At 40.4% G+C, this 288,358-nt stretch overlaps 1 protein-coding gene across 4 annotated transcripts; it reads left to right on the forward strand.

Annotated features, from left to right (window-relative positions):
• The first annotated feature begins 17,784 nt into the window (after positions 1-17,784).
• On the forward strand, positions 17,785-237,374 carry LOC149316967 (cadherin-20). 4 transcript variants are annotated; one of them, XR_016280553.1, is made up of 14 exons: positions 17,785-18,331; positions 125,667-125,820; positions 165,660-166,034; positions 186,967-187,261; positions 190,216-190,335; positions 195,407-195,574; positions 197,981-198,168; positions 203,262-203,515; positions 211,471-211,607; positions 215,732-215,853; positions 217,096-217,213; positions 229,283-229,534; positions 233,501-234,712; positions 237,306-237,374. XR_016280553.1 is itself a non-coding variant. In XM_089516594.1 (13 exons), exons 3-13 carry the CDS (start codon positions 165,780-165,782, stop codon positions 233,998-234,000), a joined length of 2,409 nt encoding a protein of 802 aa, XP_089372720.1. In that variant the 5' UTR covers positions 17,785-18,331; positions 125,667-125,820; positions 165,660-165,779; the 3' UTR covers positions 234,001-235,091. The 4 variants fall into 4 exon arrangements, 3 of the variants coding, with proteins under 3 accessions (XP_089372720.1, XP_089372722.1, XP_089372721.1); XM_089516594.1 differs by lacking the exon at positions 237,306-237,374 and having other exon boundaries at positions 233,501-235,091; XM_089516595.1 differs by lacking the exons at positions 17,785-18,331; positions 237,306-237,374 and adding an exon at positions 123,552-123,637 and having other exon boundaries at positions 233,501-235,091.
• The last annotated feature ends 50,984 nt before the right edge of the window (positions 237,375-288,358 follow it).

The following is a 288,358-nucleotide window of genomic DNA, read 5'->3' on the forward strand; positions in this document are numbered from 1 at the left end:
ACACTGTCCCCAGCTTCATTTGAGTAACAGGGGGTTTACCATTGGCTTTCTCTGAGGCTGAGAGAATATGACTTGCTCAAGATCACCCAATGGATTTTCACGGCTAGACCAGGATTCAAGCCCTGGCCTCCAAAGTCATAGGCCAATGCTCAAACGATCACACCACTCTGGCTACTTTTGCTCTGGATTATTCCTCAGAAATCTAATGATTGAGCTCTTCAATACAACCTAAGACACTTATGGCAATGCTGGGGCAATGCTTAGGGCAAAGTTCTTCAGCTACTGATCTATAATCCCCACGAGCTCTAGCCGGGGCTCCAGGCTGGCCACTGGTGAGGGATGGTGGGAGTGGCAGTTGGTCAACATCTAAAAGGCCACATTTTCTGCAATGCATCTTAAGATAAAGACAGGCTGATAAAACCTGAGTAGTGAACCTGGTGTTTATCCTTGCTCAGCTTTTTGGGTACAGACATTAACTGTCAGACTGAATCAACATCTGCTCCAGAAGGGCCTGCATATTTCGAGGAGAATCTAGGTGTGCAGAGTGATTGTTTTGTCCCTGCGACAATACCACAAGAGAAACAAAAGATACGTCTCAAGATTCATCTCTCCAAAGAAGTTTTGTTCATGAGCCAAAAACATGATGCACTTTGATCTATTCATGCTGATAAGGCCTTCATCAGGGAGCTATATAATATCATAAACAGACAGCACATAAATACCTAACATCAAATCACATAAAATAATCATTGTATTGTGCATTTCCCAAGGTACATACCCATTTAGAATCGAAACACCCATTTAGAATTGATGTACTAAATAGTACATACTCATTTAGAACTGAAGCTACAGAAACACCCAAGCTAGAAACTCCCAAACAATTTACTGAGAGAATGAAAACATGTAAGCAAAGGTGAAAGGGTTTTTAAAAAATATCTTGTGAGGAGATGATTTAAAAAAAAAAGATGCCAATAATGCTGCATCTGGGCTAAAGGGAAAAGAAAGGGGTGAGAGGAGGTCAACTTCCTTTTTTAGGCCTCTAAGGACCAAAGACTTTGATTTTAAAATTGATTCCATGTCCTTTTTCATCAGAACTTCTCACCAGTATTTCATCTTCTCTGCTGTCCAAAACCTAAAAACATTTGTGGAATTATGTTGTTATAAGTGGCTCATCAAGACAGTACCTGTTTTGTTGTTCATTACAGAGATATTCCCCATGAATTTATTAAGAGGTCTCATTTTTCCCCTCACATAAACTTTTTCACATTTACCCTCTATGTTATAAATAGAAAAACCAGAGTTGCAAGTAGTCAAGTTGTACAGAATATGTCTTTATGGTTCATGTGCTTTGTGAATTCAATCATATTGGAACCAGATTGATGGTAACCAGATTAATGGTAACCAGATTGATGGCATCCTGTCAATCTGGTTACATCCATCAGAATATTTTGTGTTTGTCCCCCCCCCCCCCCCCCTTTAATGTGATCCTCACCAGAAAGTCCCTAAAGTTGTTGGTTCCTTTGATGGATTTGCTTCTTAAAAAAAATCTCTCCTGGCCATTTGCTGCAATTCAGAGCCTTTCCCTTGTGGCATTATTTTAACACTTGTAATAATGACATATGGCTACCTATCTCCCACCTTAGTTGTGCAGGCTTCTGGGTGGTTTATCCATGTGACAGACAGAAAGCTGCACTAAGGTGGTAATGTGTTCAATTTTAGTTGTCAGAGTCCTCTGTTAGAAAGGCTGCCCCATCTAAGGAGCTTATCACTCAGCATTTTGAACCGGCTCCATTCTCCTGGGCTGTGAGATGGAGGTGGGGATTATCACACACTAAATCACTGCCAAATCTCCAACCACCATCAGCCCAGCTCCCATCCGCGTTCCACCAGCACTTTTTAGATTTTCGACTTCTAAAAAGTGCTGTCGGAATGCGGCTGGGGCCCAGCTAGGACCTGAGCTAATGGTGGCTGGCAGTTCAGTGGTGATTTAGTGTGTGATAATCCCTGCCTCCATCCTGCTTCCCAGCTACAAGACCAAGAGGCTGGAGCCAGTTTAAAATGCTGAGCAATAAGCTCCTAAATTTAAAGATTAAAAAGTAAGAAGGAAAAGTGGGGACTATGAATTGGCCCCTGAACAACTGGATAGCAGACAAAAAAGGTACAGAAAGTCACAGACCTCTCCCACTAGAATGAGAGATATTGTATTGATATTTAAATTACAGAAATTATTCCTGAAATTGCATCTGTGCATATAAATTAATATATGTAAATTGTATGCAAATCTCTGTCCTCTCTTTATGGTGATTAATTTCCTCTTTATTCATGAGTGGCCACCCTAAGTCACTCCCTCCCCATCCCTGTTCAGTGCAATGTTTTAAAGTGATTTTATAAAAAAAATAGGTTATCTTTTAAAAGACTGAAGAAGCAATGTTTGTTGAACTGGGTTGACTGAATCCCAACAACTAAGTGAATTGCATTTATTTCTCCTATTTATACCAGCTCCAGATTGTACTAGATTAGCCCAGTTCCATTCCAGTGCAGAACAGCACAGTCTGAACCACTTTGGACCAATAGAGAGGCTACAGCAAGATAGGGATCCTCCAACACTACCTTGGGAGAGGGAGGGCAGTTGTGCTGTGCTTACTGACAAATCTCATGTGCAGTTTGGAGCATGACTCTCACCAGCACTCTCCAATATATGGAGAAGAATGGTGTGAGGTCACTGAAATTATGTAGTCAATCTCTTCTAATATTTCTTCATTTTGTGTTAGTAGCAGATCATGAAAGAAGCGGTGAAAGACAGATAATTGTTGGTCTCACTGAGACTTTCTTTAATTCTCTTTTGTCTAGTTGAATACTCTAGCTTAGCAATAGCAATAGCAAGTACATTTCTATACTGCTTATCAGTGAAGTAGCACTCGCTAAGCAGTTTACAATGTATAAGCCAATTGCTCCCAACAACCTGGGTACTCATTTTACTGACCTATGAAAGGATGGAAGGCTGAGTCAACCTTGGAGCCCTCCTCTAGGATCGAATTTAAAACATCACGGCTGCAGTACCAGCATTTAACCACTGCACCACCAGGGCTCCTTGTAGCTTAGTCTTCTATTAGTCCTCTCCTAGCTTAGTCTTCTCTTCTTGGTAATATGTCCATTCAATGGTTTGCGAGACTTTTAGGAACTAAAACATTTTCTTTTCTCGCTGCCCCTGTTGTTCCTGCTTGTCCTTCCTTAAGTGGTAAGTGAAAGCCAGGAAATCTGAATCCAAAGAAAAACATTTTTAGGTAAGATAGGATCCCAAGATAGCTCTCTACCTTCCTTTAAGCAGCAAATGAACAAGGGTAAACAATGTTGTTTATTTATTTATGGTTTTATAGTGTTTTATTACAACTGTGAGTGTATGTGTTTTCTAAAAACCAGAGAATCCAGATGCCAAAATCTTGATTTGGGGCTAGTGTCTGCATGAGAATGAGTTTGACCAATTTTAATCTGGTCCAACTCAGATCCAGATCCAAATAGTTAAATCTCTCTCCAAACTGGACCATGGACCTTCTGCACAGCTTTATTAGGCATGTCTTCCAAGTGAAGAAACAGTGTTTAAAAGCTACATGCATCCATACACCTTACCTGAAGAATGGGGAAGGATGTAAATACATGCCCTGGAATAACAACCAGGTACTTTTTTTCAACAGAGGCCAGACAAGCTGAAGCAGAGTTTTCTTCTGCACCTTGAAAAAGCTATACCTGCTTCAGGAGAGGGGTATGCAGGAGTGGCTCTTGGGTCCATCAGGTAGCATCTGCCCTCAACCATTTTGAGATAAAGTCTCTCAGGATGAGAACAAATGATGTGTCCCTTCCCACAACACAAGGTGGATGTACCACTGTTTGGTGAAGTAATGTTGATAAATGAAGCAGCAAATTCCACAAGCATCTCTTCCCTTCTTTGGGCAAATGCAACAATAACGAATTTGAATTACTAATGCTTTGCAGTCCTTTCAGGACAACCCGAAGGTGGCTTGAGATAGCCGCCATCCTTCTTAGCCTATCTCTCCTCTTTTGAAATAAGAAGAACTTTGCTGCTTAGGTAACTGAACAGATGTAGGCTTCAATATATCTAGGTTTATCCATGCATGAAGCAAAACACAGTTCTTTTTTCTCCCAGACTGCCCTCTGTCCTCCCAGTCTAGTATATTTCCTGGATGCAGTCTCTTGGAATTTAACTCAGGGTATTCTGTAATATTGGCTGGAATCACGAAATGGATCAAGCACAAGCACTACAATTTCTGGTTAGACAGATGGCAACATGCATGATCCTTTCAGATTCTGAATAATTTAGCTTGATCCAGTGAAGGATTTTAAAGGCATCCTTGAAAAACACAGTGTAAGCTGAGCTGGTTTAACAGCATGCTTTTTCTGGTTTCCCTTTTTAAACCTAAATGCTTTGCCAGAACTCAAAAGCTCTCTTTTCTGTTGACAACATCAAACTGGTCTAATAAACTGTATCATCCCAATTTACTTTGTAATTGTAGGATCAATATAGGTGTAAACATGGCAGTCCGAAAGCAGGATGAGATCACTGGAATGAATCACACTTTCTCTCTCAAAGCACCTTTTAAAGCATTCTTTTGGATCTGGGTTGAAGCACTCCTGAGTACTATGCCCATTTCTTCACAAAACATGCTGAGTGGTGTCACAATGAATGCCAGTACAGGGGGGAGGAAGGAATATTTAGCACTTTTAACTAAACCCTTCTTTCTAAATTATTATTATTATTATTATTATTATTATTATTATTATGGCTTTCTTTTTCTTCTTTTGCATTTTCTAAACATTTCTTAAGAAAGGCATTCAGAAACACATTACTCACCCACGACTATCACTAGACAAAAAGGAACTCAAGTCTAAATTGCTGCGTGCCAGTGGCATTTTAAAAAGTCTAACGACAACCCCATATACAATCACATCAGTGTTGTATATACAAAATATATGCTAGTATAGAAGTTAGGAACTAGCATTTTAAAAAAAACAACCTCATGTTATATATTATAGAACCCTCTAGGGTGTTCTGTGTTGTAGATATAAGCATAGCTTTACGTACTGTAGATTATCCTAAATTATAACCCACAGCACTAGACAGTATCTGCATTTTATTTTCATGGTGCTGTGGCATAGAGAATAATCAACGTATATTCAAGGCAGCCTCGACTCTATTAAAGCTGTCATATATATTTTATTCTGGCTCACTACTCCCACCCTTCCTACATTGTAACTTATTTAAAAATTGAAATTCAGAGATTTGACAGTAATGTAGCTTTTATTAATTTGCTAGTGAAATACTTGTCATTATAATAGGTGGTGGGTGGGCAGAAGAGAGCCTGAATATTGCAAAAGCCTGGTGTGTGTGTGTGCGTGTGTGTGTGTGTGTGTGTGTGTGTGTGTGAGAGAGAGAGAGAGAGAGAGAGAGAGAGAGAGAGAGAGAGAGAAAGTTTGTGTGCATACAAGTGTGTCCATCTGTCAGGGTACACATACATGGAGTACATCTCTGGACATGATACTTTTAAAAACATATTGTATCTCCTGTCCTTTACCTGCACAGCAATGCCCAGAATTTTTTTTAGTGACTATTCTTTTGAACACACTTACATTTTTTATTAGATTTTTGAAATATGATTACCAAAAAAATCCCCCAGAAAAAAGTAAAGAGAACAATATGGGGGGAAAGAGGGGAAGTACATAGGATATGAACAGGAGGATCATACATAAATGCAAAGAAAAAGAGAAAGCCTGAAGATGGTTGAGTATATGTGTAATGATGACCTCAGTGACTGTTACTTTGATGGGTGGGATGTGGACATAAACAAGGGTCCTTTATACTTCCAAAGAGCAGCCTTGCAGAGGGGAAATGGCCTGTGACTGAGGGCAGGTGCTTTACTTCAAGCTAGACCCTGTCGCCAACTAAAACATCTCAGTAAAATAGAAAAAAGGAGGGGAGGAGAAAGAACCATTATTGCTGCCCAGAGGTTACCCAGTGACATATTAAGGGGGAAAAAAGAGATATTCATAACTAAAAAGTAAAAAAAAGTAAATGTGTATTTGAATAAAATGTGCATGTGCAATGTTATACAAGTAGAGCAGTCACTCTAAAAGAATTATGTTTTAAATAGAAATGCAATGTACTGTGTCCCATCCTCATAGGGTAACTATGGGGCAGTACAGATGGACTGCTCTGTGCCGTCTGTTTATATCCTGTGTCTGTGCTGCAGCATCCCCATGCTGCAGCACAGACACGCCGCAAAAAAGGAGCCGCCTAGAGTAGCTTCTTTTTTGCAATGCCGGAAGCAGGAAGCGGTGCTGCCATTATGCTGCTTCCTGCCAGCAATGTCTCGTCGCTATACGGCAGTGGTGGCATCATGGCGGCCCCCCTACGTATTAGAGTTCAGGAGTGTGCAGTTGCTGTGCGCTCCCGAACCCTAATACCGCTGCCACCATGCTACAAAGGGCCCGTGTGTATCGGGCCTATGAGCAGATGACCTGTGGGTCAGCTCAGTGTGTTGCTGTCCAAGTGTTGATGGTCAGCATCCAGCCTCTACTGCCTCTTCCTTGACCTAGACAGCTTTTCAAAGAAAATATACATTCAAAAATAGGGCTATTCTCTGACAGCCTTTCAAACAGAGGCCAGTCCTGTGTAAAGCAAAACACATGGACATCCTAGATTCTTAGCTGCCTACCTAGAAAACTTTGAGGAAGGGTTGCCAAGACAAGGTTGCTTCTTCTGGCACAGCTTTCAGCGTATGCTTAAAGCCACGTATATTGTGCCTGTGTATGACGCGGGCACACTGTACATTTAGACTGTGTATATGATACTGTAATTTTAAGTATAATTTTAATTGTGCCAGTTGTTTATGTCAGGACTATTGTCATTACATTCAGTGAAAAATGGGAATTACGAATTTCTGAGTAACATTAGTACAAAAAAAAATAACTAAGGATTCTGTATGATGTGGTATAGTCGGAGTTACTGAACTGGGTGGTGAAGGGGAGAGGAGAGGAGAAGGAAACCAAGATGATTTAAAGGCAGCTGAAAAATGGGACATGACTAAGCATTCTGTCCCTTCCAAATCTGATCAGTTGGAGGATACATTAAGCATCCACAGTTACTCACAGCATGTAATTTATATAATAAACACTACATCAAACAAAAGATAAAATTAATGTTTAAGCTCTTTATTGAACAAGGGAGGAAAAATATAATTCCCAGATGTTTTAAAAAAAACTTTCGCAAGCATTGCTTTTAAGAACACACTGGAATTTTAATCCAGTCAAAGATAGTTTGGCAAGTTCTGCTTTGAACAGACAATACTAGCCATTCCAAAGCAGCCTGTGGCAGTGGAAGCCCAGAGACAGGTAGTTATATGCATAATTTTCAAAGCAATGCTCTCATCCTGTGATTCCTCCCATTTGCCAGTGGACCTAGAGATCCTATGAAAAGATCAGTTTTTAAAAAATGTAAAATCTAAAAATGAAGCAAGGGAAGAGACAGTGGAAATTTACTGTGCCACTGCAAAAAATGCAGGAAGTCCTTCCTCACCTTTTCAGCCTGAGAATGTGAATGCAAAAGTCAGAAGGTCCACCAAGCCTCTGACCTAATTATTTAAATATAGCAAGCTTTAAGTTAAAAAGCGCTTGAAAACATTTTTTGCAAGAAACAAATGGCCTCATGTTGGGGGAGGGGTAGTGTATTATTATTATTTTATTTAGGTAGAAAATTATAACCTGCTTTTACCATTCAAAATGAAGGCACTCAAAGTGGCTAGCGAAATGTAACCACAAGTGTAACAATAAAAATAATACCTCATTAAACTAATATTTAATAATAATAATAATAATAATAATAATAAAATTTAGTTATAACCCACCTCTAATATTACTAGGTGTATGTGCACATAAAATCTACTAACTGTTACCTGCTATAAATATTTATACCGATTTAATAATGAAACACTTTGCACAATATTATATAGAATATATGTAGAAACTCTATCTTGTATAGAATCTTTATATGCTTTAGCAATTAGAAATATCCTTATTTCATTACTGTAATGGTTTGGATTTTATCTTGTGTTCTCCTAAAGTTACAAAGAAATATTTTAGAAACCAAATCAAATCTGACTATTCAATAAACTGCTCCCCAACAGAGCAATCTTATACATACAGTGTCTATTCCAATTGGTTGGGAAATTGTTCTTCCATTCCATCTCTATGATACAGAGGGTTAAGATAATGATGTGCAAAGATCTTGTTGCTGAATTTGGTCCACAAATAGTATGAGAAGGAAATAGAATTTTTTCACATAAAAATAAAAACAGTTTTTCTTGACAGAAGATCAAACAATTCTTGATCAATCTATCAATAGTCTCTTTAAAACTCCAGTTTGGTTCCATTTCAGAACCAAATAGCTAACTAGTAGTGCCACTATTTAGATTCACATAGATTATTTCAGGACTGCACGTCTTGCAATTTGTCAAGGTGAAGGTAGGCCAACCATCACTCTGTTGTAGTCTGCAAGGTATTTGAAACATCTTCTTTTTGCAATCCCAAGCAAGCAGTATAAAGAGGAGGATTTCAGACTAACTGGCTGGGTGCACACATGGTTTGGCAGGTCATAAATTGTGTAGGCTTGCATTGACACCACACACTCTTAGAACTGCAACATCACTCTAATTAATAACATTACAGTATTTGCATGTAATTTGAGGAAATGTTCCTGGGCTGGATGTACAATTAGCCTTGCTTCGAGCAGACCACATAAAATCCTAAAATCAATGGAATTTCAATGTGTTTACTCTAAATTGGGATCCAGCTCAATCTTGCTATTATTATTAGCATTAGTGATTCTAACATGCTTCAATACACTACAACCACTTCTTCCAAAATTAATTTGCCTTCTGGACATACAGAATTAATTTCTTTCTGCACCAACCTGCAGAGAACATAGAAAACACAGGTTTATTCTTCCCCACACTTTTTTTTAAATAACTTGTCCCAGCAACAAAGAAGAACAAGTATGATATTATGTAATTCTGTCATCTTTTCTGATAAAGACAGCAAACCAAAAGAAAAAAGCAACTGTTATCTCAAGCCTATGCGATTTTACTGAGGGCTGAGTGGAGTTTACTTCCACTTAAAAAGTCTAAGGCTTTTTTTAGTTTAGAAAAAAAACCATTAAGTTGCGGCATGATAGAACTTTAAATTTATAACGTTGCCAGTCCAAAACTGACATAAGAAATTTTAACAGAAAGAAAACTAAGTTACTACACTAAGGAGGGGGGGAAATGAAATGCACAGACATAGAATGGGTGGCACCTGGCTTGACAACAGTGCATGTGAAAGGGATCCAAGAGTCTAAGACCACAAGCTGAACATGATTCAACAGTCTAATGCAGCAGCTTAAAAAGCCAATGCAATTCTAGCCTGCATGAATAGGATTATAGTGTCTAGATCGAGGAAAGTAATAGTAATACTCTGTTCTGTTCAGGTGAGATATCACCTGGAAAGCTGTGTCCAGTTCTGGGCACCACAATTCAAGAATTATATTGACAAGCTGGAATATGTCCAGAGGAGGATGACCAAAATGGCGAAAGGTCTGGAAGCCATGTCCTATAAGGAGTGCCTTAGGGAGCCAGGTATGTTTAGCCTGGAGAAGAGAAGGTTAAGAGGTGAAATGACAGCTGTCTTTAAATATCTGAAAGGGTGTCATATTGAAGAAAGAACAAGCTGGTTTTATGCTCCTTCAGAGACTAGGAAGTGGAACAGTGGATTCAAATTACAGGAAAGAGATTGTGTCTAAACATTCAAAAGAACTTCCTGGTGGCAAGAGTTGCTTGACAGTGGAACATGCTGCCACAGAGTGGTGGAGATTTTTGAACAGAGGCTGGATAGCCATCTATCAGGAGCATTTTGTGTGTTTCTGCGAGGCAGGGAGTTGGACTGAATAGTCCTTATGGTCTCTTCTAACTCTATGATTCTATTATTTCTTCCATCAGTGACAAAACCCAGAAGCGTGGGCCCACAAATATGTCAGCTGGTCCATTTGAAGCCTGCAGGGATAGTGCGGCAAACATTTTTTTTCCTGAAGTCTATTTGCCATCCCTAGGACCCATGTCCTTATTTTCCCAGTTTGGGAGATCAGCCAACTGCTAAGTGAATTAGTTGGTAGGGTAACAGACTTTCCACAAGTAGATGTAGGTTTCAGTCGGGTTGACTTGAGGAGTACTTAGACAGCTCCCTGATGATCCTCCAGCAAGTGGCTGAAGTTTACCTTCCAACACTCCTGTCCCATTAAAGTGGATGCTCCAGGGGTTGTCATTTGTGTTGCTTGTTTGTAAATGATCTTTGTTCATTTATTTGGTGGTTTCTGCTTACTTCATCACAACTTTGGTAGTGTGGCCTGAATCAAGATACATTTAGGGCCAAATAGTCCCTTTATATCTGACATTCTCCCCATTTGGAGAATGTCCTTAAATGACATTGATGTGTAAGCGAATAGTCAGGCCCAGCTCAGGGGCCACTTATCTATCTCAAAGTGGAAGTCACATATTTACCTATGTCCACATGAATCCCATGGTTGCCACTCCAAAATTCTCCCTCAACAGGGGGCTGCCCATTGGACACCAGGTGGGCTTTGATGCCTGAATCCCTGCTCTATGCTGGGTTATGCCTTATACACTTCCAAACAATAAAATTGTGCCCCTTTTGTTTTCCAGCCATTTTGTTTTTGTTGCTGTGTTTCCACCTGACCCATCATCATGAGGCCTAAAAACAACCAAGGAATTTAAGGAGAATCAGGACTGGTCAAAGGAAATAACTTTTCATTCAAAACTAGTTATGGAACAAAATATTAAGCCTTTTAGGGACCTGCGCTCCATGAACTTTTGCCCATAACATTCAAATGAAAATTCTGTGTCCAGCAACAGAATACTTTTGTTTCCATTTATCAGTCAATCGTGACTAATTTTCTGTACCTCCATGAATAAATTCTCTCCTTTTTTAAACTGGGAGAAGACAACAGGGATCCCATCAGATCAAGCCTGCCTTGTGGTGAAGAGAGACAGCTGGCTGGTTGAAGCAGAATGCTAGACTTGACAGAGGATAGTCTGATTCAGGCCCCATTCCCACTCACCTATTTGCCCTGGATGGAACTGGGCAGATTCGGATCCCCCCTCCCAAATCCCTCCGGAAGCAAGTGCCCACTATCATTTGCCTTAATTGGGGTTATTTACCCCTGAATGCCATTGTAGCTATTTGCGGAGAGTTCACATTTGCGCTACCAGTTTAAAATGAAGGCTCCTTTGCTGTCAATCAAATTCACTTCCGCTTTCGTCAAAGGTGATGTTTCCTACAGCAATTAGCCAACGGAATGGGTGCTTTCCCCCCTCCTTTTTTAAAAAAAACTGGCAGCAGAGTGCACATATTCTGTCAAATTTAAAAACCTCCAGGTGTGTTGTGTGTAGCAAAAACATTCACTCTTGTATCAATTTGCCAAATTGAAAGGGAAACATTTGTAACATTTGCATTGTAGCATTCACATTTTAAACAAATAATAATAATAATAATAATAATAATAGCCTCTTGCAAAGTGAGGCTGCCGTTTCAGGAGCAAGCAAATGAAAGGGAAAATGTAGCACAAGCACACACACATTCTATCTATATGTATCACTCAAAAATCATTCGCATGGTCTGTCAAAAATAAAAAATAAAAAGAGAGAGAGAAAGCAGCCTGGTGTGAGAGGGAGGCTTGTTCTGTTCTCTGCTCTCCCTCTGACCATGCCTCTCCTGAACTTGACCCTTCCTCCAGCTCCTTCCTCCTCCTGCTCTGTCACCCTGATTGCCCTTGGCATCCTTCCTCCGGCTCCATCTTTTTTCTCCTCCATCACCTCGATTCTCTTGGCACCCTTTCTCAAGGCTCCTTCTTTTTCCTCCTCCTCCTCCGTCACCCTGATGAAGGGGAGGCATGTTCCGTCTTCTGCCCTCCCTCTGACCTAAATCCTTCCCCTGAACTTGACCCAATCATGATCGGGGACAAGTTCATATTGACGGAACCCTTTTTTCCCCAAAAGATACAGCTTTTCCTCCACTTTCAAAAGACCCACACCAAGGAGCATTTGCCCCTGAACGGGTCTGAAAGCCTCGTTTTCTCTTGTGAAAAGATCGGGGCCAATATGATCTTCCCATGGTTAATCCAGGTTCTGATCTGGGGTAAAAGGTAGTCTGAATGCCCCCCCCCCCCCCCGAGTAGGGCAATTCTTATAAGACTGCTTCCCTAGATCAGGAACAAGAAAATATGTTAGAATCATAGAATCATAGATATTGATGTCCTCCAGAACCTAGCCAGCCTTGGCCAATGATGAGTAGTTAATAAGCATCTGGAGGGCTGAGTATTCTCCATCCTGATCTAGATGAAGTACATTGATAAAATATCCAGGCAGGAATCAATATGTCTATAACTACTCCCATGATCACATTATGGAACTTGCACATTACATGGTCATGGCTGATCAGACTTTCATGCATGCTCCAAGACTTTAATGCATACTCCAAGACTGAATCCTGATACCACCAGCTCTCCTATACACCCACTTGGGGGTCCCATATGAGAAGAGTGGGGTATTAATCAATCAGTTAAATGCATCATCATCATAATACACATGCACATCAAAATCAGTCAACGTGGTGCAGTAGTTTGTGCACTGGACTGTGAGTCTGGAGACCAGGGTTCTAATCCCTGTTTGGCCATGTAAACTCACTGGGTGACCTTGAGCAAGTCACACTCTCTCAGCTTCACAGGATGGCAATGGCATACCCACTCTGAAGAAACTTGCCAAGAAAACTTTAGGGTCAATATAAGTCAGAAACAACTTGAAAGCATGCAGCAACAAACATCAAAATCAGAATGGAAAGTGAAGGCTCCCTTTCTAGTTCTATTTAGAGAATACATTCAATACTGTAAATTTTGTAGATTTGTTTAAAGTCTTTTTCTTGCAAAGCAATTCATATGATTTAAAGGATAATACATTCAAGGTGAAAGAATTCCTATATTTCAATACTGATAAGAATGCTGAAATAGTACAAAGTCTGAAATTTACACAGTGCCAGTAGCAGCAAAATAACCATTAACTTTTAACTTCAACAACTGATCTTCCACAAGAAATAATAAATTTTCAGTATTGTACGTGGTATAAAATATATGTGATATTCCAAAGGATGCATTTGACACAACTGTAAATCATTTCTGATGAAAGAAAATCAATTGGTTTGAATAGCATTCCTGATTCCATTTCAGAATCATTTCATTTTGTGTTGAAGCAACAACTTTACAATTGATATTAGATATTATTTTAAAACTGGGAGGACACCATTCTTTTGTATCTGAAGAGAAACAGTAAAGTTTTGAGATAAATGTTTAATAGCTTTAGGAGTATTAAGTTTAAACTGAGACTAGAGTATGAAGGAGTTAACTGCAAAAAGAAAACATGTATTTACTCTGAGCCTGAGCTAGAGCACTGGTAAATATTTATCTTTATGTTGTGCATTATTTGACAGTTAACAACTGTTCCTCGCTGAGGGTTAAACTACAAACTACTGTAAATATGCCAATAAAGCTTTCTTTGAAAAAAATAAAACAAAAACATGTTTGAGGAAAGAGTTAACTCTCCTCCCACCTGCACACTGTGGACCCAATCCAGTTGAAGGTTGTGTTATCCTAGAATAAAAAAGAGAAAGAGAGTTATATTAGGCTGTGTGATATGCGTTTGCCATACTGAGTGACTTGGCTCTGAGAATGTATAACAATTAGTTTTAAGGCTTATGTATAAGGAGAAGAAATCCAGAAATTAAATATGATTGGTGGAGTATGAAACATACCGAAGAAGCTATTGGTATTGAATTTAAAAACTGATGTTGTTGTGATGGAATGTTGGCCACCAAGAAGCTGATTCTCTGCTGAGTCCTGCAAATATGAACAATTGTCCTGATCGACTGAGTTCAGTTGCAGTCACAGTTGAAGACCTGTGACAAAGCAAAAAGACAAAAGGGGAGCTAAGGAGCTCCAATCATCCTGGAGGAAAACCAAAATTATCCTTATAATCATTTTCTTCCCGACCAAGGATATCTGTGACACAGATATCTGAACCCACAGTAGTGTTATTCAGGTTGAGGTGAGGCAATTCATGCTACATTGGTTTTGTAGTCCTGGCCCACATCTCCTTGTAATTGACCCATTTTGCCTGAACACTTCTTAAAGAAGAAAATAAAAGATAAAACACAAGAAAGAAAAGTATGTCTGAGCCTATACAGAGCTCCAATGTCTCATCACTTAACTACAGCAGCCCACTCCTTTTCATTTTGAATTTAAAAAATTGAACTTCCTTCCACAGGAGCTGGTGGCACTCTAACATCTGTTCAAGAATTAAGAATTACTTCCACTTCACCTGAAAGCATGCTGAGAAGACAGCCCTGTTTTTGAAACTGGTAAAAGTATGGAAATGGATCAAACATTGGTTTTATTGAAGGTAGTAACAAAAAAAGAGAGCCAGCATGGCGTAGTGGTTTGAGTATTGGACTAAGACTCAGGAGGCCAGGGTTTGATTCCCAGCTCAGTCATGGAAACCTAATGGTGACCTTGGTCGGGCCATATGAACTCCATGAGAGAGGATCACCTTAAGGTGACCATAAATAAAAAATGACACGAAGGCATACAACAACAAAGTGACAAAATATGGCCACATCCAGAACCCACTGCAGTGTTGCAGAAGAATATAGAGAGCATTTTGTCCAGCAATTTGGCAATGCTGAAACCCAGTCTTCCTCATCTTCACTTGCCATGATGCTCGCCATACTGAAGAGGCTTCTGCCACCTTTCAGTGAGTGTGGAGATGCCCAGTCTATGAACCCTGAAGTTTTAGAGACGAGTGGGAATTCTCTTCTCTCCTTCCCTGTTGGGAAGAAGGCTGAGAGACCTTTGGCCATGCAGTGGCCAAATTGGCAGGCTCCATCCAGCCTTTCCAGTTCTCTAACCATTCAGATTAGCCATCACTTTCTTGGCTACTGCAGTGCTAGCAGGTCCATTGGGTAGAGTGAGGCAGCAGATGCCTTGGGCAGCAATTTTTTTTTGGGGGGAAGCAAAATGGTACATACATACATGGAGAATTTATTATTAATTAATATTTTTTTTAAATGCCAGGGAGGGGCACAGATGTTTGTGGCATTTTCTGCCTCATATCTCAAAATAATTTGACTGGTATTGCACCCTAACTTGTGTGCCATTTTAATTTTGATTCTCCAGCTTTAGGAGCAAGATGGCTTTGGCTGCTCCTGATCATCAAGGTGCCTGTAGTCAAATCAATGAGACTCTGGTACCTTTTCTAACTACAGAACCAGGCAGGATTATAGCAGCTGCTGCATTATCAACCAATGCACTCACCACTCAGCATCCAAAGTGGCAAATTCCCACCACCCTTGCCAGCTTTAAACGTGAAGTAGCAGACTGACCCCGTCCTCTTATCATAAGCAAAGTTAGAAAAGCAGAGGGGTGACACACACACAGCTTGCATCCTTGGCCTTTGGCTTGTTTGATGAAGACAGCAAGATGTTGAGAAGCCCTTTGTAGAGCACTGTGGCAACCTGGGCCTTCATAGGTAAGCTTGAAAAAGAGTCCATCTCAATTTACACTGCCCTAAGCACCAAGACAATGAGGTATAACAGTTTGAATGCTGGACTAGAATTCCAGGAGACCAGGGCTGCATCTACATTGTAGAAATAATGCAGTTTGACATCACTTTCCATGGCTCTGTCCTACGGAATCTGGGGATCTGTAATTTTGTGAGGCACTCTTTGGCAGAGAAGGTTAAAAACCTTGTAAAACTACAAATCCCTTGATTCCATAGCATGGAGCTACAGCACCTTAAAGTGGTGTCAGGCTACATTATTTTTTAGTGTAGATGCACCCCATGTTTCTACTCTGCAGCCATCCATGGAAACCTCTTAGTTGACCTTGGTCAAGCCACACAGTCTTTGAGCCTTAGAAGAAGGCAAGGGTAAACCCTCTCTGAATAAATCTTTGCCAACAAACCCCTATCATAGTGTTGCCATAAGTCAGGGACTACTGGCAAAGCCAACTATCTATTTTGCCTTTAGGGCTGCACTTCTGCCAGTTCAATAAGAGTACTGCTGTACCACTGCTGCTCAATGAGATGGCAGTTGTTAGTGTTGTGTGTCGTCAAGTCCTTTCCGACTTATGGTGCCCCTAAGGTGCCCCATCATGGGGTTTTCTTGGCAAATTCCTTCAGAGAGGTTTGCCCATACCAACCTCTGAGGCTGAGAGAGTGTGTCTAGCCTCAGGTCACTCACTGGGTTTCCAAGGCTGAATCCTGGTCTGCAGAGTCATTGTCCAGTGGTCAAATCACTACACCACATTGGCTCTCAGAGATGGCAGTAGTCTAGACAAAGTTCATTTCCCCCCTAGAGTTCACATGTTTTTCCCATGTGCCTGGAGAGCCCTGGTGGCGCAATGGTTAAATGCCTGTAGTGCAGCCACTCACTCACAAACCACAAGGTTATGAGTTTGATACCAGCCAAGGGCTCAGGGTCAACTCAGCCTGGCATCCTTCTGAGGTTGCTAAAATGGGGGCAACTAGCTTACACTTTGTAAACCGCTTAGAGCAGTGGTTCTCAACCTGTGGTAAAGACCAATTTGGGGGTCAAATGACCCTTTCACAGGAGTTGCCTAAGACCATCGGAAAACACATATTTCCAATTGTCTTAGGAACCGAGGGGTCACTACAACATGAGGAACTGTATTAAAGGGTTGCAGCATTAAGAGAACCACTGGCTTAGAGACTGCTTAGGCAGTATATAAATGAAGCTGCTATTGCTATTGGAGATTTTGCTGTTGTTGCGTGCCTGAAAGTTGTTTCCAACTTAGGGAGACCCTAAGGTGGCCCTATCCTGGGGTTCTATTGGCAAGGCGTTTTGCCATGAGTTTCCCTTGAGGCTGAGAGAGTGCGACTTGACCAATGGGTTTCATGGCTGAGCTGAGAATCAACCCCTCATAGGATGTTATCAGACAAGGGAAATTGGAAGTATAATCCAATGGCAATCTGAATGCAATCATGGGGTTTAACCTTATTACGTGATAAACTACCACACGCAATTTGGGGCAATGGGGAGTCAGTCTGAATGCAATCATGAGGTTTCACATTATTGCGTGAGAGGTGATCACATGCAAAATGGCAAGCTATTTTTGGGCAATGGGAAGTCAGTTTGAACGCAATTCGAATTCAGGTAAATTTGCTGAAGTAGTGAATTCATGTGAATGTGTTCTGGCCCCACTTTCTTTTCATTTGAAATGAAGAGACATTCCTCCTGTGTGATAAACTCCATAGTAGTCCATTGCTCAAACCACCAGAGAAGGAGGTTTTTACAGAGGGGAAATGGAGGGAGAAAGAAGAGGGGGTCCTCCCTGCTTCTTCTGCCTGCTCCTCAAGGGGCCACTCCATAAGGAAGAAGGCACCAAGGGCTCCATTCAGTGTACTCTTGTCAGGCTCTTCGTGCGAAAGGAGGAGGAGGAGGACCAGCAGGAAGGGGGCTGCGGGAGGGAGGGAAAGGGGAGCCCGAAATAGGACAAGCCAGGGCATATTTTCCCGCCAACAGCAACCCCGAGGCTTTTCCCCTCCTTCCTCCTCCTCCTCCTCCTCTTCTTCCCAAATAGCTGCCAACTGAGGAGGAGGAGGAGGGCACCTCCTCCTCTTCCTCTTCCTCTTCCTCCTGCGCCTACCTGAGGAAGAGAGCGGTGGTTTCTGTGGGGCTTGATCAGAAAGCCAGGGGAGCCGAGGGCGGAAAGGGAAAAAGGAAGAGGGACTCCTGTTCCCTTCCCCTCAGTTGAAGCAGAAGCAGAGGAAGCGGACTGAGAAGGAAAGGACAGAGCGAGTGATCCCGGGCGACTTTTGGCTTTCCTTTTGCATTTTCTGGAGAGAAAGTCTTCTGGGGCTTCGACTGGGCTTGAGACAAATTCTGAAAGGAGGAAACATCTATATAGAGATAGAAAGAGAGAGAAGGGAGTGGGGAGAGGCTTCTCAAGGGTCCTGAAAAGAGGAAGGGAAAAGAAGAAGAAGAAGAAGAAGAAGGAAAACTCCTGCGAAGCCAAGCGGGGAAAGGGAGGGCAGCCGGAGAGGAAGCCCTGCCTGCCTTTGGGCATCTCTTCGGGGAGTTTTCCCCCGGACCTGGCCAAGAGAGGAGGGGAGACCGAGGGAGAGCCAGCAACTTCGCCGGGACCAGGGTAAGGGATGCGCCTTCTTCCCTTGGAGCGGCGCAGGCAGGCAGCCTGGCCGGACACGTCCTCCTTTTCCCGGACAGGCCGCCTCCCTCTGGGGGCCTTCTGCTGCTTGGGAGGCATCCCCTAAAACGTCCTCCGCTGGGCCCAGGAAGCGCGAAGGACGGCAGAGTCGACCCGTGCCTGTCCGGGAAAAGGAGGACGGGTCTGTTGGCCGTTTTGGGATGTCCTCCATTTTGGCTGGGGCTGGAGGGGGCTGAGGCCATCTGGGAGGGGGAGGGGGAGGGAGCCTGAAGAGTCCTCTTCCTTGGAAGTCAGGGAGGGGAAGGGGAAGGGGAAGGGGAGAGCGGTGGGGTCTCCTCTTTGGAGGAGGCTGGGTGGCCCTCAGTCAGAGGGGGCTTTGGTTGTGAGTTCCTGCATAGCAGAATGGGGGTTGGACTGGATGGCCCTTGGGGGTCTCTCTCTTCCAGCTCCTATGATTCCCCCAGGCGACCTCCCTGGGCTTCCCTGGATGCAGCATCTGCCCCTTTGCCTGGCTGCTGTGCGGGTGAGTCTCTCCCCCTCAGCCGCTCCTTCAGAAGGAGGGATGGAGATGCTGTGGATAGACCCAGGAAGAGAGAAGCAAGCAACAAAAAAGGGCTGCTTTCTCTTATGAGAGAGTTTCTTCCTCCTCCTCCTCCTCCTCCCTTCCTCTGGCTGGCCTCTCTAAACCCACTTTCCTTCCCCTCTCCAGCACAACAGGCAGCTTCCCAGAAGGAACGGGGGCAGGGGAGGGGTTCAGAAATGGCAGCAGCCTCGCTTGCCCCCTCCTTGGCAAAGGTAGAGGGTCAAAAACAGCATCCTTTGGGTCGGTCTCTTCTGCTGGCTCAGAGCCTTCCAGGTGGATTGCCCCAACGAGGGAGAGCATAGGAATAGGCAGAGCATTGCAAAGGGAGGAGGTTAAGTCAGCAATCAGAAATAGCTGCATTCATCACTTGTCAGAGAGAGAGATCCCACTAAATAAGTGTCAAGTGGCAGCAGTTTCCACTCTCTCTTCTCAGAATTCCTACTCTTGTGCCGCTGCCCAAAGGGAGAACGCAGGTGAGGAAGTGAGCCATGGATGGCCTGGCTGGTCCTTCTTCCCTGACCAGTTGGGTAGACTACACCACCCAGAGGAAGGAGGAGTGTTTGTTCTCCTCTCCAAAGATGCCAGCCACAGATGCTGGTGAAATGTCAGGAATAAACTCTTCCAGAACATGGCCACATAGCCCCAAAGCCCACAATGTTTGTTCTCTCTTTCTTTCCATTGGCAACACTGCCGGCCCATTTCTCTTACTATATGGAGTTTATCACACGGGACGGGAGGCTCTCAATTTCGACAGAGAAGATAGTGAGGTCAATTCAAACATTCACACAATTACATGATTACTTATCACGCCTTAAATTAGCTGTAATGGCCTCCCCGAATGCAACCCATATTCTGTGCCAAGTAAGTCATCACATCGGTGGGTTCTTAATTGCAAATTGGCCTCCTTGCGCATGCTCAGTGAGACTCCAGATGACTGGAGCATAGCATATTTAGGCAAGTGAGAGAGAGGAACCAAGGAACCCCACAATTTGCAAAAGAGGTTGGAGGAGGGGCAGGAAGAATGGTTGAAAGAACATGGGCTATTCACGTTAAAATGAGCATATATTCACTCTTGTCACATTAAAAGGTGAATATAATGGTTATCCAATAGCTCCTGGTCCATGCCTCTTAATTAGCAGGCAGCAGCCCCCCCTCAGCAATGCTGAAGGACAAGCGGAAGCAAAATTGAAGTGAAATTGCAGCGTGGCTTCATGGGAACACCCCCCCCCCCCAGATTGGAGGGGAAGCCAGGACCAAAGGAGACATGCACATCACACCAAACAACAGTGCACTGAGTGTGAAGTTGCCTAGGAACAGGGTTTGTGACTTCGCTAGTTCACCAAATTTACTTAACTGTGGATTGACGCGTGATTGTGTTCGGAGTGCGTTTGGACTGCCAGCGATTGCATGTGGTAACCTTTCGTGCAATAACGTGAATATGCATGATTCCGATTGTACTTCCAATTTCAGTCGTGTGATATCATCCAATGTTGTCCTGAGAGGAATCAGACAGGCTGGCATGACAGAATTCCTCAACAACATTACTTTCTATTGGGCAGGAAAAACTGGGCAAATGATTCCTCCCTTGCCCTCTCCCCTTAGAAAGCAGGACCTGGTTGCACATGGCAATGAAATTGGGTGGAGCAGGGCCATCCAGACACGGGGGGGGGGGGGGGGGGCAAAATCCTTTGAGGAGCAACTAGAAATTTTGTTTGCTTATTTTGTTTGCTAGGGTTGGCTAGTTAAAGTCCCATCTCTGCCAAGATATCATTCAATGCAGAGAAGTGAGAGTTTGAGGTAGCTGTTCCTTCAGTAGTGCTGCTGTTGTTGTATTTTCAGGTCATTTCTGATGAGGGTTTTTGTTGTTGTTGTTGTTGTTTTGGCAAGAGTTGTTGAGAGGAGTTTTGCCACTGCCTTACTCTGAGGCTTAAGAAAGGGTGACTTGTCCAAGGTCACCCAGTGGGTTTCCATGGCTGAGCAAGGATTTGGACCCTGGTTTCTTTGGAGTCCCAGTCTGACTCTCAGACCACTTACAGCCGTCTCGCTTCTTCAGACCTTCTGTGCCTCCCTGCCCACAAAGTGAGAGGTGAGTAGTTGGCAGAGGGAGGTCAAGAGAGAAGAAGGGGAGGTGTCCACTGCTTTGCCTGCTAGCAAGGTGTCAAGGAGGGAAGGGAGAGTTGGTGGGGTTGCCTAATAGGGTTCCCCCCCTTTGTTCAAGTCTCAAGACAAAGGAGGAGAGATTGCTATTTAGTTACTTTTTACTGTTTGATTGTCTCTCCCAAATGGACCATGCCCTTTTTTCTTCACAATAAAACTTAGGCCCTCGCATGCATTCATATAGAACTGTAGTATTTGGTGCTGCTTAATGTACCCTTGGCATGCTTTAATTGTCATGCTTCCCAATCAGAGTTTAAAACAGCATAAAGATGCCCTCCCCCCTTTCAAGTCATACCATGTTTATGGGGACAATAATCTGCATTAACAACTGCTCTAGGAACTAAAGGAATTGAGCATGCTAATTTATTAATCAGCATGAGGTGCCATAAACTTGTATGTGGCTTGTTATTTTTAATATCAGTTTCTATGTTGATTTATTTAGCAAATGTATATCCCACCTTTCTTCCAAAAATAGCTTTTAAGTTAGCTAACAACTGTAACAGTCAAATAAAAACATAAAAATAGATTTTAAAACACACTGGAAAACAACAAGCAACAGCTTTAACTGTAGTCCGGTTTACGTGCTTTTATGGTTATGTTTTATGAAATGTCACTTGGTAATGTTTATATTATGAAGCTATGTTTTGTCAGTCACCTTGAACTACCTTGGTTGAAAAAAGGATAGTGCATAATTTAAAAAAAATAAAACTATCAACATCACATAGAAGATATACTGGACATACATATGTGCTAATGCTGAACATACACATGTGCTGATACTGGGATATGGGCAGGTTTGCCTTCAAGGAGATATAGTTGAAAAGGTCTGGCCAGTTTGAGGAAGAAGGTATATAGACTTCAACATATGATGGGGCCCTATAGGATAGTATATGTCAGAACCAAGTTAAATACTAGACAAAGTCAATTAAACAGAGGCTTAAGTGTGCAGGATCCCTTAGTTTGACTACAGAGGAATGGCTATTGGAGTAATTAAGATCAAGATTTTGGCTTTTATCATTAAACCTTAAATGCCTTGGAACCTAAACAACCTGAAGAGCCATCTCTTCTCACTATACCTGACTACATCTGTAGATCTTCTCTAGAGGACTTGCTGGACCTGCCTTCCACCTCAGAAGTGTGCTTTCCAATTGCAAAGGAGGAAAAATATATGAATAGTGGCACCCAAGCTTTGGAATATCATGCCTGACACCTATATAATAAGCTTTTAGGTCCTGAGAGAAGACATTGGCTTAGATTTAGCATGATGCTAGCAAAGTGAAAAAAATCTAGTGTGGTTGTGTTGGATTTCTTTGTTGGGCAAGCAGTGCCATGAGAGTCAGCATATGCATGAGATCTCTTGTGCAACAAGAGATACAACAGAAAATGACTGGATCTAAGTATAGCAGCTAGCAGAACAGACCTTGGACTAGCTAAACGATACAGATGGATGTCACGTTTATTTACCCATGCATTTTAAAATGTATGTAATGCCCCTTTCAGGTTATTCAATTTCTTGTTTTATTGAACTAGAGTTTTTATATGTTGTGTAACATCATGAAATTTTAACGTGTGGGATGCTTTAAATAAATAACTTTGGCATTCAGTGATGAAGACATGAAAAGTCTGAGCAGCTTAGTGGAGTAATTGCTCTGAAAAACTGGGATTTGAGTGTGTGGATGTGTGAAATGTGAATGTGCAGGGAAGAGTTAATGGGAAGAGTAATACCTACAAATAGTGTGAGAGGCCTACAGAAGAAGATACATACCTCCAGAACAGTGTTGGGTGATGTCTGTCCATCCTGATGTTGCTAGACAGCAAGTCCCATCATCCTTCACTACCATCCTCTGTGGAGGTGTTGAGAGTTGCAGTCCAGCAACACGAAGATAGACACACAGTTCCTGGCCCTGAAGGTGGAAAGTCTTCTATACTTCATAGGGCAGTAATTCTACTGAGATTAATATACTACCTTGGCTTGTGATAACACCTTCACATCTGATGCCATCACAATCACAACTCATAGGTGAAGTATTATACAGCTCTTTTTACAGACAGCTTATTGTGCAAGTTGCATACTGAAGACCTTATCACACCTTAGTGCTATGGCAACATAGTGGTGCAGCAACACTGCCAGAAATCAGTGACATTGTTGGTGTCCTACTGTTAATCTGACTAGCACTGTCGCAAATGTGAATTTTTGTACTATTAATGACCACCTTTTGTGCCACCAACAAGTACCTTTTTTGCTGTGGAACTCTGATTCTGCTTCCTTCCATGAGAACTTCATTACTGAGTGGGATATGGGTGGGTTGTGGATGTGACCAGCTAGTTCCTCTCTTGGAATTCCCCAGGAGATTTGCACAGGAAATCTGCAGACAACTACCAGTGCTTGTTCTAAGAAGATAACACTCAACTGCAGCACCCTGTCAGGTTGGCATCACAACGCAAAGAGACACAATGACACTTAAATGTCAAGGGAATGATTAAATGCCAAAATATACTGCACTACATAAGTTCAAATCAAAAGCTCAAAAGTAGGCAGATTCATCTACACAAGATGGGAAAAAATGGAGGGGGCAGCATCGCCACCTTCTTTATCTGTTTAACCTCTCACGAGAAAAGATCTTGCCTAGTGCTAGACATTAGCATGATATCTACCATATTAGCATAACATCTACATGACATTTATCATGCCACTGAAGCAGCAAAATAAATAAACAAACCAATAAGGACCAGTTGTGAAGCTGGGGCCAGAATAGGGTAGGAGGGTATGAAGCAGGTGGATACATCAGAAGAGAAATCTCTGTGTGGAGCATGGTCATGGTGAGATTACTGCAGAAAATGTGCACGATGCAGTACAGTTCAGTATTTCTACCGTGAATGGTTGGAGTGAATTAATATGGTGTAAAGGAGAAATTCAGTAAGACGTCCAGGTCATCTTAAAAAGTATGATGGTGATAGGGCCATAAATTTGGAAGAGCACTATGCAGGGCAGAATAAGGGGATCTGTGTACAACAGGCCTATGGTCCTTTATTAGGAGTTGGGCAAATGCCACACACCCATGGAGCATGGCTGAAGAGGTAGTGCTTGGTGGACTTTTTAACTGAAAAAAAAAGTTCATAAAATAGACTTGTTTACATTTTATTTTATATATTTAAAATAGATTGTTAGCAAATGGGATCCCTTCCACCTCATACTTGATTAATTAGTATTTGGAAATAACAATTTCAGTATCAACAATGGAAATTCCTCTTGGTTATTATTAACATATATCCCACAATCATACCAGATAAGCTATTTCACATTTTACTTATATAAATAAACCTTGCTGTTGTTGTTGTGTGCCTTGAAGTCATTTCCAACTTACAGCGGCCCTAAAGGAAAGCTATCACAGGGTTTTCTGGGCAAAATGTTTTTCAAAGGAGGGTTGCCATTGCTTTCCTCTGAAGCTGGGAGAGTTTACCTTGGCAAGAGTCACACAGTGGATTTCCATGACCAAGTGAGACTTCCAAGTCTAGCACTCCAACTACTATATCATGGTGGCTTCTAAATACCTCTAGTTAAATATACCTTAATTAATATGATATTGACCATTGAATATGATATTGAACATGATACTATCAAAGAAGAAAGCCGCTAAAATTATTCATTGCTCCCTTCATTGCAAGACTCACCCATTCTCTTTTTGAATATACACAAATGAAATATGGGGAAAGGTATGTAGTAATCTCAAGTACAACATCCTTTTTAAAAGAACAGAGACAGAGTATGTAACATGAAAGACTGCAAAAGTGTTGAAAAGTGAGTAAATATTCGGGAAGGAATAATCATTTGCATGATAAAGGTACATATCACCTTGCAATCCCTGAAGTTTAATTTTGATGTAAGTACGAGAATAAGTTTTTTATTAATTTAAGCAAAGTGAAGGAACATGGTTTTTCTCCCTGTTTTCTTTCTTCTTTTCAGAATCATTTCCCCTTTCTTTTTTTTACCAGTCTGTTGGATGAGATTTGGCTGATCATGGGCAGCCATTTCAAATAGTACTTTGGATACAAGAATTTGCCTTTTTTGTTTCCATATACAGAGCAGAGAGGCAGGAGAGGTGCAGAGGAAAGGTTGAGGTAGAAGAAAATAAATGTTAAAAAGATACGGAAGGAAGAGACTGAGTGGCTGGGACATAAATCAGGCAGAATATATGGGGCATTGATGAGAATAGTTCTTTTCACCCCCCCCCCTTTTTTTGCACAAAAAAAAGAGAGTACCCACTTTAGAAGAAAGAAAAAGAAGACTGATTATTGGCATCCAACCCTGAAACCAAGGCAGCTGATGCTGAGAAGAGCCAAAGGGAGCAATTCTTCTTAGTTTAAAAACAGCAAGGCATTCTTTGCCAAAGATTGCAGTAAACACTGAATAAAGATTTCATTGTAGGTTGGTGTGACTAGAATAATTAGTCAGTTAATTGTTCATTCTGATTCAGAGGTGCAGTAATCAGTAAGGCATGGGTTTGTTTATTTTAAAAAAAAACACAGCAACAAGTGAAATAGTCAATAACCTGTACTATTAGTCACCTAATATTTATTATCTCTTTAATATTCAAACACTTGGGAAACTGAACCTGGTGATTTTTTTTCCTTGCAAAGGCAAACCTTAGTGTTTAGTGAATTTTTAAAAAATATTTTGTAACTCTTTCAGTTTCATGTGACACTTATTTATCTGTCTCTCTTTAATAGAGAAATAAAGTAAGAATGTCTACAGAATGAGCATCTTAAATAGATTGACTAATACCAATTAATATATTCTTCTTCTGTGCTCACTTTATTGCCAACTCAGCATGGATGAAAGCTAATGGTGCCAGCTTTTGTGCTGGTCTGACACTCTTCAAGCAGGCTTGCAAGATTCAAACAGTAAACTGTTGGGAGCTTCTTTTTTCAACACTGTAATTATTGCATCTGAAGCAAGTTACTTTACAGAAAGATTATTCTATCAACGCCTATTTGGCATTATAAAAAGTTTTTACTTCATTAGCTATGCTACATGACTTTAGAGGAACGTGACATGTTTCCAAGTGCCTTTAAATCATAGAAATGTGTGTCATTGGGTGTATCCACACTGCAGAATTAAAGCAGTTTGGTACCACTTTTACTGCCATGACTCTGTCCTACATAATCCTTGGATTTGTAGTTTGATGAGACATCAGAGTGCTCTGAATGACCAAGTTGAATGCCTCACTAAACTACAGACCACAGGATTCCACAGGATGGACCCATGGCAATTAAAGTGGTGTCAAACTACTTTATATCTAGCAATATGAATGTACCCATTGTTTTCATAACACTTTCCTTGTTCTAAGCTTAGTAGTAGTGGTGGTGGTGGTGGTAGTAGTAGTGGTGGTAGTAGTATGCTTAGATAGAAAGAATTGTATTACTTAAAATCAGACAGTGGGAGAGCAGATAAGCAGCAAAAGGTTATGAAAACTGGGCATCAGGGAATATTTTTGTATATACATGCAGAACGATGTATATGTTTGATACTATGGTACTGTTAGTAAGAATATTTAGAATATCAGCCCAAAACATGTCTGGGGATGAAGATTTCTTCCAGTGGTGGTAGTGGTCGACAAGGGCTTTGTGTTAAAGGCGAGTGTTAAGAAATGAATGGAAAGAAGAGAGTGTGCTGTGACTTCCTGACATTTACTGGTGAAAATGGGGGAGAGGGGGAACAGGAATAAGAGAAATGTGGTTGTAACCTCACATACCTTATAAGCAACAACTGTCACCTGTAGACCTCAACAGAGGTATAAAGTTCTGGAACAGAAACACTAAACCAATTTACAGGAAGAAGTGTCATTCAAAAAGTCCATGGCTTGTTGGCAAGCCTATCATACACAAATGTAGTACTCTAGTCTTTTAAATATAAAACTAAAGATACTTTCAGAAAGGATATTTTAGGAAGAATACAACACAATGCAAACATAAAATTAAAACATTACAATTTAAACCAACACATCAACATTCATTGCTCAAAGTTTGATGGATTTTTTTTAAAGGAATACAATAATGTAACACAATCCATTCATGTGATGGAGCCATGGCAGAAATGGCCCTGCTTTATGTGTGGTAACATTACATAACAGTGATGGTAAGACCATTATTTGACCATATATCTTCAAAATGGAGTTGAAAACCATCCTGTTCAGAGAAGCCTTCCCAGGCATTGCATAATTGTCGCTTACTATTTGATGTTCTTTTGGTGCCTGTTTATCAAACCATTTCCTGTATTGCTATGTATTGTATATGTATTATCCTACTTGAGAGTATGTATTTTCCCTGGATGAAGATTAACCTTCCATTTTGAAGCCAAGCCCTCCCTCCAGTCCATCTGCCTTGGTCCAGGCCTCGGAGGTAGAGAGGAACTGCTGGACCTCTTACCCTTTCCTGCCACCACTCCCTTCTCCTTCTGTGTCATGTCTTTTTAGATTGTAAGCCCAAGGGCAGGGAACCGTCTAACTAAAAAGATTGCATGTACAGCGCTGTGTAAATTTACAGCGCTTCATAAATAAAGGTTAATAATAATAATAATGATTAATAATAATAATAATATCTCACCCTGTCCAAAAGCTTCAGGATTATTTTATATATGTTAATTATTCTCTCTTGCTTTTCCCTGACCAACAAAATTCACTTTAAATAAAGATGTTTCATTACATTACTGAAAGTCATATAGGCTTGATCTTGGTAGGTCTTCAGGGAAAAGTCATACAGACTTGGCCTTTGGTAGTCTTCAGACTTGAAAGCTGATAGACCAGCCCCCAAAACATTTCTATATGTATGTATACAGTCTAGATTTTGTGTGTATTTGATGATATTCAAGGGGCATGCTCCTGGTCAATTTTAAAGTTTGTTAATGGAACTCTAATAGGTATTCTGGTCTCAATCCTGTTTAGGAATGTATGAGTCAATTCTTTGAACTGAACCAGGAAGTGCAGATGCTGGAGAACTTGTGTAATATCTTTCTTGTGATCCATCCTCAGCAGAAGCTGGGCCAAAGCATTCTGTACTACAGGTCAAGTCACCCGTATCAGAAATGCTTGGGACCAGAGGTGTTTTGAGTTTTGGATTTGGGGGGATTTTGGAATACTTACATTTGCATATATTAAATAATTAGATATCAGGGAGATGGGACCCAAGTCTAAATACAAAATTCATTTATGTTTCATAAACAGTACCTTATACACATAGCCTGAAGGTAATTTTTATACAATATTTTAAATAATTTTGTGCATGAAACAAAGTTTGTGTAGACAGAAAACAATTAAAACTTACAATTCAAAAATTCCAAAACCCCAACCCTCCCCCCAGTGATTAAAAACGGTAATCAAGCTGTAAAAATATTAAACATCAAAAAATTTAAAACTATCTAATAGGAATACATTAAAAATTTCTGGCAGATTAGCGTAAGAAATTAATCTTCCTCTGGAAGAGGGGGGGACAGGAGTGATGGTATAAATCAATTTTGATGTCAGTATCAATAGAGTGGGGAGCCAAGTCTAATGGATCTAACCTAGTCTGGGAAGGTCTGCTGGAAGAGATCTGTCTTAATAGCCTTTTTAAAGGCTTCCAAGGTGGTAATATGGAAGATCCTGTCCGGCAGGTTCTTCCAGAGCCTGGGAGCGGCTGATGAGAAGGTCCTCTGGGTCACCGCTAAAAGTCTAGTCTTCTTAGATTGTAGCAGATTCTTCCCAGAGGACTGAAGTGTGCGGGGAGGATTATATGGAAGTAGGCGCTCCCACAAGTAGTCAGGACCCACGCCATGTAGGGCTTTAAAGGTTAGAACCAACATCTTGTACTGTACCTTGCCCTGAATCTGATTGGTAGTCAGTGGAGAGATTTTAGAACCGGTGTAATATGGGCAGTTCTAGATGTGCCTGTGACCAGACTGGCTGCCATGTTTTGTATCAGTTGAAGTTTCCGAACTTGGCACAAGGGTAACCCCGTGTAGAGTGCGTAGCAGAAGTCGAGTCAAGAGGTTACCAGTCTGTTCAGAAAGCTTCTTCATGTTCCATTTCAAGGTCTCTTGGCTCCAGGAAGGGGCACAGCTGGCATATCAGCCAGACGTGTCACTCCGTGTTTTAACTCATGATGTCACTCCTCCTCCCATTGACCTCCTGGCAGACCACACCAGACAGAATGCTTAATAATATTTTTTGTACTAATGTTACCCACAAATTGTAATTCCCATATGTCACTGAATGTAACTGTAATAGTCATGACATAAACAATGAGAAAAACTAAAACAATAATTTAAATTACAATATCATATGCACACAATAAGTGTATTTACATATACTTAGGCGGGATACAAACGGGCAGGGGAAGACGTCTTGGAGGTGTATTCTGCTGAATACGGAGCCTCCAGACCGCCCGCCCCGGGGGCGTGGCTCAGGAGATGGGGCTTCCACATGGGGGGCAGTGAAGACGCCTCACCTGGGGCCGTTTCTGACCCGCAGTTTCCAAACCGCCGCCTCGGAGGACGCTGCAAAGAGAGAGGCAGCTTCCTCACGGGCAGCCAAAAACGGGGCTTTTTTTTTCCTTTGCCGGCTGGCGGATGCGCAGCGGCAGCAGAAAGCCTATGTGCACATTTAAAGTGCCCAAGCCCCTTTAAAACTTTTTCCCCCGCTCTGCCCAAGAACAAAGGTGGTCTCCTGCCAGCTGGTGATCAGCTGGTGTTGGCATCCTTGTCCTCTTGCACTTTGCCAGTGTCACCAGCATCATGGATGCCTCCTCTCCTTTGGTCCCTGCGCTCTTGCTGAATCTGCAATGCACAGCCACAGCTGTCGCCGCTGCCACCGCTGTCCCCCTGCCATCCCCCATCACCTCCCTTGTACATATGTAAATATTTAAAGTTTTAGGGGGGTTTTATTGTTAGGTGAAAATGGCACAGGAATGTGTGTAGGGGCTCACTTTAAAGTCCAAACTTTCCAAGCAGCGCATGCGTACATGTTGCTCTAGGGTTAGGGTTAGGGTTAGGGTTACGAGTCTTAAAATGCGCTGCAGCTGTGCTGCAGCTTCCACACCTGCATGGCAGCTGACACTGCAATTAAAGGCTGACTGCAAACTGCGCATGTTCCAGGACCCCGACTCATTATGCGACGCAGCAGACACAGAGCTTTTAAATGGGCAACTTAAATTAGCAGCGTAACAATTCTGGCATACCGATGCAGCAGCTTACAGATGGAGCTGCGCAGCTGCGCATCAAACGGAAAAGAAGCGGAGAAAAGCAGCACCTTTTTAATGCCGCCTCTTCCTGCTTGGGGCGTGCGGGGGGCGTGTTCATGGCGGCATTCAGGTAAGGCCCGTCTGAAGGCTCTACCTTCATGACGTCATGAATACACCCCTTTTTGCCCGTCTGTATCCCGCCATAGTTTTAGATAGTTAATGTGAAAATTTGATAAAATGTAATATTTAAAGAATTTTTTAAAAAAATAATAAATATTTTTTAAAAAAATTAGGAGTGTTGAAATTTGAAATTTTAATTTTTTTCAAAAAAAACCAACAACCTCCCACTGACCTTCAGCCCACTCATACTATCTTTTAAGCACTTTTAAAGAGACACAGGCGATTGCCACAGCCAGTGTCTGTCAAAAGGCCGATGTTTAGGGTGTAGTGACACCACCCCCTCTTAGGCTGTCAGCTGGTGGTAGAGGGGTTAAATGCCATTCCTGCAGCCAAAACATTCAGTCCTGTAGGGCTCCAGGTTGACTCAGCCTTCCATCCTTTCATAGGTCAGTAAAATGAGAAGCCAGCTTGTTGGGGGCAATTAACCTACACATTGTAAACCGCTTAGAGACTACGTAGTTCACTATGAAGTGGTATAGAAATATAAATGCTATTACTATCGCTGTTTTATCAATGGTAGGCCTAGGTATCTCTCTGGGTTGTTGATATTTAAGTTTTGTTTGCTTTGGTACATGATTTTTCCCTTTTTGTATTAATTGCATTTCTTAACCTGTAACTTTAATAAAACTCAATAAATGAAGTGTTTTAAAAGAAAGAAGGAAGACCAGAGAGAGAGAGAGAGATGAGAAACTGAAGAGAAGTCACTCTGATAATTTGATAGAAGCAATAAAAATCTTAATAATTTAGTTACTGAAATAACTAATTTGGGAATGTGAAAATAAAATTATTGTTGCACTAATATGATATTTCATATTTTCTTACTAGCATTAACAAATTAAAATATCTGCAGGTAGAACTAAATGCATCTTATCCCAGCAATGAGGTTTTAAAAGATTAAATCAGATTATTTCAGGTCTGACATAATAGAATTGTGTTGTCAATTAATCTTTGGCATGATTGAAGTGACAAGTAAGATTTTCTGCTTGAGATTAATTTGGCTTTCAGTACAGGTCCAGAGAGCTCATCCATATTGTTATGTCATTTTTAATGGTTTGGTAGTTCACAACTTTTTAAGCAGAGCCATAGTTGTCATACCTGTCACTGCCATGTTTTAGAAAACAAGAAGCTTACTAGTAAGGCAGCAGAAGCATAAGGGTAGCAGGCAGGCATCCGTCTTGAAGCCTGAAAGTAAGTTGTGGTATTATTTCTAAGCGTAGCCGAATTTTGTCGCTATTGAGCAAGAGAAAGTCACAGATTGTCTCAGGAATAATTTGCTTGTTTACTTCAGGCTTTTGGCCTGAAGCAACAAAAGCAACAATACACATGACCTGTATTTTCCAAATGCTGCAAGGCATATAGAGTTTTCACAAAACAAAAGGCTGCCTGATTATGAAAAGTTTATGAAGTGCGTATAGAGAAGATACACTCCACAGCCTTTCCCCAGAACTTTTATGTTCAAATTGTAAGACAGCTGGTATTGTGATATGGCACAAAAATAAAATGTTACTGTAACACAGCTTGAGAAAATTACTTTTTGAACTGCATCTCCCTTGTGCTGTATTGGGAGATTCTGACACTTGTAAAAAATAAACTTTTCAAGGTATGTTGTACAGGAAAGACCATATTTGTACAGAGAAAAATACTTTGATTTTCATATTTTTGTTTATTTTCTTAGTACATTAATTTAAGAGTAGTGTTCAGACTCTTTGCAAAAATGAGCAGAATTCATTGATTAAATCAATCAAATTTGGAGGGGGAAGCAGACAGAACAGAGAATGCTGTTGGTGCTTTTAACCTTCTAAACCTTGATATGTTTTGTGCTGTGCATGTCTATCAGATGTAGAAATATATTTCCAACAGCTCACCCTATTATCTCTTTTTAATCTGACAGATAATGAATTGCCAAATACTGTATAGGGTTCTCCAAAACAGTAGATGCATCACCCAAAAGAAAAAGGACAATAGAGAGCAAAGGTTTATGTAAAACGTGGATATGCAATTTGATAGGCATGGGTGAAAATTTAGTGTTAATTATTACAACTTAAATATTTCACCACCATCTTGAGAGAAGCTATGACCATATTGTCTGTGCACTTGCTCAATCCGCTGTGCAGGATCTAAGCACTAATGAACATCTTAAAAGCCTTGCTCTCTCATCCTATTGTTCATAAAGTTGTTTAAATCTAACAATAAATATTTAGTCTTATCTGGTAATATTTACATCATATTCTGTAGCATTTCATATCAGCTAAGGAGAAAAGCAGTTTTTCAACTTATTTTCTGCTGCCTGAGGGAACAGAAAAGATTGCATTCCAGAAGCTGATTGGGTTCACAATGCAATCTAATTTCAACATTGGTAAATGAATAGCATTCTTCTAAGCATGGCAAAACATGGTAAAACAGCTTGGGAAAACAGATCAGGTATCTGTAGTACCATTCCTACCATTAACCAGAGTGAATTGGATGCCTCAAGTAAAAATGCTGGATGGAAGATTAAATGTAGTACCACGGATGCTATGTTGTTGCTGTTGGAATCTTATATTCAGAACTTGGAACATGTATAAACTGTTCACTTCTGTACCCAATCACATGGCAGTGCCACTGATTTTGACAGAACAGACTATCTGCTGGAACATGTTTAGCCTTGATTCTCTCCCATCATCACTCCCATGTATAATCAAGTTTTGTTGCTGCAGTGTTTTCACTACATATTACTCTCCTTAAATACATATTTTTAGTTTTGGTATTATATTTGAAAGCTCTCTAAGCATCCTTTTAATAGAAGAGTCTCTTCAGGTGTAGATACTTTATTGGTCCAAACAAGGCTCTGAATTGAGGCCAAAGAGTTTCTCTTGTATCATCAAATGCATACAATGAAAACAACATTGAGGTTCTTGATTCTGGACTGAGTACAAAATCCCATATTTGTATGGGTGTTATACACATACATTCCTATGTAAACTGAGGGTCCTGCCAGTTGAGGGAGCCAGCCAAGGATTGAGGGAAAGAAGAAGAATATCAGAAAGAAACCCAGAAGTGTCAGGAGTGCAGTGAATTCACTTTGGGTTTTATTCAAGACTTTAAAGGATCTAAGGCAGTAAACTGATCCTAAAAATAGGTTGAGTGCCTTGAGTAACTCCTTTAAAATCTAGCATAAAACCCAGACCACCAACATTGATGTAGAAGCCTCCAGCCAACAGTGGACTGAAGGAATCGGCAGTGAATCTCTCTGTGAGATTGAATGTTAAGGCTCTTGAGAACTATTTGAGCTGGGCTCAGCTGCACATTATACTGACAATTCAAACAGGTGACTCCATCCTCACATCTGTGGAAATAACAAGGGTAGGATGGCAGTAACTGTAGATATTTGATGGATAGAAAGGGTGATGCATAATTCCTCCAATGTGCATCAATTGTCCCCTGCAAATGGTTCCTGTGTTTGCTTTCTTTCAGCTGCATTCAGTTCTGGTTTTAGACCCAGGGTGGTAATAGGTCTTTAAAAACTGCAAAAAAAGAACTGGTCTTTTTATAAAACACAAACACCTCCTAACTACATTAGATTTGTAAGGGAAACAGAATCCTTTATCTCCCTTGTTAACATCAGTTTCGGCCCTGGCAATATGTTCTAGCTCTTTCTGCAATATTTCCTTACATACTGATGTCCATTGGACTTCTTTAGTATGAGGATGGGGGAACAAACCTTAGACTTCTGATTAAATATAAAACAATTCAGCATGAAACAGTCTGCTACAAATGCAAAGTGCACACTGTTATTTATTTTTTATTAAATCCATCCTCTCTTAGCAGATCTCAAGCAATAAAATCAATAAAATACACTCAATGCACTTTATGTACCAATTCAACATAAAGTGATAGATCAAAACCCAAGCTATTATCATACTAGAAACCAAGTACTCAGGTGAGCTATAAAGTTTTAAACTTTGTACCAATAGAAGCACAGTATCAGAACTGCTCAGGCCTCCAAAGGTAGGGCATTGACCAATAAGAGCCAAGAAAGGCCTCTTTCACATCTGTAAATGTTATGGTACTCTCACTTGTGAGACACAGAGAAGGTCCCTGCCCAGTAGATTGGGGTGTCCCATCTTTTAATGGCTGAGTATGTGTATATTGGGGAGGCTCCAATCATTTTAGGTCTTTTAAAGCCATCACCAGCATCTTGAATTCAGGCAAGAATGTTATTGGCAACTAGCGAAGTTCCTTTAAATCTGATATCATCTGATTCCTAATTGATGTTCTTGCAGATTATTTAATTATTGCTTCTGTGTCATTTTTAGGGGGAGCCTCATGTACAGTTTATTGCAGTAACCAAAACAGAAAGTTTCAATAATGAAATACTGTGGTTGTATTTGGTGGACTAGCCAAATCTTAAGCAACAAATACCATATTTTCCAATAGCTCAAGCTTGAACCCTAAAGGTTGAATAAAGAGGAAACTTTCCCATATTGATCATAGCTTTTAGCTATGTTTCCTGGGGAATTTTGCATGTTGTAGCCCAAAAAAGTATATTTTTCAACTTCTCCATATGTATGGGGCTGTTACAAGTAATGACTTCTTTGTGATGTGTCATGAGGAAGAAAGTGGTTCTTTAAATTAGTTATTTTGATAATCTTCAGTTAAATTTATATTGTGTCTTTCTCTTGTAACCCAATGAAAAATGAATACTCAAGAAAACCAATTATTTTAATAGAATGTGGTTTGGGGAAAATGTGAATGCATTTTTCTTAAATTGTTATGTAAATAGTAACAGATGTAAGTGACATGGTTAAAAACTAATGATAATCTTGGCAAAATCTCATCCCATCATAAATTATCTACATGTTGAACACATGGGAGGTGTATCTGCATTTATGCATACCAGAACATTCCAGTATTTAGCTCAACATTATCTTGTGCAAAAGAGGGGTTTGAACTGTTCAGTACATCTTCATAATGAGATTGCTTTGTCAAAGGCATAATTGTTATTCATGACAAGCAGGCTTACAATCACACTCCATCCCTGTAAGTATTGCGTCTCAGGCCAATTATGGCTAAAATACAGCATGTGTCAACTAATTAAAGGGTAATTAATAAAATGATAATTTCATTCCATGGCAATGTCTACATCTGATTGTCATAGCAGAACGCTCTGGACAGATGGCTGAATGGTCAAACACAGCAAATTATGATTGCAGCAGTTGTGCAAAACATCTGGGAACAGCATTGGCCATTAACCCACAAAATTTTGAGGGCTCATTCACAATTTACTCTTTGTACTTGGATGTCAGTAACTGAATACGAAATACATTCACATTGTGTCAGTTGTAAATTGTCACTTTTCTTAACAATGTACGCAGAAATAGGGGCACTAAAACTTTGTTTAATCAAAAATTCCATTTGCATCACTGGGAAAATTACCATTTACAGATGGACTTATCATTCAGGGTGCATACACTGTTCATGTACTGCATATTCTGAACCTAAAGATGGAATCAGATACATAGGTGGCCATACTGGTATTTCTACTGTAAATTATTTATTTTCAATTTTTTTTTTTTGCTAAGCAAGCTTCTCCAAGGGTTTTTCAAATTCACTTAAAACAAATGAACATGGGTAACCCAAGCAAATGGATAAGAATATAATTCTGTTTTATGTAAATTGCAGGAACTGGGACAAAATCAAAACCAGGAGCACATAGTAGTACTAGAGGACGTTGATAGGCTTTACCAAAAATAATAGCTGGCAACAACACAATATCAGTCAGGAAAAATTAACATGCCCCTGATGGAGTATGACAGCTCCACTGAAACTCAGTTCAGAGTAACCTCATGCAAGTGGTAAAATTAAGAACCAGAGATGAGCACAGTATTCCTATTGGTGCCTCTGCTTGCATTAAAAAGTTAAAGTAGATCATTTACTCACCATCCCTACTCTTCTACTGATAGTGCACTCAGAGTGACTTCTTCATAGCATAAGAAAGTATACAAAAAGCAAAGAAATAAAATCCACATGCAAAAAATAACTACTGTACCAGAAATAGACCCCCAGAACAGGTTGTTGTAACCATTTTCTGTTAAAGGTCTATTATATTGTCTCTCAGGCTGCATATCCACTGCAGAATTAATGCAGTTTGATGCTGCTTAACTACCATAGCACAATGCTATGGAATTCGGAGATTTGTAGTTTTGTAATATATTTAGCTTTCTCTGTCCAGGGACGTAGCCAAGGGGGGGGGGGCTTCTTGGGGTCTGGACCCCCCCCCCCTTCCATTAGAAAAATGAATGGTGTGTGCTGCTGCACCGCCGCACTCAAGCCCCATTATAATGGTGGCACTTAGTCTGGACCCCCCCCCCCTTCCTAAAATCCTAGCTATGTCCTTCTCTGTCAGAGAGCTCTGGTGCCACAACAAACTACAAATCTCAAGATTTTGAAGCATGGAGCCATGACAGTTAAAGTAGTATCAAACTGCATTAATTGTACAATGTATATGTAGCCTAACTCTATTAAATAAGGTTATTGCTTACTCTAAACCAGTGGTTCTCAACCTGTGGTTTGGGACCCCATTGGGGGTCAAACAACCCTTTCACAGGGGTCACCTAATACCACTGGAAAACACATATTTGCATGTAGCAATGAAAATAATTTTATGGTTGGGGGGTCACTACAACATGAGGAACTGTATTAAAGGGTCACAGTATTAGGAAGTTTGAGTACCACTGCTCTAAACTGACAGATTTTATTTCAGTTGGCAAGTTGGACATTGTTATCCTGTGGTGGAAACTATAGCTGTAGTAGGGATAGTATACAGAGATATTGTGAGGCATTATTTTTTTCTAAGTGTAGTTTTAAATCATTTTAATATTGTCAATAGTTCAATCCCATTTTTAATGTTTGTTTTGTGTATGTTTTTAGCTGTATTGTTTTTTAAAATTGTAAGTTGCCCTGAGACTCAATTTTGAGAGAAAGGTAGGAATAACAACTACAACAATAGATAAAGCCCTACATCAATGTTATGAAAGGTGCGGTACAGACCGCCCCTTTGGGGCGGCCTGCACCCGCCCCTTTCCCTGGAGGACTAGGGCCAGGGCAGCCATACTGGCAGCCTAGAGGCCCTACTCCTGTGCTTCTCCAGACCACAGAGAAGCAAAATGCCGCATCCCCGTGACCTCGAAAAGGGGTGTCCTTGGGGCTTGGTGGCTGTGGGAACAAGGCGCACCCACAGAAGGAGCTCCGTTTCAGAGCTCCTTCATGTGCCATGCCCAGGCTGCCCTAAGCGGCCTGAGGCGGCGCAAAGATGTCACACCCGCACCGTGCCATTTGGACGCGGCTTGGCCCTGACATCATAATGGTGGTGCCCGTGTGCACACAGTGCTGCCATTATCATGCCACCATTATGTGCTAGGGTTAGAGACCAAGCAGTTGCTGCGCGGTCCTGTAATCCTGGTATGGTGCAAGCACAGTGTTCTATCGCCGTGTGTACTGCGCCAAAGTCATGTTTTTTGTTAACCATTTCAATGGAACTGAATCCAGGTGTTAAACAGTGCTTTATTTCTATTTACCAAGAAATGGAATTTACAGTGGAGCCTTGATATACGCTGGGGTTTGGTTCCAAGATCCCCCGTGTATAACAAAATCGGTGGATGCTCAAGTCCCATTAAATATAATGACATAGCAAAATGGTGTCCCTTATAAAAATGGAAAATCAATGTTTGATATTTGAAATTTATACTTTTTTAACAGTTTCAAACTGTGTATGCTTGAATCCATGTATAAAAAAATCTGTGTATAAGAAAGGCTGACTGTATATAACTATCAGTTTAGCTCATTCACCAATGGATTTAGTGGATCATCTCAACCAGCAGCTAGCAATTGGAGTTAAGACAGTGTAGTAACCATGTAGTCCTCTGGATGTTGTTGGACTACAACTCCTAATATTCTTCCCTTTTGGCTATATTGCCTAAGGCTGTTGGGACTTGCAGTCCAATGATATCTAGAGAGGAAGAATTATTGATTCCCAGCAATAGACCAAACACTAAAAATAAAAATGCAAAGGGTCATATGCTAGAAAAGTTATCTATGAAAAAAAATCACATATAGAAAATGAAAAGTCCCCTTATTATTACATTTGAAGCTACAGGTATTGAAAAGAGTCATAAAGTGGCAACATCCTGTTCTTGAAGGTGATCACATGTGATGGAAGCATAAATTGGCATCTCATATGTTAGAATGCTATTTTTTAAAAGAAATGTCTTAGGCATTGAACATTACTTAAATAAGAGGGATATAATTTTTCACTAAGGGGTGGCAACTGCACACTGTGGCCCCGATCCGGCCTTTCCAGGGTGCGATAGCCCCAGCACTGCAGCTTGAAGGCACTACTTTGGCTCAGCATTGTGTGGACACAGCACCAGAGGAGCACCATGACGCTGCGTGCCGTGACAGGTGGCACGTGGTGTCATGGTGCCCTGCGGGCAGAGTCAAGGCATCATGTAGACACCACATCCTGACTCCGCCCCCAGGCCGGCCTTAATGGCCAGTCTGCACAGGACCTATGTTTCATCTCAAGGGTAGCAACTAGTCATTTCAGCTGTTTTCCGTGTGAATTTTCCACAAAATAAATATCCAATTATAGCATTTTCTGACTAGAAAACAGCATTTTCTGTGCAGGAATTAATATTTCTGCATTGAAATATTACTTTTTTTAATGCAGAAAATGCTGCTTTCTGCACAAAACAAGTCTTGAATAAGTCATAATCTGTGAAAATTCTCAGCAGTCCAGATCCTTCTTGTCAGGGTTCTTCAACATTCAAAAAATGTTTTCCTACCATTTTCCAAATATTGTTTCCATTCCTATTAATTAGAACAGTGAGACTTCCATATTGGTGGGTGTTTCGTTCCACCACCCCATTCCCACAGATATTAAAAAAATGTGGACAATCACAAACACAAATATTGTTCAATGGCAGCAACATGAACATGCATGTTTCAGCATTTGCACAGTCATGTTGTTGCCATTGAATAGTATGGGACATGGTAATTTGCTGGTGGTCGAATTCATGGATCAGAAGCCATCTGATAAGGAAGGTCCACTGTACATCGATTTTACTCATTGCTTATTATGTAAAGTTGTTGTTGTGTGCCTTCAAGTCTTCTGACTTATGGTAACTGTAGGGTTTTCTTAGCAAAATTTATTCAGAGGAGAGTTTGACAATAATGTAATGCAGTTTTTAAAATATTTTAAGATCTGTTATGCCCTCATTGTAACTCCTCGCCCCTCCTCATAATATATAACACACATTTTTCCTACTTGCTTTTAGCTCAATTATTTGGGGCATGCCCAGTTCTGTGGAGAGCAGTGTTTCACACTTGGGCTGAGCAGTGTTACCATCTGCAAAGGGTAAGTAGCAATGGGGAGGCAGGCAAGCCAAGAAACTAAGGTGGGGAAAGGTGCAGGGGACTGGATAAGTGGATGAGCAAGGCAAAACAGGAGGGAAGGGGTCAGGCAAACAAGATAGGCAGTATGCAAGGCAAAAGGAGAGGAAGAGAGAGACAGCAATAACAACACAGGGCACTACTTCTCCTCCTAGCTCAAGTGGAGGGAATATAACTCCCACCTCAAGCAGTTGAAGGGCTTGGGCACCCATGGAGCATAATAGTAGGCTACATGAATCACTGGGTTTAAATCAGCTTGCTTTGTTGAAAGAACCCACAGTTTATGAGTAGTGTGTATTTTCTCTTGCCCCTCCCCACAGTTGTCTTCCTGCAGTAACAATCTTTAAAAAGGAACTAGTAAAACATTGGTACAGGTCGAGTCTCCCTTATCTGAAATGCTTGGGACTAGAAATGTTTTGAATTTTGGAATTTATTTATTTATTTTGGATTTTGAAAATTTTTCATATACATAATGAACTATCTTAGCAAGGGGGTCAAGGTCTAAACAAGAAATTCATTTATGTGTTGTATACACCTGATACACATAGCTTGAAGGTAATTTTATTGTTGTTGTTAACTGCCCTCAAGCTGGCCCTGACTCATTGTGACCCTGTGGATGAGACATCTCCAAGCCTCCCTATCCTCCACTAGTCTGTTTACTGTATATACTCATGTATAAGTCTAGAAATTTTAGTCAAAAAATTGACCAACAAAACCCCGAGTCAACTTATCCATACATCAGAGTAAGTACTGTACTTTAACTCTTATTTAAAAAGGAACCATTCCCTGGTGAATGACAAGAGTGGAATGAATCTGTCCTGGAAGCACTGACCCTCCTCCATCCAGCCTTTAGTGTGATCAGAAACAGTTATGCCTGCTGGAATTTTGTAAATTCGTTGGCATTGTTTTCTTTGCTTTATTCTTTAGATCCTTTGTTACCTGCAGATACGTTTTCCCCTTGATTTATCTATGGCTCATATCAAAATCCATAATTTTTACCCCAGAACCTACCCTCGATTTATACACAAGGTCAAGTTATAGTCAAGTATATATGGTAGGTCCTGTAAATTCAGACCCATGGCCTCCTTGATTGAGTCCATACATCTGGAATGCAGTCTTCCTCTCTCTATACTGCCTTCTACCTTTCCTAGTATTATTGTTTTTTTAATGAGCCATGCCTTCTCATAATGTGGCCAAAGTATGACAGCCTGAGTTTTGTCTTCTTGTTTCCAGGGAGAGTTCAGGCTTTATCTGTTCTAGCTCCCATTTGTTTGTCTTTTTGGCTGTCCACAATATCCTCAGCACTTCTCTCCAGCACCACATCTCAAAAGAGTTTATTTCCTTTTTGTTGGCTTCGTCACTGACCAGCTCATTAGTACATGGTGATGGGGAATATAATGGCTTGGCCAATTCTAACTTTAGGATCTTTTCTAATTCTTGTCATGGCTGCCCTTACCATTCCTAGCCTTCTTCTTATTTCTTGACTGCAAACTATGTTCTATATAATATTTTAAACAATTCTGTGCATGGAACAAAGTTTGTGCACACTGAACTATCAGAAGGCAAATGTACCACTATCTCAGCCATTCATGTGAACACTTTTGGATTTTGCAGTATTTTGGATTTGGAATTCTGGATGACGGATATTCAACCTGTAGCTGAAGGGGATAAAATAAAACCTTGCATATTTTTAATAATAATTTTAAAGCAAATATCCTGGTTTCTAAGACTTTCTTGGAAGCCTGTAGAAAATACAAACTGTTTGGGTCTGTGAAATACAGTATACTGTTTCTTCACTGAATATTGTTTGATGCTCCCTAACAAAGCTGAAATTACAATTCCAAACGAGTGCTGATCATTCATTTGCTAGTTCATTTTGAACATTTATCCCAAGAAGCTTGTTATTACTGAATCATTGTTGTATTGACATGAGTGCTCATGATCTGTGGAATACTTTGTTATCTCCTAAAGACTTGTGGTATAAGATGCCTATAAAATGCTTCTTGGTGGCTTGGCAGTTGATGATCTGAGACTGAAACTAATTAAACCCCACACAATTCTGCCTTTTCTTCTTTTTGAGGCAATACTTAGATACTTTTAATAAGTATTCTTAAATCTTGTTGTGCAATAGAACCTGATCCATAACAAGCACAAATTAATGAAATAAAATTACTAAGCGGTAGGAAAAATTATTTAAGCTTGTGACCTTTGAATATGCATTGATGTATTCCTTTCTTTCCTGTGAATATTACATTTAATAGAAGCTTCAGTCACTAAATTGAAGCAAAGGGATTTTTCTTCTTCTTCTTTTGTACTGATATAATGATATACTGGGAAATATTAAAAAGGCTTTGGTGAGCATATGACATCCCCCCCCCCCATTTGTTTATAGAACTGGACAATAGAAGAATGGTATCACTTCAAACAACTGCAAAGTACTTTGAACTGGTTTGTGTTCACTGTGCCCATTTTTAATACACACACACACACACACACTGGAGTAGTGAACTAATGGGTATATGGAGACTTAGTGGTTAAGACACCAATTCAGATTATTGCAAGGTTGGAAGGCTGGCAGTCAAGGCCTGAATGCCGCATGATGGGGTGAGCTCCTGTCACTAGTCCTACCTCTATCAACTTAGCAGTTCAAAAGCATGCAAATGCAAGTACATAAATAGGAACCACTCTGGTGAGAAGGTAACAGCGTTTGGTACAGTCATGCTGGCCACATTACCACCAGAGTAGTCCTCAGACAATGCTGGCTGTTTGGCTTGGTAATGGAGATGAGCACTGCCCCCTACAGTTGGTTACAAGAAGACATTCATGTTAAGGGACTACATTTACCTTTACCTTGAGTGAACTAAACTTAAAATCATATTTTAATTTCAGAAGTTGTTGTTGTTGTTGTTGTTGTTGTTACTACTGTGAAAGGTGAGTGTCTGTGATTGTCCTCTCAACCCACCATTCAGTGAGATAGAACAAGCTCTTTAGAGGATAACTGTTAATGGCAACTGTAATGAAAAATTCATAGTTGTCAATCCAGTAAACCAAGCAGGCTACTAAGAGAGCAAAGTAGTCTTGTCTTAGTGTGATAAAAACTCCATTATATCTTTAAAAATAGAAATGGAGTTGACCTTATTTACGTAATATGTTATTATTGCTGTGTGCCTTCAAGTCATTTTCTGACTTATAGTGATTCTAATGTGACCCCATCACAGGGTTTTCTTGGCAAGAATTGTTCAGAGGAGAGTTTGACATTGCCTCTGGAGCTGTGCACCCGAGAACCTGGTTGGCACTCCCTACCTGCAGATACAGTGGAGGATAGTGCCCCACATCGGTGCTGAAGCAGATTTAATCATGCATTCCTCCATAAGAGGGGTTTGGACTTGATGGCCCTTGAAGTCTGTTCCAACTCTATGATTCTATTATTCTCAGATTCTTTTGACAATCTGTCTTATGTACAAGGAATGGGAGAGGGCATCGTGCAGGGAATGCATAACATTGTATACTCAGGGATAGTTTGGTTGTCTTATCATTTTGCCAAGTGGTAATGAGTTTGCAAAATCTGATTCAGGTATGTGATCTCTTGGTATAGTCCCTTAGTATCTTGCAAAATTACCAGAATATTCTCACCACACTATTGTACCTAGACAGAGATCTGGGGATGCAAGGGACTGGTGAAATATTCCTTGGCAGCAGACTAGGGAGAGAAATTTACCTAAAGATTACCCAAGAAAAAGGGTAGCCTCTGTCTGTCTGTGTGCCTCTCTCTCTCTCTCTCTCTCTCTCTCTCACACACACACACACACACACCTACCTTCTCTCTCTCTCTCTCTCTCTCTCTCTCTCTCTCTCTCTCTCTCTCTCTTTCTCTCTCTCTCATTGGCCTGAAACAGACAGGCCAAAAAGTTCAGCTTTCAGCTCCTTGGGGGGCAGGGGTGTGCACAGACATTGTGGAAGGTCACTGCTATAGAAAGGAAATGGTCACCTATCTGTACATTCAGGGATGAAAAGAATGAGAACTAACAAGATTTAATAGCTGCACATATTTCAGGAGCTCATAAAGAAGACTTTTGGGAGAAAAATGCCAACCATCAAAGCAAGTATAACAAGTGAACCTTTGCAGACTATTTTATAAACATCTGTAAATTGAGTCCTTGCTAATTACCAAACTTCTGAGTAGGTAACATTTGAAAACCTGAGAAAAGATTTACACTACAACATGATGTTTTGGTAGTACTGATGTTTATTTCATTTCTTGTTTCCAGTATTAAATGTGCCTTGTTTCAATAAGACTTGCATTAAAAGCTTTGAAATGACAAAAGGTGTTGTGATCTCTTCACTTGATAAAAAACTTTATTTGATACAGATTAGCTTCTCATATCACTGTTCAGACAACAGAGCTTATCACATGGGGCTTTTAAAATGGGACCAGAGTGGAATCAAAAGAGGTGGGAAGGGCACAGAATGGGGAAAGTATGCATATTTCCGCACAGGAGAATGCCGCCAATGCCGATGGAAGTCCCCAATCCATTCCCCATCCATCCCACAGCAGCCGATTTTCAAGAACTTTTCAGAATCGTGTGGTAATATGCGTACTTTCCCTTTCCGTTCCCTTCCTGCCCCCTTTTGTTCCACTCCCGTCCCGTTCTAAAAGCCCTGTGCAATAAACTTATGTATCTGAAAAAAACATTTTACAAAGCAAAAGGATCCTAGTTCATGATAAAGTGTTGCAAAACTGTCTAGAAGTTGGGACCTATTCTGGCGGCAAACAGATATACAGTGGGCCCTTGGTATCCACTGGAGTTTGGTTCTAGGACCTCCCATGGATAACAAAATCCATGGATGTCCACGTGCCATTGAATACAATGGGATAGCAAAATGGTGCCCCTTATATAAAATAGAAAAATAAAGGTTTGCTTTTTTGAATTTATAATTTTTCATAATATTTTCCAGCCATGCATGCTTGAATCTATGGATAAAGAATATGTGAATACAGAGAGCTGACTGTATGCCTACAACCTCTTACATGCGGAATGTTTTCAAGATGTGTTGTTGTTATGTGCCTTCAAGTCATTTTCAGTTTACAGCAGCTATAAGGCAGACCTATCATGGGGGTTTCTTTGTTCAGAGGGGATTGCCCTTCCCTGGGCTGAAAGTGTGTGACTTGCTGAAGGTCACCATGGTCAAGTGCAGATTCAGACCCTGATATCCAGAGTCATAGTCCAACACATAAACTACTAGACCATGCTGGTTTTCCAAGGGACATTACTATAGCCATATGGTCAGATCCTGAGGTAAACTGTTGAGTGGAGTTTTTCCACTAGTTATTTAACCTGGGAATATGGATTCACTCCTCTCCCACAATTTTCCTTGATGGAATAGCGAGTGAGAGTGGCACACTCTGGATCTGCAGTAGGATTTCTCTCTCCCAGCTCAACCCCTCCATCCTTCTAGCCTTCAGGAGTTTAAGGAAAGAATGACTTGGGATCCCATATTGGCCAAAATAGGCACATAGGCCAGAGTTTTCCTGATCTCTGTTATAAACAAAGTCAGTTGTATTACAAAATTGTGTGTGTGTGTATGTGTGTGTGTGTGTATTGTAAAATATTGTTTGTTTTCAACAGGAAATATAATGCAGACAAGCCTAGCACAGAGCAGAAATGTTCTGGTAAAACTCTGCAAGCTAAAGACTGATGCAACAAATTATGCATGCTGTGTGCCTTCAAGTGGTTTCCAACTTGTGACCCTAAGGCAAACCTATTATGGGATTTTCTTGGCAACTAATTATATAACCATACAAATTACAGGGGCTACAGAAATATTGTATGTCCCTGCTACAAAAACCTATTAAAAAGACAAAAGATTTTATCAGTGTGTAGCAATCTCTTGGATAAGACTGCGAACTGTACAAACTGTCTTTCTGAGTCCTTTCTCAGTCACACTTCTGAAATGTTAAATCATTTTTGATGTAGAGTTTCCATGGTTGGAAAAGCATGGAACTAGCTCACTTTCTACTGAGCCAATTCACCTGAACATCTATTAACCCATTATATGATTAGATATATGAAATGTATAGTAACAGGACTGTATTTTTTATTTCTTACACAGCTGATTATGTTCAGAATACTAGCCGAAATTTGTGTGAAGAATGTTCTCATTTATTCACAGGTTGTGACATCTTGAAATCACATCTAGTGTCTTTCTGATTACCTAAAATCTACCCGTTTAAACTAGGAAAACTGTGCAGATACACTATTTTAACCAAGAGGTATGCTGTAACAAGATGACAAAGACTCACAAATTTAAAAAAAAACAACAACTTGATTCTTTAGGTATTTATTCTATACATTTATGCTCCACCTCACCTTTAATGAGCTCAAGCTGACATGCATTATTCTCCTTCCACCCATTTTGTCTTCACTGCAATCCTGTGAAATAAGTGACACTAAGAAATAATGAATGGGACAATGAACTTAATGGCTGTGTGGAGACTTGAACCAGGATCTCCCAAGTCCCAGTCCAATACTCTAACGTGTAATTTACACAAACACATATAAAAATCAAATTGTTTTTGGTGGGTTTTTTGGGCTATATGGCCATGTTCTAGAAGAGTTTCTTCCTGATGTTTCACCAGCATCTGTGGCTGGCATCAAATTCATAACCATCAGTTTTATTATTTAATAAATCAAGTTTGTGGTAGGTCTCCCTTTTTAATTGAAATTCCACAGGGTAGCTAAAGTGAAGCAATAAACCGCTATGATCTATTTAGGAATAGCGGTATATAAATAAAGTTTCATTCATTTTCATTCATTCAACTGATATGTTCATACAAACCTATCTCAATACATATTTACTTCATCACTGAGAAAACCTTGGACATGCTTGCATTTGTGGAACTGAATTTAGTGAGAGAGCCAGGTGGGGAATGAAAATTATGTTGGCGCTTTAAATACCCTCTAGCATTTCTTGGATGAAAACCAAGATACATGTGGCTAAGCAATATTGGAGTGGTTAAGACAGCAGAAGTTATTAATGAGGAAGAACTCACAAACTAGGAGAGCTATGGCCCTTTGCTTTTGCTTGAGTCTGTGGACTTTACCGCATGGCCCCCTGAGATGTGATGGGGGCGTGATGAAAGGAAGTGTGATGAGAACAGAATGAGTGCTATCACCCGTTCTACTGCACACCAGAACGCTGCCGCCGCCACCGCCAAATTTCCCATTGCGTTCCTGATCCATCCCACAGGAGGTGATTTTTCAGGAACGCTTCTAAACAGTTCCTGAAAATTGCCTCCTGTGGGACGGATCAGGAACACAATGGCAACTTCCTGCAGCGGCATTCCGACATGCAGTAGAATGGGTGCTGGCACCCATTCTGTTCTCATCCCCCCACCTTTCATCACACCCCCATCACGTCCCAGGAGGCAATGCAGTAAGATCCTATATTTGTCCTTTGAACTCAGTTTGCAGCAACTGAGGTAAGCTGAGGACAAAGGGGAAAGCAGAAGGCACAGAGAGAACCTGGGACATTTTAAAGCAGCTGAAAAGGAAGGCAACAGAAAACTAATCAGGACTGAACTAGCCCTACAGTTGCAGTGTAGGCATTTAGCTCTCTCTCTCTCTCTCTCTCTCTCTCTCACACACACACACACACACACACAATTAATGAATTCCGGAACTGTTAATGCTGAAATTCCAATTTAAATCAATCACTTTAGTTTTAAAAAATAATTTTGAGTTGCCCATTTTCCTTAGAAACTATCCAACTTGATCAGAACCTTTAGCTGATTTTAACTTGTTAGTTCCAGTCTCTTCAAAATGCAGGCATTGTCCCATGTGGAATCATAGGATATATACATATATTGTGACAGATGGGCATGCAAGCATACTAACTATATAAAGAGTGGGGGAGGCAGGTTTCCTGGCGTCGCATTATGCTAATTGCCCAAGTGAGCAAAATTCTGGCTTGCATTGTCGAATTGTGGACATTGCTAAACCTGCAGCAAAATGACTAACAACTAATTTGGAGCAAGAATGTAGGCAAGCAAGACCCTACAAAGTGTGCCAAACATCTTTAATCCTCCAGCATTTTGTTCTTTTTCTTTTGGAACTTGACCTATTGGAATTAAATGTAGTATTAATGAATATGGAGTATGAATGATGAAATACAAAGTATTAGAGCTGTGTGCAACAGACTAGGTTGTGTTTTCCTTACCATAGTATGCTAAGCCTCACCTTTATTTTATGTATTGAGCCAGCTGATTACTTTTATGTATTGTATTTATATAATCTATATATTTTTCAAGTCCATGGGAAACACTGACACTTTTTATTTTCCAAGATTTTGTTGAAATATGAAACCTTAATTCCTGACTCCTTCATTATCAATCAAAGGAAACGGTGTGCCCCCCTTTCTTTCTTTGTTTTGATGTGGAGTGAAGAAGCCCTCTTTCTTCACCATCTAGCAGTCCACCATCTGTTTCATTATTCTTGACCAAAATAGTTAGAAGCAATGGCTACATTTATGACATGTGACAGAGGGTGAGTATGACATCTAATTCCCGGCATGTGCTCAGGTCATTCAGCCATGCAAACATTCTTGCCTAGTTCCAGATCATCTATAGTTAGATTAAGGGAAAACATCCCCCTGCTATTTGAGAACAAAAAGGCACTTTGCATAATTTCTCATTGGCCACTATATTTTGACTTCCTATAGGTTTCTCACTACCTCACTATGTCAGGCCTCAGCAGGCACCAGATGGTATTTTCTCTGCAGCCTGGCTTGCCGAAGGTCACCATGGTGTGTTTTGTTCTTTCGAATCAAACCAGATACTTATACTGTGGTTGCAACCCAGTTACCAGCTTTCTTATTTTTCTTAGATTGAAACCAAATGGTTTCCTGACCTGGATACGATCCCAGGTCTCCAACAGTCTGACCTTACTTTGTCTTTTCTGATTTCACCTGGTGTTTGCTGGGTCCATAATGTGTTTTGTAGTGTGTCACACAGTGACTCAAGCTGTTACAGCACATGTTGGACAGCATGGTTGAAAAACAACATTGCCAGTGCAGCTTTGTGCACACAATGAGGCTGGAGAAGTGCAAACCTGGACTCTCTCAAATAATCATATTCTCTGCTGATTTGGCCATTAACAATTTGCTGTAGAAGCATTTTTTGAAGAAGAAAAAACTTCAAAAATAAGAACATAATCAAAGTGAAATATAGAGCACCAAATGGGTGAAAACTTAAGACACTAAAATTCTCATTCTTTTAGATACTATTTAGTAAATGTAGGAGGAGGGCTTCTCTGCCAACACATACAGGAGAGACAACAAAACAATGTGAAATCAGTGGGCTATGGTGGCCAGCTTGTCCATCAAAGAGGGCTACTGTAAAGAAAACTGTGATGAGCATGTGTAAATAGCAGGGTGTTCAGTTACCTTTGGAGAGCAAATGTTGTTAACAGATTAGCACTGGCACTCTGCATCCTGGCTTATTTTTTATTATTATTATTTGCTATATGTAAGTAATTATTTCTAATGGCCCATACAGGATGAGCTTGCCCATGGTTTGGACCATAATCCACTGGTGGTTTATTACAAAGGATGCTGCCCTGGAACTAAAGATGTAATTCTTCACTGGTTTTCTTCTAAGGAATCAATTATTAATTTTAGCACTATTCTTCCTACTCCATGAAAGTGTTAAAAAACATGCAGTTTCTGAAATCTATTCACAATTTAGGACATATCTGTGTAAAATTCAGACATTGTTGTTTAGTGAAATAGGCAGTATTTTCTGCACAGGAAAAAGCATTTTCTCTTTTCTGTACAAATGGGGGGCGGGGGGCTGTACAGAAAATGCTGTTTTCTGTACAAAACAACCTTATCTGAATTTTGCACAGATTAAGCCTAGAACTCAGAAGATTCTTGCCAATCCAGGATAGTTCTAGTTAAGGTTTCTTGACCATTTTTAAAATATTATTTTAAAAATATTATTTATGTTCCTAGCTGAAATGTCCTACTGTACAAGAAAATGGAAATACTTTCCAATGCCTCTTCCTTGTTTGAAACAGCCCTTTATTTAAACACTAGCCTAGTCAACAGAAATAACAAGAAAATAAATGCATTTGAGCGCCTGTCTCCATAAAGGACAGCAAGCTGACTTTCAGAGGTCAAAGAGAAGATGAGGCACTGTGCCACCTTTCCTCTTTGCCCAGCATAGCAACTATATCCATTGCCAGAAGAAGAAAGCTGCCACTGTTGCATCCAGTATAGAAGTGTAAGAGGCTGCTTCTGGAGGATACAAATGTTGTTGTCTCTCTGCCTCCTCTACCAGTTACCAGTGAGCCAATTTGGAGAAAAGACCTACTGGCTAGTAACTTGGTTGATTTATTTACAAGGCTGGTTTAGAACCTGGTGTTGATTTAAAACTCTTTCTATAAACTGGCATTACTTTTATATTCTGAATTTCTGGAAATGACAGTGGATAAGTGTGTGTGTGTGTGTGCACATACATGTGGTGTGAGTGTATATCAGCTTTGAAAAGTTACTTGATTGGACTACAATTCCCACAATCCTCTAGCATCCATGTGTGTACCCTTTAGATTCTTCCTGCACATTCAGTGGCAACCAGTCCCAGTGCTTTTATTTAGCAGAGCACACATCTTCATAAGCCATAAAAGGAGTTTGAGTTGAAGGGAAAATAACTGGATGAACTCTGCAGCTGTCGTTTCTGGTTGTGGCAGCAAATTGGTGTTTCATTGTAAGAAGATGTTAATTTCAATCGTAGCTGTGCCTGTGTTGAGAGGAGCATGAAAGGAATTCTTCATTATCTTTATCAGTACTGCTGTCCCCAGGGACAAGCCTGGAATCTTCAGATCACATATGGCAAGAGTGCTGTGATAAAATATGCATCAATAAAAAAGTTTGTGGTTTACAATAAAAAAGAGGATAAAGTTTTTGGAGCCTGCAGTAATTATCTCAGACTTAGCAGGGCTTCTCCTCCCCACCAACCCCTCACCCTGCTTCCGATTTCTTTTACTGTTCTGTAATTTGTTAGTTTTATGCTTTTCCATTTACTGTATTTTTTTACTGCTAAGTATAACTGTTATTCATGGGTTTGGAATGGCACTTCCATGTTTGACCCCTAAAACCCAAAGGAAGTTTCAACACCCTCAATCCCATACGTGTTTAGTGTGGCATAAATATACACTACCACACTGTCTCTCATGGTTGTGGAACTGATTGTGTAATGCTTGTCAAGGCCTTGAATTCATCTGTAGTGACACCTAGCACACCAAAAGTGAGAGAAATATTGTGTATGCACTTTGGAGGATAATAACCTGTACTAGGGATCAACACAATCTCTGAGAAAGCACAATGACTTGTACAACTAATTTTATACTAGCATAATGCATTAACAGGATTCTGTGCATGGTCTTTTATCTGCCTTGATTCTGCAAGGAAAAGGCAGAATATAAATAAATCGTATTATTATTATTATTATTATTATTATTATTATTATCTGTCACTTCACACACAGCCCAAGTCACATACTCTATAAGTATGTACAGTAAAAGATGCTCTGAGCCAATCAGTCCAATAGGGCCAAGCTATCATGAATCTTGGGTACCATGACTCTTGATAATGGAAATACCAATGCTATGTATGCATTGCCTCCCTCCTAGCTGAGGAGTTGCCCAGTAGGTGGAGACAAAGAAGAGCACTGACAGAAGCCTACAACAAATGTTGGATGGTCTGATGATGGACTGGAATTATCCTGCCTACACCAGCATTAGTATTAACCATTTCATCAGGAAGAGTACTTGTGAGACTTTAACTTTCCCAGTACATTTATTCACATGAATGAAATGTAAAACACTGGAAATTATAGCACACAGCTTTTAAACTGCTATTAGACCTGGAAAAATGTGCCTTTGGTGATACTTACTGCATGATGTCACCTCTAACCCATAGCTGCTACACCCCCCAAATGTGGTTAATGCTTTCCTTTTCTTTGATAGAGGAATCTTTCAAGTGTGCTAGTCCCCAGATTTGAACGTCGCTGTCAGGGCAGTTGCAATATTGACAATCATCTGGTGTCAATTCCTCTTTCTCTCTCTCTTTTCCCTCTCCCTCACTATTTCCAAGCTGCCTGGTTATCTTTATTATTTTTTTCTATTTCTTTTCTTTAGGGAAAAAAACATAAATCACAGTAGCAGAGCTCTAGAACTGCATGAAAAAGTGAAAATAAATAAATAAAAAATTGAAAAACCAGAGGACATGCTGGGGAGAACATAAGGCAAGGAGCTGAGGCCAAGGGGCCATCAGGAGAGGAGCACAATGGCAGCAGTTGCATGATTGTGAAGATAGCTATAATACAGGGGTTTGCTATTGTTGCTGCTGATGCTGTGTGCCTTTAAATTGTCCTGAATTAGGGTGACCCTAAGGTGAACCTATCATGGAGTTTTTGTCATTGCCTTCCCCTGAGGTTGAGACCATGTGACTGGCCAAAGGTCACCCTGTGGGTTTCACATCCAAGCAAGGAATTGAACCCTGGTCACCAGAGTTGTAAACCAACTCTCAAACCACTACACCATGCTGGCTCTCTAGGGGTTTAGTTAGTGAAAAAATGGATGAAGAAACTAACCAGTAACATTGATTTGTGTAATAATCTAATGCATGTGTACGCACACTTCTTTAACACTCCCAATCCCATATGCATGCATGCATACATCCATATACACAATCATCCAACTTTTGCTAAAAAGTATGTACCATAAGCTATATGGTAGTTATATAGTTTCTCTTGCAAATCCATGTCACAGATTATATTTAATTCAGCATCATAATATTTATTTTCCAGATGTGGAAAGAAGCCAAAATGACTTTAGTATATTGAACGATTTTCAGCAATAGAGTGCATGACTTGCACTCCAGTAGCAAATTAATACTAATTTACCTTTATGATGACCCTGCCAAATAACTGTAAATAATAAGGCTGCTTCTGCCCTTCATTCTTTACAGCAATCTACAAATATTGTTTGGTTCTCTTTAGAGTCCCATCTCCATGATTTACTGTGCCTGTTAGAATGTCCCTGTGTTTGGGTGGCTTGTAAAACAAGCATTGTTTGGCCTTGTATTCCTTAGGGAGAGGCTCAAGCCAAAATATGCATATGGTCTTCAAAATCCATGTCAGATGGGGATCTGCATCTCTGCCTCTAACCAACTGGAAGGCTTTGTTTTCTGACACAAAAAGCCAAAATCTGTCCTTAATTCTGTCAGTAAAATCCAGTTGATGGCTGCACAGAATACCTTTTGGTTATGTGTAATTTCATCTAGTTTCTTATTCATTTCATATTTTTTTTAGCTCACCAAGGAAATACTATTTTATATTGTTCAGATCGCGTTCAAACAATGCACACTTCTTACCTCCCCACCTCAAATCCTGGCAATAGCATCACATAAAAATAAAATTGCAGCACTAACAATTTATGTTGTCAGATATGATATGCAGAAGTGTGAGCAAATCTTTTAAAACCCAGCTACAGACACTGACCTTAGTTTGTCTTTCCTTGTTTCATCTATTCCTTGCATTCAAAGTAATATATTTTGTAACATGTCACAGAGACTCAAGTTCCCTTTGCTGTGGAGAACAAAATGGATTATACCTGAATTATGTAATGGCTCGGAGGCTTTGTGGATGTAATACAGCAATGTGGAAATAAAGAAGGCTATGCAAAGGATACCAGTGCCTAATCTTTGGATCCTTATCTTGGATAACTTTTGCTCCAAAATGATCCCAGTCTCAAAATGGCATAGGGTTTTTCAGCAATATTTTTAATAAGGAGATTAGATTGTTTTGTTCAAGGCTGCAAAACTTGAGCATCTTAAGAAGAAACTATATCTTACCAGAGATATGTCCTTAGAAGAAAGCCTTCTTAGATATCTTAGAAAAATACCTAAACTACTGCTGAAATGCTGTCTGCATGTCAAATTTATCTTATCTTCATTCAGAACATGGCGGTACAATGTATCCTATGTATTCTGTATCCATAGATCCTTAAAAATTAAAATTAAAAATAAAAATAAATTTAGTGACAGAACAGATTTCTCAGTGGTAGTTACTGGCTTTCATATTAATAGAATAGTTAGTCTTTTTTGGATTTTTATCCCAAAATTTAAAAATGCACCCAAGTGGCTGAAGCACCTTGGAAAATTCCTTTAAAAATCAGATTAAATCCTGGAATGGATTGATTGCCTAACTGAATTGGAAGCCACCAGCTGTTACTGCAAGACCTGGCTGTACCAGAAGAAACAGTGGGCAGACACTATGTGAAATTAATAACTTTCTGGGCTTGCAGTGAATTCAGTGAAAAAGAAGCATAAAAAGAATGCTTCAACAAGTGCAGATTTGGAAAATGTACCGAAAACATTTTATATTTCTAAAATGTGTACAAATATGTTTTAATAGACGTGGTTATACGTCCCTTAATACATCCATTATAATGCAGCAGAAAATGCATACATGTTTTCCCATTAAACACTCACATACAGTTTGCGTGGCACCTTTCTGCATTGACTTAAAGGTAAGAAAAGGAGGAAGTCTGAGAAACATACTTACCAGATAGACCCATCCCTACATCTGACATGGGCAGAGAAATGCTTAGCTTAACAGCTTCAGGACACAGCATAAATGTACAGTGGAGAGGGGGGTGACTATTCTATGTAAAGCTGTTGTTTTTGGTGGCAGTATTATATTACTTTCATGTGGCAAGTTCTACTTTTAAACAGTTCCATTAAAATATATGGGGTTATATTTTAAGTCTTAGCTGTACAGCCCAACTCACAATGCAGCTTATTTTGTGGAATGCATTTTCTGTTTATTTTAAAACACGTCTTACTTCTGCATAACACACAGTTATGGAATGATGCTTGTTTCATTGCTTCAATTTACAGAACAGTTAAATGATGTGTGGAGAGAAATCCAAAGTTGCTAATAGGCATAGGACCTATTCCCTTGCAAGGTAGTGGTGCTTACTAAATTTTAATGCTGGCAGTGGAAAATAAGCTATCTCCTTGTTCCATACTGGGTACTACTGTTCATTTATTATTATTCAGAAATTCTAGACTGCTGAACTTGAACATAAATATTTATTTAAATGTATAAAGCACTGACAAGTAAATAAGTAAGAAGCTTACATCACAGATATAAAAATCCATTTCAGTAATTCAGGGAAGAGTACCTTATCTGTTTATTAATTTAAACAGTTTTCTTCTTTGGAATTCAGGGCAGCATAAATGGGGTTCCTGGGCTGTTTTCCTCAAAGCACTGGCCAAACTCAGACAGCTTCAGCAAGACTGATAACCCATGCCCTTTTAGGTCATATTCAGGGAGTGAGACCTAGCAGGATTACCACCTAGACCCCAGAAGGTACAATTTTCCATCACTAGTGTTAGCGCCTAGAATAGGAGTCGGCAACTGCCTGCTATCTAAACAAAGTTTTCTGTAGGATGGTTAGTGTTGTTGTCATCATTATAATATTTATTTCCTGCCTTTCCCCCATTTGCAGATTCAAAGTGGTTTACAACATTAAAAACAAACATAGGTTCATATATAATAGGGAAGGAATGTATTAATAATACATAATCAATTTAAAAATCCATATGAAAAACAAATCAATTGTAACTAACTCCTGAATCTAAATGCCTGGGTGGAGTCTCCATTCATCTCCCTCACTTATTTCTTGCATACAGCAAGTTGCACAGATGCCAGCCCCAGGACCCCATATGGCCTTCAGCTTGTCCCAGAGCAGCTGTCCAGCTGATTAACTGAGCAGCTGGGGAAAACACTATTTTGGCATGGCTGTTAGAAGGGCTGGGCCATCAATTTTAGAACTGCTGAGGACGGGAAAAGTGAAAGGCTTCCAAGATCACTGTTTCTCTGCTTGTAGCAATTTCAACAGATTTCAGTGATGGACAGAGAAGGTGTAAGCCTCTCCCTACCTGCAGCACTTCCAACATTGATTTTCCTGCCACTAATAGTGCATTTGTGTGCTCAGCTCCCCCCAGGCAACACCAGATGTGGTTCTCAAGGCTGAAAAAATGTACATAAACTGGGAAGATGTGGAAAGATTCCAATGGTAGCTCTGGTTTTATTTACATATTTACAAGATCACTGACAGACAAGTTCAGTAATGGAAATTACTTCCAGTGGCTCTCAAAAATGGTAGCATATTTGTTTTGTTTTTTGTTTTTTTATTTATATACCACTATTCCAAAGATCATAGCAGTGAACAGCAAGTAAGCTAATTAGCAAGTAAGCTATATACAATAATACGGTATTAAAAAACTAGTTGGCAATTTCCCTGGTACAAAAGGACTATCACGCTGAAGCTTCAAAGTTGTTGCTTCAGCAGTGATTCAGCACAGTATGAGAGGTCATGCAGCAACTGATGACAGCACCTCTTCCTCATCCAGACATTGATCCAAACATGTACATAGACAAGCCCTCCATCTTCTCCCAGTCACACGAAGACCACTTTGCTGAACAGGTTGGCCTAGGATGCCATATCCTCTGATTGAATGGCCATGGGAACAGGAGGATGCAGGTCTGAAACCTGGCCAGGAATGCTGAAGCCTTTTGACCCTAAATTCAGACTGTTGAGATCCAAAGGTTCCCCAAGGCTACTGGTGATGTGAGGTTTAGCTTGGGGATTCAGGCCCTCTTGCTTTTCTAATCTTGCAACTAGAAAAAAGAATATCCAATGGTTAAATGGTAAAGCACAAGACAAAATAAGTTAGCAAGAGAGAAGAAATGATGGTGGTTCTGATGTGAAACTTTAACTTTACTTAGTGCTGTGGTTTTTTTTAAAAAAAGAAATAACCATAATATGCTTCCAACTCTGATCTGCTTACAAGAAATATACCTTTTCTTTCCAAGATCAATACAGAGTCTTAAGGTGAGAGTGATGGCTCAGTGAAGATTGTTGATTTCATTTATAAGAAAGTCCATAAAAATTTATTCAACCTTTCTTGAAGCATGCTGGGAGTATTTTTTTTATCTCAGCCACAGAGAACATCCAGGTGGAAGCTAATAAAGATATTTTATTGAGTAAAAAGAAGTATGTAGTTTACACAGTTAAAAAGTCTGCCTTTCTACCATGTCATGTCCTATATAAAAATGGTATCTTATGGATATTTCATCTGGTTTATAAACTGTAATAGATTAGGTGGATTGCTCTATTTTTATAACACTTGACAATATTAGTAGAAGACAGATTGAACTCTTTTTCCTGAAATGGGGTAAGTGCAAAAGGGTTGGATTATTTTATGGGGAAAATAGAGAAGTTGTGAAATTCTATCAGGTGTTTGGTTTTGCTAGCCAGCAACATGTGCCTTTAAATTTTATACATGAACATTTTACGAAGAGTTTCAAGAGGGTCTTAACACAACATTCATAACACTATTACATGGTGTTGGTGTTTTTTTGTTTTTTATTTAAGCCATTGAAGAACATATTATTGTTATTTGGTGTGATGTTACCTCAAATGTTTCTGTGTTATATATGCCTTCATGTCTTAGGGTCTTCTTGGCAAGACTTATTCAAATAAGGTTTGTTATTGCCATCCTCTAGGGCTGAGAATGTGATTTGCCCAGGATTCGAACACTGGCTTCCTACAATTCTAATCCACCATTCAAACTACTACACCATGTTGGCTCTCAAAAAACTGCCACTTTTGTATTACTACCATGAGAATCCATTGGCCAGAAACCTGTTGAGACTTCTGATTTATGTACCCAACTAGTTACAGCAACCAATTAGTTATAGGAGCAGTTGAACTTTTCATTTTCTTATCTAAGGTCTCTAAGACCTGCTTTTGTAAGTGTTCCATTGGGTTGCACAGTATTCCTTGAATAATGTGTGCTCTGCCCTCTCCACAACAGTCTGAATGCCTTACAATCCTGAAATGTTGCACTATTCAGGAGAAAAAGAGGATATAAATCAAAGAAAGAAAGAATGTAAGAAAGGGAGTGCAACTGCAACCTTCACATATAGATGTCATAAGCAGTGTGTTCTGCTCCCTCCCTAGCATCACCAGAGTAGGGCTTGCCTCTGGATGTTATTGCTGTAGTTGCTATCTCCTGCCTAGCTGTGCTCTTCAGGAAGATGGACTAGTCTTCTGGCAATTACAGCAAGCTTACTACTACCAATATCATCCTCAGCCTCCTCAATCCCATCAACAGGACCTCCCTCTGGGCCTTACCAGTTCTAACGGATGTGAAGATGGAAAACAAGTAACCTCCCCACCCCAATTGGTGGAACAGTTCATATGTCTCTGCTTCATGATTACTGCATATATTGATGTATAAATCTAGATATGTTTGTCAAAAAATTGATCCAAAAACCTGAATTGACTTATCCACAGGGCAATGTAAGCACCATACTTTAACTCTTATAGGAAAAGGAACCATCCCCTGGTGAAAGGCAAGAGTATAATCTGCCCTGGAAGTACTGACCCCCTTCTACTCTCATCCATCCAGCCTTTATTGTGAGCAGAAAGAGTTATGCATGCTGGATTTTTTTTATTGTTCTTTGGCATCATTTTCCTTTGCTTCATCCTTTAAATCCTAAATTTTATCCATGACCTATCCACAGGTCATATAAAAATCCATAATTTTGCCTCCCAAAGCTGCCCTTGATTTATACATGAGGTCTACTTATAGTCATGTATATACAGTAAGTTAAAGTAAAAGTGAAGGGGGTGGAGAGAGGAAGTTACTGCTAAATGAATTTAACTAATATGTAGATACAAGCAAAATAAATGCAGTGCTTTCTCAACCAAAAATGTGAATCAAGTGGGCATTAAAAGAATAGTGCTTTTGCTTCAGAATAACCATGCAGTAACAACAGCAAGAACAACAATATAAATGTTTACTGGTTTTCTGAAGAGACATATGAATTAGAGTAATTACCTGCTGGCAGACTTAGAGGTACATACAAACACACAGAGAGGGAAACTAAGGCAGAGGAATTCATCTCTTCAGCAGTAGGCAACTCAGTTTACAAAACTAATGTGCACACACATGGCGACCCATGAATATACAGCTTACTGATGGTGAGTATATGTGATCGCAATTGCTGTTACTATACACACAAAGAATCACACAGTAATGTGAAAAAAGAGGGAGAGAGTGAGGGGGAAATAGTGAGGGGAGAAAAGGGGAGTGCACATACACACTTCTTTTTAAAGCAACAGTTAGACACCTAATCATCAAGGAATAATGGGAGGTGTAGAGGATTTAAATGTGAAACTTTAAAATTAAATGAACACACAGCACAGCAGATAAGAATTCATTTTTAAAAAAATTAACCTAAAAAAGCTAGGGCTGGGCCAATAGGGAGGGCAGATTAGGGATGAACTAAACAGTCAAGTCAACAAATGGATGTGAGTACATAAACCAAAAGGCTGTTAACAAAACAAAGGCTAGAATTAAGAAGCAGAGAAGAATTAAAATAAACTAAGTCTCAAGCTCCAAGTCTGAGAGAGACAGAAATCAAATAAACTCCAGTCACACTTCACAAATGCACAGTTTTAAGAGTTTCAGCTACCAGTGCCTAGCTACTGCCAATACAGCTCATCTTCCCCAAAGAAGAAAGAAAGACAGAATAAAATGGAATATATATAAATGAATGAATGAAATTTTATTTCTAGACCGCTATTCCTTGCAGATCACAGCGGTTTACAAAAACACCATCAAAACCAATACAAAGTGACGACCCATAGCCCAACAATACAAAAACCCACCCATACCATTTAAAAACAATACAAAAATTCTAAAAACAATCCATACAATCATTCAATCTAAAACCAGTTAAAAACCTATATAACAAATTAGCTGGATTGAACAAAATGCACAGGAGAGAGAGAGAATAACATCAAGGCACATGGGGGAAGGCTTGACGGAAAAGAAAAGTCTTCAGATTCTTCCTAAAAAGATCTAGAGAGTTTGCTGAGCAGAGCTCATCAGGCAAAGAGTTCCAGGTCTGAGGGGCCACGATGGAAAATGCCCTTTGTGAAGAAGACACAAACCTTGCCTTGGGAACTCTTAATAGACATTTTCCGCCCGATCTGAGAGTGTGGGGCGGACTGTATGGGGAGAGGCGGTTTTCCAAGTACCCTGGGCCCAAGCCATATAGGGCTTTATAGGTCATTACCAACACCTTGTATTGCGCCCAGAAGCGAATAGGTAGCCAATGTAGATCTTTCAATATAGGTGTTATATGGCTGGTCCTGGAACAGCCAGTGACCAGCCTCGTTGCCATATTCTGAACCAACTGTAGCTTCCGAGTTTGGTACAAGGGTTGGCCCATGTAGAGCGCATTACAGAAATCCAACCGAGAGGTTACCAGAGCATGTACCACCGTTTCAAGGTCCCCCCAGCCCAGGTAGGGTCGCAGCTGGCGTATCAGCTGAAGCTGATAACAGGTGCTCCTGACCGTCGCATCCACCTGAGATGTAAGGTGGAGCGACGAGTCCAGAAGCACCCCCAAACTGCGAACTGAGTCCTTCAAGGGGAGCGTGACCCCGTTCAGGACAGGTGGACAAATATCCTTCCCCGGGCCCGGGGAACCTATCACGAGTACTTCTGTTTTCTCTGGATTCAAGCTGAGTCTGTTTTCCCTCATCCAGCCCATTACCGACTCCAGACAGGCGTTTAGAGGAGAGATGCCATCCCTGGTCACTGCATCAGTCGGAGGCACAGAGAGCATATTTGGGTGTCATCAGCGTACTGATAACACAGCACCCCGTGTCTCCGGATGATCTCTCCCAGCAGTTTCATGTAAATGTTAAATAGCATGGGGGACAGAATGGCTCCTTGAGGGACACCAGATGTAAGGGCCCTCTTATTGGAGCGACAGTCCCCCAGCTGCACCATCTGGAATCTACCCGAGAGGTAGGAATGGAACCACTGGAGCGCAGTGCCCCCAATACCCAACTCTCTCAGGCGTTCCAGAAGGATACCATGGTCAATGGTATCGAAGGCTGCCGAGATGTCCAAAAGCACTAACGGACACGCTACCCCTGTCCATGCCCAGACGGAGATCATCGACCAGGGCGACCATGGCAGTCTTAACTCCATAGCCCACCCGGAAACCGGTTTGAAATGGGTCCAGAAAATCCGTCTCCTCCAAGATCCCTTGAAGCTGGAAGGCAACCGCCCTCTCGATCACCTGCCCTAAAAACGGCAGCAGTGAGACAGGCCGATAATTATTCCGAATTAGGGGGTCTAGGGAGGGCTTTTTTAGTAAAGGTTTTACAACAACCACTTTCAAACTCGATGGAAACTGCCCTTTCCTGAAAGATGAATTAATAATCCGGCATAACATCTCTGTCACCGCCGTTCTCCCCTGAGCTGCCAGCCATGAAGGGCAAGGATCGAGAGAGCACATCGTCTTCCTAATGCTACAAAGAAACTTCAGGGACTTCATATAGTTTCTCCATATAAGCACTATGTGTTGAAATTACTGGCAAGACTCTTGCTGTCAAAGTACAGACCCTCCTGATTGCACCTTCTTGCCATTTTCTGTATATGATCATGTTGGAGATACACTTCCAAGTTTTTCCATGGTTATTTTTGATATCTGATGCCCAGAACTGGACACGGTATGCCAGGTCAGGTCTGACTAAAGCAGAATAGAGTGGTATTGTTACTTCCCTTGATATTGACACTATACTCCTGTTGATGCAGCCTAGAATCATATTGGCTTTTTAAGCTGCTACATCAGGCTGCTGACTCATGTTCAGCTTGTGGTCTGCTAAGACTTCAGTATCCCTTCCACATGTGCTATTGTCAAGCCAGATGATTGTACAGCCTTAGCTAACAACAAACTTTATTCTCTGCTGATTGTATCTAACAGTAACACAGTAATGTGTGTATGTGTTGAATGTTGAACTATGCAAAAGCATATAGCAAAAATAACTACTGGTACTACTACTGTACTTCAAGAATATCAGCTGAATTTTTTATGGTACATGGGAAAATTAAATTGTGCATTTTATTTTGTTTAATAATGAAAGAAATGGCAAAACCTACATCTTCCTATGGGGCCTAAACACTCTAAAGGCACCAGATGCTGTCTGATCTTGGAAGCTAAGTAGAGTCAGACATGGGTACATGGATGGGAGACTGCTAGAGAATACCAGGTGCTTATGGCTATATTTCAGAGGAAGGAATAGGCAGAGCTACCTCTGAGTATCCCTTGCCTTAGAAAACCCTATGAAATTCATGGGGTCATCATAAATCGACAGGAGACTTGAAGGCACATACATATACATGCTTATCTAGATGCTGAAAGAGTTCTTATAAATAAAAAAGTACATTTTTAATGTACCTATATGCAGTAGCGTCACTATGGGGGTACAGACCATGCCAGGTGAACACCCCAGAGGTTAGTATCACTCGGTGTGGTTGTACCTCTGTGGAGGGAACTGCCTTTCAAGTCTGGTGGGAATCTGAAGCACAGGGGTGGTCTGGCCAGGCAGGGGGGACAAGGCAGTTGGTTGTCATCCTCAAACAGGATGACACCAACCCTAGTGATGCCACTGCCTATATGGATGCTAGAGAGTAAAATCTCCTTTTCCTCCATAAAAGATTGACTGAGGCAATCCTTGTAATGGACATACACCAATTTAAGAACCTCATTCCATGATTTTATTTTGGATTCTGTAGGTTTATGGTGACAAATTTAGTGGGTTAAGCAACTCTGGAAACTTGATTTATGTTATTCTTGTCAAACATATACAGTGGACCCCTGTTATACACTGGAGTTTGGTTCCAAGATCCCCTGTGGATAACAAAATCCATGGATGCTCAAGTCCCATTAAATATAATGACATAACAAAATGGTGTTCCTTATAAAAATGGAAAATCAAGGTTTGATATTTGAAATTTATACTTTTTTTGAACATTTTCAAACCGTGGATGCTTGAACCCACGTATAAAAAATCCATATATAAAAAGGGCCAACTGTATGGAGACCATGCTGTGATTATATCATAACACATGATGAAATCTGTTGAATCAATTAAGGTCTCCAGACCTGTGGCAGTACTGGCCTGGCCTTATCGTTATTGCTATGAGCCCAACAGAAGTTCACCACTAAACTTCTGCCTTGTTTCTGTGTTCTCTTGGAGTAACCATTACATTTCAGTTTGGTTCCCCATGTTCTCTTAGAATCAATTACTGCTTGACACAAAGCAAGGGCAGCATTTGGATAGAGGTTTGCTAGGCAAGTGGTAAAAAATTGTTAATCATTTTGACTTCCTCAAAACTAGCCTCAAAATTACTGCAAGGATTCTCCTTGTATCATACTGCTGGGAGATTAGTTTCTGTAATTCAAACTGCCAATTTGATTCCAAACATTAATATATTTTTTAAAAAGATACCAGAAAATTTTACCTGCTTGATGTAACTGTTTCCCCTGAACTTTATATTGCCCACAAGGTTTGCTTAAAGTGAAATTTAGGCATGCTCATTTTAAATATCCTAGGGATTCTAAGAAAAGAAGAAAAGAGTTGTAATGATGTTACAAAAATAGCTAAGGGGAAGAAAAGGCTTCATACATTTCTGCCTAGCGAATGTATTTTAATCATATAATGCTGAATCACAACAGAATGCAGGTGGGTTTATACATCAGATTGATAAAAATGCTGAAACAAAATTATCAGGTTCACATGGAAGCAGAATTAATTCCTAATGGTGGAATTTTATTTTGCTGTGACATTAGACATTCATTTGGGGATTTATGTCAAATAATTTTGATGTGAGGGGGAAAAATAAGAAACCTTCTTGCTGTTTAATTTGAACAGAGAGGTGGCTGTCTGCTAATTCTAAACAGTATTGTGTACCCTGGAGAATTCTCCTGTTATATTTGGTTGGGAATAGTCACCTCAGAAATAAGAAATGCTTGACATAAATTAGTTCAGGTATAGAAAAACACTGCCTAAAGTGCAGCTGAACTTTCTGCATGAATTCTCTTTCAAAAAGTGAGCAAATTCAGCATAGTTGAGTTAAAATTGACCCAAGGCATCTCTTAATATATGCAGAAACACTTCTGAGACAAACTTCAGGAACAAATCTACCCCTCCAGGATCACTTGTGCCAAAGCATTGCTACATATTTTAAGTTTGTTCACTACAGACAACTTGTCACTTTTTTGAAATCCTTTTTCCTCAGCTGTGGAAATTCCCAGGTCATTTCTCCTAAAAAGAAAACAAAAACTCTTCAAAGAAAATTTTGCATAGGAAGACTAAGGGTGCGCATCCACAATGCATGGTTTCCATGATAAAGACATAGACTTTACTATGAATACCTGTATATTTAAACATAATATTTCTGAAAAAAATACTTCTACACCTCTGTAGGACAAGCCCAAAATATTTTGCTGCCAATCGCAAAAAACCAAGGTTGTGCACCTTCCATTTCATATACAGTTCCAAGACCGATAGTTGAATCATTGGCAAGTAGGCAACATCCTCCACTACACCTAAAGTAACAGGCAAGGTTGAGATGGTTCAAAGCAGGTTGTATGGCACATGACTGTCTCCTCCAATACTTTGCTTCAACTCCTCAAACTTTGCCATCTGAGCTGTCAAAGACACTCTGCCTTAGTGTAGGACAGCTGTGCTTAAGCAGCACTCAGACATAGAGGATCTAGTTCCCAGGTCCTTCCCAGTGGCTGTTCCCAGTCCATGGAACTCCTTTCCAAAATAGGCTAAGTCCTCACTGTTTCCCTTCCTCTGGCAGGTGGAGACCTTTTTAGTCAGGCAGCATTTGACAACAGTCTAGGTGCTCGGAAAGATGCTTTTCATGGGTTGATTATGTACTTTTTAAAAAACTGAACTGCTGTTAAATTGTTAACATAATAGTATTTTAACATAATTTGTTTAATAATTTCAATCTGGTTTCAGGACTGGATATGGAACAGAGACAGCCCTGGTCTCCTTGGTGGATGACCTACGCTGGGGGACTTCTCAGTGGCTTTCAATACCATCAACCATGGTATCCTTTTGGGCTGCTTCTCTGAGATAGGGCTTGGAGGCACTGTTTTACATTCTTTCCTGGAGGGTGTTGGGGGAACCCCGCTCTACCTTCTGGCCATTGGCCTATGGGGTCCCTCATGGTTCTGTTTAGTCCCCTATGCCGTTCAACATATATGTGAAACCGTTGGGAGAGGGTGTCTGGAGTTCTGGGGTATGGTGCCAACAATATGCAGATGACACCCAATCCTCCTTTCCACCTCAATCCAAGGAGGCTATCCTGGTCCTAAACCATTGTCTGTCATTCATACAGTCAGCCCTTGGTATCTGTGGGGGATCCATTCCAGACCCACCCACCCCACAGATACCAAACTCCGCAGATACTTGAGTTCCATTGTCCCCAACGGCAATCCATGTACATGGCCATGCTGCCATTAGGGACAGCCCCCACTATCCCCAGTGGCGGCACATGCACACAGCTGTGCCACCATTAGGGACAACAGGGGCTGTCTCTAATGGCGGTGCAGCCACGTGCATACACCATCATTGGGGACAGCATAGCCTTGCCATCCACAGATGCTTGAATCCATGGGTGGCAAGTCCATAGATATCGAAGGCTGACTGTAATGGACTGGACAAGAGCAAAGAAAATGATATTAATCCAGGCAAGACATCAATGCTCCTTGATCAGTAAAAAGACAGATCAGGGAATAGGGATTCAGCCTATGTTAGATGGGGTTACACTCCCCTGAAGAGGCAGGTCCTCAGTTTGGGTGTTCTCCTGGGCTCATCTTTGACTCTGGATGCCGAGGTTTCTGCAGTGGCCAGGAGTGCTTTTGCACATCTAAAACTTTTGCACCAACTGTGTCCATTCCTTAAGACACCCAATCTGGCCATGGTGGTACATGCCTTGGTTACATCCCATTTGGACCACAGTAACATGTTCTATTTGTTGCTGCCTTTGAAGAAACTGCAGTTGCTCCAAAGAGCTATAGCTGGTCTGTTAACTGGGGCAGTTAACAGAGCCCACACAATTCAAAGTCCTAGGGGCAGTACAGACCGCCCCAAAGGGATGGCCTGCAGCCACTTCTTTTTGCACTGGATTGGGGCCAGGGCAGCCTCCCCAGAAGCCCTGTGGCCCCAATCCGACATTTTTCTGGCTCACAGAGAAGCGCCAAAATGCCGCTTTTCCATGCCCTGGAAAAGGGGTGTCCTTGGGGCTTCATGCCCCTGGATACCCCGGCGCTAAAGAGGAGAAAGGGGAGGTCCCTTTCTCCTCAGGTTTGTTCCCCCGCCCATGTGGTTGCCATGGAAACAATTCGCTCCCCAAAAGGAGCTCCGTTTCGGAGCTCTTTGTGGCGATGCCACCAAGCCGCCGTAAGCTGCCTGGGGCGTCACAGACACGTCAGGCATGCACCACGCTGTTTAGACACGGTGCGCGTGTGACATCAACGAGTACCATATGGACAACACCAGGTAAAGATGGCGTGCATCCACAATGCATGGTTTCCATGATAGACATAGACTTTACTATGAATACCTGTTGCCGCACGCTCTGCAACCCTAATTTTGGCACCAACACGGTGCTTTCAGCCTGTGTGTACTGGGCCCTAGTTATGACCTATAAAGCCCTATATTACTCAGGTCCAGACTACTTGGCAGACCGTATCTCCCTGTATGAGCCAGATCAGGTTCTGAGATCATCAAGAGAAGCCCTTTTCTCAGTGCTATCACATTTATTTATTTATTAAAGAAATGGGGACTTGTGGGGCTTTGAGGGATTTGGGTATGGTTCACGGATTGCAGATATGCATGTCGAGCACTACATGTATCTTGTGGGCCACATGTTGCCCAGCCCTGCATTGGAGGTAAGGCACAATCCTAGGAAAAACATAGTTTATAAATAAAATAAAGTAAATATGATGGGAGAGATGGCATCACAATTGTACAAGCAATTTTCCAAGCCACTTACCCCATAGTACCTTGGCTCTGAGGACTCTGGAAGCCATACATTGAGGAAAATAATTGTTCAAAATGCTCACAGGGTGCTGGCTTCCATCCTTAATACTGAAGGTGATGCCAGTGTGTGCATGGATATGGAGACAAGGGGTACCAGTACTGCTCTTCTACTTGGTTAAAAAGATTCTGGATATCATTTTGTGTGAATTCCAAAACCAACAGAATCCTAGCCTATGATTTTATTTGCACTTGTAACTCTTCTTTTAAACCACTCTGAGTCCCAGTTTGAGGGAGAAGGTGAGAAATAAATAAATGAAGTAGTAAGGGCTTTATTAATAAATAAATAGTTGGGAAATAAAAAAGTAATAGCCAGCTTGGTTAAAATCCCATTATAGGGGTCGCCTTAGGGGTTCCATATGTCACAAACAACGTGAAGGCACGCAAAAACAGCAACAAAGTAAGGGCTACCCATAAACACAATGAGACCTATAGTTAAATAACAAAGAGACAGAGATCATCAAGCCTGCATAATAGAATATTTACTCATAATATCAAACAGTTTGGAAGTCCCTTAAGTGTACACCAGTTGGCTAATTCTGTCTATGATAGTTTAGGGGTTCAGTCTCACCAGTGCACAGGCAATGCCCAACTCTATCTCTCATTTTCCTCTGTTTCCAAGGAAGCTGGCTCTACTAATCCAGTGTCTGTGGTCAGTAATGGACTGGATGCGAGTGAACAAATTGAAACTTAGTCCAAGGACAGAGGTAATTCTGGGAAGTTGATAGGCAGATCAGACAGTAGAGATTCAACCTGTGCTAGATGAAGTTACACTCCCCCTAAAATATCATGTTCAAAGTTTGGTCATATTCCTCAATTGGGAAATGAGCTTGGATGCCCAGGTGCATTATTTAATTCTTTTTTAACTATTGTAAAATACTGTAAGATTTTAATTTAAACCTTTTTTAAACTTCTGGAAGCTGCCTTGGATCCCATCCCAAAAGAAAAATGGAGCATAAATTCAATCAATCAACAACTGCCACCTGCATAGAGTGTTTTCTGGTAGACATTCTATGCCCAAACTCTAGATAATATCCCTTCCTGTTTAATACATTCAACCAGGATATTGTCATAGTTGGGTCAGTGCTAGATATTTTGGAAAAGAAATCCTGCCCCTGCACCAACATAGAGCTTCCTGCTTCTGTAGGTCTGAGGTAGGAAGGTAAAGAATGATGTTATGACCAGTGCTGAGTCAATTAGAGCAATTTGCTCCTATCTAAGGTACAGTGAGATCATGGAATGCTAGTACATTTAGACATGAACTGGCTGGAGCTACAGCAACAGATTCTTCTGCACCTGAATGTAATGAATGATCAGGCACAATGTGTAAAGTTGGGTCATCTCCTTGTGAAGTCCTGAATGCTGCTTGTGGTACTGAGGGTAAACCTGAGGGCAGATAGGTGAGAAGAGAGGTTAAGTGAATGAAGTTGTCTCTCTTGATGGACCTATTACCCATGTTCCAGCTGAAGTTTCTAAAATGTTTTGGTGCAGAGAAACCTTGAACTGGTACCAGCAACTTTTCATGATTTAGGTCTCCTTTCCAACTGTATTATCAGTCACTAAACTTCCATGAATTCAAGTTGAAGCAAAAACAATATATAGATAAGTGATGTCTTCAGTATACTGGTTGTATGTCAATTAAATACAAGTCCCTGTTGATATACTGATGGTGTTTGTGATGTTCTAGATCATGAACACAAACAGTACACGATTTGAGCTCTATGCTACCAAATATGGGTAAGCATTTCCTGTTTAGTATAGTACTATCTGCATCTGAAAATGTCTGCCTATTGCACTTTTCTCTATTTTCCTCCCAAAGGTGATGGGGGAGAGAGATTAACAATACACTGTATCTGCTTGGTGATTCTCTGCAAGTAGTAAAATTACAGGTTAATAATAAATAAAGGCATACATTTTAAATGTGTGGTGTTTCTTTACTGTTTACTTTCATTTCAAGACACAATTTTAGAAATGCAGATGAAATTCAAGTTTAATGTGATGTCAAAGACTTTCATGGCCAGCATCCATAGATTTTTGTGGGATTTTCAGGCTATGAAACTGTGTTCTAGAAGAGTTTTTTTCCTGATGTCTTGCCAGCAGATGTGGCTGTCATCTTCAGAGAATGCTCACATGGATGAGAGCGGGGTATATATACTGTTGGTAGAGAGGAAGGAAAGGAAAAACTCTTAAAGTAAACAAAATTTGGCTACCGGTCCTGAAAAACACCAAAATCAAGATTCCGTAAATGCAAATGAAAACCACTCAGGGTGAGGGGGGTTCCCAGTAGACTATGGATCATTAACTAATTAGACACTCTGAGGCCTTACCATTCAGCAACAGAACAATACACAGATTAATATGCAAATTGCTTCCTCTCTACCATCAGTATATATACCCGACTCTTGTCCATGCCAGCATTCTCTGAAGATGTCAGCCACAGCTGCTGGCAAAACATCAAGAAAAAACTCTTCTAAAACACAGCTGCATAGCCCAAAAAACCCACAAGAAATTATGAATTCAAGTTTAATTCCAGCTACCCCAATTCACTAAAAATAAAAGCATTTAAAAGGAAATTCAGCAATGCTACACTGTAGTCTGCTTACAAGAACAGAATGGAGAGAAGAGTAGTAGTTCTTTATTTAACCTTCCATTGACAAAAAAAAAAAAAAACTGATTACATCACTCACATTTTAGATCAAATATGCCACAAGAAAGCTATACATACAGAATATTTGGTGGCAGAGTCTTTATTAATACTCTTCCTGTTCCAGGAAAACAGAATAATGGCAAATACATTGCTGTGGTTAACAATACCTCACCATTTATGAAATATTATGGGAGGGTGTTGGTAAACATATTCCACAGATCATGCACAGGGTCAGACTTGTCTCTCACAATGGTAGTTGGATGTAGAAGCCCGCTATCAAAACTCAGAGCATTATTGATTCTTTTTGATGGAGGCCAGTGACATTCTGCTCCTGAAATGTTCAGGGCAATCCTGAACAACACATTTTTCAAAGATTTTTCTCTGAACTTTAATTGAAAGGTCTTTGATAGCTGGATAGTTGCCATTACATTTGGCCACCTGTTGATGTGAGGATGGCAGTTGCTTGCAAACATTTACAGGTGCAGTTGGAGTCAATGTGATGCAAAAACCAATATGCCTGTATAAAATGCAGGTTCTGAGTGTGAAACACATCTATTAAAATTCAGATTTGTTAAGAGAGTTTGTAAATATGTTAAAGTAAGTTCTGTTGGTTGATATGTTAAAGGAAGTATGGCTTCTGTAATAAAGAATTGTGTGCATGTGTGTTTTGAAGTCGCCTATCGACTTATGGTGACTCTATGAATTTCATAGGGTCTTCTTAAGAAGCATTAATTTTCACTAAATTAAGGAAGAGTCTCAAACACAACCTGGCAATTCCCATCTCATCTTGCTTGTGGACTGCCTAGAGTATGATATTGTAGCACACACTTTCTCAATGTGCATTTGAACCCATTGGTAGAGGATTAAAAGTAACTTCCAAGCTAAGAGTGTCTTGCACATAGAATTTTAACACATCAGAGAAAAGTTTTTCTCATCAGAGGTTGTTCTTGATTAGGCTTTCATATGCAGAAAGACTTTTCTGCAATGCTTTCAGGGTACATCCATTTGGTTTTAGCTCCAGGATCCCCCATGGATAACAAAATCCATCAGTGCTCAAGTACCATTAAATACAATGGCACAGTGAAATAGTGTCCTTTATATAAAATGGCAAAAGCAAGTTTTTTTGTCAAGTTTTCAGTCTATGTGGCCACGTTCTGGAAGAGTTTATTCTTGACGTTTCACCAGCATCTGAAGATGCCAGCCACAGATGATGGGGAAACGTGGGGAATAAACTCTTCCACAACACAGCCATGTAGCCCAAAACCCCCACAAACAACTATGGGTTCTGGCCATGAAAGCCTTCGACTTCATATTAGCAAAAGCAAGGTTTGCTTTTTGGAATTCATATTTATTTTAAATATTTTCAAACTATAGATGCTTAAATCTGTGGATTAAAAAACTGTGAATATGGAGGAGCAACTGTAGTCCTGCATATGAATTTCAGAGCATGCCTTGCTTTTGGGAAACATGAGATGGGAGTTTCACAGCTGTGGTGCAAATATTTGAAAATACTGCCGTATTTCAGTGTAAAAATGTTCTGTGCCAAGATGCAACATGCAAAGAGACAATGGCGGGATACAGACCACCATATAGTACGTCTTCTATACGTACTAGGGTTAGGAAGGGGCGGTGCTTCCGCACCCCCCTAACCCTAGTACGTATAGAATACGTACAACATGGCGGCGCCCCTTCCACATGGGGGCCGACATGTTTACGTATCGGACGCTGAGCATCCGTATGTGTCGCGGCGCCTATGACGTCGCGAGTCCGCGCCAGGCGCCTCGCGACGTCATAAAGGCGCCGCAAAAAGAAGCTCCGAGGCGGGATACAGACCGCCGCTTTGCGGTGGTCTCCCGCCGGCGCCATTTGCTCCGCGAGGGAGCCGCAGCAGCCAAACTGCGCGACTCCCGCGCGGAGCAAAAAAGAAGCTCCATTTCGGAGCTTCTTTTTGCAGCGCCTTTATGACGTCGCGAGGCGCCTGGCGCGGACTCGCGACGTCATAGGCGCCGTGACACGTACGGACGCTCAGCGTCCAATACGTAAACATGGCGGCCCCCATGTGGAAGGGGCGCCGCCATGTTGTACGTATTCTATACGTACTAGGGTTAGGGGGGTGCGGAAGCACCGCCCCTTCCTAACCCTAGTACGTATAGAAGACGTACTATATGGCGGTCTGTATCCCGCCCGAAATGGAGCTTCTTTTTTGCTCCGCGCGGGAGGCGCGCGGTTTGGCTGCTGCGGCTCCCTCGCGGAGCAAATGGCGCCGGCGGGAGACCGCCGCAAAGCGGCGGTCTGTATCCCGCCAATGTTCCTTGTTAATTGTGTGGAGATGTCAAAAGAAATGAAGTTAGGTTCATCTTCTACAGTAAGGGTGGGCAGTTTCACATGTTTTTGGGTGCAGCTTCCATAATCCCTCAACAGTGGCTATGCTGCCTATGGAAGTGTAGAGCAAAAAATCTGGAGAGCCACAGTTGTGTGTTCTGCTCCCCAGGAATGGTTTTTGTGCTCAGCAGTTGCATGGGAAGATTGAAGGCTGCAAAGCTTGGTGCTGCAGAGAGGCAAAGAAGTGAGGGAAAGCAAACAAAAATCCTAGAATTAGTAGGCAATAATGAAAAGTATATTAGGCACGCACATTTCATGAACAACATTCTAAATACAGTTTTTATAGCCCATCAAGGACTTGCTAAACCCTGGATTTTGTCCTCTACTTGGTATTGGCATATTTTTGACATAGTGGGTCAAAGGTTTTGAAGGCCTGGACTGCATCCCACTATGGTGGATATACAGTGACCAGTACATAACCAAGAGCATGGGAGTCAAGTTGTGGATCCCAGCAAGATGGCTGGTTGGCATGTCTAGGGGAAAAGGATGGTGTGCAGGTGCTAGGAGATAGCTGTTCATGTTCAACTTTTAAAAATCTTCCATGACTTGTCCGTATCATGTATGCTTTTCCAGCTTTGGTGTAGATTTTTACAGTTTATTTAACATGCAGCACATGATGAATTTGTAAGGGTGAGCATGGACTCTGGTCAAGGTCCTAAAGTCAGACACAAATTAGGCAACATTGGAATGATTTAGGTTTTGACTGGGCTGAAACAAGACCCTTCTCCAAAGTGCTCAAAGGGAACTGAGCTGCTCCTAAAGTTTCAGAATTCACTTTGTGAAAGTGAAGGTTTTGGAAAATGGAAGAGATAGTAGTGCCTTTTACAAAAAGAGAAATTTGTATTTGCAAGCCAAAAGTGAGCAACAACAAGTGCCACACTATTACATCATGCAAACACAGGGTCTGGCAGATTAGAAAGCAGGTTTGGTCTTCTTTATAAAAACATATGAAGTAAGTTTGCTTATGGATACTAAAAATTTCATAGCATTACATGGGGAGCAGCTCTGTAAAATATGTTTTCCAAGCATTGGGAGAGAGGCGAGAGAAACTGTAAATTACAACGTGGAAGATAAACAAATTCAGACTAACTGCAGTCTAAGGAAATTATCGCACATCATTTCTTTCCTGATCTGGGCACAGGCTGGGAACAGGGTGGAACAGGTGTGAACGGGTGTTATTGCACAGGAAAAAGCCAGTGGTGCTGCCGGGAGTCCCAAAGCCATCCCCCAGCTGCACTTTGCCCACTGATTTTGAAGGTTAGAAGCTGTCCTTCAAAATTTGCAGGAAAAGCGTCACTGGGGGATGGCTTGGGGACTCTTGGTGGCATCACTGGCTTTTTCCTGTGCAATAACACCCATTCTCACCCATTCCAGCCTGTTCCCAGCTCGTGCCTGGATCGGGAAAGAAATGGCATGCAATAATCTCCTAACTGATGCAGAAAGAGAGGAAATGACATGGATACGTGTTATGTCTAAACGGTTGGAGAGATATGCACACAAACAGATGCTGAGTATAGACACTCTGAGGTTGCTACCTCTGACATGGTGGATACAGATATTTCAAGCAAGTCAGTTTAAAATTAATGCACTCACCTCCAGCTGTCCAAAAACAGGAGGAGGATGCCAGGGGGGAAAGCAGTGCAGTTTAGTGACTGTCCTGTTTTGCCCTTGGAAGACTAGCCAAACTCTCAGTCCAGAGTTAGCAGAAATTCAAGCACTGATAGAGAGAGAAAGGGATCTTATCTCACCAAGTCATTTGTAGCAAAAACAGTGGTCATTTAATGCAGTCCAGGTTTGTGAGGAGGTAGCAGTGAGTCCAGTACAGCAGATTTAAAGGGAAAATCCAAAAGAGTAGTCTAGGTCCGAGCAGAGTTCCAGGCAATCAGTTAAGGTACAAAGCAACAGCAAGATGTCTCCCAAGAATGATGGATGGTTGTCAACCATAATGGACCGAGGGAGGTGCTGGGATATTTAAAGCCCATCTGGGTCTCATAGGTGCTCCCTATTAGCAACCTGTATCCTATTTATCCACATAGAATGCTGTTGCCTGTCTTTTTCCTGACATCTCTCTGCAAAAGTAGGCAATGGGCTGGTTCATATCGATGGGAAGTGGTGTAGCGGTGGTGATACTAGGGGTCCAGAATGTGCAGCAACCACACGCTCCCAAGCCCTAATTTGTGTGCACGGTGCTATCGTTTATGCAGCACCATCCACACAGCACACATACAGATCACGTCACACGCACGCCGCATCCAAACAGTGCAGTGCGTATATTACATAACCATGATGCCGCAAGGTGGAAATGGCACCTTGGCGGCAGGAAAACTTTTTACACTGGATCATTGCCAGGGCCATGTGGTTGCCATGGCAATGGTCCAGAGAAGAAAGGGATGGCCTCTGGCCATCCCTTTCTTCACATCTGTACTGGGAGTTTAGCTCAGGTGGAAGGAAACTTTGCTCTTGGGAACTTGGTCCCGGTACTGGCTGCAGGCTCACTTCCAGGGGCCACTAGCATAGCTGCTGTCCTGGCATGTGCCCTGGGCTCTCAGCCTTTTCTCAGACTTAGAGGACTTGCCTGCATCCTGTAATCAGGGCATGATACTGAAAACTCTAGCTTCCAATTAGGGATTTTTACCAAATCTCTCTCTCTCTCTCTCTCTCTCTCTCTCTCTCTTAATTTCCAGCTATGGTGCTTTAGAAGGGTTGTACAAGGAGTTTATCAGAAGGTGTCAGCTGCGCAAAAGACAACAAAAAGCCTTTGACCTTTTTTTAAAAAAAATCATAAGTCCCTAATCTCTTCACCTATTAAAAACAACTAATCTTCATTTCATTCCCATGGCAGTCTGAGTGGTAGAAACACACATGAGACTAAATATCAGGATATTCATGATCTAAAGTGAGATTTCAATTGATAGCAATGTAGGCTGTATGAACCTTTGGAGTTTCTGAGAAATCTTTACAATGTCATCTTCAAATAGCTATCTTTGATATGATCTGTTTGTTTCTATATCTTGAGGCCTTCCTTTTATTAGTCATTAGCTTCAGGGTTTGGTTTCTTTCTTATAGCTGAAGGCATAGTGCTATTATTACTTTCCACTGCCAGGCTTGGCCTTCTTTCCAATTGCTGTAGGCTTAGGCATTTCTCCCCCTTCATCTTTTCTAGATTTTAAACTTTGCCACCCCCTTTTCCTTTAGGCACTGATGTATTTTAACATGTAAAGCTTTCATCTGCACGGACTAGCCATATACCACCAAATGGATGTGTCAAAATTCTCCATTAGACACATGATTAGATACCTCACCTCCAATCTTCTGACTTAACCTTTATCAAAACAAACCACTTTTCTTTTGATTTGACCCTTTTGGATGGATTTGGATACTTTTTTTTTCTGCCGAGCTTGGGTACATTCTACATTTGGCAAAGACCCATATCTGAGAAGTCAAATGAATACCAATTCATTTGAACCTAAGAGTTCATTTGTCTAGTTATCCATGGATACCAAATTCAGTTCTGCTATGCGTTCAGTTCTGTGTTCAATTATACTGAAATCTAAACCCTGGTACAGACGAGCAGGAAGGGGCGGCGAGACTCCACTCTTTTCTGCCCCAGATCGTTGCTGTGGCAACCGCATGGGCACAGCAACAATCCACCTCCCCAAAAGAGCTGCGAAATGCAGTTCTTTTGGGTGATGCTGCCAAGGCGCCATTAATGCTCTGCAACATCGCGGTGACATCATTCATGTGCTGCCCCGCTTGGATGCAGTGCAAAAATGACATCATCAATGTGTGTGTTGTGTGGATGGTGCTAAGTAAAGATGGCGCTGCTGTGACATGCTAGGGTTCAGGACCGTGCAGTTGCTGCGCGCTCCTGAACCCTAGAATCGTTGCCAGCATGCCACTTCCTGCCCATGTGTACCAGGACTAAAAATCATATATAAACTTGGTACAGACGGGCAGGAAGGGGTGGTGAGACCCTGCCCTGGATCATTGCTGTGGCAACCGCATGGGCATGGCAACAGTCTGCCCCAAAAAGGAGCTGAGAAATGCAGCTCTTTCCAGCGATGCTGCCAAGGTGCCATTAGCACCCTGGGCATCGCGGTGACATCACACATGCGCCGCGCCGTTTGGGCGAGGTGTGTGTGCAATATCTGTGTGCAACGTGTGGACAGCGGTGCATAAAGATGGCGCCGTTGTTACGTGCTAGAGTTCGGGAGCATGCAGTTGCTGCGCACTCCTAAACCCTAGAATCAGCGCCAGCATGCCACTTCCCGCCTATGTGTACCAGGCCATAGATACTTCTAGAGAAACAGCTCTTAGCTACTATCCAGTCATTGCTCTTCCACTGTTAGCTTCGTGTGGAATTGGTATAGGAGCAATCCATACTATGGGATGTGTAGTTCTTATTCTGTATATACATTTCACTATGTTTCATCACCAAAGTTATTTCTTTTGAAGAAAAATGAATGCAATGGCAGGTTGAAGGTATCTATAATTTACCAATGGTAAAATAATCCTCAGGGGCCCAGTTATGAATGGTTTCAGCATGTCATTATATTCAATCCTAAAACTTTCAGAGCTCAGATATAATGCAGTCATCTAAGTGGAAAAGGAAAAAGTATATTTCCCAACTGTGCATTTATTTGTAATTTTTCCACCTGATAAATCTTTTTAAAAGTTATTTAATTTTTATTATTGTGATTTTTATTTAAGTGTAATAGCCTGATTTAAAATAAAATGTGCACTTAACTGGAAATATTACAAGTGAGGAGTCCATGAAAGTGACTGAACTCAAAGTGCACTATTCTGCTACAGCAATTTGATACCACTAACAGCCATAGTGCCTACCCATGAAATCTGGGTTTTGTAGTTTAGTGAAATACTTCAAACAATTTGTGTTAGTATCCTAACAATAACTAGGGAGTGGACTATTATCTTTAACTATTATGAGTCTATCCTGTGGAATTCTGGGATTTGTAGAGAGATATAGTCCACTTCATAGAACAGTATCAGTACAGCTCTATAGCAATATTAGCGTAGATATCTAGGTAGCATAGATACACTTGAAGCTGACTCTTTCACATATTGCACCATAAACGGCTAGTGTGAATTCACCCACTCAAATGATCCTGTCCTTGATGCCCAAAGCACAGTTTTAATTTCTGTTTTTCTTCCTTGCCACTAAAACCAGGTTCCCTGATTGTACGTCTCCCTTATTGTACACAAAATATGTACTGTAGTCATCATCTTGGGAGTCTTTGCTTTACACATGTGCCTGCCTGCTAAAACAGGAGACAACACAGAAACTTGCTACAAAAGTGCTCCCAATACACACAGAGAGTGTATGCAGATTAAAGACAGGGAGTGGGCCCAGGTGTTGGTCAAAGTGTATATTAGGCCAGACTTTAGAAATCACATGTTACAGCTAATTATACTGATATATTATTTTTGGGAGTTAGGAGGGCATAATAACAACACTTTTGCAAAATAATGTAATGACTGATAACAAACAATGTTTACTCATTACCCTTCTCACGGAGAAGTTGCTTTCGAAGAACATTTTGAGTGCATTATTTGTTCAATTTTTTTACTTTTAAGATGGCTTTTTAGAACAAACAACAATGAGTAACTGTACACATTACTTTTTGTAACATTAATGGTACTTTGGAAGTTCATAACACGCTATTTTTTTTATAAAGTAGTGTTCCAGGCTTTGCTTTAAACAGCATCCTTGTTGCAAAAGGACCATATGCCTCATTCTGGGGCTTGCTGTATGAGCCTCTAAGTGCTTAGCATGGATCACAGCTGTGTCACAAAATGTGCCTTTCTACTATCATAGCAAGGCCATCACCATTATTATTGGAGGCATATGTGCAATTTTGAATGTTTAGATCTTGTATTCCCTTGAGAAAGCCACTAAGTTTTATACCTTTGCATAAAACATTTCTATACTGAAACGCATGTCTAATTTCAGCTTGTTTCCCCCTTCTTTTAATTAGATATGTAATTTAGTATGAAAGACCTTCTTGTATCAACACTACAACTCCTCCTGCAGATGTTCTTTGTTTATTTCAAGGGTCTACTAATGCTGTTAGCTTCTTGTCATGTCAGAATCTGTAATCCAGTTTGCATGCAGTATTAAATTATGGGTGACATGTGGACAGTGAAAAACTAGCTTTTGCAAAATTAATGTGGATTCTTACCAGTTGACAGGTTCTTTTGATACATGTGCCACACTTCTCTCTTGAACATCCTATAGTGTTTAGATGTATCAATTGATGTTATGCAGTAAAAAATTTCTCATTTCCCTCTCTTTCTTCTTCTGTGCGTGTGTGTGTGTGTGTGTGTGTGTGTGTGTGTGTGTAAGTTAAACACACATACACCATTTCTTGCAGGATTGTTATAACTGACATGACCGTGCATGATATTGTCTGAAGTATTCTTTATTCTCCCATTCATTGGCATTATAAAACTTGCGGTCAAATAGTTTGGAGAGGTTCTAAAATTTGTTGAAAGAGAATATTGACAATATCCATAGCACCAAGGAAATTGCATAATCTTGCTTTGGACATATTACATCAGCTCTGGGCCCAAGATAAATCAAGACTGACTGACTGTATAAATATTTATGCCCCACCCTCTAAAGATGTCAAGGCAGTGTGCTATAAAATCAACCTGCCTGATTTAAAACAGTATAAAATAAAAATAAATTTTAAAAGGTAAAAAACATATTCAACAATTTAACAAATATGAGCATTAATTTAAATTTAAGTGTGAGGAAACAAGCGTGAAAAACAGGATGGAATCCTGTGTCACCTCATTGCTTAAGGGCCAATGAAATGGTGGCTTGCCTCTGGGACTGGCCCCACAATAGAAATAGAACCACTTTAACACAGTGCTTCCTATTCCTATCTGGTGGAGCCAATCCAATAATCAGGAGCAATACCACTGAGAGACCCAGGCAATCCCCCTGTCTTTTGCCTGAAAGCAGATTGAAATGGGTCCAAATAATCTGCACCTGGCCGTGCTGCCATTAGGGACAATAGGACTTAAGGTAAGCCCCCATCTTATTGTCCCTAATGACAGCTTGACCATGTGCATGTGCAGCCATTGGGGAGTTGCCTTCAAGTCTTTTCTGACTTGTGGTGACCTTGATGTGAATCTATCATGGTGTTTTCTTGGCAGAATTTGTTCAGAGGGAGTTTGCTTTTCTCTAACAGGGCGTGACTTGCCCAAGGTCAACCAGTGAGTTTCCATCACTGAGTAAGGATTTGAACCCTGGTCTCCCAGTTTCCTAGTCCAACACTCAGACCATTACACCATGCTGACTCACAACATGGCCATGCCATCCTGGAAATTTTGAGAGCTGTAATCTAAAAAGTATTTTCCTCCCAAGTTTTGGCATACTGATGACTGGGGCTAGGAAATGGTGGCTTGCCTCAGTCCACCTAGTAAGATTAAGGGTAGCAGGCTATTTGACATGGAGCCGTCCATGTTCAAGCCCTCAGCTGCTACACTGAAGCAGTTCTTTTCTTTATTTTTTATTTTAAAAAAATCTTCTTGCTGAATTAAACTAAAACTAATTGAACTGACCATGTGGAAAAGGCCTGCAACACTCCCTCTAGTATACTGCTCTTTTTCATAGTTGTTCAGTAGTCCTGATATGACTGCAGGCAATTTGCTGAGAGATCCATCAGCCACTGGAGCTATGTTTGGCTTGGCGCATCAGCAGAGAGGAAGATACCGGAGGCTAAGCTCAGAGCTCTGTGCTAGAGGGAAGCAGCACACATGGGCAAATAGCCTGTCACATATTCAAGGTATTGATAAAGACAAGCAACATTCCTCTAGGACACATTTTGAAAATTCAGAGCTATTTTGGTTTGTGAGGGAGTTACTACTGGCAGGTATTTCCAGCGAGGGAGAAAAATCATCCATTTCTCTTTCATTTAGAAATGAAGCATAAGCATTTAGTTCTATACTAACATCTATTTCCTCTTTTCCAGCTATAATATGTTCTTTCCATCTGCCACAACTCAGTGCTGAGCAGATAGTGCTTTAGACACTTGTAAACAACCCAACTATGGCTCATGTTGAGCATAAGGCTCCATTGTACACAGGGCTGCCAATGGCCATTTCTTGTGTAGGTCCTGCACTGTGGATGGACCTCCCTGCCATCTAACCCCCCCCACCCCCACCCCCACCCTACAGCATACTCACCCATCTGCAGGAAGAATCTACCTCTGCATATGCTTCCCATTTCTGCTAGATTTGTATCTCTTTAGCTGACCTGGCTTGCTCCAGCAGTTGTGAATGGTCATCTGGTGAGAGAGATGAAAGTATTATTACAAATATTTAGCCCATCACACCGAACTGGTATTTCTTTTACTGACTGAATGATTATTAAGCCAGTAACTAGAAGGACGTGCAACTGTTGCAGTGTAGCCTCACATCCTGTAACAGGAGTGTTCCTTTTCTTTGTGCTATCTAGTTAGCTATGGTGGGTTACAGATGAATGAATGAATGAATGAATGAATGAATGAATCTTTATTTGTATACCGCTATTCCCATGATCACAGCGGTTTACAACAGTAATAAAACATACTGAAACTACAAAATCCAATAGAAAGAAATCCCCCCCCACATTAAACAATACAGTACAGCAATAAAAATATCCATCATTCAATCACAGTTAAAAACAGTTAAAAACCAAAGCACCAATTACATCCATTACAATACAGCAACACAAGGGGAGAAGAATGGAATTAAGGAACATGGGGGAAAGCTTGATGAAAGAGGTGAGTCTTTAGATTTTTCCTGAAAGACTCCAGAGAGGGGACTGAGCGGAGCTCGTCAGGCAGAGAGTTCCAGGTCTGCGGGGCCGAAGATGGCCCTCAAGGGGCCGTTTTCCCGTCGCCACCATTCGCTGCAGAGGGAAGCCTCAGTGGCCAGACCGCGAGGCTTCCCCGCGCAGCGAAAAAGGAGCGCCGAAATGGCACTCCTTTTTAAAACGCGGAAGTGGCACTGCGGGGGTGAAGTGCGCCCTCGCGGCATCACTTCCGCCGCGACACATCTGGACGCACAGCATCCAAGATGTCAAAATGGCGGGGCCCATCTGGATGGGCGCCGCCATTTACGCCACACTCCGCGTGTGTTGGGGCCAGGGCGGGTTAGGAAGGGGCGACTCTTCCTAACCCTAGGACGCCCGTTCGTAACTCTAGCACGCATGCAGCGCATCGTTCGTGGTGGTCTGTAACCTGCCTATGTTTTCTTTTTAAGTCAAGGGTGGGCACAGTGAAGCCCCAAGATGTTGTTGAACTGTATTGAAACTTTCTGAAGACATGGGTGTGTTTGTGTGTGTGTGTGTGTGTGTGTGTGTGTTACTATAGAAGAAAGGACTGTGAATTGCTCACCTATAATAGAAATGATAATGAATGATATCAGTACACACCTATGAACCATAAATACAATATAAAAGCTGCATTGTCTACTTTGTCTGTTTTGACAATTTTAAGTTTTAAGAATAGTTCTTTTATTGATAATTAAATTTCAAAAGAACTAATCTGGGATTCATAAAAGTGATAATTTCATATATCTTTCTTTACATTTTAAAACTAACTGATAGAAACATTTGACCAATATATCAATATACAATATTCTTTTTATGTCCTATACAACTGGAGATGAAACTCGGTGTACACGGATGATGGCAATGCCTTTGCAGTGTGGCACCAAAGCAGTCCAGCAGTTAGTTGTTGAGCCAGCATGTATTTATTTTGAATGTAAAAAAGAAGTAAAACATTGTGTTTAAAAGTTAAAATTATGGATGTGCAATCCATATTTTTGGATGATTCATGTTTAATTATGATGAGTTATGTTTTGAGAGAGTTATATGCAAGAAGGTGAAAACTGGTCTTCTGTATAGGTGAGATAACAATCACCAGTGAGAATAAAGCAAACACTGAGAGGAGTGGGGAGGGGGAATAAGCCTTCAGAAAGACTTCAGAAAATTCACTTAAGAGTCTTACGTGTCAGGAACCATTGTGCTTATCATTTGAAATCAGACTCCCCACTTTATCTCTGCTCTCTATCAGCCGTTAGACCTTGGCAATGAGCAAACAGCTTCTGAAGGATTGTCGGTTTGCAGCCAGTGCAGGCAAAGCGTCCCTGTCATGAATGGTAATACATGGAGACAAGCGCACATTAATTTTAGATTATCCCTTCTGACAAGGCTGTTGATTTGGAGGTTTGCTGCAACTGTTGGTTTAGGCAGGCACAGAAGGAGACTAGAGGCATTAACAAAACTGAAAAGGCCTTTTTTCTGTTTTGGTGGGGTGGGGAGAGACATCAATAACCTGATGAAAAGTCTTCCTAAATGTATCTAGAGTTTGGCTTTGTGCTGGGAAAACAAGAGAAACGGGGCTTTGTTTCAAGGTCTGACAACATGAGATATGTAACTCTAGCAATTCAGGCTGTATGAGCAGGAACATCAATATGATGACCCAGCTTTCAACAGAACATACTTTCTTTTAACTAAACTTAACTCATATGTATTACTTTGCATGTGGGCCTTTGACATTTGCCGGGATTTGGTTCCAAGACACACACACACCCATGATTACTAAAATCTGTAGATATTCAAGTCCCATTATATACAATGGCTAGTAAAATGGTGTCCCTTATATAAAATGGCAAAATCAAGGTTTGGTTTTTGGATTTTTTTTGTGAGCAGAATATTTTCAAGCCTTGGATTATGGAGTCCATGGATGCAGAATCATTGGAAATGGAGGACCAATTATTATTAAAGTACTTACTAATTATTTTCTGCCCAATAGGGCCCCCAAAGTGATACATAATACATTTTGTAATTTTTTAAACCTGCTTTAAAACCATAGTGAAACAATACTAAAAGCCAGGTTTAAAAACCAGAGGCCATGGCCAAATGAACTGATGCAGAGTTTACCATTCACTAGATACCTAACAAGAATGAAGCCAGTCCAATTTGCCTTGGGAATGAGTTCTGCAGCTGAGATGCTACTATACAAAAAGCCCTATCATGTGAAATCACCAAACTAGGACATTTTAGTGGTGGAAACACACAACCAACCTTTTGATAAAGATTTCAAATTCTGGCAGGCTCATATTGAAGGAAGCAGTTTTCAGATATCCTGGCATCAAGATATAAATATTAATATAGAAATGTAATGCATTGCAAAATTCATGTACAATGCTGATGAGATGTTTTCAGATTGTAATACCAGTCCACCCACCAGAAAAAGAAATCCATTTTACTCCTTAATGAAATGGAGGGTCCAGTCTCTAAATGGAAGATATGGTGTGAAGAATCATGAAGAGATGCTGCTAACCTTGATCCAGCTGCCAGTGTGTTTTGTTTTATGGGGTGATTGCTACACTTTTGGAAATATACATCATCATCTGCAATAAATAAATAAATAAATAATCCACCAAGTTTACCAAGAGGTGGAAATGATCATAAAGTAGTGTGCATTCACATTGGAAGCACCTGAAAATTCCTTCGTTGCAAAAGAGTGGTTGTCTAATAAGTTTTAAGTAGTTACACTGTACAGTGGAACTAGTATTCATGATCCAGCAAACCACTTCAGGCAAGCCCAAGCCTCTGGGTTGAAGCTCAGATGGATCCTTTACTCTTTCTTTTTCAATAGCAGAATCAAGGCGGTTAATAATCAGTAATAAAAACAACAAGAAAGTTATGACAGCACTAAGGGGAACCTGTTATTGGGTTTTCTTGACAGAATTGTTCAAAGAGGTTTGCCCTTGCCTTCCTCTGGGGCTGAGAGAATGTGATGTGAGCAAGGTCCCTCAGTGAGATTCCATGGCCAAGCAAGGACTTGAACCCTGATCTATCAGTGTCCTAGCCCAACGCTCACATCCAAGCCCCATTTCCTCTAATTAACACATGAAGCTGCTTTACACCAAATCAGGCCACTGGTCCATCCAGGTGACTGCCAGCAGGTCTTGACTGGTTCAAACAAAGGGATTTCATGGCCCTACAAGGAAATGCCACCAATTTAACTGGAGCATTTATCATATATAGAGGTGTTCCTGCAGGTGAGATAGGGCCACTTCCCTAATGTACTTGAAGACTCAGATAGAAAGAGAAGTCCCTTTTCAGAAGACTGGTAGGACAAGTGGGTATTCCTGTCATCTTTCTTATCCTGATATTAAACTAGAAAGCTTTGGATATTGGTGGGAGCTGGGAGTCAGAAGCAATCACCCTGGACGTCCAGATCCCATCACTCTTCAGAGATATTAATCTTTTCAGTTATTCTTATTGCTATTTATTGTCTTAATTTGATTTGATTTGATTCTGCCCTGATATATTTGGATATAGGGCAAGATATAAATATTTCAATAAATGAAAATAAATAGTTTATTTATATCAGACCTCTCTGTCATCTTCCATGCGTATAGTTCCCTCTTCAGCAGGCTTCCTAAGATTAAAGAAACTTTTTGTGGGGGGTTGGCATTTACATATTTTGTCATTTTATTGGCTGTTCATAATCCCCTTTTTTCTCCCCTAGTGCCACTCTTCCTTCATCAGCTCAATATTTGAGCTGGAATTCATTTAAATGCCTTAATATGCAAACACATTAATGACACAATTGACTCAATATTTAAACTCATTCCATTTCAAACACATTTTATGCTTCAGCTGTTTCAACTTGTAGATTATATGAAATGTGAAGATGATGCCAAAATTAAACAGGTTTAAGCGTTTAAGCCAATTTGCTTAGATACTGTGCGGCATTTGTTTTTCCAACATTTACTCAATTTCATTTCTCCTTCCTTATTTCAGTATTACTGTCTTGAACCTCTGGCACCAAATAAACCACAATGTAGCTTCTTGCCCTCTTCTAATCTGAAAAGTCTGCCCCCTATAATGCTATTGCCAGCATCCATGGTAGACTCTTTTCTGGGTTAAGGAGTGTCCTCTACAATTGCAAGGGAAGCTGTCTGTGCTCCAGATCACTGGCCTAACTTGGTTCAGAAACTCCCCACCACCCACCCACACACACACACACACACACACACACACACAAGACCCAGCTCTTGGGTAGGGGAGTAAAGTGAGGGATTTGAGAAATATCGATAGTTAGAAATATTCCTAAATCAGTGGTTGGTTTCATCTGTTTTTCAGCCTCAGTTCTCCATCTGAAAAATGGTGGTGCAGTGATGCCAGAGACAGAGATTCCAGTGGTGGTTAGAGATTGTTTCTTGGTGGAAAAGAAGGTCTCCACTTCAGGCAGTGAGTCTTCTAGATAGCTTTCACTACAAATCTCCATTGGTCTCCCAGAGATCGCAGAAGAAGTGGATGCCATCATGTGTCTGTTTTGACCCTTCCTTCAATTCTGATCTTCTCCATAGATCACATCACTCTTCCTTCTGGAAATATGGGAAATCATTACTGTGCCAAGCAAGCCAGATATGAGTAGAAATGTAAATGGAGGAGTCTATAATAGAAAATCTTTTTATTCTAAAAGCTTTTTATTCTAAGTAAGTTATAGAGCATTTGAAATAAGGATGGGAAAAATATTTGAAATATAATCAAGAAATGTGTTTTTTGTATGTTGAGAAATCCTGACAAGAAGAATATTGAACTGAGGAGAATCTTCATAGTTTGGGACTTATTCTGCACAAAGTTTTTGTACATTGTTGTTTTGTGCAAATAAATAAATAAATTTCTACATATAATTAATTGGGTATTTGTTCTGTAATTGGGAAATTATTCTGTGCAAAATTCACATGTTGTCTATTTGCATTTTCTGCACAGGAAACAGCTTTTTTTGCATAGAAAATACTATCATTTTCGAGGACTGCAAATAGGATTCAAAAATGGCATGGTTTTCTGAGGAGCAGAACAGACAGTCAGGAAAAAGCAGCTCAAACCTGCATTTTCCAGAAGTGGGTTGAAAACCCTGCTTTTGCAATGGCTGCTCCCAAGGCAGCCTGAATGCTCATGGCCCGACTGCACAGCATGGTGTCAAGATGCACCCTGGATTTTTTGTTGTTGTTGCCTCCCCACCATGCATGTCCACCATCACACAAACATTTTATTAAGATGCTTTGTATTACAGTGGGCTCTCTTCTTACGCTGGCATCCATTCCAGATCCCCCCGTGTAAGGGAAAATGCACCTATGCTCAAGCCCCATAGGAAATAATTGTTTCCCTCCCCAAGCGGCTTCCGCGTACACTGGAAGCTGCATAAAATGCATCCACACATGGCCTGGGTGCACTGTATGATACTTTCTCAAACAGAGTTTGCCAGCAAGTGCTGCCTAGATGCCATCCCATTGAATGGCCACAATTTTGATGAGCCACACAGTCACACCTGCAATCCTCATTGGTACAGGGTATCAGGGCATTGGTGTGCCCAATAAAACACTGGCAAAGCACAATCATGGCCCCTCCCTACATGCCTCTTTCACCTGCCTTCATCCCATACCCCCGCTTGGACTGTCAGGTTTGTATATGTTGTACTTATATCCATTGGAGATGTCACACTTTTACTTTTTTGTATTGCTACCCTGACTGCTTGGATACACCATTAAAAGGTTATGTCCTTTTTTTAGTGTGCACCTTCACTGGTATATTTATATGCAGTTTTAGGGTTAGAGTTAGGATGGATCACTCCTTCAGAACCATTCTCATATCAGGGGGCTTATATGCAGCTGCAAAGGTGCAGATTTTCCCAGCAAAGTCAGAATATCTCAACTTCTTTTGCTCTGGTTTTTAGCTTTGGAATGTGGCTTCAGTCCAATATCTGCCTACATCATCTAAACAGCCTGCCTTCAAAGTGGATGGAAACTGCTTTATTTAGCCCATCTGTTCCATCCCAAAGACTTTCTTACGGTTGGAAGAAAATTACTAAAGCTGCTTCTTTTGAAAAGAAAATTAGTGAAAAATTACATCCTACCACAATATTTTTTTCTTTCTTTCTCCATTTATTTTTACCCAACTGTTTTTACTGGTCCAGTTTGATCACTCACACGGTTTTCTGTACATGTGAATTTTCTTTCTTCCTCATCTATTCAGTTTGAACGGCTATCTTTCGATTGTTATGTTCCAATCATCGGAGTCATCCCATCAAGTCTCTGTTAGACGTATAACATCATATTTATCTTCCTGCACTAGGACATCAAGCTCATTTTGTTTGTTTCCCAAACTCTGTTTGGGGAAGTATAATAATACAAAGCATCATAATACAATGCCCTGTGAGGACTACTGTAATGCACTGTACATGGGGCAGCCTTTGGAAACTGTTCAGAAACTTCAACAAGTTCAAAGTGCCTTACCAGGCTGTTGACTGGGGCTGGGTACAGGGATCATGTGACTCCCCTGCTGAAACAGCTGCATTAGCTACCAGTTCTTTTCTGGGCAGAATTAAAAGTGCTTAATAGCTTGGGACCAGACTATACGAAGGACCCTATCTCCCTATACAAGGCAGCCTGAGTGTTAGGATCAGCAGAGGAGGGCTTTGTCTCAGTCCCACCATTTCTCAGGCACAGTTGGTGAGGACTCAGGAAAGAGCTTTTTCTGTTTCTGATCCCAGCCTGCAGAACTCCCTTCCATAGGAGGTCAGGTCAGCCTCTCACTGCTCTCTTTTCACCAGCAGCTGAAGACATTCTTATTTAGGCAGAGTTTTGGTGTGTGGATTTTACTTATATAGTGTATATGTGTAATTGGTGTGCTGTTTTTAATGCTTTTATTTTTTTACTTTAAAAAAAGGATTTAACTCTTTTGTTTTTAACAGTTATGTTTTAATATAAGTATTGTGGAGTCGAAGGCTTTTATGGCCAGCATCCATTTTTTTGTGTGGGTTTTTCAGGCTATGTGGCCATGTTCTAGAAGAGTTTCTTCCTGACATTTCACCAGCGTCTGTGGCTGGCATCTTCTGAAGCCCGAAAACCCCACAAAAAACTAAAAAATATTATTCAATTATTTTAAAAACTTTTCTAATTAATATTTTAGTTGCATACTTTTTAAAATTATTGTAAGCTTCCTTGAATCTCCTTTTGGGAGAAAGTCAGGGTATAAATCCAATAAATAAATAAGCTACTGCATTTTCCCTGCTAGTTTTGGCATCCCCATTAATGTTTTCCAGCATTGATGGGTGTGGGGAAGGTAAGAAACTGAGGTACTAGCAACAGAAGCGCAACAGAATGTATATTTCACAAATGTATATGCGAGGGGTTTTCTGCCTCTTTGTTTATTTATTTATTTAGTTTTATTTCAAAGAAGTATATCCTGCCTTTCTCTCACAGTGGTATTCAAGTTGTTTTTCAAATTGTTTTTTCTTATAGTTTACCTTTGAGGTTTTTTTGTATTTAGACCTGAGTATTTTGGAGGTGAATGTCTATACCATTAAATTTAGTATGGATGGTAATATATATTTCTGTAATTACACACACACACACACAAACACAGAGAGAGAGAGAGAGAGAGAGAGAGGGAGAGAGAGAGAGAGAGAGAGAACATTAATAAGGAAGAACCAAGCAAATATTAATTGGTATAATTGAAATTTGATTCTTGCATGTGATTTATAAAGAAAAGACTTTGAAACAAAGTATCATTTTTATATTTCACAAAGGTTTCTATAAAAGAAGCTGGGCAAAACATGACTTCATGCACATTTATCTGTATTCCTCATTAGGAACATAAGAAAAGTCATGATGGATCAATCCATGTGTCTATTTAGTCCAGCATTCTGTTCTCTTAGTGACCAACCAGTTGCCTATGGGAAACGCAGAAACAGGAGATGAGTACAATAGTCATTCTTCCCACACATTTACTCCTCAGCAACCGATATGCACAGACATACTGCTTTTGGTACTGAAAGGAATATATACAGATATAGATTATATAGACATAGATATGATATAAATGTCATAACCAGCAATAGGAGCTAGTAGCCTCAGATAGCTCCATTCTCCCAGAATTTCAACAATCCCCTTTTGAAACCATCCAGGCTTGCATATCCCACCATTCAACTATGTGCTTTATACAGTCAACCCTTCTTATACACATATTTTTATACACAGATTCAAGCATCCACGGTTTGAAAATGTTCAAAAAAAGTATAAATTTCAAATTTCAAATATGGTTTTCCATGGGACTTGAGCATCTGCAGATTTTGTTATCCACGGGGGATCTTGGAACCAAACCCCAGCATATAACAACGGTCCACTGTATTTACTTTTACCTATCATTAATCTTCCAGTATTCATCTACAGTGGGTGACCCCATGTTCCAGTATCAGAAAAACCAGTATCAGAAAAAATTTCTCACTGCACACATACAGTCAGTTGGGCATATGGGTAGAACACTTTGGAAGGACAGTCTATATCTTTAATTCAAGCTGATCTTTATGACGGTCATGGACCAGCACAAAGTCTATATCTAGTTGTGTCAATGCACTTGACATGGCCAGAGTTAGAGCAATGTGGTTCATAGTACAGCAATAGTAACCCAGCAACCGGTTACCCAGCCTCTTCATGAACTGCTTCTTCAAAGAAGTAGTCCACTTCTGTTGCACTAGTGGGAATTTTCAATCTGGTGGCACAAAATTGGATTTAGACATATATGTCATGCTGCTCCAAAAAGCTAGAATGAAGCACTTTTAATTATTTCATCTATTTCTTAGCTGCCTTTATTGTCTCCCTTTTAAGACCAAATACTTCCCATGGTAGCTTACAATATAAACCTCTGCTGGAAAGAGACCTATGGCCCAAAGGTAGGCTAGCCAACATATATCCATTTTATCCAGAGTAGAGTACACTATCCAGGCAGTCAGAACCCCCCCCCCCCGCAAAAAAAAATAGATATGAAACTATGGTCCTGCTATTTGCTTCCTGTATATAAAAATGCAAACAAATTTCTTGAATTAGCAAGCAAGTTTTTATTCTATAATGCAATGGATCACCTAATGTGGTTCATCTACTTGATAAGTGCTGTGTTGTGTTAAGTACTTACATTAATAATTTACTGCATTGTAAATTACGTGCAATGATAAAGTCTGGCAGGGTATTATTATATTCATATTATGTGATGCACAGCTTTGCATAGCAAACTGAATTAGAAAACTTCTACTTTTAAACCCTTTTTCCCCTCCAAAATAAGCAATGGCCCTCTGGGATCTGCTGTTTGCCTATGTGATCTGACTGATGAGAAGAAAGTTAGAGCTGATGATTATTGCTCTCCAAGGAGGTACAGATATGGAAACACAGTGACTCATTAAGTGCCTGTGTTCATCCAATCATAGGCAGAGCTTTTGACATTAAAGAAACAATAATAATGAAAAGAAACTGCTGGCCCATGAAACAATAAATGAAAAATCTCATTTATATTTCATGGTAGACTGTGATACAGTAGGGTTTCTGCTTTTAAAAAATGTGCCTCAAAATTTAGTAGAACAATTGTTAAGTCTATATATATTCAGTCCCTTTTTAGAGTTGTGGAATTACTCAAACTTTCCTTGTACCTCTGTAATAACTCACACATTTCTAGTTACCCCATAGTAGGGAAAGCATATCCAGAACTTGAAAATAACTATTAACAAAATGAATTATATGCAATTAATACCTTCTTAATAAAGGGATAAACTACATTACATTTTGACCATAACTTATGAAAAATAGTTTCATTCATTCCCAGATTTAACTGTAACTTTTACTTGTATTACTGTGGTGTTTTATGCATCAAAATCAATGGTTTCTGGTATTTTATTGCTTTCAAATGACTAAATGTATCCATTTTAAGTTTTTTCAAGCAGTAGAGAGTAAAGAAGTGGAATTTTTTAAAAAGTAATTGTAATAAAGAATTATCTTTTGAACGTTGGTACTATATTGGTAGCTAAAACTTAGTACTACACACTAAAAGGAGTGGAGAATTCCCTCTTAAAGTTACAATAAACATGTAAAGTAGCCTATTTCAAGCAGGGACTCATGTCACCCTTTAGGTGCTTTTGAACTGCACCTCTCAGCATTACGCACCATTAATTGTGCTGGCCAGGATTGCTGGGAGTTGAAGTCCAACAATATCTGGAGGTCTCATGATTCCCACTCCTGCCCTAGAGCTTAGTCGAAATACTGATAGTAGCTAGTGGAAATAGATTTTTCAAGGAAATAAAATGTTGTGTAACTGTCCCTTTCTCATCCAAAGTATTTGGGAGTGGCTTGTCTTAATCAGGCAATTAAGACTTATCATCTTTTGAAAAGACCTACAAAATAAGAGAAGGAGGGAGAAAGGGATGGAGCAACCCAACTTTCTCCATTTGTGGACTTTCCCTGAGGGTGTGGCTGTGGTGCCACAGTGTCACATTAAGTACCTACTCTTAGAGATTTACCAATATGCCACTGCCTCTCCAATTTCTACCTTTAAAAAAATGTTCCAGTCACCACCATCTCTCTCCCTGGTGTGTTTTTGGGGTCAACCTCCAGCCTGAGCATAGAATTACTCTTGAGTGTTCTCTGGGCATTTCTATGTCCTCCAGTATGATGTTATGCTATACTTTGGCTGTAAGTTGTTCATCTCATTCAAAATAATAGGGTTCCCTATTATTCATGGTTTCAGGTATCCACAGGACGAGGGAAGGGGCAGGAAATTCTTGGAACATGGCATACATGGATATGGGGACCGTACTGTATGGTTAAAGCAACCCATGTAGATAGAGGCAGTTGATGGCATCTATATAGGTGAGATGGTGAATCCATGGAGTCTGCTCCATGGTGCTGAACTCTATTCCCCAAAAGGATTCATTGCCTTGGATAATTTTTTTAAAAGTTCAGATTGAGACCTGGTGCAGATTCATTGCCTCACTGCAATGACAGACACCATCCACTACTGGAGCATAGGATTCATGTATAACGAAAAAGATAATGTGATCATGATTAACCACCAAGTAGAACTATTGACTCCCTGTATTATCCTGGCATAATTACTGGAACTGATTTCCCCCCCTGTTTTCATTTTTAATTAGTGCATGCTGAATCCCTATTTTCATGTAAAAATGTGATAACATTCTATTTTCTTGCCTTTTAGACTCTTAAAACCAAGCCATGTGAGCTAGGGCAAGTCTTTATATGATTCAATTGAATCAGAGCAGAATTCTTGATAAAATTTGGTTTTTAGTATTAATGATACTGTGTAGTGAGAGAACAGACCTGCTTTCTAAAAGAAGTCTCATCTGTGAAGAGGGATTCTTTATCCATCTCTCTCTGAATGGACACAATTTAGAATCCAGTGAGGTAATAAGATAAGGTAATGAGTATCTTACTAAATAGAAGCAGAAAGTAAAACACAGTGAGAAAGTGAGGAGAGAGAAAGAGAGATGAAAAAAGACTTCTGCTTGCAATTTTGATTCACCTAATAAATGAAAGGTGGAAGATGGAAAAGGAAAATTGAAGGGAGATATCCTATCTATAAGTGAGCACTTCCATGAAAAGAAAAATATATGCACACTTTGGAGACCTTCTGTCTTTGTTCATTGTATATGCCCACACAGATTATATATTGCTGTTTTTCCCATTTGTAGATAATTGAAGTAATTGTACCTTATACATTTGATAATATGCTGAAATAGCTGAGTATCCTTTTAAAGACCCATTTAACGACTAGACTGGTACAGGATGGGGGCTAAGAGAAACACATGCATACCAGAAGAAGATTGTTTATTGCTTAGTCCAAAGACCATTGGAAACAAAACATCCAAGCTTTCATACGATTGCAAAATCATAATTAAAATTATCTAAATAAAATACACACTGCTCAAGATAATAATAATAATAATAATAATAATAATAATAGGATTTATTTATATTATAAAACAGATCACATTGCAGTAACAAAGCAAGAGTAGTAATTAACCATTGGGTCATAACAAAAAGCATTTCATTCCCTCATATCCTCAGGTTTCTATGGCTGCATCTGCACTGCAGAAATAATCCAGTTTGACACCACTTTAACTGCTATGGCTCAGTGCTACAAAATTCTGGGATTTGTAGTTTTGTGAGACATTTAGCCTTCTCTGTCAGAGAGTTCTTGTGCCACAACAGACTACAATTCCCAGGATTCTGTAGCATCAAGCCATGGCAGTGGAAGTGGTCTCAAACTGGATTATTTTTGCAGTGTGGATACAGCCTGTGATAGTTATGAAGATCTCCAATAACTTTTCTCTACATCTGGCAGCCGTCACCACAAATGTAGCAACCCTTTGGATTACATATTGATTTGTTGATTGTAACAAGAAATTCAGGCCTGAGACAGACGGGCCAAAAGTGCTGTCTTGCCTCCAAAACTAGAGTTCCGGAGCACGCAGCAACCACACACTCCGGAACCCTAGTACGTGCGGGCAGCAGCCTAATGGCAGTCTCCTGTCCACATGGGGGCTGCCATCTTTATGTGACAAGCAGCATCCACACATCGCTGTGCGTCACTTACGTCACAAGTGCACAAGTGGCGCACTCGCAGTGTAACCTGAGCACCACAAAAAGAACCTGGAAGAACCAGGTTCTTTTTACTCCAGAGGGATGTTGCGCGGTTTGGCGGTATTGCAGCTGCGGCATCACTCCAGAGTTAAAACGGGTGCCTGCAGACCGCCATTTTCGGGTGGTCTGTCTCAGCCCTGAGTTTCTCTTTCACACCCCAGTGTTTCATTTTCTTTAGGAAAGGCTCTAAATAACTTTCTCTAATATCCTTAAATATCTGACACTCAAGTATATAATGAGCCAAATCCTCCAAAGCTGGCTGTCCACAGACACATAGCCTATCTTGTGAGATCCCATAAAATCTTCCCCATTTCATCATCATGTACATTTGTTGAAAATGTAAGCATGTAAGGACTTTGCATGGTTCCATTGGCAGAGATATTGTCAGATTTTTTCACATTTATATTTTCACTGTTTATGTCGTTGTTAGGACAGTTATATCAGTTTGTGATTCCACATCGGACAATCTTTGTTTAAAAATCTTTTTAGTATCACTTGTATTAAACGCTTGAGCAGAGAATCGAAAGTTCAATTGTAAATTTAAAAGTTTCTAATACCAAAAATTTCCTTTGGGGAATGTCCTCTGTTCCTCCAGGTAAATCTTAGTAATATACCAGAAATAACAAGATTTTCTCTGTTGGTTCAGGAAAGACAACCCATTCAATCTCTCTCTCTAATCATTTCCTAAAATTTCATTGTGTTACAATGGCTACTTTAAGGTCAGTGACAGAGTGTTCTAGATAGTTGAATCCCTTCTCCTTCTGCTTTTGCCTATTGCCGATTGCCATTTTTGTTGTCAGATTTGTGTCCATTTATTATTTTGGAAAGAAATTTACTTTTATGAAGAGGGTTATTGCTAACAGCAAAGGATTGAGATCCTGATGATGTAGATGACATTCTTAAATCTTGTATTGCTGTTGTCAAAGTAGATATGAGGATGAAATAAGCATCTAGGTTAATTAAAAAAAAAGTAGTAGTAATGAGAAGTGTTTGTTAATAATTTGTTAGGATCCCCACCACACCATCATGTAAATAACTGATTAAAAATACTAAAGAGCATCAGCCTCAGGACAGAATCATGTAGCACCCCACTTGAGACCTCCTTCCAATCTGAAGCACAGTTTTCCAACTTTCCATGGATCTATCTGATGGTTTTTCCATCGATTCCATATTTTGCTTATCAAATATATGGGGGACCTTTTCAAATGCTTTGCTGAAATCCAGATAAATGACATCCACAGTATTTCCACCATCTACTAAACTTGTGACCTTATTTTTTAAAAAAAGATATAAGGTTAGTTTCATCATACCTTACAAATCTATTCATAAACTGCAGTCCTTTCCCAATCTCTCTTCGGGGCCGTACAGGGCCGGTGTCAGGGTGGAGTGGGGGCATGGCAGCCGCACACTGAATTCCCGACTCCACCCCCAAGCAGCCATCATGCCATCAGCCCAACCAGACAGCGGGCAGCATTGTGGCACTCCAGCAGCACAGCAACTACACACCACATGCCAAAAGGAACGCCGAAAAGTGCGCCATGGAAGCAAGGGTGGCTTTTTTCTGTTTATAAAAGGAGCTGCATTTTGCCGCTTCATTTAGGGGTGGAAAAATGCTGGATCAGGGCCGTGGCAACCAAACGCCAAGGCCCTGATCCAGCGATCAAAGGAGCAGCACAGAGCTGCTTCTTCGATGCAATCTGTTCACCCCTCCATCTGTTTTTCTTCTTTTTTCTCAGGAAACCAAACTCCCTCACAAAATCAAAGACACAGCAGGGTTTGTTGATAAATTTAGTCTCAAAACTTTATAATCCTGCTACATATAAAGCGACAATTTGTAACAGACCATGAGTGAATGAATATACACGATAAAATTTCAGTGCTAACCAGTATATCTAACCCAAAGTGTTATGATTATTCATTCCTTTTTTTTAACTTAAAAAAACTTTGATTGATTCATGCTGTATGAATGCTAAGAGAAGCACAGTCATCCCCCCAAATTCACTGGTTTCCACTTTGTGGATTTGATGATTCATGGATTTAATTAATATGTTCTCTCTTGGAATCTCTGCAAACTCTAGAGCAACGTCTGGCAGACACTGACCATAGGATTGTGCTGGAGAAACTAAAGAGTTCTCTAGGAATTTCTAGGTGTAATTCTATGGTCAGCATCTGGCAGAAGTTGACCACAAAAGGACCTGGAGGACCTAGAGATTCCTAGAGAAGTGTTCTCTCTTTTTAAAAAACATTCAGGATTTTTATTTCTTTTTAGGGTCACTCTCACTACAATTTGCACCAAATCACAGATCGGGGTATATGACCCTCCCACTTGAAATCAATTCTGATCCTTATTCAATCAATTTCTTTGGTGACAAAATGAGGCAAACGCAAAAAAAAAAACCCCAGGTTTTCCAGAGAGTTGTTTCAAAGTGGTTCTTTTCCAAATAATCAATCCTGAAGCGAGTTGCATTAGAGGGAACGACAGATCAGAATTGTTTCTTTCTGAGGGGAGGGACAAAAGACAGGGGGGTGTTTACCATCCATCCCCAGAGATGTCACACACACACAAACACAGTGCTGTCTTTCTATTTTAGGTGGGTTTTTTTAAATAAAGAAAAGTAATAAAAAATCAGTAGATTGGGCAAACAACTACTTACAAAAGCAAGTAGTTGCTAAACCATTCTATCGATTTATCGATTACTTTTATGTAAAAAAAAAATGTGTCCCTCCTCCTCCTCCCAGGCCCCTTCCTTCTTTCCTCCTCTGGATTATTTCTGTAGTGTGGATACGGCCAAAGCCAAGCTCCCATGAGGGTTTAAAAGGGGGAAAGCCACTGCTTCTTGCCCCCAGTGCTTCCTGGCTCAGCATCCTCAGCTGTGGCTGCCTGGTGTTTTGGGGGAGTGTGGAGGGCAGCTTTGAAACTTTCCACCTCTCAACACACTCCCTGCACTTGTGCCACGCCGCTGCTGCTAGCCCTGGTGGTGCAAATGGAGACTATAATTCTGCCACAATAAAGCAATTTCACTGCCAATAATGAAAAAATCTGCTTTATAATGGGAACAGAGGACCATTTGAAATCGATTACCGATGCACAGTGGCACCGAATTGGGAATAGGACTATACTGTAAGTGGGAATGTGCCCTTTACTTACATTCACAGTTCTTCTAACCCTTACCCCAGAAAAGCCCCCAAAACCACCACACCTTACCTAAGACCAGCCTTATTATATTGAAATCTGAGGAAGAAAATCCCAGAAGCACCTCATCTGGGTTGTCAAATTGCAATAATCCTAAATTAATAAAGTAAGGATTTGCTTCTCTTTCATGACACTTCCCTTCATCAGCCTAAGGTTGCTACCCCAGAGCTGGCCCAGTACCCACTGGTGGGCCAGTGTGCAACTTCTCAACTGGCCACATTCAAATCTTCCATTCAATAGCAAGAATTGTATTGCAGCTTTAATTTTCTTGACATTATGGACTAGAGTGCTAATCACTATGAATAAAGGTGTCATAAATTATTTTTAGAAAAATGTATTAACTTGCTAATGCATGGCTTGTTTGAACAATTTTTCCCTAGCAGAGTCTCAGTGGTCTTCAGTAACATTATGAAACAAGTCAGGGAACTCCTGTCATGGGAGGATTTAAGATTTTTTCCCCCTCCACTATTCAAGTATGGGAAATCATAAAACAAGGAGATTAAATAAATCCTTAGGTATAAATTCAGGTAAAGTATACCCGTCAGTGTCTTAATTAAAGAGACTGTGGTGGCTTATGAAGTCTAATCAGTTGAGGAAAAGCATTGACTAGAGGTGAAAGGATCAGATTAGAGGAATGTTCATGTTCCTTAGCGCCATGTGCTTTCTGACACTGGAATGCCTGTGCATCCCTCCTCATTTACTTCATTGAAGAGGTGAAGGGCTTCATAGAGCTGGTATGCTGAATTTAGGTAAAGGCATAGGTTGCTATTGTTGTATAAATGGTACAGTTGGTCTTGAAGCAAGAGAATTCAAGGACTTGATGACAGATTGATGTGTGTATACACATCACTAATCTCTGACCTTATTGAAAAGTGTAATTTAAAAATTTTTAAAGCCCTAAATATATTGGTACCTGGGCACCTGTCAACTGCCCTGTGTCCTGTATTGTTGTTTGAGGCCATGTATTTCTCTAATGAGGTAAAATTCAAAGATATAGCTATATTCATCTGTAGAATCAGTATGTAGAGAGATTCTTTGAGACTAACTGAAATAAAACAGTTGGCGTCATGAGAAGGAAACTGAGCTCTATGAAAGCTCATGCTGCCAACTTCTTTATTTCAGTTGGTCTCAAAGGTGCTACAAGATGTCTAATGATGTATGGTAGACATCCATGAAGAACAGGGTCTAAACGTTCGTGGTGCTGATGGAATGGAATGCTCTTCCTGGTGGGCCCTGCCATGTCCAGATTTTATATAGCTACAAGTGGCAAGCTAAATTCTGGCCTTATCATTAGCCATCTGTGCTGCCTTGATGTCCGTGGTGATAGACTGTAGTATTGTGACTTGGTGCTTTTCTTCTGCTTGTTTTATTCTGCTAATTATTTTGGGATTATCAGTGTATAATTTTTCATTTATTCATCATCATGTTTTATTTTGGGGTCTTTCTGCTGTTTCAGTTGTTTATTTTTAGCCACCTTGGCAAGAATGACAGAATAAAGAAAACAGATATTGGAATTTACAACACATGACTTAGAGCTGAATTTATGAATTCTCTCAGTATATGGAAAAGTATTGTGTCTGAGGTTTATACTTATGTAATTTTTTTCTCTTTTTACGTGCAGTTATGAAATTATATGATAGTCAGCCTGCTCCATGAGCATCCATGCACGGCCCCACCCCATTCACTCCAATGGCAGTGTGTACTTGTGGCCAGACTGCTGCAGCCAAACACATGGCACACTGCCATTAAAACCAAAGGGACATGAGGGTTCACTGGCTTTGGCATCCATGGGGTGTGCAGAATGTAATCCCTATAGATACAAAGGTCTGACTGTAGTATTGTGACTATACTAAAATGTAAACATTGTGCTGCCTTGCACAAAAGTCTTACAGTTTTACATCATGGAAAGAACAAGGTTGGAGGGCCAGGAGGGTTATGTATACCAAGCTATTGAATTCACAGCTGAGATGAAATTAGAAATTTGAACCAAAATGACTGACACTTTGATAATCTTGGTTGCTGCACAGCACTCTGTATGGACGATCTTACACTTTTCAGAGGCTACAGGTGTAGAATGCACCAGCCAGTGAATTGCATATTTCATTTGCTTACATAAGAACAAAGAATTTCAAACGTTTTCCTCCTGATAAGTACAATTACAAGAGGTTTTGCACATTTTCTTTTTCTTTTCTTTTTTCACATTCTGGAATTTATTTATTTTTACAAAAATTTTGTTTCTAATGTTTTGTGAAAAACAAAAATCAGTGAATAGCATCCTGTTGGGAATTTACAACACCATGAATGAATGTTTGTTTCTATAGTTTTTAACTGTGGAGCTACATAATGGTTGCAATCCCAGAAGAAAAGCATTATCCTAGCTGCATGATTGCGAACATTGCACAAGTGAGATGAAGACCATGGTCCTTGCGCAACAGCTGTGATGTGAAATAGTGCAGCACTTTGTGAGACAGGCTCTCATTGTGCTGTGATAGCACAAGGAGAGGGAGGCAATGGCCTCCAACAGCCACAGGCCACTGGTAATCCAGAACAAAAGGCAGTGAAAAGTCTTGCACCTCACCAAAAAGATATCCCCACCTTTTGCAGTGCCCTGTTGTGCAATGAGAGTCACCCCCAAAAAAGAAATTCTTGCAACAGTTCACCATTGAGGGAGGGGGATATGAGTGTGCTTTAAAGCCATTCTGTTAAGTTACATACCAGGCTAGAACCTGTGTCTTCTTTGGTAATCTTCACGAGTTGCCAATTTGCTGCTAGGCTACATTTAAGGTTTAGTGGCCCAGTACAGATGGGCCCTATGTGATGCGCCCATGATGTGCTAGATTGCTCGGGGGCAGGGTGTGCACATGCCCCGCAACCCTAGCACATCATGGGTACGCTGCAGCTGTGCAGCACCATCCAGATGGTGTGTGCTGCGATGATGTGCCAGCAGCGCAGCCTCCAAATGGGGCTGCGCCACTGGCATGTCACCGTACCGTCGCTGGTGCTTTGAGGCGGCAGAAGTGCACAGCAAAAAAGGAGCCACTTCTACATGCTACTTTCTTATTGCGCAGCAGCTCTGCACAATTTGGTTGCTGCTGTGGAGCAAGGAGAGGCGTTGGAGAGGCTCCTCTTTTTGGCTCTCTGTACCATGCCTGTGTTGACTTTAAAGACCTAAACTGCTTGTAGTCACAGTACCAGATAGATATACAGAGTTGCCCAAACGCTGTGGTTTTCTTCCAGGCCTTTTTTCTTATAGATGCCCATTTGCCAATGAGAAGGAGGACAATTTTCTTTGTAGTGGAACTTCTGCTTTGGAATAGCTTTCCCCCCAGATCATAGAATTATAGAATCATAGCATTGGAAGAGACCAGAAGGTCCATCCAGTCCAACCAATGATGGAAGACATGTTATTCCAACTATTAAAATCTTGATCTATAAAACTGAAGACTCTTTCCCTGAGCATTTGGTGTTTTTGTAATACCTGCCAAGAGGTGTAAATCGTCAACTATTTGTCCTCATTTGAAAGGATTAATAATTGTTGTGGTTTATTTTTTTTTCCACCACTAAAAGAGAAAATGGTTATTTCTCTACTGTATTCTCCCTATATTCAAAAACCCCATAGAATCGTGGAGAACAGATGGGCCAAATGAAGACACTTCTGGCTGCTTTGAAGCCATGGCATTCAAACGATGTGCACCTCCAAAGTGGCCAGCAGCTGTGCTCCAGTCTTTAAGACCAGAGCAAAAAGGAGCTAGGAAAACCCAGCTCCTGGAAGCACTGGTCAGCCCCACTGAGCATGGCCTGCTTTCAGATCAGGCCATGTGGTTGGCAGAGTTTGGAACTGCTTCTGGCCACTCTTTCACGTTTATCTGCTCCAGCCCAACATTCACCATCTGGAAATAACAAGCAGCATAAGAATGTGAAAAGAAGACAAGCATAAATAAACTGGTGATTCTTCTGATCCACTAGTTAAAACCATCCTTAGCTATTACAATCTCTTTCTTTTAAATAGGCCTCAAAATTATTGAAGACCTTACTAAAGATTGCCTGGGGTTCAAGTCTACTTCATCTCTCAAAGAATATTATTTCATTTGAATTTCACAAAGTCAATTCTCTAAAGATCCAGAGTAATCTTCCCCTGGAAGTAGGTACAGTTAGCATCATTATACTATAGATTCACCAGAGACTTTGTTAAAAAATGGATATAACCTGCTTCATGCTTTTTTATGTGCCTTTGTCAGAAATGGGTATTACATATAAATTCCTTTTTCTACGTCAAATTCTTTATTCTGTCTATCATGCTGAAAGTGCAGGGAAATGAAGAAGGCATATTGATTTGGGATTTCTCTTGTGGATTAAAAGGGTTTACATCCACCCAGGCTTGACCTTAATCCAGAAAGGCAATAATGCTGGAGAATTCATGAAATGAATTACGAGACATTCACCACTTCGGTGGCTTCTTGCAGAAGCACAAGTAGACATATTTGCTATTCTCATTTGGGGGGGGCATTTTGTTGGGCTTCCCCCCTCATTTTTCAAACAGACAGTAGAAATACATAGTCAGCCTTAACACTCAGGAAACCAAAACAGCACTTCTCCTAAAATATTCTCATATACATTTAAAATACTAAAGATTTCCAGTTCCATCCTAATCTATGCAGAGCAGGTAAGCTTCCGGGTTCCAGGGGCCAACTTTCTACAGTGGGGACCACCATAGGGGACACACACCCACAAACACAATTTTTGACTTCTTAGAATATCTTTTGGGAAGGTTGTCAGCAGTAACATAGCACTGGAGCCACCTGATCCTTGTTATGAAGGAGAATTTCTGCTCAAGGCGAGGGGGGGGGGTGTGAGTTCATGAGATCCTCTTTTTTCAGCTGAATTCCCTTTTTTTCTTGCTGGAGTTGGCTAAAAGGGGCTAAATACCACCAAACTGGGTGGGACATGTGTAGGTTGTGCACTGTCCACCTCTTACTGAGAAGATGCAAGGGGCAAAGTAGGAATAAGACTTAAAGAAATAAGGACAGTTTAGCAACAGCCAAAGGGGACAAATGAAGATTTTTTTTTTCAGTTCCATAGTAAGGCATGGGTAGTCAAGCAGTTTCCAGTCAGAAATGGATGGAACAGAAGGCTTTCCAGGAGGGAATAGGGGGAAAGAGATAAGCCCAAAACTCTGGCTGAGGTGCAGTAGTGCAGCATGAAATATGGAAAGCAGAGGCAGGGATGAAGATTTATATAGTAATATGCTTATTCATTGGTTTTCTTTAAAAATCCAGTGAGATCAACAGTCAACATAAAATCCAAAGCTGTTGTGAATATCTGTACGTTTAAATGTCATCTGGGATAAAATAGTGTAATAAAAATAAAATAACTATATTAAGAAACACATTGTAGGACATGGGGTTAAAACAGCAGCTTACTTTTCTCAAATTCACACAGAAATCATCACTGAATCACTGCCTGGGTCCATCCTGGATGCAGCCCGGGTCATCTAAGCTGCTTTGGTGGCCATTTTTAGAAGTCAGAAGCTTCGGTTTTTGAAAAGGGGCCGCCAAAGTGGCTTACAGGACCTGGGCTGCATTCGGGACAGACCTAGGGGGCAATTCAGCAGTGATTTCTGTATGATAGAACCCGTCTGACTCTTGAATTAGCACTGAATTCAGGAAAGGTAAGCTGCTGTTTTAACCCCATGTGATAGGGTCCGCAGTTCTGTGCACGTTACCACAGCAGTGTGTGTGATACAGTCCTAAACAAATTGGTAAGTGTATTTAGGATGAACAACTAAGAGCACAAATAAAAATATCTTAAAATCTACAGAGAGTGTAATTTAATAATTATTCATCCAGGAACACCAATTGAAATTAAGAATCTTCTTAACATGACACATTTTGCACACACACAAAAAGTGTGAGGTAGAAAGGATCTTTTTGGCTAACTGTTCTTTGAGCTAAACTAATCCCAGCTCTCCATAGAACATGATCACATTTGAGAAAACAGCAAAAGATATCAGACGGATACCTTCATGCATGGCAGTAATCAAACACCCTTATTTTATTATTTCATGCACCTTCAGGAATTCAGGCACTCTACTGGAGCATTGTGTTGTTGTTGTTTTAACAACTGTAAGGATAATAAAAACTAAGTTTCATGGTGACTCAGATCTACATAGGGGGCCATGTACTTAATCTGGAGTAATAAAGAAATTGCAATTTAGCTGAAATCTGAAGTATATGGCAATAACATAGGGCTTGATCAATGTGTACTTACAAAAGCCTTGGAAGGTTCTGCTTCTCCTCTTCCACCTGTAAAGCTGATTGGTGGAAGATTCAAGACAAATAAAGGAAGTACTTCTTCAACCAGCACATGGTTAAACTGTGGAGTTCACTGCCACAAGATGCTGTGATTGCCAACGTTGGTGGTTTTAATGAGACTGGATAAATTAATGGAAGTATCCCTGGGTACTAGAATGGCAATATATACACACAAATGGTATCAGAGACCATTTGTTGTATTGTTTTAAACACTTCTGTCTTTTGGAACAGTGTTTTATTCTAAAACCATTGCCTTGGGACCTGTCTTGGAGAACAGTCCTGGAATCTTAGGGGAATAAGTGTTAGCTCAAATTTTAGGGCTGGGTTACTCAGCTGTGGGATCGATAACCTGTGTATACTGAGATCCGAGGCAAAAGAGAGTCCAGAGACAAATCCTCAATATGATGGGTTTGATTTAAAAGGGGCAAAAGACCAAGGCATTGATGTGCCAAAATGATCCTATACATTTTGATATGTTTCTCTGTACTTTGAAGTCTGATTTTCCAAGAAAAGCCAGGGAAGGTGTGAAATAAGCATGTATCTGAGACAGGATGGCAAGATGAACGGGTTTATTTCTTCCCATGCCAGATGCCACCCTCTTTGTAATATAACTTTTCCATTTAATACCTCTATATGTGTGGTGGCCAAATCCTGGTTGGCGATTCCAGAAATACCAGCCATGTACGTGACTCACCTGCTTCAAGGCTATGGTGGAGGCTTCCACATAGAACGGTCATACAGGGGATGTCACTATCAGTTGATATCAAAAAGGAGGAGTTGATTCAGGCCTGCACAGGGTGTAACAATTCTTTGAATGAGCAGTCTATTTTAATATTGTAATCATGTTGTAATGCCTTTAATTGTACTCTTCTTTTAATATTCTGAGCCACTCTGGTTCCCAGTTTTGGGGAAAGAGTGGGATACAAAATAATATCATTATCAGATACAATACACCCCTGTATATTCATTGCTGGGAACTGATGTCCTGCTGGCAGTCTTCTTCCCATAGGCAACTGTAGTTGTCTATTGTATAAACAGAATGTTCAGCTACAACACAGGATTTAATTCTAAGCCATCATAGTCCTTTTTATATTCCTGCAGTCTTTTCCACTATCCTTTTCCCTCTGAGTGCTATCAGTTTCTCTTTTTCTCACGATCCTTCTTTTTATTACAGTAATCTTTGCCCCAAAATTTCTCTTCCTTGAAAGCAGCAGCTCTTTACTGAGCAGCTGTGCAAAAGGGCTCCCCAAATAAGACACACACCCCCACTGGCATATTCTTTCACGAGACCAATAACCAGAATTGGCTGGGGAGAGACAGAGTTTTCACATAGTATACTATATGAAATATCTCTTGTACAGCCCAGTTTTCCGGCCACATCCAAAACTTCCCCAAAGAAAGTATCTATGGGTGTGCTGATCATTTATTTTGAAGCTCATAGAAACCTACTAACCATGTGGTGTAGTCCCATTACTCTCTGGTATACAATTACAACATGTTTCCAATACCATACATAACATCAGAGATGGGTGGAGTGGCAATCTCCAGGGTCGTTTTTGTGCCCCAGTGCTTCCCAGGGCTCAAAAATTCCCTCTAGGAGCACTTATTCTTTTAGAGTGGGGCACTTTTGCTATGTTTTCAGGGGCTGTGGGCCATTTTATGTCTAGGAAAGTCCTTTTTAAAATGGGAAGTAAGCCAAAAGCGATTTCCCATCACTTCCTGTTTTGAAAATGGCCTCACCTAGGCCTAAAATAGCTCAGGAAGGTCTACAAACATGGTGAACACCCCCTCAAGTCCCTATAGTATATTAGGGAATTTGGGTGCAAAAGAATGGTTTTTTGTTTTTGTTTTGTTTTTTGCGGTGGGTGATGTGGTGGGATGCAGCTCCCCAGGGTCTCCTAGGGCCCAGTATAGCTTCCTAGCCTCCCCCCAGTTGCCCAGCCCTGCATTACATTGAGAGAGTACATTCATTTTCATTCCTTAGGCAATCACAGGATAAAAACTAGAAATTTCTATCACATGTAACCCAATACAAAATTTAATATTCATTTAGTTAACTTATTTGCTGTGAGCTGTGAGCTGCCTTGGGTCCTTTTCTCGGAGAAAGGTGGCACAGAACTGAAATAAATGAATGATAAATAAATAATAGTTCATTGAAGCTCATCTTTCCACCATTTCTGTAAAAGGTGACCTATCACGCTTATTTCCTGCAAGGATTCTCAACAGTCATAATAACTTGGTTGTACAGGAGTCCAGCATCCCTAAGAAGCAGATAGTTTGCAGTGAAAATGGAACAGAATCATTTTTTTTATTTCAGCCCTGAAGAATCTTTTTTATATATATAAAGAAGAAAGAAGATTCTGTGAAAGATCACTTCACTGTAGGATACCTATAAAATTATATAAAAGATGTGTGTTTTTTTCTCATGGGTAATTATTCAAAATGTCTTTTAGGACTGTCACCACTAAAAGGTCATAAGCAGAAACCATACAGGGATAGCTGGCTGGCTGCTGTTATAAATCACATTATATGGGGATATAGCTCATATGACTCTGTATGGAAAATGTTATTTATTATGTATTATTTACATGCATGTATCTGCTCCATAGAGAAGCACCATTCACACTTGAGGAATCTGTGTTTTAGATTACAAATGAGAAGTATGATTGAAGTGAGGGATATAAATGTTGAGCTTTACTAAATAAGACTCAGAAAAAATAAGCTTTTCTCTTTTAGATCAAGCAGGAGTTATGGTGGTCCCAAAATCAATTAGATGGTGTGCACAATAAAATCACAGAAGCATAGAGTTAGAAAAGACCACAAGAACCATCCAGTCCAACCCCTTGCTATGCTAGAATACATATGAATTAATCTTATCCTAGACTACTACCAGTTCAGAGTTCAGCCAAGGGATGTGTCCAGAAGATAACCCAGACTCCTCTTCCAGAGTGAATATCAATTTTTACAGCCAAGGGACAGTGATAATCTGTTGGCGAGGGGAGTGTTGCCGCCAATTTACAGGTTATCTTTTTCAAAAACCTCTCCTCTTCTCAGTAGCATTTATTAGAAAGGGATAGACTATTTGAGTCCAAGAGTTAATAAACACCTCATTGGAATAAGGGACAGCTGTGGTCGGTATAACTGTCCTCTGCAACCATTTATTGAAAAAAAAAGGTACACAAAACATTAGGGGAGGGAAGGAGAATTCTTTACGAGGTTCATTTTTTGTTACATAGTAATTGGATAAATATGGTACATGACTTATTTTAATAATAATAATAATAATAATAATAATAATAATAATATGATTTATTTATATTCCACCTTTTCCTTGCAGAAGCAAGGTGGATTACAAAGCAAAGTGAGCAAAATACAAAGTACATGCCCCCACACACCAATTACATCACAGCAAACATAATACAATAGATTAATTATACAAGAAATCAAAAATACATAGAAAAGTACAAAGTACAAAAAATCCAAAATACATGACATAGCATAATAATCAAGTGTAATAGAGCATAATAATCTAAACAACAATCCCCAGCTCTCCCCTAGCAGCAAAACAACAATCCATTAACAATTACATGTTAAAATAGTTATCCTCTAGGCCGGTGCAGCCAGGTGTTCTGGGGGCATTGGAGCTGGCATAAAATATTCTGCTGCTCTCTTTTGCATCCTTCTCTCAGCCAGTGTGGTCTGGTGAGGGAGCCCAGGAGCCAGCATTTTAAAGGTGCCACTCTCTGAGGGCGTCTCCCAATTAGGTGCCTCAGGTCCACTGGGCTTCAGGTGGTCTTTAAAACTTTTTTTGGTAAACATTTTTGTTGTTTTTGGAAGTCACATTGGGTCCTGCCCTTCACCGTTCTCTCTCTCACACAGCTGGAGCCAAGAGTTCTTTCTGCACTGGGGCTGCCTTGGCATTTTTGTAGTGTATAGACTCTCATTTTAAGGATGTTCTCAGAATTTAAGCAGTTTAATTTTTTTTAAAAACCAAAAAAATATACTAGCCTGACTCTGGTGTAAATTCATTCCCCAGTACAGGTATTATATGTAAAAGAGGAGATAAAAAACTGTTTAATGAGATTGCATATTAGTAAGAGTTGTACTTTCTGAAGAAAGCAACTTCTTGTTGCATACATACTGCTGATTCATGGTAAGTTTTGCATCTCCCAATCATGCACTGCTCCTGCTTCGGAATCCCCAGAGGTTCTGAAAGAGGCTTTTGCTCAATGTTTAAATCCAATCACATTTGAAATAAAAAATATTGCTAATCTCCCCATGGGAACAAACAAGCATAGCCTTCATCAGTAAATATCATTAGTAAAGCATGTGTCATTGAAAAGCTAGTGGGAATTTAGCTGAGCTGCAAATGTACTTAAAAACAATTGTATTGTATTGCAAAATCTGCAAAGCACTGCCCTCCAAAATGATAATGATAACAAGTATACTCTTTGGCAGTGGGATGTAGAGAGAGGAAGAAATGTATGAGAAGCAAATATAGCATACTTGCTTTCATTATCATTTAACCTCTGCCATCATGGACTAAATAAGTAATGGGCAAAATGTGGCACAGGGCCATTTTTGTGGTACTGGGAGTCCCCCAGGGTTTTTTGAAAAAATTAAAATATCCCTCCAAGGTCTCTGGATGGGACAATGACCATGCTTGGAGTAAATGTAACATAAACATAAATGAGTGACAGAAAAAAGTGAAAAGTCACAGAGCCAAACATAAAGTTGGGTTTCAGTAACACTTTATCATTGAGGAAGGGAAAAGCAACAATTCTGTGATGCTTTTTCAAAGCCTTGCATAATCTTAAAACAGTGGAGGGACAGTTCAGGCAGCAAGTGGTGGGGGTCAGCATAACCAACCCATCACCTCTTTTCCCTGAGCTCCTTTGCCATTCTGCTTTGCTGGAATGGCAAGCTTATGCTACTCAGCTTGTACCATTTCCCCCAAATTGTCCTGCTGCCCTCAGATGAGGTGGAAGATTCTGTTCTACTGCCAGGATTCAGTTCATATAAATAGTCCAGACAACATATCTACATTGAATGTTGGGATGGTCTCCATTTTGTCCTTCACTGTGGCCCTGTCTCCCAGGCCAAATAAAATGTCCTCCCCCTCCTGTCCTCTATGCTGGGTAGTCTGAACAATTAGGGTTGCCATTTCCCGGTAACAACCGTGACTGGCACGGTTTCTGAGGGAGTGGCACGGTCACGTCCCGCTTCCCTCTTTCTCCCGGGTGGGCGGGGCTCCAGGCTCCTGAGTTTTGCCTGGCCCTGCCTCACCTCCTTGCTGCCTTGCGTGCCTGGCGCGCTCTCTCTCCAACAATATTCCTTGGAGGAGCAGAGGCTCAAACTCCTCCAATTGGCCAGCCTGAAGAAGAGGAGGAGTTTGAGTCTCTGCTCCTCCAATGAGGTTGGAGCGCGCACAAGGCAGCAAGGAGGTGAGGAAGAGGGGTGGCTGCCTGGTCCCGGGAAAGAGCTCAAGAGGGGAAGGAAGCCTTCCCACGGCGAGGCTCCCCTCCCTTCTTGGGCTCCGAAGGCCGGGCGCCCCCTGGACGGAGCCCAAAAGGGGAAGGAAGACTTCCCACGGCAAGGCTCCCCTCCCTTCTTGGGCTCCGGCTGCTGGAGGGGGGGAGGGTTAGGAAGGATAGAGTGCTGGGGGGGGGGTTGGGGCCTGTTCCTCTCTTCTTCTTCCTCCTCCTCATTTCCTCCTCCTTCCCCTCTTGTCTTCCTGCTCTTCTTTCTCTTCTTCTTCTTCCTCTCTTCCTCCTCCTCTTCTTCCCCTCTTGTCTTCCTGCTCCTTCCTCTCTGCCTCCTCTTCTTCTTTCGCCTCCTCCTTCCCCTCTTCCTCCTCTTCTTCCCCTCTTCCTCCTCTTCTTCTTCCCCTCTTGTCTTCTTCCTCCTGCTTCCCCTCTTCCTCATCTTCTTCCCCTCTTCCTCCTCTTCTTCTTCCTTTCTTCCTCTTCTTCTTCTTCCCCTCTTGTCTTCCTCCTCCTCTTCTCTTCCTCCTCTTCTTTTCCTCTTTCTCTCTTCCTCCTCTTTTTCCCCTTTTTCTCCTCTTCTTTTTCCTCCTCCTCTTCTTCCCCTCTTTCTCCTCCTCCTCCTATTTTATCTTCTTTTTCCTATTTTTCTTCCTTCTCCTCCTTTTCTTTTTTCTCCTTCATTTTTCTTCTTCCCTTCTTCCTCCTCTGTTGTTGTTGTTGTTGTTGTTGTTGTTGTTGTTGTGTGCCTTCAACTCCTTTACAACTTATGGTGACCTTGGCAAGTTTCTTTGAGGGGGGGAGTTGCCTTTAGTTTCCTCAGAGAGGCTAAGAGAGTGTGACTTGCTTTCCAAAGTCACCCGATGAGGTCCCATGGCTGACCTGGGATTTGAACCCTGGTCTCCCATTGTCCTAGGCCACTACACCATGCTGCTGGACTCTCTGCACTTAAAGGTACAGTACTCAGTTGTTATTTATTGTTGTGTACCTTCAAGTTGTTTTCCATCTTATGGATACCTTAAAGCAAACCTATCCTGGGGTTTGCTTGGCAAGGATTGTTCAAAGGAGTTTTGCCATGGCTTTCTGTTGAGGAGGCTGAGAGAGTGTGACTTGCTTGAGCTTGAGGTCACCCAATAGGCAGAGAATCGAACCCTGGTCTCCAGAATCCTAGTCCTCCACACAAAGCTACATCCCAAACTTCTATCCAGGAAGAATGTCAAAATGTCCTCCATTTTGATCATGCCTAAGAAACATGCATTTATATTAACATTTTTTAAAAAACCATCAATTTTTTCGTGTGTCCTCCATTTTCTTAAAAAGTGCCCTACATTTAAAAATGTTGTCCTACATTTGTCCCGGTTTGGAGGTCCTGACTTATGGCAACCCTATGAACAATATACAGCCCAAACCCTGGTTCTGGTGCAAACTGTCCACAAGGCATCAAACCCATTCAATCCGAAACCCATCCTATAACACCCTTAAAAATGTTCTAAAAGTTACCTTTGTCCCAGAGAAATAAAAATAAAATGATGTTTCCCAGAAGATTCAGAGCCCTCCATTGCGATTGTTGTTGTTTACAGCGCATCCCAGTGTGCCGCTCAGCATGGCTGCCACTGATGTGAATCACTTGCTTTGAGGTCAGAATGAGGCTCCCAGCCATGCGATTGATACTGGGCACCTCATTCTGACCTCAAACAAGTGACTCAAATTGGTGGTAGAAAACAAGTGTGAACAGCTGTTGCAACAGGAATGCAAGGTAATGGGGGGACATTGGGGCAGCTCTGGAGCCAGAATACTGCAGGCTGCCCCCCAGAGTATTCTGGCCTGGACAGACACAGCCATAAAAGCAGCAAAACATTTTAGACGACTCTAGCTAGAAGCCGTTTATAGAATGCTTTTCTTTCACCTTAAAATAAAACCTGTTGATTTCAGTCTGGTAGGAAATCCATATAAATAAGGTTTCTTGAAATCATCAGTGTGACCATTAAGAAACATGCCCTCTGTGCTATTTGCAGAGGATGAATCATACCTGACTAAACAGCTAGGAAATGTGTGGCTCTGCTTTTGTTTTGTTTTTTAAAAGATGAATTGTGCTTCTGATACAAAACCATTTTGCCAAGCAAATTTGCCTTTGTTTTTTTTAAACTGCATTTTATGAACAAACTTTACATGCAGCTTTCAAATACTGTATTGAACTATTATTTTATTAGTATTTTCAAAGTTCACCACTCTTTTGCCATGTGATAATCAAAATGATTTTCAGTTTGTATTCCTCTAGAGACATTTCAAAAAATAATCCAAGAGCATATGCCTGATTTGGATAATTAATTTATTTTCAGGCTGCTTAAGAAACACAGTCATTTTCTGGATGTGATTCACTAGTCACAACAGATTTTGCAAGGTCAAAGGGTTTCATTCTAGTGTTGACAAGCTTAAGAAGTGATCACACATTTATTCTTGTTTACAGAGCACTCGCTATATGCTGTATGTGTCTGAAAAAAAGAGAGGATTTCCCCAAAGACAACTTTTTACCCCTCACTCTGCTTCCTCCCTTTTCTATTTTTAACTATTTATTTTATTTTGCTAAATACAAGCTCACTTCTGTATTTGAAATTATTTGACTGCAGTAACTAGACTGGATAGAACACCTGGTTAAAAATAATCAAACATGTAGTAATTCAGAACAGCATCTTCTGAACAGATTAAAGTGGGAACTCATAGCCAGCACCGAGTGGGAGGAGGGCAGTTTAGAAATTCAGTCTTCACCACATGAGTGTCACCAAATCTCTCTTCCCCATGCATAAGTCTCAAATTTATCATTTTGAAGTGTTCTATGTCATGTCCAAACAGATTCAACATGTGCATGTTCTCCCTAGTGCATTCTGGCAGTGAAGAGCTGGTGTGCATAAATTGCATATGATGGCATGGCATATATGATGAGCAACACTTAGACAATTATGCTTTCCCATGGAGAGTGCTGCATCACAAGGCAAAGCTATCTGGTGCAAAATTATTAGGGGAGTAACATCCAAATGAAGCTGCACTTTACAACTTTAGCAAATTTTGTGTGCAGCCCGAGAGATTTTATATTCATCCTTTAAGGCTGAAATTATTCTAATCTATTATTCATTGTTATGAGTTGATCTTTGACCTAAAGCCTGATTGAACAATATCCCTCTCTATTTATGCCATATTATTATGAGCTTACTTTCTTCCCAGTGATAGATCCAGACAGAGTCATAAGGTTCAAATTTAGCCAGTGCACATAGAATTGAATGTGTGTGTGTCCCAACTGAGCAGTTTGGGAGGTCAACTGTGCAAAACTGGCCTATAATCATATTATTTGAAACGTATACTGTAGGTCTGATGTTAACAGCCTTGCATTGATGGTTGGGAGCAGGAAGTGTAGGCTTGCTGAATGGGGTAGTGAAGGGAAGATGCACATGCCTGTGCACTCCTTCATGCAAATAGCCCAGCCAGTGTGATGTAATAGTTTGAACATTGGACTGTGATTGGAGATCAGGGTTCTATTCTCCACTCAACCATAGAAACCCACTGAGTGACCTTGGGTAAGTCACACACTCTCCTAACCCCAGAAAACCCTATGATAGGATGTTAGGGTTGCCATAGGTTAGAAACAACTTGAAGGCACACAACAACAAGAAGGTGTAGTAACATCCAATCTACTGCTTTGATCTTGACAAATGGCTGCTACATGGTGATATTTCACAATACCTCCATTTACCAGAAGAATTCAGTAACACTTTTCTTCCAGGTTCTTCAGGTAAAACAGTGGGTAGTCTCAGTCAACTCACCATCTTATCTTACCCACAGGGTCTTTGGGAGAATAAAATGGAAGGGGGGCTCCTTGGAGGAAAAGGAGGGTATAAATAATAAATCCTTGTGGATATTTTCCAGTACAACATGCCAAAATCATTGCTGGAGAGTCTTTTCCAGGCCGATGTATTCATCAAGTTCATTGTGGACTGTAGAGAATGGCTATGATGTAACCAAGAATGACTATGTGCCCTACTTTGCAGAAGATTGCTTTTTATTTGTCAGAGGATAATTCTCCGTCTGAATGAGGATTTTTCTATTTGAACAAGCCCAAATCCATTTTCAAGATAAAAAATCATTGGGCAAGCAGAGAGGGGTTTGAAGCTTGAAACTGTTTGAATCAACAGTTGGCATGAAGGTAGAATACTGCATGTGCATGCAAACTTGTTTTCCCTCTTTGGGTGGATTTTATACATATTTATATCTCCCTTTGTCCTTTTTCTTTTAAAGTGATGTGTTTTTTCACTTTTGTGAAAATCTGTTACTGACCATCCTAGTTACAGCTAGACTTTAGTTCATGTTGAAGATGATGGCTAAGACTTTGTTACAGAGACACAGAATGGACAAATGAGAAAAACAAAATGCACAGAGTACTGACAATGTTTTATTAGGAAGATGGTTACATTCCTTTTGGGTGTAAAACTTTGGCTTGGAGGCTAGGTTGCCATGGTATTTATTGGATGTATTTTTAAATACCATAAGAGTAGTTAGTCCCAATCATGTGACTCAGTGGAGAACAATTTCTTATGTTCTGATACGTATCTATATGTGTATACTCTATGGTAAGCATAGACAGATTCTGTTTACTTACAAATGCTTATCAGTCAGCAGAAGCCAGGAATATTTCTGGTCGGTCTCTTCTTTCTATTTCCTTGTGGAGTTTTTGTCTTTTTAAAATTGGCCTTCCCATTCACTTTCAAGTTTGACATCTCTGTAGCAAGGGCTGCTCCTTTTCAATATACATGAAAATTGCATTTTCACATCAGATTTGAAAGGTTGTATCAATTGAAAGGCCTATCACTAAGCAACAAGAGGCAATAAACTCAGGTGCCAGATTCTGGGAGACAGTTGCAAGTGTTAGAAACCCCTGACAATCCTGAATTGATGAGAATCTTTGCAGTTCAAGACCTTTTCTGTGGGGAAATGGCACATGGATGTTTTGCACAGGAAAAAGCATTTTCTGCATGGAAAGTAATATTCCCATGCAAAAATATTAATTCCAGAGCAGCAAGTGCTGTAATTAGGGATTAATTCTTTGTAAAATTTGCCCACTGCTGATTTGCATAGAAAACAGCATTTTCTGTGTAGAAAACAGCATTTTCTGTGCAGAAAACAGCATTTTCTGCACAGGAATTAATATTTCTGTGTCGAAGTATTATTTATCATTCAAAAAATACTGTTTTCTGCACAGACAACCATGTGAATGTTTTGTGCAGAATAAATTTTGAATTGAGAATAGTCTTTAAAAATATGTGGTTTCCAAAGGCTTTCTCATAATTGGAATTGCTGAAATTGTACATTGCTGCTTTTGAGAAGAAACTTATGTTGCATCCTCACTGCAGGAATAATCCAATTTGACTGCTATGGCTCAGTCCTATGGGATTCTGGGAACTGTAGTTTTGTGAGTCATCTAGCCTTCTCTGTCACAGAGTTCTGGTGCCACAACAAACTATCATTCCCAGAATTACACAGTATTTAGCCCTGGCAATTAAAGTGGTGTCAAACTGGATTATTCCTACAGTGTACTTGCAACCATAGTGAAGAATTGCATCCCTAGTTGCAAGGTGTTGGAGGAGAGGTCTGTGTACCACATACCTGCCTTTTGTTCCTGATGCTGACATGCTACCTTCAGAATATGGTAGAATATGCCTTTCATCAGTGTTGAAGAAAGAATCAACTGGAAGTCCTTTAAGCTTTTGTATGCGGAAAGTGGCACTTTCTTGTTCTTTGACTCAAGCAGCAAAATGTCTTGGCCTGACCTGATAAATTGGCAGCTTCCCCTTCAAATTCACTCCTTCTATGGGGAGAAGCACATCACAGCCCTTAGGCTTCATCAACAACTAAGGAGATATAACCCAGAACGCCTCTGCACAGAGGCTTATTAGTACCAAAGCTTAAAGGAGAAGTGGGCAAAGTATGGCTTCAGGCTACATGCAGTCCCCAAAGCTGTTTTGTGACCCCCCAGGGGCCACAAAAGTATACCCTATTTCAAAGTATTTTGCTCCAAAATATCCTGAAATAACCTACAGGGAGTGTGAAGGGCATTTTCACCCCATATGCAGGCCCCTAGGCTCCCCAGGAGTAAACAAATCATTTTTGTCAATTTTGTTTTTAAAAATGCCCCCTAGGGGTGTGGGAGACATTTCTACCACATTGGGAAGGGAAGGTCCTGGGCTTAAAATAGCCTAGGAAGCCCCACAAAACATGGTGAAATGCCCCCTATGACCTCTAGGCAATTGGAGGCAAAAAAAAAAAGACCCCACTTTTTGATATTTTTGTGTGTGTCTGTGTAGGTGAGTGCAGTGGGAGTGTTGCAGCCAAAGCTGGGGCACATGTGCTAAGGCTTCTTCATCACCATCTTGTTGGAGGTGTCCTTGTGAGGAGGCCTCTGCTGCTGTAGCAAAATCAGAAGGGAAGCAGCAGGAGGAGAGACTGACCAAGTGTCACCCTTCTTCTGGGGTATCACCCAGTGTGGTCTGCACCCTCTGCAACTCCCTCATGAGACCACTGATCCTGCTGCTGAGGACCATCTTGTTTTCTTTGCCCTTCCCTTGGGCAAGCCTTCAACTCTTTGGAGGCTGCTTAGCAGTTTCTCCCTCTGCCTCTGACTATTTTTGTGGAAGTCTTCCCATTCAAAGAAAAATACAGCATACCTGTTTGGCTACTTGTTCTTCCTCCTACCTTCTCTCCCATGGCTAGAGCACTGGGTTTTGTAGCTGGGCTGCCCATTCCCTGTCTGCTGAGTTTTTAATGTCTGTCTGGTGGTAGGTGATTGATCATCTTCACAGCTCTCTGCCTGCTCCTCATCCCCAGTCTGTGAGAAGCAGCCAAGGTGGAAGGCAGCAGTGTGGCCATTCACACCATGCAAATGCATTCACTGCTCAGTCTGCTAATATATGTTTTAAAGGCTAAGCCAGTGATTTATACATATATAATATTTTCCCTGACATATATCATAAATAAATTTATTTTATAGCTGGGTATCATCAACCAAATACAAAATAGCTCCTAAGAAACAGACTTTCTTTAGAGTGCTCTTAGAATTACTATGACACCGGAAACATCCACCATGAGTCCGGGTTTGTTTTTGTTTTTTACTTGCTTCATTGCACTCAAGCCTTGTTCTCACAAAGAGTGTCTGAAAGGTACTGTTTAAGGATATTATTGTCCGGGTCTATCCTGGCAATGAAGCTAATGAGAGAATCTCCTTAGACAGTCATTGGTGATACATAAAGGAATACAACCTCTTTAAAGAAAAAAATACAGAGTGAGAAGTAGATTCCAGGGGTTAGGATTCTAGCCTTCTTCTATCCTGATATGCTACTTTTTAGCTATAGGAATTAATATTTGTCTCTTTGGGATCATTCTCACTGGCAGAATAACACAGGTTGTGATTTGGCTGCGCTCCATGTCTGTAGCTGATTTCAAAAGATCCCTCATTCTCACTATAAAAGGGGATCTTTTTTTAGGCCAGTTGAAGCGGGGGGGGGGGGGGGTGTTTGTCCCCATTTGTGCTGAAGCCTCCTTGCTGTCCCCGCCGGCCTTGGCTTCCCCCCCCTCGCCAGCCTCCTCGCTGTCTCCGCCACCCTTGGCTCTCTCCCCCCGGCTTGTGCTCCATCACCGACTTCAAGCCAGGAATCAGGGAAGCCAGTGATGGGGCACAAGCCTGGGGGAAAGAGCCAAGGCCGGTGGGGGGGAAACCAAGGCCTGCAGGCATGGGGGGCCCGTGAGAGGGGGACAGGGCCCCCCTTCTTAAAAAAAATAAAACTATTCAAAAAATCAATAGATTGGTCAAGCAATCGATTTTTGATTAGTTTTATTTTTTAAAAAAGCAAAAAAACAAAAAGGCCACATCCCTCTGCCATTTGTACCTCCCAACAGAATGAATCAATTCTGATCTGGTGTTCCCACTTATTGGACACGCGTTAAAATGATTCTTCCAAAAAGATCTGCCAAAAATGTGCTATCAGAACCCCCCCCCCTTTTTTTTTTCTTTTGCCCCGCTTTATCACAACAGAATTTGATTCAATAAGGATCGAAATAGATTCCCAATGGGAATGAAGGTCAGATAACCCAATGTGCGATTTCCTTTAAATTGTAGTGGGAATGACCCCTTTGTTTCACAATGGTGGCACTTCATCATGTTATTCCCCCACAGCATATTGAAGTTGTACACTCCAAAGCAAAGATTTACTTCACAGAGCTAGTTCTTATAATAGCAGCTTTTCCTTATTAGAGAGCTGTGGTCCAACTGTCTGAGTACAGTTAGTTTATTTAACATAAAAAGTGTGTGAAAAATAATTTCTCTATTTAGGAATTTCTGCATGTTTGCTTGCTCAGTGCTTTGCTAAACAAACCATTCAGTCTCCAGAATGTTTACTTTCTGTTTCTTTGAGGTACAGTGCATAGCAGATATAGGAAAATAAATGGAAAAGTGCATCTCTTTTCACATACTCTTCCCCCCCCCTCCGTATTTCCATCTGCATCCTTACAAAACCCACTACTCTGTATCTCAGTGTGCATCTACACTGTAAAAATTATGCAGTTTAAATGCTGTAGCTCCATTCTATGGAAACTTGGGATACATAGTTTTACAAGGTCTTCTCTGCCAAATAGTGCTAGTGTCTCACAAAACTACAAATCCCAAGATTCTAGAGGATGAAGCCATAGCAGTTAAAGTTGTGTCAAACAAAATTATTTCTACAGTTTAGCTGCATCCTCAAGTCCTCACCCTTGTCTTGTCTCTATATTCACTCCCACTCCCACTCTCTGCATAGTGTTCTACAACTCACTTTCCACACACATGCACACTCCATAATGAGGCAATATGCTGTGGACTTCCTCTTTCTGGGCTTCCATTCCTCCTGTTCTTTGCTGCCCAACCTATTGTACTTGCCACCACACAATTCAGTATCAAAGACTCCAACAAGAATGAGGAGGAAGAGGAAGAAAGGGGCACAATGTAGATAACAAAAGTACATTCTAAAATACGTTTCATTTTGTTGAGCAGGGGAGTGCACATTCTAATGTAAGTGACGGGGTTAACATGGCAAACGCAATCGGTGTAATTCATATGAACAGAGAGGTTCCAATCTCTGGTGCTCAGGTTCTGTTACAGTTCTTGGTTTTGTCTATAATTAGCATAAAAATGCACTCTATTGCCATTTTTTCTACAATAGGAAAATCTCATAAAAGCTACTAATTACCAGCATCCGAAGTAAAAATGGTTAGTCCTGGGTAACTAGGCCTAAATCCACTTGTTAGTCTCAGTAAGAGGAGACCCATTAAATCATATGTGTTGACTTAACAAGTTCCTATTGATTGAGTAGACCCACTCTAGTTGGAACTGAGGAGTTTTATCACATGTGGGAAGAAAATGGATATTCAGCCAGCTAGTAGCACCTTTCTATGTACCTTACTGCATGAAGTCGTAGCTCTTTAGTTCTCTTCCTGTAGGAGACAGTTGCAAAAGTAAGTCTTCTTTTTTCTAGGTGGAAAAATCCATTTGACAAAAGTCTTGCTTTTATGACCATCTCCTATGAGAAGAGAGCTGAAGAAGTAAAGTGTCATGTGGTAAGGAACATAGAAAGATGCTACTGTCAGCTCAACCTCCGCATTCTTTCCTGGTGCAATAAGATCCTTACAATCAGATTTAAACCAAAACAGGAGCCATCGGCCATGTCCCTACAATTATTATTAACATTGCATCCCCCCCCCCATTTTATGGATTTAGATTCACCTTTAATATTTGTTAACATTTGATATGAACAGTCATTTTATAACTCTCTTTTTTCAATCAGTGCAAGGAATACAGGTTTTTATCTGTTTGTTTATTACTTTTCTGCTTGAGAAAGGAATTCCTCTGATAAAATATGCATTATACACAATACACGTTTCTGAACTGTAACTTAATGAAATATGTACTTTAAGAAATGCAGATTCATAGCTCCATAAGAAGTACTTACTATCACAATAGTACTTAATAGTATTATATTAAAGCATCTTAAGAGTATGCCTACAATTTGCAGTGTGTTGATGTAAGAGGTGCTGTGGCTAAGAGCAAATTCTGGTAGTTTAATAATATGGTCTATTTCTCTATTCAGATTACTTTCCTCATGACTGTTTGAGATTCATTTCATTATTTTTTCATCCAGTATGCAAATAGATTTGATTGAGATGTCAAACTGAGTGTCCTCATGGAATTGTAAATTATAATGGAAAGGAAGGATTGGTGCTTATACAAGTTTATATTGTAGAATAATCAGATGAGGAAAGGATAGCTCTCCCAGAATTCTTTATATATATTATCTGTTTGCAAGCCACCATGCTATAGTGGTTTAAGCACTGGACTATGACTCTGGAGACCAGGGTTCAAATCCCCATTCAGTCATGGAAACCTACTGGGTGACCTTAGGCAGGTCACAACTCTTAACCTCAGAGGAAGGCCATGGCAAACTTCCCTGCACAACTCTTGCTGAGAAACCCCATGATAGGTTCACCTTAGGTTCACCATAAGTTGATAATGACTTGAAGGCACACAACAATTGCCTTCTTAAGAATGCCACATCCTGTTTATGCCTATAGTGCAGACTGAGTTGGGGTCAGGAGGCTGAGGCTCAGAACATAACTGATTGACTATGGCGGTCAAGCCCTGCTTTTATGCACAGTGAACTGTCTTTCTAATACAATAGGTCTAGGGATATGTGGCAGCATATGAGCCCTAACTCTCCTACTCACATTCTCTGATCACCACACACACACACACACACACACACTGGTTGCAGTGCTCAGTTACTGTCTATATGGGCTACCTCTGGCTGGCTCACCTAGTGGCCTTTTCCCAACATGCCATAAACCATGCCTGAAGAAAAAGTTCCCTGACCATATAGACAGGCAAAAGAGCATCTAACCAGATGGTATTGTTCTGCTCACATTTTTCATTGCATCACTTGTTTGGCTGCACAGGTACAAGGCAGACTGTCAGGGAACAGAGGTACACTTGTCTGATGCTCCCTGAACTGGTGTATTGCCCTAAGGTGCAATGGAAGATGCTGTCCATTAAGGATGTAAAATCTCAATTATTTTATGCTTATATACAAGGATGAATAATTATGGCATTTTTCCACCTGTTGCAGCAGGAAATGAATACTCTTCCACAGTTCTGGCATTCTAGCACCCCAGTGAGGAAGAATTATTATGTGGTGAAAAAGATGAGTTTTTTGTGCAACCTGCCCTCCACTGCTGCCACATATTCTGTGCAGAAAATAGGATTCCTGTGTAGGAAATAGTGTTTTCTGTCCAGGAATCCTATTTTCTGTGCAGAAAAACAGGGAGGAAAACACATTTTTCTCTGCAGAATTTTCCCTCCACAACATTTCAGGGCATTAGAGAAATTGCACAAAATTATTTCTTCCTGACAAGGTTTTACATCTGTCAGTCAACTCATTTTTTTTTACTTCAGTAAGAGAAACTACAAACATACTTTCTGTCCCTATTGTCTATTGCCAGTGCTGCACTAAGAGTCCCATCAGTCGCTACATGTGAATAAGTGACAGCATCTTGTTCTTCATCTCAAGCAACTGAATGACCTGACCTACTTCAACAAGGTTTAAGTTGTTTGAGTGTTGGACTAGGGCCCTGGAGTCCATGGTTCAAATTCCCACTCAGCCATAGAAACCCACAGGGTGATCTTGGGCAAGTCACACTCTCGGCCCCAGAGGAAGGCAGTAGAAAACCCTCTCGGAACAAATCTTGCCAAGAAAACCCCATGATAGGGTCACCTTAGGGTTGCCATAAGTCAGAAATTACTTCAAGGCATACAACAACAACCTCATCACTAAGACCAACTAACACATTTATGGGTGAACTGCCAGCATCCTGATTTGTAAATTAAATGTATGAAAGAGACAGGTCTAGTGAGGTCTGGAAAGGTCTTTATTTCCAAAATAAGAACGTAAAGTCAGAGTACATAGTTGCACAAAGCCGTGCAAAGTGGAACCATCATCACTCATCTTACATGGGTATGGACTAGTTTTGAGTGTTGGTTAGAGACCTCTACATGCTTAAATCCAGTCTTCTTCTAATTGTGATTTAAAATTATAGTTTAGAATAGTAGCAGTGAAAGTAGGCCTATGTCCTGCTGCACACTGATTCAAATCCAAAGATTATGGCCCCAATCCACAAAGCTTTGGTAATGCTTAGTTTAACTTGAAATTCATCAATATTAAGTTTTTCACAACTAATCAAAGACCCATTAATGTGAAAAAAAACCTTAACTGCCATCACTTTTCTCTGGACCTGAACTTGACTGTTCTATACTACTTGAAATAAAAGATTTTTTAAAAAGCATAGAGAAAGCCATGCAGCATATATATTATATCATTTTCTGTAAAGGATTCCAAGAACATTCACAATAGAAGTAATTAGGCTTAATTGATTAATTTGGCTCAATAACAATATTACATCTCCAGTTTCTCCTTGTTCGTGGTATGTATTTATTTTTTTAAATAAGAGGCAGATTACTGCTTACAGGAAATCCAGTGTGCAGAAATGTAACAAATAGTGAGTTATGTCTGAGTTTTTTTTCTCTTTCCATTATCTTGTCTTTAATATACGTATGTGACATCACGTTTCATCAGACTTATTACATTTCTTGGAAGTAGCCTTTTGAGTGCTGAACATGGTTCAGCACTTTGGAAAGTAATTAATTCTTGTTACACTAACACTCACTGTTCTAGGACCAGTTCCTGTTAATTCTTATTTATAAGCCATTTCATACCAAATATTCCTGCTCAGAAAAGACCTGTTGTAGAAAAAGCAAGATTTTCTTTATTACAGCTCACTTACAAGTGTGAGATTTATTAATGGTGTTACAACACCACATGCGGTGCTATATATGTCATGTGTCACCCTCTTTGGCAATTTATCTTGGCTGTAACAAACCTGCAGTGCTATTTTCTTTTAAAGTGCAGAGCTTTGTTCCTATTCAGGCAAGGGTCACCAAATGGGACCATAAGACTGCTTAATTCGGTTCAGCAAACTTCTATAGTGTTGTTACTAAAAGCCAGGATACAGAGGTAAAGGAGAAAAGCAGCAAGAGAGAGAGCCATGCTGGATCAAACCAAAGATCTTCCTAGTCTAACTCATGTACAGGGTTTGATGGGGCTAGCCCAAGTCATGTAACCTCTTGGACAGCTAGCCTAAAATAGCTAGCATCTCACTACTACCATGGTGTGACAACATATAGTACCTGAAGTAATTAGCAAAAGTATTTAGTCATTCAGCCAAGGCAGAAAATAAAAATGTCTTTCTTCTTCCCTGGCAATAAAAATACAGTATTGAATAACTACGGTGCCCTTTCATGACATCTAAAATCAACTATTTGAGGTGATCACCTCATTCTGCATAATGTTAGGGTGAACTCTGAGGTTTGAAGGACTTGCTGTTCCTGGGGGGAGGGGGGATTTATAGAAGTATTCAACATAAGGAAGGAGAAAAGAAAGGGTACAACAACCCATTGCAGTCACAGAGGTCCATTCATTAGGATGTTGTATTTTTGCTGATGGTAAAATTGTATCACATCCCTCACATAGGATCAACTATATGTTCATTAATACATTGCATACAGCTTGGTCTGTACTTTTCCATACACAAAAGTTAAGTGTGAGGAACACAATCAGGACTTGGGCTTGGGGGGGGGGGGGGGGAGAGGGGGGCTTTGCCACTTTACCCCTGCTGTAGTTCCACTCTGGATTTAATGTTCAGGAAAAGATGGATAGAGTAATTGTGCTGTCCATAGCTTTCTTAACTCTTATGAACAGGAAATGCTATCATCAAGAATGGCTTGCAAGAAGTATTAGAAAACACACCACGAGAAAATTTTGTGACACATTCCCATTATTTTTCCTTGGGAAAGTTAAGGGTAGAGCTTGGAAATTTACTCTAAAATGAGTTCCCAGTACTCACTGCAGTCTTTACAGAAGAAATCTATTGTCATTACAATGCTAAGAAAGTAACTCACGTTATTTTTCAAGTGAAATGCCTCTGAAAACAAACTAGAAATATTGTTCATTCTACCAAAAACCATTCATGGAATATGTTGTTCCAACTCATTACATCATTTTTGAAATGCATCATCATTACATGTTTGTCCCCTTTCCCATGTACAGTAATTCATTACTTTAACTCATAACTTCCACACTCTGAGAAAGCATGTGTAAATGGAAAACTTACATAGAAATACAAAATGCCTTCTGTTTATAATCCAGCAGCATTCATTTGTCTACTGCACGAAAAACTCTATAATTATAGAGTGTATATCCATGCTTAATATCCTCCTGACTGGAGCCCCATTTCAAATATTACCATAAATGGTTACATCAAAATCTGACCGTTTTTGTGGTATCCATGTGGTCAAGAGTGAAAGATTTGGACAGTGCCCTGTCAAGCGAGGTCACATGCTGCATGAAATGAATCCTTTGTGGCTGCCTTAACTCTTTTCTGAATGAGAAGGTTCTTCCTTAGCCTGTAAGGACACTATGGCATTCTTCATCAAATTGGAGAGACTATTTCAGTCCCAGAAACAGTTCATGATGCAATATCCATTTCTCTCCTGAAAAGCAGCATGTCCATAACATGACTTTGCACTAGCTGTATCCAATCTATTTCTACGCTATATTGTCAACAGTTAAACTTGGTCTTGTTCTTCAGTTCCTTCCCTTTTCCAACTGAAAGAGGAAGGGAACAGATAAGCCCCAGTTTAATTTGTTCTGGCAATTATTGGAAAGTTCCCACTGTGAGGGAAGCCATTGCCTATTGGTGTGGAAGGACGCTCACCCATAACAGGAGCCAAACAAAAGAAGAAGCTGCTTTTCTACAAGTGTATTCAGGCATGTATCAACATATTGGCAAAAGAGTCAGTCCATTCGAATCCTAATGGGAAAAAGAGAGAGAGAGAAGAGGAGGAAGACAAGGAAGAGGAGAGGAAAAGGAAAAGGAGAGCAACCTTAAAAAGTAAAGAATAAAAGCTATCAAGTGAGAACTAAAATTGAAGAAATGAACATAAATTATGAACTGGTGAGAAAAGTATAGAGTCTGTTTTGTGTATATACTACCATACCTTGCTATAGTGCTATTATATGTGATTTATAGCTATCTTGGTGATTGTGTTAATACTGATAAGGAATACTGGAAGATTAATTTGGAGTGTGAATAGAAGAAAAGTGTGTTTGGAGGCAGGGTACAGGTTAAGACTTTTCCCTACCTTTCTTTAGCAAATCAGAACTCTACGTTAATTCAATCTTTTTAAAAATTGTGTCAGGATAATATATTTCTAAGGAGCTTTCTAAACTATAATTCTGGCGAAACCTGAGTATTTTACTTTATTAAAAAGCCTTGAAATAGTCAAAAGGTGAAGGAAATATATTGGATGATTATGAAGAAAGGAACAGGTTATTTAAGAATTCGCTGAAATAGCAGTTCTTTTTAAATTGGCATGCAAGCGCTTTTTAAATGTGTGATGACAAGAGAAGCTTTTTTCCCTTTAAAGCTTCCCCACCATCACCATCACCATTACTTTGGGCTCCTGAGCAAAAAGAAGGGAGAAAGTTTTTGCCAATGAAATCACTTTAAATTCTTGGCTTGTTCTGCTTCTGCTTGAATTTTCCTTACATTTCCTCCTATTTTTAACAAGTTTGACAATTGTTCTAGCCATATGACATCCTGAAAACAGTTGTTAGAAGGAGATGTCAAAGTTGGGTTCATGACATACAAGTAACAGGCCCCCACTGTCCTAATAACATACATTTCAAAAGAGAGCAGTGATGTGAACTGAAAACTAACAAACAAAATCTACCTTACTAGGAAACTGTGACCTCCTCCAAAGGCGGTGGAAGTGACAAGCGAAACTTCAATCAGGCACCTCCTTTCGAATGATAAACATTGTAATCTCATGCTTTGGGGAAAAGTGGGATGACAGGCTGAAGGATCTGAAAGTGTCCAGTGTTTTACAGTGTTTACAGTGTAAATGCAGTCTCCCCCCCCCCCCCTTAAAAACATGCAATTTCCTTTAGAGGGAAACCACTAATGGTCCAATCCTTTGACTGTACCTTCTTCTAATTATTCACACACACAAAACCCCTTTTGGGCCAAGTAGAAGAATGCAAGGAATGCTGTTTGCCTTTTCCTGAATAGCAAGAAGAAACCCAACTAAACAAAACTGATGCTCCTTTTAGTAACTACTTTGCTTAAGCTTTCCGACCCAGAGGGGAATTTAATAACCCTTCTACACACTGCTGTTAATGAGGTATTTCTCAGGGAGCATTGGTTAATTAACAATACTTTGAAAAGGGAAATTAGTGAAGATGCTACATTTAGGAAGCTATCTTATGGGCACTTTCCTAGCAATGCAAATGGGATTTGGTTCTCAGTAGGTGTGTACAGGATTGCACTGGTAGAGAAGTAGGCTTGCTGAACAATAACTGCATTTAAAAAGAAACCATAGCCATGGGAAGAATTGCATGTTTGCTTCACATTCAGTTTGGAAGCAGTGGATTACAAAAGTGAAGTTGCCTGCAACTATTCAGTCTTGGACTAGCTGCAGGAAGATGCCTGCTTGTTATTGCTTTCTCATCCTGATCAGTACACAGGCTGGTAAACGGTACTTTGTTTGGGGTTAGTGGGTTGAATAAAGAATTCTGGGAGCATGCTGTTGCCACCCTTTTTTCCATGTCAAAACCGGGTGGCCGTTATCCCCATATATGCATTATTCATGTCTAACTACTGTGGCATTATAAAACACCATCCTATTGTTCTCACTATCCAGCCAAGTCAAGTGGCTTGTGTTCCATCAGCATCTTCCTCATGAACAGTTTCTAATATGCTTTGCCTCATGGGTGGGTGTATCCATTCAGTCCCTACTGTGTTCATGGATACTCACAAGATTAAAAATTCTCCTATAGATTTAAAACAATGGTTCTTGGTTAGAAATTGGTGATGTCTTAAATTGCAAATTTCTCTCTCTCTCTCTCTCTCTCTCTTTTTTTTTTTCTCTCTCTCTCCCCCCTCCCTTCTTTCCCAATTGCTTTCTTTTTCTCTTTCATTAAAGCTGTGGTGTCTGATAATAAAAAGGGAGAATTGCTGAGGTTCTTATGAGACAAGCTGTCAAATGAAGTATCTGCCTCTAACCCCAGTTGAGGAAGTAAGTGACAAGAGCACAGAGGAAAGGCTAACACAGTGACATCAATAAAAGAAATAGAAAGGTATGGTACAGTGTTGTTTTTGTATGGTATATAGCTTGCTCCAAAGGTCTCCTTTTCCCAGAAGATGATTTGCTAATATTTTGTCAGTAACCCAAAGAAATGTACATATTTACTTTGGAAATAGTATGTGTTGCTTTTTTAAAGAAAAAGTGTGTTAACTTTCATTCATCCTGAACCAATGCATGTTTATTCAAATTTGAATGCTACAATGTTCAGTTGGGCTTTCTGTCAAGAAAATAAGCACAGTATTGCATCTTTAACTATTCTAAAGGTTGTTGGAACAGAAGTATTGCTCAATTTTTTCAAAGATGTCAAAAAAAAAAAAAGAACAACCCATTTTGCCCTTGTAAAATAGATTCTGGAATATTTTCGATGTTATTTGACTATCTGATATCACTTGGCAACATCCTTGGATAAATTTTATTATCTATGATCACCTAATTAATACTCTGTTGTGTCAGAAATTATGGACCAAAAAGAAAGCTGTAATATATTTTGTTTTATACCTAAAATGTGTGAAACTGCAAACATCTGAAAAGGTAAATGGGGAATACTTTAAATAAAAAAATTATCAGAAGCAACCCTATGTTTATAGCTGCATGGGTAGAGCAACTTGAATTCTGCAGGAAATATCCATAGTTGCCTGGTATAAAAACCCAATGCTGTGCTATGCTAGGAGGCTGTATAACAATCAAGTTGGATATACCTATGTTTTATATTGGGGGATAAAGATTGTGGCTTTCCAATTGTTGGACTGCAAGCCCAATCCTCTTTTCACATCTTGACATGCTAGTTAGAGCAAAAGATAACCCTAAGCCAAGAGCATCTGCAAGACCACACCTTCCCAGCCCCGTTTCATAGAAAAGTTTGCATCCAATGGATAAGTAGCAATTAATTAAAATAAATTAATTCATCACTTAAGTTAAACATTTTCAGACAAAAAAGAACAAGTGCTTTTTAAACTTCATCGACCTAAACTGGACTTTCATTTAATAAATTCTATGAGAAACCAACAAATTTTTAACTTTTCCAGCTGGTTATTTACTAAATGACTCCAGAAATCTTTCATTATCTTTGTTAGCAAGTTATTTCCTGCATGGCAGGGGGTTGGACTGGATGGCCTTTGCGGTCTCTTCCAACTCTATGATTCTATGGCCCCATTCCCACTCACGCATTTCCCCTGGATGGAACTGGGCAGATCCAGATTCCCCCCCCCCCCCCAAAAGTTCTCTGGAAACAAGTGCCCACTATATTTTACCTTGATCGGGGCAATTTGCCCTCTTGAAGTTCACATTTGCATTACTGGTTTAAAATGAAGGCTCCTTTGCTGTCAATCAAATTCACTTCTGCTTTCATCAAAGGTGACATTTCCTACAGCCATTGAAATGGGTGCTTCCCTCCTTCTTTTTTAAAAAAACTGGTGTCAGTCTGTGCACATATTCTGTCAAATTTAAAAACCTCCAGGTGTGTGTGCATGTATTGGGTCTATTTGGAGGCATTATGGCAACCCTAAAACGACCCCATCCTGAGGTTTTCTTGGCAAGATTGGTTCCGAGGAGATTTGCCATTGCCTTTTCCCTGAGGCTGAGAGAGTGTGACTCCCCCAAAGTCATGGATTTCCGCAGCCTTCCAGCCTCCCCATCACTTCCAGCCAATGCTACAGTCCTTGCCTTCCCCCCATGCTATGCCATCCTGTTCCAATAATAATAATAATAATAATAATAATAATAATTCCTCGCCCCAGAATGCCATCTCTGCATCCTCCTGCTTTGTTTTCCCTCCTTGCGACCCCAGAATGCACACATACACATATGTAGCACAAGCATTCACATACTGTATCAATTTGCCAAATTGAAAAGGAAACATTTGTAACATTTGCATTGTAGCATTCGCATATTACAGAAAAAAAATAATTAAAAAAAGCCGCTGGTAAAGTGAGGTTCCATGCCGGCAGCAAGCAGAAAGGGAAATGTAGCACAAACACATTCTATCAAAATGTATCACTCTGTAGCAAAAAGCATTCACATAGTCTGTCAAAAAAAAAAATACCCAAAAAAAAGAGAGAGAGAGAGAGAGAGGGAGGCTTGTTCCGTTCTCTGCCTTCCCTCTGACCTAATTCCCTCCCCTGAACTTGACCCTTCGTCCTGCTCCTTCTTCCTCCTCTTGCTCCTTTGCCCCAGTTCTGCATTGGCTCCCTTCCTCCTGTTCTGTTGCCCTGATTCTGCCCTCCATGGCACCCTTCCTCTGGCTCCTTCCTCCTCCTTCACCCCGATGAAGAGGAGGCATGTTCCGCCCTCTGCCCTCCCTCTGACCTAAATCCCTCCCCTGAACCTGACCCAAACATGACCGGGCGAAGTTCATATTTGCCGGACCCGGTTTTTCTGAAAAGATTACAGCTTAAAGTCTGCTTTCAAAAGACCCGAGCCAAGGGGCATTTGCCAATGAACAGGTGTGCAAACCTTGGATTCAATTGTAGAAGAATCAGGGCCAATATCAACTTCCCGTGGTTAATCCAGTTCCTAAACCGGGGTAAAAGGTAGTCTGAATGGCCCCTATGATTCTATGATTCTAAGTATGATAGTTTAGTTAAGACCAAACGTAAAAGAGTTTAAACCAACAAGAAAGAAGAGCAGTGTTGGAAGCAAGGTGGTCTTTTTTGTATCCAGGTGGTGCTCATATGTTCTACATGAGATACAGACTCCACATCTACCTCAGGAAACTGAATTTTGAAGCTCTTATCCCTGAGACTTCTGCTAGGTTCCATGTGGGAATCAGTAAGATAAAGAAAGGGAGAGAGCACAGAAATGAGAGCACAGAAGGAAAAAGCTAAAAAGGGGTTTTGAAGAGATGAATGATAAATGGGGTTATCAAACATTCATAAAGCTATTTTCCCTCTCTTCAAAGCTCAAAAAAGGGTGGGGGAGCAAAATCACTGCTGGTATTTATTTCTGCTTCATTTTGGTAGTTTAAGCTGGTGATGGACAGTATATTTGCCATTATTTATTTCTTGTTTTAAAAAGTGGTTTCCAGCCCTCAAAAGCCCACCAAAATTGCAGAATTTGCATGCTGGTCTCCTTCCTGATAAACAGAAATAGAATTTGGCACACCTGTCTATAGGCCAGATGTTGTTAGGTGTGTGATGTCACATCTCCTGGCATTGTAGAATTCCCTGTCAAGATTTTACAGTGAACCAGGCTTCACTTTCTTGGCCTCCACTCAAGTCAGGAAACTGTTTTCAGCAGTCCTCCCTGTAGACTCCTGGGAGAACTGGTTGAAAGACCATAGGTTTACTTTACCATGCTTTTTCTCCATGTGGAGAAGGAGAAAGAGAAGGGAGAATGATCTCCTGGAGTGAAATTCAGCCAGCACCAGCAATCACTGTCCTCCAGTACAACAAAGAGTCCCCATTTCCACTCATACAAGATCTAGTTGTCTTTCAAGTGCAGGGGAATCTCCACTGTTATCTCTCATCTCCTCTCAGGCAGTTGTGGGGGGCAGTGGGGAGCTTCCAGTGGACTGGATTCTGATCCTTGACAATGCAGATTAGGCCCTCAAGCTGTAAATTCACCAACATGGTTTAAAAACAGATTGTAGGGATGGTTCAGAATAACATAGACAAAGCAGTGATTTAAGTGATTTTTTTCCTGTTACAAGCAGCAGAATGTAACTATTGTTTCATGAAAGGAACCAACCACTGTTGACCAGTGAAAGCTATCTCATTGTCACTTCTGACCTATTCACAAGAGCCCACGAGGTTTACAGTTTACTCAGAGTGCTATCAAAGTATTCTGACTCAAGCACTCAACCACAGCACAAAGGCACTTCTAAAATGGAAGCTGCTTATTTTCAGAAAACTGTAATGGAATTACCTGAGTGGTCTCCTCAGAGGAGAGAGTTCTAGAGAGATGGCCCTAACCACTTGTGACCATGAATTAGAAGAAGCTGTGCATAGGATTCTCTGAAATCACCACACATGTAATATTAAGACACAGAGAGAGACTGCATACATACAGATAGATGTGGTTGTAAAGGGAGCTAAAAAGGAGCTAAAATGGAATAAAATTGTTTTTAATATTTTCTTTTGTGGATTTTTTTAGGGGAGGTTAATTTCTCAGTTTTCTTTACCAGTCAAAAGGGCAAGAGTGGGGAAAGTGTAGCCTTCGGGTATTTTAGGATATCTGGGGGCACCCCACTACCACCCTCTCCCAAAATTGGAGGAAAAATGGGAAAATTGCTAATTATACCCCCGATGCCTCCTATGGATCATTGAAGCAGTTTTGCCTCATGGGGGTGGGCTTAGGCTGAGAAGACCACAAAGTGAGCTGGAATTTTACTTCCATTTCATTTCCTGGTTAAAAACAGCTCCTTCCTTGGCCTAAAATGGTGCAATTGGGACATACAGCAAACACTTAGCTTTTTTTAAAAAAGGAGGAAGATTTGGGGAGTGGGTATGACAGGGGAGGCAGCCCCTTGGTGAGATCAAGTTCCTACCTCTTGATAGTTGCCTACCCCTCTCATAGGGTATTCCCTCTTCCCTTCCCCCCATGTGTATGTTCACATATATTTATATATCTATTTATATGTTTATATGAGGTTTGGGGTGGGATAACCCATGATAAAAGAACACAGAATCCAAAGCCATGCTGACCTCAACCCAGCCAGGGTAGAAGAAAGCCCAAATACCTTTTTCAGTTTAATTCCTGCTTTTCTCTCTTTCCTGTTTTAATTCCTACTCATTATCTCTAGTATGAGGGCAAATTCATAAAACTGGGTCCAGGCCTTTCCCCCTCATTCCATCATAGTATTTTCCTCATTTCTGGGGTCATGAGTAAAGAATGAGAGGCTTTGGGATAGGCTATATGTGGGGGAGCCTTCTTCTTTGCAAAGCTTATATGAGAAGAACAGCTTCCTTTGTGGTTTATTGTTATTGGAACAGTGTAGAGAGAAGCTAGACTATAGCAGCTTTCATTCTGCTTAGAGAACATCAGAAGGTCTCTACACCTTCAAGAGCATAAGGCTAATCCAGAGCTTCTTGTGTGGTGCAGCTAAGTACATGAATGCTGTCTATAGTATGAGCATTTTCTCTACCAAAGAAAAAAATTGTAGTATAAATTCAGACCAACCCCATTGGGACAGGGACAATCGTGCAGGAATTAGCTCCACAACCACACTTGTGCTGGTGCCAGAGTTCCTCTGCTAGTGGTTTGCTTTGTTGTTGCTGCTGCTACTGCTACTGCTGCTACTATTATAAACCATTAATTCTCATATGTCTAGCTATCTTAATGGTTACCTGTATTTGGAAGTATATTAGCAGGACAATCCACAGGGAGTTTTTACTTTCCGAGACCTTCATTGACAATGCAAGAACAGGTGCCCCCTTACTGCATTCTTCTTTGGCTTAACTATGCTTTATTGCATTGGGACTGGAAACAAGTAGATCTGAATTGCATTATATTTTTACCACAGCAGTTGGAAGAGAGTGTTGACTTCCACTGTGGATTTAGATTGATTGCAATGACACAGAAATTCACCATCTTGCATTTTGAGTATAAAGAATTCTTTCGCACACTTAACATCAAAGTGATTCGTCCAAATAAATATCTGAGTGTTACTTTATCTTGGGGCATGCCTTGTTATGTAGGATATAATCAGACTGATATGGTATTGCATATGGAAGTGTGCCTGTTCTTTTGAAATGTGCCTCATAGCAAAAGAAAAGAGGGATATATAACAATGTATGTATTTCTTTGAAGAGAGAGACAAATTACAATGGCTGAATGGAGCCCTGCTATGCTAATTAAATGTTAGACTCTACTCTAATCTTGGGATATTGAATAAATATAAAACAGTATGAGGAAAAAGTTTTTCTTTTGTGAGAACTCATTTTATAGAACTGAATGGTTTTTGTTGTTGTTGCTCTTTATTAATTCTTAAACTGTCCCAGACACAGCAGGTGCATAGTTGGGGAGTAGTCCTAGATCCATCTCTGTCACTGGATGCCCATGTGAACTCCTTGGCTCTGAATGCTTGGAGCCAGCTGGCTCTTCAGCTGTGGCCTAATTTGGAAAAGACTAGCATGGTGTAGTGGTTTGACCATTGGACTGAGACTCTGGAGACCAGGTTTTGAATCCTCACTCAGCCATGGAAACCCACTGGATGACTTATGGCAAGTCACACTCTCTCAGCCTCAGAAGAAAACAATGACAAACTTCCTCTGAAGAAAACTGCCAAGAAAACCCTGTGATAGCTTCATTTTTGGGTCACCATAAATTAGAAAGAATCTGAAGGCACACAACAACAATAGCTTAACACAGCAAGGCATACAATTATGACTTTTATAGTATACTATAGCACAATATAGTATATATGCTATATGTAGCACTAAAGTACACTAAAGCACTTTATGGAGCTTATCGCTTGGCTTATTAGTTGGGCAGATCCTTTTTGCGCTGTGAAATGCCAGATCGGGACCATGGCGCGTAGTTGCCATGACCCTGATCCGGCAACAAAAGAGGTAGCTGCAGGCTGCCCCTTAGAAGCAGTCTGTTCAGCCCCACGATTCTTGAAATGCCTCTCCTTATATATATCTGCCTGAGAACAAGAGTCTGCAGAAGATAACCTTCTGTTTGGCCCATCAGTGGAGACAATGTACCACAGGAGGACATGAGAGTGGAATCCTAATTGTGGAATGCCCTCTAGTTCATACTGGCACTGAGTTGTTGTTATTGTTATATTTACATCCTCCCCTTCCCCTCTTTTTTTTTCAATCTGGGACTCAAAGCTGCTTAAAAATGTTAAAACGGATGCAACTAAAACATTTACATTGTAAAAAAAGTTTAAAATTTACTTAAACCATCAATAAAGTTAAAAGAAGTTTTAAAAAAAAACCATTGAAGAACAACACAGCACATCCAAGGTCTATCCCCTAAGCAATCATCCCTCAATGGCCAGATGAAATAGAAAGGTGTTTACATGCCTATGAAAAGACAGCAAAGAGGATGTGAGCCTAAAATCTCTGTGATAGGAGTTCCAGAGTGTGGGAGCAGCCACTGAGAAAGCCTTTCCTGTGTTCCAACCAAATGTACCTTTGAGAGTTGTGGAGTAAGGAGAAGGGTCTCTCTGGAAAATGTCAAGCCGCACACAGGCTCATATAAGGAGTAATGGTTCTTCAAATACAGTAGGCCCTTCTTATACACGGATTTTTTATACACGGATTTAAGCATACACAGTTTGAAAATGTTCCAAAAAAGTATAAATTTACCTTGATGTTCCATTTTTTATTAGGGACACCATTTTGCTATGTCATTAAACTTAATGGGACTTGAGCATACACGGATTTTGTTATACACGGGGGATCTTGGAACCAAACCCCAGCGTATAACAAGGATCCACTGTAATCTGTCCTTGAGCCATATAAGACTTTGTAGGTCATAACTAGCTCCTTGGATTGTGCCCAGAAATAGCAGCCAGTAGAGCTGTTGACACAAAGGAGTTGTGTTCTTCTCATAGCCAGCCTTGGTTAACAATTTGGCTGCAATTCTTTGGACTAGCTGAAGTTTCTAAATATTTGTCAAAGGCATGTAAGACACGCAATAGTAATCCAAGCAAGATCTAACCAGGGCATGTTTTCATAGCCAGATACAACAACTCAAGGAACAGGCACCTCTGGTGTAGAGGCCTAGCTGTGTGAATATACTCCTGACCTTTGCTAAAACCTTGGCTCCCAGCTCCAGGACTGAGTCCATGAGTAAACTCAAGAGTACTCCCATGGATACACACAAGCTGTGAACCAGTGTTTTCAGTGGGAGTATAACCCCATGCAGAACAGGCTGAATCACCAGTATGAGTTAAAACATAATGGTTATTAAAGTCTTTGGCGGGTTATAGACTGCCCATTTGGGGCGGGCTGCACCCGCCCCTTTCCCCGGTGTATCGGGGCCTCAGCTGCCAGAACGGCAGCCACTGAGGCCCCGATCTGCCGCTTTTCAGGCTGCGGGGAAGCAGCAAAACGCCGCTTCCCCGCAGCCTGAAAAGGGGTTCCCTGGGGCTTCAAGCCCCAAGGACACCCCGCGGTGGCGGGGAGAAGGAGAAAGGGGCCGCTTGGCCCCTTTCTCCATTGCTTCGCTGGGTGCAGCCGTCTGAAGGCTGCGCCCAGCGAAGCAAAGCGCCGCCGCAAACCAGGAAGGAGCTCCAAAACGGAGCTCCTCCCTGGTCCGCGGAAAGGGCGCCCTAGGCGCCCTGGCACGGACCGACGATGTCACATCTGCGCTGCCCCGTGTAGAGGCGGCGCGGTCGTGATGTCGTCATGGCGGCCCCCTTGTGGAAGGGGAGCCGCCATTTTGTACGGACTCAGTCCGTACTAGGGTTAGGGGGGTGCGGAAGCACCGTACCTTCCTAACCCTAGTACGGACTGACTCCGTACTTTAATGGCGGTCTGTAACCCGCCTTTGAGAACTAATGATTTCATTCAGATCTACATACACAGAGAGTTCCTGATGTTAACTTGTCTACAGTTATTAAATTGTTCAATTGTTTTTTATACTGTTTCATTTATCTCTTACCATTTAAAGGTATTTATATGTTTAAAAAGCTATTTCAGTGTACACCTCTGAGATCTTGTGATATAGAGTGGTATATCAATATTTTAAGCAGTCTAATTATCGAATTATTAGTTCAGCTAAATCAATGGGGACTTGGTCAGTCAAGGCTAAGGAGTTTATCAGACTAGGGCTGATTTTGGCATTAAAGAGAGATTAAAGCATCCCGCAAATGAAGCAGAAATGGCAAGTAATTGTGCAAGTGATTATCACACGCAATTGTGCAAATAAAGTGATATCAGAAATGCATTGTCGCTGAAATCCTGAAAGTTAAAAAATGTGCATTAATGCTTCTTTGTGACCACTTTAATTGTGAGTTTTATGTGACATCATGTGAAATCGTTATACATAATTACGCAATTTTTACAGGATAGTCTCAGGATAAACTCCCAGTCTCCTTTGTGTGATAAACTCCTTACTGAAGTCCCAACTACTGATGGCTAGGTCTATGTCAGTTGGGACAAACATTTAGATTTAAAACATACACAGTACATGACCTGCAGTTAAAGATATCTTTTTAACAAAGTATCAAGGCGAATTCAAGCTAAGCTTTTCTACTGAGGCACCTTGATCAGTCAGCAAAATCAGGAAATGGTAAATCCTGCCCCCTTACATTCCCTCAATAGCAGCAACACAGGGTTAGGGACTCTCTACAGCACAGTTTCAAAGGTTGGAGACTGAAGGATGTAGAAGGGAGGCCAAAAAACATTGGTATGACCAGAAGTCCTCTTGCACAACATATGATTCTGCTTCTGTCCTTGTTCTGCTTACTGGGAGATATCTAAAGTTAGATTTTGTGCATAAGATAATTCTTGAGCGGGGAAACATCCACCAGATATGTAATTTAATGTGGCTGGTAGTTCATGATTCTCGAACTGAGAGCCAAGACTACATTCCCCACAGCAAAAATAATCTGGTTTGACACCACTTTCCCATGGCTCAATACTATGAAATTCTGGGGATTATAGTTCTGTGAGACATTTAGCCTTCTCTGTCAGAAAGCTCTGGTGCCACAGCAAACTCCAGTTTCCAGAATTCCATAGCACTGAGCCATGACAGTTAAAGCGGAATCACTGGATTATTTCTGCAGTGCGGATGCAGCCGTAATCAAGTGACCATAGAAACACTTGAGCACTGTCCTATTTTCAAGCAGGCAGATCCACACATTAGTTCTAAGTCAAAGCCACTGAAACTACCCATGCCTAGCCAACAGAGGCCAGAATCCTATTGGTGACATACACTGGTGTAACCTCCCTTATGGCCCTAATCACACTAGATAAATATCATGCTATATTCCACTTCAATTGCCATGGCAACATCTTGTGGAATCCTGGAATTTGTAGTATAGTGAGTGACTAGATCTCTTTGGCTGAGAAGTCTAAATTGTTGTGTGCTTTCAAGTCGTTTCTGACTTATGTGACCCTAAGGCAAACCTATCATGAGGTTTTCTGGGGTTTAGAGTGTGTGACTCACCCAAGCTTACTCAGTGGGTTTCCATGGCCAAGCAGGGAATCAAACCCTGATCTCCAGAGTTGTAATCCATTACACAATACTGTCTCCCAAGGATTCTAAATGTCCCTCCCTAAATTTGCAAATCGCATAATTTCATGGGTCATTGTCATGGCAGTGCAATAAAGTGTTATGACTGTGTAGTGTGAATGGCCAATTTATACATTTTTTCATCCAGTAGAGAAGAAAGTATTCAGTACATCATCACATAATAATTCCTTTCTTTAGTGTGCTTCGTTCCCAGTACACAAGCACCCACTCCTAAGCACAGATTGGTTGTGAAGATGTACCCCAGCATCTTCACAGCCAATGAGGTACAGCTTCACAGCCAATCTATAGTCAGGAGTGGGGCTTATGTACTGGGAAAGAAGCACACTAAACAATCCCCTGGGCCACTAGTGGTATTTTTTTAAGAGTGTACAGCTCATGGAAGCTTGCTAGAGAACAAAATTGTGCTCCAGGCCCATCAAAGGTGTCCAGTCCGGCTTTAAAATAATATGTAATTTCACCCTTTGTTAGAATCATAGAGGCATAGAATTGTAGAGTTGGAAGAGACCACAAGGGCCATCCAGTCCAACCCCTTGCCATGCAGGAACTCTCAATCAACTGTTGTTGTGTGCCTTCAAATGTGCTAACCCTATGGCAAACCTATCATGATGTTTTCATGGCATATTTCTTCAGAGGGGGGTTGTCACTGCCATCCTCTGAGTCTGAGAGAGTGTGACTTGCCCAAAGGGTTTCCATAGGGATTCAAACCCTGTTATCCTGAGTCCAGTATTCAAAGGAGCTTATCGCATGAACTTTAAAATGGATCAAGCATCCCTGGCTGCAGCTGGGAAATGGGATGGAGGTGAAGATTATCACATGCTAAATCGCTGCCTAATCACCAGCTGCCATCAGCCCAGGTCCAAGACAGGTCCCAGCTGTGCTCTGCCAGCACTTTTTCAAAGTCAGAAGCTTTCTGGCTTCTAAAAAGTGCAGGCAGATCATGGCTGGGACCTGGGCTGATGGTGGACAGCGTTTATGTAGTGATTTAGCATGCAGTAATCCCAACCTCCATTTTGCATCCCGGCTCCAGCCAGAGACACTTGATCCAGTTTTAATAGTTTCTGCAAAGCACTCTACATGGGCCAGTCCTCATGCCACGTTGGGAAGCTGCAATGGATCCAAAATATGGCAGCCAGATTGGTGACAGGGAATTCCAAATATGATTCTATTACACCTATCTTAAAATCCCTACACTGGCTACCCATTAGCTTCCGGGCACAGTATAAGGTGTTGGTTATTACCTATTAAGCCCTGCATGGCTTGGGCCCAGCTTACCTGAGGGAACGCCTCCTCCCATACAATCCTTTCCGCACTCTCAGGTCCTCTGGGAAGAACCTACTGCAGTTAGAGAGAACTAGACTGAAGATGAATTCCCAGAGGACATTCTCTGTTGCCGCTCCAAAAATCTGGAATGACCTGCCAGATGAGATCCGCCATCTAACATCTTTGGAGGCCTTTGAGAAGGAAACAAAAACAGATCTCCTCTGACAGGCCTTCCCAAACTTATCTCCTCAGAATTTCCCCTCCATTTATTTAGTGGTACCCACCGGACTCTGGTCTTGTTTTATTTTATTAACCATTTTATTGGGAATTGTTTTTAATGATATTTTAGGGTGGGAGGGAGATTGATAGTCATGTTTGATTTTATTGTTTTTGTTTGTTGTTACCTGCCTCGATCCAATACAGGGAGAGGCGGGATACAAATAATAATAATTATTATTATTAAAGTTCATGTGATAAGTCCCAAACTGTGCACCATTCTGACTGTATTTCACCTTAATTTTACCCATATATATATATATATATATATATATATATATATATATATTGCAATGGAGTCCAGCTGATATCTTTTACCATCCCAAAAAGAAAAGTACTGCCTGCAAGCCTCCAGGCTGTCCACCTATGTTTTAGGTATTGCCAATTCTGCCTTCCAAATTTAGGATTCATCTATATTTCTTTGTCAGCATAATAAATCAACAACTATATTATTGCATCAAGAAGACAGGATGGTGATTAGGAATGGAGAATTAGCATGGCTGAATAATTTAGGTTTCTTGATTTACAAGGCAAAAGCATATTTTAAATGTGAGGGAAAGGGAAAACATCTTGGAAATCATTTCCACATGTAGACTGAAATCCTGCTGTTTACTCCCAACTAGAATCAACCCTTGAATCAATTTTTGAATGTTGAGTCAACACACAGGTACATCCAATTGATTCAATAGCTCTGCTCTAACAAGGGCTAACAACAGGGTTTTTAGACTAATATATGCTTAATTCATCCTTTTGATGTAATATTAAAAGAGAGAGAGAGCATGCATGAGAGTGGATTTATATGCTCAGTCAGCAACAAATATTCTTTGGACACCTTCTAGTTCAGAACAATCAAAATAAAATGTTAAAATTACAGAATAGGATCATTTTTAAAGAAATTACATTTCTAGAGATAACATAAAACAATGTGCAGCTCACCTTAGAAACCATATTAAAACAATGCAAGGTCAAATACTGTTTAAAAGTCTTGAGGGAACAGTGATATCTGTCAACTCTTTCATGCCTGAATCTTATATCTTATCTCAAGCAACCTGCAACAATTCAGTATTATGAGGCAGTTTTAATACAGTTTACAAAGTAGCTAACTCATATACTCTAACTATCCTGGTCCTCATGCTGATGGCATTAACATCACTAAAACAAGTATAAGACATCTGTTAGTCTTTCAATCTTTGCAATTTCAAGACTCACCCCTTCCTTCTTTAAATGTTTTGCATACTCCCATAGAAACTTTTCTTTTTATGATGCCTACAAGATTCAAATGAAGGTCACTGCTATTTTGTGAGCATCTAACATATAACTTAACCATTTCCCCTCCCAATTTTACATGCCTTGAAATATATCAAGGCCGTAGTTTCTTAACTTTGTCCTCTCTTATTTTTGTTCTTCCCAATATGCTAATATGAGACGGGCAATAGGAAGTCTGAATCTCTTTGAAGCCAGAAATTTGCCCTTAGAGGGAAGATTTAACCCCCGAATCCCTTTACCTCCCCACTGGAGCTTCAAATTCTGGGAGAAACAAAAGCCGAGAACATAGAGCATGTGATGGGTTGGTTCAGGGGATACTTGGGATCTATAAGATAAAGCCCTTCCCATCACTGATATCCCTCCCCAAAAGCTGATGGAAAATGTATACCATCTCTGGAGCTAATTTAATTTTCCTCTGTAACCTGCAGTGTGAGAGACTTTTTAAAAACAAGGAATGATAAGTGGAAGGAGTCCAAAATGTGTTTCTTTCAAACACACTCCATTTAACTCCTCTCTCAAAACCAGTTTAACTAGACACTCAGTGTAACACACACACATACACACACACACACCTCTGCAGAGATGTTGTGCAAATACATGTCATCTACAATCACTACGTGAGTCTTATGAAATCTGCAGTAAAAAAGATTACGATCATGTTCACTGAGCTACTTGTGAATGAAACCGCTTGGTAAGATACCTGTGTAGTTACAGCAAAGTGCCAGCTTTCTGTCATACTTATTCTTCCAATAAGTAGTTGGTAGCAGTAGTAAAATTCTTCTCATCACTTGGCAAGATGGTAGAGCTGAAAGGCTCACTAAATGGCAGAATATGAAAAGTCCCTGTGCTATTGCCCTGAATAGTCATATAATTATGATCACAGCACTGTGACCCTGCATGGTCACCTATAAAGTTCTGTAAGGAAGGCAGGGGCCTTACGCAGTAGCCTCAGCTGGAATAGGGCTGTAAAAGATTTTGTTCTTATATACCTTGAGATCAATTCTGAATTATGGCAACTCTGTCATGGGGCTTTCTTAGCAAAATTTATTCAGAGGAAGTTTGCTTTCCTGTAAGGCTGAGAGTTAACTTATCCAAGGTCACCCAGTAAGTTTCCATGGCTGAGGAGGGATTTGAACCGTGGTATGCTGGAGTTCTAGTCCAACACTCAGACCACTACATCTTACTGATCCCATGTAAGGAATACTTAATAAGAAAAGGTTAACTCAAGATGCCCTGCGCTGTTTTGAATAAATAAAAGAGTAAAATGAAAAGAAAATATGCTTTTTTGCTACACCACTTCCCCATGTCCCTGAAAAGTCACCACAAAAAAAGTGTCTCCCCTTTCTGTTAATCAAAGTGCACACACAAAAGAAAGCAAGTACAGAAGAATTCAGAACCCATCCAAATGCTTTTACACACACACTACATTTAAAAGTAGAAGAAAGCAGCAAAGATTGTTATTTGGCCAAAGGAAATCATTTGCACAATTTGCACAAATTGCAAAATTGTATAATAACCTTTCACCATCTTAAGTTGTGAGGATGAAAAAATATGGGTGTTTTTTGTGACTGTTGTTCTCTCTGATAAAAATGAAATAAGCAGAGATTTATTTTTCTGATCTTTAAGCACAGTGTTTAGCTGTTTTGTATTCTTAGTTCAGTTTCTGCAAAGACAGAATCTGTACTTGTACAGGGAGATGCCCTTTTTAAAGAAATGCAGTTATTTTTCTAATAAGGACAATAACACTGTGGATTAATGTCTTGCAACTACATTGCCTTTAAATTATTTGACAAGTATGCCTTTCTACTATACCTAGTTGCCAGCTCTAACACTAATATTTAAGCATATACATCCTTATTTTATGAGCAAATCACAGGATATTTCTGTGCCGTCTTTCAGTTGAAATCTCTATTTGGCTGCTTGCTCACAATTAATTGATATGTTAGGAAAACAGAATTCCTAGAAGTTCTGTTTTCATAAGAGTTTCAAAAACTTCATAATACTTCTGAAGAAGTAGAAATAAAGCAAGTCACTAGACAATAAACAAGCAAGTACCCAGTGTTTCATGAGAAGGTAATTAAAGATAGCAAAATTGTAATTTAATTAAAGGCAAAAGAAGGCAAGCCATACAATTAAAGATTAAGGAAGTCAGGGTATGTTACCTTGCAGACAAAGAACTATTGGTGAAATGTCATCTTTTTTTCTTCTTCTTCTTTTTTACTACACCCAGAACATTAAGAAATAGTATCAATTACGGAAGGGTCTGTCTGTATATATTCCAGCCTTTATTATGAATAAAAAGTTTATACCAGTCTGAACAGAAATATAGCAGATGCCTCCCCCACTACATTTCCTAAATGTACATTTTAACAGACATTTTTAAAAAAGATTTTGGTACGTTACAGACCGCCCCTTAGGGGCAGCCTGTAGGCGCACCTTTCCCCGCCAGATCGGGGCCTCAGCGGCTAGAGCGGCAGCCGCTGAAGCCCAGATCCGCCGCTTTCCGGGCTGCGGGGAAGCGGCAAAAGGCCCCTTCCCCGCAGCCTGGAAAGGGGTGTCCTTGGGGCTTCAAGCCTCAAGGACACCCCGTGGCGGCGGGGAGAAGGAGAAAGGGGCCGTTTGGCCCCTTTCTCCTTTGGTCCACTGGGCGCAGCCGTCTAAAGGCTGCGCCCAGCGGACCAAACCCAGGAAGGAGCTCCGAAACAGTCGTTTGGAGGCGGCACGGTCGTTATGTATCGATGGTGGCGGCCGTGTGAAACGGCTGCCACCATTTTGTGCGCGCAGAGTGCGTGCTAGGGTTAGGGCGGTGCGGAAGCACTGCCCCCTCTTAACCCTAGTACGAGCTCCGCGCGTACTTTTCAGCCCGTCTGTAACGGGCCTCTGTTTCTTATGGGAAAGAAACAAAAAAGCTTCACACTTGAAGGCCTGTACCAAATCAAAGACAAAATTGTTGGTTAAAAATGTAAACTTATTCAGTACTAATCTTATTGTCAGCTGTCATATTTTCATATGTTGCCCATTCAGCTTTCCATCCCATTAAAACTGATATTATTTCCATGTATTAGCACAAATTTTTCTCGACTCTCTGTGCTTTTTCAGGCTGGATATTTATAAAGACTCCTGGACTGAAAACTCATAAAGGGTATAGAAGACAGAAAGCACAGAGCCATAATTGCCTCTGGCGTGCCCACCCAAATAGTTACCATATGTATTTAATAAGGCTTTATTCTGTGGTTCAGAAACCTGTAAAACTGGTTTTACAATAGCTGAGACCAGGACAAATGATAGAAGGAAGTATTAGGGGTGGCTGAAGTAATTCTGCTGCCTGAATCAAGTGGCAAACCAGTAGTCCTTTGATATTCCTAATTCCGAGGTTAATCAAACTAGCCACTAAATTTTACTTAAATGCTGACAATGTGACAACCTTTCACTATGACTAAGGACAACAGGCTGCCTTAGGGGGCACAGGAGAGATCACATGGCACACACAATTCTGTCCTCCAAAATACATCTGTCATTACTTACTCTTGTGCATCTGCCACCTGGGGTGACATCCCCTTCTGTTTTACAGTAGAGCTGGCTAGATAATAATGGTATTATTTTATTATCTCACCTCCAACTTTCTTTTTAAATATTATGTGTTCTAGTTTCTCATGACAGTTAACTTTCCATTGTGAAATCCATCTGCATCTCCTTCAGCAGTACCATTTTAATCACTACACAGAGTGACATAGTACATACAAAGGTAGATCATTTCATGGCCACTTTTACAGCTGGATAATCAATTCACTCTCCAGGGGCATGGCTCACAGAACAATTTACTAGAAGTAATGTCTTAGCTGGAATTCTATATCTGATTTCCTGGGAGTAAGAGTCATTTAAAATATTGGAAAACAGGTGCATGAAATGTGCAAATTGTGTTAAGTATACCAATATAAGGAGATAACAAATGACTTTTCATGTAAATAAACTAAGCAAGAAATACTCTGAATTGTTTTGATGTCTATTGTGTATGTGTGTGTCTTAATGTACAGAGCAAATTTTGTTTACTTCTGGGAAATCACCTTAATTTTGAATTACATGACTACAATTCAGGGACTTTATAAAGGAAAGCCACTGTGATATTGGCACTATCAAGTACTCTTAGTTCCATTATGGAAAGTCCAATTTGTGCCATGACTGACAATCCCTGTCTAAGTTTTTAGACAGGGGTCTTCCCCAGCCCTACATGGAGATGCCAGAGACTGACCATGGGATCTTTTGATTGTGTTCTTCCATTGCCTCCCTAAATCCACCCAAAATGCATGCATTTAGATCCCATGAAGATTCATGAGAGGAATAGCTAGAGCCAAATCTGCTGAAGGTCCCCAGCACTACCTGCCTGCAGTTGGGCAGCCAGGAAAAAGGGACAGCTGAGGACCCCTGGATCTCCAGCATAACATTACAACTGGCACCATCAAGTACAATGGACCTTTGTTATATGCTGGGGTTTGGTTCCAAGATCCCCCGTGGATAACAAAATCCGTGTATGCTCAAGTCCCATTAAATATAATGGCATAGCAAAATAGTGTCCCTTATAAAAAAAATGGAAAATCAAGATTTGATATTTGAAAATTACACTTTTTAAAAAACATTTTCAAACCCGTGGATGCTTGAATCAGTGTATAAAAAATCTGTGTATAAGAAGGGCCAACCTAGTATTGTGAATCTGTAAAATGTAGCATCCCCAGCATGATATGTCCTGGTGGAGCAGTATGTTCTGCCAATATAACAGTTGGATCTCAGGTAATAAATAATAAATTACCATTCATCCAGTGCTAGGTGGCCACCCCATTAATGTACCTAGTGTTCATAAGCTCATAGCCCAATGTAGATATTAAATGAATGTGTTTCTCGCAGGGTGATGCAAGATTCCATCATGCACTATCAGACATCCAGTCTAGCTATGTATATAAGTGCCTCATAGTGCAGCTAGGGACTTTGCAATTACACAGAACTGCATGTAAACCAGGTGAGGCACATTGCACTTGTTCAGTGGTAGACACATAGGCTGGAGTGTGATTCTATGACCTAGCCTGCTTTCATTTAATGAATGCATTGATACCCATGGCTCAATTATACAGACACAGTGTTGCTTAGATGTTCCAGCTTCTTAGCCATTAGTTTGCAGACTATTGCCTTTGTTATATGCCAGGTTGGGAGATCATTCCATTGAGAACATCTTGTATTGTGCACAAAGTTCATGTAATCCGAACTGCTCTTGAGTTGTCAATATTACCTTAAAGTACAGTTTAAAACACTTTAAAAAGTAAAAAGACAGAAACCTACATGGGAGCTGTATGTATATGTTTTGAGTGTGCTTTATATAATGCCTGTCTTCAGAGGAAAAAAACTGAAGCCTGGGTTACAGCATACTCACCTTGAAATGTATTATTAGTGCTGATAATTTACAACTCTCACTAGGTCAGTTGCACATTACAACACACACTTTTTCTCTATAGTAGGGCCACCGCTGAGTGGAAGGAACAAAATCTAGAAGTTTTTATGCACAGATTTTTGTGGTGGCATTTGAAGCTTCAAGAACGTCATTTCTATAGCATTAGGACCGTTCTGGGACGAATGGGGTCGAGGTGTCTTTATTTCCTTTTGCTTTATTCTTTTAGCCTGAAAGACTGCTGTGAAGGCCATGGACTCATATTTCATATTCCCAGAGGCTCTTTGAAGCTTGGATATAAGAACAAGGTAGATAGTTCTGTAGCACCTCAGATAGTTATACATACACTGTAAGACTCTTATTTCTTTCCCAGGTTTGATTTCACAGAAAGCAGAAAATGTTCTTTATCTTGCTGGCTAATAGTATTCCTTCATGGAGTTGAGGCAATCAGCAAGGTCAGGACCAGATAGTATAGATGTCACTTCTGGCCAGCAGTTATAAATGTCAGCTCCAAGAAAAGATAAATTAGCCCTTGAGTTACCACATATTGCAACACTACAGGACGAACTAGTAACAAACGTTGGATAGCAGTTTTTACGCCTGCCCTACATATAAATGTAAATGCATGAAATAAAAAGTCAGTACATATGCTCAACTTCAATACTCACTTGTATGTAGGGGTTATGAGGATGAGATAAACTGCTGACAAGCTGACAATTTGGGAAATAGAAGTGATCTCTTCCCTACCTTCTCTGTACACTTGATTTTTAAAAGAAAACGATTCCAGATTTGAAATTAGGGTTGCCGCTTAGAACTTTCCCATTTTTCCCCATCTATGAAGCTGTGAAGGCAGAAGTTAGAGTTGTTTTTCCTACCCATCTTCTGCTTGCTGGCAGCCCTTTCACCCATTTACCCACCCAACTATTTGTTACTTTGGGTGGAAAGGTGGGCAGTCAGCAGAGAATTTGTATCTGCGTCCTCCTTAGCAGAGATAGGGTTGTCACCCAGCACATTTTAAAATGTTATGCACCACTCTTCTGTACAGATTTTCAGACTCATTTGATTTTAATGTCAAATTTACAAAACTAGACTAATGTAATCAATTCTTTATTTTTTTCCCACTGAGTATTAGATGTATAAAATTCCACTTTAAAAAGTGCTCACCCTAATTTCTAAATACACATTATGGTTAGACTTATTACAGCACCAAAGCTAATTTATAATTAATCAAATGAGTGATTAAGGCTTGTTTTTAGGAAGGGAAATCTCGCCTAGCCTCTCATTTGCCTTGTGTTTGTTGCCTCTGCAAGTTAGGTGTGCTTTTTAAAAATGCTTTTGGCTTTCAATGCATTTTAATTGTAACCGACACAAGAAAGGAACAATATAAAATATTTTTGTTAAATTAATTAATTTATGGATGGCAAATCACATTCTTTCATAACTATTTTTTAAGTCCATTTGAAATCTGATTCTGTTTCATGAAAGAGACATAGCTCTTTTTCCTGTGAATATATGGCCTGGTACAGACAGGCAAAATCTGGTGTGGTGACAGCGTCACTAAGGTTAGGGAGCACGCACCATGCACACGCTCCCTAACACTAGTTCATATTGGTGGCATCAATATGGCAGTGCCCTGTCTACATGGGCGCCGCCATTATGATGTGATGGACACATAGCATCCGCACGTTGTGCCGCGCTTGTGATGTCAGGAGTGTGCCATTGGAGCACTTGGGCATCACAACCGCAACACAAAAAGAACCCACTTTTTGTGGGTTCTTTTTCCGCTGGCGGGAAGCCTCACGGTTTGGCAGCTGAGGCTTCCCTCTGGCAGAAACCCAGGCGCTGGCAGGCCACCCTTTTTGGGCGGTCTGTACCCCGCCTATATGAAAACAAACTGATAGAGTAATAAGCTGCAACTAGGAAGGAAAGAGATCTTCCTCTCAGAGCAGGGAAAGAGAAGGGGGGGTTGTACATACTGAAGTCCAATTCCTGATTTACAAGCTACAGTTTAAATGCACAAAGGGATCTTGTAGCACTTTGAGACTAACTGAAAGAAATAGCAATAGCAGCTTCATTTATATATCGCTTCATACCACACTAAGCAATCTCTAAGCAGTTTACAACTGTAAGCTAATTGCCCCTAACAAGGTGGCTACTCCTTTTAGAGACCTCGGAAGGATGCAAGGCTGAGTTGATCCTGAGCCCTTGGCTGGGTTTGAACTCGCAACTTTGCAACTGTGAGTGGCTTCAGTACCGGCATTTAACCACTGTGCCACCAGGGCTCCTCAAGAAGCTGCTTACATGAGCTTTCATGGGCTTGAGCCTACTTCCTCAAACTCAAGACTACAAAAGCTCATGTTACTAGCTTCTTTCTTTCAGTTAGGAGCTTATTACTTGGTTTATTAATTCAGCTTACCTCTCCCAGTTTAAATTTCAATTCAAGCTGCATCCTGATGTTATCAGAAGGCTTTTGCTGCCAATTTTGTAGGCCAAATACATCCTGGGTGCATCCCCGTTTCCAGAAGTGCTCCATGTGCTCTTTTAGGATCCAGGAGCTTAAGAAAATGGCCACCAGAGCACTCCTGGAAGCAGGAATGCACCTGGGCTGTATTCGGGTGGCAAATTCAGTGGGAAAAACGTTCAGTCCTAATACAAATATGTGCCATCTGAAGTGTGTTAGGATTAGAACACTGGCCTCTTCTGCTAGCGGAAATGTTCTGTCAGCTAAGTTTTCTTCTGGAAGAAGAAAAGCCATAAATGAGATGAGGAAGTGGTGACAGGAAGCACCAACTGTCTTACTTCAGAGCCAAACCTCCCTCAGTTCAAAGAAACAACCACAATGTAGGCACAAAATTAGACCAGGGCAAGGGTAATCCTAAATAATTTCTAGCACCACAATCCCTCAGGCTGAGCCATGTGTATGATTCAGTAAATTTTCAGTGGGCTCAGCTTGCCTCTAGCCATCTAAAATTGTTAAAATTGCCCTTATGTCATCTGCTTCATGACTGATTTAATCTATGTGTCCCTTAAGAGTAGGCTTCCATATATCTTTTATATCCAAGATCCAAAATTACCCAGCTGTCCCACTGTAGGAAGACAGTGTTGGCTAATAGTGTTATGAGTGATATCCCATCTGCCAGCTGGAAAAAAAATGTCTCAGATATTCCCTCAATTCAGTTCTTATTCAGGTAGACTGAGAGGCTGCTCTACCATCTGGTCAGCTGTGTGGTGTTTCATCCTTCCATTGAAATCTAGCTCCTTTCTTATTAATCACTGATTACTAAGCAAATGATTATTAACACACATGGGCTAAAATGTCTATTTTAGACTGGTAAGATAGCACACAGTCTATTTTAGACTGGTAAGATAGAATACAGAATGTTATATTCAAAATGGAATCCCCAACACTGCTTGGGATTTTCAAAGGACAAATAGGCTTGGTGGGAGAAAGCAGAGTTCAGTAAGGATGTTTTGCTCCCTAGGCAAAGGACAAACTGGCACCCCTTTCTCATTCTACATACAAAATTTAACAGACTGGTAGCTGAAACCTTCTTCAAGAATAGTGGTGTACCACAACAGAAAACAGTAGTTTGGCTTAGAGAGTGTAAGCCATATGGCACATCCATCTCTGTTCTCCAACATATTTCTACACCTTTGCCCACTTCCAGGCTTCTGCCATCTGAGGTAACTGATCTGGCTCATACTAGGGCCAGCTATGGAGAAAACAGAAGGACAGCTGCTATAGAACATGCTGTCAAAAATGCTTGCTTCATCTTACTTCTTAGGAGAGCCACACTTCTGTTATTCCCCCTGCAGCACTTTGATTCTTCAGGTCTATAATCTATAATATGATCTCTTCTTACAGATCTACAATAGAGCTATTGTAGCAAAGCAGCTAAGAGGCTGAGTGACAAATCTCATCACTGCTATAAACTTCCTAGATGGCCTTAGGCATGTCGTTGTCAGCTCCATCCTCTCATACAAAGATAATGTGGAAATGGTAATATTGATCTACCTTAAGAGAGCTGTTCGAAGGATTATAAGATAATGTATGTGAACGTTTTGCCCATTTCTAAGTACTATAAGAATGCTATTACTATTAATCTGGATTTTGTAAGAGATTGGCTCCCAGACTTAAATTCACTTAAAAAAAATAGGTCAAATGAATTCAAAGTATATGTAATATATTCTCTTTCTCTCTCTTTTTTTTTTTTTTAAATCCCCCGGGGGGGGGGGGGTGTCTGTATATATATTGCCAGCTAGCTCCCTTTGAGGGCAGGTTTGGAAGAAGATTCTGACCTGGTCAAAGTCACCGCCATGGCTCTGTATGGAGAAAAATTTAGAAGAAAATGATAATATGCATATGGTCCTGTCAGTATTCCTCTGGGTTTTATAGAACAAAACTTTTCTGTCTTTGTCTAAGAGCTGCTCTTCACTTCCCCCTCCTCCTTTTTTTAAAGAGCTGATATTCTTTGAATGTTGAGTGAAATGAGCTACTGATATGTCCCGAGAGAATCTGCTAACTGATCTGTGGTTATAACTTTGTGACACTGGTTTATATTCTAAGTTAATATTTATGCACCATGTGGTACATTGTCAAGTTTCATTTTATTTTTCTAAGATCTTAATTTAAAAAGTAGTTAAAAACCTAAAAATGGTCTTTTTTCAATAATGAGAACAAATGCCTTGGGATGTGTGGTTTCTTCTTTTTAAAACTTAACTAATAGTTGTCCAGCCAAGACAATAAGCTCCAGCAACCAGGCAGTGGTCTTCTAGCAGGAAGAGGATGAGAGCATCCTCTCATGGCTGCCCTTTTCCCCAGGCCTTTTTACTTTTGAGGTGTGCACATACTGCATCTGCGCTGCAAGAAGAGAGACAGTTCATATGACAGCAGTTCAGCTTTGGCACAGAAAGCATCTGGCATTCTTGAATGAATTTGCTGAGAAGGTTTCCACTTAAAAGGGAGCCCTCTCCAGGTGTTACACCCAGTGAAGGATTGCTACTGATCTGCCCATAGGATAGGTTTAATTTCAAGAAGAATGGTAAAGATATTCCAGCTAATAGCTTGTATCCAGATTTAGGCATGAGCAGACTTGCAGCTTCTACCACTGCTTAAAAACAACCCACAACCCCTACAAAATGTTCATTTGGAAGGGTTTAAAAAATACACAAATGAGGCCTTCAGAAGAAGCAAATTAGTTAAATCACTCACATTAAGAAATCTATTATCATCACTGGAAGTGAGGTTTTGCTTTTCATTTGAAAATGCCACCGGTCCCAAGTTTAAGATGTCTGGCAGCAGACCACAATGGTGTAGGCCCATTGAAACCAGTGGGACAAATTAGTCAATAAAAACTTAGCCCTGGAACCAACCCTATAGATATAATGGGAATACAATATCTATTGAGGTGGTTCCAGGGCTAAGTTAATTTTAACTAATATACTAAGGAAACAAATCCACCATTTGTTTAAATCAGCTTTTAAAATAATAACAAAAATGCCTCTGTACTTGTGAAGCTTTGGAATAAGTGGTGCTTTGGGTACCAGTTTCCTAGAACATGTAAGCATTTATTTTTCTGCACAAGACACGAGAGATTAGCAGATGGGGGAAAGGACATCCTTGTCCTGTCCTTATGGCACAATTATGAAAAGATTTTCCTATGATATTATGCTTACACTGTATTGCCCCATCACTGAACTGCAGTTGACCACAATCGCATGAAAGACTTTCAAATGACGTTGCACTTATCCTGTCATTGCCCCATCACTGAAGTAGAATTAGCCTGTCATTTTGTATTAACAGGAGTTTGCGTTAATGCAATTCCACTTCAATAACAGGATAATGACAAGATAAGCATAACATCTGTGAAATGCTTTCACGTGATCGTGATAGGGATGTGATAAGGATGGAAAAGCGATCCCATCCCCATCTTGTCCCCATCTGATAATCTCTTTAGATCCACTAAGAGGTAAACCATTTGCCAGTCAATGCTCCATCTGCTCTGAAACAGAATTTTTATCATACACATTCCTTGAAAAGAATAGTTTTCCTAGTCAGAACTGTACCCCTACCAAGTTGCTACTTGTACACCCAAATAGCAGGGAGTAAGCAGCACTGCAAATAGTAAAGACTACTTTGAGCTTCGTCTGATACAGATTACTTTGATCCCAGTCTGATACAGAATAAATGTTCCATACAAAATCCTATTTCTGCATCTCACAAGTAATATTTAGCTATGCATCCTGGAAGGATGTGAAAAGTTCTCCCTCTTGATTAATTGCCTTTCTCCAAATCCCCTCTGAATTCTCATTACCTTTATTTGTACCAGATTGCAATTTTTTTTCTCTCATAGAAATTTGTATACACTTCTGTATTCATTTTCTGTAATGTCTTCATATATTTATGTGCATTTCCTAATGTACACAGTTTGGTACACATTTTCCCCATGGACTAGAGCATATTTATGCATATTTCTCAGTTGTATATTTCTCAGTTGTGTGTACTTTTTTGCATTCCATTTTTTTTAAATCTAAGCAGGTATAAGCATCATAAATGTGTACATTTCTGAATCGAAGTATACATTTGCACATAACCAGTCTTGGAAGATGCAAAAAAGGGTCATTTTGATGACAATATCAAAACCAACAAAATTCTCTTCCATTCCTAGGCTCCAGTACCTGGCCATAGTAACATTAACATCACTAAAAAGGTCTAATAATAAATCTATAAATAAGATGAGATGGATGAGATGGGTCAGGTTTTTGAGAAATGAATCTCAAGATGATAAGGAAGATAATTCACAATGTCCCCTATCCAAAATTTCTGAACGCTCATGAGGAATTTGCATGATTAAAATCAAGCCTAGAAGGCAAGTACTAAGCTATGACTCTTCTTCAAATATGATATGAAAAGTGGCAGCTTTTCCTTTGACACATACCCCAAAATAAGCTGGTGCCAGACATGTCCCTTACTTATTATGAATGATGCATAATATGCAGTTTTCAAATTGTCTTGGTATGAATGAATTGGTCTTGTGGCATTCAAAGACATGGGATATTGTGATTTGCATATTTGCTTATACAGTGCTCAAATGCAATCATAGGTAAGAATTGGTAAACAGTGATCTTAACATAAGGAGGTATATAGAACAGCCAAAGTAAAGAAAGCATGAAAAATAAGCTGTTCAATGACTAAAAGTACTTACCCCCTGCTCTCAGTTTTAAATATTGCAACAAATTAAAAGGTAAAATAAACAGCTCACTTAAAGCATACTCTGCACTCTGTTTTAATTTCTTCCTACTGTGTTCATTACCAAGCTGTTTGCTTTCTTTAAGGCAAGATAAGGACGAGAGAAGGAAAATCTTTTTAAAAGAAGTCATTACACACAGAAGTCAATCTCCATTAATGTATTTCTACAACTGGATATGTGCAGCTGGAAACTGCTTACTATGTAAATATATATAAAATTCAAGTCTAAGTATAGATACATGCATATGCAATTTTATGTATTTGATTGCAGCCCTCTTTATCCTTCTCACTGCTACTTGATGTTGCTGAGCCCATAGAAGAGCCAGCTCTGCTATTAGGTATAGCGTGAGAGTCACCTCAGGTAGCAAACACTGTGGGTGGAATGCATCAACCTACCCCACAATCCCTAAGCTAGCCTGTTACCCTCAGGTGCAGTGGAAAATGCTAGCTAATTAATAATAATTAATAATAATAATAATTTGTTTTATTTATATACCGCTATTCCAAAGATCATAGCGGTGAACAGCAAGTAAGCTAATTAGCAAGTAAGCCAATTTGCCCCCAACAATCTGGGTACTCATTTTAGCGACCTCGGAAGGATGCAAGCCTGAGTCAAGCTTGGGCCCTTTTGCTGGTCTTGAACTCGCAACCTTGTGGTTTCGAGTGAATGGCTGCAGTACAGGCATTTAACCACTGCGCCACCAGGGCTCCAGGACTAGTATGGACTTAAGCCTATCCAATTAAGTTCTGCACAAGAAATGTGACGAGGGGTACTGTCTGATCTTTTGGCTCTAATAACAAAATGGTATTGAATACCTTTTCCCCAATGTCTGCACCATGAAGTCTATGACAATCTGTACTTTGATCCTGACAAATTATTCAGGTACTGGTTCCAAATAGTATCAAATAGCAGTTTCAGAGGATCTCTTTTATCAATACTATTTTGGGGAAACAGGACTGGTCTTGGAAGGTGTGACGGTCACAGAAGGTGTGACGGAAGGTCCTGGACTTCGGAAATGCCCATGGATCAGTGCCACACCAGCACCTGTTGCCCTTCTGTCCTACCCATTTGCCCTCTTGTCCTTAAGAGTGGTCACCACAACATCTGCAAGTATCCTACAGATAAATAAAATCATCCAAACTCCTCTGTTAGCTCAGGAGCTCATCCCATTAACAAATAAGCCGTCTTACCTCTTCCGGCGGCCAGGATCTGGGATGCCCTGGATATAAATCTCCACCTATCTAGCCGGGATGCCACCACCCAGATGTATCCCAGGTCGAAGCCTCACTCAGCTGGCCAATTTTTGAAGTCAGACGCTCCCTGACTTTGAAAAAGTGCTGGCTGAGCAAGGCTTCGACCCAGGATGCATTCGCACAGTGGTATCCCAGCTAGAAAGGTGGTGATTTAGGTATGATAACATCTGGGGGCATCCTGGATCCTGAATTCAGGTCAGAAGAGGTAAACTGACTTATTTGTTAATGGGGTAAGCTCCGAAGTCTAGCCCTCTCAGCTGCACGGCACAACTACCTATTCATATAGTTCTGCTAGACAGAGCTGAGCCTTTTAATATGCTATGGTTTCCTATTGCCCTGGATTTTAGGGATAGTAGAAACTGCTTACAAGCTACTGTGTTACTGTGGTTCCACACCTACCTCAGGTTGCTTGCAAAGAGCAGTATCGCAGTACTCCTGTTCAGCCCTAAGGCCATTAAGCTCTGAGGTGCCACATGGTTCCATCTTATATTCCATCCTTACAAAACTGCTAGTAATTAGGAGTTGTGGGTTTGGTGCCTTCAATATGCTAATGGCACTCGGCTCTTCTTCCCCTTTTCGTCAAAGCCAAGTGGGGCTGTGCAAGTATTCAATCAGTGCCTAGATGGCATGATGAGCTGGATGAGGTCCAATAAACTGAAGCTGAATTGCAGTAAAATAGAGACTATGGCCTGTTACAGACAGTCCAAAATAAAGCTGCTTCGAGTCACTTTGGAGGTATGGTATTTCAATGATGCATGCGTCCTAAGAGTCCAAAAGCCACACCAAAGCCACGCTCCGGTCCTAAGGACTGGAGTGCAGCTTTGGTGTGGCTTTTGGACTCTTAGGACTCATGCATCATTGAAATACCATACCTCCAAAGTGACTCGAAGCAGCTTTATTTTGGACTGTCTGTAACAGGCCTATGTGAATTAATGGTTTCTGGGTGCAGTAACTGGACCAGGATGCACCAGGTGCACAGCATATGAGTACTCCTAGACCATGGGTAGGCATAATATGGCTCCTGGACCCCACTTTTGTGGCCCCTGAAGCCTCCCACCAGTCTCCACAAAGCCTCCAACACCCTATTATTATTATTTTTACATAAAGGCATTTTCATGAAAAATAACACAGAAAATCCCCCAGATGAAGAAAATATATGTCCAAGAACACCCCCACACACACACACACACACACACACAATCACTCCAGAACCCTGGACCACACCCTCCCAAATACCTATATTTTCCTTTGCAATCCCTCTCAAAATGGTGACAGCAAGTAACGAGTAATGAATGTCCCTTTGTTACGTGTGGGAGTGAGGTGGCCATGGGGGAAGTCTGAAAGGGAGAAATTTGCACCTACCCTTCCCCCCCCCCCCCCCCAATGCAGTGGCCACCCTGTCCTAGATCCATCTCTGTTACTTAAGATCCAGGTGGACTCCATGGGTCAGAGTATTTGTGACTAGATTTGACTGGTCCACTTGCTATGGCCTTGCCCGGTCAGGGACAGCCTAGCCACAGTAGTCTATGCCTTGGTAACTTCCAGACTGGACTATTGTAATTTAATTTACATGTTACTATCCTTGACGAGCTACTGCACCTGATCTACACAATTTCAAAACCTATGGGGGCAGATGTCTTTGTCTTTCTAAAATTATGCAGGCAGCTAAGTTAAATCTAAAGTAGCTTTTATGTTGAAACTGCCCCATAGATTTTTGGAATATTCATATAGGATAGGTATTCATACAGTTAGAGGAAGTGCATCACATGTGCAACTGGTGATATATGTAAACTGAATAACTTCAAAGGTCAAGGCAATAGACATATGAAAATATTTTCTTGGGAGGATTTTGTGGCATATACAGGAATAGAAAAGACCTGGGCTGGTGGAGATTTGCAAAAAGTCCAAACTATTTTTCAAAGCTAACAAAACAAAGACTTGTGAAAGTAACTCCTGATATGATTGGAACTTTATAAAACTTTAGATGTAGATACTAGAAGTGATCTCCTGATCAGCAAGAGTTTGTCTTTGATTATGAACGGGTCCAAACATTTCTCCCAGTTCTAAGTTGAAATATTTTCCTGAGCCACTGTACAGTTTTAAATTACAGATGAAATGAGTGGTCACTATCCAAAAGAGTCTTTTACTGTGACAAAGATTTTCCTGCACACAGCTGTACACATTTCTTTTCCTTGAAGTGACATGAGTTTCAGCTATTGATGTCTAATGCCACTGGGCGTGTTTCAGAATGAGCTTTCTCCTTTATTTTTAGATACTGTTTTTTGTTCTTTACATGGATGTATATTATTCCCAAAAAAACAGGCTTTAAACAGAAAGTATGCCCAGTTGGTTTATTCTTATACTCTCAATTCTAAAATTACATCTTCTGAACCATGCAGAATTCCAGTAAAAGAATATTATACAACCACATCTGAAAATTGTATGATCAGCTTCTGGTTAAGAATACAGTACAGTATGTGTAACAGACATGGTTTGCTGATAGGAATCGCTTTACTGATTATGACTAGATGGGGTTATAGCCATGGGAGGGGAAGCAAAATGCCTCCCCTAAAAATTCTGTTCCCAATGAATTTTTCCACGGATTTCTAGCATTCCAGAGAGTGACACCTTGAAAATAATTCACACATAGAACTCATATGTTTGCTATATTCTCATATCATTGGTAACGTCATCTGGCCCTTTTTTTCTATTGTCTAAATACTCAACTAATGTTTTAGGTTACTACAGTGCTGGAAATCTGAGGACTGATGGAAAATTTCATTAGGAGTGCAGCATTCTTATTGGGAGGCATTGCAACACATACACAGATGTAGCTATACTCTATGACTCGACCACTAGTACAGTAGTACAAAAACCCTGTACACTGCTTCATAGAAAGGTAGCCTTGTGCTTCACAGTGTCATTTCATATCTCCCAGCCACCCTTAATTGTAAAGGAATCCTGCAAAATTTGATACATAAAGAGAGAAAGAGAGAGAAAGAGAGAGAGACTATTACACTTGTTTCCATGTTAATGTCATGATAATAATTGTCTGTGCTTCCTTAATTCATGGATAGTCCTGTCATTATATAGGTGTGGGAGATGGAGGGAGAGTAGTTTTGCTGTGCCTCACAATGCCTTAATAATAAGAATTTGTCAAAAGAATAATGTTCCCTAGCTGAGCAAGAAGGTTACATTTTACAAATTTGCTTAACAAACAGCAGAAAAGAATATGCCCTTCCCATATTAAACTGTACACAAATATTCTTAACTATCAGGTTCAGTTCTATACAGGTAGTATTCAGTTCTATTCAGTTCTATATCTTTAAGTCCAAAAAAAGTGACATAAGATGTGCTAAATGCAGGTGCACTGAAAGTGCTACTAAAGTCAGTGCTGCTTTCTCCTCCTTTAACCAGGTATTAATTCATCCATTACATGCAGCATAATATAATGTCAATGCAAAAAAATTTTTTTAAAAAAAATCCTGACTATTGGAAAGTATGGATTGGCCTCTAATTGCTTTTTACTCCCAAATTGGCTACATTAATCATGCATGCATGCTGAATGCATCTTACCTTTGTTCAGCTAATTAATTATAACAACTAAAAATAACAATCATAGTGATATAGGAGATTGAACTTTTATGGCTGGTGAATGCACTGTCTCCAGCCCACAGAGACTGTGGAGTTTTCTCCTCAAATTAATGCACCGCTTCACATTAACATGCAAGGTACTGACTCCTTGATGTTTGGCAGGGATAAGTAAATACTGCACACATAAGGCAGATGATTTTCAAAAGGCTGGTGGTGTAATCCAGTTAATCAAAACCGATGTGTACTTATGTCTTTCTCAAAAATCTCTCTTCTCATGATGAATGATTGCTATAGATATATACACATACACCTGTGTGAGAGGAGATTTTATTTTTTATAACTGGCTGAAAAATACACTTCTTGTATTTTATCAGTGCAGGACAATATTCTACATTGTTATCTATGCTAACAGCTACCAGGTCAGAATGCACAGGGAGGCCATTGAAATCCACGAACACTTGGACAACTTCAACAGGAAAGAAGAAACCATGAAAGTAAACAAAGTTTAGCTACCAGTCCTGAAAAACATCAAAATCAAGACTCAGTACATGCAAATACCACCCAGGGCCCGGGGGTTTCCTGGCAGACAATGGATTGCTGATTAAATAAATACACATCCACCACGCATATCCTCACACCCTGAGGCCTTGCCATTCAACAACAGACCAACACACAGATTAACATGTAAATCACTTCCTTCCAACCAATGGTCACACAAGTATATATACCCCACACACCTCTATGCCACCACACTCTGAAGATGCCAGCCACAGATGCAGACCAAATGTCAAGGAATACATTTTTCCAGAACATGGCCACAAAGCCCAGAAAATCCACAGCAAACTATTTTTGTTTTCTTTATGTTCAGCACTTTCTTCTTTGACCTTCCTTAGTAATTTTGACAAGTCCATAATTTTTTCTGCTTGTAGTGTGGTTCATCCACTGTTGATGTTTCTCCCTCCTATCTTTACTCCTGCTTCTTCTGAATCTAAACCTGCTCTTCATATGATATTTTCTGCACACAGATTGAACAAGTAAGGTGATAATATGCAGCCTTGCCTGACCCCCTTGCCAAATGGGAACCATTCTGTTTCTCCTATTTAGTTACTAATGTGTAACTATGGCCCGGTACAGATGGGCCAAAAGCAGTGTGGTGGCACCGATACTAGGTTTCGGGAGCATGCAGCACTCCTTGGTAATTCTCCAAAACTAGGTTTTGACCAAGGGTTTTTGGTTTGCAATGGTAATCTTATTTGTAATTTGAATCATTTCAGATAAAACTTTGGTTTTAAACAAAGTAAATCAGAGCTTAAATTACAGTCATGTACTAATGATGGACAAGGAATTAGTAAAATTATGAAGTTTTGTTAAAATTTGAGTTGGAAGGATAGCAAGCAAAGGATTCCATGATAAAATGGGCTAGAAAAGATGGCTATAATATATATGGAGCAGTGGGAGAAGATGTGTGCAAAGGGGTTGAAATTTACCTTATATTATGATCTGAAAGAGAACTTTTATCAAATGGTGTACAGTCAGCCCTTCTTGTACATGGATTTTTTATACATGGATTCAAGCATCCATGGTTTGGAAATGTTCAAAAAAATATACATTTCAAATATCTAACCTGGATTTTCCATTTTTTTTATAAGGGACACCATTTTGCTATGTCATTATATTTAATGGGACTTGAGCATCCATGGATTTTGTTATCCACGGGGGATCTTGGAACCAAATCCCAGCGTATAACAAGGGTCTACTTTATATGACACCTGAGAAATTGTCTAAGATCTTCAAGTGTTACCTGCTTTTCAATTACTCATTTTTGATGACTTGCTCTTTCGACTGTTCTAAATTATACCCAGATTCTGCATATTTGAGACATGGTCTGTTCTTCTTGACCACACATTGAATTAATGGTTTTGTCTATACAGTCAGTTAAAAGGGTCAAAAAAGCAAACATTAATTTTTTGGTTCCAATGGATTTTACTTTTGAGGGGGAGGTTAATGCTTGTTTGGCTGAGGCAATTATGGACTGGGCTGGTAAGGCCAGACTTTTTTCCCCCCGAAGTAACCCTGAGGCTTCTATGGCCGTAGGAATTAACTAATATGGGAGGGATACCATTTTAAGTGTATTTGTTTTCTTTTTCTGCAAGGGAGCCTTTTGGCTAGGCAGTGGCATGGGTTGAAGAGAACACTTGAGGGAAAGAGTAAAGGTGCATTCAGGCTTGACAGGTATGGCTGGACCAGTAGTGGGAAGCCCTCCTTCATCTGAATGCCAGAAGCAAGCACCTCCCTGTCTTCACCACTGAATGGCAGGAAACAACTGAAGGTAAAGAAAGATAGTGAAGGAGGAACAATTCAAAGTAAAACTTGTAGTGGATTCACAAACTCGTTGGCACTAGAGCCACTAGAATCCACAATGTTCCTCCTTCTCCACCATTTTTTTATTTCCATGTTAGGAAAGCAGAGAAGGAGGGAAGCCATAAAAGTTGGAGCTCACACAATTGTCACAGTTGTGCACCAGCTGGGGAAAGTGCTGAATGAAGCAACTGAGCTGAGCAGAAACTGCCACTGATGCCATCTCAAAGAGGCTATAGCCAGCCTGGGCATCATGCAGCCAGCACCTCTGACTCAACTCTGCTTCCCTCTACTCAGCGACAAGGATAGTGAAGCACTTGGTTCTTCTTCTTCCCCAGCCATCCAGTTGAAGGAGGGCAGTCCACCACCACTCTGGGCATGCCCATCAATCCTATACGCACACACCCTTCCACTTTCTCTCAACTGTTCTCTTCAGCCTTTGCTGCTGCCTAGCAGAAATACTCTGTCATACAAAAAGAAAATAAATGTTGTTGTTGTTAACTGCCCTTGAGTTGACTTTGACTAAAGGCAGTCCTGTGGATGTGTCATCTCCGAATCCCCCTGTCCTCAACCTGCTCAGGTCCTATAGGCCCAGGCTTGTGTCTTCCCTTATTGATTCTAACAGTCTAGTGCATGGTCTTCCTGCCTTTCTACAGGCATCCTTTCCTAGCATCATTGTCTTTTTTAATAATTCATTTTTCCTCATGATGTGCCCAAAGTAAGGAGATTAGCACACTGGTTTTAAAGTGCCTTATCCCTGACAGGATAATGGCACATTGAAGTTTCAAAACGGGTGTTACCACATTCACCCATGCCAGGGTGAATGCAACCCTTATACAGCTTGGATGCCAGCTGGGTTTATCGTGCACCTTTCCAAAAATGGGAAAATCCCATTTTTGAAAAGGCACAGAATAAGCCCAAATGCCAGGCAGGCTGTATACGGGCTATATTCGCCCCAGCACGGGTGAATACGACAACACCCATTTTCAATATGCCATTATCCCATTGGGGATAAGGGGCTTTAAAACCAATGCACTAATCTCCTATGACAGCCTCAATTTAGTCATCTTGGCTTCCAGATAGAGCTCTGGCTTTATCTGTTCTATAACCCATTTGTTTGTCTTCTTGGTCATCCATGGTATTCTCATTACTTTCCTCCAGCATCATATCCCAAATGAGTATTTTCTTTCTATCAGCTTTTTTCAGTGTCCAACTCTCATAGCTATACATAGTGATGGGGGATACTATGGTGTAGACTATTCTCAGTTTAATGAACAGAGTTATGTTTTTACACTTTATTACCTTGTCCAATAATTTCATCACTTCCCTTCCCAAGCCCAGTCTCCCTCTGATTTTTTGACTGCAATCTCCGTTCTGATCAGTATTTGAGCCAAGGTATGGGAACTCTTTGACTATTTCAATTTTCCTATTTTCCAGGGGAGTTCTTTCAGAATTAAAATTAACATGTGCATTACAAAATCATTGAAAAGATAGTTAATTTACTAAATTACAAAAGTACTTCTCATTTTCAGAGAACTGGTTCTTACTACCATTATCTGGCTTTCTTTTCTTTCTCCTCATCTTGGTCTCTATCTCTAAATCTAATTTTATTTCCATCCATCTACATCTCTACTACAGAAATGCTTCAATTATCTAATCTAATAGAATTACTTGACCATTGTTAATTATCTTCAATCCTATTAACATTTTATCATTAGTTGAGTTTTAGCTTTTAGCTTTATCCTTACCAATACTATACTATATATTCCAATATATCATTTGATATCCGACAGTTCAATTATTTTACACATTCTTATTCTGTAGTGACCAAAGCTTATAATATCTATTAACTAATAATTAATAATCTTTTAATAAGGGATGGCGCAATGGCACCTCTTTCCTAGCCAGATTGGGGCTGCAACAACTGCACACCACAACCCCGATCTGCCACAAAAAGGAGCCACAAAAAGCGTCTCCCTTTTGTGCCCTGGAAAGGGCATGATAGCCGTGATGCCGCAGCTATATGGTGCTCCTTCAGCACTGTGTTGTATGGACACAGTGCTGGAGAAGCACCGTGATGCTGCTCACTGTGTGAGGTGGAACATGGCCTCACTGCGCCCTGAGGGGTGGAATCAGGGCATGCATCATGTGGAGATGCCCAGACTCTTCCCCCAGCTGGCCTTAATGGCCAGTGAAGAGCCCCTCTCTTCACCTTCTCTGGAGGCACAGAGGTATTTGACAAGTTAGGGACCAGAACACTATAGGTTCCACATTTCAATGACTTCCACTTTTTTTATAGTGCCCTGCTCCTTAACCTGTCAAATAAGTGGAAGGAAACTATAAATGTATATTGGAAATCTGAACAACAGGAAGGGGCCTTCTATCATACGTGGTAGTGCTGTGAAAGGGCTAAAAAGTACTGGGTGTAAATCCATACTTTTATGCAGTGCATTTAAAAAATTAACAAACAATTAAATCTGATATCTTCCTTCTGTGACTGATGTATGATCAGCTAGAAAGGACTTATAGAAAAATATTTCAGTACATGATTACAGCAGCAAAAGTACTACATGCTCACAAGTGGAAGAACAACACATTAGAAAAATGTTTTTTTAATTTGCAGAAATGGAACAATTGTCTATTTTGATTAAAGAAAAATCAGTAGGGTTATTGAAAGATTAGAAACCTCCAAATGGCTTTGGGGGGGGGGGATGAAAAAGATTTGATGACACTTGGTTTTGAATATTAGAATAAAATGATTGAATAGATGAAGTGTAACATTTAGTTTACATATTTCAGAATGTAAGATACACTGCATAACTTCAGAAATGATAGTCAGAACTCCTTTTTTGTTGTTCTTTATCTTGCTTCTTTTTCTTCTTTAGTAATTTAATAATTTTAATAGTAGTGGTAATAATAGTAATAGTAGTTCATTTCTTACTTCTGTTTTGATCTTTTTTTTCTTTTTTCTCTTTTTGGTATGTGTGTCATCTCTGAAATTTATCTTATGATAACTGTATTTTATTGTCTTATTTTTTGCATTTTTGTTGTATGTGAAAGATTAATTTAAAAAAGCAAAGATTCAGCCATAACTGTTTATACTTACTTAGTGATGTAAGGGAATAATCTGGCCATGCTAAACCTAAGTTGTATGTTAGTACAATATTACCTGGAAAGGCAAATAGCAAAAAACTTACATTTCCAGTCAGTATAGGTTTAATGCTGGCTCATTTGTATTCCTTATTATAACAAGCTGTGCTGATATGCACAGATGTTTAATAAACAAAATTGCTTGCAAGATGATTCTAAGCAAAACCTCTGGTGACTCATATTATATAGCTGAACCATGGATTTACTAGGAGGGTTATTGCATACCCTTGAACAAAGTTCTGTTGGGAACAGAATGAGTACAGACCAGATCCATCAGAACTGATGGAGATGTTTTCATAGATTTCCACAGGAGATGAGCTATAACTCTATACAAAAAGATACACACCTTGAGAGATAATAGAGTCAGAGATAGATATCAAGGCAGAGATTCATCTGTTTCACTGTGCATCACCATATATAAGAATTTGGTATGTCAGTAAGTGAATGCATGAGACTCACTGACTTGCATCACTGACAGGAGTATCAAAATTCGTAAAGCAATTCAACAAGAGATAGAAAGGCAAAGTGTTATCCACGCATGGCTCAACATACCCTGCGTACTTAAAAAGTCTGAACATTGTCCCGCACAACCTAGGACATGAATTCTGTCTCATGGCACCTGCCAGCTAGCACTCCAGCACTATGCAACCTGATGAACTGATAAGATGGACTGTTGAACCGTAGTACTTATTTTCATTACACATGAATCAGCTGTAGATTGAAGAAGAAAAGGATGGTGCCAGGTGGCATTCAGGAATACGTCTGTGTTTATAGACACAACTTATATAGACTAGTTCTCAAATTACTTCACAAAGCAAATTCAGTTATGCTCAGTATACAGTATCAGAGTTTTGCAAGTTACTTTTAGAAAACTACTAATTGGTTTCAAGGCACCCCCAAAGTTATTTTCAGTTGTTTTAAAAGCAACTCTTTCAAGTTTGACAAAAGTAGCTAAAAAATACTTTTGCTTACTTTTATAAACACATCTGAATGGTACAAGCCACTGAAATGTGGTAGAAAACACAATCTCCTGTCATCTGTCCCATCATCTCAACACAGTATGAGTTAGCATTTGAACTACAGGATAAGTGAAGAATTATCTCCCCCCAGATGAGCTTGCCAAGGTCCAAGATCTTTGGGGAAGATCCTTCTCCCAGTTCCACCACTTTCCCAGACATATTCTTTGCAGGATCATTCCATTCAGCCATATATTACAACATAGAAATGTCAAGGCAACTTGTGAGAAATCTGTACATGATGAAGGAAATCCTAGGTCATTTTTTTTTTTAGTTAGAAAGCCAAATTCCTATAAAGCCAGCATACATTTTTAAACAGTTCTTATTACTTTCAGTTTTGCAGGCATGTATTATTTTTAATTATTTACTAAGCATGTTATGGTCCCTAGAAGTAAAGATGGCTAAACTGAGGTTGTCATACTTTGGCCATATAATGAGAAGAAAGGACTCGCTAGAAAAGGCAATAATACATGGTAAGGTGGAGAGCAATAGAAATGGAGGAAGAACCATACACCAATGGATGGATTCAATCAGGGAAGCCATGGCCATGAGTGTGCAAAACGTGAGCAGGGCAGTTGATGATTGGGTAACTTGGAGGTCTCTCATTCATAGGATCACCACGTATCTAAGCCAACTTAAAGGCTGTTAACATCCACAACAAAACATTTTACTGGGTTTGTTAGCAACAGGAGCAACAAGAAATTTTAGCAGTTTTCTTCCTGCTGCAAGAAAGCCTACAAAAACTGCACCATTTTTAATACTGTTTCCAGTTCAGAAGCTATTCTGTGTAAAATTCACATACAATATTTTTGTACATAAGGCATTCCTGTGCAGAAAATGCTTTAGGTGGGGACTTATTCTGCTCAAAATTTATACATGTTTTTTTGCATAGAAAATAATATTTTCTGTGCAAGATGGTATTTTAAATAATAATAAATAAATAAAACTTGTATTTATATCTTGCTTTTCTGTGACAAGACAATCAAAGCGGCTTACAACACGTTAAAATCCACATTTACAAATGTATGTCCCAAATTCCCACCACCAAATTCTACTTTCTACATAGAAAATATTTTCTTCTGTGCTGAAATATCTTCAGCTCAAAGAATGCTATTGCCTACAAAGAAATTCACACATGGTTTCTATTTTTTAAAAAAGGCATGTAAATTTTTTGTGCAGGATAAGTTCCAAATTGCAAAGATTTTCATCTGTCCAGGATTCCTCTCATCAGAATTACCTGAAACCTGAGAAACATTTTTCAAATATTCCTTCCCTCCCTATTAGTCACTTCTAAACTCTGCTGTGTATTGACTGGAACAGTCTTCTCCCCATTTCTTGGGTTTGCCTGTTATTTTAAGGAAAAAGAAACCTCTGAACTCCTCTAGCAATGCTTCTCTCCCAACACCTATAGTCTATGGATGTTCATCAATTTCTGCTTATATTTACATACTGGCAATTTTCCACAGCACAGTAGTTTTGTAATAGTTCTTAGCGTAGCCAGTTATGAGTATGACAAGATTGCCATCTCCTACTGGGAATATTTTTTAAAAAAAATCATTTTCTCCTGGGGAAAAAATCATTATGCAGATGGTCGAATTTGCAAACTAATTTCATAACAAAGGGTAGATTGGAATCTTGTTAGACTTTTAAGACTTTTCTAAAAGATCAATATTAAACTTTCTAAAGAATGTGCTTCCCCCCCAAGAGGACACCAACACCCTCCTCCCCTCCCTTCACATCTGAAAGAACATCTGAAACCTTGCACACACTGTAGTTATTTAACAACATTGTCAGAGTATCATACTGCAGTGCCACCTCATTAAACCCAACAAAAACAGTGGAAGAAAACATTGCTACAAAGCATGGCCTGGAGCGAGGCCACCAGCTAATCTAGCTTTGTGACAACAAAGGTCTTTGACTGATGAGAAAGTGTCCTCTGATGGAGGTCACCATTCCTTGGCCGAAATGAGTCTTTCAGGCTCAGAGAGAGAAAAAAACTATGAGCTTGACTTCCTGAGACATAAGCCACAATAGCAAGCAGCTATCAAGATTCTGAACCCTTTTGTGGTTGAAATAATGATTAACTGACCATTCACAATTTTTGAAATGTCACATTAGCTGCGGTGGCCAGCTCCTCAGAGAGCAGGCAGCAGAGTGTGAAGTGTGGTTTGAAGCAACCAAAGGCTGGGTGCTAAAAGAATAATTAAAGTCAGAAATAATCTTTAGCTGCTAAAATTAAATCAGAGATTTTGCAACGTGCCAGTAATATCCATATATATGCACGTGCATATGAGTTGACAAGGAGACTCAGGGAGAGGAAAAGAAAGTTTTATCTCTATTGGGGTCTTTTAAAAGTGAATCCTCCTTATCAAATATTATCAAAGGCATTTGGCCATAAATATTTTCCAAAAAGTTTTTCTATCCAATCAATAGTACAGTGAGCCTTTGGTATCCACTGGGGTTTGGTTCCAGGACCCCCCATGGATACCAACATCAAGTCCTATTATAAACCATTGCATAGTAAAATTGTCTTTCTTATACAGTCAGCCCTTCTTATACACGGATTCAAGCATCCAGTTTTTTAGCAGTTATTTTAGCAGAGGGGTAAAAACCTTCCTATGTAGGTAAGCAATCAGTACCTTCATTTGACAATAGAGTTCTGCAGTATATAAGGAAAGAGTCTTCTTTTTCGTGGAACAGGCCTACCTTGTTATCACATTTTTGCGAGGGAGATCAAATACCCCATGAAACATTCTTCTTTAAAAAAACTGTCCTCAGAATGTCTTGTTAGGAATTTGAACAGTGGATTTTCTTTATCTTTACAGGAAAGCATTGTCCTCGAGGTGGTTGGCTTTGTATCGCTGAAAGACTACACACGGAAGTTTCAAAGGCCTACCTATTAGATTCTTTAAAGAACCAGCTCTAAATTTGGGAACTCCCCTGGCATGGCAATGCGGACTTCGTGCAGAATGGACAGTGCAAAGAAGTGGCTTGGACTCAGTATATCCTTAAGTTTTTATCTAATAACAAACTTCATTACTATTGTATTATCTGGGAGCCCCAGAACACCCAGCAAAAGCCAAGAAGACAGTCCCTTGGACAACTTGCTTCTCCATCCACGAATGAAAAGGAGCTGGGTATGGAATCAGTTCTTTGTTTTGGAAGAATATACTGGAACTGATCCTTTGTACGTGGGTAAGGTGAGTAGCACAACTTGGGACAGGATAGCAGAATGTTGCTAGAGTAAAGAATAATGTATAGGGAGTACAGTGGTACCCCGGGATACGAATTGATCGCGTTACGAAATTTCCGGGGTACGAAAAAGTTAGATTGGAAAAAACTGTTCCGGGTAACGAAAGATTTTTCGGGTTACGAAATTCATTTCGGCGCGAAATTTAAATGCGAAGCGCGGCTAGCGGCTTTCCAGCGCTAACGGAAAGTCTTTTCGGGTTGCAAAATGTATCGGGTTACGAACGGCGCCGCAGAACGAATTAATTTCGTAACCCGAGGTAGCACTGTATATAAAATACATTATTTGCTACTTCAGTATTGTATGTGTATGTGCCTTCAAGTTGCATGTCAACTTATGGTGACTCCATGAATTTCATAGGGTGTTCTTAGATAAGAAATAAGCAAGGAATACTCAGAGGTGGTTTTGCCAATTCCTTCCTCTGAAATATAACCTACAGCACCTGGTATTAATTGGTGGTCTCTCATCCAAGTGCTAATGAGGGCTGACCCTGCTTAGCTTCCAATATCAGATGGGAACTAGTATCTTTAAGGCTTCTGTATTACTATTTATATAAATAGATCTTCACAAAATAACAGTAGCCTCCCCCAATTACTTCTTTCTAGGGTCTAAATTTTGATGTAAAAGACAAAGGTAACCAGATAGATAGTTGCAAATGTACTTGTACATATTTAGGCTCATTTGATGGTAAGTGTTAGGGAGTTAAACTGTTGTTCTTCTATTTGTTTTTATTGTTGTTGTCGGACCCTGATTTCCCCCCCAAAACTCGGACTCAAAGCTGCTCATAATTTAAAAGAATTACAATAGAATTCCATTTTTCACAGCATTAAAACAATTCAAACCTAAAATTAAAATAATTTAATGCAATTTAAAAAGATTAAAAACTATTTAAAACAGTTTTGTTAAAACAATGCAGCACCTCTAGCCTGTTCTCTAAAAACTTTCTGTTTTAAAAGCCTGTCAGAAAAAGAGACTTAGCCTGCCAATGGAAGGACAGGCAAGGAATTTGTTGTTGTTGTTGTTGTTATTGTTGTTGTTTTGTTTCTGACCTATGGTAACCTAAGGCAAATCTATCATAGGGCTTTCTGAGGCTGAGAATGTGTGAGTCACCCAAGACCACCATGTAGTTTTTCATGGCCAAACAGGGACTCGAACCCTGGTCTCTAGAGTCGTAGTCAAAGTAATTTGCCATAGGTTGCCTCAAACCACTACACCATGTTGTACAAGGAGTACTGTGTTAAAAACAAAACCATGTATATAAAGTGTTACAAAAGAGCAAAGACATTTCTTTTGAAAGTAACACAGTGTTTGGCAACATTACTTTTTCCATCCATCTGTTAACATTTGCTCAATACTTTCACTCCGTCCTTTTACAGTAGGCCCTTGGTATCCCCTGGGGTTTGGTTCCAGGATTCCCCATGGATATGAAAATCAATGGATGTTCAAGTCACAATAAATGCATGGGCATAGCAAAATGGTGTACCTTAAATAAAATGGCAAAATCGAGGTTTGCATTTTGGACTGTTTTTTTAAAAATATTTTCAAGCCATAGATGGTTTGATAGTAAAGATGTGGCACTAGCACAGCACACACCTCAAGAGTAGGGACCAAATGAGTGTCACCCCTCCTATGAAGTGTGACCTAGTATTGTCCACACCTCTCTCACTTCTAATGACACCACTGATTATGAGGAGGGTTTCCTCCCCAAACAGTATGCCATTTTTTACCATCTTAGATGGATTTTTAAAAGAAACTTTAAAAAAAAGTAATGAGTAATGAACTAGAAAATATTCTAAAATGCAAAGATATACAACTGAGCACAAAAGTTAGAATCATGCAAGCCATCATATTCCCTATTACCATGTATGGCTGTGAGAGCTGGGCAGTTAAGAAAGAATATAGGAAGAAAATGAATTCATTTGAGATGTGGTCCTGGAGAAGAGGGTTGAGGATCCTGTAGACAGCCAAAAGGACAAACAAATGGGTCCTAGAGCAGATCAAGCCAGAGATCTCCCTGGAAGCCACGATGACAAAACTAAGGCTGTCATACTTCAGGCATATCATGAGAAGGAAGGACTCATTGGAAAAAACAGTAAAGCTAAGAAGGATAAAGAGAAGTAGAAAGAGAGGAAGGCTGCATGCTAGATGGATTGACTCTATTAAGGAGATTGTGGGTATGGGTTTGCAAGAATTAAGCAGAGCAGTGGAGGACAGAGATGTCCTCATCCATAGGGTCGCCATGGGTTGAGATCAACTTGAGGGCAGTTAACAACAAAAAAATGAGTAATATAATGGGCAACACAATGATTGCTTTTTTCAATTTTTACAGGTAATGCCATTACTCTGATTTTGTGGGATGAATTTTTTAAAAAGAGGTGGGGAGTGCTAGCCCACAAGTTTTCTACTGTGCTCTTCTCACAGTGCATTTGGGGACACCTAATTTATTTCAGTTCCTGAGAATGTCAGACTGGCATCACCTTGTGTTGTGAATAATGCCTGATTTGATAGCCTGTCAATTGTTTGTATTCCTGCCCCAAAAAAAGATCAGTACTTGATAGAAACAGCTCCAATATTGGAGCACATAGGCGGGTTATAAACCACCATAAAGTACGCACTCCGCACATACTAGGGTTAGGAAGGGCTGTATTAGGGTTAGGAAGGTTCTTACCTTCCTGACAGCCTTTCCTGTCAGTACGCGTGGAGCGCGGACTTTATGGCGGCACCCATCCACATGGGCGCCGCCATTTTGACATCTTGGACGCTGTACGTCCAGACGTGTCACGGCAGAAGTGACGCCGCGAGGGCACGCTCCACCCCGCGTGGTGCCACTTCCACGTTTCAAAAAGGAGCGCCATTTCGGTGCTCCTTTTTCGCTGCGTGGGGAAGCCTCGCGGTCTGGCTGCTGGGGATTCCCTACGCAGCGAATGGCGGTGGCGGGAAAACGGCCCCTTAAGGGCGTTTGTAACCCGCCACAGTGATTATAAAAGGAACTGATCAGGACAGAGAGAGAAGTTGCCATGACACAAGCGCCTATGGTCAAATAGGATTGCCAGCAGGTTTTTAGAACCAGATTTCTTCAAAGGACCTTTTTGAAGTTGTTTCAGATGTCCCCAAGAATGAGTGGAAATCTATAAATGGTATCCTGAAGCTGGAACTTTGTTATCTCAAACATCCAACTAATGTGGTATGGAGACTTAGGGAGTGGACCATGTCTCTGTGCATAGTTGCAGCCTTTCCATCCTTTTGTAGCATATATTAGCTGTGAAAGTAAGCATAAAATATATTGTCTTGCTAAGTTTGAATTGAAGCATTCACATTTCCTTTGCTGAGATAAAAACTGAATTGTTATTTATTTAGATGTTACATCAAAGATCTGAAACGGCTCCTACACATGAAACATGGGGTCCTTTTATGCATTGCAGCACTATTGTTTCACTTAAACTGCCATGGCAACACCTATGGAATCCTGGAATTTTCAATTTAGGGAGGCATTTAAGAATTCTCATCCAGAAAGCCCTTGTACCTCACCAAATTACAAACCCTAGAATTCCATAAGATGAAGCCTTGGCACTGTCATGACTATGTTGTGTGAAAACAGCCTAGCTCACCAGCCTTACCTCTGCTCTGGACACAAGATGTGGAATTGGTGATCTGGACATTTATGACAAAATCAGTTCCACAAATAGAATCAAAAACTGCAGAATGTTATCTTATGGATGTGTATATATGCCTCTACCACAGTTCACTGTCCAGTTTGGGACTTTGGGAAATGATCTGATTCTTCCTGGACTTATTTGACATGGAAGATATTTGCAGGCATTTTTGCCTTTTAAAAGGAAATTGGGGCTGCCACATTTCAGATGAATAGGTGCACAGATTTTTTTTTCTATTTGGAAGGTGTCCAAAGAAGGGACACACTTTTCCATCAACACTTGTTGAGATCCATTGTTCTGCAAGTGATAGACAGCATAGAGGTGGCTCTGAGTAAGAAACCTGCAAAGTTTCACAAGGATAACTCTAGTGGTTTACGTGAAATGGAAATCCTCACATGCAGTGAGGGGGTACACATCCTATTCCATTCTCCCACGAGACAGGATTCAAATGACAGTGGCATATATCATAGATCTGTCCCTAGGCCAGAAACCAGTAACATTTCAAGGGGATAAGTACAGTGGAAATTGCAATGAATGGAAACTAGTTGAAGGTTCTGCTAAATAGTGTAGCATGGCAAAATGGAAATAAAGGTGTAAATTTTAGGTATTTCATCCTGCATGAAAAAGATCAAAAGGTTATTCCTAGTGGGTAAGATTATGAGAGTTTTTGTATAATTTTCCCATGATTGTTTATGGTTCAGGACATTTGTGTACAAAAATTCACCAGAAAAAGATAGTTTTGTATAACAGTACTTTTGTACCAAAAAATGTGATTCTATATAAAAACCTTTTTGCAAAAAATGATTGTAAAATGAAGCAGCTGACTTTTTTAACCAAGGCCCATGACATGTTACAACACACTTTCTCATCAAGGAGATTGTTTTTTAAGAAGTTATCCTTACATCCCTACATGAAAAAATGGCCCCATCCTTGATTTTCTGCATGTCATCTCAATTGATCTAAATGCTTGCTCTGTCTATAACTCCACATTGCAATGTGTGGTGAGAATTAACAAGTTTTGGATTGGTTTTAGTAAAAACAAAAGCCATCCAAAGGCAGTGTACTTATACAATTGTTTACATTTCCTATGTGCTAGTGTGCAGAATCTAGATGTCTTCCTTGTATGTGTGTGTGTGTAGTGTTTTATCTGTACGTCAACACAAATATATTGGTTCTAGGAAATACAATTCTTCTGCAGCTGTAGCTCTTGACAGAAAAAAGCAAGAAACTATCAATTGCATGGAAAGGATAGAAAGAAAATATCTCCAGTAGTACAAGAAAAAAAGTGATTGATTCTAACAAGTTTTGGAGTTTCTCCTCATGTGTATTCTTTTAAAAATTCCACTGACAGCACAGAACCAATTTTCAGATTTGGGGGGGGGGGTATATATGGAGGCTTGCCCTGGTTACTCATTTTAGAATTAAGTTGCAATAGTGTGTAGGTTGAAACCAGAGCTTGTAGGTTACTAATTAATTAGCTTGCTAAGTTTTTAACGTATTGGATTCTTTTTCTAGCGAGGAGATTTAACTCAGTAAATTGTCTCATTAATGCAAAAGTTTTCATTAATGAGTTAGGTAATTTCAGAACATTAGAATGCAATAGAGTAGATGGCTCTTTTTCTGGGAAATTCAGAAAGACAGGAAGGCCTGAAGAGAAGAGTAGAATTGGAAGGAATGTATCACATGTGCTATGCCAGTGATCTTTATAGAGCTTCTTCATATGGAGTGAGGTGGCAAAGAGAATGCAGTGGTTCTATTGCATCAAAAAGGGTTCTCTGTGTACTCAGAGACACTCTGATACATTCTGATTAAGAATTTTCCACTCTTCATTTAGTAACTGACCTTTATATCTATCTCTTTATGATACACTGGCAGTGGAACAGTGAAATTACTGAAATTAAGACTACTTACTACTTTTTAGCAGAAGGGGTACGAATCAACTTTGTCCAGCATAGCCAGTGGTAAGGAATGTTGGAAGTTTTAGTTGTTCAACAAGACCTGGAGAGCTGCATTACTCCCACCCTTGCTCCAGCATCACTCATTTAAAAATCTTAATATGGCGGTACTCAAAGTGGTGGAGGGTCTAAATACCCCAAAGTGACCAGATCCCATCTGATCTTGTAAACTTAGCAGGGTCACCTCTGGTTAGTACTCGGATGAGACTACCAATGAATACCAAGTGCTGTTAGGCTATATTTCAGAGGAAGGAACTGGTAAAACCAGTTCTGAGTATTCCTTGCCTTAAAAAAAAACCTATGAAATTCATGGGGTTGTCCAAGTCAACAGGGACCTGAAGACATATATACATACACACTCCAAGTGGTGGTCCCTGGACCAGTGGCAGTTCTCAAACCATCAATTCCCAGTCTGCAAATTTTCCAAGAAAGAAAGACAAATATGATACTGGACCCTGGCATACTGGGTAAAAAAATGTTGATCTACCACATCAGACAGTCTGAAAGGCACTGCTTTAGAAAACAAAACATTTGGACATGTTGGCAAGGTTGAGAGAGGAGGTTTAAAAAAAAAAGATGAGAAATCCAAATCACTTAGGCAACTTAATTGAACAGGTTGTAAGAGCAGGCCTTTCTTTCCTGTAAAATTGGCCTGTTTGCTTGTCCAGGCCTTGGTTATTTTCACACCTTGGTTATTTCACTATTGTAATAGCCTACTGGCAGATTTGCCTTTCTGCTCTCTTAGCCCTCTGATTTTAATCCGGGTTGTTTCAAATCTCCCTAAATACTCATGTGTCTATACTCTTCCATACGCTACCAGTTTGGTTCAGGGCTCATTACAAGCTTTTGGTCCCAGTATTTAAAGCTCTGCATTTTAACCTTCCCCCAGTACATGGCAGCCCGGCTTGTGTGGTATGTACCATCTAGGGATTTAAGATCTACAGGTAAAGGATTATTAGTGTTTCCACCAATGTGCACAGCTCTATCAAGGCTGTGAGCCTTTCACAGTCTGGCTCCTTATTTGTGGAACAGTCTTCATTTGCACCTCTGTCAGGAGGAAGATCTTACCTGTTTCACCAGATTAAGCTGTTTAGTGTTGGTTGCCAAAATGAGTAGCAACTGATGTGCTAAGGGTAGCGGCTGAGTGCTAAGGTTGCCAAAATGGGTAGCTGATGAGGATTTTGGTTTTTAAGTTTATTAGTATATTATTTAGTGTCTTATAGTGTTGTGTTTTATTGTTTTGTTCTTGATTATATATGTCTGACTTTCCACCCTTTGATGAAAAGGGCATTATAAATAAATGTTGTTGTTGTTAGAGCCCAAACTTTAGGACAGCCTTTCTTAATCTGACAATTTCCAGACCTGTTCAAGTCCCATCATCCCCAGGCAACAACTGTATTACAGGCTTTGTAGTCCATAGGGGGTGTTTTCTAGGTGGAAGGAAAACAACTTTTCAACAACCAAAACAGCCCTTTTGATGTAACAAAATGTGTTGGAAAGGTCAATGATGATAAACTTTACCATTATCTATGATTAGACAAGTATTATCTATCTGGTCTATCATGGACACTAACTTTATAAATAATGAGTTAATCAGGAATGATTTCACAAATTAATTATTTTAATTATTAATGTAGTGGTAGCAAATGGCCCAATTCCTAATGTTGAATGCTATCAAATTTATTTTCTAGCCTTACAAAGTAAATGGATTTATTTCCTAAATCATAATATTTAACACTATCAATTTTTCCATCCTAGCCCAATATTCCCAGCTCTTGTTGAAAGTGATTGCGCCCTGGTGGCACAGTGGTTAAATGCCTATACTGCAGCCACTCACTCAAAACCCAAAGGATGCGAGTTCAAGACCAGGAAAGGGGCTCAAGCTCGACTCAGGCTTGCATCCTTCCAAGGTCGCTAAAATGAGTACCCAGATGGTTGGAGGCAAATCAGCTTACAGTTGTAAACCGCTTAGACACTGTTTAGGTGGTATGAAGCAGTATATAAATGAAGCTTGTTTGTTTATTGTTAAAGGAAGAAAGGTATTCAAAGCAAGTTTGCTTCAACTTTAAAAAAAACTGTTGTGAATCTGGGTGTGTCCTCCTTTATCTCCTTCCTTTATCTTCATCACTCTTGGGACTGCTGTGTAGATTATGGTTTTAGTTATATTGTGAATACATGGTTGCATAGAGCCAGTGGCATCATGGAGGGTGAATGAAACGATCTCCCTTCATGGCTGCACAAAATTTATTTTTCCTTCAATGTATCCACTGTGATTATGTACACATTTAGACTTGCGCTAGTTTGAATTAGATAGATCTGAATGCAGACGTATCCTTTCAATTTCCTAGATAGATAGCAACAATGCTATTTTCTCCCCAAAAGTTGCTAATACATGATGGCAAGATGATCGTAAATTTTTATTTAGTGCAGTTCAAGAGCTGGTGGGTTGTTATTAGTTGCTAGGTTACAAAAAACACATAAAGTACAAGACTAGATGAGATGAATGCCTCAGGTGGCAGAAGCCAGGAGGCAGTGATGTTTGAGGATAGCGGTTTTAAAGCTTGGAGACAGAGTTTCTGGGTCCTTTAACTACCCTGTTTCTTTGGATGGGAGGACGGTCCCATTGGGACTATTCCATTGGCAGTTTGAAATAAGATTAAACTACCAGTCTAGCTGCTTCTTGTTTATAGAATATGGAAGGATGTCATCTTTTTGCTTGCATCAGGAAGCAAAAAAGAAAAAAAGAAAAAGCCATCCCTGGTAGAGAAGACTGTCCCTTTAGCTCTCTTATTTTCTAGGGACAAATAGGAGTGGGAAACCATTATATTTATGGACCTGCTCCTCCACATTACTTCACCAAGCCTTTAATTCATGATTCCATTTTCTTTGTTGATGGCTCTTCTTGATTAATGGAGGCTTGAGTGTGGATGTCATGGAATAAATTCTGACAGCACACCACTATGACCACCTCAAAAGTAGGAATAGTGCTGTTTTGGTGTCGTTTTATTTTAGCATTCATTGGCAGAGTTAGTTGAACTCTCAAATAATCAGCAAGAAATGAAAACAACTAGAAAATATATAGAAAACAGAAAAATGGGGAGGGGGACAGAAAAATAGCTTGTATCACCCCTCCAACTGCATGTTCTTTCTTCTTTTATAAAAGGTGTTTATTTTATCCTCATGACAATAGAAGTCAAGGTTGGCCATACACAGCCATCCCCAGCCATAACTTGCCTAAGGGAGGAAGTAAAGCACTGTTCTCATCACATCAGCAGCAGAGCTCTTTTGACACAGCCATCCCCCCTTCTTCACTGTTACATGGGTGGTTTCTATGGCCTGTTACAGACTGCCAAAATAAAGCTGCTTCGGGTCTCTTTGGAGGTATGCTATTTAAATGATGCATGAATCCTAAGAATCCGGAAGCTGGATCAAAAGCTGCACTCCGGTGCTTAGGAACTGAGTGTGGCTTTGGTGCGACCTCCGGACTCTTAGGACCCATGCATCATTTAAGTAGCATACCTCCAAAGAGACCCGAAGCAGCTTTATTTTGGCAGTCTGTAACAGGCCTATATCACCTTGTTTCAAATGCTTCTCTCTGAGAAACACTCAGAGCCAAAAATTTTTGGAGTATCCTGCACTAGATTACTGCACAGAGCAGCATCAGCTCCCCAGATTGGATAGGACCTTCCCCAAACATTTCAGGGAATGGCAAATTCACTGCTCCTGACACTCCATCACATTGTCAAATGGTAGAACTGGTCCTCACTGAAGCCAATTCAGATATATCACATATGACAGTATATTTCTAGACTTTATATCAGAATGGTGATCCTCCCCCCCCCCCCCCCGCTTAGCTTTGAGACCAAGAGACAACTACTGTACTTACTATCTTTCTTATATAATTTGGAAGCTATGCCCTATCGTTTCTTTCCTTGTTTAGATTCAGTCCTTGACTCCTTTTGATAAGGCTCCAAAGCCTACCTGTCCTAAGGCTTGCATAGCAGAAACATTTGCAATCTTAATTTCTTTTCTTCCCTCCCCCACCTTTCTCTTTTTAGGAAATAGAGGGTTGTATTCTATTTTTATAGCAAATATGCTCTGAAAACCTAATTTTTTTCATTTTACAATCATCATGCATGATGTCCACCAGAGCAATTATCTCACAAATACATACATTGCATTTTGATATGTACTTGGAACAGAATATAGAACAAATCTGTACAAATCTTTATATGTATGGACTCTCAGTCTTCACAGGATAGGTTAGTAAGAGTCACTTAAGGCTTGTTGGTGGATTTGAGCTTGCCTAGTCTGATTTCTTTTTCCTTTCTGTTAAAAAATCAGCTTTGGAAAATTCTTACCTCTATTGCAAATGTAAGAAGCACTGCATCCCTTGACATCCTTTAATCAGATGGTACTAGTTGGGTAGCTCTTTTTAGGCTACAGAATACTTTACTCAGGGCATCTTGCCTCAAAATCATGCTTTTCTAGGGAAGTTATGTAGTGTGTGATACTTGCTTTCAGAAATAACACTGTATCCAGCTAAAATAACTGAAATCACTCGGGCATTCTCTTCTGCTCTCATTTAGGAGAAGACACTATATGTGTCTGAGTGAGAGGTGGGGCAGGGGTGAGGAAAGCATAGGCCCCTCCTGATATTCTTTCATATATGTGTTAGAGTTATCTCACAGCTTTCTGGTTATCATTCTAGGCAAGGTGATGTGGAAACTCTCAGTTCATTCCCAGGACACCCCCCTTATTTGTATGGATTTCAAATTACAGGGCTATGGGGTGGGGTGGGGGTTCTTCCTGCCATCCTGGATGGCAGCTGACAATCAAAACAGAGAAGAGTGGCCTAGAAGAAGGACCCGTGGACTTCTTAGCTTCAGATCTAGGTTTCATCCTTTGTGCCTGCCCTCAAAATGGATGTCAGGTAGCAGAGGAAAGAGCTGTGACAGAATCATAGAGAAGAGGTAGGATTTATCCTGCACTCCAAATGTTGTTGAGCTGCAACTCCCTTCATTTCTAGCTATACTAGCCAGTGTTGAGGAATGCTGGGAGTTGCTGTTCAACAATTTCTGGCTGATTCTTACCCGAGTCTTAGAGCTGCTGCCAGGCAGAATTGAAAATACCAGGCTGTAGGATGAACCACTGGGTCTGACTGGTAAACCTTTCATAACACAAAAGAGTTTGGAAGTTAACGTACATTTGACTGCATATTTCACCTGGGATAGCAGTACTCAAAAAACCCCTGGTAGGATACTACACCTTAGTAAATAATAATGCTGTTCTTTTGCCTTGTGTATCTGTCTGCACATCTATCCATCGATCTATCTGTTTCCCTGTATATTCCTGCCTGAGGTATGAGGTCCACTGGAGGGACTCTCCTCTCATCCGTCAGAGAAATATACAATGGAAGAACATGGGAGGGGGGCTTCTCTGTTGTGGCACCCAAGTAATGAACCAGTCTCCCTTTAGCGGTCCAGTTGGCTCCAGTACTGATGTGATTCTGGCATGAGGTAACAGCATAGTTGTTTATTAAAGCTTTAGGGGCATGGTAGACTTCATTCAAATCTGTCTGTGTGATTGGTTTTTAATTGTTTTACATGCTTTTAAAGCATCCTGTTTTAATTGTTAAATGGTGTGGTAAGCTTTTTATGGAGCTAGCATGGTGTAGTGATTTAAATGTTGAACTATGCCACTGGGGTTTGAATCCCATGTAATCCCACTGGCTGACCTTGGCCAAGCCACACTCTCTCAGCCTCAGAGGAATGCAAAGGCAAACCACCTCTGAAGGCATTTTCCTTGAAAAACCTGTGATAGCTTTGCCTTAGGGATGGAAACATCTTGAAGGCAACAACATGATTTTAGACTTTAAATTGCTTTTTTTAAACTGTTTTACACTACTCAAATGGATTTTATTGTACTCTGACCTGAGAACCTTGAATACATGATAAAATATAAATATTTTAAAATAAATTAATGTAATAGAAATTTTCCTTTTTGAGACCTTATCCCCACCAAGTACTAGGGACCCTTTAAAACCAGGCCATTTTCTCCCCCTAGAATTATACGTATGCAAAAATATATCTCACAAAGTACTACAGCAAGAGATGGTTTGGTCTATTCAAACGAGGAAGAAAGAAAAAACATACAGCCGGGGTCAGTAGAACAAGACAAATCTTTTTTTTTAATGGGTCGCATCCTCCCTCAGATTGCTTCCTAGTGGTCTCATTGATTTCAACATTGTTCTGTTCTGAGATAGCCTACCATCAGTAAAAGCTATTTGCTTCAGTGATTTTAATGCAGTGTTGAAACCATCTAAAATACTGTATATGTAAATACACAACTATTTCCTAAGGGAAAGGAGGGGGGAGAGAGGAGTTAGTTCACAGATGGACACTACTATGGTGTCAAAACTGCTGTAACAAGCAATTTTATAGATAAGCATGCATGAATTTATTTTTTGCAAACATAGCTTTTCTTGCCATTTTGTAGCAATACCCATCCATGCAAACAAAATTGTCTCCGAATATTAAGAAGAAAGTATCTTCAGTTTTTATTCTTCTTGCTATTTTCACTCACCTCTGGAGAGAAGAACTAACTCAAAAAGCTTCAGTAATTCTACAGTGTGACTGAAACAAAGCTACTTGTAGTATTCATTTTGACAAATAGTACCTCCCATTTCCAGCCAACACGTTCATGTTATTTGAATGTTGTGCTGTTCTTAACAGCATTATAGAATGGAATCATAGATTCTTAGAGCTGGAAAGAACAACAAGAGCCTTCTAATCGAACCCCCTGCAGTGCAAGAATATGCAACTAAAGCAATACTGAAAGGTGGCCAAGTTCTGTTTAAAGATATCCAAAGAAGGAGAGCCTATCACCTTCTGAAGCAGTCCATTACATAATCCATTCATTTTCTTTTCTTCTTCTTAGCTTTGTAGTCTTTAGCAACATTTTAGATTGGTAGTGGTTGGTGGCTGGTGGTTGCCTTATCAATGGGACAGTGTATCCATTTTGGCTTTAAGTCTGAACTACTAATAACAATTTATTATTATTATTATTAGTAGTAGTAGTAGTAGTAGTATTTCTTACCTGCCTCACCCCACAGATTAAGACAGGGAACTACAATAAACCAACAAATATGCAGCCGTTAAAACACAACTTCATTTAAAACATACATCAGTTAAAAAGAACAAACAACACACATGCGTATTAAAACAATCTATGTTTAAAATTCATTGTTTAAAATGTACACTTCTAAACATCATCTGGATAGGCCTTCAGGAAGAGATTAATCTTCAATGCTGTTTTAAATGCAGACATTGTATTCAGCTGTCTAATCTTTCTGGCAGGTCGTTCCACAGGAAAGGGTCTGTCTGATATGTAGAATCTATTTTGGTGAAAGGTTGGACTAAAGTTTGGACTGTGCCCAGAGCACAGTTTCCATCCACTGACATAGAAGCTGCCATTACTGAACCAAATTGATATGTAACCCTTTTAGCTTTGATAATTCTAGCAAAATTTCCATGATGCTGATTCCGATGGAAAAAGATGCATTATTGTCCTGAGTAATTCATTAACATACTGACTAATACATTATGTTTATTATATATAAATTTAATTATAATCAGAGATTTACTATACTAAGCTGTATATTTTTTAAGAAATATGTGAATGGAATGAGTGGCTAAAAATTTGGGGAAATCTGAAGAACAAAAATGGCACCACAAATGAGCTTTGAGATATTTAGCATACTCTCCAACATTTCACATATGAAAACTGGGAGGTATATGGACAAGTAACATCAGAGTGTGCTTAAGATGGCAAAAATTATTAATACGCTGGTTGAAGTAATAAAAGATAAAGAGGATAAAGAGGGAGAGTGGAAGGAGAAGACATAAAGAGGGGCATTTTAAAATCAGCTGAAAAATGAGACAGTGGAGGATTAATGGGAACTATCCTTGCCCAATTAGGACAGTGAGAGGGTATGATGCAGTTTTCTGGGTGTCATGATGCCCAGTTTCAGTACTCAAACATCCTGCAAAATGGCACATTCCAGGATCCATGCATCTGCAATAATACCATTTCAGAATTTGTGATGAAATGAAACAGTGGTGGTCTCCTTGCCAATGCAAAAAAGGAAGAGAAAGAGCACCTGGGATGAAAGAGGATGGTGACTAAGAGCAAGATCATTATGAGCAGGGTCTGGCCTTTCTTGGAGTTTGGACTTGGCTGGCAATTAGTTCAGGGTAAAATTAATAAATTTGCTGTTACAAATGACCCTGTGTCAAACTACAGAGCCATCATGAATTGCAAGACATCACTCATAATATCCTCCTTACTGGACAAGTTTGCTATCTAATTCTTGTGAATGACTATTTAGGATCACCAAATCACAACCAGTGCCTGTGCTGCAGGCTAGTTTGCCACACTTTAGTTAGCTGTTTGTGTGAACAAGAACCATGGTGGTTGAGTCCAGTCAGTAATTGCAAAACAGAATTAGATTTTGTTGTTGTTGTTTTGTGCCTTCAAGTTGTTTCCAATTTATGGTGACCTTATCACTGGGTTTTCTGGGGCTGAGAGTGTGTGACTCACCCAAGGGCACCCAGTGGGTTTCCATGGCTAAACAGAGCATCGAACCCTGGTCTCCAGAGTTGTAGTCCAACACTCAAACCACTACATCATGCTGGCTTCCTTGGATTAGATTATACAAATTAAAAGAACCAGTTTCTCTTATGTTATTAATTTACTCTTAAAAGCCTCTGTTAACAAGTTATTTGTAATTATATGTGTTCTACAGTCATTGAGGCATACCCAAGTCATGTTACAAGTGAACCTTAACCAGTAATTACTCTGTTCCTTTTATGATGTAACTGTTTTCCCTACCTTTTGTAATTACATGAACATTTTTTTAACCTCCTCTTCCTGTATTACAATATATGTGAACCCTCATTATTTTAGTTTGGTTTATCTTATAGGCTAGCAGCATGTAATTGATTCTTTCCCCAAAAATCACCTTTCACTAACAAAAAAAGTAAAGAATGTACTTTGAAACTTCAGAGCTGCAACTGTAACTGTAAAAAGTAATTTTCAAAGCTCTGACTGGGAATAGCTATTTGTATTCCCATAAATTCTACTTAATAATAATTATTATTATATTTATTTGTATCCCGCCTCTTCCTGTATTGGATCGAGACTTATGTCTAAAATCATTATGGGTGGCTTTATGAAAGCAAATGGTGGGCAACTCTAAAGGCAGACTAATGGGCTGCCCTCTACTTGTTCTTCTCAGTTTGCTTTTATTTTGTATTGACTGAAATAGCCCAGATACTGCCAATTAAGGTTTGGGCTTTAGGGCAAACTAAGTAGTCAGACTCACTATAGCTTTAGTTTCCTAATCCACCATTTATAAGTAGCATATCTTCTAAAACAGAGATAAAGGACAAAAACTGGGTCAAAGGATTTAATCACATTGCCTGAATGCAACAGAACTTGCTGGTTTGGGGCACAAATCTCATGCATTGATACAACCTTGATTAGAGAGTAAAATGCTGATTCTACTTTCTTATTTTGACATTTTAGTCATCTTGATCCATTCCTTGGGAACACACTGGCAACAAGCTTGGAACCTATTCCTTAGCTAAACAGAAATATGTGGAGTTTTGTAATATCTTTCTCCATCACAGCTGCAGTATTGCTGATTCAGGGTATGACCTACACACCGTCTTCTGAATTCAATAAAAATAGGAGCAGAGTTTATGCAGGCCAAAAGCTGAATGTTGACAGGTTGGGAAGAACAACGTTCCCCAAAGATGCATTCAGTCATAAGGTCAGGCCTTCTGGTTGGCGTGATTTGGCATTCACCTCTTAGTACAGTCAATAAAGCCCTCCTGACACAGAACAAATGATAATTTGATTCCCCATAGGAATTTAAGGATGCTCAGATGAAAAGTGCAATGCAGTCCTTGTAAAACAATTAGGAAAATTATCTGCACTTTTCCCAGTCTGATTGAAATTTCTCATAGCATTTTTACATACTTTTTTTACCTTGAGTATTTCATAGAGCAGAGAACCAGCATGGTGTAGTGATTTGAGTGTTGGACTAGGACTCTGGAGACCAGGGTTCAATTCCCAGCTCAACCATGAAACCTGCTGGGTAACCTTGGGCAAGCCACATGCTCTCAGCCTCAGGGGAAGGCAATGGCAAACCTTCTCTGAACAAATCTTATCAAGAAAATCCCTTGATGGGGTTGCCTTAGCGTTGTTATAAGTCAGAAAGGATATAAAGGCACACAACAAGAACATATTTCATAGAGCCAGCATGGTGTGGTGATTTGATCGTTAGACTACAACTCTGGAAACCAAGGTTCAATTTCCCACTCAGCTATGGAAACTCACTGGATGACCTTGGGTGAGTCACATACTCTCAAGCCCAGAAAATGACAACAACAACAATATTTCATAGTCTTGGGTTTCTGCCCTCTCTTCATTGTGTTTTCTTCTTAAGTTCTGTTTTCACATTGTACTTTTGGTATGGATTTACCTCTTTCCTTCTCTTTCATATTTCATGCATTTTTGGATGTCATACTGTTCTAATGATACATAGGAAGGATGCTGGTTGTGGGAATTATAGTCTAGTACTTCTGGAGAGCACCAGACTTGGAAAAGGTTGTGCTATAGGGTGAAACAGACTTAGGGGCCATTTAGACTACCTTTCGTACCGAATTGTAACCCGGATTAAAAGTGGGAAGTTCCCATTGGCACCGGTTTGAACATATCAGGATCAGGGTCTTGCATACCAGATGCAGGCAAATCTCCCTTTGAGCAGATTTTACGAAAGTGGGTTATTTCCAGTTTCTTTTTGGAAAACCCGTTTCTTCCCTGTTGCCAGCAAATGTGAACTTGGCCCCGGTCATGATCGGGTCAAGTTCAAGAGAGGGATTTAGGTCAGAGGGTGGGCAGTGGGTGGAACATGCCTCCCCTCTCACACCGGTCGCTTTGCAAGTGGCATTTTTTAAAAAATTATTTTTGTGTGTGTGTGACAGAATATGCTTGTACTACTTATGTTTCCCTTTTAAATTTGGCAATTGATGCAATGTGTGAATGTTTTTGCTACATATGTGTATGTAAGGAAAGATGGCATTCTGGGGTGGCAATTGCAGGGAAAGCAAAGAAAGAGGATGCAGAGATGGCATTCTGAGGTGGCCTCCCCTGTAAGCGACAATTATTATTATTATTATTATTATTATTATGACAGATTATGCGGATGCTTTGGGCTGGAAGGGAGGGGAAGAGGCTGGCATTCAGGGGGAGAGGCAAGGGCTTCAAAGGTCTGGAGGGGATGGGAAGGGAAGAGGTTCCAAAGAGGAGGAAATGCTGGGCTGGAAGCAAAGGTTTTTAAAGTTGGCAAACTGACAGAATATGCAAACACTGCCGCCATTTTTTTAAAAAAAGAGGGAGGAAGCACCCATTCAGTTGGCCAATGGCTGTAGGATATGTCACCTTTGATGAAAGTGGAAGTGAATTTGATTGACAATAAAGGAGGCTCCATTTTAAAGCGGTACTGCAAATGTGAACTTCAAAGGGGCAAATTGCATCAATCAAGGTAAAGGGTACTACGAACTTCTTTCCGGGGAGATTCAGTACCAGCTCAGCAAGTCCAGGCCGGATCTACCCAGGGCAAATGAGTGAGTGGGAATGGGGCCTTAGTATATGTTCTGCCCAAACTTCCTGCAATATGAACACATTTAATGCAAGGGAGGGATGAAAGTGCTTCATTCATATTTAATTCAGTTTTAATAAATACAAATTAAAATTAACCAATTCTGAATTAAATTTTTATTCTTGCAGATTTCACTTTCATATTTATTTTCATTCAGATTAATTATTCTGCTTGAATTTAATGGTTGCTACAGCACTCTGTATGCAGCAGTGTCAAAAGTTCAGTGGGACAAGGAAGACACTCAGCCACCTCTGAAAGTGAAGAAATATTCCAGTGTGCACCAGGAATGCATTTGTACTCAAACATTTCTCTTCATCAGATTGGTATTCATCCACATCATCCTGCCATAGGATGTCTTTTCTTCCTAGCCTTGCCCCAAAATGCCTCCTAGATAAAGATGGCTTGGTTACTGATTAAAAGTAAAAATCCCCCCCCCCAAAAAAAAAAAATCCTTATCAGAATGGCATCTGGTCTCTAGTCTTTTTAAAATGTAGCAGAGGTTTCTCAAAACTCTTTAAAAATTTCATGCTATGGAATCATGGACACAGCACTCCAAAGCTGTACATTCAGGTCAGTTGAAAGAATAATTCAAAAACTGAAAGTCAGACGGTTTTAATCCATCGAACTTTTGACCCAGGATTTCAAGTTCAGAGAAAATTAAAGAACATTATTTTCTCCCTTGTCTCTAAAATGGGCATCTTCTGTCTCATCTTTCCAAAACATGGTCAGTATGATATCCTTCTGAGGTATGTTGCCATTTAGGTACAATATATCAGTTACATATATATGGCAAAATCTGACATGGCTGAAGCAAAAAACTAGATTCCCTTCAACTCCACTGACCAAAGAAGTACTTGACTTTTTCTGGCGATGGCGCATTGCATTTAAGATCAGCAGGCTAATGTTTGGACAGTGGTAACTGGTGGCACAGTGAAACCTCTCCTAAATGGATTTAAAGGAACAAATCAAGATGCTGAAGTTATATGAGTAATAGGGTTTAGCACATTTGATGACCTCTTAGGCTAAATCCACACTGTAGAAATAATCCAAGTTGACACCATTTTAGCTGCCATGGCTCTGAATTCTGGGAACTGTAATTCTGGGAGATATTTAACCTTCTTGGTCAGAAAGCTCTGGTGCCACAACAAACTACAATTCCCAAAATTCCATAGCATGGAATTCCATGGCAGTTAAAGTGGTGTCAACCTGGCACATTGTGGATGCATCCCTAGAAGCATGGAATTAAACCTGGAGTGAATTCACACATTACAAACAGGAAACCATTGCCACCACTGGATGCAGAGCAAGCCATATAGTTAACACAGCATTGCCCTCCAACATTGTTGTTCCATATCTCCAACATCTTCTTCCTTATGTGGGATCAGCATTCCCCATCACTGGGTTGGTTACAGGACAAAATAGAAGGCAAAATGAATTAGCTTCTGTCCTAATCTTTAGAGGAGAGAGAGAGAGAGAGAGAGAGAGAGAGAGAGAGAGAGAGAGAGTATTCACACACACACCTTCAAGTCACCTGTCAATGTATAACAACTTCATGAATTTCATGGAGTTTTCCTAGGCAAGGAATACTGCCAGTTCCTCTGAAATATAAAGACTACAACACCTGGTATTAATTGGTGATCTCCCATCCAAATACTAACCAAGGCTGACCCTACTTGGCTTCCAAGATCAGACAGGATCAGGTGCCTTTAGGGAATAATGGGTTATAAATGGGCAAGGCACACTTATGGGTTCATCTGGTCATGTTGAAAGATATAGGCCATCATAGTAAAAGGAGGCAGGCAGGCAGACATCATGTGGTTCTTTCTTTTTGAGAATTGAGGTACTGGAAGCAGCCATATGATGTGTTTATTCCTGCATTTTTAAATTACATTTATGTTAAACCTTTCTTTCAAAGAGCTCATGGAGGTATGTATGGTATCAGATGGTCAAATGAAAAGTACAATGCAGTTTTATACAGTATATGGTTGCGTCCTTGTCTCATTCTGTCCTCATAAGGATCCTGTGAAGTAGATTAGGCAGAGAGAGAGAGAGAATAAATGGTCCAGTATTACCCAACAAGATTTACAACTGAGGAGAATTTTGAACCTTCAGCTTCTCCAGCTCTTTTTCAGTACTCTAAACACAGGACCTAGACAGTTACTGCAATGGAGCAGGAAAGACACATGAAATTCTCTAATGTGTGATGAATGTTTTGCTGTATGAGAGAACTACAGCTGCAGTCCTAAAAATGTACTCACCAAGCAGCACGTCCCATTTTCTTCAGCAGAATTTACATCTGAGTAAAAATGTGCAGGCTTTGGCAGGGAGACATATCTGTTCTTCTCATTTTTCAATTATTTTTCCCTGCCCCCATGCATAAATGTAAAGAAAAACAGGCAGATTTTCACAGCAAAGAAATCTTCATAAACTTATCCCCACTGTTGCTGCTTGTGGCTCCATAAGCTGTTTCATAAAGCCTCAAGTGATTTTGCTCTTAATATTTTTCAATTATTTCATAAGGCAAAGGTGTTTAGCAGACTTGTAACTAACTGAATCATTCTTCTTGCCTTTTGTAGAAGATAATTGATACTGCATTTTGCTTGTCTGTGTTCTGTTGCCTCCCAAATTATCAATGCCTACTCAGAACTAATTAGCTGCCATGCAGTGTGTTAATTCGCTAATTCCCTTTAATATTCTAGGATGCATTATCATCTGTAGCAGCTGTGTTGGTGTGTATATTCAGATGTTCCAAGCTGCTTACCTTGGCCTGCTCTTTTACAACGGTTACATTAGAACTTGCTCGTTTCCTGGTAGTTAAACTCAATTTTCTCTTTTTCCTATAGTCATCATGAATTTCTGCAAAATCTATTCAGTGCCATATGGCTGTTTTGCTGCTTTAGATCTAATCTTATGTTAATAATGAAAAACTAATCTGCAGGTGGGAGAGTCATAGAATATGCAAAGAAGCCATTGCTTTTTGTATGGAAACTGGAGGCCCCCCAATAATCTTATTCATGGTCTAGATGTTTTTAATGTTTCATGTTATTTCTTGCAAAAAAGGCTTATATATTACAGAAAATTGCTTAAAAACTGTGCCTGTTACAATAAATGCACACTAAAGTGAGAAGAAGAGTTCATTCATATCATACTTTTTAAAAAATCAGAAATGGAAAAATACAAGAAAAAATTGAAAACAGGAGGTATTTAATATTCCCTGAAAATTGTATTTATCCTTTCTGTGGAGAAGGCCTTCTCAGTTATAGCCAGAGCTTGGAAAAGTTTGGGATTGGGACTACAACACCCTAAATCCATCAGGCAGCAAAGTCTTGCTGACTTAAGGATTCTGGGATTTAAGAGTCCAAAACAGTAATTTCCCAGGGTTGGGTTGTGGCAAACTATCTTTTCAATACTCACTCCAAGAAGGCATGTGGGAAATCCTTTTTATGGCCTTTTGGATACCAGATAATGACTATTCTAGTCTCTGATGAGACTATTTTATGTGCCTTAACTATATTTGGTTAAGTATCTATTTGTTTATTTTTGCAGCTCCATTCTGATATGGACAGAGGAGATGGATCAATCAAATACATTCTTTCAGGAGAAGGAGCAGGTGTAGTGTTTACCATCGATGACACTACTGGGGACATCCATGCCATACAAAGACTAGACCGAGAAGAAAGGTCCCAGTATACACTAAGGGCTCAGGCCTTGGACAGACGGACAGGCAGGCCAATGGAACCAGAATCTGAATTCATCATCAAAATCCAAGATATCAATGACAATGAACCCAAGTTTCTGGATGGACCATATGTTGCTTCAGTACCAGAAATGTCACCAGTGGGTAAGAGGGACTTTAAGAACACATTTTTGATTTTTAGACTACAAAGTGTGTCTTTTGTTGCACTGGAAAAATCTATTCAACAAAAGGCACTCTTATGACCATCTTCCTCAGGAAGAGAACAGACAGCATGGGGAGAGGCACAGAAAAAGCCAATACTCTTGGTTTCTGCTTTCTTTTTTCATGTGATAAGGGTCCTAAGAGTAAAAGTGTTGCACAAGCGGAAGGTGGGATTGTCTGTCACACTTCTAAAATGTCATCGAGGCTTCCCACTTTTCTCCTGTCAATGAAGCATTCACAGATAAGCCATTTTTTGAATAACAAAAGATCCCCATTATTCAAAAAATGGCTTCTCCAGGCTTTTCCACAAACACTTCATCGACGGAAGGAAAGTGGGAAGCCTCAATGACATTTTAGAAGATGACCCCACCTTCATGTTTCTGCAACACTTCAGCAATGTTTTACCCACATAAGTGCCTCCGTGTAATAAGGGCCTATGTGAACACATTCCAGCTGTACTGAAATCCCCAAGGAGGGATTGTTAGTTTGAAATCCTCCCTTTTCCTTTTCACTGTATTATCAATATCCTTTCCTTCCCACCCCCCACCCAACCACACTAAGTATGTACTGTTTATCCATGATGGTTTGAAAGGCTTGGGGAATTACCTCCATTGTAGTACTTTAATAAAGGCTTCCTTACCTGCTAAAAACGTCAGGATGGTGTCCCTCCCAACATCACATACAGAAACTGACTGGAGTAGCAATCTGAAGTAGTGTACATTGCCTTTCAACACTGCTATGATAGCAGACATATTTAGGGGGCTCCAGGCAAGTTTTGTAGCATTCATGGCTTGTCCTCTGAACAGTGAGGAACATGATGGCTCAGGTTGGGGGTGCAGCTGCTTCAGTAAGGTGCTTGACAACTACACACAAACATACAGCAGCCTGCAATTCCAGACAAATTGTGATGTAAAAATGAAGCCTATGACATCACTGTTCATGGGTAGGCATAGACACTATGCAGGCCTGCTGTACTTTGAAGCCATAAACGTGATACTGAGATGCTCAGTAAATGCACACTACCACCTGCCATCCATATGCCCATTACAAAGTGCAAAGACTCATAAGGACGAGACCCTAAGGAACTGTGGCAGCAAGCCTTGCGTGTCATTGATTTCCAGGCTGTTTAGTGAACCCTGGGGACCCATCATCATCTGGTGTAAATTAGATCATTCATGAGCCTCAGCCAGTTTTACACCAGGAGCTAAAAGAGTCTTTGACTGGCCATAGATCAGGGAAAGCCAACAGTGGTTTAAAAGCACCTTAAACTTGGGAAGGTTTATAGGATAAGAAATTCACTGGCCATTTTGTAATGCCAGGTAAACTACCAAATGTAATCTCCACAAACTTTGCAGTTTATGAAGCAGTGTTGAAATCCTACCCTCCTACTCTCAAATGCTGTTAGTATTTCAGATATTGCCATACAAAAGGACAAATAGTTATAGTTTCACTTTAGCCAAGAAAATATATATTACACTAACAGTCCATTTCCTCTATCTTTCAGTTTGCTGTTGCTCTTCACCCACCCAAACCTCTCTCTCTCTCTCTCTCTCTCTCTCTCTCTCTGTGTGTGTGTGTGTGTTTACATGTGCCTTTAAGTCACCTGATGACTTACGGCCACCCCATGAACTTCACAGAGTTTTCTTAGGCAAGGAATATTCAGAGGTGGTTTTGCCAGTTCCTCTGAAATATAGCCTACAGCACCCGGTATTCATTGTTGGTGTCCTATCCAAGTGCTCACCAAGGCTGACCCTGCTTAGCTTCCAAACCTATGCTTAAAGGTTATTTGGAGTGATCGTTCTGTTAATCCTTAGGTATGTTTATCAATTTGATAAGAACCAAAGGTTATACAGTGAATGATATGCACAGTTAAACTGACTGGTGTTGTTTTGTGTTTGTGTATCTGTGGTAGGGATTGTACACTTGTACACTTTTTGTTGCTTCTGTTCCCTGAGTTTGCCAAAAATAAATTTTGCAAAGATAAATACTAAATTAGCAAAGAAAGTAAATACAAAGAAATTCATCAATGCTAAATGCTATGCAATGCAACCATTGTTAAGTACTTTTAATTCCTGTTGGCCTAAATGAGAGAAAATTGAACATACATTTAATTCGGTCTTAATTAATGGTACTTAAATCAGACAAGACCAGTTCCAATGACATTGTAGGAACATACTCTGCAGGGATCTAATATCATCATAAAAATACAAACAGGCAAACAAAAAGAACAAAAGCAGAATTTTCAGATCACATCACTGCAGTGAGTCTTTTTCCCCAAATATTAGCACACACCTTTCTCACATTTTGGAACATGACAAAATGAGTAGCAATGGTGTAGAATAAGTTAAATTTGAACTTCAATAGAGCAAGTTGAATCTCCCAGCTAAAATTTGACATCTGCTATACTCATAATTCAATGTCCACATTTCAAAACTAGCTTTTCATTGCGGGTGGCAGGAGAAAGGAGAACAGAAATGGTTATAAGGATTTCAGGTACTTTTTTCTTCTCATCAAAATCTTTTCTGCTGTTCTGCATAATACAGTTTTCACTGGAATTTATTATTATTTTTTTCAGTAGTATTTTTTTTAAGTATACTGTTAGGCTGTACAACTTAAAGGACAGAAAGATTGTGGCAAATGAGCTCCATTCATACATCACCAAGTCTTGTTTTATTTACAGATTATTTACTGTCCTGCCGGTGTCTGATGGATTTGTGTCTGACACTCCCATTAGTGCTAATGAGGTGTATGTGTAAATCTCTCAAGCATCGGAAAGAGAATAGGCTGCTAAGCAAATGTTCTGTGAGCAGAACATTTATAATTCAGTGAACCTAGTTAGATCTGTGTCCTTTCTCCACAGCTACAAATCTAACAAGGTTCTACATTGTTTTTGTCAGGCACCTCTGTTATTCAAGTGACAGCAACAGATGCTGATGATCCCACCTATGGGAACAGTGCCAGGGTAGTCTACAGTATTCTCCAAGGACAGCCGTATTTCTCGGTGGACTCCAGAACAGGTAATTTCATTCAAGAGAAAAATCAGCTGAGAATGTGACATTTTCCATTAGCTTTCATTCTGTATGCGCCATAGGCTTCATCTCCAGAAATCCAACTCATCAATGACTGTGCATCCCATTGTTTTTCAGTCAGATGCCTTCTTTCAATAAAGTATGAAAAACATGAATGAGAAATGGTGTGTCTACTCCAGCAGCAATTCTGGGATGGTTGAAATAGAAGAAAAAGAACTATTAACTTCAGTGGGCACATTTCATGAAACTCTAGGAGAGCAAAACTGCCTAAAGAAAATCAAGGTTGAAGGAAATATATGAATAGGAAAGAGCAGGTGTTGGGGAAAGTAACAAATTGGTGTGGTGTGTGTGATGTGCAAAGCAGCACTATCTCCTAAGGAGCAGCAGTAACTACAGTATGTGTTCATGGCCAATGGCATCAAAGGCAGTGAAATAGAATGAGTAGAGTGCAATTGCCATTATCAGTCTCTAGAGCAAGGATGGGCATGATGCAGCTCTCCAGCTGTCACTGAACTATAACTCTCAAAATACCTTACTTTTGGCTATGCTGTTTAGGGCTGCTGGGATTGTGATTTATCAACATCTGGCAGACTGCATGATTCCCACACTTGCTTTAATGTCTAAATTCTAACTGAAAATCGCAATGAAACTTATTACAAGCACAGCTTCAGAATCATTTGTTATTCTTGTTACTGTGTGCCCTCAAGTTGTTTTCAACTTATGGCAACCCTAAGGTAAACTTATCATGGGGTTTTCTTGGAAAGATTGGTTCAGAGAGGATTTGCCATTACCTTCCTCAGAGGCTGAGAATATGACTCTCCCAAGGTCACCCAGGGGATTTTCCTGAGTGAGTGGAGATTCTCCCAGAATCCTAGTCCTACATTTTGACCACTATACCATAGTGGTATAGTGCTGACTGTCAGAACTGTAAAACTGGTTATATCTAAACTGCTAAGGCTTCAGAAAACCAAAATTATATGCATGACACATTGCCTTTCAGTCATGTGCAAAATTGCCCTGACCTTGAAATTAGAGTGTAAGTCACCACTAAAGGTAATTTATTTCCAAAGAAGCACATAATAGATATATTTCATATTAAAGAGATGATGAGAAAATATCTAGCAAAGTGAAGTGGCTATGATGTTGAGTTTAGATGGATTCAAATCCAGCTCAGCTGTAAGGATGACCTGATGTTACTCATGGTAGAATAAGCTATCTCACATGATTGGTGTGAGGCTAAACCATGACTCTATGGGCCTGAACAGACAAGCCAAAATAAAGCTGCTTCGGGTCACTTTGGAGGTATGCTGTTTAAATGGCACAAGGCATCTTAAGAGGCCAGAAGCTGCGCTCCAGCCCTTTGTCACAGCCTCTGGCCTCTTAGGACACATGCAGCATATAAACAGCATACCTCCAAAGCAACCTGAAGTAGCTTTATTTTGGCCTGTCTGTTTGGACCCTATGTCTCCTTGGATAAATAATGTGTCACAAATGTAATCATCAGCAGTAGGGATGGTAAAATTCAACTATTTAATTGTCGCAAGTGGTGATGAATAATTTCCACAATTTTGTTTTTGCTGCAGAGGAAACAAATATTTCTGTGCAGTTCTCACTAGATCCCAGAGTTTTTCAGGTAACAATTCTGCACAGAAATACACATGAGGTTTGTGTGTGTGTGTGTGTTTGTGTGTGATAACTCTAAGGATTTGCACAGACCCTCTTCCCAACTGTTTTCAGGCAGCCACAGATTGCTGTTTTCTACACAAAATACAGCAACATTGCACAACAAAAAACTTGCACACAAAACATTCACAATAAAAATTGTGCACTCTTGTGCAACACAACCATGTGCCTTAGTTTTGTTCAAGATTGGGAGGTGTGTGTGTGTGTGTTTGTGTGTAAGATTTTTGTTGGGCATGATTGCTGCTTTTTGCATTGAAAATAGCAATCCTTCACACACACACACCAAAAATACACATGTCTCTCTAGAAACAGTGTTTTTCCCCCAAACGACAATTCTCATACAAGAAACTGTCAAGGAAATGCAACATGGGACATGCAGTTATAGAAATAAAATATGTATGTGAAAGTCAGAATGACTAAGCATGAACAATTAAGAAATCACACAGGTGTAAAGGATGATATAATTTAGAAGTCTTGGGAGCCAAGGACAAAATTAAGGAATGTACATTGGTAACACCTGAGACTTGTTACATGTACAAGGTGATCAGATGATGTTCATGGGTTGGACTTGAGTATGGGATGAACAAAAGTCAACCAGTCATTGTGAATGTACACACCCACTGGGTGGTAATTGTCTAGTGGGTGGTAACAAACATTTGCTATAATAATTGCCAGTTTTGCTAATGTAACTTGTGGGTAGTTGTGGAGTATTGGTAGAGTGTAGAGATATTGTGGATTGTTGGGCATATAGAGATAGTAACTGTATATAGTAGAATAAAGTAGATCTTTTATCTAAGACTACTAAGTTGTGTTGGTGTCTTGAGTGGAGATACAAGAACCAGCTGAATCCTGATGGTGTTTGGAGACATCTGAAGAAGAAGAGTGAGAAGGCTTGGAGAAGTTTGTCAGGGTCTTCAGCCTATTCTCAGAAAACTCTGCTGCTTTGGGAGAAAGCAATAACCATTGACCAAAGCTGGTCAGCTCAGCTTCATTAACAAGGTGGTGAGTTACAGCCTGAGGTGTAGAGCAACAACTCCCATCATCCCTGTCAGAAACCATGTGTATTTCCACACACAGTAATTTCCCAAAACACTTCAAGATTTGAATACTGGGTGAAAGCTGTGCAAAACTATTGCCACCGTATTGTTTTTCCCAACTGGCTTTCCCAGTTATCCAGAAACCACTTTTTTCAGCCATGAAATGAATAATGGGGAATATGATTTTCATCCCTAAATCAGACACCAATGCTGAATGAAGGTTTGAGCCAGTTACTAGTTCCAGCTAGAGTATATCAATTGAATTACTTAACCATTGATTTACTGTTCACTTGCTGATTTAGGCAACAAGGCCCACAGACTTTTGCTTTAACTCATTTGAAGAAAAAACACAGTTTAGTTTACCAGAAGCTACAGAGGTCTAGAAGATCAAATACAAAGCTTCTTGCAGGACTCAGTATGAACTTGTGGTTCCTTCCTTTTAATCTTTTTTCTTTATATGAGATTTCAAGGGCTTACATGACAATAGTTAGCAGCTGTTGTTACAGCTGCAAATTTTGTGTTAAAGATTTGAATATATATACTTTTTTATCTTTGTTTCTTAACATTGCTGAACATAAGGAAAAATTAAAGCTCTTAAGAGATTTGGGGGTGTGGGAAGAAGGTAGTTGGAAGCTAAACTGAGAATTAAAGGAAGGAGAATGACTATTCCACCAAGATCCTGGGAACAGAAGACAGAAAGCAAGATCGTAAAGTATTATCTGAAAGTCCACACAAGTTTAGGTTTAAGATTTCACTCTTCTGCAACAATGAACAATAGTATTCTGTAAAAGTAGCAGTTTATCTGGAAACTCTTGCCAGGCTTGAAAAGAGAAACCTTACTGCCACCTTATGTTCCATTTCAGTAAATCTTAAAAGGAAATTTGACTTCACTGATCTTGGATTTTAAGTAGTGAACAAGGAATCTTGCCTCTCTTTCTATAGATATTTGTATCTTCATTTATATACCCATCTGATCACTGTTGTGCATTATGTGTATATTGTTAATTGCAGAGCATGAAAATAATTACATTTTTAGACTACAGCTCCCTTAATCCTCTAATCAATAGCCATGCTAGCTAGGCAATTCTGGGAATTGTAGTCCAAAAAAGTAAGTTTTCCAAATTCTTGTGAGTTGAATTAAGTGCACATGATGCATTTTAAAGAAATGCAAAACTGAAATTTTAAAAAAATAGTATTTGCTTTCTGTGGACAGTTGATTGGATCTGACAATAATATACTGTAACTGGTTTGTAATAAAGAGTTATTACTGGGGCTGCCCATCAATTAAATGTTTCTAGGTAGTTAATCTGTGACCTTTTAACCAACAAATTGATTGATTTGTGGTTCATTTTAAATACATTTGACTGCCATCCTATTGGTGAGTATCAACTAGAGTAGACCCACTCAATCAATTGCTGAATGGTGACCAAACACATTGATAAATATAAGTAGATTTTATTAATCTACTTCAGTCAGGACTAAAAAAAAGGATTGGGGCCCCTTTTATTACCAAAATGTCTATATTAATGACTACAGTGGACCCTTATATTGGGGTTTGGTTCCAAGATCCCCTGTGGATAACAAAATCCGTGGATGCTCAAGTACCATTCAATATAATGCCTCTCTACTTTCCATCTTGAGGGGGAGAGACGAGGCCTGGCCTGGAAAGACTAAGAGCCCTCCCCCCGACCACCATCTTGAGGGGGAGAGAGGCCTTGCAATTTTTTGTATTGTATTGCAATTTTTACTGTACACCGCTATGATCATTGCGGAATAGCGGTCTATAAATAAAACTTATTATTATTATTATTATTATTATTATTATTATTATTATTACATAGCAAAATTGTGTCCCTTATAAAAAATGGAAAATCAAGGTTTGATATTTGAAATTTATACTTTTTTTGAACATTTTCAAACTGTGGATGCTTGAATCCGTGTATAAGAAAATCTGTGTATAAGAAGGGCCGACTGTATTTTCTTTCCACCCCCTATTTATACAACTAAAATAATCATTCATTGTTATCCAAGGAAATAACAGACTCTTTCCTACTAAAATCTCTGTAATAATCAACAGGAAGAATGGGTTCTGAGTTCTTCTTTCACTAAGCTATGTGTGAACCTTTCATAGCAGTCTCCGCAGTGAATCAAAAATTACATTAGTGGAGTTCTGCACTGTCATCTGAACCATGAGGATTTTTGTGAAGATACTGTTCTTATTCTTGTTTTTCATTATGAAAAGCAAGAATTTTTAAGCAAGCATTCATAAACCTATTACCTCTGACCTCTTCCATGAAATGTGTTTTGCTTCTTTCCCCTCCCCCCTTTCATTTGCATAGGCTTAATTAGAACAGCACTAATGAACATGGACAGAGAAGCAAAAGAATATTATGAAGTAATAATCCAGGCCAAAGATATGGGAGGACAGCTGGGAGGATTAGCTGGGACAACTACTGTCAATATCACTCTCTCTGATGTAAATGACAATCCACCCAGATTTCCACAGAGTAAGTATCAGCCAGTGGTGTTGTGAGTGGGATTTTTCAAGTTTATTGTTAATCCCTTACAGCTGCTTTTTCCCTCAAAAAAAGTAATGAAACATAATTCCACATGTAATGCAATGAAGTTAGTGGAGTTTTTCATTGTAACAGGTAACAGTGATAGATAACATTATTTGACACAGCAATAAGCAAGAATGTATTGCTTCCAAAAAGTAACTTCTCGAGTTCTCTCTTTATAAAATATTTCCATAAATGTGCCTGCATCGAATAGCAAAAAGATAAATCAACACTGCAAAGAGTTTCCAATGTCCATGGATGGCAGGAGTGAGAGAGGGAGAAGGAAGTACAAGCAAATCTAACTGGGACAAAAATGTGCCATCAGTTCTGTGAGATGCACTTGGGCCTAGTTTCTGAAGGTCATGGCAGACTAAGGGGGTGCACTGAAAGGTTCAGACAAATGGTGACTTTTGGGGAAGGCTTTGAAAGAAAAGTGGAAGGCAGCTTCTCATATGTATTTTGAGAGGCAGTTACAGGAAAAGGAAGAAGATTGATAAGAAAACATCGTTTGAAAGATAAGCATTTGTCAATGGGATGAAGCCATCTTTCCACCCATACCCATGCCCCAAGAAATTAGCTGAAAAGAGCAGTGCCAGATTGTTGTAGCATTGTTTCAGTGGGTCATTCTGTCCCAAAACAATGACACTGGGCTGCTAAGGACAGTGTATCCATAACTCAATGTAGTTAATGCATCTGAGGAAGTAGACTCAAGTCTATGAAAGTTCATGCTTCCAGTTTCTTTCTTTCATCTGGTGCTAAGAAAGGTGCTACAAAATCCCTTTGCATTATTTTTTGGCTAAAGAAAGAAAGAAAGCTTCTCTTTTTCCACCTCATTTCTAAAGGGGGATTTACGATATCCCTCCTTAATATTGTGATTTTAAGCTGTCCTGAAAGATGCCCATCAGCATCTGCTGAAAGACCTCCAGTGGTTTTTAAACCAGAGGGGTGGATAATCCATCTGAGGTTTCAGTCTTTAAATGAGTTAACAACCCTACTGACATCTGAGTCACCAGCCTCCTCAGACTGAAGGACATGTAGGAGGGCTGAAAATAGGAAGAAGGAGAAAGTGGCGGGGAGAAGGGGAGGGGGAGAAAGAGAGAATGTTGTTATTGAGGAAGAAGATGAAGTTTGACACTGCTTTAACTGTCATGGCTCCATCCTTTGGAATCTTGGGGTTTGTAGTTTATTGTGGCACCAGAGCTCTCAGAGAAGGCTAAATATCTCATAAAACTACACATCCCATTAAGCCATGGCAGTTAAGGCAGTGTCATACTGCATTATTTCTGTGGTGTGGATGTAGCCAGAGTCATCATCAGAGAGCAGGTTCACAGGGTAGTAGCAAACCTCTAGTTAGGAATGCTCTGAGCCAGTAGCACCCACTTTCAAGGGCTAGAGTCTACTATGTCAAGCTTAACACTCTGTGTTGTGTACTATTTTTCCTGAAGAAAAATGGGGGGAAAGTAGTTGTCTTGGAGACTTTGTTATTTCCATTGGGAAACAGCTCCATATCTGCTTTCGTAAAATCCCCTACCCTTTAAAATGTAAAGCTTCTCCATTCATCTCTTCCAACTCACTTTGCTTTTCAGTAAGGTGATGTATGGCCGTCCTCCTCTCCCTGCTGTTCTAGTCCAAGAGGCTATGGTAATAAATCATATCATCCCCAATGTCTGAAGACGATAAATGGTGGAGACTCTTAAGTTAAGAAATCATACAGCATGAGATAGTAGTGAAAAGAATCAATTCAAGCTGCACCGTATTTATAAGGGTCAGGGCGGAGGGAGACTTTTTAGATTTGTCTTTCCTCAGGCCTGCCATTAGAACAAATCAGTTATGCATCAGTTTTGCTCTCAGTTCAATTTGCCACAGGAAGCATGGATGCTTTGATGAGAACCATTTAAATATGCCCCCGATATGCTGGAAAGCTTATTAAAACTCAGCAAGGGAGATTTAAATTTGTTTGGGTTTTTCTCCACTGGAGTTGACTGTGTATGTTGTCATAAGGATACTTTCCTAAAAGCAACTTTCAGATCTTAATTTCCTATAGATTCATCAGTGCTGGCCAGAGCATTTCAACTCTGGCAGTCATTTTATTTATATATATATTTATGGCATGGTGCAGACCAGAGTTTGGAAAAGTTACTTTTTTGGCTACAATTCCCAGAACTGTCCACTGCCATGCTGGCTGATAGAGTTGGAGTCCAAAGAAATACCTTATTAACACTCTCATCCAAACAAGTTTTAGGCTTATTTTATCTTACCATTGGAATCGTGTGCTTAACTTTTCCTGGATTGTTCTATGCTTGTAGTTGCAATAATTTCTTCTTTCTCTTTCACGAATGGACATCTTTCCCCCAGAACATTATCAGATGAATGTACTGGAGTCTGCTCCAGTCAGCTCTACTGTGGGCCGTGTTCTTGCTAAAGACTTGGATGAAGGCATTAATGCTGAAATGAAATACAGCTTTGTGGATGGAGATGGAATGGATGTCTTTGATATCACCACTGATCCTACTTATCAAGTTGGCATCATTACAGTGAGAAAGGTAATATGTTTGATTCTTCAGCAATGTACAATTTACATCACTTGCACCAATTGTCATGTTTATTGTATATCTCAATTCTTATAAAGTATTACTGTACTTTACAAATGCTTTTCAAAGCTGCATAAAATGTTAATGCAGTGTACAAATACCAACATATAACTATAAATTAACTCTGGCTTTTTTGTTTTTGTTTGGTTTGGTTTTTTGGTTTTTAGTTTTGAGGGGGCGTTGTTTGGGGGGAGTTTGCAAATTAGCAACTGAGAGTCAGCATGATGTAGTGGCTTGTGTGCTGAACTACTACTAATAATAAATGATTTATTTATTAGTACTCTGGGAGACAAGGGTCCAAATCCCCACTCAGTGATGGAAAAACCACTGGGTGACCTTGGGTGAGTCACACTCTCTCAGCTTCAAAGAAAGATAATGGTAAAATTCCCTTTGATGCAATCTTGCCATGAAAGCTTGTGATATGTTCATCTTAGAATCACCATAAGTCAGAAATGACTTGAAGGCCTACCAACACCATCTCAACAACACCATAAGCAACCAGACTTAAAACTTCAAAAACAGTGCGAGAAATGGAAATATTTACATTTTCTTTAAACTCCCATCTGTTCTTGGCCCTGTCCAACTGGGTGACTGATTTGTCCAATATTTGCATTTGAACTTCAATTTGAAACTTGTAGATCTATAAACACTGATTAGTCTAAAAGATGCTTGCTGTCTATCAATGAATGGTTGAACCTCTTTACTGTTCCATGCTGACTAGAAAATTATGTGCACTGTAGTCCAAAAAGCAATTTTCCAAAGCATTCATTTTGTGCCAGATATATTCATTTGTTAAATACGCTGGTTCTCTCTTATCAGATGTTTCTTAAGGATCCCCAAGTATGAGGACAACATGTTGTTGCTTATTTGCTTGCTCTGAGTTAGTACATGCATAAAGATGGTGAGATATAGGCTGAGAGATATAGGCTGAGAGATAGTGACTGGCCCAAAGTCACTCACTGAAGTTCCTGGTTGAATATGGGTTTGAGCATTATGTTAATTCCTTTCTGAGAGGGGACTATTTTCATCAGAGAAGATATCTATCTGCATTGCCAGTGGACAGTGCTACATAAAGCTACAGAATCTATCTACATAATAATTACTTGAATTTGCCCAGGTTCTGGGTCTCAGTTTCTTTGCAAACATGATTCTCGAACTATACTGAAGTAAAAGTAGCTGGGGAAAGGGAAGTTTCAGTTAAGGGAATTATGTAGACTGGAGACAGATTAAGCACATCTTTAACTTCTGGGATGTAAATTGCTTCCTTCTGAGTGTTCTTTGTAAGGCAGAAGGGCTGCCACTCTTTGTCCCATTATAACAAAGCATTATAATAAGTACAACATCCCATAGAGGCTAGTATGCAAACCACCCTTCTGTCTCAGCTGTGCCATTATTCAATTTAAATTTTTAATTATGTCCAAATGTCAGCAAAAAAAATAGCTTCTATTTTTGAAACTGAAGTATGCTGCTGCTAACTGATAGAAGAACCACTCAAACGTTGACCTTAAATGAAAAGTAGCTTATGCTAACAACACAGGTTCTTTACATATCTACTTACATGTAAGCCCCACTGAGTTTAGTAGGACTTGTTACTCCCAGGTATGTGTGTACAGGATTGAAACCTAAGTCTCTCAGTCTTATTCAGGCAGGGTTTCAGACACAGCCAAAAAGTGGGGGGATTTTTAGTGTGTTCTAAAGTGGTTTTTTTATATAAAAAGTTAATATTGATTTAATACTACAATCACGTAAATGTATAAATATGACCTTCCTTACCATGTATACCCAACTATAAATTGACCTCATGTCTAAGTCGAGGGCAGGTTTTGGGGCCAAAATTATGGATTTTTATATGACCCGTGGATAAGTCGAGGGTAAAACTTATGGACATGTAATGAAGGATGTATAGGTTGAAGCAAAGAAAAACAATGCCTAAGAACTTACAAAATTCTAGCAGGCATAACTATTTGTGCCTACACTAAAGACTGGATGGATGGGAGAGTAAAAGGGGATCAGTGCTTCCAGAGCAGATTAAGCTCTTGCCTTTCACCAGGGGATGGTTTTGTGAGTGAGTGAGTGAGTGAGTGAGTGAGTGAGAGTACAGTGCTTACATCAACCCGTAGATAAGTTGACTCAGATTTTTTGGGTCAATTTTTCAACCTAAATTTCAACCTAAATTTCTACATATGTACATTTTACATTACATTTTCTATAAATCATACAATATTCAATATATGAAGCATGAATCTGAGAAATCTGTATTTGGAAACACATCCATCCTATGAGTATCCTATGAGTATTGCTATGAGGAAGATTTGACAACAGCCATAGTTCCCTACTGAATGTTTGCTACTAAAACTGGATTTTCTGTTACAGAATGTTTGAAATGGATCTTGATGTTAAAGTAGAGGCTAAAGCACTGCTGTGTTGATCAGTGCCCTTATGCAAGGATAGTAACATGCCTAAAAATGTAACTCAGTATAAGCTACCATGGACCTCTTTTAAACCTTCCATTTCAGAAAACAAAAATTAACATATTCTAATGCCTCTAAACATGACACAACTGTTTAAAGAAGCACACTTTTTATTTCGATCAAGGTTTGTACTAATTACAAAGATTGCATTTTGCTAATATTCAGTACTAAACTACCCATTATGTAAAAGTAAAGAGTGTATAACCGTTGGATTCTTGGAAATTAAATTACCAGCAGGAGTTCTCATAATGTTCTATAAGATCCTTGCAACTGTTTCCATATCTACTTTTATGGAGGTTCTTTGGTCATTCCTAAGCCTAGCTTTGCTGCTGTCACCAAGTTTCTTTTCTATAATCATTTTTATTGTTACACATAAAAGACACACATTAACTATCACTGCAGTACAATTACTGGCATCAATTTTCTTCCTGTGTATAATGCACCAAGAAAAGAGGCATGAAAACTCAGCATGGAACAAAATTTTCATCTCAAAAGGGATAAGTTAGCATGATGCCTTTTGCTATCACATTTGCTGTGTTGTAAAGACCTCCTGTAAAGTTTAGTAATAATAGTAAGATGCTTAGAAACAAGCAAAAGCAGCACATATTTAGTATTAGTGGAATACTAAAGAGCGTGCATAACTCTCTGTCATGGAAATTAATAGGATTAACAATGTTAAACATTCCTGGGTCATAGCAGTTAAAAGTATAATAATATGCTCATCCATATAACATTTTTACTGTATGTATGAAGAACTCAGCATACACAGAACTTGGAGAAGTTACTTTTTGAATTACAACTCCCAGAGTCCACCAGTGGCCATGGTTACTGGGTGATTCTGGGGGTTTTCTCCAAAAACAGAGGAACTTTACCAAGTAAAATATCATTTCTGCTAATGTTGAACTTAATCTCTGAAGCTTGAATCCAGTTGTTAGCCTCAACTGAAGAAGACCTACCAAATCAATGGAACTTACATGAGTGCTGATTTACCTATTGATTTAATGTTCTCAGTGATTTAATAGATCTATTCTACTTGAGACTGATAATTGGATGAAGGCCAGTTGTGTGTGCATGTCTTACAGAGCCAAAACAATTGTTGTTAACTGCCATCAAATCAGCTTCCACTCATGGTGATCCTATAAATGAGAAACCTCCAAGACACCATTGTGCTAAGGTCTTGAAAACTCAGGACCATGGCATCCTTAACTGAGTCTATCCACTTGCAAAGAAGTCTTCTTTTCCTGCTGCCTTCAATTTTACCAAGCATTATTGTTTTTTTCTTATGAATCGCGTGATCTCATCTCATATCCAAAGTATGATAGCCTCAGTTCAAACAAATACCATACACTTAAGAAGGCATTAGCAGACTAGGTGAAACCAAAAAGTTTGCAAAGTACAACCAAAAGTAAGTGTGTGTGTGTGTGTGTGTGTGTGTGTGTGTGTGCTGGAGCTCCTGTCATGTCATGGCCAGTCTTATCCTTTTCACCAGTCGCTTCAATTCTCCCATTCCACCAGTTTACATTTTCAACCTGCTCAGTGTTTTGCAATTACAGTACTAAGCATGCCGAGGACATTTTCTCTATAGGAGAAATTGTAGAGCAAGAAAGCATGGGATTTTGGAAAATTAAATCCTTTTCCCAGTACTGATGATGTAACTGTATTGTACTAGGTCTAAAATTTAACAAGGGATATCTTCACCCCTTTTGCACCATAATATAGTTTCTTTTTTACTTCTATAGTTGTGAGATTTTGGCTGCATCTGCAATTTGACTCCACTTCAACTGACATTGCTCAGTGCTATGGAATCGTGGGTTTTGCAGTTTGTTGTGTCACCAGAGCTCTGGGACACAGAAGCCTAAATGTGTCAAAAACTGCAAATCCCAGAATTCTATAGCACTGAGCCATGACCATTGAAATGGTATCAAATTGCATTATTTCTGCAGTGAAGATACAGTCATAGCCTCACTCAAGGGTAGAGGGTGAACATCACATTTTTCAGTTGCCAGCTCATGTTGTGCCTTATGCTGCTGCCAGATGTTCAGTAATGGGTGTTAAGGTAGCAGTGAGGTGGACATAGTGACAGTGTATTTTGCATCACAGTCAGCTGCTGCTGCTGCTGCTGCTGCTGCTGCTGCTGCTTGTTTTTGTTTTTTCAAAAGTAACTAAAGATAATTATTTGAGAAATCAGAAAATCAAAAGAATTTTTTTTAAAAAAATCTATAATAGCAACTAATTACTGGAAGGGAGGGCTTGGAAGTAAATATATGACTGATGTCAGTGGGGCCATGGATCCACTCCAGGTATTAGTCTGAATTACAAAAGAACTATCCAAGTATTTAAACCCATTCCCAAAGCAGTTAAGCACCTTGGGTATCTCCATTAAAGTCTGAACTAACACCTGGAGTGGGTCTATTGCCCCACTGACCTGAGAACCACTGAATGTAACTGCTTTTTAAAACTAATTTTCAGGCTCTGGGAATATGTTTGATTTTAAGGAAGTTGGATGGTATCGCTCAAAATACTTATTGAGATGTGTTCTATTAACTTCTTCCTCCTCTTCCTTGTGTTTTGCAGCCACTGAGCTTTGAGAGCAAGAAAACATACACTTTAAAAGTAGAGGGCGCTAATCCTCACCTGGAAATGCGTTTCTTGAGCCTAGGCCCGTTCCGTGACACTGCAACTGTGCATATCACTGTGGAGGATGTGGAAGAGCCCCCAGTGTTTGAGCCTAGCTTTTATTTTGTGGAGGTACCTGAAGATGTGGACATTGGGACCACCATACAAATGATATATGCCAAGGACCCTGATGTGACCAACAACTCTATCAGGTTTTATTCGTCACTCTAATATCCACTGTGTTGACTCCTAGCTTTCTTCCTGTTGTTTTGGATAAGTAAAACAGGTTCACAATGCCAGACCTAAATAAATCAGGTTTATAAATAAATAAGTTTAGAACAGGCAAGACAACATGCAGCCTATGGATCTAACATTGCCAGATATCTCTTCTTATAAGGGATGCCACTTATTTGAGAGCCTGAAACCATATACTTTATAGAGTTGTCAAGTGTCCCTTAATTTAAGTTGTGTCTCTTATTTATGGCTGGAAAAATATGCATTTTATGTAGACTGAATGGGAGACAAAAATCCTATATTTGGGTGTGTGGGCCCTTTAAGAAATAACAAGACTTATTTAAAAGAGCAATCAAGTATGTCACCACCAATACATTTTACCTTCCATCTCATTTTCCTCTACCTCAAAATTAGGGGGTGCTTTTTTCTAAGCATCGTAGCATGCAATCAAAATGATTGACTGGAGAGGAGGGCACAATTTTGCTTTGGTGACTGCTTTTTTATCCTAACAATAGCGCTGTGGGGTAGGTTTATCAATATGGCTGCAGTTCGCTCATGACAACCACATGAGCTTTATGGGCAAACTGAGAATTTGAATCTTATAATTCCATCATGGAAATCTATAGAATCCTGTAGAATCTTGAGTAGGAAGGGATCCCAAAGTTCACCTAATCCAGCCTCCTGCCATTGCGAGAATCAACAATGGCATGGTTCATTTTGTGTTGTACTCTGTCACTCCAACTCAAACAGGATATTATAGAGCTCAAAAAGTTGCAGAAAAGATTAACAAAAATTACATGGGGGTCAAAAAAATTTTTTTACAAGGAAAAGCTAAAATATTTGGGCTCCTGCATTCACCTGGGTAAGCCCCTTGAAGTCAAATTGGATATTAATTCTGAGTCTAGATTTTAATGTAACTGTTGTTGGATCTCAGTATCTGTTGTTTTGAAGCATTCCAGGATGAAATGTTTTTGTTGGAAAAGGTGATGTGAAGGACATTTTTTCTGTAGCTCTGACCAATTATGAGATTCAAGTCCCTTGAACTTTAATCATAGTTAACAAACATTTTTTAAAATGATTAAAACAGATTCTGTTTAAACACATATTAAGATGATGTGAGTTTTAATACATACTAAGATGGATTTTCATAAATATAGAAGCTTGTGCATCATGTAATTTATGTTAATTAGAATGTGGACAATGTTAATTTTACAGAGAAACGTGTATAAGGGGTGAAAAAGACTGGCAGCTTCAGACGGCTTCAGGAAGGTGTGGGGGCGTGGCCTTCAGATGGTGCATACCCCAATGCGGCCCCCAAGTTGGCATCACACTGCCTGCCCAACCAGGAGCACTGAAAAGCCGCTGCCATGGCAGAAAGGGTGCCCTTTTTCCAGTGCAAAAAAGAGCAGCATTTTGCTGCTTCTTTTTGTGCCAGAAAAAAGCCAGATCAGGGCCACAGTGTGCAGTTGCCACAGCCCTGATCCAGTACTCAAAGGGGCGGCAGCAAGCCATCCCTGTACTGTTATCTGTTTCAGCCCTAAGTTAACTTTTTGGCATTTGGACAGAGCACACTATGTTACCAGCTACTTTCTAATTGTTGTGTCTCTTAGCACTATTTTGAAAACCTGGTAACCTTATATAGACCACATGTGAGTAAGGCCACATTTGTGACTTACCTGGCACATCAGAAATATGAAATGCCAAATTTGGATAACAATCCATGGGAGAGCCCTTTAAACTTAACATGCTTCCTTCCTTGCTTGCTTGCTGTAAACAGCAATTTGGTCCTGAGTTTCTCCACCAAACCAGAAAACATTATTGAAATTAACTATTTTGCTTGCCATGTAAAGCTGCTATTATTATTAATCTTTCCCTGCTTACTGGCACTATTTGGCAGTGTGCTTTTTGCTAAATTGCAGTAGTGAATATCTGTGGTGTTTTGGGGGGTTGGGGGTGGAAGCAGAAGTCTTGCAAAAGTTGCCCACCCCAGAACTAGATACACTGTGCTTTATTACTCTGGAAAAGTTTCTATAGTAAAATTTCTGTCTACCTACTATTTAAATCAGAGTGGAGAATTATCAAGACCTGGTTATCCATCTAGGCAAAACCCTATCATGAAACCAAGTGAGGCAGCTGTCTCTGGCAGCAAGACGGGAGGGGAAATGGTAGTTCTCCAGTTGTTGGATTCCAATTCCTATCAAGCCCATCTAGTCCAATCAGCACATGAGACACATGATAAGCCTTGTAATCCCATGGTTTATATTGACTTAAAGCAGCTCTGCAGCATTTCAAACAGAGTTCCTTCCCAGTTCTACATGAAGATAGTAGGAATTGAACCTGAGATTTACCGTGTTCAAACTATATCCTCTGCCACTAAACTAGGAGAACATTATGTTAAAGTGTCACAGTCTGAAGTATGCAACACTCTTATCAGGATGCTTAGTTCAACATCCACCCTGAAGTAGAGTTCTAGGGAAATCAAAAGCCTGATCACACCTGTGACTTTTGATTTGTCCTACTAAAGCAAAGGTCAGCAACTTGTGCACCTGCAGGGAGCCCTCAGTTTCATTTCAAAAGCTTTCTGCAAGTCATCTGTTGAGGCCTCTGGCAAGATCCTCAGAGATCCTGCTAGGTTGGGAAAGAACAGGAAGATGCGGGAAGGAAATGGGGAGAGAAAAAGAAGGAGCATGAAAGAGACATGGGGAAAAGAGACAGAGAGAGAATGAGATGTACCACCCTAAAGCCAGCATGGGGCTCCTGTCAAATTACTCCAGAAGTCACGTGGCTCTTGCCAGTGGTGGGGAGAATTCCTTAGCTCAGTAATGTAAACTTTACCCTCTATTGCTTTTCCATTTTCATAGAGGGGTGGCGCCACATTGGTGGACTAGCAATATGCAGATTTGACCACCCATGAATCACCACGCTCATATTATTCAGTGGCAGTATGTGCACATGGATGCACTGATGCAGACACACTCACATCACTACCCATTGAATAATATGGAGCATGAACATTCGTGTTTTTTCCCATCCACAAGGGGCTCAGAACCAAATTCCCACGGATAGGAAATCCACTGTTGATCTTATAATTCTCAGCTGGCATCCTTTTAAGTAGTTGCATCATTGTAAACTGACTTAGAAGCACATAAAGTTGAATTGTGCCATTGCATAATGTTTGTATGGAGTTTATCAGACGGGGGAAATCCCATGCAAAAACAAGGGTTTAAATCGGGGGGGACCGGAAAAAGCAGGTTGATTTTCACATGACGTTGTTGTTAAAGTGGTGTTAAGCCGGGTGGAAAGTACACAGAAAGTAGACAAAAGCTGCTTCTTTTTACTTTCAGAAAATCCCAAAAGTAAAAAGGAGTTGCTTTTGTCTACTTTCTGTTCAGGTTAATACCACGTTAACAACGATGTGTATGACAATCAACCCACTTTTGTGGGTTTTTTCCAGCTTTTAAATCCCATGTTTGCAATGGGATTTCCCCTGTGTGATAAACTCCTTTGTTCAGTAGGGGAGCAAAGGTGTGGCTACATCTTGAGGCCCACTGTGCAATGCTTTCTGAACACACTGGAAACTTTCAAATCCTCTTATTCCCAGCTTCCTTGACATCTGGATTGTCCGCACTGGGAGATGCTGATTGCCTGAATGCCTGGCCTGATTAATTCAGAATGGAGATTACATAAACAGTTCAAAAGACTCAAGTACATTTGAAAACCAGTTATTAATAATAGGCAAACATATGCAGAAAATACAAGACAAAGGCCCCACCTGTGCTCTATGACACTGGTGATTAATGCAGCACTGCTAATCACAAAGCCATATTCAGTTTCAGATACAAGTTAGCTGTAAACTGTTCAAGGAGAAATTTTAATAGGCCTTTCCAAGGAAGATCATTATTTTGCCATCTTCAAAAGCTTTTATGGAGATTTCCTTACTAAATTTAATGCATTAGGAAACATCTTTATTTTAAAAGGAGGAGAGCAGAGACAACAAATATGCTTTCTTATTATTATTTCTTGTGGAAAATAAACCTATTTTTCTTCCCTGCCAGTCATTTTACAATGCCGTATACCAAGAGACATCTTGGTCGGTTATTTCTTCAGCTCGGTAGTAAAGATACATTGTTTATATAGCTCCGCCTCACTGTTTCTAAATCACTTCACATATGTTTCTCAATAATTCTGATTATAATCCCCACATTAGTGAAATGGATGCCTTCCGTTTCATCCCTAGAAGTTATTGAAAAGGCACAGACATGCTAACCCTGGGATTTGTTATCTGAGGTTGTGAGCCTCTGAGTCATTTTTGACTTATCATGACCCTATCATGGGGTTTTCTTGGCAGAGTGGGTTTGCCTTTGCCTTTCTCTGAGGCTAAGACATTTGCTGTGACTTAGCCAACATTGCCCAGTGGATTTCCGTGGCCAAACGAGGATTCAAAACATGGTCTCCCAGGGTCCTAGTCCAACACTTACACCACTTGCTCTCTACCACCTAAGATGGTAAGGTGAAATGCTCTGAGTTTATTTGTACACAAGAGAAGGCTCAGCTGCAGATTGCATAGTTAACATACAGTGTGGTCTGGACTTCAGCTTCCGATCTCTGTTCAGCACTCGCATACTTTCCAAACTTCAGGATGTAGGTATAGGATTGCAGCCCTTGAGACAACATTCAACAAAATGATGTTTGAGATCAGAGGACCCGTATTCAAGTTAAAACATATCCTTGCTTTCATTTTGCTGGTAGTCACAAGATTTACCAGTCTTTCAAAGAAATCAACAATATATGCCTGATTCCTAATTTGGAACTGAAATTTGGAAGCTTCCTCTTAGCTATACCAATGTAAAAGACCATCTAGGTGCTCAGAATGTTTTTCATACATTATTTTAGTTATCAACAAAAGGTAGGACTGTATAATATAGAATTCTGTATTATGAATCATAGGTTAAATTGGAGTAATAATAGCTTCTTTGCAAGGACAGTCTATGATGTTTTGTTACCAGCAAATGGCATTCCCCTCCCTCAAGTCAAAGTATATCGTACACAAAGTCAGACAAGTCGTTGGAGCACACAAAGCAGAAAATACTACATTTTGCAGTGCTTTTGTGACACTGAAACTCTGCTACCTGAAGTAGTTGATTCACCTTGCCTAATGGCAGGGCAATGGTATGGAATCCTGGAATTTGTAGTTTGCTGTGGCACCAGAGCTTTCTGACAGAGAAGGCTAACTGCAAATCCCATAGCATTGAGCAATAACAGTTAAAGTGGTGTCAAACTATGTTAATTCTCCAATGCAGATGCATCCTGAGTCAAGATCTGGATGTGGAATGACCCCTTTATGCTTTTAATAATTTACTTACTTAAGTAGGTAGATTAATGTCAATTCTACAGGTATCTATCGCTAACACATTCTGGAGTGGAGTTAAAATTCCCCAAGACAAACAGTAATATTTTAGTTTGTGAGAATTCTCTGACTGAGAACTTGGTGAGGTACTAGAACTCTCTGACTGAGAACTCAAAATTGTGCTCCCTCAACTGCAAATCCCAGAATTAAATAGCACAGAATCATGGTGGTTAAAGTGAAATCAATAGTGCTATAAGTATTAAGTGTTGTGAAAGGCCCCTGAATGTAGTAAGCAACACAAATTCATTTAAATTCTGTGCCATAATTCTGGTAATCTGAGCTATCCAGATTCAGGCCAGTTTCTTGAGCAGAATGCTAGGCCAAGTTGTTTATTTCCACTCTAATATCTTCTTGTTACCTGATTCCTTTGCCAAATTTTGCAGCTTTTGACATCTTCAAAAGTTTATCCTAGGATTACTGGAAATGCTGATATTGAGTGTGATATGACTCAAATCAAATTAACAGCTGCTCTGTTTCTTAAATAAGGGCATATGAAATGCCATGGAATTAGCCACTCCTCAACACTGAATCATTCAGATCATTGAGAGTTTTCCTGACTACATTGGCAGTAGGAGCAGGATGAAGCACTGAATGTTAATTCAGATGGTGCAATGCCCCCAAACCTTTCAGAATAGGTCCCATACTCATATCACCTATTCTCCCACCTACAGCCACACAGGCCTACTTTCATTAGTGATAGTTAAAACTAACTAATCGTGGATGGGTTCAATAGACAGCAGTAGGCCTAGAGCGAAGACATTTAAGTTTTATATGAAAGTTCTGGATGTGCACAGAGTGAAGGAGTGTTTTGCTGGCAATAATGTTTCTCTTGCTTGGAATAGTGCAAAACGATAACATGCAGGTGATGCTATCAAGAAAGACAAAAGTGTATGCAACATAGTCAGGTCCTGGTCTGTCATCTGGATTCCAGGCCCTGATCATTTGTACCACCTCCTTCCCCCATCAGCCCTGGACCTCATCTCAGCAAAAATGAACATAACAATGAATTGTCTTGTTCTGCATCTGTGGAAATCAAGACTAGCCTTCAATTTCCAGATGCTCACAAAGAGGCTATCAGGATGAGATCCATTCCCAATTACAGGGGTGGTAATCAGAGACATAAATTTGAGGTTTGCTTCAGCTATCCTATCTCATTATTTCAAATGCCATCTAAGACAGAGGCCATGACCCAGTTCCATAAATTAATTATACACTGTCAGAATGACCCCTGTGAATGTTCAGTCTTTTGAAAGCCCCGTCATATTCAGTGGGGCTTACTTGGAAAGCGACAAACTCTCCCTCATTAATGCGTACTAAGAAGCTATATTAGTACATTGTCTGCTTCTGGGAGAGGTCAGACAAGATGATCTTCAGCTCAGTAATTCTAAGATTCTAAATTAGTCTTGGGTTTCACCTTTCCAGTGCAATCTTTGTGCAGAAGTATGCTCTCTGTTTTCATTGAGACATCTTTCCCTTTGTCTGGATGGTATCCTAATGACATGCTCTTCAACTAACCTGATTTTGCCAGGACAGTCTCAATTAATCCCCTGTCATCTCATTTATCCAGCTGCTTTTAAAATGTCCCAGTTTCTCTCTGTTTTTCACTTTCCCCCTTTGTTCTCAGCTTCCTTCAATTGTTCTAAACTGAGTTCAAAGTGCAAAGGTAGTTTGCTTTTAGTTAGCTCAGAGGCCAAGGGAGAGGTAAGGAGGCCACGGAGTCTTGCCCTTCTCAGTAGGGTCATGCAAAAAGAAACTGCTGCAGCCTTTCCTAGCCTATGTAATCTTTCTCATTAATAACTCTTGCCACGTTGGTCACACTCTGGTGTTGGTTGAAGACTATGTAATAATTCTATTTTAGAGTTTCACATTGTATGAAGAGTTGCACATTGCATGTATTCTATATTAGTTTCTATAACTGGTTTTATTTTCCCAATTCTTTTACTTTCCGGTATTTGGAGATAAGATACAACTCTGCAGAATGTTCCAAGCATAAATGCAACACAGCATTATGCAAGTTTTTCAGTGCCCAGAGAAATAAAATAATAGAATTGAAAATTATCACAAATTGTTTGCTCCCATTCCTGTTACGTTAGCCAATGTTAAAAGACCATTTAGAGAGCCAATGTGGTGTAATGGTTTGAGCGCTGAACTATGATTCTGGAGACCAGGGTTTGAATCCTCACTCAGTCATGGTGACCCCCTGGGCAAGCCATACTTTCTCAGACTCATAGGAAGGCAGAGATCAATCCTCTTTAAACAAATCTTGCTAAGAAACCCCCATGACAGGTTCACCTTAGGCTCACCATAAATTGAAAACAACTCAAAGACACAGAACAACAACAAGAACAACGACAACAAAAGATTATTTGGGATCCAGTCACCAAACCACATTTTATAGGTAGTATCTGAACTATAAAAAAAACCAGAGAATTAAAAATCTGTATTCTAACAAAGATGAACTAAACCCTTATTTTTTAACAGTGCAACCTCCTGAAAATAATGCTGTGTAAATGTGTACTTTTGCAGATATTCCATTGATCGAAGCAGCGATCCTGGACGCTTCTTTTATGTTGACATTGCAACAGGGGCTCTGATGACAGCAAGACCTCTGGATCGGGAAGATATTTCATGGCACAATATCACTGTGTTGGCCCACGAGCTGAGTAAGGCGAACAACAATCATGGATTTAATATGAAGGGATGGCACAGCCAGTGTTGAAAGATTAGTTTCAGATGTATCAGCTGTCCCTGATGTATCATTGCTTCCATGCCAATTCTCCTTTTAATTATATTTTATTGGTTTCTAACATAGAAATTCAAGAGCTGTTTCAGTATGTTAGCCAAAACCCAGTACTGTATAATATTGGCAGTAGCACTGGAATTTTCAGTTCTATCCCTGCAGTTCTATCCCTGCCTGAATATCAGCTCTGGAGGATTTTGCAGCCCTGAGGAGCAGGATTTGGGATGGAGGGGCAGTCAAGGGACCACAACAAGAGGTGTTCTCTCTCCCCTTGTCCTGTATTCTACTCTTCTGTGAAAGGAAATACAACACTGGATACAGCCCCAATTAAACACAGTATTTCCACATATCTTCCAGCTAGATGCTTCCTGATGTCTATTTATGTTGTTGTTACTATGCTCATTTACAGTATTCCTGTATTTCAAATTATGGTCCAGATCCTGTGGTTAGTCATGACTAGAATAGACCCTCTGAATCTTTGAAATTTACCTACATGTGGACTTACCATTCAACAAATGATTGAATGGGTCTGTTGTAGTTTGGAGTAACTAACAGGATACCAGCCTATCTTTAATTATTAGATTTTTAACCTTTAGTAGGGAAACCAGATTCTATAATACACACAAAACAAAAAGAGTGTGATTACAGAGTCCTTCAGATCCCTCTCCATTGCAGTTTATATGTGCATATCCTAGACCACTTAATAGCACTTAAGGGACTGAGAGCAGATTGCATATTATGAATGCCACCTTCCCTTCCCTCTTCCTTTTTGGAGAAAAAAATTCACCTCCTCTGCCTAAACTGCATTTAAAGGAAACATTGGCTTCATCTGCACTGCAGACACAATCCAGTTTGACACCACTCTAACTGCTATGGCTCAGTGCTGTGGAATTCCCAGAATGGCAGTTAAAGCAGCGGTGAACCAGATTATTTCTGCAGTTTGGATGCATTCCATGTCTTCCATGGTCAGAAGAGCTCTATTCAATTAAGATGCTTCCGAACTATTTGGGGTGACTTTCCATCATCCCCTAAACCCCCACCTTCTCCTCATTCAGTTCAACTGGGTCCTCTAATACTCAAGATAGCAATTTCAGGGGGCTGCAGAATCTGGCCAGAGTTTCCATTCCACCAGTATTTAAACCGAGCAACCCCTGCCAGGCTATCAGTCCTTTAACTATTGCTAGGAGGAGGACAGTATTAAGGCTACATCAGCCATATGAAATGCATATTTATATGCACTTCAGTGGAAGTCACATTATGTGTCTGATTGAGAGAATAAAACTTGCATTTAATTTTTATGCTCTGTGGGGGTATTCTTCTGATAAAAAGGGAAGCATTTGTTTCCTTAAATCATTAATATTCAAGGAAATTGTTGTTTCAATTCCTTCTGTTTTTTAAAAAAAATGTAGCTAAGATAAGAGCTAGTACAGGCACGCACAAACACACATGCACACACATCAGGAATATTAGTAGCAAAAACAGATGCTCTGAATATTGCAGGGCTTATCAGAGTAGAGAGCAGCATTATCAGGGAGGATTGGATAGCTCAGGGAATTGCTAATGAGCTGAGAGCCCTTCACTTCTAGGTCACTGGTTCAAACCTTCCTTGAGTCAGTAGTGAGTGACTGTCATTACCATCTGCTTACTTTTTATACTACCCTGTGGAATGTTTCTTTTTATACTGCCCTGTAGAAAAGATTTTGTAATAAAACTTGTTCAGGGCAGAAAAAGCTGCTTGCCAGTTTTTCAAATACGCTGTACCAGAACTTAGTTTGGGGTTAATGCTACTTTAGAATTACTGTGGCACTTTTGAGTATAACCCTCTGCCCATTCAGGTCAAAGATTCAGTCTATGAGATACTGTGCATGGCATTAGTGTTCTGGTAAAGGGAAAGGATCATCAAAACAAAACTTATTTAATATGGAGTTCTCATCCTCTTCCCTGTAACTGCATGATACAACACCATCATGCCCTGAGTTTCTCTAGCCCAAACAATCCTGATATTGTGATAGCATTGCATCACATAGTAGGGATGTAATTTTTCACTAATTTTCTTCTCAAAAGAAGTAATCAGTCATTGTAGTACTTTTCTTCCTGCTGTGAGAACGTATTTAAAAGAACCCACACAGTTTTTCACAATTCAGAACCTATTATGTGCAAAATTCACATGTGGTTGTTTTGTACCAAAACAATCATTTTCAGTGCTAGAAACAGCACTTCCTGTGCAGGAAAAAAGTTATTTCCTATGCAGAACATGCTGAAATTAAGGACATTTTGTGCAAACTTTGCGCATTTTTGCACAGGAAAGTTGTTTTTGCATAGAAATATTATTTTGCACACAGAAAGTGCTTCACAAAACAACCAGCAGAATAAGCAGAATAAAGCCTGAACTGCAAATAGTATCATCAGTTCAGATTTCTTCTTGTCAGAGTTTCTCAACCCTCAGATAACATGTTTTTCAGCCATTTTTTGAATATTTTGGAATGGTATCTCCACCCCATTACATGGTTTCACCAAAACACAGAGAGTAATGTTATTCAGACACCAGACACCACAAAAATGGCAGACCTGTTACTTGTTGTTTTCAGGTTCCACATAACATCTAATCAAATTCATCGTGGGATATGATGTCATGAAGTGGAAAGTCATGCCATGGTGACACACCATGAGATTTTTTGTGTGTATGAAACAAATTGTTTCCAGTCTGAAATTGAAACAAACAAGGATGATTCAGGCATACACATTCTCACACCTTTTTAAATTGCCTATTTATAGAAGCTGACATAGTCAAAGACAGGGCTTATTGAAGTGATGTGGCCCAACAAGAACTGTGTGGAGGAGTCCTTTGCGTGAATCAGCACCTTGGTGCTCTATTTACATGAATTTTCTATAATTGCTGGGTTCCATCTTTGAGCTGCTGTGATAATGCACATCATGGTGGTTGCTCATAGAGTTGTTGCATGTTTTAGAAAGTTTCTGGTTTGTAAAACTGGCATGTCCAATAAGTGTATGGACACTGGAAACCCCATGCAATTCTATGTGCAGTCACACTGGTGTGCCAGCTATCTGAAATGAGCATCTCTGGAGATGGGTTAGGTTTCTACTATCTGCATATACGGTATTTGGTACAAAACTAATTAATCATTATGAAGCCAACATCACTGTGTTAGAGGATGTTATCAGTGCTCAAATGCTCTCAGTCTAAGTCAGGAGTGGATAACTGAAAGAAAGAAGATGGCAGCATGAGCTTTCGTAGACTTCATTCTGCTTTCTCCGATGCATTTAGTGGAGTGGAAACCAGGGACAGACATATATATGCCATTGCTATATGATATTGTCCTAAGGACTGGAGCGCAGCTTTGGCACAGCTTCTGGCCTCTAAACTGTGTGTGTCATTTAAACAGCATACCTCCAAAGTGACCTCTGATGCAGCTTTATTTTGGCCTGTCTGGTCGGGCCCTATATGTCTGTCCCTGGTTTCCACTCCATTAAATACATCTGAGTAAGTAGACTGAAGTCTACAAAAGCTCATGCTGCCAACTTCTTTCTTTCAGTGAGTCTCAAAGATGCTTAAAGATCTCTCTACATAATGATTCTACAGACTAGTACAGCTATATCTTTGAATTCAGGAGAGGATAGTGTGTGGTTCCAGATTTTGTTGCACTTCAGGTTCTATGGAACCTCAACATTGGCTATTCTGTATAGTGCTAATTGGAATTGTAATCCTGTACCTTCAGGAGAGCAACATGACCAACCATGATTAAGTAAAAAATAATAATAAAGATTTCTGACTATTCTAATCTAAAATTGCAGAGGTAAATGCAACAGGCGTCTTATAAAATAGGCTGGCATGTTTCCAGTGACATATAGATAACTAAATCAGGGCCTCAAGAGCTCCACCAGTATGTCTTAACCTGCTGCCTGCCCACCTGCTTTTCTTGGGCAGTGTATTCTCCCTTCAAAAACTCTAATGTAATTGACAGTCCCAGGATTAATTTATGCCATCATAAAACTCCACTGATTTCAATTTGTTCTACCTTCTTTCAGACAATCCTTCACAGGTTGGCAGTGTTTCAGTCACAATAAAAGTCCTGGATGTGAATGACAATGCTCCAGAATTTCCCAGGTTTTATGAGGCCTTTGTATGTGAAAATGCAAAAGCTGGACAGGTAAGAAGCCAAGAAAAAACTGGGTGGATAAGACTGGCATTACCAGATGTGCAGATACCCCACTTAATGGCCTTAGCTAACAACGAGACTGGACTAAAATGTTTGGGGATTCATTACACCAGTCTCCAAGGAGAGGCAAATAAATTCAGTGTTATTTAAAAAAAAGCAAGAGTTACACTTCTGGATTCCAGATGCAATTCTAGTGAGGTCACTTTAGATCCCATCTGGGTGGCTCCCATAGAAAGGATAGCTCTACTTTCTTTTCTTAAAAGGAACTCCTTAATTATTAACAAATGCAACCCCACCCCACCAGCTCAGAATAGATCTAAGCTACTGTAAAATACAGTGATTTGCATACCCAAACATACCCATACACCTTGAAAAAAGTGGGGAAATTGGCCCAAATCAGCTAGTTTTGAAATTAAAAAGGATGTGATGTCACTTCCAATCATGTTGGGAGCACTGGTGTATACTTCCAGGGAGGTACAAAGATGCAAATTGATGCCTGCCCACTCTGCAATTGCCCACCCTTGATTTAACAACTGCCTACATTACTGGATTTAATTTTTAAAAATATACTTTATTGAAAATGTTTAAAAGTATTCAAAAGCTACAGAAATTATAAATAAACATAAATGCAGTTGCCGCAGCCCCAATCTGGCTGTAAAAGGGGTGGCTGGAGACCGCCCCTTTGGGGCTGACTGCACAGCCCCTATGTAACAGGATTGTGGCTGTGTCACTGGATTGGTGCAGACTTGACTTTTTTATTGCCTGTTTTCTCCAGCCCTCTTTGGCTTTTCTGCCAGGGGAAACAAGAAAAGCAAAACCTGGAGAACACAAAATAAAATCTACAGAAATACATCTCAGGATGCTCAAAAATGGTTTATTTATTATCTGAAAATTCCAAAGCATTTCAGACCATGAACTCTTAGGAGAGGGAAGTAAATGAACTCAGGATGTTCTGCAGCGTCACACTGCTGAAGTATGTATAGTCCATCTGAATGTGTCATTTGGTGAACTTGTCCTTCTTATGTTTGGGGCAGATTAGGTTTACCTATCTTGCTTGACTATCCACTGATTCCGCACAGCATTCTGATTGCCTCCATGGTCCTCTGCTCCCTCAGCAAGATGCTTCTGTTCAAATGCTAGGCTTTCTTTCTTTTCAATGTAATCCTTGAAAGCTATTTTCTCCCTCCACTGGAGCTGTCATCAATCTCTTTGTTTTGCTCTTCTGTTCTACAGCTTATTCAGACAGTGAGTGCAGTAGACCAGGATGACCCACAGGAGGGACAACACTTCTACTATAGCTTGGCTCCCGAGGCAGCTAACAACCCCAATTTTACTCTAAGGGACAATCAAGGTAATTGGAGTGGACACCCATTTGTTTTGCTAACTAATGTCTTCTGCAATGAGTTCAACTTCAGCAGCTCTGGTTTAACACTACGTCACAAGATTGCTGTTGCAAGTAATGCCAAGTGACACCTGCTTCTTAAAGGCAGCAACGAAATGACATATTATTTTACACTTTGAACAGTTATACAGAATTTGTGCCTGTATACGTATTTCCCAGTGACAGGTTCTTTTATTTTGAAGAATTATGCCAATGTTATGCAAAGCCAAGCCCTTGGTGTCATGCTGGGGGCATCTTCTGTGAATGGGATTCTGCTCAAAATGCTTTAAAGGTCAAGTTTAAAACTGGACTGGGTGGATGGTTGGAGAGGTACGATTTTGCTCATCTTATAACCCAAGCTTACACAGAGTGAAAGACACACTAGCATAAATATTATTGTATTTTCTTAATATTTCAAATGTTTCTTTTTCTTTCTTTTCTTAGCTCTTTTCTTCTTAATTTAATTAAAACATAAGTGACTTCATATGGACGGACATTTCTCACAGAGGTGACAGGGAGGTTTTTGTTTGTTTGTTTGTTTGTTTGTTTTTAAGATAAAGCTAGAAGAATATTGTATCAAGAGGCCACAAGGAACCACAGAAAAACTGGGCATGGGACGTATATGACATTTTCAAACATTTCTGTAGAGATAAATATATGTTCCCATGTTTGGGATAACAATGAGAATGTAAGAGAACCAGAGAGTTTGGTATATCAAGGTTTGTGGGACTGAATCAGACCAATGATGCTCCTGAATAAAAACTACTTAAGGCCCAACATTCCTTCCTATAAGCCATATACATGGAAATCCACTGAAATGATTGCTACGATATGTATCAATTTATGTGGGAAGTTATATCCATTTGACTGATGCATAGTTGCATGGATCTCATCCTGGCTAGTTATATTGAAAACAAGAGGGATGCCCTTACATGCATAACCCCATTTTGTCATGGCTGCCCAAGAATGTTTGCTGCCTGAGACAAAAGACAAAGTGTCACATTTCTCTGTTCTATATGCAGAATCCCCATTGCACTTGAGCAGAGAAGAGCAGCAGACTAGAGTTTAGGCCGGGGGTGTGGGGCATGCTGTGTAACACACACAAGTCTATCCTCCAAAACAAGGGAAGTTCATAAGAAATTATTGGCGGACTCCCACTACTGTTCCCACCCCTGAATCTGATACCTGAATTGGTTGCCTTATTGTCTAAAGGAAAAAGGAGGGAAGAAGGAATCCAGAACACCTTTGAGACTAATTGATTTGTTTCATTCATATTAATATTTTTTCATTCATATTAGTCTGCTTCTTCAGATTGAATTAGACCTGAAGCCACAAGTCTATTATAGTTATAAGGTCTTGGGGGTGAGGTCAGAGTATGATAGGATGCGGAAAGATGGAAATTGTGACTCAGACTCAGGTGTAAGATGATACAGTATGTCAACCAGCTGGTCTATAGTTCTGAGGCGTGAAAGCAATATTTAAAACAATGTTTAAGAAAGTCAGTAGTTAAAGCAGTATCAAAACTGTACTGAAGGAATACTTAAGCAATGCTTAAGTAATATCTGAGGCAATGCTCAAGAAAAAGTATGAAAACATTGCTAAAGAGGGTCAAGAATAGGAAACTCTTCTGAGGAGTTTGTTCGTCTGAGGCAAATTATTTAGCTCATGAGCAATAGTGACAACCCAAATATTAATGGATAGATTGTGCCAAGAAACCAATATTATCATTCATATCTCTGCTAATAGATTGAAATTTGTGGATATAGCCCATCTTCACTATTTCTCTGCCTAATGGTAGAGCTGGCCCTTCATTTTGCACAGTGTTGTATGGGTTCTTTTTGGTAGGAACGGACAGTAGCCAAGCAGACAGAATCTTTATATAAGTGTAGCTATGTAAACCCTTACTCCACCCTAAACTCACCCAAGGTCTTTTGCAGTTGGAAATAATTTCTGGTTTCAGGTTTAAGCTTTTGTAAAACCATTTTGTCCACTCCTGTTTTACAATGATGGCTCTCAGGACAGAAAACAAATTATTACAAAGATGAAATCTGAAAACAAGGAAAATAAAAAAAAATGCGGTCACACCATTAAAACAGGTTTTAAAAGCAGAGACTAAAAGCATGGCTTTCATCAAACAATACAGGGGCTTTTTAAAAAAGAGCTTGGAAAAGAGCACATGTCATGGCAACACGATATGTAAAATAAAAGGGTCTTTGCATGGCACTGTAAAAACATCAAAGTAAAAAAAAATGGATCTCTCTGATGAGAACAAGTCAGAAATGCCCCCGTATTCACCATCCAGCAGGCAAAGGCATTCAAAACAGGGCTTCTGATGAAGAACTCAGAACTAAATATTCCTCCCGATTGGCCTAAAGTACAGCAAATTCATGTGATACAGTTTCTTGGGATTTGCCTCTTGTTCTCACCTCTATGTCCAATTCATTCCATTCATTTCTTGGATCTGCACTAGAGCTCTTCCAATACCTTTTTTAAGGGCTATGGTTTGCGCAGGTGGTCCTGTGGTTTAAAGGATGTATTTTCTTACTTATAGTGCAGAAGTGCAGTTTTACTAACATAGATATACACTATATCACTGTTAGAGAGGGAGAGGAAGAGAGAGAAGTTAACATACTCTTCCTATATGTGTCAGAATGAAAAAGTGGGAATAAAATATTGCAGCAGGTGCCAGAAATTGCCAAGAAATAGGCCAGGACATCAGAAACATTGTTCGGATGTTTAATAAAAGCTCAAAGACTGCAGCAAGAAATACTACAATGACCAGATACATTTGCACAATCTAGAATAACCACGAGATAGGACTGTGTGAAAAGAGGTGATCCTTCAAATGGTACAGCATCTCTATCTTTTGTCAACCGCAGTTCTATGCCTTCGGTAAGCTGAGAGAAACCTGACAAAAGTTTCATCTACACCAGCCAGAATATCCAGGCTGCTCCTGGAGTATTCTGGCCCTGGAGCTGCCTCAGATTCAACCCTTTTACCTCCACACTCTGTAGTGATGCTATCTATATACATGCTCTGCTGTGACACCTGACACTACTACCATTGGCACAAGTTGATCACTCTGAGGTCAAAAACACATGGCTGTGTTTCCTCACCATTTTCCCTATTCTGTCTGTGACTCCTTTGATGTATAGTTAAAAAACTTTCCCGTTGCTTGTCTTCACTCCTCTGGGTTTTTCTGGGTCTGGCAGCCCTTCTGATGTCTGAGCTAGAGTAATCATTAGCTTGTAGAGCCCGATCTAGGTGCTTCAATTCATCTTCCAAGAAGTTGGGTTCACAGATCCGTTTTGCCCTGTCTACCAGTGTTTTGATTGTACTTATTTTTTGTCCTGGGTGATGGTTGGAGTTCTTGTGCAGGTGTCTGTCCATGTGTGTAGGTTTTCTGTATACTGTGTGGCCCAACCATTGGTTTGGTTTGCGGATGACTAGGACATCCTTTTCTTTTGCCATTGTGAATTGGATGTTAGGGTGGATGTTGTTCAGATGGTTCAGAAACACAGCCAGATCTTCTTCTCCATGGCTCCAAATGATGAAAGTGTCATCCACATATTGGAACCATGTTGTGGGCTTTTTTGGTGCTGTTTCCAGGGCATGCTTTTCAAAGTGTTCCATGTAAAAGTTTGCTATCACAGGGCTCAGAGGGCTTCCCATTGCTACCCCATCTCTCTGTTCATAGAATCCATTGTCCCACTGGAAATAGCTTATGGTGAGGCAATATTTGAACAGGGCTGTGATGTCTTTCGGGGGGGGGGGGGGGGAATGTTGGATGAGTGCCATGGTGTCCATTATGGGGACTTCATTGAACAAGGAGACCACATCAAAGCTGATTAGTATGTCTCTAAGTTTAAGTTCAAGATTGTTGATTTTTCCTAGTAAGTGAGCTGAGTCCTTGATGTAGTGGGGGATTTGCCCTATATGGGTTTGTAATTGTGTGGCCAGAAACTTGGCCAAGTCGTATGTGGAGGATCCAATGGTACTCACTATGGGTCGGAGTGGAATGGAATCCTTGTGGATCTCTGTGTGTGTGTCTGTCTGTCTGTCTGTCTGTGCTGAGTTTGAGAAGTCTTTAGATCCTATATATTCAAAACATCTTCTGACTATCCATGTCATACAGGACTAAGCTACCTCCATTTTTGATCTTTCAGCATTAAAAGTTCCAATGCCAAAGAGGCAAAGGCCATGGAACTTACTCTGAGAAGCCTGGGGGTTTGGATCCCCCATTCTAAAGGCAGGCCTCTCTCTCCATCCTCAGTGACATATCATAGACTAAACTTTAAAAAAAAGTAATAGAAATCTACATATAAAATGTTTTTAAAAGTAAATTTTACATAGATCTTCTCTATGCTGACAAAATGAGAGCATTCCAAAAGCACACAACTTTCAAGGAGCATAGTGTCTTCTCGCATCAACATATTATAGCCAGAAACTGCCCATACCAGTTATTGGGAAACAGCTGCCAAGTTTTCCAGGGCATCGCCTTGCTACAACACACTGTGACCTTGTCTTCCTATTTTGAACAAGCATTGCTGATGAAGTTGAAATAAACCATCACAGCAACCTTTGGTGATCCAAGCTCACTTAACCCCAGAGGCATCATGCTAGAAAGAAAGAGAATAAAAGAGGGGGGGGGGGTTCTCAGCATCAGATGTCCTTTTCTTAAATCTCAGTCAATATACAGTGTAATTGGGAATGACAGCAGTAACTAAGTTGCTATTCCTTGTGCTTTATTGTCAGAGCAGTCTTCAAGTACATCCATTTTATCAGTCACAAGAATAGTCATTTTACACATGCATGTAGTGATAGAATAGTTCTACTCTAATGTTCATTTAAACTATAGATGGGAGTTATGAGGTGCTGCATCCTGGATTGCAACCCCCAGCAGCCCTGGCTAGCATAGCCAGCAGTGATGAATGCTGGAAGAGAAAGCCCAACTATTCAGGGATGTAGTCAAGGGGGGGGGGAGTTCTTGGGGTCCAGACCCCCCCTTTCCATTAGAAAAATGAATGGTGTGTGCTGCTGCGCCACCGTGCCCAAGCCCCATTATAATGGTGGCACTTAGTCTGGACCCTCCCCCCCCTTCCAAAAATCCTGGCTACGTCCCTGAACTATTTCTTGTGCAGTTCTGCAATTCCAACCAGTGGTATCACTAATTTTGGCATCATTTGGTCTGGTAACTCATGGCATCACACACACACACACACACACACCACTGATCTCCTCCCGTACTACACCATTCAGAATCCTTAGTAAAAAAAATTTGTACTAAAGCTATTCATAAAACATAATTCTAGTATATCACTGAGTGTAATGGTAATAGCTGTGGCATAAACAACTAGCAAAATTAAAATTATACCTTCAGATTACAATATCATATGCACAACCTAAAGGTATATTTACATGTACATAGTTTCATGTGGTTAAAGTGAAAATTTTGTAAGATGTGACTTTTTAAAAGAAAATCTTATTTTTTTTAAAAAAAATGGGGCCTCTTTTTTTCCTCTCACTGTGCCTGGCCCCACTCACACCATCGCTTTAGCATTTTCTGACTGGGCCTGTGAACTGTGTATCACTGTATCAGAAATATTTGGCTTTAGAAACTCTAGGGATCAGAGTAAGATAAAAACTTTTAGGCTTACTCCATTACTCCATTATAATTCATCAGAAGGTATTTAAAATAATCTAAGTATAATGCAAATTTATTGTAATTGTTATCAAAATGAATTCCTTTCTACTATTTTTGTTGGGTGTGGATTTTGGAAATCATCATCGTCATCGTTGTCGTCATCATCATCAGTAAGATGCAGATTCTAGCCCACACTGGCTCTCTATCTATGTATCTAAACAGAGATTAAGAAAGTGTGATTTAGCCCAATTTGTGGATGCATCACAAATGCCACCTAAATAATGATCCATGTCAGTGCAATATCATACACAAGCCCTGATGATATGGATCATCGCAAATTGGATGGTTACTGGCCAGATTACTACTGCCCTGCCACAACCATTTCTGACATGGGTTGTTACTACTAGATCTCTGGTCAAGCCATATGGGCAGGCTGTGCAACAGTTGCATGAGTGACCTGATAAACCAAAAGCAGGGTTTTGTGTTCACAGCTTTGTCCTAGCGTTTTTCCCCACTACCTGTTGCCCTTCACATATCCGTAACTGTTATCCTCCATTTCCAATGAGTCCCAACTTAATATTGCATACTTTAAAAGATCATGGGAGTTGAGGTCTAAAATATCTGTAGAGCACCAGGTTGGAGAAGGCTGTCACAGCAAGTGAACAGAATCACATGCAAACATATCACAGCAGAAGCCACTACTCTGTAGTGCATTTTATTGCGAGCATGCTGAAAATATAGTATACACCTACTGTTCATGTCATTTGGATGTGAAAAAACAAGCAAGGACTTTTTACCCAAACTTGTGAGGAGAAAAATGAGAATGCTTTGGATTTGTGACATCCATGTCTTATCCCATCATGTTACTTGCAAACAATACTTATGGCATCAAGTCACTCTGATGACTTATGAGACAAGCACAAACAAGATTTGGCACAAGTGCATTGCACTTGCATTGTCAATTTGTCAACAAGTCTAGAAATTCCCGTAGGGGTGATCTGGATGCCTGCCCTGACATTAATCTAGTAAAAAAAAGTTTAAAATGTGGAGAAAACATATATGTGGCTGAAAAAAAATTAACCTCCAAGGAGCCAGTGAGATTTGATCATTTATCATCTTTCTTAGTAAGAAAATTAACAGCAGCTAAACTCCAATCTAATCCAAGCCTGCTACTACAAATCTCTGTCTGTCCATCTGACTATTTTTCTGTCTGACATCTAGCTAGCTGGTTAACTATATCTAACATTGAGTGGAGAGGGGTAATATTTATTTTATATTAGAAAGAGCAAACATCATTTAGTCTGAATTTGTGAAATATTTTCATTTCAGGTTATCTCTCACTGGCCCTTATCATTTGGGGAACAAAATATTCTGATCTTACGTTTATAACATTTAGCTGTTATGTGTTTGTCTGTTATTGTAGTCTATTCAGTGGGCCATTGATATCCACTGGGGCTTGATTCCAGAACCCCTAGTGGATACCAAAATCCATGAATGCTGAAGTCTTATTAAAATTTGTTGTTGTTGTTAGCTGCCCTTAAGTTGGTTCCGACTCATGGCGATCTTGTGGATGAGACATCTCCAAGAATCCTTATCCTCCCCTGCCTTGCCCAGATCCTGCAAGCTCTTCCCATAACCCCCTGATTGAGTCTATCCATCTGGTTTGTGGTCTCAACTTGATCAAGGAGAGCCCTGGTCTGATCTGTTCAAGAACTCATTTGTTTGTTTTCTTGTCTGTCCATGGTATCCTAAGTACTCTTCTCTAGCATCACATTTCAAATGAGTTGATTTTCTTTCTGTTTGCTTCCTTCACTGTCCAGCTTTCACATCCATACATGGTAACTGGGAATACAATGACTTGAATGATTCTGACTTTAGGGCTCAGTTGTATGTCTTTGCCCTTCAGTATCTTTTCAGTTCTTTCATAGCTGCCCTTCCCATTCCAAGTCTTTTTCCTGTTTCCTGACTGCAGTCTCCATTCTGGTCAATGTTTCATCCTAGATATGAGAATTCTTTAACTATATCAATTTTTTCGTTGTCTACATTGAATTTGTGTATTTCTTCTCTGGTCATTATTTTTGTTTTCTTTGTGTTCAGCATCAGACCTGCCTTTACACTTTCATCTTTGACCTTCCTTATTAAATGTTCCAGTTCCTGAATGTTTTCTGCTAATACAGTCGGCTCTCCTTATAAGCGGATTTGCCATGCGTGGATTTGAGCATACACACATGGCAAACCCTGAAGTTGTTCCCAATGGAAGTTAGGAAGGAGGGGGGAAAGAGGAGGGGAGGAGGGGGACTCTTCTGTCCAATGGCAGCGCACGTGCACGCGCGCCGCCATTGGATAGAATGGGTCTTGAGCATACACGGATTTTGGCATATGCAGGGGGGATCCGGAACGGATCCCCCGCATATACCAAGGACCCACTGTAATATGGTGTTGTGCACATATCTTAGGTTGTTAAAATGTAGTGGCAAGCCCATGTCTTTGAGTGCATTCCATAGCTTTTCATGATCTATACAGTCAAATGCTTTGCTGTAGTCTATGAAACACATGCTGATTCTTTTTTGGAATTCTTAGGTGCACTCCATTAGCCATTGCATGTTTGCAGTGTCATCCCTAGTGCCCCTTCCTTTTCTGAATCATGCTTGCACCTCTGGAATTACTCTCTCCATTCTGAATTTTGAGCATTATTTTTGCTTTTTAGAATTTATATCTTTTAGAATCTTTTCAAACCATGGGTACTTGAAACCACGGATAAAAACAATCCATGGATAAGGAGGGCTTACTGTATATATTTACCATGTATACTTGACTATAAGTCGACCTCATGTATAAGTCGAGGACAGGTTTTGGAGCCAAAATTATGGATTTTGATGTGGCCTGTGGATAAGCTGAGAGTAAAATTTAGGGGGATGTAACAAAAGGTGTAAAGGTTGAAGCAAAGGAAAACAACCAAAGAACTTACAAAATTCTGGCAAGCATAACTGTGCTTACCCTAAAGGCTGATTGGATGATAGAGCAGAGGTAGGTCAGTGTTTTCAGGACAGTCTTGGTTCCTTTAAAAAAAAAGAGTTAAAGTACAGTATACACATTGCCCCATGGATAAATCAACTCAGTTTTTTGGGCTCAGTTTTTTAACTAAAATTTCTAGACTTGTACATGAGTATATATAGTATCTTTATCCCAAAACATCACATTTCAAAATATACTTAAGCCAAGACACATAAATCACTTCCAAAGACTGGGATTTTTAGTGTACCTGATAATATAATTACACATATCAGGTAAATTCCAGAATTAGATCCAAGTTATATGTTTGTGTTGTGTGTCTTCAAGACATTTCCTGTTTATGGTGACTCTATGACAAACCTATCATGGGGTTTTCTTGGTAAGATTTGTTCAGAGGAGGTTTGTCATTGCCTTCCCCTGAAGCTAAGAACGTGTGAGCCACCCAAAGTCACCCAGTGGGTTTCGTGGCTGAGCTGGGAATCAAACCATGGTCTCCAGAGTCATAGTCTAACACTCAAACACTACACCATGCTGGCTCTCTCCAAATTATATACACATCAAGAACCTCTGTCCAGGAAGGGGGTATATGTGCAGAAACTGGACTGCATATACAGATTATCTCCCATGGCACAGAGAAATAGACACATTCTAGTGCCTAGTGCACACACACTGCTGCAGCCTGTGTGGGCCCTGATTCAGTTCAGAATGCAATTCAGCAAGTTAGATCTGGATCTGATTCAGTCCAGATTAATCTGGACTAAACTTGAAGAGATCTAGATTTTGAATTACAATCAAGATTTGGAAATCTGGATCGCCAGCCTTCACTCATTGACTTGAAAAATCAAATGTTTTTAATTTTTGCACATACAAAATTTAGAGACACAGTAGATTGAAAATTGGAGATTAACAGTCAAATATCAAAAACACAACTACTGGTTTTTGTTTTGTTTGTTTCTAAGCACCTATCAATTTTGCTGTTTTTTATTTGTTTGTCAAAGCTATTGACTGCTTAATCTTGGCAATTCATGCTGCTTTTGTTACAGCAGTGTTCCACTAAAGGACGAATCAGCTTAGTCAGTTAACCTTTAACTGAGATATATAATAATGATAAGATATTTAAATGACATTTGAGGAGAAAGTGCTTTTCCTTTATTCTAACAACAGTACAATTTATAAACAAACAAAATAGCACATAACAATAAGGTGAGCAGAAGAATAGGCTATGCCATTTAACAAGACAAAAGGAAGTTTTTAAAAGTTGGGCTGCATCCGCACTGTAGAAATAATCCAGCTCGACACCAGTTTAACAGCCATGCTCCATGCTATGGAATTCTGGGAACTGTAGTTTGGTGAGACATTTACCCACCTGTGCCTGAGAGCTCTGGTACCACTGCAAACTACAAATCCCAGAATTCCATATCATGGAGACATGGCAGTTAAAGAGGTGTCAAACTGGATTATTTCTACAGTGCGGATGCAGCCTTAGAGAAACCATCTTAGATGTTACCCAAAATGCTGGGGGCCCCAGGAGGGCACCCACAAATTAATATGTTTTAGGGGAATGTTAGTAGCTCAAGTAAAATAATATTTTATCTGGGGCAACATCAGCCTTGGGACTAACCCTGTTTATACTGTTCCCAAATCACACAGAACTCCAGAGGCAAATTCAAATAGGTTTCTGTATTTTAATTAAGGAAACAATCAACCCACATACACACAATACATATGCTCAGACATACATGCAAGAACTAAGAAGCAAAGGTATGAGAAGTGGAATAGTAGTGGCCTTGCAAACTGTGATACGTTACCAACCGTGGATCGTGGTTCAAATCAATGAGAGTCCAGAGGAAGAAGGCTCAGTAGCCACTGCAGCAAGTTTGGTGGCAGGTGTATTGAGGAATCTAGACTAGTGAACCCGACAACATCCCTGTCTGTTTGTAAACTAGACCATGGCACTGTTGTTTAGACATTAATATTTATACCCCAAACCTTGTCTTGGGGACAGAAACCAAGGTATGAGAGGGTTAGATTCTTGCTAAATGGTTTTCCAGGAGGAAAAGAATGGTCAGGATCTCCAGTAAATGTTCAGGTGACTGGTGTGAATACCTCAGACAAAGGAATTAGAATTCCTCACCAGAATGTCCCTGTCCTGTGTATGCACAAGCAATCACTATTTTTTGCCATGACCTCTCATTGTCCCCCAAAGACAAAAGAGGTTATGCTAGACCCTCAGAGGATCTCATCATGGTAGGTGCCTTCTTTGCTCCCTTGCTAGAGATAAGTTTTCCAAGTGTGAAGTGGCCGGGCTTCCACAGTTGGGTCATTCCTAGGTTATTCACTTCAGCATCCCTTTTAATATTAATCTTGATGATAGTAAACATGAGGGGCAATTGGGGATCTGGTCTTGGGGTAACAGGTCAATCAATAATAACCCATTTTTCATCATAGCTATCTTATGATCAACTAACACAGCTAAATCTAACAAACACAGAAAGTTATGTCAGAGGATAGAGTTGACTATGTGTCTTCAATGACCTCACATAAACCCTCTCACCATAAACATTTTAATTGAAGAGTGTTGGTGACATTCTAGCTTAGATTGCATTACGGATTTGGCACTGAGCAAAGCCCACTTCCCTTCCTCCTCCTCTGCATCATACTACCTTTGCCATTTCATTATATGGTCATATTAGAGGCACACTGTCTAGAATTTTCCCTCTTATTTTTCACTAGGTCAGTCCAAAGCACCTCAGACTTTTCATTCTACTCTAGAATGGAATCAGGCCAGTCTAATTCAAACAGCATCTAGAACAAAGAAGTCCGAATCAACCTGATTCACTTTGTTATTCAGAATTCAGCCAAACTGATTGCATAGTCCTGGTAAACACATAGATCTGTGCTCATTGTCCTCTTCCAAATGTATGATCAGCACTATTTCTGTTACTGAGTAATGAAATTTTGTTTCACAGTTGGGTAATTGAAACATTTTCATCTGAACTATACGGCTTTTCCATAGCAGTGAACACATTGAACCAAACTTACCCTCAGCACTAAGAATTCCTGGATTTAATTCCCTGATGATATTGCCACAAGAAAATGGGATGTGGCAGTTTAATTCTGGTGCTATGAGTTCAGATGCTTTGAGGTTGAGAGTGTGACTTGCCCAAGCTGAACAGGGATTCAAACCATGGTCTCCAGAGTCTTAATCCAACACTCAAACCACTATACTGTGTTAGCTCTCCAGTGTTTTATTACATGAACAATAATATGTTTCTGTACTTATGGGACTAGTACAAAACAACTTAATAACATCCACCTCTAGTTTATTTTTTTATACATTGTAAATAAATATTGGCTTCTTGTTTTGTTTTGTTTTACTCTAGACAACACAGCTTGGATTTTAACCAGGAGATCAGGCTTCCGGCAGCATGAGCAGAACACCTTCTACCTTCCTATCCTGATAGCTGATAATGGGCGGCCCATGCTTAGTAGCACCGGGACAGTAACCATTCATGTTTGCAGTTGTGATGACAAAGGCCTTGTGATGTCTTGCAATGCTGAGGCCTATGTACTACCTGTGAGCCTGAGCAGAGGAGCCCTTATTGCCATCCTTGCCTGCATATTTGTGTTGCTAGGTAAATGCATTTGCCCTTTCCTGAGCAGGATTCCAGAAAAAGATAAGAAATTGTTGAGAAAGTGGTTAACATTGATATGGGACGAGGCTGGGTTAACCATGGCCTTTCAGAAGTTTGTAGTAATTTCCATCAGCCCTTGCCAACATGGCCAACAGTGAGGAGTGAGAGGAATAGGGATAACAGTTCATCAACATGTGCAGGGCCACAAGTTCACCACCACCATTCTCATAGCAGTGGGCAGAAGGTAAATAGGATGAGGGGACAAAACTATGATGAAAATGCCTTCTCCCTCCCCCCCCCCCCACAAACATCTCCTAGAATGCACTATTAGTTAATTAATTTTGTTGTTGTTGGGAGCTTTGAAGTCATTTCTGATTTATCGTGACACTAAGATGAACCTATAATGCAATTTTCTTGGATAAAATTCTTCTGAGTTGATTTGCCATTGTCCTCTTCTGAGGTTGAGACAGTGTGACTTACCCAAGATTATTCCTTGATTTTTGATGGCCAAGTGAGAATTTGAACCCTGATTTCTTCAAGTTCTAGTTCTCTGCACCATGCTGACTCTCCTCATATAGGAAGATGCAGTCCTTAAAATAACCTGGACTGGAACCATGCAAAGCTTTGTAAATCCAGCATGGTGTAGAGGTTTGAGTGTTGGACTTTGAAGATTATTGCACTACACTCTTAAAGTGTTGCTATACCACTCTAATTGGTCTGGCTACCTCCGGTTGCATTCTGGAATGTATAGTTCAGTGAGGCCTAAGAGCTCTCTGGCTGAATATTCTCAATGCCACTCCTTAAACTGCAAATTCCAGAATGCAACAAGAGGCAGCAAGAGCAGTTAAAAGTGGAATATCAATGCTTTAAGAGTGTAGTGTGATAATCTCCTATGACTCTATAGATCAGGGTTCAATTCACTGCTTAGCCATGGAAACACACTGGGTGACCTTGGGTGAGACACACATTCTGAGCCCCAGAACACCTTATGGTTATCATAAGTTGGAAACAACTTGTAGGCACACAATAACAACAACAAATGATAACCATCAGTTTGAATTGTGCCCATAAAAGGATGGCAGGTGGCAAGCCAGTATGGTCCGAAAACAACTAAACTATCCCAGCATGCAATCAATCAATCAATCAATCAATTTTAAAAGGTTACAGTGGTGATCCTTTTGGACCACTAAAACCCAAGCTGCACGTCGTCCATTCCTGAACATTAACAATTAATACCACCTCCTGAAATTTACGTTGATAAAAAAGAACACTTGGTTCTTTTTTTAATGAAAGGGCTTCTGTTTTTTTCCTCTGCTATTCATCACAAATTCTTGAGTTCAAAACCACCCTTTTCTTAATAGACTTCCGGTAAAAAATAAAGTTAAGGTCATACGTTTTTTGTCTGTCAACCCATATCATAGGCAACATGTAGTGATAATTCAATGTACCTTTTTTCCTGTTTAGATCTCAAGGTGGCTTGCAGCAGTTAAAACAAACATAGCTAAAAAGTTACCTTATATAAAAGTTAAAAATAGAGGCCAAAATTGTATATGGCAGTTACCAATGCATAACCTTCAATTACAGACTCATGATTATTTCATATACATATACATAGGAACTCTTTGGGACTGTGAAAGTCCTTCATCTCCACTTACCAAAACACAACTACTGGGATCAGTGGAGATCTGTTCCCCTATCAATCAGAAAGCACCTGGCTGCTGTTCTCTCCCACCCACCCTTCTGCCTTAGTGGTCTCCAGATCTCATTTCTGCCTGTTGCAATGAGAGTCACTCATGGAAGTGGTGAAAATGGCAGCAAGCAGCTTCCTAAGTGACAGGGGAATAGACCCCCATCGATTGCAGCAGGTGCTGCCAAGTAAGTGGGAACTGGGGCTGTTCAAGCCAGAATTCACTGCATAACACTGTGCATACATAAGGACCATATAGGATGCCAGCTAATATCAAATTATTAATAAAATTAAAACCAGTTAAAAAGAAAACAACCAGTAGAAAATGGAGCACATTGTGCAAGGCCCATTCCTCTTGAGGAATCAGTCTTTAAAGGCTTATCAGAACAAATAGATTTTCACCTGCTTGAGAAGACAAGAGCGTTCCAGTCTAACTTCTCTAGGAAAGGAGTTCCAGAATCTGGGATCAGCCACTAAGAGGTCTCTCTCTCATGTTCCCGCCAGGGACACCTTGTGTGGGTGATGGGACAGAGAGAAAGGCCTCTTTAGAAGCTATAAAGACATGGATCAGGACCATATAGGGAGATAACTTGGACCTGAGCCACATAGGGTTTTATTGGTCATAGCCAGCGCTTTGTGCCTGGAATTGTTTCAAAAAGAACTTTGTTTGCTTCCTGTAACCAGTCAGCAATCTGGCTGCAGCTGTCTGTGCCAGGTGAAAGCCCCGCATAAAGCACATTACAGCAAACAGTGGGGCGGGACTCCCAGGAGGGCATGAGAGTTGCTCAAAGGGGGTGAAAGACTTAGACTTAGAGGCTTTGATCCTGCCTCTTTCTCTTATTCCCAAACTTTTTAATGTGTAAAATTTACACATGCATTGAGTCAAATATTGAAATTACTTAAATAAAAATGTTATAATTTGAACAATGTTTTTTCTTTTAAAATGTTAAAATATGAAAATACATGAATATGCACATGAAAATGAGCAGACTAAATAAACAAAATATTTTTATTCATATACCGCATTGAGTGGGGGGGGGGGAATAGAACATCTGCATGTAGCTGTAAAGGGGGAGTCCCAAGGGTAAAACATTTAACACTGCATTATATTAATCTAAATAGGAAGGAACTGCAGCCAGATCTGGTTATGTGCAAAATGTTGATTACACTGAAGATTCAAAATGGTTTCTGCTTGGAACTGTAAGCAAATTATAAAATTCAAGTTCCCTTTGATCATTCATTAAATATAAAGAGGAATCCCAGTGCTACCAGAAAATAACAACAACATGGAAGTGACAAGTTAGAAAGAATTAATTACTTGAGATTAATTCCTTTTCCAGATAACAAAGGTATAAGTAAACAACATTGTTACTGGAATTTAACCAAGGATAACATTATTCCTTTTGCAATTTAACTAATCATTATTCTTTTTAGTTACATTTATAGTTATGGTGGTGTGGCCTCATTAAATGCTACAGTAGCAGTAAAGTCTTGGTTGTGGCATGGTCTCTTGCTCTGTTGTGGGTGCTGAAGCAATCACAGGCTGCAAGTGAAAGGTTATTTTACACCACATGCCAGAGTCTTATAATATTCAGGTGTAAGCTTGATCCTTTGTATCCACAGGGGTTCTATTCCAGACCTCCTCCCGATGGATGCCAAAAAGTCTCATTGTTTTTAATGACGGTGCACCATGTGCGTGGCCATGTTAGTGCAACCGTGTGCATGTGCCACCATTGGAGAGAACAGGCCAGAGCCATCCACAGATGCTCCAATTCATGGATGGCAAGCTCATGGATACAAAGGGCTGACTATATATTCAGTTAGTTTTCAGAAATGGTAAAGAGTGTGTTATATAAAGCTGTAACCATAAAGATAACTACCTACTTTTGGGTCCAATTGTTGGTCCCAGCTAGTGTAGATCCATTGAATCAATACAAGTTACATAAGCATAGACTTATCAAATTCTCACTGATTTATGAATTACTCAATTCAGGACCAAAATTTGGATTTAAACCTATAGCTTTACCAATTTTTTAAAAAAGAAACTTTCCAAGCTGTAAACATAACTATAGCCAGCACTAGCTTAGCACAGCACAGAAACAAGGATAACTATCCCTAGAGGAAAGCCTGCAAAAATGTATTGTGTTCACCAGCCCATCAATCTTGACATTCATCAGAGCTAGTTTTTTGATCAAAGGACATGGTGACATTGACTGGGGAGGAGAAGGCTCTCTTTTTTTTATTTTTTAAAATCTTTGTTTTTTGCTTACTTCTCACAGTGCTAGTGCTACTGATCTTATCCATGAGAAGACACAGGAAGCAGCCTTACATTATAGATGAAGAGGAGAACATCCATGAAAACATTGTCCGATACGACGATGAGGGAGGTGGTGAGGAAGATACAGAGGCCTTTGACATTGCTGCCCTGTGGAACCCTAGAGAGGCCCAAGTGGTGATGAAGAGCAGACAGGACATGATGCCAGAAATTGAGAGCCTTTCCAGATACGTGCCTCAGGCCTGCACAATGGACAGCAGCGTTCACAACTATGTGTTGGCCAAGCTCTATGAAGCTGATATGGACCTCTGGGCACCTCCCTTTGACTCACTCCAGACATATATGTTTGAGGGGAATGGCTCAGTAGCCGAGTCACTCAGTTCCTTACAATCCGTGAGCACGGACTCAGAGCAGAGCTATGATTATCTGACGGACTGGGGGCCACGCTTTAAAAAACTGGCCGAAATGTATGGTGCTACAGAAGGGAGCGGGGCGCTTTGGTAACAAAGAAAGAAAAGGCAGGGTACCAAGAGTACTCTTGCTCAACAGCCATCTGAATTGGTTCTCATCGGCTCGGGGGGACTCTGGCGAGGTGGCCTCCTACAAATAGCAATATGGTGCTTGAGGGAGAATGCAGAAGAGGAGTGCAACTAAATGGATGCCCTCTCTGGATCAGCTTTACTCAGTTACATTAAACTACATTTGTAAACAATGGCAAACAGAAAGGGGGTGGGGCCAGTGATTTCCTGGATGTGGATTTAGTTTGTTTGTTTTTAATGGCTACACTTGAATGCATCACTCCTGGACTAGAATGGCATTATTGTCTTTGGCTGATCTTTTCTTCTTCTTTTCTTTTAAATACACACATGGCATCTTAATAAGTTCCTTACAGCTGGGGCCAAGACCCATGATTTTCAATTGGTGAGGAAATTGTCTGCAGAAAGCCTTTTCCAGCCCATCTCCATAGGAAAAACAATTGCTTGCTCACAAATTTCAAGAAGGCACAAAATGGAACAAAAGAAAACATGGAACAGGGGCTTCAATCACCAGCAAGAGTCCCATAGCCTTTCTATGGGGTCTGACTTTTGCCACCTTGCTTAACAAAAGGGTCTGATTGGTGTGCAGGAGAAGGTCAGAGGAAAAAGCATTGAATTGCACTCAGTCAAATAACACCAGACTTGTGTGTCATATGCATTAATACTAATATCACGTTAATGTAAGTTGAACCTCTCTCCTCAGCTTCTAAAAAGCATGGTTCAGATTTAAACCAGAGGGGGGAAATGCCTCTTTTTGCACTGTAGATATTTTTTCCATGTGCCAAATGTGAAAATCAGATGCTACCAATGAAAGCCAAATAAAGTTCTTAAATTTAAGTAACATAAGGGGTCAAAGGGGCTTTCCCAATCGAGGCAAAATCAAACTGAGGGAAGTTTACACTGTAGGTAACCTACTTGAACAAATGCAGTATTATAGAGGAATAAATGGATGTAATAAATATTCCATATGTAAGTTTTGTATATTTGTTAATAATTTTGGTAATAAATATCATGTACTGGAGACAGTACAGTATCTTAGAATCTCTTTTAATAAAAGTTAAATTGAAGGAAAAAATTCAGAATGTAGTGTATTATTAGGTATGTATTAGGTTTGAGAATTAAAGCATTATATGACTTTATCCACCTTGTTCCCTCTCCCATATTCTGTCACACATTGCTTTAAAAGAGATGACAGAGGCTGTTGCCACACTGCAAAATTAATGCAGTTGACACCTCTTTAACAGTCGTATTATATCCTGGGATTTGTAATTTGTTGTGGCACCAGAGCTCTCTGACAGAGAAGACTAAATATTTCACAGGGGCCATTCACACCACCATATACTCCGATTTCCACCCCAGATTAAAAGTGGGAAATTCTCACTGGTGTGGGGTTTCTCACACCCGGATCTGGGGCCTGCACACCAGATCCAGAGCAAATGCCTCTCGGCGCGGGATATTTGAAACAGGGGAAATCCCCGTATCTTTTTGGAAAAACTGGGGCGCTCCGGTCATGATTGGGTCATTTAGGGGGAGGGATCAAGGTCAGAAGGTGGGCAGTGGGCGGAACATTCCTCCCCTCTCGCATTGGTCCCTTCGGCATATTTTTTTTGACAGATTATGTGAATGATGGTGCTTTAGTGTTAATGTATGTAGGAAGGGAAGCTTGCTTTTGGGGCAAAAGGAAAAATCCCAGGGAAGGAGATCTGGCTTTGGGACATCAGGCTAGGAGTGAAGGGGAGGCTGCATTGGGAGGGAAGGCAAGGACATCAGGCTGGGAGCGAAGGGAAGGCTGCATCGGGAGGGAAGGCACAAGTTGAAAAGTTGACAGAATATGCGAACACTGCCACCAGTTTTTTTAAAAAAAGGAGGGGGGAGCACCCATGCTGTTGGCCAATGGCAGTATGACATGTCACCACTGACGGCAGAGGAAGTGAGTTTGATTGACAACAAGGAGGCTCCATCATCTTCAAGTGCTACTTTTCTGCATGGGAACTTTAGTGGGGTAATTTGCACCAGGGAGCTTCAATCGGTGCAAAGGTAGTATGAACTACTTTCTGGAGAGATTTGGTAATGTCATACCAAATCTGAACCAAAACTAACCAGGGCAAATGGGCTAGTATGAATGGGGCCAACAAAACTATAAATCCCAGAATTCAATAGCACTGAGCCATGGCTGTTAAAGTGATGTCAAACTACATTCATTCTGCCATGTAGAAGCAGCCAGAGATACTGACTAGTGGTTTTAAAAGCAGTTTCTACTGAAATTGTGGAGGCAATCAAAACAAAACAAAACATTAAAAGATGCCCCTATTTAGTTCATTTCATGAGGGCTTTTGCCAATAGGGTTTGCCAGTTCTAGCTATATTTGAACTAAGGATACCAATGCTCTTGTTAAGACAATAACAAAACAGTTTAACACTTGAGGCCTATTAATTTTATTTATACAAGTTGAGTCTCCCTTATCCAAAATGTTTGGAAGCTGAAGTGTCTTGGATTTGGGATTTTTTTCAGATTTTGGAATAGCTACATATACATAATGAGATATCTTGGAGATGGGACCCAAGTCTAAATATGAAATTTATTTACTGTATATACTCATGTATACATCTAGAAATTTTAGTCAAATTAACCCAAAATCCTAGATTGACTTCTCCACAGGTCAATGTAAGTACTATACTTTGACTCTTATCAAAAAGGGACCATCCCCATCTGAAAGGCAAGAGTGTAATTTGTTATGGAACCATTGCCCCCCTTCTATTCTCTCATCCATCCAGTCTTTAGTGTGAGCACAAATAGTTATGCCTGCTGGAATTTTGTTTTCCTTTGCTTCATCCTTAAGATCCTTTGTTACGTGTCTCTAAGTTTTAATTTCAACTTATCCATGGGTCAAATCAAAATCCATAATTTTGGTCCCCAAACCTGCCCTCAACTTATACATGAGGTCGACTTATAGTCTAGTATATATAGTATGTTTTGTATACCCCTTATACACATGGCTTGAATGTAAGGCAATTTTATACATAATATTTTTATCAATTTTGGGCATAAAGTTGTACACACTGAGCTATCAGTAAGCAAAGATGTCACTATCTTGGCCACCCATGTGGACAGTTTTAGATTTTGGAGTATTTTGGATTTCAAAATTAAAGATAAAGGATACTCAACATCTACTTATATTTATTATTTATTTATCTCAGGTTTTGTTCCCTGCCCTTTAGCCAAAAAGCTCCCAGAGTGGCTTTCAAATAGTAATATGCTGCTTCCTTCCCTCAGGCTTACTATCGAAATAAGACATGGCATACACAAGGGGAAAGGCATTGGCAGAAAGGAAGTGAAAAAAAGGAGTACAGCAGTAGCTGGTCCCAGAAAAATGGATTTGTACTTGGCTGCTGGTTTTCTTCTCCCAAAAGCATGATGAAGGAATCTTGGCACCCACTGAGTCCAGGCAAATGGTATGCGTGATGGTATCAAGGGCTACCAGGCATGACAAACATCCTACATCCATGAAAATTGGTGTATATTGTGTACTACAATAGAAAGCCGTAGCCACCTGCAGCTTTTCAGAATCTGTATATTTAATTATCTACATAGGATCAATACATATAACAATCTACACATCAGATTGACATCATTCCCTGTACGTAAGTGATTTCAGTTGGGAAATTTTAACGTGTGCGAGCTGTAGTTCTCAGAATGTGGGAGAGAGATAACAGCCAACAGTTACTTCAAAGTAACTGTCAAGTAACTTTTCCAAGTTCTCCTTTAGGGAATTTGCAAGATTCAAAGTAATCTTAAATCACACCTAGAATTCATGGATAGTTTATTTCCATCCCACTAGAGAGCTAGCCTGGTGTAGTGGCGTGAGTGTTGGACTAGGACACTGGAAGACCAGGGTTCAAATCCCTGCTTGGCAGTGGCAACCCACTGGGTAATCTTGGACAAGTCACATTCTTTCAGCCTCAGAGGAAGGCAAGGCCAACCCCCCTCTGAACAAATTCTGTCAAGAAAATCCCATGATAGGACTTAAGGTAAGATAGGTCAAAATTGACTTGAAGGCACACAACAAAGAGACATTTTAAATTCTGGACCAAGTTCAAATACACTGTCGTAAAGACTGTCATTCCAGAATATAGAGGAAATGGGAGTTAGAAGAAAAGATACTAACCTTCTGTAACTCATGCTAGTTTTTGGCGTGGAAATACATTTTCATTCAGTCATGTGAATCTCCATTTGAAGTGGTACATCTTGACTCAACAGTTTGGCTACATCAAAGAGAAGGAGGTCTCGGTCTTCAAAAGAGAAAGCAAGAACAGTGTGATGTGTTTCACTTGAAAAAGTCATGAAATCATATGAATCCGAACATATCCACTTTTTAAAAAAATATAGTCAGATTGATAATGGTCAAAGAGAAGCCATGACAGCCTCAGAACCCTAGGTAGTTTAGACAGAGAGAGTTTAACTATTTCTCTCCCTACCCCTAACTCAACAAAAATCCCCTCCCCATAGCTACTATTTGGATTGCAAGGGTTGATTCCATTGGGGGTATTCACATGTTCCCATGCAAGATATCACACATAATTTTAAAGGCCACCAGCTCTGGCAAGCTTGTGGGCTCCTTCACCCAATCCCACCCCATATATGCCCTCTCATGCATCCTGAAAGAAATGATTCCCATTTTGAATCCGAAATTACATGGTCTGGGTTTTTTGGTACACCATGGCCCAAATTGTACAGCACAGGACAATATGATGTCACCTTGTACTGAATCAACCAATTGGTACATCTTACCTGGGTAAGATTATCAACTTTGACGACATGAGCGCTCCAGGTTTTGAGGCAAGATTTTTTCCTAGCCCTGCCTGGACATCCATGGTCCCCCTGTGGTCTCCTATCCACACACTAACCAGATCTGATCTTGACTAGCTTCCAAAACCAGACAAAACTGGGTGTCTTCAGGGTGGCATGGTGGTATATTTTCTGCTATGCCCACTATGCTGCTGCTCTGATTAACTTAACAGGAAGCTGCAAAGCTACTGTTCTGTTTATAATTTTTCATTCAATAAAGGTACTATCCTGATTATTTTAAATATATATTATGCTAATTGATCAACACAAGTGTGACTGTTTTATAGATACAAGCTTTCTATTAATGTGTGGAACATAGGGCCCTCCAGATATTGTTCACTTGCAATGTCCATCAACCCTAGCTAGCAATAGTGAAGGTATTAACATAGCAGTCATATCTAGCAGAGGGTGGTGTATAAATGGAGTTCTGCCTATGGAACTATCGAGCATGTTGTTGTTCATGTGTTCCTTGAAGTCATTTCTGACTTATGGCAATAAATAAAAGACACCTTTTGTTATTGTGTGCCTTCAAGTCTTTTCCAACTTATAGCAATCCTAAGCAAGACTTGTACAGAGAAGGTTTGCCATCGCCTTCCCCTGTGGCTGAGAGCATGTGACTTGCTGAAGGTCACCCAATGGGTTTCATGGCCAAGCTGGGAAGTGAACCCTGGTGTCCAGAATGAAAGTCCAACATTCAAACCACTACGCCAGACTTGTTCTTACTATGGAACCATCGAGTTCTGCCTATGGAACCATTGAGCATACATTAGTGCTTTAACATATAAAAATACCTCATAAATGAACACTAAACAATGCAATCGTGTCAGGGGATCTCCGCCACATGCACTAGTCACTTATCCATATACTGCTGCACTACGTTGGCATTCAGTATAGGGGTTGGCTAATACAAGCATAATGTAATTCTGCTTGCAGATATTTATGTTGTACTGAAGCATTACAGGATCCTGACTGGAAAAATTGGAAGGCCCACAGGGGGCCCACACCTGCTCACTGCTGAAATCATTACTATCTTTGTTTTGTTCCTCTCTTTCCAAAGTATGAGGATTGTCTGCTTAAACTGCAGGAAATGCTTGCCTTTTTTCCCCTGAAAGCTAAGGGTGGGTAGATGTCATGGTGTAGAGGTTTGAGTCTTGGACCTGGACTCTGGAGACCAGGTTTTGCACAAGTCAGAATTTCAGGAGGGGAAACATAATATTCAGGGACATCTGCAACCACTCTGTTCACACCTGAAAGTTGCCAAGGGTTTGGAGTTGTTCTCATGCAAGAGCAATGCCATGTTCTTGCAGAAAATACTGCTGAAGAATGACCATTCGGGGTCAGGGTACTGACTATAAGCATGTCTACATAACTAGTGAAGCTTCTAGCTCGCTCGTCTCATTTATTCCAGTTGCAGTAATGATGAGTTTGCCATTTTATTTTATTTTTAGAACAGTGTCACATCAGTATATTCAAAGACAGCAACTGCTACCAAACAGCTGTTCTCCCTAAGGAAATGAACTGCAACCACACAAAAGGTCAGGCAGGGATTTTTCTCTTTGCTAGAAACTCTATTTGAATTCAGAAGCAGAGAAAATTGCAGTGTTTTTACGCAAGACATTTTAAGATTGAAGTGGAAGAAATACCATTTATAAAATACAGTTATTATACAATATTCTAAGTAGTGGTTGCATGTTTGTAATTGATTCACTCACTGTCTCTATACCACTCTCCCTCCCCAAGAATGCTTATTTTGTTCGGCTTCAGATTAGTGATAGCAGAAGAATTACAACCAGGTGTACCTTATAGATGAAACGCTTTTTGTTGTGTGGAGTTGCAGGTGTTGTTGTTGTGGTAACTCTGAGTCCTCATCTGGTTTTACTTTGCCTGGTAAGACTAGCAGTTATAGAAATGAGGATACTCCCCAAAGTGGGAGGTCTGGGATGGAAGAAATGTGGCACTCAAAAGCCCCCCAGAATCATCCTCGGAGAACCCCAAAACCTTAGAAACACCTATCTCTAAACAAACCAAACTGCTACAAATCATGATGGGTTTAGTCCCCTTGCCCCATCTCTTTCACTTCCTCAAATCTGTGAACAACTGTCAAAACCAGCTATTCTTAGGATGAACCCCATGATCAACATGGTTGCAAGGTCCTTCAACTTTTCACAGTTGCCCATTTCTGCTGTAGATAATAATCTACTATAATTCTGATGAGCTCAAACTAGGTACATTTATCACACTCCTTACAGAGCAGCCAAATATGTCAGTCATAGCATATTATTTCTCTCATGTACATCATCTTGTATTTAGTATGCTTTCTGTGGTGATTGATCCCAGGAAGATAAAGACAGGCTTAGTTTTCGCATCTGGTTGTTATGGCACATATCTCTGAGGAAATCACACTGCAGGAGGGGAAACAAAATAATTTTAGTATGGAATGTGCACTCCATTTTACACCTTAAATGAGAGGACCAATTACAAAGAACCCACTATTGTGGGAATGCCCTTAGCCATTGTGTCAGTTGAATGTGCAAAGGCTCCATAAATCATTTTCATTCTTTGCACCAAAAATTATATCCACACAACCTATTCTGCTCCCATTTTCATATTAAAGACTCAGAGTGAGGAGAAGATCTCACAACTAGGACCTGGACCAAAATGTTGCAATATGTCCCCACTACCTAACTTGAGTATTTTTATAGTTTTTTGTGGGTTTTCGGTCTATGTGGTCATGTTCTAGAAGAGTTTATTCCTGACATTTTGCCAGCATCTGTGGCTGACATCTTCAGAGAAAGCCTTCAACTTCACATTGAGTGTTTTTGTTTGTTGTTCAGCTGGCCTTGCTTCCTTTCAATATGCTCCATTCTATCACTCCCCTCTTCATTTTCCCCCTTCTTTCCTTCATTCTTTTTGCAACTGGGGTCCAAAACACACTGCAGAAATAATTCAGTTTGAGACCACTTTAACTGCCCTGGCTCAATTTTAGGGAATTCTGGGAACTATACTTTTGTGAGACATTTAGCCTTCTCTGTCAGAGAACTCTGGTGTCACAACAAAATACAACTCCCAGGATTCCCTAGCACTAAGCCAGGCCAATTTCTGCAGTGTGTTTTGGACCTGACACTTGTGAGCATGCTTGGTCCTCTTTGAGCCTTTCAATTCCTATCAGCTCATACTTTTAAAAATATTTTGTTTTGTGGCTCTTCTTCAAATCCCAAATCGCTCAACTGTGTCTGTTTGCTGTTATGTTCCAACCCTGTGTCACCATGAGTCCATAGCCACCAGCTTCCTTTTTCCCATCTTCACAGAATACAGCTATTGCAGTAGATTATCTGATTTCTTCCTCCTGTTTTTGAGAAGTGTTCTGTGGCTTTGTAGAGAACATTTGTACTCAGCAATCTGCCAAGTACAAAATGGATTATCCATAATCCTCAAAATAGCCTATAAAAGATGAGGAGAATGTGAAATAGTTGACTGCTTGTACTGTAGGATGTCAACAACATGGTGGTTTTACAAATTATGTTCTTAATAACATGTAAGGGGTAGCCTAATTTGCTATTTCAAAAACATTCTGGAAAAAAATCTTTGTATAATAAATATTATTTTGAAAACCAGGAGAATGGGCTTCTCTTATTCACCATCAAATGCAGTCCCTTACAAACAGATTTCAAAGATGCTAAAATTTGGATTGTGGCTCAAAATACATCTAAGAAGTTTATCACACTGCCTCTGTTCTCACCACAATTGCATTAATAAAAAGAAGTGCATATACAATGGTTTGGGAGCACTCTCTACTGCACATCCCTCCATTTGCACAATGTTGCTAGCTCCTCGCACTCTCTTCTGCATCCATTCAGCTCCCTGCCCTATGTCCTACCCAGCATGCTTTGCATTTGCGAGTGGGGGTGATTTTTTTAAAAAACACAATTCAGTAGTTATGTGAATGTAATTTAATTTAAAAAATAATGCTGTTCTGGAATAGCAAAGGGTTAGGGGGGCGAGGGACAGGAGGAGACACTGACCCCATGTGACTGTGTAAGCCCAGACCTGCCATGGCAACTTATGGAGGGTTATTCTGTCAGTGGCAAGGTGTGGGCCAACCACTCTTCAAGCACAAAGACTAGAGAAAGATGGTGTTGTGCAGTAGATATTGTCAAACGTGCTATTATCAAACTTTTATGGTAGTTTTAAAGCTGTGCGTAACAAAGTCCAAAGCTTCGCATGGTGGAAAATAGACAACACCACTTCAGATTTTGAGTGGGAGATCATCTTTTTCAAATGTTCTTCTGTATTATTTCCAGTTATTCAGGGAGCCCTAGTAGCACAGTGTTTCAATGCCTGTAGTGCAAACCACAAGGTTGTGAGTTTGATCCAAGGGGCTCCAAGGTCCACTCAGCCTTGCATCCTTCCATAGATGGCTAAAATCAATACCCAGCTTGTTGGGGACAATTAGGTTACACACTAACCACTGATAAGTGGTATAGAAATGTATTTGCTATTGCTATTGCTATTATTTTAAACTGTTTGCTCAACCAACAGAACAACAGAGCTAGAACAGACCTTCTCCTCCTTGCTCAGCTAGCTTTCAATTTTCCAAAGAGTGTTGAATGCAGAGGATGATTCAAAGCCAGAGTTCATCTCCACCTGCAGTGAGACTTGGTGGTGTCCCTTCTAACACCTCTGTTCATACTGCATCATGATTTTGCAAGCCTTGGAAAAAGAGAGCTGGCAGGGGAACCTGTATGTGGGGTCATGTATATTGGCCCTACTCCTACCATGCTCATTAATTAGACCTTCAGGATAAATATGCATCTTTTCTAAGAATATTTTCCCATCAGTCCTCTGCACTGAAGCACATTAGGTAATGTATGATGAAATAAAGGACCACATCCAAATCCTGTTGTTGACATAAGCTGATGTAAACTCCCACTATGTATCTCTATGTCATTTTAAGATTGCTGAAAAGGGTATATTTAATACCTTCTTCATGCAATGCCACCTTCCCACACAGACCCACATGCATGCAGTCTCACAGTTGTCAGCATGTGTTCCCATGGCTGGAGGAGGGATAAGGCATCCAAGCAGAATCTGGCTGCATTTCTGCATCCAGAAGGGCAAAGAGGATGTCATTCTCAAATCTTTGGAGCATGCCTGAACCCTTTGAAGCTGCCTACGGTGGAGTATGGAAGGAGCCACATACAACCACATGGGTGGAACACTCTATTCTACCTGTGTGATATAGAATCACACACTATTTTTTAAGCTTCCTCTTCCTCCTTAAGTTTCAGTGAAGCATATTTCCTACTTTTTCACCCTCAGAGCCATTACATTAGGTAGGGATCTAAATGTCTAAACGTCTCTCATTCCTGGCAGCACCTGGGCAAATAATCAATTTATGTCTCCCCATATAATTCAAGGAAGCAAGGTTTTCATTTGCCTTGAAAAACTACAGCATGTATCTACAAAAACAGTTCAGAAGCAAACACACATCTTCACCAAAAACATGTCTTTCCCTGCATACTTTTTATTCCCTTCTGCAAACCCAATGCAGATAGCATGCACCAGTGGCTAAAATCAATGCATGTTATGTAGGGTGCGGAGGTGCAGGCTGAACAGGGTGGCACCCCAAAAAGTGGGTGACACCACTGCTCCCACATGTCTGTCTTTTTGGCAGAAATGGACTATGGCTTTCATCTGCATTTCTTTAAAACCCTGGAGGTCTGCAGAAGAGAAGGCATGAGTAGGGCACAGCTCAGTGGACAGAAAAAGGACAAGCCTCAGGATTTTTTTTAAACTGAACCTTTTAAAATTCTTCTTTAAAAACATCACATTTTACCAAATTTTCACTTTTTCCACAAATGTTCACTATGATCACAATGACACAAATGATCACATGAAAATATGCAAGTGCAAATACATTGAGGCTCTGCTCATTGTATTGTAATTTAAGGGTATAATTTTAATTTTGCTAGTTTGTTTATGTCACAGCTAATGCCTTTACATTCAGCGATATATGGAAATTATGATTTACATGTAACATTAGTATAAAAACCATTACTAAGGATTCTGTATGATGTGATAAGGGAGTGGGTCAATAGTAGGGTGACCCATGAGTTACTGCACCGGGTGACATCAACCCTAGTAACACCACGGGAGTTATGAAGACCATCACATAGAGTTTGTTAGAACTGATATAGTTTGTCTTGCAAGAGGTAAAGTTGTGTTCCTATTCTTGCAGCTCTGGAGAGAACTCTGAAGATGTGCATTTCCTCGGTGAGGTTCCTTTTTGCACTGAGAAGATGACAGTAGCAGGCAGAAAAATGAGAATGTTGTGTATCCCCTCTCCCAGTAATAATTCTGCCCCTTAATGAAATTTTCCACATTCTAGTACTGCAGTAACTCAAAACATCAGCAAATAGAGTTTAGGCTTCCAGAGAAAAAAGGCAGGCAAATTTAACAAGTGAATGTGAACATAGGAAATATAAAAGTTCTAGATGTAAAAATTGTTCAGTGCCTACCCCTCTGCATTGCTGAAATTCAGGATTGGAAGGAAATTTCACTAGGAGGACAGAATTTCTATTTGTAGTGGCACTGCCTTCATTCCCTTCCCTGTAATGTTGCTCAAGGATCAGTATATTTTTCCACAAGTTTCTATACAGTCCTGTACATCAGTGGCACACAACCTAAGGTCAGCGAGTGAAGTTTCATTGGTTGAAGCCAATATTTTATCCACTGGCTCTCAGACAGAAGCAGGAGGAAATGTTCAGTAGGGCAAATTGAAGACACAGATATGACAAATCCTGACATAGCTAGTTCTAACTTCTAAGGATGCTGAGATGAAAAAAGACCCTCTGCTCCTTTGTGGAGTTTTTTTTTAACAGTCACCTTTAAAATCATAAAACACGACCCACATTTAACAGATTTATTCATAACTACCCAGGACCCATACTCCAGTAACCTCCAGATATGATTACTGTAATAGGCTCTATATGGGACTGACTTTGAAGGAAGTTCAGAAACTGCAACTAGTTCATAAAGTAGTGGCCAGATTGCTAACTTGGACTAGATATTATGGTCTTATTACAACCATGCTATGACACCTACATTAATACAGTATGTGGGAGAGGGAGTTAAACATACTAAGGCTATATCTGCACTGCAGAAACAATGCAGTTTGACACTGCTTTAACTGACATGGTTCAATACTGTAGAATTTTGGGATTCCTATACAGTGGTACCCCGGGATACGAATTGATCGCGTTACGAAATTTCCGGGGTACGAAAAAGTTAGATTGGAAAAAACTGTTCCGGGTTACGAACTATTTTTCGGGTTACGAAATTCATTTCAGCACGTTTCGGCGCGAAATTCAAATGCGAAGCGCGGCTAGCGGCTTTCCAGCGCTAACGGAAAGCCTTTTCGGGTTGCGAAATGTATCGGGTTACGAACGGAGCCGCGGAACGAATTAATTTCGTAACCCGAGGTAGCACTGTATTTGTGAATTTAACATTCTCTGTCCTAGGGCCCAGGATTCCACAGCATTCAGCCATGGCAATTAAAGCAATGACAAACTGCATTATTTCTGCAGTGTAGTTGCAGCCTAGGTCTTTTTAAATGTAAAATACATGGCTTAGCAAACTATAGTTTATTAAACTAGAGATAGATGTCATGCTCAAAGGTTTCTCTTTGGCTCAAAGGCTTCTTTCTTCCTACTATCATGTGCCAGCATCAATGCTTCAGACCTTCCCTGATTAAACCCTGATTAAACCATATTAAACCAGTATCGTTTCAAGGATTAAGATCCTCCCTGATTAACTGCCATTGAACCAGAGTTTCATATTTTTATCTAGCAGGTAGGAAATAGGAATGGGTGTGTCTTCTTTGGAATGAGCAGTTTTGATGAAAGTAGCCTTTTCACACCATCTGAGATTTATTGCAAATGTTCAAATACAAACAGCAAAAAATGTATACAGCTGGGAAAAACATGTGCAAACATACTGTATACCATGTGGAAAATGAGTACAGTAGAAAAAAATGTGTAAGTAAATGGGCATATTGGGAAAATGCATATAAAATGGGTATGGGTGTCAATTTATTGTTGTCGGAGACTATGACATGGGAAACAGGCATGGACTACATGTGGTTTATATCCATCTCCGATGGATCTTACCTCACTGCCCTGTGTCCAAGCAGCCCATATGCAACCTGGGCTTCTCTGGTAGCTTTTCAAGAACAGGATTTCCTGTTCTTGAAAAGCTGCCAGAGAAGCCCAGATGTATGGCACAGGCACACTGTATTGTGATCCTATGAATGATGAATTCCACCCTACCATCAACAATCCTCACAAGAAACTTGTTCTTCCTCCAATGTGATATATGTAATCCTATTCCAGCAATGCCCCTATACTCTCTACATTGGACAAACAGGACAGTCTCTATGGAAGAGGATTAATAGACATAAATTTGACATTAGAAATGGCAATACTCAAAATTCAGAACAATTCAGCCTTCTTGGACACACAGGGCCGGTACAGACCTCCCGAAAAGGGAGGCCTGCCGGCGCCTCTTCCCCCCCCCCTCCCCCACAGGAAAGCCACAGCCACCAAACCGCACGGCTTCCCTGTGGTGAAAAAAAAACCCATGGAAAGCAGTTTCTTTTTGTACCGCGCCAGTTACACCCAAGTGCACCAATGGTTGCCACATGGTTGCCACACAGTCCCTTAACCCTAGTACGCCGCCATCACGGCGCATTTGGCCCGTCTGGACCAGGCCACAGTAAGGGATTCACAGGTTATGGTCCTTGAACAAAGACATTACAAAGGAAACCTAGAAGGAGAAATTGTTAAATTGAATTATATGGCCTATTCAGTGGCAGCCCCACAAATTTGGAATGGTCTCCCCGAGGAGCTCCGTCTTGTGACCTCCCTGGTAACATTTAAAAAGAGACTCAAAACCTTCCTCTTCTGTCAAGCCTTCCCCCCTGTAAAATGAAGCTGTGTATTCCTGTTCCCATCGATTCTCTGCCTTACCCTGTTGAATGATTGTGTTCAGATTTTGTATAATTTGTACTAGTGGATTTTATCTATTTTATGAGATGTTTTTAATGGTTTTTATATGGTCTGTAAACCGCTTTGATCTATGGAAAAGCGGTATACAAATAAAATTTATTATTATATTATTATTATATTCACAAATTCCAATCCAATTGCAGAAGCATGAACAAACACAATGGCTTCATGGCATACTACATATATCAATACAAGATTCCTCCCTACTGCAGATGTAACAAAAGCAATCGTCTCAGAGTGAGTTTTGAAGCCTGGGAAACTAACTTTTGGTAAGCTGATTTATTGCTTCCACACATCACACATCTAACTAACTAACCAATGTAAAGATCTGAAAGACCTGTATCACCTGACACAGCCCTTTGAAAATTTAGGGCAAGGATCATGATTTGCATCTTTCTAGATTCTAAAATGAGGGCTGCGGCTTCATTGATTGAATCAACCCATTTGCATTGCACTCTTCAACTTTTCCTGTCGCCTTCCATTTTACAAAGCATTGCCATTATTTCTAGTAAGATATGTCATCTCATGATATGTGCAAAGTGCAACAGCTTCAGTTTGATCATTTTCTCTTCTAGTGAAAGTTGAGGCTTGATTTTCTCTAAAACCCATTAATTTGACTTTTTAGCAGACTATGAGGCTCTGCATACCACCCCTGAAGGGGCGGCCTGCAGCCGCCTCTGTCTTTGCCAGATCGGGGCTGCGGCAACTGCACACCATGGCCCTGGTCTGGCCTTTCCACAGTGCAAAAAGGAGCCACAAAAAGCAGCTCCTTTTTGCACCCTGGAAAGGGCACTGTAGCCACCTTCTTCTTCTTCTTCTTGGCTTTACTTCGTGAACAAAGATTCAGGAAGGACTCATCCATGCTTTCTACAAGCGTGTTGATGATATTGGATGTATCCTTCGAGCCTGTGCAATGGATTTTTCTGGTGGAGCGCAGCGTGCACAGAACTGGCCTCACCCTTTAAACCAGAGGTTCGACTGCTGAGGCCTTGACAAGCATGGACGGTGGCAGCGAGGTCCTCGGGTCGTAGGTTTGATTAGAGTTTCCTTCTCTTAGATGGTTGACCTTACAGGGTTAGATGAGCACCATCTGCCCAGGTTTGAGATTAGATTTTTTCTTCTTCTAGGATGGGTGCCATAAGGCTAGAGAGCCCATCCTGCCCTTTGGCGCTCTTGGTCAGACCCTTCGGTTATGACCTGTCTGGCATGGGAGGCCCTACCGGTGGCTATTATACCACCTCCAGCATAGCTCACAACTTCATTAGGGTACGCAAGCCTCTCCCCCACACAGTCAGAGCATAGCTGGAGGGGAATAGGAGGCTGGAAGATGACAGTTAAGGAGGGAGGAGCCTCTTTCTTCAGGCTATCCCTGGTGGAGCTGGGTCTGCCTGATCACTGCCTCTCAGGCCAGAAGATGACAGTTAAGTTAAGCACTGTGGCTTTATGGCGCTCCTTTGGCACTGTGTCGTCTAAAGGTATCACCAAAGGAGCACCGTGACACTGCGTGCCGTGTGATGCGGTGTGCCGTATATGGCATCATGCCGCCCTGGGGGCAGAGTCAGGTCAACATCATGTGGATGGCACACCCCAAGTCTGCCCCAGGCTGGCCTTAATGGCCGGTCTGCACAGCCCCAAAGGTATCCATACAAGAGCACCATATTTCACTTAAGCTGCTTTTCTTCCTTTCAGCTTTCTTCAATGTCCAGCTTTCACACACATAAATAGAATTCAGAAACCCCTCCTGCACTGAAGGGGTAGAAGGATTCAACCTGGTGTCATCCCCCTCTAGGATGTCACCCTGTGAGGTACACACACAGCTCCACCTCCCAATGACACCACTGGCTGGAGGGATTCAGAGAAATGAAATGAAATTGAGTTAGATTTTCACAATCTTAAAAAGAGGTAATTTTGTTTTAAAGGGAGTAGGAGTGGCGCACCAATTCAGATTGTACCATTCTATTTGACTTTGGTCAGACCTCACCTTGAATATTGTGTTCAGTTCTGGACACCACAGTCCAAGAAGGATGTGGACAAGCTAGAACATACCAGAGGAGGATAACCGAAATGATGAGAGGTCTGGAAACCAGGCCCTATTAGGAGAGGCCTAGGGAGCTGGGTATGTTTAGTCTGGAGAAGAGGAGGTTAAGGAATGACATGATATCCATTTTGAATATTTGAAGGGATGTCATGTTGAGGATGGAGCAAGCTTGTTTTCTGCTCCTCCAGAGACTAGGACATGGAGTAATGGATTCAGGCTACAGGGAAAGAGATCATACGAAAACATTACGAAGACCTTCCTGACATTAAGAGCTGTTCAACAGTGGATGTGCTGGCGTCTTTGGAGGTTTAAGCAGAGGCTGGATGGCCATCTGTCAGGAGTGCTTTAATTGTGTCTTCTTTAATGGCAGGAGGTTGGACTGGATGGCCCTTGGGGACTTTTCCAACTAGGATTCTATAATTCTATTATTCTAAGTATGCAAAATTTGGAGAGAAGGAAAGGGTGGAATATGGCACTGGAACTCATTTGAAGCTTAATAAACAAGGATATGTTTAAATTATAAACATTTCATCCACACTGGTTCACTGAAAGTCTTGTTTGAACAGCTTCAACTGCTTTGGACACCAGATAACATCTTTATGAACTAACAAGAAAACACAAATGTTGCCTGAAACTGAGCAATCTAAAGGGCTGCCAAGATCCTACCACATCTTCCTCATTTGTGGGTATTTCCTGCCATCACAGACCAATTGGCACACACACACCCCCCAAAAAAATCCAAAACCATGGGAAGAAAGCTTGTGCCTAATGGAACAAAGTGAACAGATCTTTTACATTAGAACCAGTTGCTCATAAACTTCAAATGTGTATTTCAGTCCCTTTTGAAACACCAGGTTATCAAGGAATGTCTCATTTTTGTTGAGACACACTGCCATCTAGTGGCAACATTATATACTTTCTTGAAACAGAGCCTTGCATTTCATTTAACTGGCTGCCTATCTAACATACTCATATGCAATAACATTCAACAGTTATTTGGAAATATGCATAAAGAAAATCATTCTCGATTAGATCTCGTCAAATATTTCTCAAGATACCACTTAATAAAGCAGGAAGAAATACAAAATATTGTGTGCATGGAATAATCTTATATCAATCTGGATGGATGGATAGATAGATACAGTACTAGAAATTAGACTTCATAGAATTCAATGGAACTTCCTCCCAGGTAAGCATATACAAGGCTTATTTTTAGTGGGACTTACTTCTAAGCAATTATAGGATTGTGCTTAAAAGCAGCATCCTAAACAAAGTTACTGGGAGATAACAGAGGTACTAAGCAGGATCAGCTCTGGTTAGTATTTGGAGAGGAGACTGCCAATGAATACCAGTTGCTGTAGGTTATATTACAGATGAAGGAGCTGACTAAATTACCTCTGAGCATTCCTTGCTTAATTTAAAAAAGCCTCTGAAATTAATGGGGTCATGACTCAGTGGGTGACTTGATGACACACACACTATACAAGTAGAAAAATGGCATGTATTGATAACACGCACACATATACACAAAATAGAGCAAGAGAGCTTGCATCACAAGCCAGCTGATGGGAAGGGTGGGTCAGAGTGGGTCAGAAAAGTCCTGCTCTTCCGGGAGAAAGGTACATCCATGAAAGCAGAAAACAGTATGGTCCATTGGTACTGACAAGGTGCTCCACAGGCAGGTGAGGAGTGCCTTCTAAGTAGATTCAAAGCCCCCTTTCTCCTATAATATCTGCCCCACAGATCATACCCCTTAATTATGGCAGCTGGGTCCTGGAATTCCTATCATTGGGTACAATTGAAAGATTTTTTAAAAAAAACTTTAAAAATGTGGGAAACAACTAGATCCTGCTCTAGTCATAGGAAGCCAGTGAGGCTTTGAAAGTGTGTCCTCCACTCCACCAGCCATATATACTCTAAGTCCCATAGAAGACAATGGGGCCTCTTCTGAGTCTATCAGTATTGGATTACATTGTGCTTTTTTTAAAGTGTGTTGTGCCTAATTCCCCCTTAACACCCTGACACACAAACTGAATGTGTAACTGGAAACCAAATTATGTCTTTTCAGCCTTTGAAGAACACATTTGAAAATGCATTTGGGGGCATATGTCTTAGTAATGCATGGTTAGGAGAGGGTGGGTTCTTTTTCCGCCCTTTAATCTGCAACAGCAACTGACACACTCCTGGAGCTCATAAATTTCAGCACTTAAATTACATTGCTGCTTAAATCATTCCAAGTAAAATTTAACACTGGCGGGGCTGGTGTCAAAAGTTGACATTGCTGGGCACCAGCTGAGGCCTATGGGAGTCACTGCCCACCTAATAGTGTTGAAGGCCCTCCTTCCTGCAACCTGCTCTCATGCCCTCCCCAAGAGATCAAGCAATGAAAGGAGTGAACAGCAGAAATAACAACAAAAAAGAAATCTATCATTTTTATTCTCCTCCAGAATCCACAGGGATGCCTATGCTATGGAATCCTGAGATCTGTAGTTTATTGTTACACACATTTGTATCCCACTCTTTTGCTAGAACTGGGACTCAGAGCAGCTTCAAAATATAGAACAATGCAATTAAAAACATAGAAAAGAGGTGCATTGAAAAGGAATTAACTTATTACAATATCCTATAAAACTACAAATCCTAGAATTCCATAGAGATGAGTCACAGCAGTTAAAATGGTGTCAAACTGCTTTATTTCTGTAGTGTGGCAGCAGCCTCAGACAGATGAGGCATGCCACAAAATGCTGCAATATGGTGTGCTACCATTCAGCATTATTCCATCCACTGTCTTACATTCCCCGATTCCCATTTGCATAGATCTCCCTTTTCCCCAGCTCCCAAAGCATTCAATCAGCATTCTGTAGCCCCTGAGTCTATTCGGTCCTTCTTGGCTGTTTGGGGACTTCCTGTTTTAAAGCTCTCCCCAAAAAGAGAATGAGTTTTATATTTCAGCAAACCTTGGGATTTCCCAAAGACCCGTGATAAATCCCTCTTAATCAGGGGCAACACCTTTTTAGCTGGATAAGTAAAAGGCACTTGCAGCTCTACCATTGGAAAGAGAGAAAATTATCAGGGAGGGTAAGGCTCACTAGGTAAAATGGTGGCAACAAAGTGGTTTACATTCAGTAGGAGGCTCAATTCATCAGGCTATGTAGACTGGACAACAAAGAGAGCTAAGGCTAAAATAAAGAGAGCCAAAACCAACACCATCCCCCTTCTGGAGGGAAAATGAGGCTCTCTTTAATATCTCACAACAATCTCTGTCATAGGAGTTTATCACACAAAGGAGATCAGGAGTTTATTCTGTGAATATCCCACACAGTGTCGCACAAAACCCGCCATTAAAGTAGTCACAAAGAAGCATTAACGCACATATTTTTACTATCGGGGTTTCAGCGACAATGCATTTACAATATCTTTACTTTATTTGCACAAAAAATATTTTACTTTGCACAATTGTGTGTGATAATCATTCATGCAATTACTTTATTTGCGAGATGCTTTAAATGTACTTTAATCTCCCTTTAATGCTGAAATTAGCCCCAGTGTGATAAACTCCATAGAGTATGGAATTACAGAAATAATAGATAGCAGCAATAATCCAGCTGTCAGACTGAAGGACCAAAAATCTTGTTCAATTTCAGCAGTCATATAATAAAAGAAGTAATGTTAGCGGAGGCAGCAGTGAGGCCGAGGACGCTGGGCTGCAGGGCAGGCTTTGGCCTCGCGGCTGCTGCCGCTGCCTCCGCAAAAGGCCCAGGAGGAGGAGGCAGCGGTGAGGCCAAGGCCGGGCGGTAGCTCTACTTCTTCGCCGCCGCCTCCGTAGAAGGGCCGGGTGACTACCTGGCCCTTTTGCGGAGGCAGCGGCAGCAGCCACAAGGAGGCCAAAGCCTGCCCTGCAGCCCAGCGTCCTCGGCCTCACCGCTGCCTCCACGGGAAGGCCAGGCGGCGCTGGATGCCAGAGGGCCTCCAGGCAGCCTCCCGGCCCTTTTGCGGAGGGGGCAGCCATGAGGAGGCTGAAGCCTGGCCTCCAGGACGGCCTCCTCGCAGATGCAGCCTTTGCAGAAGGGCCGGGTGGCTGCCTAGAGGCCCTTTGACCTCCAGCGCTGCCCGGCCTTCCCGCGGAGGCCGAGGGCCATGCCTCCCCGCCGCCGCCGCCACCGCCAGTAACAGCAACTGGAAGGCCAAGGCGATGGCGGCAGCGACAAACAAGGTAAGTGGGGAAAGGGAGGGAGGGAAGGAGGGAGGCAGGAAGGGAGGAAAGGAAAGGGGAGGGTAAGCCAGGGACTTTTGTCCCCAATGGCGGCGCGCGTGCACGCATGCCGCCATTGGGGACAACTTCCGGGTTTGCCTTCCGCGGATGCTCAAATCCGTGGAAGGCAAATCCGCGTATAAGAAGGGCCGACTGTATGTACAGCGCTGTGTAAATTTACAGCGCTTCATAAATAAAGGTTAATAATAATAATAATAATAATAATAATAATACCAGGTGGAATTCAAGAGCAATTCTTGCTATCCTGGTGTTTATTTTAATACCATCAACAAGACCTACTCTGCAGAAAGTTTGCAGATTTATGTCGTATGAATGGACAGATTAGAAAAAGTTGGAAAGGAAATAAGAAAAAAGTGAAAGTGAAATTAGTGTAGAGAAGGTGAGAAGGAATGTGAAGGCAGAAAAGAGAAGTAGGAAGGATTTGAAGTAAGTGTAGAAGTATTTGAATTAAGTGTAGTGAATGTGAGAAAGTATGAGGAGGCAGAAAAGAGACTGAGAAGGATATGAAGGAAAGTGTAGGGCAGTTGTAGATGCTTAGAAAGAGAAAGGAGCAGAATCTAAAGTAGAAGGATCTAAAGCAGTGGTTCCCAACCTGTGGGTCGGGACCCCTTTGAGGGTCGAAGGACCCTTTCATGGGGGTCGCCTAATTGGAAAACACCTATTTAATTACAGTTGTGAAGTAGCAAGGAAAATAATTTCATGGTTGGGGGGTCACCACAACATCAGGAACTGTATTAAAAGGTCGCGGCCTTAGGAAGGTTAGGAACCACTGATCTAAAGAAAGAGAAAAAACTCAAATGAGAGGAAAAGGATCAGAAGGAGATGATAAGAAGGATGAAAATATAGAAAGAGATATAAAGAAGTGGTGAAAAGGGTGTGGAAAGGAAGAGATGAGAAATAAAAGAATAGGAAAAAAGTTTCCCCTTTCTCCCTTTCACCTTCTTTTTAATTTGTTTTATTTATTTTTTCTCCCCCTTCCTTCCCTTTCTTTCCTCACCCATCTATTTGTTTTCCACCTTTGCATCTTTACCTACACCCTCTATCTCTGCTACAATTCAATCATATACTTTTCCAAACCCATAATTGTAATTTAAAAAAAAAATTAAAAGGAAGGAAAAAAGGGGGAAAATGTTCTTACGGTAATGTTAATGTTAAAGTAATATTAGTGAAAATATGGAAAAGACAGGGAAATAAGAGAAGAAAGAAGAGGAAAATAATAAAGGAAGAAGAGACACCAACGAATTAGATGAGAAAAGAGAAATAAAAGAAATGAAGACAAAAAAAACACATGATAAAGATAAGAGCAGAAGGAAGAAAGCTTAAGTCAGGATAAGATGATGTGTTAGATAGACTTAAAGACATTTTGTTCTAGGATAACGTAAATATGAAGATACTTAATGTAAATAATAAATAATAAAGATAAATTGTTGTTGTTTTTTAAAAAGAAAACTTGTCTGCAGTACTAACACCTTAAAATAAAGCTCTGCAAATACTGACGAATCACTGGAAATACCAAGTAGTAATCAGTGCACAGAAAGAGCTATTAAAAGTGATGCAAGAACTGTATCAAGTTTGCAAAGACAAGGACAAACTGCAACTACGGTTCATCTTAAGTAAATAAGAAATGAAAAAAATGTTGATTTTTGTAAAGGTATAGTATTTAAATGTTTATAGTACAACAGTACATGTTTGCTATGTTCTAAACAAATAGGCTACTATGTTGTTTCTATGGAAAAACCGTGTGTTCCGTTCGTTTTAATTTGGGGTGACCTTTTTTTAAGACAGGTAAGGATTAATAAGTTTTTTATTGTTTTTAGAAAAAGGTTCATCAAAAAATGATACAGGAGTATGAGGCTGTGAAACTTTCATTTCTCATCCAGCGTTTGGAACATCAACCAGGAGCCATGTGGCCAAAACTCCTTCTCCTAAGGCGCGCATTGGGGACATGTGCCTGAATGCATCCAGGATGCTCTTGAGCAAATGAGGAGGGGAGAAAAGACTCTGCATCCAAGCTAAGGCTGTTTCATTGTTCCCCAGCATTAAAGAACAGCTGGAATATGTTCAAATGAATCCCTGCTGGGAGAAGATGAAAATTCCACTAGTTGAAAAGGCAGAGAGGGTCTGGTTGAGTCCACAGAGGGATGGATTATTGAGGGCTCCAGGGAGGAACTGGGTTAAAGTCCAGAAGTGAAGGACCTGCAACCAATAAAGAACTCCAAGTGAGGGAGTTATTGTAGGGAAATATCCTGTGGGATAAAATGAGCCTGAGAGGCAGGATTATTAATTTGATTTAAGGAAAGTAAACCAGAAGAAGGACTGTGTGAGTGTCCTTGATAACAGTAACATTGATACTCTGAGGAGAGTGGTATAAGGAAACTGTCATTGTAACAAACTTAAAACTAAGAAATTAAACTTATCAACTGAAACAAGTAACACAAATGCATGAAACATCAATTGCCTTATTTACACATATTTAAATATCTCTTGTTTGGAACATCTGTTTAATAAAGCTTTGATATTATTTTAGTAAAAGCTTGTCTGCACTTTGAGTCTACATCCACGTTACCAATATAAAGCCTTTTTGAAACAAAGCTTTTTAGAACAGGTCTGTGTTAATTTGGTGGCAGCGGTGGGGTAAAAGGCCCAGGTGGTTACCAGAGAAGTGTGCATCACGTCAGAGTGAGGGAAGAAGCAGGTACTGAATAGCTCCTTCCATAACCTCCCAAAAAGCCCATACACCAATGCAACCAGAGACTACGTCAGCATACCCTATCAACAAGATGCCAGCCATGGGCTCCATCATCATTTTCTGTATGAATTAAGCAATTAAAGTTTGAACCACTTGGAAGAGTGTTTGGAGGTCTCACGATGCCCCTTAAACCAAGAGCAAGACCATTCTCCACTCCTCGGTTGAAAAACTTGGAGGTTCTTCGGTATTATTTCTGTGTTTCCATGAGCAGCAGGGAAAAGCAATGACACATTCAACACAGCATGTTTTTCTGAGTGGGAAAGCTTTCCCTACAATAAATTGGAGGCAACAAATTAAAGACTAGCTGAAGTGACCTTGTTGACCAATTTTAATTAAGTTGATTCCACAGTAGCTATTACCCCAAGGAACTGAGGACAGCTAGGATTAGAGCTTTCTGGGCTGCTTAACTATTTAGCGGGAATCATCTGAGGGTCAATGCAAATGTAAGCAGCAGGGAAAGTCCTTATTCCAGAGAAAACAGGAGAATATACATGCATATAACAAGGGGGGGGGGAGTTTTTTGAGGACAGGCAACTTGAAGCTATTGAGATGAACTACAAATCCTATAATCTATCACTACAGGCTTTGCTGTCTAGGGTTAATGGAACTGCAGTCCGACAACATCTGGAGAGCCATAAATTGTCCATCCCTGATCTACCTTATCAACCTGTTTCCCTCAATAGCTAAGTACAGTCTAAAGGGTTTAAAGGGTGAGGCCAGTTCTGTGCACGCTGCGCTCCACCAGAAAAACCCATTGCACAGGCTGAAAGGATACATCCAACGTCATCAACGCGCTTGTAGAAAGCACGGATGAATCCTTCCTGAATCTTTGTTCATGAAGTAAAGCCAAGAATAAGTACAGTTGGCCCTCCACATTTGTGGCTTTGACTTTTGCAAATTTGGTTATTTGTGGCTTTGATTAATATGTTCTCTCCTAGGAATCTCTAAATACTGCAGCGCAACTCTACCAGAAGCTGACCATAAAATTGTTCTGGAGAACCTAGAAATCCCTAGAGAAAGCACTTTTCTAGACATTCGTAGGTACTCCAGCATTGTTCTATGATCAGCTTCTGGAAGGTGTTGACCGTAGAGTTGCACTGGAGGACCTGGAGATTCCTAGAGAGGTGTTCTCTTAAGTAAAAAAAATAGCATTTTTATTTGTGGTTTTTCCACATTCACAGGGGTCCTCACCCTAACCCCAGAAAATGTGGGGAGACCACTGCAGATACCTCTACCAAGGCCTCATACGATGCATAAAAGCAATTGCCTTCTTCCACTGTGGCTCTCCAGTGACTGATGTTGACTAAGGAGTCAGTGTCAAACCCCTTTATAACTCCACTGACATTGCCCACTCTTGGCCTCTAAAAGTTGCCCATCCTTGCGCTAGTTCTGCTTTTACTCACTCATACACCACCAGATCCCTTCCTTCCCCAACCCTCTCCCTTTAGAGCTGCCAGTTTGGGGATCATTGCATTAAAGGTACAGAAACCTGAAGAGGATTTCTGTACCTTTAATGCAATGATTCCCAAACTCTGGTCCTCCAGCTATTTTGGACTTCAGTTCCCAGAAGCCTCAGCCATCATAACCAATGGTCTGGGATGCTGGGAGCTGTAGTCCAAAACACCTGGAAGAGTTTGGGAATCACTGGTTGTATACGAAGGAATTTCAGGACGATTGTTTTGTTTTGTTTTGTGGTTGTGTGAGAAGCAACACCTGCTGAAAATCTCTCTCCTACACAACTATTAACAGTACAGGAGCTGTCTCCAATTTTCAGTCTGACAAACCTACTGTCTTCCATCACTACCTGAAGTGCTGCTGTAACCATAAACCCAGGCATCCTATGTAATGTCATTTTCACAGGGCTCCTGGGGTCTTTGGGGGAAAGAAAGACATTTTTTCTGGTTTGAAACAAATTCTTATTTAGAAAAGAACTCATCAGTCATAGAATGGTTAGCCCTCTGTATCCAAATATTTTTTGGATCCACGGTGTGATATATATATACTCTAAAAAACAAACTTTGATTTTTCTGTTTTATATAGAGGACACCATTTTACGATGCCATTGTATTTAATATTTAATCCATAGATTTTAACATCTACCAGGGAACCAAATATCAGCAGATGCCTAAGGCCTATTGTATTCACTCTGTATTTAAAATAAGCATTATAACTTGCAGGCATTTGTGTTCTGAGCTACGAAAGTATGAATTTCAGCAACAGCTGCAACAGAGAATTTGGGTATATCCAAGCTCTTTAACACAGCATGATAGAACCCAATTATTCTTCTTCTAATATAAGAACCAAAGCTTGGAAACCTTACCCTTTGGGACTAAAGTTGGAACTCTACATGGCACTTCCAAAGAATAATGCATCGACATTCTCCCACCCCCGAGGGAGCTTCCAAGGTCCTACACTCATATCCACCCCACACACTTAGAACATCTGGTAAGAATTTATTGGAAACACCATCTTCCAAATATGTTTCCTCATCTCAAAAGGCCTTTACAATAATGGCCCCAAGGTTGTGGAACAGTCTTCCTGACGAGCTCCGTCTCACGACCCCCTTGGAAACATTTAAAAAGAGACTTAAAACCATGCTCTTTCACCAAGCTTTCCCCCCCGAGGAGTGATAAACAATCTGCCTGTATAACAATGATATTCTGCCCTTGCTCCTGGATGTCTGATGGTTTGATAAGCTATTGATGTTATATTTATTCTCCGTATTTTATAAGATTGTTGTATTATTCTGATTTTAGTAGCCTGTAACCCCGCTTCGATCCATCGGGAGAGGCAGCAAAACACAAATAAAATTTTATTATTATTATTATTATTATTATTATTATTATTATTATATTTGTTGGAGATCTTGGACAGCAACTTCAGCTTTTCTCCCCCACTGCTGCATAACTATCATTAGAAGCTGCCTAGGCACCTCTCACCCTCCCGTGACCATGAAATGGCCAATGCAGTATGCTCTGGCACTTGAAAGCTATCTTCCAAGGAGGACATTATCTGAGGAGGTGCAGCGTGGTGTAGTTGTTTGAGCACTGAACAACAACTCTAGAAATCAGGGTCCAGTTCCTCAACAATGGAAACCCACTAGGTAACCTTGGATGAGTCACACACTGTCATCCCCAGAAGAACCCATGATAGATTTACGATAGGATTGGCATACGTCAGAAATGACTTGAATGCACACTAGAACAACATACTGAACTTCCAAACAGAGGACATATGTACAAGTAACCTCAGGTTATATGAGCATAGGTCACCAGCAAGATGCCAAACTATTAATTAATCTGAAAAAAGAAACTTTTCCAAGCAGTACTACAAAACATAGGATGCTGACTTGCACCCCGCCAGATACTGGTCCATCTGTCTCAACAGTATCTATACTTCCTGGCAGTCTCTTTCCCGTGATACTACAGTCACCCAATTAAAATATGCATCATTTTACATTCCCCTGAAGCTTGAACCTGTATGGCATAGCAGTTCATGGCAAGGAAATGTAACTATCTGGCAACTTGCAAGGAAAGTAAGTTTTAAAGAGGGAGCAGAAGGTTCACAAATAACTGTGGTATGCACAAATCTAGCCAATTAAATTACATAAACTGCAAGATGCTAATGGTCATGCAGTAAATTTCACAAGTTAATTATATCCCATATATAGCTGTGCTATTCACAGAGGTGCGGACTGAACCATTGACCAGCTGCCAATTCACAGTAAATATCCAGGGAACTATGCTAATACAATAACAATACAGCACAAAAATAGCCTATTTTCTGGCACATGGGGGGGGGGGGATGCTATTTTCCCACATCACCTAACTTGAGGAGCATTTTCATTATCTATTTTTTGAGTAGCAGCATTTTCATTATCTACCCTGAATCCACCAAGCAATTTCATTTGGCAGTTCTCAAATACCATTGCTATGAATGAAGGAGAAACTGTTATCTTTATCCTTATTCTCCAAACAGTACCTAATTTTATAAATCACTCTCATGGCCTCTCCCAGTTCCCCCCCCCCATTTTTTTAAATAAATAAAGTTTTTAAAAAACTAAACTTTATGAGAATGTGTGGAATGATCTAAGGCTCCTCTGCTGCCTGGCTTTCTCCTGAGAAGGCTGGGTTGCAGAGGGGGGAAAGGGGAAAACACTTATCCCTCAAGGCTCCTTCATCACTTGGCTTCTCCAGAGGAGAAGTCCAGGTGGAAGAGGAGAAGGACAGGCAAGGCTCCCATGCTGTACAGCTTTCTCGTGAGGAGAGGGACAGGCAGAGGAGAAGGAAGATGAGAAGGGAAATAATATTAATTAATTCTAATTAATTAATAATTAAGATTAATTAATGTTATTAATTAATTTAGATTGTTAATTAATTAATATTTAATTAAAACCTATCTGCAGCCCAAAGATATTTATCCTATTTTAATTGTGGCCCCTACCTACTGACAAGTTGTGCAGGCCTGCTGAAGAATCTGACAGAGAGCGGTCAGACCAGGAAGAGCCTGACATTCAGAAGGATGGCATCTCCCAGATCCTGCACAACTAAGAGCAGACACAGCTAATGCAGACTCTCTGGACTGCAGTCCATCTCTCTGGATGGCAGTCACCATCCATCAGCCATAGCAGATGGATGCTGGAGGGAAGACCACTTTCTTTTGTTCAACAAAAAGCCACACAAGAGCAGAGTGGAGCCAACACTTCATGCACAGGCTTAAATACCAGAAACCAAGCAATTGGCCACCTGGCTGTCTAGATCAGGCAACTATAAATCTCCCAGTAGCAGAGGAAAGGTCTCATTGCACACAGCTGATTTACATTGCCATGAACTCCCCTCTCATGCATTTGGTTTCTTGAATTTCTGACCTCTTTCCTGGACTGGCTATAAAGTCTATGATTGTCTTGCTGCTTTCTCAGTTTTGTTCTTCACGACTGATTGTTTCCTGGGAGGAACTGCTTAACTTTTGAGACAAGAGCTGCATCTGCACTGCAGAAATAATGCAGTTTGACATGGCATTAACTGCCACGATTCAATGTTATGGAATCCTGAGAGTTTTTTTATTGCACCAGAGCTCTTTGACATGGAAGGCTAAAAGCTACAATTCCCAGAATTCCATGGCAGTTAAAGTAGTGTCAAAATGTATTACTTCTGCAGTGCATATGCAATCAAATTGCTAAACCTCTTCTCATTCTCCTAGAGTATCCTGTAACACTCAGCCTTACAAGAGATTGATTTCTCTGATTTCCCCAGCACTTATGGCATCTAAGCATCCCTCCTATCTATTTTCCATGTGAACAATGCATTTCACTGCAAGAAATCAAAGACATAGCCATGTTCGTCTAGAATAACAGTCTGGAAAAGGATTTTGTAGTTACTTTCAGACTAACTGAAAGACACTGGTAGCATAACATGTCTTAGACTACAAAGATTGCCACACAAGAATGCTTTTGCACTGTAACCACACAATTTCTTTAATGTGATTACAATGGTAGCAATAATGCTATTAATGCATTTATTTCTACATTACCTTACAAGAACACAATAGCCCTTGTTTTGTGACAAATGTTTCTGGTCTCTGTTTTCCTCACAATGAAAAGAACTCCAGCCTTCCCTCCAGAGAGTTTTGGATTAAAGTATAATTCACCAAGAAAACATGGAACAATAAGAACAAAAAAAAGGCTAAATAATAAATCCTGTTTTGTGGACTATGATAATTGCTAGAAATATGCACATAATTAAGTAAATTAACACCTCAATAATTTGGCAAAACCATCCTTCTTCACACCACTCACACCACATCGACCTTGCAATGACACTAGTGTAGCGCTAGAAAAATCCACTCCTGTGCAATTGTATGAATGTAGAGATATTGGTGGTTATTGATGGGTATCTCTAGTTAATTGTGCAATAATAATGGTATAACAATGGATCAGCAATAGATGAGTAATGATATCATGTGAAAAGGAGAGGAATCATAATAGGCTGTAATTTCACTTCAGTTCTGTTACTAGCGCCCCATGTAGTAATCTCCTATATTACCAAAAGGGGTGAAAGGCCTAGGGACAGATTGGAAGAGAATTTTGTGAAAGCACTTTTTGTGCCCACTGAGAGTTGTTACTTTAAGAATTGCTCAAGCAGGTGACATTTTGTACACTTTTGGGAGACAGAAGCAACTAATTTCCCTTCACTTCCTCCATCATTGCTCCTGTCCTTCTTATTCTAAGTTGCATTCTCTTATCTTGCCTTCACCAGCCTTTAATCAGAGCGTCTCCAAAATACTATATATATATATATATATATATATATATCAAGCAGCCTGATGGCACTGAATCACTTATTTACCAACACAAGAATTAGAAAGCACAGCATTTATAATTCACTCTCTGTCCAAGAGACAAGGGGGGAACCGAAAAACAGACAGCAATAGTGTCCAAAGGAAAAGGCTTGACATCTGACTGGCTGTTATGTAAAATGACCTGTACACAAAAGCCCATGAGAATCCATCGTTCCAATAACGGCACTGTGGGAAAATTCTCTTGCCTCCATTAACATTCAGTTGAGGAAATGACTATGTCTGCCTCATTAATCATTTGGTGAAACAAAACCAATTTCCGTGGATGTTATTTTGGCATCATCAGATCATTACCCTGTAACAAGAAGCTACTCAATCGGCATTTCATCTTGGGTATATAAGTAATTGAAAGTGAAGTGGATATTGTAAAATTGTTTGGAGGCAACATGTTGAAAGACACAATGACATAAATATTTGCTCATTATGTCTAATCCTCATTATGTTGCATTTGAAGCATCTGTAGCTGTATCATCGGGTGCTATTTTCAATCAGAGCTAACACTGCAGTGAAGCTCATAGCAATGTAACTGGGATAAGCAGGTCCACAAGAGAAGGACAAGACATTTCGTACCATTAAGGCAGAGCAACAGGTGGACAGTGGGCTGTATGAACACATGGACATGCAGACACAAACACACACAGAGAGGCTGTGGTTGTTTCCCCAATTCCCTAACTGCTGCTGCCAACAAACTTTGCCACTGAGAATGTATTTAAAAATGAAACCAACAAAAGCCAACTTCTTCCCTTACTGAATAAATGTACTCCACCTTGCACACTGGAAGCACTCTTTGGTACTGAGAGGTCCTCTATCAGCATCCTGCAGCATAGAGGGATGCCACCATTGCTGCCCATTTTGGGTGCCAATTGTGATGACAGCAGCAGAGTGCAACTAAGGGGCATGACCCCAACTGAAACAGTTTATTTATTTATTATTTATTTGATTTATATCCCATCTTTCCCCATGTTATGGGACCTAACAGGGCTTACCATATGCTTTAGAGCAAAATAGCTAAAACAATCTGCGATATAACTGTCTTTAAAAGCAACGGCCCATCAATCCAATTGAAGCATTAATTTAAAACAATTGAAAACACAATAAGCACATATTGTTTGTTTGGTTTTTTTAAAAAGCCCAGCAGACTTTAAGCAGTATTTTCAAACACTTGCTTGGTACACTTGCTTGCTACAAACCTCTGCTTGGCTAGGCTTGAACTTTCTCTGCTCTCCTTTCTCTGGCAGGTAAAGAGCATTTTATTTAAGCAGGCATTAATTGACTGTGAAGATGGATCTTTCGTGAGGTAGGTTATTGTACTTTATATTTTACAATAATGTTGTATTTTCTTTAAAAAAATAATAACAGTATTTTAATATGATGGCTTCTTTAATTGTGTTTTAAGCCCTCATTTCCACTTACAAAAAAAGTGGTTTGCAATCTGAATCGACGGATTGATTCGACAGTGGACTGTGGTTCCCACTCTATTTGCCCCAATCACATTTTTCCCTGTAAAATAACCCACTTGTGGTTCACATTCACGAATGAATCGGTTCAAAATGCAGATGCTCCAGCTGGTGGAAGGGCAAATTTAAATCCATTCTGATCCACATCTGGTTCACACTTGTGCAGAATCAATTTATCCAAAAAGACATGGAAAACATCAGTGTCAAAAAGATGTTGGGTCTAGCATGTGGCCCCCCTCTCCAAATCGCTTCAGCAAAATGATTCAAGTGAGAACCATGGTTATTTGAACCAGTTCAAACCGATTTGCAATCCAGTTTAAAAAGTAGTGGGGATAAACTTATCAATAAGCATGGGGTCTCTTTTTTTCTGTTTCTTTTTTCAGCTCTGTCTTGTTTCAGCTTTGCAAGCTGCCTTGGGTCCCCTATTGGGAGAAAGACAGACTATCAATAAAATAAAATAAAATAAAATAAAATAAAACAGATGGTGAATCTATATGGGAAAGGGATTGAGGATGCATCTACACTGTAGAAATAATGCAGTTTGACACTACTTCAAGTGTTGTAACTCCATCTTGTGAAATCCTGGGATCCGTAGTTGTACAAGGTCTTTAGCCTTCTCTGCCAAAAAGTGCTGGTGTCTCGCAAAACTAAAAATTCTAGAGCCATGGCAGTTAAACTGCATCATTTCTACAGTGTAAATGCACCCAGAGTTCCACCCTACTGTTCATTTGTATTGTTTTAAAAAACAGAATGTTTAAATATCTAGGTAGTATTTGGCAATAGTATTAGTGACACATTCTTTTTCTGTTTTGAATCAATATGCGATGTAGGGTGGATGGTGAAGTAAAAGCAAGGATGTGCATGCTTGCTTCATCATTCTGTCGCCATCAGTCTCTGTCAATCAGAAATTCTGAGCCTTTCCTATTCATGTAGAACCTACAGACACAGGGTGGAATTCTGGTTTTTCAACAGTTTAAGTGAGACCCAGGGCCCATTCATACTACACAATTACAGTGCTATATTCCATCCTCTGAACAAATTGTGCCAAGAAAACCTCATAAACTCCATGATAGGTTCATCTTAGGGTCTTCATAAATCAGAAAGGGCTTGAAGGCACACAACAACAACAACAACAACAACAACAATAACAACAACAAATTCCACTTTAACTGTCATGCTGCATCCTATGGAATCCTGAGGTTTGCAGCTTGGGACCTTATCACACTCACTTTTTCCCCGTTCCATTCCTGTTCACAAAGAGGACAGGTCATGAAAGGGGATGAGGGATGATGCTACTGCATTCAGTTTACCACTCGATATGTTAATGTACCGGGAACAATTGCTATCACACAGTAGTACTTGAGAAGATGACATGTTATCATTTTTGGACCTGGCTGTGAATGGATATCATCGCACAGCCAGGTCTCTTCCCAAGTGCGACCCATTCTTCCCCATGTTTCTGCACATGTGTATTTCTGAAATTCAATAGGAGGACATTTCTACAGTTTCCTATAGCCTTGTGCTCTGATCTTTGGTGTCTCACTGTGTGTACGCATAATGAATTCACACCATTAATCGTTCCTTGATGATGGAGCAGGAATGCAGAAGAAGAAGAAAAATTCTTTCCTGTTTTTTTATTTTAAAATGTTGCAAGGAGAAATGCCCTTATTGAGATGCTTGATAGTGGTGAAGATATATTATGGGCTAATTCCCATACTTTACACTGATTTCCGATTTCAAAATGCACGTCAATCATCTGTGGTCCCTCTGAGTCCCTTCTCCTCCCCAATCCTTTCTACAGGCAGCCCAAGAAGAGGATCAGGGAGGAGAAGGCAAGAGGTGTCTTGTCCTCTCCAAGACCCTTCTCCTTCCTGATCCTTTCTCTGGGCAACCCAGTACTATTGAGGGGAACAACAGGAAGTCACCATCCTGTCATGAGAGAAACAGTAATAAAGGAAGGAAATGATAAATCAGGAGGACGTTTTTCACGCCACATCATAACACTAGCGCTGAGATGGGGATGCAATCGGGATGTTATAGATATTGCACATAGTGGTAGTAACAACCTCAGAACATTTTCTGGTAACGGAAGATGGAATACAATCATCGGAATAATTTCACGCGAATGGAACAGAAAGCGCCAGAGAAAAACATTTTGCAAACAAGGCTTTGCAATAAAATCCTTCCGTTCCATCCTCATTCAAACTACAAAACATTTTACAAAATGTGTGTGATAAGCTTCTTGGTGAAGTGTAGCCTAGATCTCTCTTTCAAAGAATTCTAGACACCCCTCCCTAAACTGAACATCCCAGGATTTAATGGGCTATTCCCATGACAGTTAAGGTGGAATATAGTGTGTGAATGGACCCCTAGTATTACACTGCAACTTTTTGGAGGTGGGAATGGCTAGATGTGGTTGTCCCCACCCTGGTTCTTCAGGTATTGATTCTATACAGAAACTGAATGCCTGAATGGGGCAATTGGTTACTGTATTTTCTGGCGTATAAGACTACTTTTTAACCCAGGAAAATCTTCTCAAAAGTCAGGGATCATCTTATACACCCAGTCGTCTTATACGCCAGAAAATACGGTATGTTTTCTTGATCTCATTATTGTTAGCCACATGTAGTGCTATTTTTCTTTGTGACCGAGGCTGAGAAGGCAAGTTGAAAATCTGATCAGTCAATCCGGAATGTAGCAGGGCTAATATTTAATTAACATTTGACTAATACTGAACCTGTCAACTGACCAATTTATTTTGACTGGTCAACATATAACTGTATGTAGGATTTTTAAAAAAAAATGGCTAGAAATAAATCTATCACAGGAAATGACCACCAATAAATGGATACTGTACAAATTATGGTAGAGAGCAGAACACACACACACACATCACATCACATTTCTCTTTCCAATCCTTTGACAATTGCTGGTGATGACAATGCTAGGGGCTTCAGAGAAATCGTGCTTCAGATACCAACTAATACTTCTGATTAATTTTCTATAACACACTGAGCTGTGGGCAGATGGATTAAAGAGCCATTTGATCTTGAAGAAGAAGTTTAAAGTTGCTTTGATGAATAAGTGCCCAGGGGATACAATGGATTATCTCATACAAAGGATTAAGAGAAGAAAGGGCATTTAAATATAGATAGAAAGAAAGCTGTATATTTATCATTTTATTATGTATGCACCTCAAGTTTGGGAAAACTCTGGTGCCATTACCAACACCCACAGATGTAAAGTTGAACGCCTTCATTCTTGTATATACAGATGACAAGATGCTGCATTTATATTAATTAAACTTGGTAATTGCTCTTCGTAGGCTGTTCATGTGGGAGGGCATAAGATTAATCCCTCCAGCCACTTTTACTCTGTTGAATAAGAACGGGAACTATGTGCAGAAATATCCATGCACATTTATGGTACTAATATAATCTGTACATCCCAGTTCCACAACTAATCAGTGATGCACGATTGGGGATTGCTGTGCATAGGGACCTGAAGCTTTATCTAATGACTCATTGTATATGCAGACAGCATCCAGGACATAGGAAAAACATACAGATACAGAAGAAGTGGATCTTCATACCTGCTGGAGGAAGCTGTTGGAGCCTGCATTAAATTTAAAATTAACACCTAAGTGTAAAGATCTTAAGGGGGGGGGGGGGACTAAAACAAAGATCTTCATTGAAATATGGTGGCCATTTATTGGAAATTGAAGATTCGGGGTTATTCAGTAGCAAGTGAGCAAAGAAAAATATATTTAGACCAGGGCTGGGCAAAGCATGGGCCACATGCAGTCTCCGAAAGCTCCCAAAGGGTGGCTGGCTCTCATTTTCTTGAGGTCTTCAAACAGAGGTAAAGAGATACCTGAGGAGGATGCTTCAATTATGCATAAATCAACTGGGAATGTAAAAGGGACTAAAGGCTGCTTTCATAAAGAATGAATCTGCTTAAAAATTTAGATTAATTTTGGATGTCTAACAGGTATCTTCCAGATTAATCTATGTAGGACTGAAATTGTATGCTGGGCAGGAGAAGGGATTAAATAAAGGGTTGTAGGAAAAACTGGAAGCAGTCATGGCTGTTGTCAAACCTCAAACTGCCTTACAGCTTAGTACCGAATGGCTGTGCAACTCCAGGGGCATTTTTCAGCCTTCCTACAGAAACTGGAACCTTCTACATGTAAAGCACCAAGCAATAGCACCTGCCTATAGGGCAAGGATAAGCAAATCTGGCATTGTCCAGATGTTTTGGACTCTAAGACCTATCATACATGTTTGTTGGCCATGCATGCTGATGTTGCTCACAGCTAGAGTCTGGAACATCTGGAGAACACCAGGTCATTTCCTAGACTTCACTCTGCCTCTTTGTATTTTTGAACTCACCTTCCCTAACAGTAATTTGAATGCATGAATAGGCACACTGACTAATGTCACCTCCCAAATAGATGGTTAAAGAAGAGTCAAATGGCTGAGGAACAGGTCTCTGAGGTCTGGGGCCTGATACTGACTCATAAACAAGAAGCAAGATAAGATTCCCAGTTATTGCCATAGATCACAGGAAGAGAGAGAACAAGAGACAGAATCACTCACAGGATTCCTGTCATTTCCAGGTAATTATTTCACATTTGTCTGAACATGAGAGTGTCACCGAGGTCATCGCTCAAACTTCTGACAGCAGACCTCAGCAGAGGAATAAATGGAGGTACTTGATTCTCCCAGAATAGAGACAGCACTCAGTCAATCCAATTAGCACCTTATTAACCTTTACCTTCAAGCTGTCCAGATGTTCTGTGCACTTTGCATATGGTGCATCGGAATGAAGCATTTATTCATAGTAAATTTTTTTCACATTATGATTTCTTGGAACCCTTCTCAATAGGAAGGCTGTATAACAAGCTCCCCCAGTTACAGACATGGAGATAAGACATTATTTGCAGCTTATGACCTCCCAACTCTGTTGCATTTTATTCTCAGTCTTGAGTTCCTTTCATATTATTTTTATTTGATTTATTTATTGAATTTATACCCCACCTTTTCCAAGGATGGGATCACTGTACAATTGTAGCACTGTGATTTAACTGCCATGGCTCCATCCTATGGGATTCTGGAAATTTGCAGTTTAAATTCATGGGGTTATTGTAAGTAGACAGGTAACTTGTTGGCACATACATGCACACACTTAGGATTCTCAGCCTCGCTAAGCTACAAACCCCTGGGTTCCATAGGATGTTGCGGTGGCTGTTAAAGTAGAATCATAGTGCTGTAATGGAGTAGTGTGGAAGTGCCCCTGCATTCAGTGAAAGCATGAACAGCACTTAAGTGAGTACTTTCAAAGTATATACAGTGGGCCCTTGTTATCCACTGGGGTTTGGTTCCATGTTCACCCATGGATACCAAAATCTGTGGATGCCCAAGTCCCATTCAATACAATGGCACAGTAAAATGGTGTCTCTTATATAAAATGACAACATTAAGGTTTGCTTTTAGTACAGTATATATATATATATATATATATATATATTAACATTTTCAAGCCATGGAAGATTGAAGCTGTGAATAAAGAATCTTTGTATACAAAAGGTTGACTGTACACAAGCTCTCTCTGGGCTATCTGAAACCCAGCAGAGTATCTGTACCCATACAGAGTCTGTTAAATCTTCCAGCAGAAGATGCTGAGGTTGTTAGAGGACAATGAGTTCTTAAGAGTTAGCCAGATCTGTACAACACCCAGGTCAAGATGTACATGTGTATGCTCAAAAATGGAACCACTTTTGAATCTCTGGCCTAGGAAAAAGGCCTCTCCTCATCGAACCTTGTAGCCAGCACCTCTGCTAAACTATATTATCTACCATCATCAAGTTTGCTTTCCTAATTAAGCAATTAACCCCCCCCCCCACTCTGTCTCTCCCAGCATGTGCTTCTGAAGTTGGCAAACAATGCATTGCAGATAGGAAATGACACTGACAGGAAATGTCACCTTTGGGGGCAAGGGGATTGACTGAACAATTCTGCAGTGCCTTTCTTAAGTGGATGCTTGTCAAAGCCATTACCACCTTTGGCTAACCCAAGTATTGTGCCTCAGGACATCCAGGTGGATACCCTTTGTTTTAAGAAGTCCTTTTCTTTTAGAGAAATGCTAAAATCTCATTTTCCTCTGCCTGAGATGCTTTAAAAAGAATTCCATATTCAGAGCAATCCATGGGGAGGGGTAGACTCTACTGAAACAAAGAGCTTGAGCTGCCTGCCCCTTGCTGAAAATCACTGCTTTATCTTAGGTTTTTGCCTGCTGCCTAAAGGCTGCATCTACACTGAATGCAGTTTGATACTGTTTTAATTAGCATGGTTCAATGCTATGGAATTCTGGGATTTATAGTTTTGTATGATATTTAGCCTTCTCTGTCAGACAGCTCCGATGCCACAACAAACTGCAAATCCCAGGATTGCAGAGAATGGAGCCATGACAGTTAAAGCAGTGTCAAACTGCATTAATTCTGCAGTGTGGCTGCAGCTTGCAGACCCCCAAAATCTGGGATTTTGGCTCAAGAATCTCATGAGCTCATTCTGTTTCTCACACTCTCAGGTCTGAAATAGTGGGCCTTGGTTAGGTTGTCCTCCTTTCTTTACACTGTTCTAGCTTGGAGGGATCCTTAGTTTCTTTCAAGTACAACAGAACCAAGCAGAGGTGTGTCATGTAAGTACCATGGCCCTGGAGTGGCTGGAAACTACCCCCATCTGCCCGTCTGTTTCGGGCCTATGTGACAGAAAGAAGCTGATAACATGAGCTTTCATAGAATGGAGACTATATCTGAGGTAATAGTCTCAAGTCATATCAGATCCAAACTAAACTATGAAGGTTATCGCATCAGTGCCTGAAACGTTTCTATTCTGTTCCGAAAACGTTTCAAGATGTAACGTTATGGGAACGGATATTATCGCATTCGAAAATGTAAAGCGTTCCGAGAACGTAACGGGAACACAATTTACCGCATTTGTCCTTATAGGAAGCGTGATAAGTATGAGAAAGTTTCAATATTTGCACATGCGTATTTGTAACAGTGTATTCTTGTTCATGAGTACCACATACACAGAACAAAAGGCTTTTACAGGGAGATATTTGTGCAAACACAACCTAATCTTTTTATATACAAGATACATATAGACACACACACACACACACACACACATGTATACACACATATAGTCCGCAATCTATATATACAAAAATTTATATATATATATATATATATATATATATATATATAATATGCATATATATGTATATATTGTGTGTAGTATATTTATATTATATATAATATATATTTTGTATATATTACATATTTAAAATATGTATATTGTATATATATTGTATGTATACGTTTAGACACACACACACACACACACACATATATATAAAAATGTTATACATATACATAAACATAGGGTTGCCATCCCTGGGGACCTCCAAACTAGGAAAAATGTAGGACAATGTTTTAAAATGTAGGACTTTTTAAAAAAAAATTTCCTGGCCAGGAAATTTTAAAAAGAAGGTCCTACATTTTTAAACCTTGTCCAGGGCCAGGCTAGAGCTGGGGAGACAGCCTCTCTCAAGCTCCAGCCAGGCTTTGGAGGACTCTGCAGTCGAGGAGCCCCATCCAGGGAGCTTGGGAAACAGAATGCAGGGAGGGAAGTCCTTTCAGCCAATCACAACAAGGCAGAACATGGGAACGGAAGTAAGAACGGATTACATTACCGCTCTGACATTTCTTGGACCGTTTTAAAAATGTTTCCACAAGCTTGGATCACTTTCTCATCCGTTCCCTCCGAGGAACACATATGGAACACTTTGAGGGGTATGTAGAACGCGATGGGAACCCGATGGGGACAAAAACGTGCGGTAAAGTTGAAAGTGTTCCGTTCCAATCGGGTTCCAAAAATGTTCTCGGAACGCGATGCGATAAACTCCTATGTCTGAGAAAGTAGGCTCAAGTCTACAAAAGCTCATGCCACCAGTTTCTTTCTTTCAGTTAGTCTCAAAGGTGCTACAAGATTCCCTTTTCTAAGTTTGTGACCAAAAACTGTCTTATTTATTTTGAGTATGTTTCGGTTCTCAGGGAAGCAGCATCAGATCGGAGTACACTTATCTGCTACTCTGCTGAAGAAGGCTAATTCCTAATAATTTTAGCTTTAATGGCGGGATACAGACCGCCGCTTTGCGGCGGTCTCCCGCCGGCGCCATTTGCTCTGCGAGGGAGCCGCAGCAGCCAAACCGCGCGGCTCCCGCGCAGAGCAAAAAAGAAGCTCCATTTCGGAGCTTCTTTTTGCGACGCCTTTATGACGTCGCGAGGCGCCTGGCGTGGACTTGTGACGTCATAGGCGCCGTGACACGTATGGACGCTCAGCGTCCGATACGTAAACATGGCGGCCCCCATGTGGAAGGGGCGCCGCCATGTTGTACGTATTCTATACGTACTAGGGTTAGGGGGGTGCGGAAGCACCACCCCTTCCTAACCCTAGTACGTATAGAAGACGTACTATATGGCGGTTTGTATCCCGCCAATATTTTTTTTCTTAAACAACAGCTAACAGCCTGGGGAAACTAATTTCCAACATGAAAAAGGCTTCAAACTGGAAAGGGTCAGACATGCTATTACTCAGATTCTTAAACACCTATTCTCCATCTTTCCATTTTCATCCAGTAAAGTAGTAATGCCAGATCCTGTATTTTGAAAACTACAAACTAAAATTGGGGAAAACAAGCAAGTGCATCATTTTTTATTGAGTAGGAAGAGGTGAGTTAAATAAATAAATAGTGGTAGTACTAGTAGTAGTAGTAGCAGTAGTAGTATAGCTCAAAGACTAACTAATAAATATACAAGATTAGCACCACATTCCTATCCATGTTGAAGCAAATATAAGTGCCTCTATGTCTAATGCAGCTTACTTCTGAATAAATTATATAGCAATACACTGTTAATTTTGCATATTCCCCAGCAAATATACAGATTGCCACCTAAGTAAAGTTTTGCTTGATTCCATTTTAATTTTGTATAAAGCTTGATTGAACAGAGTCCGGCTATAATTTTCTGCTTTTTAGCCACTCAGGATTTCCTACCTAGTAGGAAAGAAATCAAGCCATTAACTTCATAAAGGAAATACAATTAAAACATGAGGAAGAAAGTGTAGATGTTTTGAAATCACCAGCCTGGTTCTAGAAGTCTCCAAATACTCCTTTCCCCTGAATACAATGCTATTAAGTTCAAATTAAAATATTACACAATCAAATTATTGCAGGACAATAATGAGAGCTGGCTTGGTACAGTCACTAGATGGCAGTGCTTCAGAATGTTAGGATTGCATAGCCAGACAAAGGGATGGATGAATTTTGCTTTCTTGGACTGAGTAGTCTATTAGCATTATAGCTTGAAGGGTTAAGGGTGCAGCACTGTAAATCAGCGGATGCTTAAGTAACAGAGGCTGTTACTTCTGTAATGCAAAAATAGATAAATTTAAGGCATGCCAATCCATAGGGTTGCCAAAATATCACCACCAACACACAAAGGGAATTATCAGCAGGAGTGAGGTTTACAGAAGTAGCCAAATATCTTTTGCAGGGGGCTTTTTGGGGGCAGGATGGGATGCAGTCCACTCAAAAACAACTCAGTTTGGACTGAGCATGTGCAGTGGACATGGAGTACTGACTTAGTGTTTTAATAAAACAGAATGGAGTATTCTATAAGAACACTGAACCCAGATACAGACTCCATACAGCAAAATGGAATCACATGGAAGGTCAGGTTCTTGGTGCTTTAATCTGAATAAAGAAGATTGATATAGAAGATAGACTCTTACCTCTGACTTGACTTCTGGTCTTTTGAGCTATGTGTTTTCTTGAAGAGCTTTATTCATGAGCAAACTTAAGAAAAATAACAATGATTAATAACTTTTAAGAGACAATGTGACATGATTGAGGGAGAGCCTGATATTGTTAGCCTCCTAGGACCTGAGTGGTTGGCTAGAAACCTGGATCCTTCAAACTGCAACATTTACTTGCAGGTCTCAGTTGAGTCTCTTGACTATTAACAATTTTGTTAACCTAACAGTTGGTCAAGATGCTCAAAAAAGTAGCAACTGCTCCACCAGAAGCATTTCTGTGCAATATCAGGATAATAACACTACCTTCCCTTGAAAGGTTCCCACACACAAGTAACTGAATAATACAGGTGAAAAATATGCTATGCAACAGCCATTGTGATAAAATAATTCTTCTATCCAACATACACACAGAGAAACAGACACACACACACTGTGGATGGCTTCAAGACCTTGGCAAACATTCCATAATAGCTGCCCCAATATCAGTCATGGATTGTGTGAACCATGTGCATTAGAACTGAACAGTGCAGGCAAACATTAGGTCATAAGCACTAAAATCTTGTTATGCAGGATTACTTGTTCAATTTTTTTAAAAAATATCTCAGGTCATCATATCTTGATACAAAGGGAAATATGCCTGACTGTTAATAGTATCAGGCTCTCCCTCAATTAATTTCCATGTCAAGTTGTCTCCTAAAAGTTGTTAATCATCATTATTTTTCTTACGTTTGCTCATGAATAAAGCTCTTCAAAGAAAACATATAGCTCAAAAGATCAGAAGTCAGATCAGAGGTAAGATTCAATTTTCTATATCAATCTTCTTTATTCAGATTAAAGCACCAAGAATCTGACCTTCCTTGTGATTTGAAATGCAATTGATTACAAGTGAGGGAGGGGGAAATCCTAATGCCTCGTTCTCACTAATGCCTGCATCTACCTCTTGTTCCTTTGGGGTTGAGGAGGGCAATCACATTTTCATCAAATCTGCACACACGCACCAGAAGTGGAAAAACATGGGCAACAGGTATGACCTTACCTCGAGGCAGTTGATGAAGCTCACAGTACCAATGAAACATGATAGCAAATGTTTCTTAATGTCTACTAAAGAAATATCCATGATACATTTTAGATCTTTACAATTTATTGACATTTCAGTTGTGAAGGAAAGTTAGACCTACGGATGTATGAGGAATTTGATTCATTAAACCCACTTGGGCATGTCACTCTCTCTCACCCGCCAAGGAAAACAAATCCAAACTCACTCTAAACATATCTTGTCCCCCACTAAAAATAAGCCTAGGATAGGGTCACTTTGGGGGGGAATGAACCACAGTCACACTGAGGATGTCATCCACATTAAAAATACCAAACCAAATAGACAAGAATACACACATGTCCCCTTTTCCAAGAGATTCTTCTCCCTTGCCCTGGAGAGTGGAGGCATGACCAGGCCCTGAGATCAAGGAGCTCTATTTAGTTCCTCATTGCTATGGAAGATATGTTTGCAATAAGCAGCACCTTTCTGAGAAAATGAGGGGGACATTTTTAGTGAGGATGTCTGGTGGTCCCCAGTTTGACATAGAAACTCAATCTAGGTCATGCTCCTATAAACACACATCACCACAGAGAGAAAGGGTGAAACTTGTCCTTCAAAATATATAAGAGGCCTGCTGAAGCTCATTGCGGTGTTATTTCTAAAAGGGCATTTACACATAGATTGACCTTCAACATGGAAAAATAAGGGTGTGAAAACTAGCAACAAAAGTGTCCAAGTTTGCTTACTGAAATGTCAGAGATGCAATAGGTGAAGGGTTCATGCCAGACAGTTGATAAGTAGAGCTAGGAAAAGTGGCTTGCTTGAGCTACAGCTCCCAGATGTCTGGGTTTTAATCTTTAAAAAGAACTTTCCCATGCTCTGTTAGGGGAACAACTCAATGTGTCTACCAACACATTTACAAATCCCATTATTTCGCCTACTCTGCTCCTTCCCAAGGCTCATCCTGCTAGCCAATTTGACAGATCCAAGCATATTTCTCATTTAAAAATGTGTATCATTGTTTCAAAAAGCTGACTCTAAATAGCCCCCCAAAATAATAAAGAAAATGTACAATAGAGATGTATTTTGGTTAATGAATTACATCTGTTCCTGGGTATTACGTCTTTAACACTTTAAACTTTGGTACCACAGGCAAAACTAACAGGAAAAGAATAGAGATAGGTTTGTACACTACAGAAAAGAAGACTAGCTTGAACATGTTTCAACAACCTTTTATTAAGATCTAAAGATGAGCCCATGTAAAATGAAACAAACAGGTCAGGAATAAACAAAAATGTTTGGAATCTTTTAGTGACCAATTCAAGGCTTCCTCCAAAATGCATCCAGGGGTGATTTTTTAAAATTTCACTGGTCTCTACTTTGTTAATAATTTCCATTCTGGTGACCAAGCTTATAGATGCTAGAAGAAGGAAAGGAGCTGAGGCTTACCTGCTCTCCCTTTTTCTTTCTGTTTTGCTGTTCACACATACTCAGTAAGGGATTCTATAGGTAGTTGCTGTTTACCTTTCCTGTTTTAAACACACACACATGGCTACAGTTGGATCAGTTAGACTACAATCCTGATCATTCCCCACTCAGGCTTTACTGCATTGTTTATTACAGACAGTCTTCTACAGCCCAAGACCAAACGTTCATGTTTTTTCAGCTCTCCTGTACCATCCTCCCAGTGCTGATGATGATTTAAAAAATTCCAGCTAGACAAAGAATGAGGAGGAAAAGGAATGATAGACATCTATTAAAAACCTGTAAAAAGTAGGGTTTTTTTTTCTCTCAGAGGCTTGGTTAACTGAGGCACGTATGTATATAATTTACACCTTGCAACAGAATATTATTGTGGAACAGAGAGAGAGAAAGGATGGTTTGTAAATACAATAATCCAGACTGGCTTTGTGTGGAAAGTGATGTTAGTCCATGTAATGATTTGCTCCCTATAGAACAGGCAGAATCCTTAAATTAAAATGGTTGGTTTATGAATATAGATGGAACGAATATTTAGAAATATTCCAAAAATGGTTGAAAACTAATTTTTTTTAGTGCTAGGAAACTGACAAGGAGAATCCTAGACAAGCAAGAATCTTTGCAAGTTGGGATTTATTCTGTGTGTGTGTGTGTGTGTGTGCGAGAGAGAGAGAGGGGGAGAGAAGAGCATTTTCTGTACAGAAAACTAGTTGTGTCATATCACAGGGATCCTGGATATTAATTCCATTCCATCCTGTCCTCCCTGTTGTTTGTGAGCAAAATCTGAAAGCAGATCTTACAGTCACACAGCAAAATTATAGCACTAGGAGGCCACAACTGTACTCTATGGAATCCTGGGGTGTGTAGTTTGGTAAGACACTAATATTCTCTGGATCAGAATTCTAAATAACTCACAAAACGACAACTCCCATAGATGCAAGCATAGGAATTAAAGTAGAATCCTAGGAGATTTTCACACAGGGACGGGATCGCTCCCCCATCCTTATCCCATCCGTGACTCAAGAGAAAGTGATAATGCAAATCACTTTCATGTGAAAGTGGGCTATCAGGTGCCAGCTGAAAGCACTTTTAGCCATCATTGTAATAACAAGCTCTCCCATTATTACAAAAGACTGGAAATGAAAACTGAAAGTGCTTTCAGCTGGCACCTGATAGTGCTTTTCAGACCACTTTCATGTGAAAGTGATTTGTGCAATCACTTCACTTGCACTTCCAGAGCAGCTGAATGACAGGTTCAGCACACTTGTGATCACTTTCTCTTACGGTTCCCTGCCAGGTCAAGTGTGGGTCATGTGTGAAAGTCCTTCCTGCGATCATGCAGGAAGGATGGGATAGGGATGGGACAGGGATGGGACAATGACTCCCCATCCCTAATGTGATAATCTCCCTAGTGTGATAATTATGTTGTGTGAAAGTGACAAAAGACAGAGAGTGAGATCAGTAGAGGCTGGTGGCTTCCTTATTGATACAGTGGTGAATCCATTCTGGATTTTAGCCCAAACTTTAAAAGAACTATCAAAGGTTCTGAACTACATTCCCACACCCCAACACACAGCTGCAAAAAAGGTTCAGTACCATGAATATATCTTTTTAAAAGTCTGAGTGAAAACTGTAAGCAAATTCTTTGCCCTCACTAACCTAGAAACCACCAGCTTCTAATTAGACTCATTTCTAGCAGGTAAAGTTTCTTCAAAGACAGAAAGGTATTCTAAATTTTGTCAGCAGATGAAGATGTCTCCCAGATGGCAATTCTGTGGTGCTTATCTTAGATTTATTTTTGTTTGCAAATCCATTTTTGGAGGAGGGGTTTAGTATCGGCTACATGAGATTGCTTGGATTCCTTGTGTATTAATGGGTTAAAACTCTGGAAGGAATCCCTGTCCATATCACTTTCACTGTTATTAATGGAGGGATCAAGGTGATGTGCTGGCAATGTTCTAGTGCCTGACTTAAAGGAGTAGTGACTTGAGATGAATTGGTAGCTAAATTAACTCAATGTAACTGGAGTGTTAAGTTGCTGTAGGATTTCTATATCATTATCATTACTAGAAGGCTGTACCCAAATTATTGTCTTAACATCAGTGAATTTTATCCTCATATTTATAAGCTCTTTATTTGTAGATTTAACTTCATCCTTTGCAGGATACTGAGACTCTTCACTTTGGGGTGCCCAAGGCCCAAGGAGAACATTTTCAGTGACCTAGTCTTTCGGTGGCCTTCTTTAGCTCTGGATAATGAATGCCAAGATTGTGGACAGCACATCGCTGCAGAACTGGTAGTTAGCCCCCTGCCCCGCTTTAGATTTTCAATCATATTGGTGTTATTATTTTGAACTACAGCTTTCCCCATCCCCCATCCAATGACTGGGGGATTTTGAGATTTACTGTCCACAAAAGTAACTTTTTAAGGTTTCTTGAAAAGGAGCATGACAGATAAACTGTTAGGTGCTCTCCATCCCCACCCCAGCCATGGCTGCTGTCATGTGAATTTCCCCACTTAAGAGCCATCCATCATAATGTCAAAGGAAGGAACTTGCGGCTGTGCTATGTAAGTAAAAAATTTCTGCCAAGTTCTCTGGTATCCGAAGTCCCACTGAGCTTCTCATGCCTCCCACCCTGCACTGTTGCAAACAGATCAGTCCTGCATGAGGCAAAGAGGGTTTGTGCTTTGTAGATTTCTGGGGGAGGGGAGTAGAAAAATACCCCAAAGCTCTCAAATTCTTTCTGAAGTGCAGAATGCAGCTCTCATGCAGAATGTGCACATGACAAGCAAATTGCTTTAGATGTCTCAAGCCAGTGAGAAAAGCCACAAGCCAGGAAGGAGAAGGAAGGCTGAAAAACACATTAAAGTTTGTAGCTGGTCTTGCTCAGCAGAGGAATTTTTTTTCTCACCTAAGTATGGGTGTCATTTATTCAGTGGTCATGTTAGTGTCCCAGGTGTGGAAGAAGAGAATGAAGAATGCAAGATCCAGCAATGGGTCCCATATCAGTGGGATGATGAATCTGCACTGGATATTCATCTGCATATTAAAAGAATTGTCCAGATGCTGAACCTATTCTGGGGTCAACCTGGACTAACAATTCATCATCCCACAGGTATAGGAACCACCAACTCAGTGGTATCACTAGGGTTGCTGTCACCCCAGTGAGGTAACTCGTTCTGTCATCCCCCAGGCTCAGAGCCATCAAGCCAATAGTCTCTCAGGAGCCATTCAAGCCACAATGGAAGAGAAAAACTCTTTCCTCCTTGCTGTCAACCAGGACAACTGAAGGACCTGCCCATTTCCTGGGATGTTCCAGTCAATCCATCTTGTTTGTAAGTCCTGAAGGGCAATAGGCACCATTCAGCAACAGGAGAGGCCTCTAGGCATTCACAGAGGTGTGCCAGCACCATCTTAGCTGGCCTCCTTGCCACTTCAGGTGGGTGGACTGTGCCCTTCCCAGGACTTTAAGTCTCCAGGAGTCCAGGTCTACCCACAGAGAGGCACAGCAGTACACTCCACACTGGAAAACAGATACCCCTCTCTGAGGTGTCACCTGGTGCAGTTCACACTCCCCACATCCCCAGCACAAAGTCAACACTCTTTAAAACAATCATTAAAATCAAATGAAGAAACATCAGCAATCATAAGACAGAGCCATTGCAACCATAGGGGCTAAAACACAAACAGACTATGTACAAAATTGACCAAGTGCATTCTTAAAGCAATGTCCCAAAGCAGAAAGACTGTGTGCAGAGTGGAACATATGAGCCATATATCATCCTTCTTGGATATCTGGAAATGCTGAAGTGTACAGCTATCAAAGGACGTGTGGAAGAATGAAAGCGATATGCCTATGATATCGCAATGCAGGTATGCAATGTGCCATTCACACATGCGGATTATTGATGTTGCAGCCATCCAGCAATCAACTATGACTTGTGAACCAATCCTCTGTACTATACGAAGACTTCCTTTATTTTCAACATGCCCTTCCAAAATTACATGCCAGCTTGTCTCTTGTTGCTTGTTTAGGCTAATTTGACAATTGTTTGGAGGTTACTTTTTTGCTTCCCAGTTAAGAAAGGCTCCTGAACTATCCTACAGAAAATGTAGACAAGGTGCCAAAGACACAAAATGAATAAAGCATTACCCTGTAGATTACATTACAAATATGATCATCTTGGAATTACCATCAAGAGCCATGGCAACAACCAGCAATTAATTAACTATTATTCTGATTACCATAGAAACCTGACTGAGATATCGGAAACTATCTGTAAATCCTCACTTCAGAACATCCAAGCATAGTCTGGAATTTACATAGTAATTCCTCAACAGTGGGGGGATGTGGAAATTTGAGGGAAAACAAAGATTAAGAGAACCTAAATGCTCTTGGTGATTCTCCTTGCTGTCCAGCCCCTTCTTTTCCTAGATTGCAATGAACTGCATGCATAGGAACTTAAAACTGTGTTGTAATTGTTTGTCAGATGTAGTTATTGTTCACTAGGCAGTTGCTTTCACTGTTCGGTCTTTGAAAACTTCATTCAAAGATTTAAATTCTCTTAATCCTCCACCCACTCTATTGCAGATTAATGCCATGATCCAGCAATCTAATATACTTTTGAAGCTTAAGTATTGCATGCATAAGCAGAGTTTGTGTGAGCAGAGAAATGTTCTGTGCCTGGAATATGTAATCTTCATGTGCATATGATATGTTCTTGTTAGTTGGAATGGAAGTTTTTGGATTATGTCTGAAAAGGACAATCCCAAAAACATTGGTTTTGATATATGAATCTATAGAAATCAACACAGGGAACATTTTCCCCTTTTTGTCCTTGGCATTCATGCCTGTTAGTGACATGTAAAAAACAGGTCCCATCTAATATGAAGGACACAAACATGTAGAACTGAGTGTATGTGCATTTTTAAAAACCAGAAAATAACAGTCCAATTGTTCCTACTTGTCATGTGTCCTTTTGTTAAACCAGCCTTCCCTGACCTCATGTTTTCTAGATCTTTGGGACAGAAACTCCCACCAGCCCCAGATAATACCTGGAGGGGCACCCAAGTAGTAATAAAACATTTTCAATCCCCATTTATATCAATGGAAGAATTAAATATGTAGCATCTCTCTCTCAGGTCAATGGAACTTGATAGTACTTACCCATCTTGATTGGACTATGCACATGTTTTGGAAATAGCCTAGAATAAGAGCCAGCATGGTATAGAGGTTTGAGCATTGGACTATGAGACCAGGGTTTGAATCTCTGCTCAGCTATGGAAACCCACTGGGTGACCCTGGGCAAGTCACAATTTCTCAGCCTCTCTCAGGATGGCATGGCAACCACTCTCTCAAGAAACTTGCCAAGAAAACCCCATCATAGGTTCACTTTAGGGTGACTATGGGGCTGAACAGACCATCCCTAAGGGGCAGCCTGCAGCTGCCCCCTTCAGTGCTGGATCAAGGCCGCAGCAACTGCATGCTGTGGCCCCGATCTGACATTTCCACAACACAAAAAGGAGCCACAAAAGCACCTCCTTTTTGTGCCATGGAAAGGGTGCCTTTGCCACCACAGCAGCACCTTCTGGTGCTCCTTTTGGTGCTGCGTCATCTGCACACAACACACAAAAACTAATAGACAAATCATTATAGAACATACCTGATTGGATACAACAGATCCATTTCGAAAGCATGTGTAAACATCTGACCACTGTTCTTAGACAATAAACAATAGGACTTTCTGTATTTCTCCTCTCCCTTACCGTTTTCTCACTACAGTTAATCTATAATAATAAAGGAGTCTCGTGTCTGTCTCTCAGAGCCATACCATAGGGCCCTTTCACACTATCCAATTATAGTACTATGACTCCACTTTAACTGCCATGGCAACATCCTATGGAATCTGGGATTTAAAGTTTAGGGAGATTATTTAGAATTCTCAGCCAGGGAACTCTAGTGCCTGAGTCCAGGATTGCTCTCAGGAGCTTATCGCATGCACTTTTTGGTCCGTTCTGGGCATGGGTTGGGGACGTGTGTGAGCAAGGGAAAATGGATTTTATCATACACTAAACTGTTGGCAAGTCATCGCCATGTCATCACCTGACCATCACCCAACCCTGAGCCTGGCTCAGCCGCCTAATTTTCTGCCGCCAGAAGCTTTCTTATGGAGAAAAAATAGGCAGCTAAGCCTGGCTTGGGGACAAATGATGGTCGGGTGATGGCATGGCAATGACTTGTCGACAGTTTAGCATGCAATAAAATCTGTTTTTCTTCACTCATGTGCATCCCCAGCCCATGCCCAGAACAGACCAAAAAGTGTATGTGATAAACTCCTCAGTTAATATCAGGCCCTGAACATGTAGCAAGCCACACTCTAGACTGGGTTTTTCCTAGTCAGGATGATGGTGACCTGGGAGTAGGGGACTTGAAAGAACTCTGGCATGGACAGATCACTACCTGATAAGGTTTAGATCTGCCAGGATTCTTAACCTCTCCAGTGGCTGTGGACCCATTAAAATGGGCTGCTCCCAGAGGCTAATGGATCCAGAAGGATTCTTGGATGCTCCGGGGGGTTTTCTAGCTGCTACAGCTGGTGCTTCTGTTGATGCCCTGTGAAACAGGGAGATGACGCAGGCAAAACAGTGCTTTTCCACATGGCAGTCGATGTCTGAAATTGCTGTTTTAACCGTTTCACAACTGGATTCTAAGGTTGTTTTTAGACTGCTTTAGGGAGTTTCTAAAGAGTATTTTAAGGCATTTTAAAAATATTTTTATCTTTGTATGGTTTCAGCCAGTTTTTATTTGATCATTACCTCGTGGGCTGAGAGGAGATACAGAAATACTGTGGAGAAATAAATAAAAAGTAACTAAAATGGGATCATAGTACAATAACTGTGAGGTATGAAAAGATCCCCAGCAAAGGTAAACACCTGAAACAGGCATGCACACTGAGAGGATGCTGAGGGTACACACCTGGGGTTATTTGGTTCCTTAAACTCATTATAAATTAATTTTTATTAATTGTCATGTGTGTGTTTGTTTGAACCCAGGGGAGTTAAAGGGCTGTTTCTCCATACTCCTTTGAAGAATGCACCCATGCACATGCACACACACACAAACTCTTGTGATCACGCAGTGGGCAGACCCCTACCTCAGGATGTTATAACATACACCATTGGCAACAAGCATGCCTTGGACTGACAAACATGGGCAAAGGATTGAACAGAGGGTATAAAAGGCAGGTATTATTAGAAAATTACACTCCCCCATCTGTATCCTATAGCCATCCAGCACAGATTGGAGACAGAGCTAAATACCCAAGATATTTTGCTGCCAAAGGCAGCACTTGGCTGCTAGAGACAAAGAAATCTGTCCTCCACCCTATACAAACAGACCCTTACTTTGACAATGGTGACAGGACACCACCTATACATGTGCCTTCATGCCTGTCAGTGTATGGTGACCCCACAGATTTCAGAGGGTTTTCTTAGGTAAGGAATACTCAGAAGCTGTTTTGCCACTTGGCATTGCAGTAGACTAATTTTGGGGGTTTGAGACAGACTACACTACAAGAATTCAGCATTTTGCCACTCTTCTGAGACCACCTGCCCACCCCAAGACAGCCACACACTGAGGCAGCTGCCTCATTCTCCCTCACACAGTAGGGTCAATTATACTTGTTATGTATATGCCTATATCTCCAGGCATTGCTTGCACTCTTCTAGCAGTGTGGCATTTGGAAGGATTTCCCCCTCATTCTTTTTGTTCTCTCCATGCAACTATAACAAACTGTTGTGTAGTTCTAAATCTCAACACACTATTTAATAGTAGCTTAAGGGGCCTGGAGCATTACTGTCTGGTTATTTAAGCTGATTTAACTCAAAAATACCAAGCATTGGCACTTGATGACTATACCTCTGGTAGGTTTTGAGAATTTGGTAACCCCTACCTAGATTGGGCCAGTGAGATCTCATTCCTCTCTCCCGGCAACATTTGTTAGAAAAATACAAGTTTCTCGGTAATTAGTAACTACTTGGTCATTTATACTTAGCAACAATGGTTTTACACAGCTACATAATGACTATTTAGAAACGAAATGCAAAGCATGTAATGTTCAATTTAAAAATGGGCCCTTTTTGAGGGTTTTTTTTTCCTACTAAGAAAGATACACTTGGCTGGATCTTTCATGTGCTTAATGGTTAGTCATAAATTAAAAGGTCTGAGAGACTGAACAGAAATTCTATGTTGTGGGCTGAATATTCATAATAAACTCTTAAAAGTGGCATTTCCTTACTTCTCATAAAGAATCTACATAGCCATTCCCTGATTCTGACTTTTTGTCAGTTCATTTATAAACAAGACACAACTGTTTAGAAGAGATCTGTTAGGGAAGGAACGAAGAGAAGGCTATAGGAAGGAGCAGATGTTTATAGGCATCAGATCATAATGCCAAAACATGATTTGGTATTACATGTGACCAGCCCCACCCCTAATAACCACAGTTTGTGAGTAAACCATTGGAAGCAGATTTTGCATCTTTGTGCACCCATCAGTGGCTTGAATAAAGGAATGTTCACTTTGGCAAGTTACAGACCGCCTATTTGGGGCGGGCTGTACCTGCCCCTTTCCCCGGTGTATCGGGGCCTCAGTGGCCAGAACGGCAGCCACTGAGGCCCCAATCCGCCGCTTTTCAGGCTGCGGGGAAGCGGCAAACGCCGCTTCCCTGCAGCCTGAAAAGGGGTGTCCTTGGGGCTTCAAGCCCCAAGGACACCCCGCGGCAGCGGGGAGGGGGAGAAAGGGGCCGCTTGGCCCCTTTCTCCCTTGCTTCGCTGGGCGCACCCGTCTGAAGGCTGCGCCCAGCGAAGCAAAGCAGCACTGCAAACCAGGAAGGAGCTCCGAAACGGAGCTCCTTCCTGGTTTGCGCTAAGGGCGCCCTAGGCGCCCTGGCGTGGAGCGAGGACATCACGTCCGCGCCGCCCCGTACAGAGGCGGTGTGGCCGTGACGTCCTCATGACGGCGGCCGTCTGGAACGGCCGCCATCATTTTTTACACTCAGAGCGCATATTAGGGTTAGGGAGGTGCGGAAGCACTGCACCTCCCTAACCCTAGTACGCGCTCCGCGTGTACTTTCATGACGGTCTGTAACCCGCCATAGCCATGGACTTGTTCTTTTTTGTGAGGGCATCAGATGAACCTCCTCTTGTATTAAAACAAGCTGTGTGGCCTGGCTTAGCTCTGCCACTGACATCAGATCTCAATTGTGTCAAGAAACACTGTCTAAATTTAAGAGTCGCCATCATTGTGATTGAAGGCGACCTGGTTGTTAGTGGCTGCAAGACCATCCCACACAGCTCTACAGCCTCCATGTACATGCTTTCAAAATATGAGAGAGTTCATCTGAACCTCTGTGTATCGTTACCATTTTATAAGAGTCCATGCTTGGGGAACTGCTGCACCAAGAAATAGATAAACTATCCTGATGGAAATTATCCCTCCTGACAATGTTGTTAGAATAACGGGGGGGGGGGGTGTCTTTTCAGGGTACAAGAAAAGAAATTCCATCCAAACCTTTGAAAGAATGTTCTGGCAGTAAGAGCTGTTCATCAGTGAAATACACTAGCTTGGAGGTTAGTGGACTCTCCTTCTTTAGAGACCTTTAAACAGTGGTTGGGTAGCCATCTCTTGAGAGTGCTTTAGTTGTGTATTCCTTCATGGAAAGGGACAGACTAGATTACTTTTATGGTCCTTCCCAAACCTATGATGCTGTCATTCTTCTTGCTCACTTTAACTGCTTCATTCCCCCACTCTGGTTTTTATACCATGATTCTTTTACTGAATTCCTATATACATCAGTATAATCATGTTAGCATTTTAGTATTTATATTATCGCTTTGTATGTTTATTCAAAAATAAAAATTAAACCACAAGGACTGCTGTGATTAACAAGAAAAACTGTATGCAAAGTTAAATTGTGGATACTTCCTTCCTTTGGCTGCTGACCAAAGGATCTGGAGTGAACTCTCTCTCTCTCTCTCTCTCTGTGTGTGTGTGTGTGTGTGTGTGTGTGTGTGTGTGTGATGGCCAGTCACAAGGAGGATTCAAAGGACGATGAGGAGGACTTGGCCCCTCAGGTGCAAGGGGAACCTGAGGCTGAGCCAGGCCCCAGCTCTGCTCTGCCAGGTCCCAGCTCTGCTCTCCCAACTCCTGGAGAGTTGGCTCAGCCAGGCCCTAGCCCTGTTGTATCACCTCCAGTGGACCCTGTGGCTCAGCAGTCCAGCCTTTCCCTAGCAGAAGTTCCAGGCCTGGGAGACGTTGGCGGGTTATAGACCGTCAATTTGGGGCGGGCTGCACCTGCCCCTTTCCCCGGTGTATCGGGGCCTCAGTGTGCAGAGCGGCAGCCGCTGAGGCTCCGATCCGCCGCTTTTCAGGCTGCGGGGAAGCAGCAAAACGCCGCTTCCCTGCAGCCTGAAAAAGGGTGTCCCTGGGGCTTCAAACCCCAAGGACACCCCACAGCGGGGGGGAGAAGGAGAAAGGGGCCGCTTGACCCCTTTCTCTTTTAGTCCACTGGGTGCAGCCGTCTGAAGGCTGCGCCCAGCGGACTAAACCAGGAAGGAGCTCCGAAACAGAGCTCCTTCCTGCTCCGTGTTCAGGGCGCACTAAGCGCCCTGGCGTGGAGCAAGGACGTCACGTCCGTGCCACCCCGTCTAGAGGCGGCGCGGCCGTGACGTCCTCACGGTGGCGGCCGTATGGAAGGGCCGCTGCTGTTTAGTGCATGACGAGCACGCACTAGGGTTAGGGCGGTGCGGAAGCACCGCCCTTTTGTAACCCTAGTGCGTGCTCGTCACGCACTAAAGTGCCGGTCTGTAACCGGCCATAGAGGAGCAAGATACTGAGGTACCCACCTTCAGCCAAAGAAGAACTAAAAGGGCATGCCTTTGGCGTTCCCAAAGGTTAGCTGAGAAACGCTCATTAATCACCCAGCAGCTGTGATAAGAAGCTGGCCTGATATAAACACCTGGCAGACACCGAGCCTCTTTGTCAGAGTCCATCTGCATTCCTTTGGTGAAAGCTGCTCTGACTTCCTTGGACTTTGTTGCCAGACTCCTTGCTTCCTAGGCCTCGGATAGACATAGACCTCTTGACCT

This window comes from Sceloporus occidentalis, unplaced genomic scaffold (assembly GCF_023333645.1).
Source record: "Sceloporus occidentalis isolate IW3139 unplaced genomic scaffold, rSceOcc1.0.p SCAF_3, whole genome shotgun sequence".
Classification (NCBI taxonomy): Eukaryota; Metazoa; Chordata; class Lepidosauria; order Squamata; family Phrynosomatidae; genus Sceloporus; species Sceloporus occidentalis.

Excerpts from the sequence above, each read along its gene's own strand:
- LOC149316967 (XM_089516594.1), top strand. The coding sequence starts at position 165,780 with ATGGCAATGCGGACTTCGTGCAGAATGGACAGTGCAAAGAAGTGGCTT. Across the intron at positions 198,169-203,261 it reads GCATCATTACAGTGAGAAAG|CCACTGAGCTTTGAGAGCAA; the intron begins GTAATATGTTTG and ends TGTGTTTTGCAG. Across the intron at positions 203,516-211,470 it reads GTGACCAACAACTCTATCAG|ATATTCCATTGATCGAAGCA; the intron begins GTTTTATTCGTC and ends GTACTTTTGCAG.